This window comes from Amphiura filiformis, chromosome 8 (assembly GCF_039555335.1).
Source record: "Amphiura filiformis chromosome 8, Afil_fr2py, whole genome shotgun sequence".
Taxonomy (NCBI): domain Eukaryota; kingdom Metazoa; phylum Echinodermata; class Ophiuroidea; order Amphilepidida; family Amphiuridae; genus Amphiura; species Amphiura filiformis.
The window spans coordinates 68038699-68266161 of record NC_092635.1 but is presented as its reverse complement, the minus strand read 5'-3'; the positions used below and the strand labels follow the sequence as shown (position 1 = coordinate 68266161).

At 36.3% G+C, this 227463-nt stretch overlaps 4 protein-coding genes and 1 non-coding gene across 5 annotated transcripts; 4 read left to right on the top strand and 1 right to left on the bottom strand.

The window, feature by feature from the left end:
- Positions 1-1727: 1727 nt before the first annotated feature.
- Positions 1728-74710, top strand: LOC140159388 (phosphatidylinositol 5-phosphate 4-kinase type-2 beta-like). The gene is made up of 7 exons (XM_072182845.1): positions 1728-1821; positions 44126-44278; positions 46511-46696; positions 67552-67665; positions 68290-68542; positions 70441-70544; positions 72823-74710. The coding sequence occupies exons 1-7, from the start codon at positions 1768-1770 to the stop codon at positions 72901-72903; spliced, it is 945 nt and encodes a 314-aa protein (XP_072038946.1). The 5' UTR covers positions 1728-1767; the 3' UTR covers positions 72904-74710.
- A 22892-nt stretch (positions 74711-97602) lies between these two features.
- Trnam-cau (transfer RNA methionine (anticodon CAU)) lies at positions 97603-97675 on the top strand. Its single transcript has one exon. It is a non-coding gene; the product is annotated as a tRNA-Met (tRNA).
- Positions 97676-100006: 2331 nt separating this feature from the next.
- On the bottom strand, positions 100007-123575 carry LOC140159384 (polyribonucleotide 5'-hydroxyl-kinase Clp1-like). The gene is made up of 12 exons (XM_072182840.1): positions 123360-123575; positions 113629-113706; positions 112751-112864; positions 112174-112299; positions 111472-111585; positions 109851-110049; positions 109184-109273; positions 106795-106895; positions 106086-106224; positions 105250-105330; positions 104615-104708; positions 100007-104080 (listed from the first exon to the last, which is right to left on the bottom strand). The coding sequence occupies exons 1-12, from the start codon at positions 123387-123389 to the stop codon at positions 103969-103971; spliced, it is 1278 nt and encodes a 425-aa protein (XP_072038941.1). The 5' UTR covers positions 123390-123575; the 3' UTR covers positions 100007-103968.
- Positions 123576-123728: 153 nt separating this feature from the next.
- LOC140159382 (dnaJ homolog subfamily B member 6-A-like) lies at positions 123729-206307 on the top strand. The gene is given in 10 exon segments (XM_072182838.1): positions 123729-123883; positions 161744-161907; positions 161909-161937; positions 165127-165236; positions 167736-167789; positions 170901-171032; positions 173639-173723; positions 187026-187088; positions 191318-191422; positions 199292-206307. Coding segments are annotated over 9 exon segments (711 nt in total). The 5' UTR covers positions 123729-123883; positions 161744-161871; the 3' UTR covers positions 199389-206307.
- A 3093-nt stretch (positions 206308-209400) lies between these two features.
- Positions 209401-227237, top strand: LOC140159683 (uncharacterized). The gene is made up of 14 exons (XM_072183177.1): positions 209401-209773; positions 215737-216035; positions 216779-217038; positions 217940-218163; positions 218549-218856; positions 220223-220304; positions 220661-220785; positions 222182-222220; positions 222643-222743; positions 223367-223629; positions 224271-224352; positions 225084-225205; positions 226035-226186; positions 226902-227237. The coding sequence occupies exons 1-14, from the start codon at positions 209401-209403 to the stop codon at positions 227235-227237; spliced, it is 2766 nt and encodes a 921-aa protein (XP_072039278.1).
- Positions 227238-227463: the final 226 nt, after the last annotated feature.

Sequence of the window (227463 nt, the reverse complement as noted above, 5' to 3'; positions counted from 1 at the left end):
TCACCTTTTCAGTGAAAAATGGCAGGGGGATTTATTAATAGGTGTGCGTTTATTACAGGGAATGCGGCATATGCTCTTGAGGTAATACACAATCGTCACATTTTGCATAGATAATTGAGACTTCAGTAAAAAGAATTCTCAATTTTCATAGGTTCACCATCACAAGCTTGAATTTTCAATTCTCAATGGGTGCTCACAAAATGCATTGTAGCTCATAATTTATAGGGAAATATTCAATTGATTCTGCTCAATTTCTTTGTGTTTCTTTGTTTTTCCTAGCTGCAGGCGATAGTTACGATGCTACTATATTGGGAAGCACGGTGGCCTAATGGTTAGAGCGCTTGAGCTTCATAATCGAAAGGTTATGGGTTCGAGCCCCACCACGGCCAGTGTGTTGCGTCCTTAAGCAAGACGGCTTAATTCCCAATTGCTTCACTCTACCCAGGTGTAAATTGGGGAGCTGCTGGGGTAATCACAATCTAAGTCGCTGAGAGTACCTGCGCATCAGTTGCGGACTTGTGGAAGCGGAAATGATTCTGATTTACCCTAATGGCAGCGGAATAATTGTTGAAGTGTGCTGGTACTTAGGTGTAGCGCACGTTAAATCACCGACATTTACTATATTGAAATTTCCATGTACAAATAGATAAATCAATAAATTTAAATCTTTCTTTTGTTTTCTTATTTGCAGAGAGAATCTTTATTTCAAATTTAATGAGTACTGTCCCAAATAAATACACTGAATTGGGTAATTTTCTCATGTTTCATTTTTTTTTTCAGAGCTGTAAGGATTAGTTACAACGCAACACTGCTATTTAAAATTTCACCTTAAATTTGATCGATCAATGAATATGTATATCTGTCTTCTAATCAATATTTTTTATTATCTGTCGAGAGAACGTTCCTAGTCGTTTTAAATTTAAGGAATTCAGTTGAATCAGTGGAATTTCTCACATTTCTTTATTTCTTCTGCTATTCTACCCTGGAAAAGTTCTCCTCGCTCTCTTTCTGTCTTTCACTCTCTTTGGTCAGATGGTGCCCATAGGTGCTGCTGTGGCCTTCACAAGAGCTCGCCATCCATCCCTATTTCTAGCCAGGTGGTGGCCGCATTGCATTCTCTAAATTCAGTAAATTTTCATCGTCAACCATGTAATTGAATGGGATTATTTTGAAATTTTAAAACGCTTGAAATATCACAAACAAATAGGCCTATGTTGATAAATAATATAAATACAACCTAAAACCGTTGGGGTTCGATAATGAACCCCACAAAACTAACCGACAATATTGGAAAATGCCATACTGCCGGGCGGTTTCACAAGTTGCCGGCTCGATCATGTCATCCGCCGCTTGTTTCTAGCCATGTACCTGGCAACGGCCATACTTCCTCCTGTCTTCCTTTCTGCTTTTATGCCATCTGTCCATGCTGTTGTTGGATGCAATCTACCTCTGCTACCTTTTACCCCTGAATAATTTGCTTTTCAATGATGTTCTCTTTCATCATAATATGCCCAAAATACTGACGGTTTCTAGCTCTGATCCCATCCCATCTTTCAGTACCAGTCGAGAGCCAATTTGCTCTAAAACCCTGTCATTTATTATCTTGTATTGTCTCTTGTACTTTCCTCTCAAGGCATCTGTAACATCACCAGTAGTCGTTTGCAACACCACATCTCAAGTGCATGGATAAATAAATTTGTGTATCTGTTTTTTTTAATTTGCAGAGAGAACCTTCCTAGTCATTTCAAATTTAAGGAGTACTGTCCAATGGTGTTCAGAAACCTGAGGGAACGGTTTGGCATCTCAGAAACAGAATATGTGGTAAGAAATTAAGCGATAGATCAAGAAAGCCCTATCTGCAGTAGCTGCCCTTTAGACATCTTCACAGTTTCTAGATTCTATGTTGTACACAATCTTAAAATATGACACCTGGCAGCTATTGCAGATGGGACATTCTTGCTCTACCACCTCAAAACCAATGTTTTGAGTCATCCTGTAGTCTTTTCAAAGGACTAACAAATTCTGGGCTCACCAGTATATTTTAGTTAGTTGCTACCCAGTCCTTTATAAGACTGTACAGAGATTAGCATTGTGTTTTGGTGATATGATAGTAATCGGCAGTCAGCAAGGAAGTTGTTCCAAAGTTTGAAAAGGAAAGAAATACTTTATTTCCTGTTATAGCTAGTACACCTGGAACCCAACTTTGAAACAAATATCCTTGCCAATGCATATTTCCTGGGTTTCTCTAATGGTAAGTCAGTTTGACCAAAATTTCTTTCCACAATACAATAAGAGTATTGCCTAACAAAGGAGACGGTATTAATTTCCAAGCTGTATCTATTGTTATGAGGGAAGGAATTTTGGTAAAACTGACTTTTGTAGAGAAACCCAGGATCTATTACCATCTCATGACAAAAAAAATCAAATCTCTGGGCAGTTTGATGTAGACCCTACAAAAAAAGTGCCCCTCTGACAAAAAAAAAAATGAAAGAGAAAATCTGGAGGGCAAAGGAAAAGAAACTTTTCCACCAAAATTCACCCTGAACATGGGCCAAAAAAGTGTAAAGTACAAATTTTTGTGCACTGCATGCGCACATTATAACAATAAAGCCCTTTTCATCCCGATAATGGGCGAAATATTATTTTAAAAAATTTGCGCACTACATACGCACATCGTCCCAATACAGCCTTTTTTGGAAGCTTGAAGTCTCTCTAAAAACAAAACAGGTATGTATTGTATGATGCAACTGCATTTTTTTTTTGTCTGTTCCCCAAAAATTTTATTTTTTCCCTGACCACAAAAGCTGACTATGGCCCTGGGGGGATTGGGTTGGGGTAGTGTAAAAGCGTTGCAACAATTTTGACTTGGAATTTGGGTGCTTTTACCTCATATGCTGACTTTGAGAGACAAACATGGCCTTAATCTTCAAATTGGGTTACCTGAAAGGGTGACTCCATTTTAAATCTGTATCTCCTATGGGGAAGAATAAGGTCATGTCTTCCACAGGTGGACTGAGGTGGTGCATGGATTTCAACTGGAAAATCCCATTCTGAATACAGCTTTGCTTGGTTAAGCCCACAAGTCTTATAAAGTGATTGAAAGTATTCCTAGTTAGGTAATGCGTAAAATACCTGGAGTTGGATTCCAATTATTCTCGACTTGAGTTTGGCACGTAGGCAGTTCCAGAGTCTGGCTTTGTGCTTCTTCAGTGGCTATTTATAGGCATATTAATGCCATTTGTAATAGAAAAGTGCAATTTTTATATAATGCATCGTCTGAATTTCACATCCAGTCGGAGCATTAAGTGATGCGTCTTTACCTTGCTATAAATGTTGAAACATTTTTTCACACTATTTTTGAAGTTTTGAGTTTCAATTGAACCAAATTATCAATTCCAACCTCTTTGACATTTTACATTGTTGAATAAAATTAAAGTAACTGGGGCAGACATTACGATCTTTTAATTACCTTTACTGAGTACTGTAAATGGCAGCCATTAATATACAGGTTTCTGTCGCTCTTTGGAATATTCATATTCATGTATCCAAACATGCATGTAATACATGTAGCTCCCCTATGGACTTAACTCACGCTTCTTAAGTGTCCCTTTTCTGTACAATTGTAGCATGAAATTAAGTTTAAAATGTTGAAGATTATACTTTTTTTAAAAAAAAAAAAAGGTCACAGGACATTGTTCTGCAGTTCCTCACCTGAACTATGTTCAGAATGAGACTTACTAACCACTTTTTTTTTTTTTTGTGTGTGTGGGTATCTGTCCGTCCATCCGTCCAGAGTTGTAATTTGGTAGCCATTCCGGTTCATGAAATTGGGTGGGAAAAATCACTGAAGCGAGAAAATGTCAATATCATTTTGCATTCATTCAGGGTCATCCGGGATTCTGTCCACTAAATCTTCCGTTACCCAAGGTCAGCGCAAAAGCAGGAGGTCATAATGGTTCGAGAACCACCTTGTCTATTATAATTACAAAGTGGTTTTGCATGGAGAATGTCTTGTTTGACTTTCTTTACTTATTTGGTGTTCCCTTGAAATGCCATACATAAGCATCCAGGCCGCTAATTCGGTCAAATACATAGTTGGTTATCCCAGCACTAGTGCAGCTGGTCCCTGTGTGAGTGGCCAATATTTCGTCAGATGTGTCTCGGACTTCACCAGGATGATGATGTGCTAGTGGTCTGGTCAAGCTTTCATCAGATGTGTCTCTAAAACCTCAACCACTCGCACATCATCGTCCTGATACGGTCAGAGACACGTCTGACAAAAGCTTGACCACTCACACATGGACCGGCTGCACCGGTACTGTGATAACCGACGGTGTATTCTTAGAAATATATATCTTATTGTGCGTTTCCGTCGAGAAAGCTTATCTGCTTATTGGTCAGTATTGAGTTTTTAAAAACAAAGAGTAACTTTAGATTTGTCAAAAGTCACAGTGTTTGATGGTTGTCCTGTGATTTGGTGTTGTTGTTGTTGTTATTGTTGTGACATACAGTGGATGTGCACCTATCATGTATACACAACTGTGTTCCAATATCTCTGGTTGACTACACTTCTATAATAGTTTATCAAGCTGTTGCAGACATGTGCCAACCAGGTGCTATATTATTATACAGCATGCATTTTGCAGCAATAGTTGGTAGATTGCAACCACATACTCTTTGTGTTAAAATGATTGTTACCCAACAGATTTCAGTGATTATGGACAAGATGGCCACATCATAATGCAGCATAAGATGCGCCTATTTTGAAGACTAATTTAATTCAATAAATTATGGTCATCTGAAGAGCAACCAGTGTTGCAATTGGAAGGAGCAAGCGTTTAATCATTTTGATATAGTCTGTATCACAGGATGCTGGATGATGGTATAAATTGCTATATATGCCATCACCCATTGGAGAACCCGGGTTCCAAAGTTTGATTTTTGAGGGCACCCATCTTCATGGCAAAAGAATTGTAAACTCTTTCTCGGATGCGTCCGCAAGATAGATAGATAGATCTTCATGGCATTTCAGCTATTACAATCATGCTACATGTAGGACACCCCACAGCAGTGAGGACACCCAGGAATGGAAGTCACCCATTCCAAAGTTTGTTCTGTGGAGGGCTTCCCTTTTGAAGGCAATTGACTAAAATCATGCCAGGGCACCACATGCTAATGAAAATTCCCTTTAAAAAGGAAAGCCAGCCTCAATGTAGAAGAGGTCTTGTAATTAGTTTGGGTCACGGTGAAAGGCATTTTTAGGATCACACTTACATCCATATTACATGACAGTCCACCAAACCATCAATGATGAGAACATGCATACTGAAACAGCAAAAAAAACCAATAACTCCTATAGGCTTAACTCCTGTCAACCCTTTATTCATTACTCCAAATTGTTCTGTCTTTTTGTCTTTTCTGCCTTTTACCCATGCTTATTATTGAGAAATACACTGCAGTTTTTTAGTTAGTTGGCTATATAAACTCACCTTACATGCGCATTTTATAGAACGTGTCCAAAGGTACACATTTTGAAGGGATACTATTAAGGTAGCTAAAGGTGACAGGAATGGGGCCATGGGGCACCCAAGGCAACTGCCCTTTACATCTCTAGAGGTGACTAGGGCTATTTTGGTCTCTCATCTGACCTGATTTCAAACCAGTCCCAATGTGGATGCCCATCTAGCAGATGCGCCAAATCCCACGCTCGTTTAATGCAGTAATGCCGGTAACACCATTATCCATTCTAACCAAGATGGAGCCACCAGCTCTAGATGGTAATGCACATATCAAAATAGTGTAATAGAAAAGATGGTTAATGATGATAATGTTTGTTTTCATAGCATATTACTTCTCGGAAGTCAATTGACCCTGTTTACGCAAGGTAGAAGTCGCAGTGGGCTGTTCCATTTGAAACCTGCCTCCCTGTGGAAGATTGTGGAATTTGTAAACCTATACTCCCTGTAAGGGTATAGGGCTTTACCTATGTCTTCCACAACTGGGAGTGAGTATTTCAAATGGAAGTTACCCAATTGTCTATTCTATTTGAAACATACACTCCCTCTGTGGAAGACTTCACTTAATTTTCCACAGGGGGAGTGTGTTGTGGATTCGGTATGGAATAGCAGAATTTATTTTCAGCCCGGTTTCTGATCATGACAGAGGATTAAATGCAAGTCCACAGTGTTTATATTGCTTGTAAGGTGGAGTCATCCTCAATTTAAGTTGTTGACAACAATTTATGATTTGTTTGGTTTATTTTAGAGACCGTAGCTCTTCGTTTTTTACGGAAAACTGATAAATTTAACGGAACTCCAAGTAGAAAACAGAAAATGGAGTTTTGCAACAACAGGCAAAATTTAAGATTATTCAGGGTTCAGTTGCATAGTTCATTTTTATGCACAAACCGATCAATTATTTCACTAAAATTTACTTATAATTACTTCTAAATTTTAATTGGTGCTGCATTTGGTTCTGATAAATGGCAACATTATTTCTTTGATCTGTTTGTAGCACGATATAAAAAAGGAGAAAGCAATCAGTCAGCGTAGTTTTTTAGGAGGCACACATTTGAAAAAAAAGGCCATGGTACCTGTTTTTGAACCATTTATGACATACTTGGGCTAAATTTAGAATTGATAATACATTGTAAAGGATAAATTATTTTGAACTACAATCTAGGCAACTGGACTTAAGTTTTTGAGTGGGAAATTTTCACGTTCTATCCTGAACGCTTCATCAGCCCGACTGATCTTCTGGTGGTAAAAGTTCATTGACCTGTGAAGCGGATGTTGTTGTATCACAGGTCACCTTCGAGTTCAACCTGAGAGGGATCTTCCTAATCGCTGAACTGTAGGCCCCGGCCAAGTTGTCACAATTCATTTATTCATTTATTTCCACAATTCACATGAAAATTACAAAATACACATCAAAATACCATCAACGATTCATGGAGGAAATGGCTGAAAGGCATTCATTTCATTCATTACACTACAATTTCAACGTCTTTGATTTCTTTAAATATTTTTTATTATGATAAAGTAAATCCCTCCGGTCCTCTATACTGTATGCAAAAACTTAGCATAGTGAATGGATTATTTATGTATTATTTATGTTATGTATTTCTGTAAGTGCAATAATTATAATGTTTGTAATGTATATTCATTTTTAATATGCTGAATCAAATCAAATCAAATATAGTCACTTGAAAAATTTAATTTTTATTTAAAACTAAAGAAGTCAGTGCCAAGTGTAAAACAAGTGCAAAAGTCACTTTCGAAAATATTTTTTTGGACTGGTGCATTTAATCAAATTGAATTATTTGGAGTTGTATAAACAGTCAGTCATATTAACTCATGTTTCATGCATGCTGGACTGTCCCCTGAATAAACAAATTGAAGTTGTAAATTTCTTTTGAAGACTATTTCAATTTAGTGATCACGTAAAGGGTCACTGTATCAAATGAATATATGGTAATCTGTCGCAATCAAATTTGACATCAACATTGAAATGCGAATCTACATACTGGTGTAAACAGGGTCAAAGTCTTGGAAAAAGTTCATCAGATTGATAAATGCAATTCTAATGTATACTATGAATGATCAGCTATTAACAGGCAGGACTCCTTGATATAGAATGACGTTACACATGCACACAGCGGAGCTCTCAGCACCTACGCAGACTATACTTGCAAAATCGCATGACTGAAGCGTGCTGTTGTGTGAATTACGCGTTCGTAAGTTGGGCTTTATTGAAAAACGATGAATTCTTGCTTATTGCGAACTGATCGTAGTATAGGTGACTTGCATTATAACATAACCAGGCAGTACCAGCAAAATATTGCAGCAAAAGTTCAAATTCATGAGCCTTTCTTCCAGATTGTGACTGACCTTGATGACTACTGCACAATGGAAAACTATGATTAGAATTACTATTATAGCCATGCAATCAAATTAATATTTATTGGTTTTCAAATTAAATTCACAATTATTATACAACATTTCAAGTATGAATAGGGTGATGTGATTCCTTCTATGGTCTATAGATATAGTTAAGGGATCTGGAATGAGCGTTTTGAGCGTTTCGACAGTATTATTTGTGGGACATGAGAGCACATCAGACATATCGAATTGCATTCTGAATATGAAGAATGTCTTTCTGATATCAAATAATTTTCATTTTTTGAAATTCAAGATATAATACAAATTTTATGACAAATTATTAAAATTTGATATTTTTCACATTTTTGATATATAACAGTCCTCGAAGTAAATTTTATAAATCTAATGATATATTCTTAAAGTGTATGTAGCTGGGAGCAAAAGCCGACGATCAATTGGAAATTTTGACCTTTCATGTTGAAGATACGGATTTTTTTGTGTGTGTTTTGGGGGAAAAAATCCATATCTTCAATACGAAAGGTCAAAATTTTCAATTGATCATCGGCTTTTCATCCCACCTACATACACTTTAAGTATAAATCATCAGATTTATAAAGTTTACCTCAAGTACTGTTAAATATCAAAAATATCAATTTTAATCATTTGCCATAAAATGTGTATTACATTGCAATTTCAAAAATCAAAATTATTTGATATCAGAAGGACATTCTTCGTATTCAGAATGCAATTCGATATGTCTGATGTGCTCTTGGAATAAGAACTGTGTGTTACTTTTCACAGTGCTAATGTGAATTTTGAAACAGATCCCATAGTCATCCAGTATAAGGGGCAACACGGTCTACACCAAAATGCATGGGGCAAACAATGGGGTATTGTAACCCCATGAGAACTACCTGCCGATTGGCCAAACGGAAGTTTTCATTATCAATTGGACCAATCAGCAACATTGTTAGAATAATTTCGCCACACAAAAAAAATTGGGGTGAATTATTTGCAAAGCTCCATTCTGATTGGTGATTAAAGTGAAGATATCATATAGTTGACCAATTAGAGGCAATGTTAGATCGGCAGGTAGTGCTCAGGGGGTTAATGGATGGGGGCCATCATCCATTTTCCACATTCTACTCAACAGACTATGATAAAACCTTTCAAAAACTGAGTTAACCAGTCACCATCATACTATAAATATATAAGCCTATGATGACCACATACACTAGGATCCACAACATGCTCATTTATCAGGGCACAGTTCTTTAACCCCAATACAATTACACATTCATGGAATGACCTTCGAAAATTAGGGTACAAAAACTCACTCTTCAACTTGGAAGTCAAATTTTGCACTATGACTGTTTAATTGAGGTTATTGAACTATGCCACTGAGATGAGGCCATTGTGGTCCATAGTGATACGTACTACTTAAATTTCATTAAATCTGTGCACGCTCACATTCACCACAGACGGTAATCACTTTGCGTAAATAGCAAATTGTCAAAATTTATTAACGTAAATTGACGTATTTGTAATACTGTTTAGTCCCAATGAACGTACCAGGAGGTACTGGGAATGTAGTTGAGCACAGTAGATTTGAATTTGGTTAAGGGATCTAAAATGAGCGTTTATTGCGTTTCGATAGTATTTTTGTGGTACATGAGAGCACCTCAGACCTATCGAATTGTATTCTGAATACCAAGCATGTCTTTCTGATATCAAATAATTTTCATTTTTTGAAAATCACAATATAATACAAATTTTATGACAAATTATAAAAATTTGATATTTTTCGAATTTTTGATATATAACAGTCCTCAAAGTAAATTATATAAATCTAATGATATATTCTTAAAGTGTATGTAGCAGGGAGGAGGAAAGCCGACGGTCAATTGAAAATTTTGACCTTTCATATTGAAGATATGGATTTTTTCCCAAAAAGACCTAGTTTTTTTTGGTGAAAAAAAAAAAAAAATCCAGATCTTCAATACGAAAGGTCAAAATTTTCAATTGATCGTCGGCTTTTCAACCCACCTACATACACTTTAAGTATAAATCATCAGATTTATAAAGTTTACTTCAAGTACTGTTAAATATCAAAAATATCAATTTTAATGATTTGCCATAAAATGTGTATTAGATTGCTAATTTCAAAAATTCAAAATTATTTGATATCAGAATGACTTTCTTCGTATTCAGAATGCAATTCGATATGTCTGATGTGCTCTGATGTCCCAAAATAAATACTGTCCAAACGTTCATACCCCAGCCCTTAAGATGAGCTATTTTTACAATGCAATAGATGAATACTGCTATTTCATAATCGCTATATGCAACTTGAGAGGTACTAGTCATGTCATCAAGAAGGGTGATTTTTTGGTGTTTTTAAGTTTCATATTCAAAGTGCCTTTATTATAGGCACCGGAGTTTCATGCATGTTCGCATAAAGCGCATTTTCGCGCATTTGGGTGTCCAAAGCGCATTTTGGGTTCCATCGAGAATGTTCACGATTTTGACCCATCGATAAGCTTAAAGTTAAAACTTGTAGCATTTACAAGAAAATTCACGCAATATTGGTTCTAACTTCACTTATGTACATCAAAATACAAATAACGATCATTAAACCAAGCATAATGTGGGGAAATTTGCCCTTGCTTTCGACATTTCGATCGACGATTTGTGATGGTCGCCATCTTTATTTTTTATTTTTTCCAGAAACTGGAAATGAACCGGAAGTCGTTCGTAATTGATTGACAGGCCATGGTTTTACTGATGTTTTTCTCATGTTTTGCATTGATAACATGGGATCACGCATTTTAGCGCATTTTGACCTATTTTTTTGGCGCATTTTCGCGCATTTTGAAAAGTGGCCAGCGCATTTTGCCGTTTTAAATCGCGCGAAACTCCGGTGCCTACTTTATTACAACCAGGCAGTGTAAGGACATAATGCGAATTTGGTATATCAATATAATTCAGAATCGAAAGGGAGAAAAGATATAATCACACGTATACCTCTTTGCAACATTGAACTTCTGATATAAATTTCATGATGTGCTCAAGTTTTAGAGAGACTGTAATCATGGTCAAGTCTTGATGCTGACTTGCCCTAAAAATGGCCTCACATGGACAAATGCGTACATTTTTAGCCTTAAGTGTAATTTTGGTTTAAAATGCACCAAATAGAGATATTCACAAGATTAGTCTAATTTCTGCCAGGTAGATCGAGCAGGTCAGCACGGTAAGCCACTCGACCAGACCTGAATTTACTTCTAAAATTCTTAGCCGGTTGCACTCTCCACCCTCTGGTTACCAGTGACGGCACCAGTCAGAACTCTTGCCCCATTGTTGCTCCCCCCCCCCAGAAAAACCCGAAATTACGAACATTTCCACTTTTTGCGATGATTTTGCATAAAATTTGTTGATTTTGTCCCCTGAAATTCACTTTGGTCCCTCCCCCTGAAAAAAATTTTCAGGTTGCCAGTTGTGCATATAATGGACTGAATGTGTATTCTTACCGGTAATGGAAGTCAACTATTCTTTCCAAGATATACAGTATAAAAATTCCCTCTAAAAGGGAAAGCCAGCCTCGATGCAGAAGTGGTCTTGTAACAGGTTTGAGTGGAAACTTTATGGTAGTAGGCTGTGCTGAAATGTGTTTGAAAATTGTTTAGATTGGGGAAGGGTGATAGGCCTATATAAATTTTATTTATTGTACGGACTTTTAAATTAGTGGTTTATATACACATGTAGAATGTTGATGAAGAACACAAACAACTAACTTGTGAATTTTGATTTGAAATTTATTATCAGTTGTAACACATATGTATTGGTTGTCATAATTATTTACATAGTGGTAAGCTTAAGACTTAATTTACATGCTATAAAAAGCATTGGAACTGTAGTGGTGGAAAGTCTGATAATATAATGAAAGACGCATCATAAGATAAGTTCGATCTGATGTCCGGGAAAGATGTGCGTGCGTTTGATTGTTGATGATGCAGCCCTGTTTTGTTTCATTGGTGGAATTTCAGATGCGAACTTATCTTTTGATTTTTGTTGTTTCAGATGTTTTTAATACTACATTGTCCTTAAAGTTACAAAATAAAACAGATAACATTAAATAGTATGTGTAAAGTGCTTGTTCCAGAAAAGTACTTGAATTTTGTGTTGGATAACAAGAGTTATGTTCATTTAGTACACGAAATAAATAGGTTTGTCTGGTCTGTATTGTTAGAAGTTGATTAATTGATTGACTTAAGTATACTTTTGTGGAAGAAGTTAACTTTACACATATTTAGAGTACGTATTTCTATTAGCTAAAACTGAAAATAATACAGCATATAAGTATATTTTAAGTATACTTTTTGTGGAAGAAGTTAACTTTATACATATTTAGAGTACGTAATCTCATCTTAGCCCCGAATGCATACATACCCACCCGAAAACCAATAAAACACACCAGTCTAAATAATTCTTGTTTTGTTCATTAAAGTTACACATGTTTTAATCATGGTATAGGTGCGGCCACACACGCAAGCTATCTCGCTCTATACATCATATAATATCTGATATCTAATATACAATACAATACAATTATTATTATTATAATTATTATAATTAACATTATTCTTATTATTAACGTTGACATTATGCATTATCATTGACATTGTTGAAATTCTGGCGCATAAACTGTTAAATAATGTACTCACTTTAACAAATCCTTTTGCCTGACATAATTGCTGCAAGTGCGCATATTAAATAATTAATAAATGAATTAAACAAATCGTGAATTTTTGATATTCAAAATATTAAATACTTTCCACTTTCCACTGCTGATTCATATTCAAACGAAAACCGTCATGGTTTTTGATCATTTCAATGATCGAATAACTGCGATTCAACGCATATCAACTGACACTGAAGTGGAACTGTCCAAGGACATAAAACACGAAACAGGTTATATTAACCACGAGTTTATCATGAAGATAATGACCTTAATCTACCATTAACTACACAAATAAATAATAACTTTATCACATAAACATTGGAAATCAATAAATGGCTGACTTCGTGATCCAAGAGTGTCCTTTTGACAAATGTATACACTTAGAAGTATAGGAACGAGAAAAATGATTGAAAAGAACAATAGCCGAAATTGGAATGAAATATTCAGAATTGCAATCATCAAAAGATGCGAATGATAAAGGCATCATAATACATGCAATGAAACCAATGGCAAAACTCAAACGACCTTGGGATAGGCGAAAACAGAGAGAAAACCTGAACAAATCAGGGAAAATACTCTGGAAATTCCTATCCGGCCCCCGATGGCGACCAAGCGGTTAACAGAACGACAAAACAATTTTGGAATGCTCCAAGGTCAATCACTAATTTAGAAAATTCAATATTTTTGACAATAACGAGCGAACAAGAGCAAAATATATCTCCTAATCTAATTATTACAAATTATGAACTGCATGATATACATGTATATATATGTATTTAATATAGGACCCCGGGAAAAAAATGAATCGTGTGGCGTGGTGACCGCGAATGACTGATACACCCAAATTACCCCAACACAAAAACTTCTCGCATCACTACCCCATTTGCATAACACTAACTGATCGATCTCACACTTACGAAGAGATAACAATTCCCTTCTAAACACGTAACGAAGTGAATTTATCAATCTCATCTTAGCCCCGAATGCATACATACCCACCCGAAAACCAATAAAACACACCAGTCTAAATAATTCTTGTTTTGTTCATTAAAGTTACACATGTTTTAATCATGGTATAGGTGCGCCACACACGCAAGCTATCTCATGAGCAAAAAAGTTCGGAAAGGGGTGTTAAAACGGGATAGATTTACCAAAAATTAGCCGATATACGCCTAAAATTTAACGATCATGAAATATGACACTTAAAGCTTCATCGCACGTGACACAGATAATTTACTTGACATTGAGTCCTTAATGTACATGTCCTTGGATATCGAAGATTTCCATCCTCCTTGCCTAGTAATACATCTTTCGCTTATCGAACCCGCAGAGGCGGCTTCGGTTGCGCCCCCTGCTCTTAAACTATGAGTACCCAGAGTGGTAGGATCGCTGACGTAAGGAGATAAACCAGCTAAGATCAACTCTCTCGCAGTAGTATATGAAATCGCTTTTGTTGTGGGTTTCAAACCTGACGTTTTGAACGACGAAATCCGCAAACTACCGGATGTGACGACTTATCTGCGATTCCCAACATTTCGATGAAACGCTCCGCCATAGCAACTGGGCAAGTAGGATTGCCTGATCTGGCGATATAAACTGAATGCCCTTGCCTTAATTGATCATTTTTCCTCTTTGGTATAAATATAGACATATGATCGGATAAAAATGTAATATCACGTACACGTAAAGATATAATCTCTTCACATCTTAGCATGCCGGCAAAAGACACGAGGCATATAAATAGTAAACGAAGATCAAACAATGAGGCATTCGAATCGCCTTTATCGGCTACCAATTTTGCTAGAACCTCAGAAGATATAGGCTCTTTTGGTGATTTACATTTTGCAAGCTGACGCCTACTTCCTTCTACGATCAATTTAACAAAATTATCATCTGTGGAAGATGGTACTCCTGCCAAATTGTGTGCCCACCTTATGCTGTAAACAGCCGTATCAATTGGAGCTGCAGAAGATGCCGAAGCCTTTAAATGCTCAATATATAGAGCTAACTCAGTAGCTTTGACGGGAAAAACTTGCAGATTAAACTGAAGTGCGAAAGACTTCCACCGCTTCCAGCCTCCGCGATATTTGTCCGTAGTAGACCCTGCTTTTGAAGCCAACGCAGTGTCTTGAAGAGACGAAACTAAACCAGAGAGATATTCGTTGTTGCTAATGTTAGTATCAGATGAAAACTCACTCCAAACTCCACTGTCCAGTACATCTGAAAAAATTAAATGAGGTGGCCGTGAGTAAAAAAATCGAAATATTGCAATAGAAACTGCGGTAACATCTTATTGCAAAATACTGAAAGAATTGACAAATTCTGGTACAAATGTTTTTGATTCAAAATACATGATCAGGATCATATGCGAAGAATTGACAAAACATCTTAATTAAGTCAAAAAACTCTGAATTTGATATCATTGACATATAAATTACATACTCCTCATGAAATTGGTTTATTTATCTTCTGTCGCTCGTGGACTATAAAGCTGACATTAAATTACGATTTACATGCTCTTTCTCTCAATATAAATTGATAATGATGATTATATAATCAAGGACTGGTGAACTGTCAAAAAATATTTCGATTACTGCATAGTCTTTCATAGACGGATCAAATAATCTCTCATGGATTATGTAAAAAATCCATCATGGATTGCAACAGCTCTTTATTACATCGTTTATCAAATTAATTCATGTCATTGATAAGTCTCTCATGGACTGATTCTTTAGTCTCTCAAGGACTGCAAACAATACAAAATCACTCATGGATACGATTTACATACTCTTTCTCTCAATATAAATCTGTAATGATGATTATATAATCAAGGACTGGTGAACTGTCAAAAAATATTTTGATTACTGCATAGTCTTTCATAGACTGGATCAAATAATCTCATGGACTATGTAAAAAATCCATCATGGATTGCAACAGCTCTTTATTACATCATTTATCAAATTAATTCATGTCATTGATAAGTCTCTCATGGACTCTCAAGGACTGCAAACAATACAAAATCACTCATGGATTATTCAAGGACTACAAACAATACAAAATCTCTCATGGATTACCAACAACTCGGATGCATGTGCGCGTTTTCACTTAGATACAATATTATTATTATTTTTATGCTTTTCTGAAATCGAACCTCATGGCAATCAAGTTGAACGGCAAAGCGTTTTCAAATAAACGCTTTCCTTTTTTGTAAGCAATGCACTGCCTCGACCTGGCTTACACAAATCTTGCAAATTTGGCAAAATCACGTGAGTCACCAAATATTTCTTCAAAGAACCCAATTTTGGTGAAAGGACGGGCCAAAATGGTGCAGATGGCCATTCTGGAACTATAACAGTTCCATATGCTTTGCATTTCATCATGTGCTTCACTGCATTCAAAATCATAGAAACGGGAGGGCAGACCCAATTGTTCTCGTGAACCCAATTCTGCGTAAAACAGTCAGCCGCTACACAACCAGGATTCCAATATCTTGAATTGAAGCGAGGGATTTGCGCGTTGTAATATGATGCAAATCTATCAATGGTGTGTGGACCAAATTGATTGTCCAAAAATGTGAAAACACTGCGATTCAAAGACCAATCATCCGGATCAATGATCCTACTTAACTCGTCTGCTCGTGTATTGAGATCACGCGGGAGCCATTCAGGCTCAATAATGATGTCAAACTGTAGACAACAATTGAACACATTGATACTTAAATCGTGTAAATTGGGGTTTGTACTACCCACGGAAATAATACGACAAGCGTTCTGGCTATCGGTAAACCACTTCAACTTTTTACCCGATAGTTTTGGTCCTAATGAGCGGAGTACATACAAAATAGCTCTGAGTTCCCGACTTGTTGAACTTTCACGACTTTCGGCCTCGGACCATAATCCCGAACACACTGAATCGACCAGCTGAACTGAAAACCCCCCCAAAACCCGAATCACTTGCGTCGGAATACACTGCGGCTGTTGCACAAAAATGGGTTTTATAGGCTGACCATTCACGCGTGCTATATTTTTGTACCAAAATTGTAATTCTCTGATAGCACCTTCAGAAAGAAAAACCTTACTTGACCATGAATTGCGAGTTTCGATCAATCTGTACAAATGTCTAGAAAACAATCTTGTCAAACGACCGATAGCGTCGGATGCAGAGATAATAAAACCTGCGATACGGGCAATGTCTCGAACGGGAATAAATTGTGAACGCTTATTCAGACAATCGGCAATGGCATTTTGTGTTTTTGCCAACTTGTTACCGGGCAAACTGAACTGCATAGAGATGGTGTCGATCAATAAACCCAACCATACACCTGATTGTTTAGGTACAAAATCACTTTTTGACACACTTACTTTAAGACCAGATAAAGCTAGGTCTTTTTGCACGATATGGCTTGCCGCAAGAGCTGTAATCTTGTCGGCGTGACCTGAGATGCCGTCGTCAATATATAAAATAGAACAATGCCCCATGGAACGCCATCTTGTAACCAAAGGTCGGAGCGTTTTAGAAACAATGACTAGCTGTGTTTAACCCGAACGGAGAACGGAAAACGATAATAACGGACACGATTGCCATACATCCAACTAAAACCCAAAAACTTTTGGTGGGGCTCAAAAATATCAATATGATGGTACCCGCTTTCAAGATCAAAGGTGAAAAATAAAATCTTTAGAAAACATGTCAGCCAAAGTAGAGATACCTTCATACTTGAATTTGGACACGAATGTATATTGGTTTACGTGTCTCAAGTCCAAAACCAATCTGAGTTTTTTGCCCTCAGAAACTGTGAGGGGGTTTACAACGAAAGGGGGCGACTCGTGCTCTTTAATACTACCTGCCTCCAACAACTTTGAAATGGCCTCGGTGACGAAATCCGGATGATCCAAACTTGATCGATTATTCTTGAGATACGCTGGTGGCGGAGACTTGTGAATGGAATTACATAACCCTTATTAAGGATATCAATGACAAACAATGGCGGCTTAAAATTATCGAACCAGTATTGTTTACAGCGGCGCAAACGGCCTGCAACTCCAGAGAATTCGAATTTAATTTCGCTTCATACTCATAATTCTTTTCGATTTCAAACTCGTCAAAAATACATGTACTTATCTTATCACTATGCTTTATTTCCTCCCTGCCATTGCTGGCCTCCGTGCTTCCGCCTCGATCTTTGAAGACATTGGTATTGTTTATACCTTCTGCCAAAACTTCTTTAGCCTTTTGAAATTTGCCTGCATCGATGCTTATGGTTGCCTCTTCTAGTTTCTCCTTCACTTGTTCATTGTACTGATACTGATGCTGGCACCGCTGTTTCTTAAACTGTACAGGATTCAGTCTAGCTTTTTTTTTTTTACAACGGAAGTCAATTGGAAAGCCGACTCTTCCGTGATCTCCCTCTTTAGTTTGGATAGTTTGGTATCAAGGATAGCCGATATCTGATTAATATCCAAGTTCCCAGTTGGGGGAAGTTGGACACCAGCACTGCCTTGGTCCGGAATAGAGCTATCTTCTTCCATTGAAGAAATTGAAGAAATATTGAATGTGTTATATCAAAATTCAAACGGAAAATGTGTGGAGAACCGAATGAATGAAATGAATCGTGTGGCGTGGTGACCGCGAATGACTGATACACCCAAATTACCCCAACACAAAAACTTCTCGCATCACTACCCCATTTGCATATCACTAACTGATCGATCTCACACTTACGAAGAGATAACAATTCCCTTCTAAACACGTAACGAAGTGAATTTATCATTTCTATTAGCTAAAACTAAAAATAATACAGCATATAAGTATATATTAATACTTTGGTAAATCAGATTAAATGCGATTATCATTTGAATGTGATATCTTTGGAAGCTGAGGAGTAAAATTATAATACATTCGTAATAATAGGTTTACTTTTACAGTTCTTAAAATACATTATGAGAGGTAGTTTTGAATGGTATTTAAAACAATTTAATATTGCTGTTTTAGTCATGATTAATGAAAGACGCATAATAAGATAAGTTCGATGTGATGTCAGGGAAAGAAGTGCGTGCGATTGATTGTTGATTCTGCAGCTTTGTTTTGTTTCATTGGTGGAATTGCAGATGCTTGAACTTATCTTTTGATCTTTGTCGTTTGAAGTGTTTTTAATACTTGTCCTTAAATTTACAAAATAAAACAGATAACATTAAATAGTATGTGTGAAGTGCTTCTTCCAGAAAAGTACTTGAATTTTGTGTTGGATAACAAGAGTTATGTTCATTTAGTACACGAAATAAATAGGTTTGTCTGGTTTGTATTGTTGGAAGTTGATTAATTGATTGACTTAAGTATACTTTTTGTGGAAGAAGTTAACTTTACACATATTTAGAGTACGTATTTCTATTAGCTAAAACTAAAAATAATACAGCATATAAGTATATTTTAAGTATACTTTTTGTTGAAGTAGTTAACTTTATACATATTTAGAGTACGTATTTCTATCAGCTAATACTAAAAATAATACAGCATATAAGTATATATTAATACTTTGGTAAACCAGATTACAGTTGAACGAGAATTATTGACTTGAAATGTTAAAATATAATCAATATGATAAATGCGATTATCATATTTTGTATTTGGTGATGAGCATTGTTGAATGTGATATCTTTGGAAGCTGAGGAGTAAAATTATAATACATTGGTAATAATAGGTTTACTTTTACAGTTTTTAAAATACTTTGAGAGGTAGTTTTGAATGGTATTAAAAACAATATAATATTGTTGTTATAGTCATGATTAATGAAAGACGCATAATAAGATAAGTTCGATCTGATGTCAGCAAAAGAAGTGCGTGCGATTGATTGTTGATTCTGCAGCTTTGTTTTGTTTCATTGGTGGAATTGCAGATGCGAACTTATCTTTTGATCTTTGTCGTTTGAGATGTTTTTAATACTACAAGTTTGTCCTTAAAGTTACAAAATTAAACAGATAACATTAAATAGTATGTGTGAAGTGCTAATACTACACTAGTTTTGAATATTTACATAATCATGTTTTGAAGGAAATATTTGTTATGTGCATTTATATCCTTTATGTTATAAGTAGGTGACTTTGTTAAACCTGCTACAGATGTAGTGAGGTTGTGTAACAAAGTAGCAGTGACAATAAGTTATATGTATATGAATTTTGTTGAAGTGCCAAAAAAGTGAGTGGAATTTGTTACCTTTTGTTGTTACAATGAATATTTCTTTTGGCAATTTTTGGTCTGAGCATGACGTGTGCTGCCTTTTTTTATTTGACAAACGTCACTTCTACAGCACCACACAGCTGACATTATACATAAAAATATACCTTACATTTTGACAGTATAAACCAGTTTTGATTTCTTAAAAGTTTAACAAAAGTAAGATATATGCAAAAACAAATTTTGATGTATGTCATCAAAGTGTTAGCATTTGATTATACTAGTATTTGTTTCACAAAATTCACATGGCTTATGTTTGTTGTTATTCTACACCAAATGATCTTGTTAACAAGTTCATAGATAATACAGCAATTGTTTTGTATTATGTTCTGTAATGCTTGAAGAAATTGATATATAATTTACAATACTTTGAATAAATATAGAGGTATTGGCAGAACCGTATCAAGGTGTTTGGTACAAAAATAGAGAAGTCATTTAGTATATTTGATATATTATTATATTAACATCAATGGTCTAAAATGCTTTATACATTTGTCTACATACATGAAATCACAGTATGTGCTTACATTTTAAATAGCTTAGATACATGGATCTACTGCCTTGTTACGTATTACACAATAGTGGGAGTAGTTGATCTCTGTACATACATAAGAAAATATTTCATATTCATGGGTAAAAAAGAATACAGAAACTGTTTTTTCAGTATTGGAATGGGGTTTTGTTTAGAAATAAACAATGTGATGTATATTGACAATGAGACTAGTGGACTTGAGGCGAAAAGTGCAGCCATCTGGTACGTCAACTTTCGAATACCGATATTGTTGTTTATCAGGCAAACTCAACACGCACATGTGGTGAAACGTAAAACCTGTTTGTCTTTCTCACATGAACTGTCAAACGAGACCTACTTCCAAGAAAAACAGCGACCGAATGACGTCGAAGGTTATCAAAACCCAAACACATCGTTCAAAACACAATCAGTTCGCTAAGACTAAAATAGTACCATCGCTCACAATATAAAATAAACCCCTTCGTGCTTTTTGACCATCAAAACATCATAAAAGCACAATGATAATCAATATTACGATGACATTGGCATACTGAAGTATTGGACGGCGAACTTGACATTCACGTGATAACACGTCAATATTAAACAACACGAGTACTAATATTAAAATTTTTTCGGTAATTCGCCAAAATTTCCAGAAGAAATTAAGGGAGTATACATGAATACTTTTGTAAGAGTTGGGAAAAACTTACCTCGGACAAAAACTTGCCTCGAACATCAATTTTTTTAAATCAACCATCAATTCGACGACGTCCAATAACAACAATGCTTACTATAAATTCTTCCCTAACACGTGTAATATTAAAATCTAAACCAAAATAAACAAAAACACCTTCGTTACATAAAACATCGTCATTCAACTTTATGATTGTTCCCTAATACGTCACAATCGCCATAGCTTCATCGTGCAAGGCTTTCACGTCATCATGGTCATTGGTGATATGCTGTATAACATGGATTTATATCCTTACATTTAGGCATAAACGTATAATATTTAAGCCATAAATAATTCAAATATAACTTAGCAAATACTCACTCGTATACGTTCGTTGAAACGGCAAAACATACTTACTTTTCCTAACAAATCGAATTAAAATATTTAAAAAAAATTTAACCACAAAAAGTAAAAAAAAAAAATCATTCCAATACCACTAAAATATAATCTCTTGAGTAAACTGACCCCAAACCTGAAACAGATCCAGCCCCGAATGGGCTGGCGAAAATATTGACAACAAATTTAAAACGTTGCCATTAATGCAGAGCACAGATCATCAACCTTCAGGCACGAGAGGTCATCTTGTAAATTTCATGGCCATGGAATACTAAATGGAGGATATGTCTTATGTAATGGCCACCTAGCTGTTCTGTTGCTTGTTTGTACACAGCAGATGAAGGGAGTATCCCATCATGCATTGTAGTCTATCTGTTTGCTCCATAGCAAATACATACAAAACATAGTAAGAGCCGCTTAAATATTGAGAGCTATATGGATAGCTTCACAATACTTTAGAGACCATATTTTTTCCTCTAATATAAGCGAGTAATTGAAAGTTGAAGTGAGGGATTTTGTATACACTTTCAATGGCAAGTGAAGTTCTACTATGGTACCACAGAGCATGATGGGATATACCTATCAGCTGCTGTGTTGTTAGTATCATTGCAGAGATATGAAGTTGTTGATATGTGAGCAACAGGCATGAGAGGTCGTCTTGTAAATTTCATGTCCGTGGAATATTAAATGGAGGATACGACGTATGTAATGGCCATCACGCCGCTCTTCGCTTTTTCGTATCAGTCAAGAGAAAAGAAGTTGTTAACATTAACATTAACGTGTGAGCAGCATGGATTGGCCGGGTTAGTGGATGAACAACAAAGTGAGAAGTTACATGGGTTGTGTGATGAAAAGCAGAGGCAGCTCCAGAAATGTTTTTTTTGGGGGGGCATTGAGGGGCAAAGTGAATTTCAGGGGGTAAAATCAACCAATTTTGTGCAAAATTAGTGTAAAAAGTAGAAATTTTCACAATTTTGGGTTTTTACTGGGGGGAGGCAACAGGGGGGGGGGGCAAGAGTTCTGACCCCGTGGCACCACCATTGTGAAAAGGGGATTGATCAACATGTGTCTTTATGGATTAATTTGAATGAAAATAGGCATCTAATATTGCACAGCCCCTAAGACAATAAATCCTGTTCAAGTGGCGGGTTACCAGTTACCAGGCATTGTATTTTGTATAGGTATGTATAACCAACAATTAACAATGAGAGAACTTTCTTGAACCTTGTTGACTTGGGAATTATTTGAAATGACCGCCAATTATGACTGTTTGATATTTATTGCCAAGAATGTGGAAAAAGAGACACATGTAGAAACGAAAAAAGCTACCATTTTGTTGAAGGAGCAAAGTTCAACAAACCATAACCCCGCTTCTGGATATCGTTGAAGTCAAATAATATACCATTTCAAAGCTTATGATGTATGTTTTCTAAACACAAAATAAAACAAAATTGACAGGAGGAGGAATTTGCGGCTCATTCGCCATGTACGGTCACATATGTAATTCATCACCCTGGGGTACACATAATAATTGCACCACCCCATAAGAAATGCTCATTTTACGAGGGCTATTTTAGAACAAACAGAGACCCAAGCCATTATACATTTTTTGTGGAGATTATTTTATCAACTGTCTAAAAGAAAAAGTGCCTCTGTCATTGTGTATGGCTCATTTTTAATACAGAGGGTTGTTTTAGAAAAAATGGGGAGGAGAATAGCCTGCAGGTATCTGAGGACGGGAATCTGCTTCATGTGTATTGCGATCCTTGATTGATCATCCCAGTGCACTCCCAATCAACTGATGTTCTACAAATGCTGCCAGGCAAAGAAATGATAAAACAAAAGAATTTCTAGATATATATAATAATATCCAATATAATCCCACTGAAATTGCTTTACCCACCTCAGTCATTCAAACAAATTGGAATGCGTTGATTCAACAAATCAAAAACACGCTGTAAATCCACTCTGACGCCGTGAATTACTTCTCCTTTTTCTGCATGTTAACTCGCAACAGACAAATTTCCCTTCCTATCATGCACTATTTCTGTGCCTATTTAAAGGAGTATTTCGTGATCCTAGCATCCTCTTTTTATGACATTTTTCAGTACATATCCACGAAAAAAGCATATTCCCAAAATTTCAGTTGATTCCGATTTTGCGTTTGCGAGTTATGCATGATTATGTGTATTACACTGCTCCATAGACAATACGTTGTAATTTCGTTCTGGTGCACCAGAACGAAATTCAAATTTCACGATATCTTTGCTAAACGAATTAATCTGCAAGAAATATTTTGTACATAAACATTATGTAGCCAGAGGTTTCCAGTGATATAAAAATCTCAACTTTTTTTGAGAAAAGTGGGGGATGAGGCTGTGGATCACGAAAGTGCCCTTTAAGGTAGGCTAGAAGGGAGCATGACCTAGTGGTGTGTACATTCAAATATTAAATTAAGACAAATAAAGCTGACACACAAAAGGAATGATATGGGTTCTGTAATAAAGGAGATTTTAAGATTTGATGTAAAAGGGGTGTCATTACCACCCCATGTGCATGATTATTTTGGGAGGGGGAAAGGCCCAAATCTTTTGTTTTGATATATTATTCACCGTAACTCAAGAACCGCATGACCTTTGGAAATGTGTGACGTAGCCACAGGCCATTCGCAACCAGTCAAAGTCCCCATGCATTGTATGCTGTGAATTCACACATGTTCTCTGAGGGCTGATTGTTCCATCGTGCCATGTCTAACAATCACTCCAGCGTTGTGTGCCTTCACGTATACGCGATAGAGTTTTGCGTATCTTCGCGTTTATAGACCATAAAAGTATGTGCGTAGCTGTTTTGCCTGTCACATTTCATGGAACAATCGGCCTTCATTATTAGGTGATGCTGAGACTTTGACTGTTAGGAGTTTGTCTGTTAATCTCTTTTATCTATGGACTAAGCAAATTTTCAGCAATGCATCATGGGAAGGCATGATTTATGGTGGTGATGTTACCAATAATCGGCATCGTTCATCTCACCTGCCAATCTTATGATTTGTATACAGGGTAGCCCATTATTTTTGCATACAGAAATTTTTGTGACCTAATTTGATCATTAATTTTCAATTTTTATTCTGTGATCAAGTTGTTGTCGCAAAATCTAGTTCAATGATAATAATGTGTGAGTGTATGTTTGTGTACATTTCAATGAGTTACTGCAAGAATGTCCTATCTGTAATAGCTGCCATATAGGCATTTGACAATTGTTGCATCCTAAATATCACTAGCTCTGTGTTCTCTGATATGATAATACTCCCTCCCTCTCTCTTGCAATTCGCCCTTTGCACGGAGCCGCCATCTTGCTACCAAAACGAGGTTCTAACTTCTTCCTGCAAACGCATGCGCAAAAAGTGCATTCTTGCTTCTTGCGCTTTTTTAGGAACACTCCAGAAGGCTTTTGAAAAGCGTACGCAGCAATTAAAGCACATGTTTGACAGGCGCATGCACACGCAACACACACTTTGTTGGTAAACCTTGTTTTGAGATGACCATGTGATCAGCGAATAGTCAGGAAACTGAACCAGTTCAACATTTTGTAAAGTAGGCTGAAAATTAATCTTCAGATGACCTATCTGGGACTGACATCCCTCTTATTTGTATTTACAAACTTTTGTTATTTACACAAACCTTTGTTGTTGGGCCACCTTAGTTACGAACTGCATAATTCTAGTTACATTTTTGTTCATTTTTTTTTCTAGAATAAGGCTAAATAAAATTCACTGAAAGCTTGACAAATTTTTCAAACATATTTAGAAAATTTCGGTTATTCCTTCATGTAATTTTACACGAAATTAGGGTTAAGGTTAGGGTTAGTTTAGGGTTAGGATTAGGTTAGGATTAGGGTTATGATTAGGGTTAGGATTAGGGTTAGCGTTAGGATTAGATTACACGAAATAATTACATGAAGGATCGACCAAAATTTCAGAATATTTTTTGTGTAAAATATCAGTCAAAATCAATCCACTGCAGTCAAATATGGCTGTATAATTGCATACAGCTAAAAAAATTGAATCCATAAATTCAAATTCTGAGTCGGTCAGGCCAGTAGAACATGTTTTTAATTTTTGTCGCTTAAATGATAATTTAGTTGAAATGGTATTGTGTTGTCATAATGTCTGCATGACTAGGTCAATTAATTTGGACACACATCATTACTGCCCATCCCCTAAAGTCAGAACCAATTCTTATTCCAATGCAGAACCCCAACACATTTCGTCACTAGCGATGCGTGCAGATGTTTTAATAATCGTGAGGCTCTCGGGAGGGAAGGAAATATTCAAAGCTTGAGCCCAAGTTGATGGCATTTTGTTTGTATTCACCATAAATAGAGGTGTCATCTTTTTTTATTGACACCACTGGGCATAATAAGGGGTTTTCCCAGAGGTCACAGGACAAGATCACTAATCAAATCAGTAGCGAATTTATATGATGACACTGGTTTTGTAACTAGCTTTGTGAGGAACCGAAAGGGTTTCCCAATTTAGTTATTGATGATGAAACGATAGTCGAGCGCACGAGGTATGGGGTTAAGTGAGATTAGATCGTCCTAGAGCAATTTTTAGATGGTTTAAGTCGACTGCTGGCTTACCTCACTCACATCATGCAAAGTTCTGTCTTGTATGTGGTGGTGCCCATGATAATATGGGAGATGAGATTGTTTAAAATCGAATCTAACTTCTAGGATGACTTTGTTTACTGCTGTCTTATTTAACATCATCTACCAGGCCTTAGTTCAGTATTTGCAAGGTTAGGTACAGTACATGTGGCCCTCCATTCTTCCAAGATATTGTGTGCTGGCTCATTCAGCGTGTTTATAGTGGGAGCAGGTGTGCGGTACATTGCGGTATAATTTCTATCCCGGGTTTCTATCTGGTCAGAAATTATCCGGATACTTGTCCACTATAAATACTAGCAGTATATGTATGTACGGTACATCAATATCCTTCTTAACCGAAGGATACTGTCGCGTGTTATTGCACTATAAACACACCAGTATAAATTGTGTGTGGTATAACCGGAAGTAGGAGCTTCTTCATGATACGTAGGGTGCGCGCAGGACATTCGAAACGATTCCCACCCCAAGAGTTATCAAAACAGAAGCTGTTTGCCGCCATGATCATATTGTTGAATGGGCTGTTTATAGCTCGCGCCACAATATTTACACATTCCCTGTGTGACCTCGGGTCATTGCAAATGTACGATAATGTTAGTTGGTATATAATTAGTGCGGTAACTGTGTCTCACTATAAACAGCAAGAGTATCGGTACATATACAAGGATTATCGTGTACGGTATACTCAAAATGCGGTATATTCGCTATAAATATGCTGATTGTGAAGTATAGGCTTCAGTGGAAACAACAACTCAATTTGTGTTCCAGTGAAAGGTAAATGTAATAATAATAAAGCACTACTATTCAAATAATACCTATATTATGACATTTGACCACATGACACTGGGTATATTTGGATGGTAATTGCAAAGCCATAATACCTGTGAAACTGAAATCAGCAAGCCATAACCAGTCAGTGTCATCACTCAATTACAGAGAAGATATATTACCCTTCCCATAATACATTTCTTCAATTTCCTGTACTGATTTGATATGTTGTGCCACATGGGTCGAGAGTGACGAAATATACCTCGGTGAACAGAGCACATCCAGATCTTGCAAAATATGTTTATTTCTTGACTATAGCGACCAATATTCAGCCAGTCATTCTCAAAAGAAAAACCAAGGAAACCTGTACAAAGTAATGGGAGTGTCATTTGTTGAAATGAGGTGGATGTGTGATGTTGCAAAGGATTCTGGGAAGGGTATGATGTCTTCTCTGACTCAATTATACCAAAGAGATTCTCACATGTAATTACTATATAAAGACAATCAATGCAGTCATGTGTATGATGCACTTGACCTGGTGCTTGCACAAATTTGTATTTGATAATTTAGACACGTTCCCACGGATGTCTTTTTTTGCTCAAGCAACGCAGTTCTCGAGCAAAAACTTGAGAAAATCCAGGCAGCGAGTGGCATGATAGAGCCGGCAACTTGTGAAACTGCCTGGCCGTATGGCATTTTCCATATACTCGGTTAGTTTTGTGGGGTTCATTATCGAACCCCAATGGTTTTAGCTTGTATTTATATTATTTATTAACATAGGCCTATTTGTTAGAGAATGCACGGCGACCACCACCTGAGAAAATCTGCCATATTAACGCTCTCAAAGATTCCATTCCCCAGATTTATCCCCAAGAAATTTAGGGGATTCCCCCGAGTGATGTTCGAATGAAGCTCGAGTGCTACTTCCATGTGAACGATAGATTTGCTATTCTCGAGTACTGAGCTTAACCTTTGACCTTGCCTTGGTTTAAAGCGGAGGTTTAATATGGTTCAAATTGGCACAAGGTCACACTAAGCTTCTGGTTTTAATTCCAAAGATGACAACATCAGGCATCAGAAATCTCGAGGGTTCCAGGCTTCAATGGAGTTGTGTGGACATGCATTGGGGGTTGACTTGGGAATCGCAATACTCGAGTATGCCGATCCTTGAGAATTCTATGACCATCTGAACACGACTATTGAAATACTATAAGCCAAAAAGGTCTCATTCAATGGCAAAGTTCATTAACCTGCATTGAACTGTCATAGATCAAAAAAGGTCTCATTCAATGGCAAAGTTCATTAACCTGCATTGAACTGTCATAGCTCAAAATTTGGCCTCAAGTTGTGGGGAATGAGATTTTGTAACGACACATTCAGGGGTCATTCCTTGAGTGTATAAACGTATCAGGGTCAAAGAACGGAGCCCTGACAGATGAGCATGTTGGAGATGGTAGTGACAATGGGATGTCACCAGAGAAGATATCTTAACCCTTCCCAGAATCCTTTGCAACATGATTCATCACTTTATTTCATCAATCAACTCTCCCATTACATTGTGCAGGTTCCCTTTGTTTCCATTTTGAGAATAGACTGGCTAATAAAACATGGGTTGATAGTCAAGAAATAAACATATTTGGCAAAATCTGGATGTGCTCTGTTCATTGAGGTACATTTCCATCAGTATTGATCTATGTTGTACTTGATCCTGTGTCATATACTGGGGTACCCAAAAAGGTGGTTTTGTTACATTTTGATGTGCAGCTTGGATTTACACTGTCGCTTGAGTATTCCTTCACTTAGAAGATTCAATTAGGTCTTAAATTGAGGCTAATTTATTCTAGATTACTCATGTTTTTATCCTGTTTTAAAATATTTTTTAATTATTTTCTTATGACATTTGGCATGAAATGTGCCAAGGGTGGCTGAGGATTAGGGGGAGGAGGATTAGGGGGAGGGATTCATATCGTAAATTTGATTTAAAACCCTCATTAAAAATTTGAATCTAGTAAAAAATGTCTAAATGGACTCCCAGACATCTAAACCAAGTAAATAAATACAGAGGTTCATTTAAAAGACCAATACTTGCTCAGAATGATTGTAAATGTGGAAAAAAGAGGTGGGGTTACATCCTCCCTACTTTGTGATTGTTTTTGCCCGCACTCTCTCATTTTTTAACCGATTTACATAAAAAAGGTGACAAAATGCTCAGGAGGATGAACCACTTCAAATGAGATGTGTAGGTAAAATGTTTGAACCATTTAATTTTTTTACTATGTAACACAAAGGTACCCCAGGTTGTGACACAGGACCACTTACTTGATAGTAAATCAGAACAGAAAATTGAAATGGGAGAAATGCATTATGGGAAATGTAAGATAATAACTTCTGTGGGATGTCACATCTATAAGCTCAGCTGGTAGAATTAAAAGATGTGAGAATATATGATTAATCTGTCATAATTGTGTGCATGTGTAATGCCATCAACTGGAATGAGCTTCTGAATTCTACTGGCCTGCCTGCGAGGAAATAAAAATATGTACTGGTTTCAGTGGCAGCGCCAGGAATTTTTTGGGGGGTATTAGGGGGGGCAAAGTGAATTTCAGGGGGGGGGGAAATCAACAAATTTTTGAGCAAAATTGCCGCAAAAAGTGGAAATTTTCTTAATTTTGGGTTTTTACTGCGACAACAGGGGGGCAAGAGTTCTGACTGGGGGCATTCCCCCCTCCCCGTGGCACCACCACTGACTGGTTTACTTTTTATTGTTGATTATTCCAAAAAGTAGTGAAGCCAGGGGGCAAAGGCTGGACAAGGCAACTTTCAGCGAGGGCAACATTTGATGAAAATGGTCAAAAATGGGCTTTAAAGTACTTTCTTAAATATTAGGGCGGCCACTGGCCATCGCCCCCACAAAGTGGAGCAATGGCCCCTTGAAGTTTAACCCGGACCCGACCCGCTCATTGGCTCTTGCGAATGTCATTGGTAATTTTTACCAACTTTGGTCGCTCACAACTTCCTTTTCTGAACAGATACAAAGAGCTGGTAATTGTGTATTTAAGCTAACATTTTCTGGCTTTAAATTCCAGATATCGACTGCTCATTTCCAGAAGTGGGTAAGTGCAATAGCTGCACTGTGAACATTTTGCAAGTTACACACAGTTTATTGTACTCACCCACATATGGCAGCTACACATGGCAGCTATTGCACTTACCCACATCTGGCACTGAGCAGTCGATATCTGGCTGTTCCAGTTGAAATCCATACACCTCCGTATGGAAGACACAATTTTAATTTCACATGGCGGTCCCCATTCAGATAACTCCATTTGAAATTCACACTCCCTGTGTAGAAGATTAAGGTCATGTCTTACATAGGGGTTGTATGGATTATACCCAGCTCGCTACTCCTGACTTTTGTCAGGATTAAATCATCAGACATACACCTGGCGGAACTTATGCTGACCATCGTTCACACTGCCACTACTCCTGGCAGTGCCTACCGCTACTCCTAGCAACTTGCGCTAACCCAGTTCTGCCGGGCGTACGTCTGACAATGTGAACACAGCTCCTGTAGCATCCTACCTACATATGACACAAATCTAATGACACGAGCTAAAATAAGTAGGCCACATGTACAGATTCCCATCATTTTGCTAATGATAGTTTTTAAATTCAATTTATACTGCTCTATTGTTAGGTTTGTAAACATTGCATAACCCATATGCTGACATTTTCTTGTTGACTTCTAAACTTTGAAGAGTCAATTGTGATTGCGATTGCACTCCCTTAAGGTGGTACTACACCCCTTGATAAATTTGTGACTATTTTTGCATTTTTCTCAAAAACTAATAAAACACTGGTAACAAAAGTTATGTATATTATAGGGGCAAGGAATCCATTTTACTACACTGAAATTCAGTGACTCAAGACAAGTAGTTATTGATTTATTGATCAAATATTGGTTTTCCCTCATTTTTGACTGTAACTCCACAACTGTTGTCTGTGCTGAAATAAAATTTTCAGTGCAGTAGTTGTAGTCCTTGCCCTATAATATACATATCTTATTTGTCACCAATGCGCTATAATTTTTTGAGAAAAATGCAAAAATAGGCACAAAATTGGCCAGGGGTGTAGTACCACCTTAATATACTTATGGCTAAGACATGCTTTTGAAAACAATCATGGTTGTTCCAAGTTTCTAAAACCTGTGAAATTTTGCACAATTACACCCCACACATTACACATCACTACTTGCACCAGCAATTGCGATCCTTGTGCATTGCTATCAAAATGCACAAAGAGAGCGGCTATATCTCTAAAATGCATATGGCATGCAATTGCGACCTACTGCAGACCCCCGCGAATGGAGGATGGTGCTTGTTTGCAGGTAGGTCCACGGTTTAAATGTGAAATGTCTTGTGTGTGTCCTCGTGTCCTCATTTGTAGGCAAACACGGATGCACCCCTACATGTACCCCCCTACACGCACCCCTGTCGCCAACCGAGGACAGTGTGTATTGCTATGTAACCGTGGACGTGTGTTTCGTGTTTTCATCGCCTAACCGTTGACTAAAATGGCAGATTTTTTTTGTGTATGATACGAAATGGAATTTTATCCATCAACTGCTGACTGTAGTTTTTACACGCATGGTCGGCATTTGAGGTCTATTGCAGCAGTTCGAGACTGAGGACTGTCCTCGGTTGGAGGCAGTTTAGGGTGAAAAATCTTGTGTGTGTCCTCGTTTGCCGGCAAACACATACGCACTCCCACACAACTGGGGGGAGAGGAAACTGGAGATTATTGCACATTTTCTCGGGACATTTTCATACCAAGACCTTTGGAACTCATATATCAGTCTCTATAATGTAACCATAAATTCAAAATATATGTGCTTATGTATCTATCTATATATACATACATATATATATGACACATTTGTAATATTTCAAAAAACTAATATCGCTAAAAAGGGCACTTCGTATTCCAAGTAGGTACACAATCAAATTGAATTCACTCTGGAGAGTTAATGGATATTATATAGACATAGGACACATGTGTGATATGATCAGAGAAAAATTATTTGAATGCTGCAAAAATTGATCTGGGCTCAGTTTCCTCACCCTCGTCAACTCATGTGGTGAAAATTAAGAGGAATTCAACCGATTTCTTGTAAGTGACTATTTACAGAATGCAATATTTAATTTAGTTTTTAAGAATATCAATTTTGATTCTTGCAATCGTATTTTTAAGAGAATCATCAGGAGAATTATTGTCTTATTCTTTTCAATCTTCGTTAATTTGATAGGTCTATGTTGCTTTTGTTTAAAGTGTGCATGTTTCTTTCCTGTGATGAACAATAAGTCTGCTAAACTACCAATGGTGGCGCCACCGGGGGGGGCATGAGGGGCAAATGCCCCAGTCATAACTCTTTCCCCTGTTGCCCCCCCAGTAAAAACCCAAATTACTGAACATTTCACCTTTTTGCAGTAATTTTGCCCAACATTTGTTGATTTTGCCCCCCCAAAATGCACTTTGCCCCCTCAATGCCCCTCCGGAAAAAAATTCCTGGCGCCGCCACTGTAAACTACTGTGTGTTGTTGATTTGGTTTCAAAGAAATGCAAGCATGGGAAATTGAAACATTTTAGGCAATTTCTGTGTGAAATTTATTTATTTACACAAATTATTATGAAGACAATTCACAGTGCAGCATGGTCGACGTCAAATTCAATTAGGCAATTCCATCTGAAATCCATACACCTTATAGAAGACACTACCTAAATCTTCCACACACACACCCCCACACACAGGGAGTGTGAATTTTAAATGGGGCTACCTGAATTGGTGACTCCATTTGAAATCAAGATTAACCCTAACCACACTATAATGAACTAAATTTCACTAAGAAAACCACTGCACATGCATGCATCCCACATGATGCTATAGATGATGTATCAGCGTTATTCATAAATGCCCACAGAATCACTAGCCGGGCCAGCGAAGCCCCTGTAGCTACCGGTCGGTCATGTTGTGCTTGGCATGCGAGGGGTTTATGGTTTGAATCCCAGCAGAGTACCAAGTGACTCCTTTGATTATCTTCTCTCCTTTTTCATATCTTCTTTCCTTCTGATAACAAAAAACCAAGGTCATGTCTTCTATCATAGGGGGTATATGGATTTCAACTGGAATAGCCTATTCTTCCATAGGGGGTATATGGATTTCAACTGGAATAGTCCATTCTTCCATAGGGGGTGTATGGATTTCAACTGGAATAGCCGATTTTGCTTGATCGCATTCCGTTTGTCCATGTTGAAATGGTACCACCTAAACAAGGTGTCATGTATGCCGCATGAATTCAGCAGAATATGAAACTTTAATGTTTCAGACAAAAAACACACGCCATAATTGGAATGCTTTGTGGGTATGTTTAGTTTTAATTTATCGTATCATGTAGTAACTTGAAACATTTAATGCGGGTAGACGTAAAACACACATATCATTACGGAGGAGATGCTACGCAATAAAGTAACCTTCACTGCACATTAATGATGTATAACATTGCAATTTACCGGGGTATTACTGGGAGGTATTTACCAACAGTATAGGGGCTTAATGTGTATCCAACTCTCTGTTACATTCAAATGTTTACAAGCGCTGATTATTTAATAGTAAAAATGCTCGCAAAATTATAAATCTTCATCCAAGATGTGCCAAATATTTATTGATAGATACAGCATACCTGTCAATGTAAATTTGCGAGCTAGAGACCTTCGTCAACTTAAATAAAATGTATATAATACATTTCTTTTATTGTATTATTTGGTTGTTGTAAACAGATTTTAATCGAAAACGATTTATCGGTGTATGATTAATACGTTATTGCAATCCCATTAAATATTAAAATATGTGCAATACAAATAATTATGTGTAAATAGGTATTATTAATCCATATCAAAATGGAGATTTTAATATCATTGAATAAAAACACAATATGTAGTTTGGCAGTGAGCCTCGCAGAATAACACACAATTATCTGTGTGGATTATTAACCCTTACCATTCCTGAGTGGCTTTGCGAAGCACCCTTTCTCCTACCCATCCACTCTTACTTTCAGGGAGGCACCCAGGATATGGTAGAGAAAGAGTTAATTAACATTTATGCTCTTATTTATATCTTCAGGTATATCATTTTTCTTATCAGAAATTAGACAGTGGCATATTTGTGATGAAATTTGCTTTAAAGAATAAAAAAAAAACCTGGAATAGTGTTATAACATCTTGAAATGATATGACTGTAATAGCATGGATGAAAGAGACTTCTGAAGCATGTGTACACACTTGTATACAAGTGGCCGTACACTTATCAATCTTCCATAACCATCTATTTTAGGGGTTTCCCCCTTTTATATTACCATATTATGAGTATTGGCAAGAACTCATGCATTAAATATGAATCTGTCCGATTCTACGTTAAAATTTGATACCACTCAGATTTCATCTTATGCTTTTCTACATTTATAAATTTATATTAGAAAATCAAATCGGATGTGTCCAAATCGTAGCTCGCGGAAACAGCTTGATATGACAGTGTTGCCAAATCTTTTAAGCACCAAGGCATGGTAAATCAGCCCACAGTTTGCCCATCGATTCCACAAAAACACCCAAAAGAAAACATTTGGGTGTTTTTTTTTTCTTATTTTCAGCACAGAAGTCATCATACTTGTATAAACCATCCGGAATAGTATAACATTGAAATTGTAGACATGTTGGTGGAGAGTTGCAGATGAAAGAGGGACAAGAGGGGTGGCAATTAGCGGTCTCCAAATTCTATTAGATTTTTGGTTGTAATATGGTAATTTGCATAAATTTTAACTTACCAGTTCCAATTTCTTGGAACTGGTAAGACATAGTGATGTGACTTTAGCTTCAAGTTGAAATGATGCATGTCAAGGTGGAGGCATTGCGGCCGACGCTTTGCATCGAGAACCGAGCAACAGGAGAACCACAAAATTCTGGTTCAAGTTTTAACCAACAATTGCGTTACAATTGCTCCAAAAAACAACATGTGTCCTGCCTACAAAAAATAAACTTGTTTTGGTTTTTGGTTTTGCATAAAGGGAAAACACATCAAATAAACTACAGCGGAAGTAGCCCAATATTGCAGAAACTGACAGCACTGACAGCACTGAATAGGCCTATGGCCACCATAGAGAATATTGAATTGAGCGTACATAGTTATGTACACAAATAAGCGATGAGCTGTCTGTGTTTATAACTTATCAATGTTGATGTGATGTATGTTTTTGCCTCTGGACAATTTGATTTGTATTCAATAGAAGACAAAACAATGTGTTAAGTTGTTATCACGTCATGTGTTACAGGAGAACCTTGTCAATACAAATCATACAATGTAACTTGAAAATGGAGGTAGTTTATCTAATTTTGAATCTTTTGTTGAGAGCATGAAAGCATTAAATTTGTGGATAATTTAATTTGGCTTTGAGTATTATGATCAGGCTGCGACAAATCGCCTATCCGATAGCCCGGGGCAATCACATTTTTTGTCGGGCAATTAAAACTCTGAAGAGCTGTGCCCGATCGGGCAAGTCTAAATTTAAACCAATTAAAGCTTGAATGATGATTTAAAATGGAGTATTTCTGTCCAACTTGGCGTGTTCACAGAAGTAAAAAAACGTCAAAACAAAGTAGAAAACTTCTTGAAATGGAACTCAAATTTCGCTAGGCACTCGTATCCCACACCAGACTTGCAGACATATACATGTATAAATGAACATCATGCCGTTACGTGGCGTATTGGAAGTTTGGCCAATTATAGAACCTGTTTCGTGCAAATATCATGACGTCAATGACGTCAGCTGGCCATGTATTTGCATATGATTGAGATTGAGATGTACTAGTGGTAATGGCGAAATACGTAAATCGCCGTGACTTTACTGACAAAATTTCACATAAAATACATTATTTTCCACATGTAAGAAACAAACAGTGAAATAATTGAATGAAATGTTCATTTTTTATGCATTTCATGAATACTCATTTGTTTATCAACTTAACTGAGAAAAGTATTGGATTTCCGTAAGAATGAAACTGCCAAATTCGGCACACTTACGGTACTATGCACTGCACTGCATGATGAGTACGGTATGTGACTTTGTCGACAATTGTTGCCGGGAATATTGGTTAATTTCGGGCAATTTCGGGCAACCAATTTTTGGATATTGCCTGCCCGATCGGGCAAGCTAAAAAATAAAATTTGTCGCGGCCTGATTATGATGCTATAAAATGCCAATCATCTTAGTACATAGCATGTCAGACAAATCTATTTTACAGTGCATATCGCTCATTTAATTTAATTTGGAATATAGCATAGCAAAATAATATTTTGGTGTAGATTATTCATCCAGTAGTTTGTTTGTAAATTAATCTAATACTGGGACAAAAATGTGCAACTCATTTTGCAACATCGAGTCCGATACCATCAGACTTCATCAGGCATCTGAGTGATGATGGCAGATAGTGTGATATCAATCAGATGCCTGATGAAGTCCAGTGGTATTGGACACAGCATAGGAAAGTGAGGTGCAAATTTTAGTTCCAGTATTAAATTAAATTTGCATAATAATATGTGACATGATCAAGGGGAATGAGTTTCATGTCGACCCTGGGTCAAAATGAGTTTTACATATGTTTCAAAAGAGGACATTTATAGTTTTCAGAAACTGAAATTCCTGTGTTGATACAACTTTTCTTTGCGAAGTTACATCTATTTATCAATCGCTGAAAACAATATAAAACAAAAGAATTTGAACACTTTCTTGCCAATATCTCAAAATTGATATTAGCGACATCCGACTCATTTCCTTTGATCATGTCACATATTGCAAAATACTGTTCCTCACATATGCTATCTTCAGAGCATATTAATAAGTACAATGACGATCATCAAATTTGTTGTCTTCCGAAACTGGGGTAAACAACAAAATACTGTACCTCATAGTTGCTATCTTCAGAAGATAGCATATATTAATATTATTAAGTACAAGGACAATCATCAAATTTGCTGTCTTCCGAAACTGGGATAAACTTCAAAATACTGTTCATCACATATGTGTACATCCATATCAAAACGATGCACTTGTCGGCTGCTACATGTGTCTCATTTCATATAATAGCTAGGAACAAATATCAGACTTATCTCAAGCAGAAATCACTTCAAATCATCCCAAAGTCACATGGTTAACTTAGTAATATTCTAATTCCCAAACCATGTGACTTTGCGATGATTTGAAGTGACCTCCACTTGAGATGAGTCTGGTATTTGTTCCTAGCTATTATGTGAAATGAGACACATGTAGCAGCCGACAAGTGCATCGTTTGGATATGGATGTACACATATGCTATCTTCAGAAGATAGCATATTTGCTATCTTCAGAAGATAGCATATTGCAAGTACAATGGCAATCAACAGATTTGCTGTCTTCAGAAACTAGCATAAACTTCAAAATACTGTTCCTCACGTTTGCTATTTCCTGAAGTTAACATTAAAATACAAGATATCATAGCCCTCATTGTAGATAGTTTAGATGTAGTGTTGACAAATACCATTTGCTATCTTCAGTAGATAGCACGGAAGTGTTGTTAGTCATTATGTGTCATTATGCAGTCCGATCCGACTGCCTGATCAGGAAGTACTGCCGAATCAGGCAGCATGTTGCCGAGTTAGGCAACACAGGCTTTGGTAACCCTTCCGAATTCGACAGACTAAGGACTAAATTGTTCATGGTGATTTTATAAAAGATCGGGGAAATTTTACTTTGACACACATGAGCTACATGTAAGTTGACAATTTTTCACCGGGCGAAAAAAAATTCCACCGGGAGAAAAAGAATTTAAATAACAAAACAATTTCTAACGGGTTTTTAAAAATTTGATTTAAAAATATGCAAATTAACTTTATTTTAACTAAAATTGATGAAAAATTACTACTAATTGTACATTCATTGATAATTTTATATATTTTACCTACTTCTTTACTCTAAACCAAGAAATAACGGTATATTAAAAGATGCTCTATTTGAAATAGAGCATTGCATTGTGGGATACCATACTGCCTGACTCGGCAACATACTGCCTGATTCGGCAGTACTTCCTGATCAGGCAATCGGACCGGACTGTTATGGATAATCTGGTTTAACTTGGAACATAAGTTGTGTTTCAAAGATGTAGTTCACATTTGTTATCTTCAGTAGATATAGTACTGAAGAGTTATTAGGTTTGCATTGTGAATTTAAGCTGGTTTACTTAGAACATGGTCTTGTAGAATGTTGAACATTTCAAAGTTTTTAAAAATGCTGTCATTACATTTGCTATCTTCAGTAGATAGTATTGAAGAGCTATTACTTTTACAATTTGCTTGTGAATAAGCTGGTTTACTTACAACATGGTCATGTAGAATGTTGAACATTGTGTTTCAAAATTTCCAAAACGCTGTCATTACATTTGCTATCTTCAGTAGATAGCATAGAAATGTTTTTAGGATTAATAATTCACATTGTGAATTTTTTTTTTTAAAGCTATGATCTACACAGGATTTCCTTTTTATTGCATTTTCTTACCACTTTTTTTTTTGCCACTTTGGGCCAAATTTGCCACTTTGGGCCAAATTTAGATTGGTTTGGTTTCTTTTCTCTGCTGTTTAGCTGCAGAACATGGTCTTATACCTAATGGCCAAATATGCTACCCATGTTTGCGGCACATCCCATATGGTCATTTGTACTGACTGCAGCAACAGGCACATAAATCGCAGCTGGAACCTTTGCACAACTGATAGATCATGCTCCTTGACGGCATTATCAAGTAGACGGCATCTTACGCTGTCCACGCTATCATGGCTGTTATATGTAATGGGTATGTTCCTTGATGGCCAGAAATATTTTGAACAACCTATAATTGAAGGAGCTGCATTGGAACTTTCAAGAGGCTTCACCTTTTATATCCTGCTCCCTTAAATGCTCTATTAGAGAATTTCATTTTAGGGTAAAGAAATTTACCATCCTGTAATTTTAAGAACATTTTGTTTTGCAGGGGTTTAAATATGGTGAAGATTGGGATATCCCCTTTTCATGTTATGAGATGGGGAAATAGATTTGTAAGAATCAAATTTGATGCTGTAGAACTCACACAGTAATAATATGGTGGTTGAAAGGTCCCACATAACCCTTTAAATGAGCACATCAACAAGAGCCTACATGGCATGGTCTATATATCGCACACCTGGATGTAGTATGCATAGTATGATAATGTAGCATGCCAATTTGCAAACATGAAAGGGTTTCCACTTCCAGCATACCAATTAGGCAAAATGGCAGGCAGATGCAGGTATATAGGCTATAAGGGGATGCATTCTGAACTGAAGAGACATCTCCCAATAATATCCCTACTCCCTGCTAAACCATAAACTTTCCACAAGCAACATGCTGGCCAGCACCTGTTGCTTCTCAATGACATTTTCGGTTTATATCGGTTTTTATCCCAGAATCCTTTGCAGAAGTTGCGGACATGGGGCTATTCCATTTAAAATCCACACTCCCCCCTGTGTAAGATGTGAGAAGTATCTTCCACAGAGGGTGTATGAATTTCAAATGAATTTAACAAATTATCAACTCTCTGAATCTCACCCTCAATCTGTGGAAGATTGGAAGAAACAGGTTGAATCTATCTTAAGAAGGTGTATGAAATTCAAATGGAACTGCCTAATGTGGTCATGTGGACAATTTGGCTAAACTCCTAGCTACGCCACTGATGTCCTGGGCAATAAAAATGTTTCAATAATGGGGTCGGCTACGCTTCGCACATTGTTTATATTTTTACTGCCTCAGACACCCTATATTTCTTAATTTCAGTTGCATAGGTTTTCAGGATTTGGCCAAAATGGTCTATTATTTGCTTGTTTGGAATCATGTGATTCTTGCAAAATATTGCAAACTTGGGGGATATTAATGCTTTTGATGACCGTGTGCTGGGTATAATGAAAGACAGGGATAAAAAGAATTGATCGCATCTGACATTATCTGTTAATCAAACTCGAGCATGGTTTGTTTACAAGTGTCGTGATGATGACTTGCTGAACGCAGCGGTATAACCGGGCGCCTTATTGTTAATTTTGCACCTTCAAACACAAACCATCTCAAAAGTTAGGTTTTTATAGTAGGAAACTTTCTTTTGCGAAGGCACCATGTCAACAAATCCTAGAAAAGTTGCTTTTTGCCTTGTAAAAGTACGTAATTTTTCGCCATTTTCTGCTATTCCTTTTCTCTGATCAGCACCAGATAGATCGGTCTTCCTTTTACGAGCTGATTAACCCGTGTAAACCAATCAAGGATCGTAAATTGATAGTGACATCAGACACAAGAAATTCTTTTTATCTCTTGTCTTTCATTATAGTGCTAGTCATAGACCTGTTTAAAGGGAAATGTTGTACAAATAATGCATGCTTCTTGACAGGAAATCCAGACATTATTTTTACAATTCAAATCTATTGCAAAGTCACCAGTGAAGGAGGGGAAGTGAATATAATGAAAGTATAATGACTATGAACCACAATGGCCTCATCCCAATGGCATAGTTCAATAACCTCAATTAAACAATCATAGTGCAAAATTTGACCTCAAGCTGTAGAGTATGAGTTTTGGTACCCACATTTTCAAAGTTCATTCAATGAATGTACAAATGTATTGGGGTTAAAGAACTGTGCCCCTGATAGATGAGCATGTTGTGGATCCTAGTGTATAATGAAACGAGTTTCTTACTTCATGATTATTTTGGGACATTTGCTCAACTGTATAATTATAATTGTAAAATGAGCATTTGAGCCTTATGTTGTTTCTTGAAAGAAACCTGATATATATAAAACATCCTTTTCTCATCGGAAGCTATCATTTAAGAGTGGATTATAAACTTGTAGAAAAGACTCATGTTGTTGAAGTGGAGAACTTTGAGAGGAATTGAAGGATAATTAGGTTCATGCATGTGTCATACCGTATTTCGTCAAATAAACACCCCCGGGGGAATTACATTTTCCCAAGGGGGGGGGTTTATTAGAGGTCATTTTTAGAACGACAATTCCCGTTAAAATCATTAGGTAAGCTTAAAAGTCACGCTAAAATGACAAACTATGAACTTTTGACACTGACTTTTGGTTCACTTCCGGTTGCCGATGCAGATTTTCGCTATTTATTGCTGCTATTATCAACCATGTGAGCAACTTGGTAAGCTTAAGACACAAGATAGCATGGAAATATCGGAATTTTTGAAACATCTTTGTTGAAAAAAGTGGTGGGGGGCGTTTATTTGAGGGGGGGGCGACTATTTGACGAAATACGGTATATACATTTGCACACATTGCTCATGCCAGTTGTTGTATCAATGTTAATAAGATGATGCCCTGCTACAAGTATTGTCTTGAGAGTCATGATTACACATTATTTTCCATACAGGTAATCAGGGGTGACCATATACAGGGACGTGCCACAAACATGTGTAGCATTTTTGGCATTTTGGTATATCAATGACCCCTTTTTCTAGACCAATTTTGGTGTATGGATGGGTCCTTTTTTCACAATTTTCTCAATTTTTTTCCCAGAAAATAGCCCAATTTCACTTTACTGTAGCCAAAATATTTGAAATTGCCCCATAAGTTGTAAAAACTACAATAATTTGTGTTGAATTTGGCTGAAAATTTTGACATTAGGTATATCAATGGGTCCAAATTTCTTTAAAAATTGGTATATTGTGACTCTAAACACCATCCTGAACAACATATTTAAAAAGGATATAGTGGAAAACTGGTCATTTGCATAATTATCCAAAATGGCTGCTATTGCAGGGCTCAAATTGCAAAATTGGGTGAATATGGATAAAAACGAATTGTATTCCTCCCATTATTAGGATTCAGAAAATGTATAGTTCGACCTATCTCTGATGTACAGTTCTTGAGTTATTATACTAGGCTATTTTGGATAAATATAATGCAAATTATCATTTTTTCCCCGATTTCCTTTTTTCGTCTTTTTGGATAATATGTTGTTCAGGAGGGTGTTTAGAGTAACTAGCAAGCAAAAACATTAGTGTTCCAATTTTGGCTCAAACATAAATTCATATTGACTGGTCTACTACTCACATCAATATATTTTAATATGTTGAATCTGAAAACTCTTCCAACGAAACAAGAAATACAAAGATAAATTGTAGCAAAGAACACATGCTCTGTATATAGGTCATCAATGCCCTTATCAAAGCCAACATGATTGTCACTGTGCAAATATTTTGTGTTGTTTGTTTTGGATGGTAATATATCTGTTACGTCAACATAATATTGTTATTATGTCCATCACGTCCAGATTAATTATCATTATGTGGCAACTTATTGCTTTAATAACACTCGTAACGCCATAGCAGGTATATGGTAGTCTGTAGTGGGTGATTTTCGCAAATTTGTTATTTTAATGACTTTACGAAGCTTATGCAAACCGACATAGTAAATTGAAAAAGCGGATTTCCGATCCTCGCATGTATTAAATAATTGTGTCTCGCATTGTCTGCTAGGGTAAAGCATATTGACTGCTCAGTGCCAGAAGTGGGTAAGAGCAATAGCTGCCTTGTGTAGCTGTCATGTGTAGAGAGTATAATATACTGTATGTAAATTGAAAAATGGTCACAGGGCAGCTATTGCACTTACCCACTTCTGGCACTGAACAGTCGATATATGCTGCCCGCTTCCTTTCTTCATTACACTGTTATTTTCATGCTCATTTGTAGTTAAATGCTGAACCACAATGGGAAACCCCCAAATCTGGCTACAGAGCATGAAGGTTAATCCCACGTTTGTTTACATATGGTATGCATTGAGCACTCTGGGATCGTGGCGTGTATTAGTACCGGTAAATAAAAAAATGCACTCACACAAAGTGATAGGTAATTTTCAGCTGAAGATGCTAAAAATAGTAAAAATAATCAATATCATTTGCTCAATAAAAATGACAAGAATCTCTGTATGAATTAGAAAACAATCTTGAATTTGATGTGTGAATCCACATCATTCAATATAAAGTGGATTTTATCAGGGGGGAAGCCAAGATTGACTGAATTTTGACGTCGTCGTAAACACGAAAATGTCTCAAATAATTCCAAAAGTGTATTAATATTATCAAGCAATATTTTATCAGTCTAAATCCGTTGAGGTTCGACAATGAACCTCATTGTAAGTCCTGTTTTTTGAATTTTTTGTATGAATAACGCACAACATGTTATGATATATACTAAAATTTCCCCTTCCTGACACAATGTATACGTGGTGTAGTGGTTAGCATTGGTACCTGCCACGCGAGAGATCTGGGTTCAATCCCCAGTACCAGCAAAGAAATTTTTTGTCTTCACATTTATTTTGAATCCAAAATTATTTATTTTCATGTGAATATGTATATATTCCACTGGGAAATATATTTTGTGCATTTTTTTTCTGTAACAGGGCCAATAGAGCTAAAAATGCACCTTGGCTCAGGGGAAAATAATTGTGTCCCGCTCAGGCAGTGTTGCCGCATATTGTCTGTTTTGTTTACGCTTATTGGCTGTTGCCACATTGAATAATGTCGGCCACCATCGTCTGGATTTTATTTCATTCTTTGTCATATTTCAATGGACTATTCTATTTTTTTTTTATCATGGAAACCTATACCCCGTTTACATTGGACAGAAGTTGTCATCGACTTAAATTGGGTTTTGAATTACGACCGCTGATTAGCATAAATTAATTTGTTTTGTTTGGTGGGTGTTTACACTGAATCATTTGAATTAATTCTACCTTTGAATTCAAGAAAGTCAATTTCGTTTTTTATGTCACAAGTAAGTTACCCCTTCTCCTGATCCTTCGTCCAAAATATCATTTTATATGTGCCTTGGTTTGGTTTGTGGCGTTTAAAAAGCCATTGTCAAAGATATTACATGGTTATCCCAAGTCATCGCAACAAATCGTAAACAAATGTCTTTGAGTGTGACGTCAGCTCATAAGCTATGCAAACTCAAAGTCTGCATGCCCAGAGTCCAGACTAATGTCAAGTTCAAGAAGGTCAAAGGTCTCATTTTTTGTATTTTGTGAATGAGGGAAGGCAAAACTTGTCTGGAATAACCCAATTTAGTCAACAATAGTTATACAAATTAATGTTTATTTGTTGGTTTTGATTTATTTCTTGCAGAACTCATTTGTTTCATCAGCACCCGTATATGACGATTCCTCAGGAAAAAGTGGTGCAAAATTCTTGAGATCGCATGATGGTAAATTTATTGTGAAGACTATCATCAGGGAAGAAGTAGAACTTATGCATAATATCCTGCCAGACTACCACAAGGTAAGAGATAGGTCAAAGGTCAGATGGGGGAAAGGTATGGGGGTTAGTGGAACAACAGTTTGATTTCACACAATGGTAGATTTATTGTGAAGACTAGTACCAGAGAAAAAGTAGAACATATGCATAATATCTTGCCAGACAACCACAAGGTAAAGGATAGGTCAAAGGTCAGATGGGGAAGGGTATGGGAGTTAGTGGAACAACAGTTTGATATCACACAATGATATATTAATTGTGAAAACCATAAACCAGGAAAAAAGCAGAGCTTATGCATAATACATGTATCCTGCCAGACTACTGCAAGGTAAGGGATAGGTCAGATGGAGAAGGGAAGGGGTATGGGGTTAGTGGAACAGCAGCTTGGTGGAACACCAGCCTGATTTCACACAATGGCAGATTTCCTTTCTGCTTTCTATTTGTAAAGTGTTTATGTTTGTAATACACAGGATGCAGGATATGGATAGAGATACTGTGACATACGTCACTTTCCTTGTACTCTTTTATTCCATATAAATATGTATGTTTCCTGTTGCTTCTTTTTTTTAATTATTCATATGCATAGCCATGAAATGTAAATACCCTTATTGTCTGTGATGTGGAACAGATGCTGTTAGTTTCAGTGGTAGTCCCATGCATAAAGACACCCGAGTCCGGATGAGAGCTCAAGCAAATTACACTGACAGTTAAGGGTGGATTTCATGCACAACTCTCAAGTCCGAAGGTTTCCTAGGCTGAAGGCTCCTTAATCAGAAGGTTCGTTAGTCCGAACACGTAATTTACCATTCGCTGGTCCGAATTCTGAAAAAGGTTCGCTAGGCCTTGGGTTCTCTAGTCAGAGGGTTCGCTAGTCAGAGGGTTCGCTAGTCCAAATCATAAATAAGGGTTCTCTAGTCCGAAAATAGAATACGGCTTGCTAACCCTAAACCTAACCCTAAACCCTAACCCTTATTCTATATTTGGACTAGAGAACCTTCAGATTAGCGAACTTAATTTGGTTTTTGGATTAGCGACCCTTCGGACTAGAGAGAAGTTACAGCTGCAAGTCCTAAAGCCATCGCTATTCTGCCATACATGTTAGTGTTACGATGAGTTTGGACATTGCATCGATAGTTTTGAAAGACTTGCAATACATTCTAAGTCTGTATGAAATCCATGCGTTAGCTTGCTGCTCCAGATGGAAACATTATAGACTCTGATCTAGCCCTACTAGATAGGTCCTTTTTACTATGGCTTACGAAAACCAGTATCATCCTAGAATCGCATGGCCCAAGAAATCTAGCAGACTACCAGCAACCATAATCTAGATGATGAGGGAGAAAGGTCCTATCTAGTAGGGCTAACTAAAATTTAAGATAAATGGAGCCAGAACAGAAGCATGGTGTTAGCTAGCCACCCGTCCACTTGTCATTTTGGACAGGCAGTTTGCTCCTGGGACAGGTACAATTAACGTCTGTGACATTATGCTAAATTCCAAAAATGATGCTTGAATATGTTCTGTAAATTTTCTGTAAAATTTTCGACAGGCAGCTTTTGTGAAAATGATGGGCGCTTGTCAAAATAATGCGTGAATATGTTCTGTAAACTCAAAACAAGATCAGACTATTAAATTGAGGCTATAACAATAGCTACATTGAACCGACTAAACCCAGAGAAGATGCAGGTCTAGTTTATGTTTTCAAAGTCAAATTTAGGACAGGCAGATTTTGTGAAAATGAAAGTCAAATTTAGGACAGGCAGATTTTGTGAAAATGAAAGTCAAATTTAGGACAGGCAGATTTTGTGAAAATGACAGGCGCTTGTCAAATCCCAACTAAGACCCTGTGCCCACAACTATGCAAGAGAACACTTTTATCCTCAGCCTTTGGGTCAAGAGAAAGGAAAACTTACCCACTGGGCTATTCCATTTAAAATCCACACTACCCCTGTAGAAGATTTTGGAAATATCTTCCACAGATGGAGTATGAATTTCAAATGGAATTAACACAGCAGCTCCATTTGAAGCTCACTCTCACTCAGGGGAAGATTCAAGTTGAATCTTTCTCAGAGGGTCTATGAAATACAAATGGAGCTGCCTAATGTGCTCATTCGATTTGAAATTCATACTCCCCCTGTGGCAGATATTTCCAAAATCTTCTACAGGTAGAGTGTGGATTTTAAATGGAATAGCCCAATATCAGCTACCCACAGGCTCGTAATCCATCTTTGTTTTTCTCTCTTTGTTTGAATCCACAGTACCTAGTGGAGAGACATGGGGACACTCTTCTACCACAATACCTGGGCATGTACAGATTAACGGTAGAGGGTGTGGAGACGTATATGTTAATTATGAGGAGCGTATTTAGCTGTACATTACCAGTGCATAGGAAATATGACCTGAAAGGGTCAACCATAGATAGACAAGCTAGTGACAAAGAAAAGGTAGGTTTCTACTTCCATTCTAGCTCTTGATCAGAGCCCTCACAGTACCTTAGAAGATCCATTATCCCTGAGTAAAATAAACCCAAGCAAGTGACTAGTAAAGAAAATATAAGGCCAATATCCCTGCCTGGTTAGACCATTCTGTAAAAAAATTAATACCACTCCTAGTACAGAGCTTGCCAAAGGCAAGCTACACTATCACTAGGCAAGCTACATAAGTCACCAACCAGCACTTCCCTGTGACCAACAAGTAGGACCACTATGCAGTATTACTGTCTACCCACAGATGTTGGTCTACCCCACCCACCAACCGCTCAAGTCCACTCACCGAGGCGCAGCCGAGGCAGCCGGTCTTTACTATAGTGTCAGAGGGCATATGGCATGGTTTTTCATTTTTCTTTCAATTGGATGGAAAATAGGTCGGCTTTGGAGCAAAGCTACTTCCATTCATGTTCATTTGGCTTTCTCGAGACAATGATGTCAGTGGGTACTGCAGTTGGCATAATATGAAATCGCACATGTTGACGCAAAGAACTGGTGTGTTTTGGTGTGTTTTTTGTGTAATTTTTTTTTATGTCAAGAGTATCTAGGCATTAACAGCTGCAATCTAGGAGATACGCTTACAAAACTTCGTCCAGGCACAAGTGACCTGGTGAAGGGGGTCACTGTAGATAGCTGGTTAGGGCATTTTTACAGGACAGGCAAATGTAGCCAACAATCAGGCTTATTACCCTGATCGGAATCGACTTTTCTCATGGGTCATCTGCCCCGCCGTTACCAGATGAGCCACGGGGAGAGCAGATTTTTTATTTTTTTAGGTTGTGCAAGGAATTGAAATTGGACCTCTTTACATCAAAGGCAAGGTATCTGCACACACATGAAGGAACTGCAACCAAGTACTGATGTTACTATCTTGAGGAAGCCAAATAGACTATAGTCTCATTTCCAACGGCATAGTGTAATAACCCCTAATTAAAGGGGCATTTTGTGATCCACAGCCTCATCCCCCCACTTTTCTCAAAAAAAGTTGAGATTTTTATACCACTGGAAACCTGGCTACATAATATTTATGTGCAAAAAATTTCTTGCAGATTTATTCGTTTAGCCAAAATATCGTCAAATTTAAATTACGTTCTGGTGTACCAAAGAATGAAATTACAACACATTGCCTATGGAGCAGTGTATTACACATAATCACGCATAACATGCTAACGCAAAATCTGAATTTACTGATGTTTTGGGAATAACCTTCTTTCGTTGAGGATGCTAGGATCACAAAATACTCCTTTAACAATATTAGGTCAAAGTTGTTAAGTAAGAGTGTTTGTACCAAACTCATTCAAAGATCATTCAGCGAAATGTCCAGACATACTGGGTTAATGAACTTCGTCCTGATGGTTGAGCATGTTTTAGGTCCAAGTGATTGAGGACTATTTTTTGAAAATCTGTTTGAAATAATTAGTATGTTAAATCACTATACTGAAGCTTGTCTGCTACGATAGCACTGGGGGTACTCAAGTTTGGTTTGTGTGTGCCTCTGAGAATTTGAAAGTAGTCCCATCAATAAACCAATTTTTTCAAGCAATTTGGTCCCATCGATATTCAAAATTTTGCAACTTTTCCTCCAAATTTTGGTGAAATTTCAAAATTTTTGGCTACAGCGAAGCAAAATTGGGCTATTTAAAAAAAATAAATAAAATAGAAATGAGAAAAAAGGACCCCATCCATATAGATGAATCCAACGAGCCAAGTCATGGTCAGGATTTGGTCGGCCATATTTGGTTCCCTGCATGCACCAAACAGGTGTTGTGAGTGCCCAATTGGGTGGATTAAACCTGCTTAAAATTCAATGTTAGATTCTTTTGTGTTGTAAACTGTCATCATTCTTTTGTGTATGTGTAACACTGGTGATAGAATGCAGTTTAAAATACCCTTCAAGACCGCATCATTTCACATTTTAGGTGAGATAGCTGGGTCCCCGTCGCGGCTATGGCTGCCATTGAGGAGTAGGAATGCGTGAAATTGGATTTGTGTACATACCAAAAAGTTGGCCTAGAAAAAGGGGTCATTGATATACCAAAAGTCTGAAAATGCTATGCCCACGTTTGCAGTACGTCCCCGTATGGTCATTTGTACTGAGTACCTCCCCCAGGTGATAGCACTGGTATACAATCTTAGTTGGAACCACAAACAAGATATTGTGTATACATGTACAGTAAGCCAAAAAAAAAATTAAGGTACCAGTTATGTTCGCCTCCTGTATAACAAGATATTGTGTATACATGTACAGTAAGCCAAAAAAAATTAAGGTACCAGTTATGTTCGCCTCCTGTATAACAAGATATTGTGTATACATGTACAGTAAGCCAAAAAAAAATTAAGGTACCAGTTATGTTCGCCTCCTGTATAACAAGATATTGTGTATACATGTACAGTAAGCCAAAAAAAAATTAAGGTACCAGTTATGTTCGCCTCCTGTATAACAAGATATTGTGTATACATGTACAGTAAGCCAAAAAAAATTAAGGTACCAGTTATATTTAGCCTCCTGTATAACAAGATATTGTGTATACATGTACAGTAAGCCAAAAAAAAATTAAGGTACCAGTTATGTTCGCCTCCTGTATAACAAGATATTGTGTATACATGTACAGTAAGCCAAAAAAAATTAAGGTACCAGTTATGTTCGCCTCCTGTATAACAAGATATTGTGTATACATGTACAGTAAGCCAAAAAAAATTAAGGTACCAGTTATGTTCATTCTCCTGTATAACAAGATATTGTGTATCCATGTACAGTAAGCCAAAAAAAAATTAAGGTACCAGTTATGTTCGCCTCCTGTATAACAAGATATTGTGTATACATGTACAGTAAGCCAAGCCAAAAAAAAATTAAGGTACCAGTTATGTTCGCCTCCTGTATAACAAGATATTGTGTATACATGTACAGTAAGCCAAAAAAAAATTAAGGTACCAGTTATGTTCGCCTCCTGTATAACAAGATATTGTGTATACATGTACAGTAAGCCAAAAAAAATTAAGGTACCAGTTATGTTCGCCTCCTGTATAACAAGATATTGTGTATACATGTACAGTAAGCCAAAAAAAATTAAGGTACCAGTTATGTTCGCCTCCTGTATAACAAGATATTGTGTATACATGTACAGTAAGCCAAAAAAATTAAGGTACCAGTTATGTTCGGCCTCCTGTATAACAAGATATTGTGTATACATGTACAGTAAGCCAAAAAAAATTAAGGTACCAGTTATGTTCATTCCTGTATAACAAGATATTGTGTATACATGTACAGTAAGCCAAAAAAAATTAAGGTACCAGTTATGTTCAGCCTCCTGTATAACAAGATATTGTGTATACATGTACAGTAAGCAAAAAAAAATTAAGGTACCAGTTATGTTCACCTCCTGTATAACAAGATATTGTGTATACATGTACAGTAAGCCAAAAAAAAATTAAGGTACCAGTTATGTTCGCATCCTGTATAACAAGATATTGTGTATACATGTACAGTAAGCCAAAAAAAATTAAGGTACCAGTTATGTTCGCCTCCTGTATAACAAGATATTGTGTATACATGTACAGTAAAAAAAAAAAATTAAGGTACCAGTTATGTTCGCCTCCTGTATAACAAGATATTGTGTATACATGTACAGTAAGCCAAAAAAATTAAGGTACCAGTTATGTTCGCCTCCTGTATAACAAGATATTGTGTATACATGTACAGTAAGCCAAAAAAAATTAAGGTACCAGTTATGTTCGCCTCCTGTATAACAAGATATTGTGTATACATGTACAGTAAGCCAAAAAAAAATTAAGGTACCAGTTATGTTCGCCTCCTGTATAACAAGATATTGTGTATACATGTACAGTAAGCCAAAAAAAATTAAGGTACCAGTTATGTTCAGCCTCCTGTATAACAAGATATTGTGTATACATGTACAGTAAGCCAAAAAAAAATTAAGGTACCAGTTATGTTCGCCTCCTGTATAACAAGATATTGTGTATACATGTACAGTAAGCCAAAAAAAAATTAAGGTACCAGTTATGTTCGCCTCCTGTATAACAAGATATTGTGTATACATGTACAGTAAGTAAAAAAAATTAAGGTACCAGTTATGTTCACCTCCTGTATATCCTAAACAAATACAGATATGTCATAATTTGAACCAGCAGCCAATAGCTGCATCTTTTAGCTCTAATTTAAGACCTCATTCGTTGAAATTGTTCAAGAAATAAAGACACAACGATCAAAAAACCCAAGGAAGATTCAAAATTAAAAGTTGCAGTTTGCCACATTGCATGCCCTATTGATTGTACACAACGCGTTCGTGAACAAGAGAACTAGCGCCATGCTTTCATTGACTAGCACGAAAAACTAGCGTCATGCTTTCATTGATTAAAACACAAAAGTGCAACTTTTTTTGTCATACCTATTAGGTTTTGGATCACCGTGTCTTTAATTCTCATCCAATTTCAACAAATAAGGTCTTAAATCAGAGCTAAAGAGTACATCCATCGGCTGCTTGTTTTAATTTTCACATATTTTTAAGGATATACAGGGGTGAACACAACTGCTACCTTAATTATTTTGCTTACTGTATATTGCATCATCTAGTATTTGGGTTTGAGGAGATGGCAACCAGCTAGCAATCATCAGGAACTATGCTGGTGTATTAGTTTGTTATCTGAACCATATCATTATGGACAGGCTTCCTTCCTTTAACCTTCATTGTTTTGTAATGGGATCCAGAATCATTTTGAACTTGAATTTAGAATGAGGTTATAATTATGTTGACCCTCACTCTTGCTTGATGCACATTTACATTTCTGGTGTAGTTTTTTTTTTTTTTGGGGGAGGGTTGTTTAGCACTTCATTTGCTCATGGGTGCATAAATGTCCAAACATTCACATTCGAGTTGTGGAAGATTAAGAATAAAAAATATGTTGGATGATGTTGGTTCTTTTACAAGGCAAAAAGTAACTTTTCTAGGCATTGTTGACATGGGGCCTTCACCAAAGAAAGTTTTCTATTACCCAACTTTTGAGATTGTTTGTATGTTTGAAGGTGAAAAACTAACCATAGGGTATGCTGTAAGAAAAGAGTGGTATTGTATTCAATCTATGATTGCAGACATACACAGGTGATGAATGCAACCTGCTTGTAGTGCAGGGCGATCTATTCAAAAATTGTATTCATCTAATTGCTATGGTAGTTAAAGGAGGATTTCGTGATCCTAGCATCCTCTTTTTATGACATTTTTCAGTAGATATCCACGAAAAAAGCTTATTTCCAAAATTTCAGTTGATTCCGATTTTGCGTTTGCGAGTTATGCATGATTATGTGTATTACACAGCTCCATAGACAATGTGTTGTAATTTCGTTCTGGTGCACCAGAACGAAATTCAAATTTGCGATATTTTTGCTAAACGAATTAATCTGCAAGAAATATTTGGTACATAAACATCATGTAGCAGAGTATCCAGTGGTGTAAAAATCTCCACTTTTTTTGGGAAAAGTGGGGGGATGAGGCTGTGGATCACAAAATGCCCCTTTAATCTGATTATTACGTAACTTCTACAGGGAATAGCAAATCAAAGTGGCAATGCTAAGAACCTCCAAATGCATTCACACCAAGATACACATTAAGTGAAGTTGAAAGATATTCATGAATTTAGCTAAAACTAGCTATTACCACCTTTTAAAAGACTGGCTATAACTCCAAATATAAATCCTCTAATTACCTCGTAGTATGTTCACACAACCTGAACCTCGGGGACTGAAACCCCAAGCGGCTTGGCATCTTAGAACGTTCAGCTTTCTGTGTGGACATTTACTAGAGTTCCAGTATTCTAATGATAGATAGGAAATCCAAGATAAAGATTTAAAGCCACAGCAGATTTATGCAGGTGTCCGGGGAAAGAGCGGGTATTATAGGACGGATCAACTCCATGGTATGGAATAGGGACACTAGGGTTGACTCGCTTCTATGATGCATATTGGAGATGCTGTAACCTAACTGAGTTCCTGAAGCACAAGTAGGTTACTAACCGCCATTACTTTCCACATAGGAGCATGCAGCGCGATACTGGCGCAACTTCTCTGGATTATATACTAAAGAAACAGAGCCCGAAAGTAGGGCTAGAATAGCACTGTGTGGGGAGGTTAGCATAGCAGTTGCGCTCCAGGAGCACAGTTAGTTGACGATGTCTCAAATATGCATTTTATGATGGCTATAGACATGTGAATATTATAAAACAGTATGTCGTTTCTAGGGCGACATGGAAACAGATATCTTTGAGATGAAAAGGGATAGACATCTTGACCTGTAAAAGTGAAATTTATTGCTGTACGTTAATTTTTGTGTTTATCGTACTCTTCTCAGTTTGCAATATTGTTTTTAATTTTGCACAAAACTGTTTAGTTTGTGTCTTGTTTATTTTAAGTGTACATGTACACATGTATGTAGATAATTTGAAATTACCAAAGTTCAAAAATGAATCAAGAATGTTTGCAATTGATGCAGCGTAAAAAATTCATCTTGCGAAAATTTCTACTTTTTACAGTGGAGCACTGTCATTTCTGTCATAAAATGGGCTATTCCATTTGAAATCAATATACCCACTGTGGAAGACATTACCTTCATCTTCCACACAGGGAGTGTGAATTTCAAATGGGGTTAAAATGTACACTCCCTGTGTGGGAGATTAAGATCATGTCTTCCACAGGGGGTATGGATTTCATCTGGAATAGCCGAGTAGAAACGCTTCCAGGGTTTGCTTGACAAGCTGACAAGGATATAAACTGATCTAGACCAGTGTGTCATTTCTGGTTATTCTGCAATGTAGCATAATTTTACATACATGGTATAAAATATGGAAACTCCTTTTTACTGTCGACTCTGTTGCTAATGTATGTGTACAAAAATCAAAAAAAAATTCATCTTCTAATCCAGATATGAAATATTTCTTCAGTTGACAAAAATGTTTGTACATTAGTTCTCCCACATGCAACGTATATTAAAGCTCAAAACCAAGCAGTGATTTGGTAAAACAGGGTATCCTAAATTCATGAAAATGTTTTAGATTATTTTGAAATTAGCTATAATAATACAAATTTTATTGCAAATGTTTTTTAATTTACATTTTTGACAGTCCTCGAAGTAAACTAGGTAAACTTTATCAATCTAATGATATGTACTTACAGTGTATGTAGCTGGGATGAAAAGCAGACCATCCTTAGAATTTTTCGAATATTATTTTGACCCTGAACAGGGGTTGGGGGCGCTTGCACTTAAGTCGTTTATCACCCGCGTACAAAAAAATAACAAGTAAAATGGTTATATTTTCATGGCTGGGTGTGATACACAAATATCTCGCTTAGGGTGTCGAAAACTGCAGCAAAAAATGGGGGAAAAGGGTACCTTAATTGCACTGATGTTACTCGAAAGGGTAGCTGAACTCAGCTTCAAGATGCCAATTTCAATCAGTTGAAATGAAGGTAAAATTCTGGGTGAAAAAGTACTCAAAATCTACTTAAAAAGTGTGTATTTTTGTTGGTTTTTCTTCAGGCCTCTTGACTGATTGCTACCGGCAGTTTTAATTGTGTTCATTACGACTCATAACAGTAGAATACTTGCTTAGGGTTGGAAAACAACCGCGTAGTACTTACTTCGGGTTCTTTTTAGAATAATGAAAAATACTTGCTTTGGGTACTTTTTAAAAGTTGTTGTAGTCGGGTGATATACAACTTGAAATACAAGTGCTCCCCGCTCCCCAGAACAGGGGAAACATGTTCCAAATTGTAGGGTTGGAAAACAACCATGTAGTACTTGCTTCAGGTTCTTTTTACAATAATGAAAAATACTTGCTTTGGGTACTTTTTAAAAGTCCTTGTATGTGGGTGATATACAACTTGAAATACAAGTGCTCCCCCCTCCCCAGAACAGGGGAAACATGTTCCAAATTGTAGGGTTGGAAAACAACCATGTAGTACTTGCTTCAGGTTCTTTTTACAAATACTTGCTTTGGGTACTTTTTAAAAGTCCTTGTATGTGGGTGATATACAACTTGAAATACAAGTGCTCCCCCCTCCCCAGAACAGGGGAAACATGTTCCATATTGTAGGGTTGGAAAACAACCATGTAGTACTTGCTTCAGGTTCTTTTTTACAATAAGGCCAAAAAAATAATGGTTTGTCTCAAAGCTCACGAGTGGTTTGAAAACAAATGCAAATGCGATTTTTTTTTTTTTTTTTTTTTTTTATTCCGACTTTTTCATGGTATTTGGAGAAAAAATCTGATTTTCACGATTTTTCTGGAAAACTAAAAATCTCACGATTTTACAAATGCGCGCGCGAGCTTTGAGACAAACCTTTTTTTTTTTGGCCTAATGAAAAATACTTGCTTTGGGTACTTTTTAAAAGTCCTTGTATGCGGGTGATATACAACTTGAAACACAAGTGCTCCCCCTCTCCGGAACAGGGGAAACATGTTCCAAATTGTAGGGTTGGAAAACAATCGTGTAGTACTTGCTTCAGGTTCTTTTTACAATAATGAAAAATACTTGCTTTGGGTACTTTTTAAAAGTCCTTGTATCTGGGTGATATACAACTTGAAATGAATACCTGAGTGGAAAAAGGGCCCAACTCCATCAAAACTGTTTTTGAGATATCAAGAAAAACTGAATATTTGGAAAAGTTTTATAGACAGAATGTTTTCATCTTCAGGGATCTTCAATACATGAACAATTGAACATACAATATTACATACATTCAAAATTATATATGATGTTTCCATGGCAACTGTACAAGTCTTAAAACAAACTGGAGTTGGGCCCTTCTTCCACTAATATATTGCATGTGCCAGTTCTGCAAGCAGATGGGTTATAAATAGCTACAGAAAGTTGGTAATTATCCATTAATTGGACAAGTAGAAGCATGTAATATGTTAGCAAGAAAGTTTATTGTAGTGAAAAGCAGATTTCCATGGATGAAAAAAAATCCTCTTTAACCCAATATTTGTGGAAGAAGGGCCCAACTCCATGGAGTTGGGCCTTTCTTCCATGAAAACCATGATTAAGAGTGCATGGAAGACTATTTGGAGAGTGGATTTTGGCTCATCTTTCGCACACAAGGAAGAACAGTCTGCTGGCAATAATATGCTGAGTCTAACTCATTTTTGTAAAAAATTGGAGTTGGGCCCTTCTTCCACTCAGGTATTCAAATATAAGTGCTCCCCTCTCCCCGGAACAGGGGAAACATGTTCCAAATTATACAAGATGCGAGTTGCTTAATGCTCTGTATGCTAGCCATACCCATCAACATAAGAAGTTCTAAATTTTGAGATATTTTCTCAAAATATTAAGAAACTATCTTAAGGGGTACTACACCCTCGATAAAAATGTGTTTATTTTGCATTTTCTCAAAAACTAATATAACACACTGGTAACAAAGGTTATGTATATTGTAGGGGCAAGGAATCTAATAACTACACTGGAATTTCAGTGACCCAAGACAAGCGGTTCGTTATTTATGATAAGAAATAAGGTACCGCTAGGATGGACATCATTTCCTATCATATAAACGGAACCGCTTGTCTTGAGGCACTGAAATTTCAGTGTAGTAATTGGATTCCTTGCCCCAATAATATACATAACTTTTATTACCAGTGTGTTATTAGTTTTTGAGAAAAATGCAAAAATAGTCACAAATTTTCCACAGGGGTGTAGTACCCCCTTAAGAATCACTGAACCAATACTAGGCTTGTTTGTACTCATTTTAATGCATTTTTCATGCAGATTCCATATATAGACATGAAAATTTACAATTCTGAAATTTAAAAAAAAAATTTTAACTTCCGCTTGGAGAGAGTTAAAGTCTGAGCCAAAAAGTGAAAATATATTTGCAATGTGAATCAAACTATTAAAAAGCTGGGTTGATACTAACTAGTATTTAAGAATGCTCAGTTATCCGTTTTGAGTCTTACGGGCAAACATGAAATCATAATATATTATAACCTGTGGAAATACTACACTGTAGCATGAGGCATCATCATTCTGCCTCTAATGATGTACCCTCCCCTATCTCCTTAGAATTCAATCTTAATTTACCGCGGTGAATCATACAAATTATTACATAATGGTACCATTTTGTAACATATTTCATCTATAAATAGGTCAATGCTCACGTTATTCGATGCTAAAATCGCAATCTGAAAAGGATGAAATGGGCTGTTACGTTTTAATTCCATACACCCCCTATTAAAGACATGGCCTTAATCTCTCACACAGGGGGATGTAGATTTCAAACGGAGTCACCACATTGAGGTAACCCCATTTGAAATTCACACTCCCTGTTTGGAAGATTGAGGTGATGTCTTCTGTATTGGGGGCGGATGGATTTCATCTGGAATAGCCCAATGTAGCTAGTGTTTCAGGCAGCTTGTATCAAGTATCCGTCTTCCAACGGTGCTATAGTCTCATTCGCAGTACACAGTTTTTGCATTGCATTACTCGTCTATACTAATTTTTTTTCTGTCTGAAGAATTTTCGGAGCTAGTTTTGTGGCAATAAACAGGTGGATCTGTAGGCTGTTCAAGTTGAAATCCATACACCCCCTGTGGAAGACATGACCTTAGTCTTTCACACAGGGAGTGTGAATTATGGACGGGTTACCTGAATGGGTGACTACATTTGAAATCTACACCCCCCTGTGTGGGAGATTGAGGTTGGGTCTTCCATAGGAGGTGTATGGATTTCAACTGGAATAGCCCGATGGTATGTGCAATGTTTATGCCGTGGAGGAATATGAAGTTTATTTAATAGGACTGCATTTTTGATGATAGAGATTTTTCAACATAAAATTGTTCAAATGATTGATATATATTCCCAGTGGTTAAATTGTCAAATTATACTGGCTATTATATCTGCTAAATTGTTATTCAAGTTATAAATAATAGGAAAAGATAGCTTCCTTGCCATTGCTGACTGCACCAAATATTAAAGGTGGGCCCAAGTGTGGTCTTTGGGGGATGAGTTGAAACCCCCAAATGATTGATTTGCTTGTTCAACCTCCCTCCCCCCAAAATAAATAAATAAAATTCCATCCCCCTAAAACCAACCCCACCCAAATTTCAACCTTCCCTTACTTCCCTCCCCCCCCCAAAAAGTGTAAAATTAACAATTTAATCCAGGTAAACACACAATTGGGGAAAAATAGTTGGGTGAAAAAAGTGTACAATTTTTGTGCTTTGCACGCAATTATCTCTGTAACACCGGACCAAAATGATTCCCTCCAGGAAATATTTTGTCCCCACTGACAACTGACATTGTAAAATACTTGGATCCTACAAAAATGGATGAAGGGATATCTTCTGCGCTTTTCTAATATCCTTTTTAAAATGTCCGGCCCAGACCAAGGTGTAGAACGTCTAAATGCGTATTCCAAAAATGCAAAAACAATTTTAATTTTATGGTGTTTCGGTTTGGCAAATTGCTGTATACGAGATGACAAAAATAGAAATAAAAAAATTAATTGTACCTAAAAATTAGTGGCAGTGGAGGTCATTGTCACCCTTGTGTTACAAATTCTGATTTTAAAAACATGAAAGGCTGGCAAGTGCTAAGTATATTGAACTATCAGTCCTGTGAATATGATGATGACGCCAACCTAAATCGTAATTGAAAAGAGTGTTGTATGTTTTTGACGTATGCATATTGTTTGAGTATATTTGATAAAACAATTTCAGGCTTTATTATGTATCTATTATTATATTTTCTATTATATTATATAAACACACGTATGCAAGATACATTCCCAGAGTATAAAAAATTGAAGAGGCTCTTAAATTCTCATTTATTATTGATGCAGTTAAAACTTGTGTGTGCTTGAAAAGCTGTGAATATATTCCATGCAGATATGGAAGTGTGTTTTTCGCCTTTGTATTTTATTTATGAATAAATCTAAAAGAAGATTTGCCATTATGGAAGAGTTCAATTTTCAAGTGAAACTCATCAATTTGATCTGTAAATAGAATATGGTTGACTTTAAGTTGACAGTGCAGTTTGCTGAAATGTAAAAGGAGTGCTCAATTACAGAATTGGCCCTAACATTAAAAAAATTATTAAAAAATGCAATGGTTTATAGTATGCTACGCAGAGCACACACAAGCCTCAGCACACACATACATAATGTTGTTGTGTTGACCACTACGGCCTCGCATCATTCCATAACCCATTTAACAACAACTCGGGGACTTTGCTGCGGGTCAGTTTTGTACTGGTTACAAGAAGACAATTAACAGTTGAGTTTCTTGTTCATGGGAATTTCAAGCTAACTCAATTTTTCCACGGAGAGACCAGGGTTCAACCTCTCACACCATAGTTGAACACCTTATCGATTGAGCTAACTTGTCTATCTCTTTAAGGGCTTTTCCCCCTAGTTTATATTATTGTTCAGGGCATGTGTGCACCATGGTGCCCCTGTTTTGATGAATGTATGCAGTGGTGTAGTGTGGGTCATCATATGGGGGGGGGGGGGGCCCCGACCATGATTTAGGAGCACCGAGGCTGATTGGGGGGCACAAGCCGTTTTTGCAAAGTTTTTTAGCTACATGACAAATGTGACAGCTCTTGCATGAAAGCAAAAATGAGCATATAACATACTCTCGCATATTATAGTTTGCTAATGTCACCAAGTCACTGTTTATTCTGTGTTGATCATCTATTGTATGATGCATTCAGCTGCTGTCCTGTGAACCTTGTTCACTTTAATAAATCAGCTCCTCATTAAACATAGCTGATTTGCATGATTTGAAACTCTAGCACCTTAAACGCACACAACTCGCTATAAATAGACACTGCCTTTTATTTACAAAGAAGCGAGCGATTTCCATCGTGCTAAGTATATTCTTGAGTCAATCCAGGGTGGTGTTACTTGGTCCTTGATCACAGCAGAGATGCATGCATTCCCATCATGCATTGCTAAGTATATTCCTGAGTCAATCCAGGGTGGTGTTACTTGGTCCTTGATCACAGCAGAGAAGCATGTATTCCCATCATGCATTGCTAAGTATATTCCTGAGTCAATCCAGGGTGGTGTTACTTGGTCCTTGATCACAGCAAATAAACATACATTCCCATCATGCAATGCATTGCTAAGTATATTCCTGAGTCAATCCAGGGTGGTGTTACTTGGTCCTTGATCACAGCAGAGATGCATGCATTCCCATCATGCATTGCTAAGTATATTCCTGAGTCAATCCAGGGTGGTGTTCCTTGGTCCTTGATCACAGCAGGTAAGCTTGCTTTCCCATCATGCATTGTTAAGTATATTCCTGAGTCAATCCAGGGTGGTGTAACTTGGTCCTTGATCACAGCAGGTAAGCATGCTTTCCCATCATGCATTGCTAAGTATATTCCTGAGTCAATCCAGGGTGGTGTTACTTGGTCCTTGATCACAGCAGATAAACATACATTCCCATCATGCATTGCTAAATGTATTCCTGATTCAATTTAATATATTCTATATCTTCGAGAAAAAGGTGAGCTAGCTTGAAACTCTCCCTGGTAAGGAACATTTGCTAATTGTCCTGGTATACAGGCTGGAAAGTCAGGAGCTAATCCTGGCTGCATTGGTTATTATATATAGGCTGACCAGGGTTCTTGCATTAAGGTGGGACAGGTGTAATTAGATAGGCCAAAATCATCATTTCATCAAAAATTAGTTTTTGTCATTTTAGACACATTAATGTATGTAGTTTTCATAACATAAAAAAAAATCTGGAAAAATTATGCAAATTGTATAAAAAACATGCTAATTACAACAAAAATCTTATTATTTTCTTTGTTTACGAACCCGTTGCATGACGTTTTTTACGCATTTCATTTTTTCAGCAAATATTGAATTTTGAACAAATGTGGAGCCGCTATAGAATGTCCTATGAGGCCCATTGAGGTATCAAAATAAAGCTTATTTAATTATCTAGGGCATGGACCTAAATTAAAGTAAATTCAAAATACCTGAAATTGTGATTTTGGTACATTTTCAAAATTGCATTCACCTGAAATTGGAAAATCCAGTGGGGTAACCCTACCTAACCTTGTATGTAACCAGAAGTAGGTCCATGCTCTAGATCTTTCAAAGAGCTTTAATTTGACACCTCAATGTACTTCATAGGACATTGCATAGTGGCTCCACATTTTTTTGAAAATTGGCCAATTTACGCTAATTAATTATGCAAATTAGCTAATTAATATGCATAAAATATGTAATTAAGTATGTAATGTGTATTTCAGCATATACTTGTTTCATATACTAAGTAAGGGTTTCCTAGTATGTTTCCACTAGAAAAAGTGTCAATTCCACCTGTCCCACCTTAATGATGCTAAATGGTTTACACTGTGTCTTGACCCCTAGTGGTCAATGAATTTCTGTGAAGCACAATATAAATAATCTTATGTAATTATGCTCTGGCCGCTTTTTTTTTTTTTAATTTGAAGCAATGCACTATGGGAAGGTTTGATTATGTGTTGTGGTCCTTGATGAAATGTTATACATGATGTGAAGTGATATGCACTCTTTAACACATATCCTGTTTTATCAAAATGTCAACAGCTGACTGTGCTGGAAAAGCGCAATATTCTCTTGGTATACGCGATTTCATGGAATGTGCAGGGTGTTGCTCCGATATGAATATGTTATAGTGAAACTTAACACAGTTGTAGTTCTCTGTGAGGATGGATGCTCTTATCAGTGTTACTTCTAACACTGACATTTTGAGGTACCATCCAGGTTGTTGGTTGCTTAGTAAAACTAAATCACCAGTGCAAAAGTCATGTGTTTTGTCGAGATAAATCACAATCACATTCAGTTAAAAGGGCATTTCGTGATCCACAGCCTTATCCCCCCACTTTTCTCCAAAAAAGTTGAGATATTTATACATGTACCACTGGAAACTCCTGGCTACACAATGTTTATGTACATTGTACCAACAATTTCTTGCAGATTAATTCGTTTAGTAAAAATATCGTCAAATTTTAATCGAAATTACAACAGTGGCCTATGGAGCAGTTAATACACATAATTATAAATGCATAACTCGCAAATGCAAAATCCGAATCAACTGAAATTTTGGGAATAAGCTTTTTTCGTGGATATCTACTGAAAAATGTCATAAAAAGAAGATGCTAGGATCACGAAATCCTTCTTTAAGTAAATGATTTATATTATAGGACATAATTTACCACTAAATTTGAAGAACAATGTACTCATGTATCCTAGTAGCTAATCAGAAGAGAGCCATTAGAATAATATGGCCCTGGTGTGATGAAAATGTCTCATAGCACTTTGCCTACTTACTTTTCATGTACACACAGTGTTTTTGTACACACATATGTTCTTGTTGGTGTTGGAAGCATTTGCATTGTTCACATTGGGTCCATAGTTGGGAATTATTTAAGAGGGGGTTAGTTTTTTTTAAAGGTGGACCTTTTTGTGTGGATTTTTGAAAAAGTGGATTCTGGGCAATTATTTGTAGATTCAGTGGTTAGTTAAGGTGATATTGGGTCAATTTTTAGTGATATGACAGAATTTTAGCGACTTGGATGGAATAGATTTGAGGGGAATTTTATGTGATTTTTAAGCGTGCCCATCCCTGGGCCTGGCTCACATTTTTTTTCTTATTTTTACTATTTTAGTGACAATTTGCTCTGAAAATAGCATAAAAAATATCTTTCTTGTGTATTTTATATATACACCATTGCCCCTCCCTGGACGCTCCGGACATGGGGGCCACTTTTTCCTAACATTTACTATTTTTTCGGGCTTGCATCGTTTATTTCCGATCCTCGCATATATTAATTTGTGTCTTGCACTGTCTTACGCCCTGCCAGGGTGAAGCATATAGGCCGCCTCGTTCTTCATTATTTAATATTATATAATTGGCCGCTGAGACACAATGAGAGAGTTATCATGGGAACTTAAGTTGAGATTGCCCGAGTACCAACTGTGAACTCAGGTAGTACAGTGGTAACACTCTGGACCGGTAATCCAGCGACAAGGGTTCAATCCCCGCTGAGACCTGATTTTTCTCTCTCTCAAAATTTTCTTGCTCGAGCCCCAATCTGGTCATTTACTATTTTAGTGACAATGTGTTCTGAAAATAGCCAAAAACAATTCTTTCTTGTGTATTAATTACGTTAAAAATATTGTGAATTATTTTTTGCTTGAGTAATGAGACAAATCGATTCACTTTTGCTGAAATGTCAATGTACTAAGCTCTAAAATATGCTCATCTCTCAAGTCACAGTTCCTTAACCCCAGTACGCCCTATAAGTACATAGAATGACCTTTGTAAGCATTAGGTATGAAACTCATGCACCACAACTTGAGGTCAATTTTGAGCTGTGACTGTTGAGTTGAGGTTCAACTGAACCATGCCATTGAGGCTGAGACCATTTTGGTACATATTAATGCTTGCCGAATGAACTTGCCCCTGCAGGGCTTGTGCATAAAATGGGCTATTCCAGTTGAAATCCATACACCCCCATGGAAGACATGATCTTAATCTCCCACACAGTGGGTGTAGATTTCAAATGGAGTCACCCATTTAGGTAACCCCATTTGAAATTCACACTCCCTCTGTGGAAGATTAAGGTCATGTCTTGTATAGGGGGGTGTATGGATTTCATCTGGAAGAACGTATTAGAGGCATCAACATCTCAGCGCCTGTGTATTGATTTGTCTAATTCCACTCTCAACAAGTAATACACAGTATTTAATCTATAATTGTTGAATTTCAAAGTACCTTGCCAAAACAACCTACATTTGAAGACTTGCAATCGAGCCTGTAGCAGGCACTAGGATCCACAACATGCTCATCTAGCAGGGCACAGTTCTTTAACCCCAATACATTTGCACATTCATTGAATGACCTTTGAAAATTTGAGTACAAAAACTCATACTCTGCAACTTGAGGTCATATTTTGCATTATTATTGTTTAATTGAGGTTATTGGACTATGCCATTGAGTTGAGGCCGTTGTGGTCCATAGTGAGGCATTATTCAGGGGCAGATTTTTTAAGTGGGCTTCAAGGCATCAGTATTAGGGAGTATCAACCCCTTGCTTGTAATTGGTCTGATTCAGAACTGTTAAAATTATAATTTGTAATAATTATTGTTATAAATTTCCCATGCCTGACCCCAACCTCATGATTAATATTGAACCATTTGAATGTGGTTCATTCATAGCACTATTGAACCATTGAATGTGCTTCTCTCATAGAACCATTGAATGAGGTTTTCTCATAGAACCATTGAATGAGGTTCTCTCATAGAACCATTGAATGAGGTTCTCTCATAGAACCATTGAATGTGGTTCTCTCATAGAACCATTGAATATGGTTCTCTCATAGAACCATTGAATGGGGTTCTTTCATAGAACCATTGAATGGGGTTCTTTCATAGAACCATTGAATGAGGTTCTCTCATAGAACCATTGAATGAGGTTCTCTCATAGAACCATTGAATGTGGTTCTCTCATAGAACCATTGAATGTAGTTCTCTCATAGAACCATTGAATGTAGTTCTCTCATAGAACCATTGAATGAGGTTCTCTCATAGAACCATTGAATGAGGTTCTCTCATAGAACCATTGAATGAGGTTCTCTCATAGAATCATTGAATGAGGTTCTCTCATAGAACCATTGAATGTGGTTCTCTCATAGAACCATTGAATGAGGTTCTCTCAGAACCATTGAATGTGGTTTTCTCAGAACCATTGAATGTAGTTCTCTCATAGAACCATTGAATGAGGTTCTCTCATAGAACCATTGAATGAGGTTCTCTCACGGAACCATTGAATGAGGTTGTCTCACAGAACCATTGAATGTAGTTCTCTCATAGAACCATTGTATGAGGTTCTCTCATAGAACCATTGAATGTGCTTCTCTCGCATAACCATTGAATGTGGTTCTCTCATAGAACCATTGAATGAGGTTCTCTCATAGAACCATTGAATGAGGTTCTCTCGCAGAACCATTGAATGAGGTTCTCTCCTAGAACCATTGAATGAGGTTCTCTCATAGAACCATTGAATGAGGTTCTCTCATAGAACCATTGAATGTAGTTCTATCATAGAACTTGTTAAATTGAATTATGAGGAAAATAGGAGTTCATGATCAGGGAAGGTTTTTATGGTATGATAACACAGTTAGAGCGTAGAATATAATGGATCAAATATACTGAAGCCAAGCCTGTACAAATGGGGAGTGTGAGGAGCAGCCCTCCCTAAAAAAATCTGCCCCACAAAAAAATCAGTCCAAATGTCTAAGAAGGTCGAATTAGAAACTAAAATTAACAAATGGACCACTCTTTCATGTTTTATGTTCAAAGTAGCTCCAAATGATAAATTTTAGAGGATAAAATCCACTATTTTTGCATGCAAATTATTTTTGTTCTTGTTTTTGAGGGAAAAGGTTCATATTTTGGAAATTCACACCCCCACAAGAAACCCCTGTGTATGGGCCTGAATGTTGGTGCCCGTTGCAATACTTATTTAAATCCTTCAAAAAGTCAAATGACACACATAAGTGACTTTTACTGAATGCCATAAAGACCATTACTGATGAGATTTCAGCGATAAATCCATGATTAACAATATCTAGGTATATGATATGTATATCCACAGCTGGCCTTGTGCCATCATAACTGGTCATGTTTTTTATACTGGGACCCTAAAAAAGGTGGTGCTGTCACATTTTGCTAAATCATTTTGTCTACTTATTCCTATATTTTTGCTAAAATTCATCATGAACAAATGGTTTTGGTCTTATTTTGAAGATAAATTATTAATCTAATGAATTAATAACAAATACAATTAAACAAATGTATTAATTAATTACAACAGCTTAATTAAGTTAATTAGTCAGGGGTGGTGCGGAAGTGGAGGAGCCGGGCGGAGGAGCTCTGTGTAATTCCAATGGGAAGTTGATGTTCATTAATAAAATTTATGCACTTTGGTGCCTAGTAGAAGTAAAAATGCATTTTGCATAATGTTAATCTTATTTTGTAACTTTCTATAACTATAATTGCCTAGTTAATCTTAATGAACTTAGTAATTAAGGATTTAACAAGCTTTTAATTAATGCAGTGGAATGTGGGTCATACAATACAATGGGCTGTAATTTTGCATGCATGCATATGAAATAAATTTCAATATTGTTTTATCTTTGAAATATGAAATAAATCTTCTAAAAGGAGATTATTACAGTCAAAGGATTTAATCTGATGACATATTGATCTCTGGTTATTGTTAAATAGTTTATTGATGTAGGCTAATTGTACATGTATTGTACATGTACATTTGTTACTAATTATTCACTGAATATTGATTTTTGGAACACCCTATATAGGAATTGGATATTTAAATTTGATATTATAGCAATTCTGTAAACTATTTTGAATATATCTTCCAAATTTAATGGCACTCAGGGAAATTTTACATAAATTAAAAAAAATAATTTACAACTTTTTGTCACACCCTGTATAACACAATGGGCTTAACAAATATAGTGCAAACTATACATTTAATGAAAGGACTAACTGTGTACATTCCAAATATCAAGTTCATTTTCCAATTTAATATACTATGTAGAAATATTGGGGCGGTAAAGAAATTTATTTTTTTCGGTATTTTTCAATGGAATCACCCTGTATATTTTTTGGTACACCCTGTATATCCATTCAAACTTTACAGATTTGCAATCATGACAATATATGCTTTCTAAAAATGTATACTTTTACTAGTTTGGGTGAAAACTTTTTGAAATATAATCAGAAATACAAAAAAGGAGTTGATTTTTGACAAATTGCAAGATGTGACACAATTGGGTCCCACCTCAAAAAACATGACCAACTGATAATAAAAAAAAGCGGCTGCAACATATGAGTTTTGTAATTATCCATTCCATATTTTATAGGTCAATGTACTTCAACTTCAAGGTAATATTTTCCAGGAATCACTGGATTATTATTTGTGTATAAATCCAATCATCAATCTCATTTTTGCTGAAACATGAAATGGTATCAGCCTATATTAGTGTATGTTACTTACTAACTTACTTACTTACTTACTTAGGGGCTGTGCAATAATTATCAGCCCCCCGGGGGGGTAAAATTTCCTAACGGCTCGCCAAAATCGCTTGCCCCCCTCTCGGCCCGCCAAAAATCGCTTGCCCCCCTCTCGGCCCGCCAAAAATTCTTTGCCCCCCCCCTTGAACATGCCAAATTTTGGGATCCCAAATTCCAAACTTTAAATGGTCTAGATGTATGTTGCGGGCGCTGCGTGGAGGCAATTTTTCATATGTATGCGTTTCCGTGCCGTTTTCCTAAGCCTTTTTAAAGCATTTTATTAAAAAGGTGCCCGTGAATCGTGCCAAAAATCGCTTGCCCCCCCTCTCGGCTTGCCAAAAATTGCTTGCCCCCCTTTCGTCTCGCCAAAAATTTCTTGCCCCCCCAATTTTACCCTCCCCAGGGCTCATAATTATTGCACAGCCCCTTACCAACCTTTTGGTCCGAAATTGACATATCTTTAAATGCCACAAAGGTATGAACCCCCAAGTGGTGTCAAAGAAAGAGGAAAATGTAAAGAATATAATAAAAATATTTTCCCACCTAGGGGTGGCACTCATAATAAGCCCTGGGTCAATATTCATATGGGTCATTTTCATATCTCAAAATGCCAAGAAGGTATGAACCCCAAGTGGTGTCACATGAAGGAGAACAAAGTAAAGAATATAATAAAAATAATTCCCCACCATATTTTTTTTCGTGTTTTGATTAGGACAAGGATTTACCGACATTGAAGGATAATGACTTTGTCAATGACAATGTGAAGTTAAGGATAGGAGCCGAGGCCAAAGACACACTGATGAAGAGACTCAAATTTGATACAGATGTAAGTACATGGGTTATGAGTTTGGCAGAATGCCGAATATCGATTTGCCAAATATCGATTCGTCTCTTTGTTAACTAAACCTGTATGCTGCCCTCTTTCACTCACTTATCAAGCTAAATCACCGTTAAATAATCATGCTGTCCTCTCATGCTGGCAAGAGAATTCAAACGTAACATGAATTTAACAAAGAGGCAAAATCGATATTTGGCACAAATTGTCAAGTCAAACTCATAATGACAATCAGACATGTAGGAGTTTATTTAATGTTAACATTGTTTGTTTTTGTATAGTTTTTTTGTCAAACTATGCAAAATACTTTTGTGAGACAACATATAAAAATTACCAATTTGATTATAAGAATTCCTAGAGAAAAGGTACTGTATCTTATGTGGCACTGGGAGAGTGAGTTGGCGGCAGTGATTGTTCCCTCGCCTTGCACCACTTGAGTCCCGGGTTCAAGCAACCGACCTAGTTGATGCGATCTGATTCTGATGATTCACCAATGGCAGCAAAATTACAGTGCTTTGAATCCTCTGAAAAAATGCGCTATATACATCCAAAAAATTTATTTTTAGTTTACTTACTAGACATTAACACTCTGTGTTTGTTTATTTATTTGTGCAGTTTCTTGCAGAACTGAAACTAATGGACTACAGTCTGCTCGTCGGTATCCATGACAGTGAGCGCTACGAGCAGGAGCAACAGGAAAACGAGACAACCGAAGCCAATGGCATAGACGATGATGAAGGATCCGGAAGCGGTGGGGAGGTGCTCACTCCACCTGATAGCCCGTCACCGAGGGGGCATCTTTTATCGAGTGGAGAGTATGATGAATTTGATTTTGGGTGCAATGTGTATGCTGTGAGATGCACAGAAGGTGAGAAAGCTGTCCTGAAAAAAATGTTAATTTTCTCGGAAAATTGGGACAAATATTTTTACAAAGATTACAACATTTGCCATTATTTCTTCTGAATTGCTTTACTTGGGAAAATGCCTAAATTTTAAATTTCCAAATGAGTAGCTGACAAACTGACTAGATTCCAAGCCTATTGAGCCATGTAAAATAGTACATTCATCTAGCCAAATTTAGAATTTGTTACTTTTCTTATTTGAACTAGTGGATGAGCCCGTTATACTGGCGGTGCAGCACTGTTTGTTGAACAATTTTTGAAATATGTACCGTAACTTTTTGCATTTCCTGTCAAACCTACTCTGAAAACCCCTGCTCTGCCAAGCCTACTCAGTTATCATCCAATTTGCCTTATCCATGGGATGAAGGATGTGGTAGCACTGCTGATCCTCCCCCTTAAAAGTTGCCTTCCCCCTTCCTCGACACTCACCCTCCCACCGCTGAAAAAGTCCTGACTATGCCATTGATCTGGGAGGGTGATAGTACATAAAGTTTGTTTGGCTTATAATAAGCAAAAATTATTAATTTTTTGTTACTGCACGAGTCAATTAAAGTCCCAACTCGCATTCAAATAAAAATTCACATAAGCGTGCGGCAGTCACACATTAGGCCAACAAAAAAATATTGTTGTGTTGCCCTCAACCGTCCTACCCTAAATCCTAAAAAATCAGGGTTAAATTTTTTTTTTTTTTTTTTTTTTTTTGAATGATGATTTTTACAGATTTGTTCAAAAACCCAATGTTTTTCACTTAAAATTAATATTTTATTGTAAGACTAGTCTTTAATTGTTGTCTAACAGGTATCCAGAAGTCAAAATTGACAAATTTCCCTAATTGAACAAGCATTATTTAATATTTGAGGGATTTTAAAAACTCAAGGTTCAAAAAAAAAATAAATAAATAAATAAATAATAATCCGACCGTCCTACCCAAATTTCCCATTTTTCCACTTGAGGGCAACACAACAATATTTTTTTTTTTTGGCCTTACGCAATGCACAAGTAGCGTGCATACCATTCTGTATCAGTACACAGTGTTATGAATCTTATTTTTCGCCCATTATAAGCCAAACAAACTTTAGGAAGATGTAGTAACTTTCACTTAACTTAGGTGAGCCTCGTAGTAAGACTACAATTAGTGTGTAAATTTCAACACACCAGCAATGTAAACACATCAAAAGAAATAAGTCCCCCTCTGAAAATTTTGTCATAAAATCGTAAAGTAAAACTTTGTACCAATAAAACTTACTTAGAAATAATTATGTGATTGTTTACTAAGTGTTTTGTGAAAATGAAAGATGTCCATGACTTCATGGCTGAATGAACCCAAATTGAAGACAAAAACTGCCCTTTCCAAAAGTCACAAAGTAGGCCTATGCTTCGTATTGGGACAAGGAATGGAACTGGCCATCTTACAACTCACTGTGCTGAACTCTGCACCAAGGTGATTTGCATGGCTGAATGATCAAGAATCGATACACATTACAGTAAATGTTCACTTGGTGAGGATTTTAAACTGCACTCAAACACATGGGGTTTTCCATTAGTAACAAGCCATGAATCAACTTTTGTGACAAGCATAGGCCTACTTTGTGACTTTTGAAAAGGGCAGTTTTTGCCTTCAATTTAGGCTCATTCCGCCCTGAAGTCATGGAAATCTCTCATTTTCACACAGCACTTAGTAAACAGTCATATAATTATTTCAAAGTTAGTTTTATTGGTACAAAACGAAACCTTACAATGTTATGACGACATGTTCAGAGGGGGACTTATTTCTTTTGATGTGTTTAGTTATCCCTTTATGTATAAGAGACTATTAGTTACCTCTGATCTTCATTAACCCCTCTGTCCTTTTCTTTCTGCCTAGATTCGCCGAAGGCTGAGATATACTTTATGGCACTTATAGACATTCTTACGCATTGGGGGGCAAAGAAGAAAGCAGCACAAGCTGCCAAAACAGTCAAACATGGGGTAAGTTGATTGCGTAGGCAATATTTAATTTGAGAAAAAAGGGTTTTGAATGACATAAAAAATATCAGATAATTCACTGACCATTCAATGAAGGCTGTAAATAACATGCAGGGAAATCGGAGCATCTTCCTTTAAAAATCATGTTATGGTTTGACATATCAGTCTCATTTCAGTCTATAATTACAAAACCTAATGCAGCATGTTATCATTAACTTCATAATCAGCATACCTCCAACCATGCATCATTGGGCAAATAAAAATGTTATGTTGCCCTAAAATGGCAAAAATCAGTTTAACCTTTAAAATCATGTTGTAGATTTGACATGTGACCCTCATTGGGCTGTTCCAGTTGAAATCCTTACACCCCAAATGGAAGACATGACCATAATCTCCCACACAGAGAGTGTGAATTTCAAATGGAGTTAACCTGAATGAGTGAATCCATTTGAAAACTACATCCCCTGTGTGGAAGATTAAGACATGTGTCTTCCATGGGGTGTATGAATTTCAAGTGGAATAGCCCATTTCAGATTACCAAACCTAATGAAGCATTTTAACATTATAAAGTTTTGAATTAAATCCTTTACTGGAACTTACTTTTACAACTTGCTATGTTGCACCTGATACCATCAGACTTCATCAGGCAGCTGACCCGCTGGGCTGGTTATATCACACTTGAAGACGACTAGGGATCTTCTTGATGGGCTGGTCCCATACTTGAGATAAGTTGTGTCTCAGCCCCCCTTTCTTGATTAGTGACGCCTGCTCTACTCTCTCCCAAGAAAGGGGGACTGATATGAGACACAACTTACATCACACATGGGACCGGACCATCAAGAAGATCCCTAATCGTCTTCAAGTATCATATGACTAACCCAGTGGGTCAGCTGCCTGATGAAGTCTGATGATATCAGACGTAATGTAGCAAGTTGTAAAAAGTAAGTTCCATGACTGAAAATATTCACTATTTTATTTTAACATTAATGTTCATATTGATCATACATTCAATGATGCATTATTAAACAGATTCTGATTCTGATTTTTATGGTACATGGAATGATCTTTTGGTCAGGGCCAATGTAGGTAGGAGGGTATGGAATTAGAGGGCAAATGTCATATGGGACACGAGAAATTGAGATATCATAAAGGCAAAAAAAGTATTGAGTAAAAAACAATAAATACCTAAGAAAATACATATCACAGAACTTTAGAACCAAGTATGCTAGACATTTGATGTATTCATATATGATAGCCTAATGATTGTATAATTTAATAATTATAGTAACTCGATTTTCAAAAATGCCTCCTTTGGACTCTATTGAGCAGATTGTGTCACATATATGCTGTGGAAGTGACGTAGTTAATCGGATTAACTACCATAGCAATAGATGAATAAAATTTTGACTATATCGCCCTGCACTATAACGTTCACGTGGTACCGATGCATTGAACCATAGATGTCAAAGAAAGGCTGATCACTCGCACCTGTAAGATAAGTATCTTTGAAAAGAGCGGTATTGTATTCAATCTATGTTTGCTGACATACACAGGTGATTAGTGCAATCTGCTTGTAGTACAGGGCGGTCTATGGTAGTTAATCCAATTAATTACGTCACTTCTACGGGGAATAGGGGTCAAGTAAGGTCATCATTGATTTATGGCATCAAAGGTAAAGATTTTGCCATTTCTCCCACATGCTTTGATGGATTTCAATAGGGCTTGAACCAACCTTGGGCACAATGGCATATGTGATACCATTTGATGTGAGGTAAAAGGTCATTTTAGGGGTTCTTTGAGGTCATTTTACAATACCGTATTTCCTTGAATAAACGCCCCCGGGGGCGTTGCATTTTCCAAAAGGGGGGCGGGGGACATTTATTAGAGGCCATTTTTAGCACGACAATTCCCATTAAAATCATTAGGTAAGCTTAAAAGTCACGCTAAAATGATGAACTATGAACTAGAAACACTGACTTTTGGTTCACTTCCGGGTTTCCGATGCAGATTTTCGCCAATTATTGCTGCTATTATCGACCATGTAAGCAACTTGGTAAGCTTACTACAGAAGATATCGGCATTTTTGAAACATCTTGGTTGAAAAAAGTGGTGGGGGCGTTTATTTGAGGGGGGCGACTATTCGAGGAAATACGGTATGTTCATTCTTCACCAACATTACCATTTCTAATCTCAGAAGTTCAACAGAGAAACGTTTTATGCACCACATAATTATTTACTAATCTAGTTATTAATTTCATTCCTATTTTGTTTTCCTTAATAGGCTGGGGCTGAAATTTCTACCGTTAAACCCAAGCAGTATGCAGAAAGGTTTTTGGAATTTGTCACCAAAGCGTTAGAGTAAAAAAAAAAACCATGATGTTAGCAGAGGATGTTTTTTGGAATTTGTCAGCAAGGGTAACTTTGGAGTAGCTCCACTACGAGTTATCATTTGTGGTGCAGAAGTTCTTTGTAACTAGTACTGTGCAAGTGGTTATTTTCCGACAAAGGGGAACTTTGGTGCATGTTGGTATTTTCATGAAATTCATGCCTTAACAATGTTATTATAAGACAAAATTTTCATATTGGCATGGTTAACATCACAACATAACATATATTTACAAAATTTGCAAAATATAATCCTCGCGAAAAATTAACCACTTATACAGTAGGTCAAATTAGCAGTGGTTGTACATGAAGATCCCTTCCAGAAAGACGTTATGAGTTATTTGCCTTATCACTGATGATCTAAAACATAAATTAGCTTGGTGCTCCTCAGAAAAGAGGGATTTACAACAAATTAAACCATGCCATGTAAGGACACAGTTCATAACCTCAATATGCTTGTAAACTTGGAGACTGACCTTTAAACTGACCTCTAAAGGAGTTGGATGCAAACACTCATACTCCATAACATGAGAGTGGAGTAACATGAGTTTATGGTATTGGAAGTGAAATTAGTGATATCATTTGAGGTCAACTTTTAAGCTGTGAAGGTCAATGAACTTTGTCCTTGAAATGAGAAAGTGATGGCTCATACTGTTGGTTTTATACATGGTATTAGAGAATTTGTTAACCCATCTTTACTGCTATACGGATTGAGTTATTAGTGTTGTTTTAAAAAGACACATAGCTATTCCAGTTGAAATCCATACAACCCACTATGGAAGACATGACATTCATAACCTCCCACACGGGGAGTGTAGATTTCAAAAGGAGTCATCTATTCAGGTAACCTCATTTAAAATTCATTTTCCCAGTGTGAGGGATTAAGATCATGTCTTCCATTGGGAGGTGAAAAAATTTCAACTGGAACAGCCAGTCTTTTCCTTTCCTGCAAAATGAATCATTCCTTTCTGGAAGGCCCATTCAGAGACCAAACTTGTTTTCTCTTCTTAATGGTAGCATAGCTCAGCAGTCTAAACGCTCAAGTGTAATCATTGACCTCGGCATTTGGGTATGAGGCCCAAGGTCAAAGTTCAGATTACTGAACTGTGTCATTGGGGGACTGGACTATTCAATTGTGCCTAATTTCAACCACACGTTATGTACAACTACTCTGATTCAAGGATGGCCAGCTAATACACTCTCATAGTCAAGTGTGAAGTCCAATGACCCATATATTATATTGGCACCCAGAAACTTAACTCAGGATACATTCAGGCTAAGCACAATCTACAGAGACCACCAAACTGCATATTTTTGTATGTATGTGTATATGGTTCACTAAACAATGACTTTGACTGTGAGAGTGTTTATTTAGCCATCCAATATGAGGGATCCTGTTGATGTAGTATTGACAATTTGAAAACATTTTCATACTTGTTACAATTATCTTGTACTTTGTATAGTGTATACAATATTGTATGTATTAAAAAGTCTTAAATGTATGTACATTTCTCTCAAAGTAAACATTGTATTTCTCCAAAAACATATGGAACATTAACCTGATCGGAGGTAAAGTAAGCATCAGTAGAGTGCAAAGTTATGCAATGCTTAAACTTTAAAATGAACTTTGCACTCTTGAACATTCCTTATTTGTGATAAATGTATTGCTTCTCAACCCAAAGAAGTATGCTTATATAATTTTGAAAAGATAATGATGTATTTGGGAAGTGAATTACAAATAGATAACGAAAATGCATGTGTCTAAGTATAGGCTTAATGTTGAGGAAAACACATTGGACTATTCCAGTTAAAATCCACACACCTTCCATGCAAGACATGACCTTGATCTTCCACACAGGGAGTGTGAATTTCAAATTGGGTTACCTGAATGGGTGAGTCCATTTTAATTCTACACCCCCAGTGTAGGAGATTAAGGTCATGTCTTCCATAGGGTGAATGGATTTCAGCTGGACTAACTAGCCTATTACAATCAAGTTGCAGTTGATAATTAATATTTACGGGATGGTTGAATGGTTAAAACAGAAATGCTCTCTTTATGGTCCATAGATTTCTCTCAATGATATTGTAATATTATAATTTTAATGGTATTTGATCTTATGAAAAGTATCCTTAGCATAACATCGGTGAGATATTATTTACAAGAATGATAAAAATGGAGTAATTGGTGTAGATTATTCATCCAGTAGTTTGAGTATGAATGGGCTATTCCAGTTGAAATCCATATGCCCTATATAAAAGACATGGCCATAATATTCCACCTAGGAGTGAATATTGCAAATGAAGTCACCCATTCGGATAACCTCATTTGAAATTCACATTCCCTGTGTGAAAGATTAAGGTCATGTCTTACATAGGGATGAATGAATTTCAAATTGAAAATGCCAATGAACAAATTTAATCAAATAATAAAATTTCAGAAGCAAAAGGATGAAATGGGCTATTCCATTTAAAATCCATACTCCCCCTGTGGAAGATTTTGGAAATATCTTCCACAGGGGGAGTATGAATTTTAAATGGAATGAACACATTACGTAGCTCCATTAGAAACTCACTCTCCCTCTGTGGAAGATTCAGGTTGAATCTTTTTCAGAGGGTGTATGAAATTCAAATGGAGCTGCCTAAATGTGTTCATTCCATTTGAAATTCAAACTCCCCCTGTGGAAGATATTTACCAAATCTTCCACAGGGATAGTGTGGATTTTAAATGGAATAGCCCAATTACCTAAATTAAGACGAAGGACATTACTACTTCATCAAAAAAAAATTCATTATTTGATTTAATTTGTTTACTTATCAAAATTATGCGTAAATATGATATCCAACCCACCACGAATACTCCTACACTATGCAGACACTTGTAATCAATTTAGGTGTGTTCACATTGTAATTTTGAATTTCTCAGTGTACTTACTTATCAGAAAGGTTTACGGCATTACACTATACCTGGGTCAGTACCAAACAGATGGGCCTCATAACATCACACATTGATGTCATTATCTCTAAGATCTACATGGCAATTCTGTAGCTGCAAATTACAGTGTAGTCTCTCTATATCAATTTTTTCCCATTGGTGACTCAGAAATTTGACACCTGAATGTGGAATATACTTTTACAGAGAGAGTAACAAAACTCTTAACGTTTCCTGCCAAATTTGGTATTGATGAGAGTTTTGAGTCTTGTACTTTACCCATAATGCCTTGATTACCCATAATGCATTATAAAGGGTTTTTTTGGGGGAGCAGACATTTTGTACTGAAATTTGTTCTTAATTATGTACCAACTCTTACTCATACACAGTTGAGGCTCTATATTGATCTTCTTACTCCAAACTGAACTAAAAGATAGATTTAAGTATTTGTAACTCATTCAAAACCTTCAATGAGTTTAACACGATACCAGTTAATAATTTTCTGATTAAAATATTTGCATTGCAAATCCTGAAATGCACAACAAAATTTACTGTAGTATCACTAAATACGTATGCACACAGCAGATTGTATCCTACGCACAGAATATAGCAAGTATTGCATTTTATCATTAATAAGTTCTTGCAGGGTTGGACATCGCCGATGACATGTCAATAGCACACACATTTTGGCAGAATTGAAGAAATGTTTTCAAAATATGGAAAGAAAGAAATCTTTACATCAAGTTCACACAATTATATTTAATTCTAACTTGTGAATATCTATAATATAATGAAAAATGTAAATTTCACAACTTTATGTTTGACTTACATATCTAGTAACAATTTCTAATCATCCACATGATAAGCTTAGGCTAAAAAAAAGAAATAGACCTTTTCATATCAAGATCGGAAAAGTTCGGAAAACCGCGATATTTATTTAGTAAGCTAGGGGGTCAAATTGTACCCAAACTGGCAGACAAGAAATGTCATGAATTACGACACCCTTTTATGCCGAAAATACAGCTTATTAAGCCAATTTGAACATGGGGTCATCACGAGAAATATTTTCCTAGCATATTGAGCTAACACCTCTGCTACTTGGTTTTTCACAATAAGATACTAATGGAAAGAAATGGATAATGTCCGTAATTTCTCGTCAGTTAAATTTTTTTCCAGAACGTGTTTGTTTACGTTCATCACCTCTTCCATAGTCAGTCTCTTACACAACGCTACAACCACACGCTTAATTGCATGTTGAGTATCATTGGCAAAAGTACCTCTCTCGTCCCTAAATTGACAATCGAAAGTTCATCGTAGTTATGATGCCTGTTACACATTGGAACTTCGCACTGTACATGATGCCGAAGAGGTACTTTTAGACACGCGCGACAGGGGAAATTATTTCATGCTTCGGGTTTTATCGGAATTACTCAGTATGAAAAGGTCTATTGCATTGCCCTTCTCTAACTGACCCCAAAAAACTACAAAAAAATAAGGTAACATTCTTTTTCTTTTTTCTTCTTTTTTTTCATATTCGAACTTTCATATATTTTTGGTATAAAATTTGCAGAATGGTTTACCCGTTTGTAATTCATACTGCACAACTCTGATATATTCACAAAACAAGCCTGGCAAACCATCATTGTTTGCCATCATATATTTATTTGGTGAACATTTTAAAATATTGATGTGGCAAAATCAGAATATTAAAAAAAAAGTAAACCAACTGACTACCCTTGACTTTGCAGCTTGAAGGGCAATGCAAACCTTTTTTTAGGCCTTGTGAAGTGATTATTTTCATTCATAGTTGTGTGTTTGTAAGAAAAGGTTATGTCATGATAGTTACGTAAATGTTTTGTTTCAAAATGGAGAAATTGGGCAATTTGTTGCAACAGACATAGATAAATAGGCTATTCAAGTTGAAATCCATACACCCCCTGTAGAAGACATGCTCTTAATCTCCCACACAGGGAGTGGGAATTACAAATGGGGTTACCTGAATGGATGACTCCATCTGAAATCTACACTCCCTATGTGTGAGATTAAGGTCATGTCTTCCACAGGGTGTATGAATTACAACTGGAAGTGGCACAGTATGGAAGGGTTTGATGTTGTGTTACTATGGTTACTGTACATTGTATATATTGGCAAATCAGTATTATGAGGGCTTTATTACCACAGCTAGGTGGTGGAGAAATACAAGTTTATTTGATAAGTTGCAGTCTGAGATGGGAGTTGTGTTGTTGGGAGGGAGCTGCACCGTAGAAATATAGTCTGCAAAAAAAAGATGATTTAAATTTAACTGTTGATAAATCTTTTGTAAACATCAAATTTGTTAGAAAGCATGTGTTATGGTTTCTTTTTTGTACTGTTGTCAAAATTCAAGGGAACTGAAGTTAGTTTCTCTTTATAATTCATAAAACAACAGTTGATTTTCCAAACTTTGTATATTTTTGTAACTATTGGGTGACTTAAGCTTAAGAAAGTATAATAATCCAAATTCAGCAACAACAGTGGAAAATATTTTCAAGATTTGCTCAAAACAATGCTAAATCAGTGAAAGCACTCAACTAAGTATTCTCAATAGCGACCGTGGCATATATACTTTGCAGTAATAAAAGGGTAGCAGTTGAGCATTAAAACAATAGAAACATGAACAGCTTCATATTTTCTTCTTCAAATTTGCTCGGACAATCGGAAGTTCAAATTCAGTGACAACTCGTCCGCCCTAGTATGCATAGACAATTCAAATTTTTCTCAAATAACTGAATAGACCATTGCCATGGTTTAATTTTGTAACAATTTGTTATCACATTTACACTTAAAAAATTGAAACCATAAAACAAGCTTTTACTCTTTTACTTTATTATGATTATTTCTGCAAAGTTCCCCACACTGGATGGATGTTTATTGGCCAGATAAACCATATCCTGAAGACCAACAGTTTTTATATAAGCTTTGAAACCCAGGACTGGCTTTTGGAATTTGCAGGAGAGCATTAAATAGCTCTTCTGGAACCTTCAATGAGAGCTGTTTAGAGCATTTACAACAGAATATAAGGAGAGAATGGTCAACTAAGGAGAACTAAATATCACTCTCCTATATCACATTTAAGAAGAGCAGTAGAGAGTGATTGCTCTCACTCTCCTCCAAAGGTAGTCCCTGGAAACCCAAATAATCTATATTTGACTCCTTCCTTACCAGCATATTGAATCCCCATGAGCACTAGCTGCTGATTGGTTAAAAAAGCACTATCATGACTTCTTGAGCCAATCAGCAACATGGTAAGAATGGTGGTAGAGCTGAAGGGGATTGAGCTTACATATTTAGAAGCTGCATTTTAATTGGTCACTCAAATGAGTATATTATGTGATTAACCAATCAAAAATGCTGTACGAGAGACAGCTGGGGTGGTTAATCATTGCAAAGCACCTGGTGTAAAGTTAGCCTTGTAGATATGGAATCTAGTTAAGCTTAAGAAATTTGGAATGAGTTAATGATTAATTGATTCTATCACCTCTATGACTTCAGGTTGATGTTATCTTGCAAAAAAAATGAGGAAAAATAATTTTTTCATTCATTTCATATCCTGCGTCTTAAGTCACTTTTTGCAGGCCAGTCACATGAAAATTGGGTTTTCGTAACATATTCATTACTGCCGGATGTTCATGTTAAGCTCCAAAAGTGTAAGACTTAAGGACCGTCGATGTTAGGATTTTTTTAAATCGATATATTGGTCACTCATTATCGATAATAATCGATAAATCGATTTTCCTCCCAATTTTAGTGACCTGAAAATTCAAGTCACTAAGCTTCAAATGCAAATTGCGCTGCCAGCGGAAAAGTCGGGTGTCAAATCATTCGTGAAAAGATGTTTAAGTATGGGCTTAAAATCATCAACATCACTCGGTCTCATTGATTCTAGAAGTTTTACATTTCAAAATATGTCTGTACTGACATAATTGCGGCGGTTAACACACTCCTTACGCCCAATTTTTGGATTTTTTTTTTCATTATCGGCAACTCCGATATATCGATTTTGTTCCGAAAGTGATATCGGCGATATTGATATTATTGGATAGCCGATTTTTTGATTATTATCGATTCATCGACGGTCCTTAGTAAGACTCTCGTTTGGTTTAATCGTTTCATAAAACTTCCGGATCCCAAATATACAGCAGTGTTGCCATTACTCAGCTGAATTATAATTAACAAACAAACAAAGAAAAAATAATGTGACAATGCAATGAATGGCCAGGGTTATAGAACTGATAGAATAAGTTGGATCCTTCACTCACTGTGGAGTATAATATATGTCTGGGAAATCCCCAGTTTATGTCTGGGAAATTTCCAGTACCTGTCTGGGAAATCCCCAGTATATGTCTGGGAAATCCCCAGTACCTGTCTGGGAAATCCCCAGTACCTGTCTGGGAAATCCCCAGTACCTCATGTGCAAATATCTTCCTATAATGGGGGAAACAAATTATCAACATCACCTGCCAGATACAAAGTTCATCATCCTTGAATCAGATATGTGTGGTATGTGCCAAAGAAAGAACTTTGCATTCAGGGGTAGATTTCACTAACAATAGGTTTAAGGACTTCAGATGCATCGAAAATTGTAGTAAAATCCACCCTTGATAATGATAAAATTAGATATTGTCAAATTGAAACTATTCATTTAATTGTTAAAAGCTTCCATTGTTGTCTAATTGTGAGATTATTGTAATCATTATTGTAAACATGTTTTAAGAAATAACATATCAGTTGCCAAAGTTCACAAATGCACATGTTTTTTGTCAATGATGAGGGAACTTTGTTCTGAGTATGATGCTGGTTTATTGGTTCCAAAATGTTTCAAAAGAGATGGAAACCTGGTTCTATCACTGTACATATATATGGTTATCATACTTGATGTTTTTTTATATATTCTGTGGATAATGAAAATGATGATATACACTTCTAATCTATAGTGTTTAACATACCGATGTGGCTGTTCAATTTAAAACCCACACACCCCTTGTGGAAGATTACATTAATCATTAAATTTTTGCTAGCTTTATGTGAAATTCCAGCTGAATTTTTTTGAAAATTTTTCAAATCCAGTTGGTTTTTGCAGTTTTGCCTAAAATAAGACAATTTTGGTTTGGAATTCCAAAATCTTCCACACCTTTCCCACATTTTATGGATGACAATGGTTGGATCTGGAATAATGTAAATTGGAATTCCAAAATCTTCCACAGTAGGGATATGTATTTCAAATAGAACAGCCCATTGTTACATATCTGTTGTTATTGTATTAATGTAACCAGTAGCATAAGTCAAGTACACAGGGAGATTCCTCTTCTGTGAGTCGCATCGGGAACTTCATAGGTGTATGCTTCATTGGTGTATGCTTCATTGGTGTATACTCCCAGGCGGGTACGTATGGATATGGTTCTATTGCTAAAACCCAGGTTTCCATATTTTAGCACCGCCATACTTTGATTTTGGCTTTAAGGTAACCAGTGGTTAGTGGATATGTGACTACATAGGCACTATGAGTAAACACTGCATAAGGGAGCACTTGGGGTATACTACAGCCAGGTACCACAGGCAGCACCCCTGAGTTACCCCAGAGAAGAAGAGTCTTCCTGTGTCATTGCTTTATAACCTTTCATAATTTTCACCTGACTTCTTTTGTATGCCAGTAAATTTGACACAACTTTTATCTACACACTCTCTGACCCTCTCTCCCATCTATTGGAATATTAATCTACTATTATGTCATATATTAAGTACATTTTTCACATTATCAAACAATTCAGATTCATAAACAATACATTTTCAAATTGGTAGAATTTAGGAAAGGATATATACTAAATCAGAAGTTAGTGATCTGTGATGGAAAATAATTTGTGGTTTTTCGTCAAAGAAGGACATTTTGTAGACATGTTTTGAAAAACAAAAACAAAATGTTAAATTGACCACTGAACACCTGAAACGTTTAATTTGCATATATATATATAATAATTTGCATATAATTTGCATGTATAACCTAACCATTGCAAATTGTCAGTGGTTCTAAAAATTTGGATATTCCTGTTAAAAATCTATATACCCCCTATTGAAGACATTACCTTAATCTTCACACAGGGTGTATGAATTTCAAATGGGTTACCTGAATGGGTGACTTCATTTGAAATCTACACTCCCTGTGTGGAAGATTAAGGTCATGTCTACCATAAGGGGTGGATGGATTTCAACTGAATAGCCCAATATATCCCATTTGATTTATATGTGAATGTCCTTTTGATAGCATGTATGACCAAAATCTATACACAAATTGTTGGGTATTTTTGTTCACAAAATGTTCAAAATGTATGTTTTTGGGCTGGTTGTCTGGCAGTTCATGAAGCATCAGTGATTAATTATCTGATCAATATCGTTGTACAATTGATTCGGTAATCATTGGGGCTGATTCACCACTTATCAACCGCCATATTTGTCGTTGAAGTATGATCTGAAACATGTATTTGTTTGTTCTCCATTGTGTAGAAGTTTCTTGTTGCATAATATTGGCATTTAAATTTCTGAGTGATTTACCAAGGGTGCAAATAAGTGGGAGACGGAAGCCGTTTGGCCCCCAGAAACTCTGAAATAGTCCCTGGTATATCAAAATATCAAATTCAAAGCAACTAGTGCTTATTTAACTCATTCAGCAAATCTTTATTTTTATTGGCCCCTTGGTGATTGGAAATGGTCCCTGGTTCCTAGTTAAATTTGTTGAATCATGTGCTTTTTAAAAATAAAAGTAGCCCCTGGTCCATCACTCCTTATTTTCATCCCTGGACCTTACCAAGACCTAAAGCAGATTCAGGGAGGGATTAGGCTGGTAAGGTACGAGCCCCAATAAAATCTGCAAAACATTGATAATTAGTATAAACATATGAGTACTTTCCAAATTTTAGTACGAGTAGTCGCTACACTCAGAAATTAAAATGCCAGTATTGTGACGATCTGAAACTTATTCCAACCATTTGCCTTGTATGACATGTATGCACTTCAGTAGTAAAAGTCCAATGTTGCAAGTCAAAAAAGGTCTCGATTTCTGTCCAACCTGTCTGTACGATCATTCTGTTAAAATAAGTATGTGTGTGGTATGTCTGGTATTTGATAAAATGGTTTGTTCCATCATTTACATGCATCTTTATAGCAACATTGGGCTATTCCACTCTAAATCCACACTACCCCTGTGGAAGATTTAGGAAATATCTTCCACGGGGGGGGGGGGGTATGTTTTCCAAATGTAATTGGTTAAGGTTAATCATTTTGAAACCCTTACTCCCCCTGTATTATGCCTTTACCTGTATCTTCCACAACTGGGAGTGAGTCAGTAGCGTAGCCAGCAGGGGGGCAAGGGGGGCAGAGTGCCACCCCTGACAAAAAATGAAAGAAAAAAGTGCCCCTCTGGCAAAAAAGGAAGAGAAAATCTGGAGGGCAAAGGAAAAGAAAAAGGGCAAGGAGCCCCTTTTCCACTAAAATTCAACCAGATCATGGGCCAAAATAAAATAAAAAATTGGTCACAACGTAGCCCCTTTCATCCCAATCATGGGCGAAAATAGTGTCAAATACACAAATTGTGCGCGCTACGCAGGCACATCGTCACAGTAAAGCCTTTTTGGAAGCTCCAAGACATGTCATGTGCAGTCTCTCTAAAAACAAAAACGGTTATGTACCGGTATGTATGATGCAACTGCAATTTATTTTTCGTCAGGCTGTGCCCTCGAAATTTTATTTTGCCACCCCTGACCAAGAAAGCTGGCTACGCCCCTGGAGTGAGTATTTCAAATAGAAGTTATCCAACTGTCTATTCTATTCGAAACACATACTCCTTTTGTGGAAGACTTTAACTAAATCTTCCACAGGGGTAGTGTGGATTTTAAGTGGAATAGCCCATTGGTTTGTGTAACAGTCTTGTTGGTGTTGTTTACAGATGTACATATAGTCAAAGCAAAATAAGTAATGGTTTGCTGGTCTATATATCATTATTATATCGTTGTTTGAACTAACATGTAAATCAACAAAAACTTCACTCTGGTTTGGCGGAATTTTACAAGTTTCACTTTGCAATGTAAGTAACATTCCACCAATATTATACACAGAAGCAAGTGTTTTGCAGTCATGGGCATTACTTGTGTAGGAAGTTGAAAAACACTGATTTTCAAGGAAAGGTTTACTTTTAGGGGGTCATGTTAATTTGCTGTTGTAGTAAAACCAGCAAATCAGATCTCAATTATTAATCTTAATAATTAATGGATATACTTTTAACACATTTAGGAAGAGGGGTGTTTGAACTAATTACAGTAGACATTGATATTGAAAATGGGATGGGCGTAATGCTAGTTGAAAGTAGAAAAATGGTATGGTCCAACTTCTGTTATCCTACCATGATACGACCAAACATGTTTATTTTAAGACCAAAAGAAATTTGAAGTGCTCAATTTAGTATAACTTAAGATTTTTCAATATGGTGTATTTGAGTGCTGTATGCAACATAGATGTATGTTGCACTATAAATGCTTTGGAGCATGAAATTAAGGTGTCCAAAGCATTAAAACACATTTTCCTAATAAGATCTCATAGCCAGATAAGAGAGATCTGTGTAGAAGAGGGTGAGATAAGAGAGGTTGAACCATACTTAAGAAATAAGTACCAAGGCAAACTTTCACTGACTATTCTAGCGTGGGGATTCTAGTTGAAAACTGTACCCCCTATGGAAGACATGGCTTTAATCCTTCACACAGGGACTGTGAATTTCAAGTGGGATTACCTGAATGAAATTTACACCCCCTATGTGGGAGATTAAGGTTATGTCTTCCATAGGAGGTATATGGATTTCAGCTGGATTATCAGAATATGGGATATTTCATACTCTAGTGTCAGAAGGGTGATTCAAGAACTGTGAAGAAGAAAGTTCTTGTTATATGCTAACAGAGTGAGTTTAATGTGCAGATATATAATTATGTGAGTTTTTTGTTATTGTTATCCATAGTCACAACAATATATACTATGGAATTGTTACTTCAAATATATGTTCCAAACCCCAAGTTGTGCTGTTTAAGTGGAAATTTTTGCGCTATATTAATATTCACTCTTTTGACTAAATGTTCTTTAGTATGCAAGTCTGTGTAGAAAAATTCAAATTAGTAAAATTAAAAACAAAGGAAAAAATGCTTCAAATTTTATACGGAGTGAAAAATTAATCTTGCCAAAATTCCCACTTTTATAGTAATTGAATTATTATTTCTCCCAAAATATGTGCAAATAAATAGGTGTAGAATTTTAAACAAATGTACACATGCTAAAATAAAACAAATGTTATTTTAAATGGTTGTATGTTCGTGTCACATTGTGCTTTTGTGTGTTACGCCAGGTGCCGCACAGTTCTTAGCTGAAACTTGAGTTGACATGGGACAAGTGTTTTTGAATCAGATGTGTTATTTATCCTCCCAGTTTTTAAAGAAATACCCCGACTGGCAAAAAAAATTACCAACAAAGCATGTCTTGAATATGAACAAAATGAGGTCATAGGTCAAATCATTTATACAGTTAACTCCACCAGCAGTAGACAGCTATTTGGCAAGGTCCTTCTCCATGTGTGTTGGCTGCTTATAAATACCAATATTAGTAGTTGGGTATTTCATTGAACACATTATATTAGCAGTAGATGGCTCCTTCATCAATACCAATATCAGCAGCAGATGACTACTTCATCAACACCGATATCAGCAGTAGATAGCTACTTCATCAATACCGATATCAGCAGTAGATATTTCATCAATGCTGATATTTCAACTACAGTAGCCATCTACTGCTGATATTGGCATTGATGTATTGGCGGCCATATACTGTAAAATTGGTGTTAATGAAGAAATCACTGCTTATGTTGGTATTGATGAAGGATTTTGTTGATCCCTGTGTCGCGCATGTTGCTTTGACATGTTTTGCTTCAATTTGGTCGCTTTGAAGTTGAACTGTAACATGTTTGCAAACAGAGCAGACGAGCGAGAAGTGTTGATTCGCTGTTGTGGAATTGAAGACTATTTTTCAGTTCAGCTATACACTTTAAAAAAAAGTTTGTTTGAAACCTTTGAATGCTATACAAGAAGCTTTTTTAATGAAAACAGAAGGTACGAACAAAGAATAATGTAAATCTACGCTTTCGTATCATAGGCCTATAAAATCCCCAGGTAATTTCCATCTCGTATTCGCATAGAATTCGTTAAAGCAACTTTCAGAAATGACGACATTTCAACGAAAATAGTGAGCAATTTTTCCTTGTTCGTTATCAAATTTGAGCAATTTATTATGTTTCTTAATGCGTTGGTATACCTTATTAGCTCTTATTGTCATGTTCTTAAACGTCGGGCTATTCCATTAAAAAAAAACATCCCGTTTAGGAATATTTTAGAATTTCATATATTTAGATAACCACAAAATAAATGACTAATTAAATTCAATTATACCAATAATCAGCAGTAGATAGTTACTTCATCAATGCCAATATCAGCAGCAGATAGTTACTTCATCAATACCAATAATCAGCAGTAGATAGTTACTTCGTCAATGCCTATATCAGCAGTAGATAGTTACTTCGTCAATGCATATATCAGCAGTAGATAGCTACTTTGTCTATAGGCTATCAATATCAACAGTAGATATCTACTTCATCAATGCCAATATCAGCAGCAGATAGTTACTTCATCAATACCAATATCAGCAGTAGATAGTTACTTCATCAATGCCTATATCAGCAGTAGATAGTTACTTCATCAATACCTATATCAGCAGTAGATAGCTACTTCATCAATGCCTATATCAGCAGTAGATAGTTACCTTATCAATGCCTATATCAGCAGTAGATAGCTACTTCATCTATAGGCTACCAATATCAACAGTAGATATCTACTTCATCAATGCCAATATCAGCAGCAGATAGTTACTTCATCAATACCAATATCAGTAGAAATTATTTCATCTATAATAAGTTATCAATATCAGCAGCAGATAGCTACTTCATCAATACCAATATCATAGATAGTTAATTCATCAATACCAATATTAGCAGTAGATATAGCTACTTCATCAATACCAATATCAGCAGTAGATAGCTACTTCATCAATACCAATATCAGCAGTAGATAGCTACTTCATCAATACCAATATCAGCAGCAGGTGGCTACTTCATCAATACCAATATCAGCAGTAGATAGCTACTTCATCAATACCAATATCAGCAGTAGATAGCTACTTCGTCAATACCAATATCAGCAGCAGATAGTTACTTCATCAATACCCATGTCAGCAGTAGATAGCTACTTCGTCAGTACCAATGTTAGCAGTAGATAGCTACTTCATCAATGCCTATATCAGCAGTAGATAGTTACTTCATCAATGCCTATATCAGCAGCGGCGGCACTACCGGGGACAAGGGGGAAATTCTCCCGTTTAATTAAACTGTTTACCCCCCTAGCTTTAAGGCAAAAACAATTTACACTTTTTGCGGCAATTTTGTGCAAATTTGGTTAATTTTATCCCTCCTCCCCCGAAATTCACCCAATGACCCCAAAAAATGAATAACGACAAATTACTGGTGTCGCCACTACATATTGTACTACTAAAAAAGTAGTGATAAAATAGCTATCTACTGCTGATATTGGTGTTGATGAAGTAGTCATATACTGCAGACATTAGTGTTCATGAAGTAGTCATATACATCTAGGCCTACTGCTGAAGTTAAGTGCTGATATTGGTATTGAAAAAATAGTTATCATCTACTGATATTGGTGCTGATGAAGTAGTCTTCTACTGCTGACATTGGTATTGATGGAATAGTTACTCTTCTGGTGATATTGGTGTTGATGAAGTAGTCATCTACTGCTGACATTGGTATTGATGGAATAGTTACTTCTCTGCTGATATTGGTGTTGATGAAGTAGTCATCTACTGCTGACATTGGTATTGATGGAATAGTTACTCTTCTGCTGATATTGGTGTTGATAAAGTAGTCATCTACTGCTGACATTGGTATTGATGGAATAGTTACTCTTCTGCTGATATTGGTGCTGATGAAGTAGTTATCTACTGCTGACATTGGTATTGATGGAATAGTTACTCCTCTGCTGATATTGGTGTTGATGAAGTAGTCATCTACTGCTGACATTGGTATTGATGGAATAGTTACTCTTCTGCTGATATTGGTGTTGATAAAGTAGTCATCTACTGCTGACATTGGTATTGATGGAATAGTTACTCTTCTGCTGATATTGGTGCTGATGAAGTAGTTATCTACTGCTGACATTGGTATTGATGGAATAGTTACCCTTCTGCTGATATTGGTGTTGATGAAGTAGTCATCTACTGCTGACATTGGTATTGATGGAATAGTTACCCTTCTGCTGATATTGGTGTTGATGAAGTAGTTATCTACTGCTGACATTGGTATTGATGGAATAGTTACCCTTCTGCTGATATTGGTGCTGATGAAGTAGTTATCTACTGCTGACATTGGTATTGATGGAATAGTTACCCTTCTGCTGATATTGGTGTTGATGAAGTAGTTATCTACTGCTGACATTGGTATTGATGGAATAGTTACTCTTCTGGTGATATTGGTGTTGATGAAGTAGTTATCAACTGCTGACATTGGTATTGATGGAATAGTTACTCCTCTGCTGATATTGGTGTTGATGAAGTAGTCATCTACTGCTGACATTGGTATTGGTGGAATAGTTACTCTTCTGCTGATATTGGTGTTGATAAAGTAGTCATCTACTGCTGACATTGGTATTGATGGAATAGTTACTCTTCTGCTGATATTGGTGCTGATGAAGTAGTTATCTACTGCTGACATTGGTATTGATGGAATAGTTACCCTTCTGCTGATATTGGTGTTGGTGAAGTAGTCATCTACTGCTGACATTGGTATTGATGGAATAGTTACCCTTCTGCTGATATTGGTGTTGATGAAGTAGTTATCTACTGCTGACATTGGTATTGATGGAATAGTTACCCTTCTGCTGATATTGGTGCTGATGAAGTAGTTATCTACTGCTGACATTGGTATTGATGGAATAGTTACTCTTCTGGTGATATTGGTGTTGATGAAGTAGTTATCTACTGCTGACATCGGTATTGATGGAATAGTTACTCTTCTGCTGATATTGGTGCTGATGAAGTAGTTATCTACTGCTGACATTGGTATTGATGGAATAGTTACTCTTCTGCTGATATTGGTGTTGATGAAGTAGTCATCTACTGCTGACATTGGTATTGATGGAATAGTTACTCTTCTGCTGATATTGGTGTTGATAAAGTAGTCATCTACTGCTGACATTGGTATTGATGGAATAGTTACTCTTCTGCTGATATTGGTGTTGATGAAGTAGTTATCTACTGCAGACATTGGTATTGATGGAATAGTTACTCTTCTGGTGATATTGGTGCTGATGAAGTAGTTATCTACTGCTGACATTGGTATTGATGGAATAGTTACCCTTCTGGTGATATTGGTGTTGATGAAGTAGTTATCTACTGCAGACATTGGTATTGATGGAATAGTTACTCTTCTGGTGATATTGGTGTTGATGAAGTAGTCTTCTACTGCTGACATTGGTATTGATGGAATAGTTACTCTTCTGCTGATATTGGTGTTGATGAAGTAGTTATCTACTGCTGACATTGGTATTGATGGAATAGTTACTCTTCTGCTGATATTGGTGTTGATAAAGTAGTCATCTACTGCTGACATTGGTATTGATGGAATAGTTACCCTTCTGCTGATATTGGTGTTGATGAAGTAGTTATCTACTGCTGACATTGGTATTGATGGAATAGTTACCCTTCTGCTGATATTGGTGCTGATGAAGTAGTTATCTACTGCTGACATTGGTATTGATGGAATAGTTACCCTTCTGCTGATATTGGTGTTGATGAAGTAGTTATCTACTGCTGACATTGGTATTGATGGAATAGTTACTCTTCTGGTGATATTGGTGTTGATGAAGTAGTTATCAACTGCTGACATTGGTATTGATGGAATAGTTACTCCTCTGCTGATATTGGTGTTGATGAAGTAGTCATCTACTGCTGACATTGGTATTGGTGGAATAGTTACTCTTCTGCTGATATTGGTGTTGATAAAGTAGTCATCTACTGCTGACATTGGTATTGATGGAATAGTTACTCTTCTGCTGATATTGGTGCTGATGAAGTAGTTATCTACTGCTGACATTGGTATTGATGGAATAGTTACCCTTCTGCTGATATTGGTGTTGGTGAAGTAGTCATCTACTGCTGACATTGGTATTGATGGAATAGTTACCCTTCTGCTGATATTGGTGTTGATGAAGTAGTTATCTACTGCTGACATTGGTATTGATGGAATAGTTACCCTTCTGCTGATATTGGTGCTGATGAAGTAGTTATCTACTGCTGACATTGGTATTGATGGAATAGTTACTCTTCTGGTGATATTGGTGTTGATGAAGTAGTTATCTACTGCTGACATCGGTATTGATGGAATAGTTACTCTTCTGCTGATATTGGTGCTGATGAAGTAGTTATCTACTGCTGACATTGGTATTGATGGAATAGTTACTCTTCTGCTGATATTGGTGTTGATGAAGTAGTCATCTACTGCTGACATTGGTATTGATGGAATAGTTACTCTTCTGCTGATATTGGTGTTGATAAAGTAGTCATCTACTGCTGACATTGGTATTGATGGAATAGTTACTCTTCTGCTGATATTGGTGTTGATGAAGTAGTTATCTACTGCAGACATTGGTATTGATGGAATAGTTACTCTTCTGGTGATATTGGTGCTGATGAAGTAGTTATCTACTGCTGACATTGGTATTGATGGAATAGTTACCCTTCTGGTGATATTGGTGTTGATGAAGTAGTTATCTACTGCAGACATTGGTATTGATGGAATAGTTACTCTTCTGGTGATATTGGTGTTGATGAAGTAGTCTTCTACTGCTGACATTGGTATTGATGGAATAGTTACTCTTCTGCTGATATTGGTGTTGATGAAGTAGTTATCTACTGCTGACATTGGTATTGATGGAATAGTTACTCTTCTGCTGATATTGGTGTTGATAAAGTAGTCATCTACTGCTGACATTGGTATTGATGGAATAGTTACTCTTCTGCTGATATTGGTGTTGATGAAGTAGTTATCTACTGCTGATATTGGTATTGATGGAATAGTTACTCTTCTGGTGATATTGGTGTTGATGAAGTAGTTATCTACTGCTGACATTGGTATTGATGGAATAGTTACTCTTCTGCTGATATTGGTGTTGATGAAGTAGTTATCTACTGCTGATATTGGTATTGATGGAATAGTTACTCTTCTGGTGATATTGGTGCTGATAAAGTAGTTATCTACTGCTGACATTGGTATTGATGGAATAGTTACCCTTCTGGTGATATTGGTGTTGATGAAGTAGTTATCTACTGCAGATATTGGTATTGATGGAATAGTTACTCCTCTGCTGATATTGGTGTTGATGAAGTAGTTATCTACTGCAGACATTGGTATTGATGGAATAGTTACTCTTCTGGTGATATTGGTGCTGATGAAGTAGTTATCTACTGCTGACATTGGTATTGATGGAATAGTTACCCTTCTGGTGATATTGGTGTTGATGAAGTAGTCATCTACTGCTGACATTGGTATTGATGGAATAGTTACTCTTCTGGTGATATTGGTGCTGATGAAGTAGTTATCTACTGCTGACATTGGTATTGATGGAATAGTTACCCTTCTGGTGATATTGGTGTTGATGAAGTAGTTATCTACTGCAGACATTGGTATTGATGGAATAGTTACTCTTCTGGTGATATTGGTGTTGATGAAGTAGTCTTCTACTGCTGACATTGGTATTGATGGAATAGTTACTCTTCTGCTGATATTGGTGCTGATAAAGTAGTCATCTACTGCTGACATTGGTATTGATGGAATAGTTACCCTTCTGGTGATATTGGTGTTGATGAAGTAGTTATCTACTGCTGACATTGGTATTGATGGAATAGTTACTCTTCTGGTGATATTGGTGCTGATGAAGTAGTTATCTACTGCTGACATTGGTATTGATGGAATAGTTACCCTTCTGGTGATATTGGTGTTGATGAAGTAGTTATCTACTGCTGACATTGGTATTGATGGAATAGTTACCCTTCTGCTGATATTGGTGCTGATGAAGTAGTTATCTACTGCTGACATTGGTATTGATGGAATAGTTACCCTTCTGCTGATATTGGTGCTGATGAAGTAGTCATCTACTGCTGACATTGGTATTGATGGAATAGTTACTCTTCTGCTGATATTGGTGTTGATGAAGTAGTCATCTACTGCTGACATTGGTATTGATGGAATAGTTACTCTTCTGCTGATATTGGTGTTGATGAAGTAGTTATCTACTGCTGATATTGGTATTGATGGAATAGTTACTCTTCTGGTGATATTGGTGTTGATGAAGTAGTCATCTACTGCTGACATTGGTATTGATGGAATAGTTACCCTTCTGGTGATATTGGTGTTGATGAAGTAGTCTTCTACTGCTGACATTGGTATTGATGGAATAGTTACTCTTCTGCTGATATTGGTGCTGATAAAGTAGTCATCTACTGCTGACATTGGTATTGATGGAATAGTTACCCTTCTGGTGATATTGGTGTTGATGAAGTAGTTATCTACTGCTGACATTGGTATTGATGGAATAGTTACTCTTCTGGTGATATTGGTGCTGATGAAGTAGTTATCTACTGCTGACATTGGTATTGATGGAATAGTTACTCTTCTGGTGATATTGGTGCTGATGAAGTAGTTATCTACTGCTGACATTGGTATTGATGGAATAGTTACTCTTCTGGTGATATTGGTGTTGATGAAGTAGTCATCTACTGCTGACATTGGTATTGATGGAATAGTTACTCTTCTGCTGATATTGGTGCTGATAAAGTAGTCATCTACTGCTGACATTGGTATTGATGGAATAGTTACCCTTCTGGTGATATTGGTGTTGATGAAGTAGTTATCTACTGCTGACATTGGTATTGATGGAATAGTTACTCTTCTGGTGATATTGGTGCTGATGAAGTAGTTATCTACTGCTGACATTGGTATTGATGGAATAGTTACCCTTCTGGTGATATTGGTGTTGATGAAGTAGTTATCTACTGCTGACATTGGTATTGATGGAATAGTTACCCTTCTGCTGATATTGGTGCTGATGAAGTAGTTATCTACTGCTGACATTGGTATTGATGGAATAGTTACCCTTCTGCTGATATTGGTGCTGATGAAGTAGTCATCTACTGCTGACATTGGTATTGATGGAATAGTTACTCTTCTGCTGATATTGGTGTTGATGAAGTAGTCATCTACTGCTGACATTGGTATTGATGGAATAGTTACTCTTCTGCTGATATTGGTGTTGATGAAGTAGTTATCTACTGCTGATATTGGTATTGATGGAATAGTTACTCTTCTGGTGATATTGGTGTTGATGAAGTAGTCATCTACTGCTGACATTGGTATTGATGGAATAGTTACCCTTCTGCTGATATTGGTGTTGATGAAGTAGTCATCTACTGCTGACATTGGTATTGATGGAATAGTTACCCTTCTGCTGATATTGGTGTTGATGAAGTAGTCATCTACTGCTGACATTGGTATTGATGGAATAGTTACTCTTCTGCTGATATTGGTGTTGATAAAGTAGTTATCTACTGCTGACATTGGTATTGATGGAATAGTTACCCTTCTGCTGATATTGGTGCTGATGAAGTAGTTATCTACTGCTGACATTGGTATTGATGGAATAGTTACCCTTCTGCTGATATTGGTGCTGATGAAGTAGTTATCTACTGCTGACATTGGTATTGATGGAATAGTTACTCTTCTGGTGATATTGGTGTTGATGAAGTAGTCTTCTACTGCTGACATTGGTATTGATGGAATAGTTACTCTTCTGCTGATATTGGTGCTGATAAAGTAGTTATCTACTGCTGACATCGGTATTGATGGAATAGTTACTCTTCTGCTGATATTGGTGTTGATAAAGTAGTTATCTACTGCTGACATCGGTATTGATGGAATAGTTACTCCTCTGCTGATATTGGTGTTGATAAAGTAGTCATCTACTGCTGACATTGGTATTGATGGAATAGTTACCCTTCTGCTGATATTGGTGTTGATGAAGTAGTCATCTACTGCTGACATTGGTATTGATGGAATAGTTACTCTTCTGGTGATATTGGTGTTGATGAAGTAGTCATCTACTGCTGACATTGGTATTGATGGAATAGTTACTCCTCTGCTGATATTGGTGCTGATGAAGTAGTTATCTACTGCTGACATTGGTATTGATGGAATAGTTACTCTTCTGGTGATATTGGTGTTGATGAAGTAGTCATCTACTGCTGACATTGGTATTGATGGAATAGTTACTCTTCTGCTGATATTGGTGCTGATAAAGTAGTTATCTACTGCTGACATTGGTATTGATGGAATAGTTACTCTTCTGGTGATATTGGTGCTGATGAAGTAGTCATCTACTGCTGACATTGGTATTGATGGAATAGTTACCCTTCTGGTGATATTGGTGCTGATGAAGTAGTTATCTACTGCTGACATTGGTATTGATGGAATAGTTACTCTTCTGGTGATATTGGTGTTGATGAAGTAGTCTTCTACTGCTGACATTGGTATTGATGGAATAGTTACTCCTCTGCTGATATTGGTGCTGATGAAGTAGTTATCTACTGCTGACATTGGTATTGATGGAATAGTTACTCTTCTGGTGATATTGGTGTTGATGAAGTAGTCATCTACTGCTGACATTGGTATTGATGGAATAGTTACTCTTCTGGTGATATTGGTGTTGATGAAGTAGTCATCTACTGCTGACATTGGTATTGATGGAATAGTTACTCTTCTGCTGATATTGGTGCTGATAAAGTAGTTATCTACTGCTGACATTGGTATTGATGGAATAGTTACTCTTCTGGTGATATTGGTGTTGATGAAGTAGTCATCTACTGCTGACATTGGTATTGATGGAATAGTTACTCTTCTGCTGATATTGGTGCTGATAAAGTAGTTATCTACTGCTGACATTGGTATTGATGGAATAGTTACTCTTCTGGTGATATTGGTGCTGATGAAGTAGTCATCTACTGCTGACATTGGTATTGATGGAATAGTTACTCTTCTGGTGATATTGGTGTTGATGAAGTAGTCTTCTACTGCTGACATTGGTATTGATGGAATAGTTACTCCTCTGCTGATATTGGTGTTGATGAAGTAGTTATCTACTGCAGACATTGGTATTGATGGAATAGTTACTCTTCTGCTGATATTGGTGTTGATGAAGTAGTCATCTACTGCTGACATTGGTATTGATGGAATAGTTACTCTTCTGGTGATATTGGTGTTGATGAAGTAGTCATCTACTGCTGACATTGGTATTGATGGAATAGTTACCCTTCTGGTGATATTGGTGCTGATGAAGTAGTCATCTACTGCTGACATTGGTATTGATGGAATAGTTACTCTTCTGGTGATATTGGTGCTGATGAAGTAGTTATCTACTGCTGACATTGGTATTGATGGAATAGTTACTCATCTGGTGATATTGGTGTTGATGAAGTAGTCTTCTACTGCTGACATTGGTATTGATGGAATAGTTACTCCTCTGCTGATATTGGTGTTGATGAAGTAGTTATCTACTGCAGACATTGGTATTGATGGAATAGTTACTCTTCTGCTGATATTGGTGTTGATGAAGTAGTCATCTACTGCTGACATTGGTATTGATGGAATAGTTACTCTTCTGGTGATATTGGTGTTGATAAAGTAGTCATCTACTGCTGACATTGGTATTGATGGAATAGTTACCCTTCTGGTGATATTGGTGTTGATGAAGTAGTCATCTACTGCTGACATTGGTATTGATGGAATAGTTACTCTTCTGGTGATATTGGTGCTGATGAAGTAGTCATCTACTGCTGACATTGGTATTGATGGAATAGTTACCCTTCTGGTGATATTGGTGCTGATGAAGTAGTCATCTACTGCTGACATTGGTATTGATGGAATAGTTACTCTTCTGGTGATATTGGTGTTGATGAAGTAGTTATCTACTGCTGACATTGGTATTGATGGAATAGTTACTCTTCTGCTGATATTGGTGCTGATAAAGTAGTTATCTACTGCTGACATTGGTATTGATGGAATAGTTACTCTTCTGGTGATATTGGTGTTGATGAAGTAGTCATCTACTGCTGACATTGGTATTGATGGAATAGTTACTCCTCTGCTGATATTGGTGTTGATGAAGTAGTTATCTACTGCAGACATTGGTATTGATGGAATAGTTACTCTTCTGGTGATATTGGTGTTGATGAAGTAGTCATCTACTGCTGACATTGGTATTGATGGAATAGTTACTCTTCTGCTGATATTGGTGTTGATAAAGTAGTTATCTACTGCTGACATTGGTATTGATGGAATAGTTACTCCTCTGCTGATATTGGTGTTGATGAAGTAGTTATCTACTGCTGACATTGGTATTGATGGAATAATTACTCTTCTGGTGATATTGGTGTTGATGAAGTAGTCATCTACTGCTGACATTGGTATTGATGGAATAGTTACCCTTCTGGTGATATTGGTGTTGATGAAGTAGTCATCTACTGCTGACATTGGTATTGATGGAATAGTTACCCTTCTGGTGATATTGGTGCTGATGAAGTAGTCATCTACTGCTGACATTGGTATTGATGGAATAGTTACCCTTCTGCTGATATTGGTGTTGGTGAAGTAGTCATCTACTGCTGACATTGGTATTGATGGAATAGTTACCCTTCTGCTGATATTGGTGTTAATAAAGTAGTTATCTACTGCTGACATTGGTATTGATGGAATAGTTACCCTTCTGCTGATATTGGTGTTGATGAAGTAGTTATCTACTGCTGACATTGGTATTGATGGAATAGTTACCCTTCTGGTGATATTGGTGCTGATGAAGTAGTTATCTACTGCTGACATTGGTATTGATGGAATAGTTACTCTTCTGGTGATATTGGTGTTGATGAAGTCACCTACTTCTGATATTGGCATTGATGAAATAGTCATGTACTGCTGATAATGACGTTGATGAAGAAGTCATCTTTTGCTGATATCGATGAAATAGTTAAAGGTGCTGATGAAGTTGGAATCTGGACTCCTGGCAGTGTTTTAATCATCGGGTCCATGAAGATATTCTACTGATAATAGAGAGCTTGCGAAATGGCGTTACTTTAACTTTAACGTCTAGAGGATTATAGAGGATTATGTATTCAAAACCAAGGTGGTTTTGAATACATAATCCTCTAGACGTTAAAGTTAAAGTTAAAGTAACACCATTTCGCAAGCTCTCTAATAACGGTGTGATGAGCTATACTTTATCAAAACGGATATCAGCAAAGATAACTATATGATCAATACATATATCAGCAGTAGATACCTTCTTCAATGTCAATATTAGCTGAGCCTGATAGCTTCTTTAGCAATACCAATATCAGCTATAGATAAATTTTTGTTGTGGGAAGCTTTATTCACTAAAATCTGCATTCGATTTCAAAATGAAATTTGACATAGACAAAAAGTATATTGCATAAATTACACATGTTCTCTACCGAAGCACATAGGCCTCGTTGGCGCAGTCGGCAGCGCGTCAGTCTCATAATCTGAAGGTCGTGAGTTTGAGCCTCACACGGGGCACTAAGTTTTTTTCTTCCCTTCGTCTGTAACTTTTTTTCTTGTTTTTTTTCTTTTATCATTATTATTTCTATTGTAATCAGAAAACCGGAATATAATTATTTTTTTCTCATCCCTGTGTCAGTAATATCTTTTCTGTTCTGCAATCTTGATACATGAAACTTAAGGGATCTGATATTAACGTTCAGCGACGTTTTCGCATATTTTTTTGTGGGAGCTGAGAGCACACCAGACATATCGAATTGCATTTTGAATACGAAGAATGTCTTTCTGATATCAAATAATTCTGACTTTTGAAATTTGCGATATAATACAAATTTTATGACAAATTATTAAAATTTTATTTCTTTAAAATTTTGATACACAACAGTCCTCGAAAGAAACTTTACCAATCTAATGATATGTACAAGGTGTCCCATAAAAAGGTTACATGTAGAAAATGAACCGCATTTTGTGACGGTACAACAAAACAATGTCATTTTTTCAGATATTATTTATTCATCCTTCTTGTAACTGTTTACCAAGTTTCAAATCCTTATCTTAAAAGCAACTTAACTTATGAGCGCAAGATGACAGGGGTGTCGAGAGTGGCTAACCATCAAAATATCGCATAACGAAAGTTGAACACAAGCACAACTTTGTTTTCAGATTTTTTCTTTATTACTTTTTATGTTTCTCTTATTTTTCATTGTTGAACTTATTGCACAAAAGAAACATATTGAAAAAATTAAATATTGTACACTGCACTGAAATTAAATCAGTTTTAGAGGTGGTAACAAATAAAGGAAGATGGTCATTAGCGAATAACACGTTTTTGATGAAAGCAGTTCTGAATATTAACAATATTTTGCATTTAGGCCATGCTTGGATTTTGTTCACTTGAAATCGCTGCTATTTGTTTTTACATTTCTGACTGAACTCTTGAAATAAAACTGGACAAGTTTTATTCTTTGTTTATCAGAATAAAGTTCTGCATCTGCCATGCTATGGCTGGGCTTACTCAAGTGCCCCGCCAAATGCACGGTGGCTGTGACGGTGGTATATGAACCTCGTGTTGCATTATGTCACGTAAACAGCTTAGTCAGGAATTCCTGGAATGCGGGCTAAGTACGTAGGGTGTGAACTTGACATTCACAGGAGTACTAGTAGAGGGTACATAGATTATGTTATGAAAAGGATGTTTATATTTTGTTACATTAACTTACAAAAATCTACATGTAACCTTTTTTTGGGACACCCAGTACTTAAAGTGTATGTAGCTGGGATGAAAATCCAACGATCAATTGAACATTTTGACCTTTCGTATTGAAGACGTACATTTTTCCCTAAAAGACCTAAATATTTTGGTGTTTTGGGGGAAAAATCCATATCTTCAATACAAAAGGTCAAAATTGTCAATTGATCATCGGCTCATACACTTTAAGTACACATCATTAGATTTATAAAGTTTACTTCGAATTTTTTTTAATCATTTGCAATAAAATTATGATATCAGAAGGACATTCTTCGTATTCAGAATGCAATTCGATATGTTTGATGTGCTCTCATGTCCCACAAAAAATACTGTCCAAACGTTCATACCCCTTAAGGAAACGATTACATATTTTCAGTGGAGTTGTAGGCCTACAAGGGTGGACTAGTTGAAGAATATGGGGGCAAATCTGGAATAGCCAGGGGGAGTCGGGGCAAACTGCCCCACAGAAATTTTCCGGAATAAAATGGGGACGGCAATTGGTAAATTGTCCTTAAAATTGAACTATTGGGACTAAAAAATGACAAATGGGGACGGAAATTACCATGTGGGCAAGTTTGCATGTGGGGCCAGTGCATTACTACTGGGGCGAATTATGTGGGGCCAGTCTGTAGCGTTGGGGCAAGTTCGTACCCAGGGCAAGTCTGCTTGATTCTATGCCAGTGTGCCAAGCCTATTTCTGTTTTTTCGTTTCTTTCATGGTCTTTCTCTATCTTTAAAACAGCACAACTTTTAATTGGACATGCTCTCATAGAAAAGAAACTTCTAAAAGGAACCTTTTTGTCCTTCAGTGATGTTTTTTCAAACATAATAAGACTTTTTGTCATCAAACTAAGTTTGTTCCCTTAGTCCCTTAGAAAAAATAGTTTATACAGAAAATCTGGTGTTGCAGTCTACTAATTACATGCAAGCTAGAGTAATGGGCTATTCCTGTTGAAATCCATACAAACCCTCCCACACAGGGGGTGTGAACTTCAAATGGAGTCATCCTTTTAGTTGTGTCTTCTATAGGGGGTGTTTGGATTTCAACTGGAATAACCCAATACCCACATGAGACAGGAGGAAAATATATACAAGTGAAGTAAGTTGGCAATATTGCCCAAAATAGGCCTTTTATTTTATTAAAATTGTCAGGTCTGCTGAAACTGTCAGCTTCATTTCATATTCAAGAACAAGAATGCTATTGACTTAAACGACATAAACATGTGACCATCATCTAATACTGATTAAAAATATAAATAAAATGACAATTTTTGAATGAATTTTTCATTACTGTCATCTTGTAGGAACCTTTACAACAAATATGCTGTAAAACCTTGCCTAATGACACACATGGCCTCCTTAAATTCATGTACAAATTAAGAGCGAGTTCCTCTGAAAATCCGAACAAGAATTACAGGTTTGTGCTCTTATTTTGCTGGTGGGAATTTTACAAGACTGCATTTTTATATTGTGCCTAAAAATCTAGTTACATCAAGTGAGTCTATATGTGCCATTAGGCAAATCATTCCAGTATGTTATTATTATGTAAGTTCCACCTATGGTGACCCCTTGTCACGTCACACTGCACAAATTCCATTCACTGTCAGAGGAGGTTTGTGTGTGTGAATGTAATGAAGCAAAATAGATCTGCAATCAATACAGCCTTGATTTGCTATAATGAAAGACAGAGATAAAAAGACTAAATCGTGTCTGACGTCAGGGCAAAGGTGCGCAGTGATTGGTTGCCGCTCTGCGCAGTACAGCATTTTCTGTCTAGTTGTCAGAATTTTAGACGCGAACTAGTCTTTTTATCTCTGTCTTTCATTATAGGTTCAACCTTTTCTGTAAAACGTTGTGTGTTTGCTGGGTACCGTTATTATCACATGGCTGAGACCGTCAAATTAGAAAACCATATCATAGTAAACCTGTGTAAACTAGCAGTCAACACGGTTGATACCAATTTTCAGGGATGCTCCAAGAAAAAGTGACAGAGGTGTCATCAAAGCTGGAACAGATAATATTATGTATGGTCATTTTACAATTACACATTGTCATTAGGCAGGAAAAACCTCCTATGTGTCATTGGCCCCTGAACATGTTTAAAGCAAAACCTCCCATGTAACCTGTTGGCAGTTTTGTTTTAACATGTTCAGGGCCCAAAAGCACATAGGTTTTTCCAACCCAACAACGACATAAGTCTAACTTTTTGCATTTCCTAAACAACAATATTACATAAAAAGGAATACAAAATTACACCTAAAAGTTCATGAATATGTTCCTATTATCAAAAGGTGTTTATTAATATGTACTGAATTCAAGAGGTAGACCTATTAATTTCCTCCCTGACTAGTTCACATTCCATTGTCCTTATGACTGAATTGTGTCTTTTAAATAAATGAACCCTATTTGCCTAAAATTCCAGTTATGTCAAGAGAGCCCATAATGTGCTATAAGCAGGGATAAGTGATTTGCGTGGAAAAAACTGGCCAATTGCGCGGAACTCTTTTTCAGTGCAAATCATGTATTCCTGCCCATAGGAAAAAAATAGCCAATTGCACGGGAAAAAAGTTCTGCGCAAATCGCCTGTCCCTGGATATAAGGCAAATCTTTATAGTATTTATATTTTCACATTTGTGGTGTGATCAAGCAAAATCAGTCTGAAGTCGGTTATATTCAATTTTCAGTTTGTTATCTGATAGTCAAAAACATTTACAAAGCGGCATTTTCAATATTTTTGCTTGATCACATCACATTTGTTATTGAAAGTTGAAATTAAAAATACAAGAGTATTAACAAAAAATTGCAATCAATTGACAATAAATGAATTCATTATAAAGTTACCCCAGATTTATAAACATACCGATGGAAGGCAAGCCAAAGTATAAAATAATTCATCTGCAACCAAAACCAACCACAATTTGGCCATTCCATTTAAAATACAGACTACCCCTGTGGAAGAATTTGGATATATCTTCCAAAGGGTGAGTATGAATCTCAAATGGAATGAACTCATTAGGCAGCTCCATTTGAATTTCATATCCTCTGAAAAAGATTCAAGCTGAATCTTCCATCGCGGATGTTGAGTTTCAAATGGAGCTGTTAATGTGTTCATTCCATTTGATATTCGTACTCCCCCTGTGGAAGATATTTCCAAAATCTTCCACAGGGGTAGTGTGGATGTTAAATGGAATATCTCATTCAAATTGAATAACAGAAAAGCAATTGAACTAAGAATATAAGTTTTTGTTAAAAGATTTACAGAATCAACACCTTACTTGTAGATACACTGAGCTCAAAAAGAAACTTATAATTTTTCTCAACTTGTGAATCACAAGGTCATATCTTAAAATCCTGTCAATCAAAATGAACCAAAATTACACCCAGGATTACTTCAATATTCTACTCTAAACACATGTCAGTAACCAAGCAGTTGTCCAACTGACAACAGCAAAAAGCACTGACAAAGAACAGCTTCCTGGACCACCTTCACAGCCCAACATTTGGCACCCAGCACAAAAAATCTGGCATAGATCCTGGCATAGATGATAAAACGGCACTGCTTTTTCTTTTCACACACTTTCTTCAAGAAACAGGTCTTGTTCCACACTATTCCACTTACTCTTTGGGAATTATCATGTGTGCAAGGATCTTGTAATTATTCTCACAGATTTCTTTTGCTGGGTGCCAATTATTGGCCCGTGAATGTGGTCCAGGAAGCTGTTCCATGTCAGTGCATTTTGCTGTTGTGTCAGTTGGTTACTGACATGTGTTTAGAAAAGAGTATTGAAGGAAACATGTGCGTAATTTTGGTTCATCTTGATGGACAGGATTTTAAGACATGACCTTGTGAAAAATTATAAATTTCTTTTTGAGCTCAGTTTAGTTCTGTTGTTCTTTCTATTCCAATTTTAGAATTAACTATGATATCAAATCTAAACTGTTTTTCTTATTCTTAAATAAAAACAGTCCAATTCATTAATAACTTATATAACAGATTAAAATTGCCATACATACTCCCATTTTGTTGGAAATATCTTCCACTGGGGAAGCGTGAATTTCAAATGAAATGAACACAATCTGCAGCTCCATTTGAATTTCATGCACCCTCTGAGAAAGATTTAAACGCAATCTTCCACAGAGGGAGGGTGAGTTTCTAATAAAAACTGGCATTAGTCCACGCGTATATACGCGCAACATTAAGCATGTGCATAGGACCTTGTGCAAAAATAATATGCAATGGACGGTTAGCAGTATGCTTATTTTTGTAAAAGGAAATCGGGCAAAACATAATACCAATTCGAAACTAGGGGTCATTAGGTGAGAGATTTGGCACCAAGTAAAGGAGGGTCATTGGGCGAGTCCCAAAAAGTGGTCTTTTTGCGAAATTGGGTCCAAGAGTTTCAAAAAGTCATTAAAATTGGAACATTTGAAGAAAAAGAATAAAATTTTGTGAATTTTACAGAAAAAACAGTGGGCATTTGATGTGAGATTATCAAAAATTTGTTCAGAATTTTTGAAAAGGTGAGTCTTTTGGTGACAGTAAAGCAAAAAAGAAGGTAATTGGGTGAGAGGGAGTTGAAAAATAGAATCAACCTGGTCACACATCCCTGTCACCCATTTTTAGTGAGTACAGTCTAAATCCCTTATCCGGACCTCTTATCTGTTATCCGAACATGTGATCTTCATAGAAAAACATGTTTTTAATTCTCCGAGCTTGATTTCAAGCACTGAAGCATTTAGGAAGACATAAATAAGTGGTATATAGCACTCAAATACCATCTTTCAGTGTTATTACCCCATTTTGAGTAAACTTCAGACATTCAATGCAGAATTGCAAGTAATTCACTTATCCGGATTTTTCACTTAACCGGCCAATGCTTGGTCCACTCATGGCCAGATAAGAGAGGTTGGACTGTACATTACTTGTTGTTTGAGGACCAGTTATTTATTTATATGAACCTCTTATCGGAACCCAGAGTTCTACTCTAGTACTCTTTCTTCAAAACATGAATGACAACCTGTACAGGTAAAAAAATAAATACTACAATAAAACCCCCAAAGACTATTTAATGTCCATGAACTGTACATCGCTTAACAGTAAGTATCTCCTTGGTAGAGGCCTTGGTGCTGGTGATAACACTGTGAACTGACGTCTCTCCATGTCTACGTTGGTTCTGTTAAGAAAATCAAAATGGCACAAATATAGTTTGATTGTCAACTCTTGCAAGACATCTTTGATACCATATTGCACATGCAATGGAAAAAGCTTCATCTTTATTAAGTACAGTGCATCGCTGGAAATTGAGTATTGCTGCACCTTGAATGTTAAAGTGAACAAAAGTGCAAGTGATGGGCATGTCAAAAGTTGTTAGCAATTGTTTATTCCAGAATTACTTTATCGAGAAACTATAAATGCTGGATGCTAGCAAGCCTATGCTAAAATGCTTCAAAGACAGAGCTGCAACAAACTTATCAGCTGACTCCATTAAAGTTTTTCAAAACTTTAATAGTCTGCATATAGCCATTATTGAATAGTTGTGGAAAAAAGCACTCAGTACTATGGAGAGTGAAATTGGTGAAGTTTGCAGAGGGGCTTAAGAACATTAAGAGTTCAGACTGTGGATATTGTTGGTTGGGGAATTTGTGTGATGACATCAGTGATAAGAGAAATCCGAATTTCATATAAAACAAGTATCATGACAACTTACATGCATACAAATCCTGCTACATTGGTATTGATGAGGTCATCTCGTCTGTCTTTAGCAAGGCTCACACTAAGCAGGTGATGGGCTAATTCAAGACCTGTACATTAATAAATAAACAATCTTGTATCAAGAAACAAGTTGGTGTAGCCAGCTTTTCGAGATTGTGGGGAGGGGGCAAAATGGCAAATGTACCGACAGCCTACCCGACTTTGATACTTTTTGAAAGATTGTCCTTTGAAATATGCAAGGCATCTACTGACTCCCCTTCTGGAATTATTTTATTGAGAAAATTGCATGTAAAGCACAAGAAAACTGCAATTTTAATGCTCAACTGAGGCGAAAACAGACCATCAATCAGATAATTTGACTGCGCAGTGCCAGAAGTGGATAAGTGCAACAACAGCCATGTGTAGCTGCCATGTGTATATGAGTTAAAATATACTGTGTGTAAATTTGCAAATGTTCACAGGGGCAGCTATTGCACTTACCCATTTCTGGCACTGAGCAGTCAAATTCTTTTAATGACATGTGGAGAATTGTACCGACTGGTTGTGATGTACCTATAGGCCGTCGGTACTGGGGGCACCAGGACCCTGCCCCGCTTTTGTCTATGAAACTGAGACAAATAGGGTACTTACTTGGTTGTACAGGCACTAGTTTAGTTTGGTTGTCTTCTGGCGTCATACCAAGAGGTAAACATGAGTTGGGAACGGCAGGGGCTGTGAAGAGAAAAGTAACAATTGTCACAAATGACAACAAACTACAAAATGTGTATGTAAAATGAATCGGCAAATAACTGAGTTATTCCAATTGAAATCCACACACCCCTATAGAAGAAACAACTTTAATCTCCCACACATGGAGTGTGAATTTCAAATGGAGTCACCCATTCAGGTAACCTGAAATCCACACCACCTGTGTGGACGATAGAGTCATCTCCAGGGATTCAACAGGAAAGGCGCAATACTCACAGGTCAAAAACAGAGTAATGTTGAGAGAGAAGTTAAACAAATCAATGCATGCATGCAGAGATGTTGATGCAAATTGTCAATGGTCCATTATGCATGCAAGAAGTTTGATGTATCTTTGGTGCAAGATATTCATGATTTAGACTAGTAGTGTAAAGACTCCATTAGCAGCTTACAGAATAAAGCTGTACTAATTCCATGTAGTTTTACACAAACGATAAACCAGAAGTTCAGTCTTTCACAAACAATGTACTTTCTCATGTGTTCTTGTGGGTTACACATGTTCACCTGAATCAAAGTTTACGCTTGATCTTTACTAGTCATAGCAATTTTCAAAACAATCTTTTAGAATTATGTCTCGTGCTAGACAAACACCAAGTTACATAGAAACCTTGTGTACAATGCAAATTTAATTTGGGTAATATATGCACACAATTTTTACAAAGAAATTTGCAGGTATTGGAATAAAAAAAAGAAGAAAAAAAGCGTATTATTGACCAACTTACCACCAATTTTAAAGATGTCTACGTCTGCGAAGCGAACTTGAAATGAGTGAGGATACAGTTTATTCCTGAAACCATAGAAATATTCACGTATTCTTTCGTCTCTGGCTGTCCTACGGAAATTCTGTGACCTCTCAACGACCTGCAAAGAGATACAGAGAAAATACGATTTAGACACTGGGCCTACCTCTGTAATTGATGGGTCTAGAAATCATTGAAATACGTACTATAATGAAAGACAGAACAAAACAAAACTATAGATAGAAAATCATTTGACCTGATCACACAGATCTGTATAGAGATCGATTAGACCGTGTCTTGTTTAGATTTCAAGATATATCATGCATCAAAACTTTGTTAGGGCCTAAAACTATCATAATTACATAAATTCAACATGTAGTACTACTAATGGTCTCAAGATTTGTAGTGAGTTCACAGGTCCATTTCACTAAACTTTTAACCCCTTGTAACTCAAGTAACCATTCGTAAAGTTACGAATACTCAATACTAGATGTAACTTACATTACGAAGGGTTCCTGTATTAAATCCCTTTTACTTACAAAGTTGGAAAGTTACGAATGATTTAGAGACTTACGAAGCTTCGTAAAGTTTAGTGAAATGGACCCCAGATGAAGCCACACCCTGAATATAATCAATATCTTAATGAAGCCACACCCTGAATATCCTCAATATTTTCTCGAGTTCAACTTACCCCTCCAGATTTTGGTTGTAACACTACTTTGACAAATGATGGCATATCTCGTACTAATTCATTATATAATCTTTCCTGGTCCAATACAATAATCACATCCACTGAAAGAAAATCAGGAAATACAATGTTAGGTTGCAGCTTACACCACTAGGTAGCGGAATCTGTGATTGGTTAAGATGTTGGTATAAAATTGATCGATTGAGCCCATATTTATTGGTCGAGCTATGAGCTTTAAAATATAGACCTTTTCATACTGAGTAATTCCGATAAAACCCGAAGCATGAAATAATTTCCCCTGTCGCGCGCGTCTAAAAGTACCTCTTCAGCATCATGACAGTGCGAAGTTCCAATGTGTAACAGGCATCATAACTACGATGAACTTTCGATTGTCAATTTAGGGACGAGAGAGGTACTTTTGCCAATGATACTCAACGTGCAATTAAGCGTGTGGTTGTAGCGTTGTGTAAGAGACTGACTATGGAAAAGGTGATGAACGTAAACAAACACGTTCTGGAAAAAAATTTAACTGACGAAAAATTACGGACATTATCCATTTCTTTCCATTAGTATCTTATTGTGAAAAAACCAAGTAGCAGAGGTGTTAGCTCAATATGCTAGGAAAATATTTCTGCGATGACCCCATGTTCAAATTGGCTTAATAAGCTGTATTTTCGCGCAAAGGGTGTCGTAATTCATGACATTTCTTGTCTGCCAGTTTGGGTACAATTTGACCCCCTAGCTTACTAAATAAATATCGCGGTCTTCCGAACTTTTCCGATCTTGATATGAAAAGGTCTATTGGATGAAACATAGACAAGTTCGAGACAAGTTCAATAGTTTTAAAACTCATAGTGAGACCAATAAATAATGGGCGTAAAGCATCCAATTTTACCATTATTATGTTTTGGATCCAATATTTTCACACAAACATAATAATGTACAGAAACATCCTAAAATCTGTATCAAAACTGTTCAGAGATCTGGTTGTGCACTGTGGTCACAATCGCATGCCCTTAGCATGCTGTACATGGATAGCTTGGCTGTAGCCTATATGCCCTTTATGAAATCCTGTTGTACATGCAAAAGGTCAAACAGTCACACAATTGTGTACATGCATGTTACATTTGACGCATTGCAAGGCGCTAGCATTTATGATACAGGATTTGTGTACACGTTTTATTACTGCATATTTTGGTCACAACTCATGCATTAATATTCACATAAACACCTGCTATATCTTCTCTATTTCATCTCTCTCACACTCATGGAACTTTGTAAAAATAATAAACAAAATTTTGTCATGTGATTGATCACTTTTAAAAGTTGTCTTTTCAAGCTAATACAAATTTTATAGTATACCTATTATTGACTTGAGGGCAAGATTCACTTGACTGAGAGGGGTGTTAGGTTTCCCCCCATAGAGTGTGTGCGTTGATGTCTCAACACCCCTCTCACTCAAGTAGAACTGTGTGTGTTGATGTCTCAACACCCCTCTCACTCAAGTAGGACTGTGTGTTGATGTCTCAACACCCCTCTCACTCAAGTAGGACTGTGTGTTGATATCTCAACACTCCTCTCACTCAAGTAGGACTGTGTGTTGATGTCTCAACACCCCTCGCTCAAGTAGGACTGTGTTGATGTCTCAACACCCCTCTCACTCAAGTAGAACTGTGTTGATGTCTCAACACCCCTCTCACTCAAGTAGAACTGTGTGTGTTGATGTCTCAACACCCCTCTCACTCTAGTAGAACTGTGTGTTGATGTCTCAACACCCTTCTCACTCAAAGTAGAACTGTGTGCATTGATGTCTCAACACCCCTCTCACTCAAGTAGGACTGTGTGTTGATGTCTCAACACCCCTCTCACTCAAGTAGAACTGTGTGTTGATGTCTCAACACCCCTCTCACTCAAGTAGAACTGTGTGTTGATGTCTCAACACCCCTCTCACTCAAGTAGAACTGTGTGTTGATGTCTCAACACCCCTCTCACTCTAGTAGAACTGTGTGTTGATGTCTCAACACCCCTCTCACTCAAGTAGAACTGTGTGTTGATGTCTCAACACCCCTCTCACTCAAGTAGGACTGTGTGTGTTGATGTCTCAACACCCCTCTCACTCTAGTAGAACTGTGTGTGTTGATGTCTCAACACCCTTCTCACTCAAGTGAAGCTTATGGGCTTATCAAGTAAATAGATAATAAAACATTTGAGTAATTTTGACCTCTGCATGAAATTTGACAACCCGTATCTCAAATTGCCCAATGCTGACACAGGACAGGTGAACTTGACTGTGAAACTAATTATTTTGAAAAGCAAAATCAAGCAAAGGCAAAATTTCAGAAACCAAAACAAGGTAAAAATGGCTACAGGCTAGAGTAAAATCCAAACTCACCTTCAAATGCCTTTGCAGCATGTTTGATGCACTCATACCCATCTCCTTTGACCCAACCACATGTATTAATGACGCAGCCACTCACATCACCTGAAATAATCAGACAATGGCTATTTAGCATACATAAAATGGTTCTGAGATGAAACATCTTTTTCACTTCAAATGAGAGTATGTATGTATTGTTAAATGGAACTCTATGTCATCTTGTGATGAAACACACACACACCCACCCCCACACATGTTAGCAACCAATCACGCTGCACCTTTGCCCTGACGTCAGACGCAAACTAGTCTTCAATTCTAGCCCATTGCGAACATTGTGTGAAAGTTTACATTGGATCTGCTGCTGTTCTTTACATATCCAACATATAATGATGCACTTAGCTTTCAAGACATTTCACAAACATTTCTGGTTTGTAGTAGAGTCCAGTAGGGCAAGTTTTTTTTTCACTACTGATTTGAGCTTCCAAAGTTCACATTTTGAAGAAACTAGAATTTGATAGAATCAATCACGACACTTCAAGGGGTGAGGGCAAGAAAGCATGATCTGCATGGCTGCCAAGTGTCATATTTTAAGATTGTGTCTGATATACAATACAGAAATTGTCAAAAGTCTATATGGCAGCTATTGCAGAAAATGCCTTCTTGTCCTCAACCATCAACTTACTTTTTTGATCGTTCTTGCATTTCTGATTGAATACCTCTGCCAATCTCGATGTCAAGATTTTATATAATTTGAGATTGTCACCGGGCGTATTAGCACCGAAATGATACACCAATGGAGCTAGCAAGGCAAATCCTTCTTCTACATCGGCTGGTCTCTCTACTTGAAGTAAACCTACTGTACTTGGTACTGAGATGGAGCCCTGTAAATAAAAAATAACATTATAAATTAAGACATCCCTCGAATTAACCCACATCATAATGCTGTGGGTGCCCATCCCCACTGCCGTAATGCCCTCAAAATATGTCATTTACCGATGACAGTCACTTGCCGTGCCCTTTAATGAAGTTGCCGTCGGTGCCCCAGCCCTGCCCCTTCATTATAAAATCATCTATCAGACTGTTTGTGTGTGTCTTCTTCACTTTTGAAAAATTGCCTTGGTGCCCTTCTCAAATGTTCAACAGTTGCCATGATGCCCTCTTGAAATATTACAAACTACCGTGCTGCCTTGCCTTTTCAGTGAAAATCCAAGGCAGTTATCAACTTGACCTAAAAAAGTTGTTGTGCCCCTTCAGATCCTTAATTCGAGGGCTGAATCAAGATTTTATACAACTTGAGATAGGCACCAGGCATATTGGCACCAAAGTGGTAGACTAATGTAGCTTGCTCACTAGACCATACAAAGCAATACAGCACAAGGTGACTACAAGCCCACGCAGTCATGGCTTACTAACCTTGGTGTTGTACTTCGCACCCGAGGGGTATGTGGTTCAAAAACAACTTTTCTATATTTTGATAGGCTCTTAATCTGCGGGCCTTATAACATCACAGATTAATATCAAAATATTTTATTTTGAAAATTGTCTATGACATCTCACCAGAAGCATCACACACTATTAATTCAAGTCCTTTACTTTATCTACTTTTTTCAACACACAAAATGTAGACCAGACAGGTCCACTGATAGCACTCTTTTCGGCTTAGGGGAAAAAGCCTAACATTTCCAGCCTATTACGAGCTGATCAAACTATATGCATCTTCTTTCTTCCTTCCTTCCTTCATCTTAGGCAAAAAAACATAAAGGCAGTGTAGAGTAAAGGATGCAAGGAATCAACAATACATCAATGATACATGGATCCTTCTATCCAAAGGCAATTTGACTGAATTACCCCGGGGAATTACCCTGTCATTGCATATCCTGGACAACCCATAGCTTACGTCGCACAGGAATATGTATTGCACACTCAGCTGGTCGCGTGTTTGGGATGCTAACAGCCTGTTAACACCTGCATATTATATTGTGGGAAAGAATTCAGTCAAACTAACTTTACCCATATATACTATATCACACTTGGTTATTGTTCAAGTGGATGATGATAATAACTAAATTTTCAGAACTTAAACATTCCTGGTTGGCAGTGGCGTGCGCAGCACATTGAAAGTGGGGGGGCAGGCTGTTCAGTTCCCCCGAATGGAGTCCGATTAGGAGCAAATTTAGACGTTTTTAACGTTTTTCCCCCGAATGACCAACAAAAGTGGGTGGGCCATGGCCCCCTGCCCCCCCCCCTTTGCGCACGCCACTGCTGGTTGGATCAGATTGTACCACATAGGCATTAATTCCTACCTGCCCGACATCAATGTCCACAAATGTTGGTCTGCGTCCGACCCTCACACCGTATGTAAGAAGTATTTTGCATAGAGTGCTCTTGCCAACATCTGTAGGCCCTACAACCATCACCTGAAAATAATGGCAACATAACTTTTATTAGGTGGGGGACATATATGACAGCTTAGTACTCATTACTTTCCAGAAGGGTGTCTCCTTGGCCCCAGTCAAGGTGTATGCAGTCAGATCCTGAATCAATAATCACTTTGTTCTATGGAAAAGGAACTGTTGCCCTCATAAAACTTGGCTGCACCTTTTTTGACTAAAGCCTATTATTATTTAGCCTGCATAGCAAATTAAAAGCTAGTTCATTACTTTTAGGTAGGGAGCCAGGAAGATCTTTCCTAATAAATTTTGGCAAATGAAAGAAACTTTAGTTTTAAACAAAATGGTTGGCACAATATCCCAACACAAGTCTGCCATGTATTTGAAGCAGAATCCCCCCTTATACATACCACATAACCCCCATTAAGCAATGTTGACACAGCTTTAGTCAACATTGTATGGGGTAGAGGAAGCAATTGACATTGACTATTGAAACTATGCCACATTATATTTCTTGATATGCAGGTATCATAAACAAAATTGGCAATCAATTTTTAGTACAAAATATATTTTCATTTTGCTAAATCAACTTAATCAACTCGGTATTAAACTTACCCTTGGGCCTCTTGTTCCTTCACTCTCGGCTTGTTGTCTCATTTGTTCCAAGGCTGCGTGTGTGTTGAGGTATGTAATCATTGGTGTCTCCTTAGAGACATAGGCTACCTCTGTCTTGCCTCTTAAGTGTGATGCCGTCAAGGAAGATGACAAGTACTATGACTTTTAAGTCATACCTTAAGTATTTAAAAATACTTTTTATTTTATAAAACTGAGGATGTCCCAGTTTGTCTGATGTCCCTTCTTGGCGTGAAAAGACACAAAAAAGTCCCTGATCGCCGGTGAATATGAACGCACTCACTCACTTCTCACACGCATTCATCCCTCAACTCATTTAATCACTCACTCATTTAATTTACTCATCTTAAATTACACCTACTCCTTACTCATTCATGCCTCACTCACCTGCATCCACACTTTTTCACTACCTTATTGCCTCCCTCCCTCCCATCCCTCTCTCCACCCCTTTCCATCAATCCCTCTTCACATTTTTGCTCTATTTATGAATTTCAAGCCACATTCTAAACTTGCTCTTGCTCTTATCCATAATAAAGCTGCAATTTTAAGCCAAGGATATGTTAACAGTGCAGCCATGCCATGTGAAGAGTGCAATCTTTGCCCCGGAAGTAAATGTGTAGTTGTGATTCCTGATCAGCTCTGTACCAAATATCTCAGCTAATCCGTCTTTTAACTGTAAAGGGAAAATAACAAGTACATGCATGCAAGTAAGACACAAATGCTGTTTATATTTGATTCTGCCAGGGTAAATATAAAATAATCAATTAAAACGAATATGTGTGTGATTGAGTAATATGTGGGGTGTGTGCGACTGTGCGAAGGGTGTGTGTAGGGGTTATGTGTAGGGGGTGCACAATACTGCACATGTTGTCATGTAGAAATGTACATGCTTTGATTTCTACTAATAAATATAACCCACATACATGACTTCAGGTTCTAAATCTTATGAATACATGCAGCTTTGGAGGGGGAAAGGGAGGAAACAAGGGAAAAAGAAAAAGGGAGGTGAAAGAAAGAGAGGAAGAAAATGAGAGTGAGAAAAGAGAGAGAAGATAAAGAGAGAGAGAGAGGGAGAGAGACTAACTAAACTACAGAGTAACTAACTATACTTTGATCAGCTCGTAATCGGCGGGCCTTATAACATCGGGGATTAATATCAAAATAGTGTATTTTGAGAATGTCCTGGTGACATCTCGCCAGAAGCATCACAAATTATAATTCAAGTCCTATACTTTGTCTGCTTTCTTTAACAGACAAAATATAGACCAGACCGGTCAACTAATAGCACTCTTAACGTGGATCTACTTTTTGGCGTAGTGGTACATGTAAAAGCCTAACATTTCCCGCCTATTACAAGCTGATCACACTATAACCAAGACAACTTTAGTTACACATGTAAATGTAGCTTAACTGAAACTTACAGTAACACAAACTAACCTTGACAATGACCGAGGCATTTTGTTCCACCTCAAATCGTAATTCTGTGTCCTTTTGCAGCTTGTACTCTTTCCATTCCTGAATCAAAGAAAGAAAAAGAAACTCTTTATTTCTATTTTGTCTGACTGTTTTGAAGTTTGAACTACCTCTTTATGATGAAAATACTAAAAATATTTAAAAATCAAAATAAATAAATAAATAAATAAATAAATAAATAAATAAATAAATAAATAAATAAATAAATAAATAAATAAATAAATAAATAAATAAATAAATAAATAAATACATGAATGATATATAATTCATTAGCTGGCAGTCTGTCACCTGTCCTAAGTGATATTACAACACAACTTTTAATCTTCATATTAATTTATAATCAAATAATGGCAGAAGCTAATATTAAACCTACATGTATAACATAATATTTGAACACATTTTATAGGAAAGATATTAATAATCACTAGACCATATCAAATAAACTTTTGTTCTGTCCCTGCAATCAAGGTGTGCTACTGCCACCTATCTGCACTACATCTCATGAATAATTAATCACAATTTACTGAGCACAACTGCTGCATTATTCATGCTACTGCCCTCACAAGGTCACACACTGTACATACATGTACCCTGTACATACTCAGCCAATTTTACTCAATTTTATTGATCTTTCCAAAATATGTATTTCATCTAGATATTTCCCCTTTATCTTAATTGAAATTCAAACTCATCAAGATTTATTTTTATTCTCCTAAAATACATATAGATTAAGACAATTCATGAATAAGACCCACTTTGATTTGCTTCTTTTCAACACCATAGAATCAATATACACCATTCAGGTACATAAATACACTGAGTCTCTGTATCAAATCAGTTATTTCTTAATCAGTAGGGATAACTCTGATCTGTATCTGTTACCTCTGGGTTTCAGTACAAATCAATGGGAATGATGAGCTGGTGTTATGATGTTTACTGAATTACATCCACCAGGGCTGCAGATCTCGACCGTCTGCAGTTCAACTCTGACCCCACCTAAACACATGTTCAATGAAAATCACAATGATGAGCCCTGGACAATAAGAAGCTTTTTGAGCAAAAAAAGTTCCATGAACAAAATAATGGAATAAAGAAAATCCTATAAAAATAGTAATGCAAGTTCATGCATGTGCCTGGTAATAAACAATTTCTGAACCTTGAATTTTCAATGTTGAATGAAAACAAAAAACAGATTCTCGCCACAACATTGACTGGGAGCCCAAGAATGTTTTAGCCAAGGGTGATAGAGAGTACCCCTGTTTAGTGTGTGTGGGAGGCCATCCAGATCAAGAAGAAATTGCCACAACTATATTGCGATCAAGGACGGGAATTGCCAACCTTATACAAAACCCTCATTCGACCAAAAGTCGCCAATGGCAAACAAAAGCGCAAGTCCATCACAACATCACAGGACTTCTTCTGATGAAGAAGTGTGTCACACATCAAAAATTCAAGGTTAGTTGAACTTTTTGTGCTGAAAGTCATTTTAAACTTTTAAGAAACTATGAAAAATAAAAAATTACCCCAGCCCAAATTCTAACTGCCTCCCCCGCCCAGCGTTTGAAATAAGGCGCATCCTTGCATCAAATACCTGTGAAAGTAGGCACCGACCCGCAAATTTCCTATGGTACAGGTCAGCTTGACCCGTACAAATTGAATAGGGGTGTGATTTTCGGGTAATTTTGTGCCCGGGTACCAAGATTTTTCGGCGGGTAACCGGCACCAAATTGCAACAAAAAAAATTAAATTAAAAAAAAAAGTTGGTTTAGTAGTTTGATTAGATTTAATGTTAGGATCATGGTTGACCTAAAAAAAAAAAAATGGAATTTTGCACATGTCATATTTATTATAATATCAAAATGCATTGAATTTGAATGCAACTATAGTATGACATGAAAATTATGTATCAATTTTCATATTAAAATTACAAAACAATGTGCAAAATTCATTTTTTTTTAGGTCAACCATGATCCTAGCATTTAGGTCTAGGTCCAGAGACACTACAAAACCGAAAATTTAAAAAAAAAAAAAAATTTTTAATAATTTTTTTTTTTTTTTTACTTCAGGGTACCCGGCAGGGAATTTCCTGCCTGGTAATAGGATTATCGGGCGGACTCAATTCCGGGACTCAGTCACACCCTTAAAATTGAACCAAGCAAAGAGCAGACAATCCTAGTTTTGTTGTTCCAATGGAAAATCTGGAACATATATCAACGTCACACCATCGCGTTTTCATATGGCCATAAACACAACCTCATGGTATCATCCCCATTCATCCGTGGTATGGAAACACTTGAGATAATAATAATTTATTATGTGTAACACTAACAACTGGTCGGACTCTTGAACATTAGTGAGGACCATTGAAATTTCAAAAGCAAGGGTCTGGCGTCGGACTTTTGAAAATTGGTGAGGACCCTTGAAATTTAAAAGTGAAGGGTCCGGAGGACTCCTGGATTTGTTGTCTTATTTCAAAACATGCCCCCTCCCCCGGCGGAAGTCTAGTGTTGCATCCATTTATGTGTCACTGATCGAAATTCTGTGACAACTAGGGCCAGGGAAAATGTTGGCTTCCTCAAGGTCACTTGCAATCAGGGATGAAAAATGTCATTTTGGTTCACTATTATGGACAGTCATTGGAATTTTAAATGTTAATATTTTTTTTAACACAATGAAATAAAATGAACATATTATATTTAATAGCTTTAATTTCAAAATAATAAGTATCTATCTGATTGACTATGATGATCCCAAAATAAGCAGTAGATTAACAAATTACTCTGTGTGTACATGTAGTGTGTAACATGTCCACCTTATTAGGCCAACAATCTAGGCGAGGTTTTTTTTAAAATAATTTGTTAACAAATGATTTTTTCATCATACCCAAGCATATTCCCGGATCCCTCACATTATGGTTCACTTATTTGTGCCCCAAGCCAGCAATCAAATAGGATAGTTAGTAGAAAGTAAAATTAGCCAGCACTCAACTTGGGCTAGCTAGCTAGAACCCTGATAGGATCGATTTATTGAATCCCAACAACATACTTTTTCATTTCAACATTGGGTAGAAAATACAGCCAATATGCATTTTCCTCTCTTCACTCATGTTACTGTGAAATAGTATCTGGTATCAAATGGTTGATTTGTTTTTAAATCCGGATGGCTGACTCACCAGATTTTAGACTTGGGAGGGCAATACAACAACTTTACACAATAATTCATTACCATCAAAATTCTTCTGTACATTTTGAACTTATTTGTAATGTAACCTCATATGACCCTTAGATAGATGACCTTTGACCTTGCATCTGTTGACACCACACACAGGTGCCAATATACATGTACCGGAAGATCATTGTGCCCAAGTCTCATTAAAAAATTCATCAAAGCATATGGCAGAAATGACCAAATATTAGTCTCACTTGACCCTAAATGACCCCAGATTCTATCCCACAGAGCCTCTTCCACTGCCCTGACCAACGGATCAAACCATCAACATTCATCAACTTCTGTACACTTTAAAGCACAGCAGCTATTTAAGGAAGTATCCCATCATGCATTGCAGTCTATCTACTTGCTCCATAGCAAATGTATAAACAAGAGCCGTTTAGATATTGAGAGCTATGGATAGTTTCGCAATACTTTAAGATCATATTTTTTGAAACAAAAGTCTAAGCTCCTGTGATATAAGTGAGTAATTGAAAGTTGAAGTGAGGGATTTTGTGTACACTTTCTATGGCATGTGCAGTTCTACTATGGTACTGCAGAGCAGGATGGGATACACCTATCAGCTGCTGTGACTTTAAAGCATATTGAACATATTTTGTAATTTTTATTGTATGTAGATGACATTTGACCTTGACATGATCATTGATCACATCTCACATTGGTTGACATGCCTGGATAGCACACACATGTATTGTATATGAGGCATGTTCTCTCAAAATGAGTGGAAAGTGAGTATTGCCAACAAGCCTCAAAATAAGCAGATCTGGACCAGGAGCCACACATTTGGAAAAAGCAGCTCCTGGTCCTGTGATTATCTAGTGAACCAGGAGCCATTTAAAGAGCTATTAGAGTCATTTAAATTTCAATTAAATACACATACAAAACCTGCTTTAACTACTATTTTTTTTAAATATGTAGAGCCTGGTTCATATGATTTTGGTGTGGACCAGGAGCCAAAATGTTATGACCATTGGGTAAATGGCTCCTGGGTGCTTGCTTATTTTGAAACTTGATTGCCAGTGAACAAAAGGAGAGTATGGTTCATTGTACATGTCAACCAAGAAAAAAAAAGCAGTGATTTTAGTGTACTTCACACATGCACAATGCCTAAACGTTGATCCACAAGCCTTGGCGCACTTTACAGACAAAATTTATTTCAAAAACAAACGAAAGACTGCCAAATGGGGACAAAAATTTGTCTGTAAGGTCAACTTTGTCCTACAAAACATAAAAATGTCCATCCGCCAGTTTTGATCAGGCTTTTTACACCGTAAACTGTGCCAAATTGGGCAGTCCTTGCTTAGGAAGTCTAGCCACAAATTTGCTCACCGATAAGCTTCACATTCGAGGCTAGAGACTGTTGCTTTCGAAATCCAGTCAGATTTGTAAAGCTGGTTTCATACTACCCTGCCACCAGTGTTTACTCAGAGGCCGTATGTCTCAATTTTGGCCCAGTGAAAATTATTTTTGTCTCACAAAAATTTGTAATGCTGTATTACAATTAGTCAATTTGGGGAATTACTGGGCCAAAATTGGGCCAATTTGGGAAGAAAATGTTTCATTTGGCGCACCCAATTTCCAGAGAGAGTAAACACTGCCTGCCACTTGCCGCTGAGCGGCGTGGCGCACACACATTGCAGACAAATGGACACAATCAAGGCTTGTCATTGGTTGAAACGACCTGCCGCTTGCCGCAGCGGCAAGCGGCAGGAAAGTATGCTGGGGGCATTAAGCAATGGAAGTTCAGAAGTAAACGCAGCCAATCATGACTGCAAATGATTGCAAATTACAGATTTGTAAACATTTTTAACCACTAAGTTAATATAATTTTCAATTATTTTGTGACATATATACTATAAACAAAGATTAACGCTCGCGTATCAAGCATTTTCAAACGCGTTTGACAGTTTTTTACTGCGTGACGCAATTCTGAATTTATTCAAGATGGCAAATTTGTCGAAAAACGCGATGTATTTTTCTTAAAAAAATTCCCTCATTTCACAAATTCTTTGCCAGTTTCCACTCATCTGATCATCTTTTCATGTAATGGAAGTGATGCTGCTTTTATGAAGGTACATTTCTTGTTTTTCCGATAATTTTTAAATTGTTTTTAAGACAAAAACTTCCGAGCATAATAGGCATTTTCACTTGTTTGCAAAAAGTTGTTTTGACCTTGTTTTTTACCCCATAATTTCCCTCATTTATCGAAGCCCTGCTCTCCTTCAAATATATTAAACCTTGACTTCAAAGTGTTTGTCAACTGTTTAACCTTGATGCAAAAGTAAACCTTGATGCAAAAGTAATAATTTAGTCCCTATATAGCGATACCCTGTGTAAAGATAGTCACTTGTGCTGAGCATGAAATTGGTCACTTATCGCTCACTGTTCAAAATGTGACATCTACACCAATTACAGTCCCCAAACTGTCTACTTTTTAGTCGACCTCAATTCCAAACATTTAGTGATAGTTAAAAATGCGATCCCCAACCCTTTGGTTACCTTTTGACGAATTTTTCAAATCTCCGCTGAGTCTCCGTGTCTGAAATTCCCCGGTACAAACATCGAAAATGTCACAATTCTCAGTTCTCGGTGATGATACTATATCCGCATCGCTGTTTTCATACATGAATATGCATATCTCTGACCCCTGTAAGGTCAAAAACGTGGCGTTGATTTCAACCAATCCGATCCACCGCTTAATAAGCAGCTTGATACTGACGCCATATCTGAGGTGACCAGGAGGCAGGAGCTACCATTTTGGTAAACTGAACTCGACTCGCGCTTCTTTTGGTTCACATAAATCGAACAAAATTTTCAATAACGGGTAATAGTATGATTTCAATTTTTTATTCATGAAGTTACTTGTAGTTTTGAGGAATGACAAAGTTGTTTTTGGAAACTTAGATGTTTGTTTCAACTGATGATGTAGGATCGCAAGGTGAGTGAATTCGTGAAGAGATTTGCTTGTTTGAGTGATAGTAGGATACGGGATGTAGGCTAGTCCTCTGTGTTTGACCGGCTCCGACGCCTCAATTCACAACGTCTCAATTGCATTCTGCTTACAGACAGCAATACTGCGATTGCTGTATGGAACCAGATATAATATAGCGAGGGTGGTCTAAAGGAAAAGATCGCCAACTTTTAGTTTAGTTTTAGACTGAGCGAAATAGTTGAGTTTACAATCAATCATTATTTATGGAACTTCCTACAACTTGAAAACAAGTCCTCAAACGTTCGAAATTTGTACTTACTACGGCAATATCGTATTTCACGGCCCACTATTTTGGCGCCAAAGATGGACCCCTAGCTTACTGAAAATTGGTCGACTATACGCAAATAGCAAAAATGATGATGTTTTTGAATTGTTTAATGTTTTCTTGCTGTATTGTCCTATAATCTTGTTAAAAAATTTGGTAAGATATTATATTTAATGTGTAGAAATGTATCTTGGTGAAAATTATAGTAAATTAAAAAAAAAAGAAATAAAATACAGTTTGCCAGTGTTGCTTTTGTAGCTTTTTGTCTTTGAGAGCATTCTTTCTTGTATTGTCCTATCCTACTATGCCTATTAAAACAAAATTGGGAGCGGTAAAAATGAAAAGCATTTATTCCGTTGTTTAATCGTATAGTTAGGCCTATATGTTCATCATCCAGTACATTTTGTAAACGTATGCGTTTTTAACCCGGGTTTTTAACAGAATAAATAGCAATTCAGAGGGCCTATACTATGGCATGCCATTTATTCCGTCAAAATTATGCAGATAAATCTGTTATTGTCGCTATCGGCTATAAATGACGGAATAAATCATAGTAGTAGGCCTAGGCATAAAGTATGCAATTTATTCCGTCAAAATTTTGTCTGTAGGCCTAATAATATAAAAATGGGTTTTTTTTTTAAATTATCAGTTTTATTCTTTTAACGGAATAAATCGAATCAGTATCACTTCCCAACTTTTAAACACGGGATCAAGTCATAACATGTTACAGTAATAACGGAATAAATCATAGTAGTCCTAAGCATGAAGTATGCAATTTATTCCGTCAAAATTGTGCCTGTAATAATAATAATAATAATAATAATAATAAATCTTTTATTGTCGCGTGTCGGCTATAAAATGACGGAATAAATCATAGTAGGCCTATAAAGTATGCAATTTATTCCGTAAAATTTTGTCTGTAATAATATTTTTTAAAAAGCAATTGCTTTTTTAATTATCAGTCTTATTCTTTTACGGAATAAATCGAATCAGTGTCATTTCCCAACTTTTAAACACGGTATCAAGTCAAAGCATGTAACAGTAGGCCTAATAACGGAATATGCAAATATTTGTTGATTATACATGATCATGCTGACATTCTAGTGCAGTATGGTATGAGATATAGGCCTATACGATATTTTTAGAGGTAATAATAATTCAAGCGCAGTTGATTAATTTGCTTTATTCCGCACTCTACCGAACGGAATAAATGTAAAAATTAGGAATGATTTCAAAGTAGCCTACATTGGCTTAATCATACAGCAATATTCTGTGTTACAGTCTTAACGGAATAAAGGCAAAATCAAGTTATATTGCGTTGATTTATAATTATTTTAATCATGCTAGGGGCCTGTTTTTTGTGACGGCATGATATAGGCCTATTTTTAACGGTTTATTGTCTCACAATATATTATAGTGTCATGGAATAAACAGTTTTATAATTTTCCCGCCTTTTTAAAACTTAAGTTTCCCGCCAAAATGTTCCCGCTCTTTCTAGTTTAAGCTTGTTATAGCCTCAAAAAATCTTCTAAACCCCGCTTTTGCTGCGCAATTTATCCCCCAAAGGAAACCCTTTTCGCCCTCCGGACGGGACTTATTTTTAGTTTTAGCTTGTTGGAAAGCCTATATATATATAATCGTGTTTATGGCCCACCCTATGGGAATATTCAATTATTTATAGGTGGGCCGCCAAACACGATTATATATTAAGCTTGATGATGTTCGACCCTATATATATAATCGTGTTTCGCGGCCCACCCTATGGGAAAATTCAATTATTTGCGTGTAGGTGGGCCGTCAAACACGATTATATATTAAGCTTGATGATCCAAGTTCAGTTTTATAATTTTCCGCCTTTTTAAAACTTAAGTTTCCGCAAAAATGTTCCCGCTTTTCTAGTTTAAGCTTGTTATAGCCCAAAAAACTTCTAAACCCCGCTTTTGCTGCGCAATTTATCCCCCAAAGGAAACCTCTTTCTCGTCCTCCGGACGGGACTTATTTTTAGTTTTAGCTTGTTGGAAAGCCTATATATATATAATCGTGTTTATGGCCCACCCTATGGGAATATTCAATTATTTGCGTGTAGGTGGGCCGCCAAACACGATTATATATTAAGCTTGATGATGTTCGACCCTATATATATAGGCCTAATCGTGTTTCGCGGCCCACCCTATGGGAAAATTCTATTATTTGCGTGTTGGTGGGCGCCAAACACGATTATATATAAGCTTGATGATCCAAGTTCAGTTTTATAATTTTCCGCCTTTTTAAAACTTAAGTCTCCCGCCAAAATGTTCCCGCTCTTTTTTAGTTTAAGCTTGTTATAGCCTCATAAAATCTTCTAAACCCCGCTTTTGCTGCGCAATTTATCCCCCAAAGGAAACCCTCTTTCTGCCCCTCCGGACGGGACTTATTTTAGTTTTAGCTTGTTGAAAGTTTATATATATATAATCGTGTTTACGCCCACCCTATGGGAATATTCAATTATTTGCGTGTAGGTGGGCCGCCAAACACGATTATATATTAAGCTGGGTGATGGTCGACCCTATATATATAATCGTGTTTCATGCCCACCCTATGGGAAAATTCTATTATTTGCGTGTAGGTGGGCCGCCAAACACGATTATATATTAAGCTTGATGATGTTAGACCCTACATAATTTCACTTGCACAACTACGCAATCTCTCGCCTTTGTATTTTATCACAGACGACAGAAAAAACATCCGCTTATACAGCTCGCAGATATTATTGATTAATTTTCAGTAAGCCAGGGAGTCAAATTTTGGCGGCAAAACAGTGGGCCGTCAAACACGATATTGCCCTTACTACTTACTATAAAAAAACTAGACACAAATTATATGTACAACTGTCTGATGCATGCATGATTGAAACATGATTGCCTGCATGATTGATAGCATGATATTTCTTCTTCTTTTTCTTCTTCTTTTGGTTAAGTCGGTAATTAGGTGCACAATGTGCATATCACACCAACTGAATATTTGATAGCCTATGAGTCGAGTATGAGTATGATAGGTAAGCTTACAAAACACGCGAGAGCACCAATCAAGTTGGCGTGATGTTTATTTCCCTGCCGACTCAACCATAGAGATAGACATGATAGAGATAGACATGAGTGAGATTTTGAGAATGGAATTGGAGATTCGAGCAAATCATGAAATCAAACATGATAAAATCAAACATATTCTTACCTCTCCTTGATTTCCTTCCGATTCTGCCATTTTGCTTGTTCTACAAGATTTGAGTGATGCAGTTCTAATATCAAGATCACAACATTAACCCATAAAAATCGCTAAAAAAACCCTCACAATTTCACAAATCTACACAAAAATTATGCTACAGTAAAGACTTTAGCAAATGCATCAAATGCACAAGTTCTTCCGCTTTGATTACACGGGATTGGTATGCCTGTATTAAAGCATGCAAAGAAGTCTAACGCACAGGGACTAACCTCTGCTACAACCATTGGCGTTTCAATTATCTGAAGAACTGAAGAAAATACATTAGAAGCGGTAACTTAACAGACAGTAGAAGAGATAATAGTCGATCGTGAAGGATTGTGGGTAATTTGGTATCCGGGGATTTCTCATTTTCTTGTCAATACATTCGCGAAGTTTCTGTGCAATACTGTCGGAAATTACGCGATTCAGAAGGACTTTGATATTAAATAAACCCTTGGATCAACTCTTTAGTAACTACACATCAGGCAAACGAGGTAAGTGTCAGAATTGAAGCTCAAAATTTGACGAAAACAGTTGCATAACTTAAGCTTGACATTTAAAAAAATCACTGGGTCTGAGATTGCAACCAAATGCCGGTACAAAACATGTACCGGGTACTGAAAGCTGATTGCACTCTGCACTGCCATGACTGCACTGCCACTGTTTACTGTCTAGCAATAGCATGCTAGTCCGTGTGTTCAGTTTGTATTGTTTCACCATTTCATAGAGTAGACTACATATGTATACTAAAGCATGCGGCGATCTTTTCTTTTAGACCACTCTTCTAGCTATAAAAAAAAAATTTAGTTCACAACGTAAACTTAAAAAACCGGGCAAAACAGACACGTCATTTATCGGTATGACATTTTCGTATTGGTGCTGCCCTATTTAAGTTTCCCTCCTCGCCTGGTTACGATTGTAGCGTTGGGGAGTAATTAAGCAGAAGCAGAAGTGCCATCTCAATTTTGGTGCGCCGATTTGGATCATGACTCATGTGCTAATGAATTTTTATTTATTCTGGATAAACAAAAAAATATTAATTACAATTTCAAGCATAGTCATGATAGTTGTTTAGACAAGAAGTACAAGAAGCTGCGTAATTAATATTATGATAAACATGCAACTATTTAAGCCACAGGAGCCTTGTATTTTTTAGTGCAAACTCTAATTGAAATCATGCAATGATGTTGCACTAGCTTTTCAGATACAGATCATCCCATACCGTGATTAGCAGAGCTAAGCTGGCACGGTATGGGTTCCTCGTACTAAAAAGAATTAGGACTTAGGTAGGGTGTCCACTGTGCAGCGCACGGCGTACCGTTGTTTTCCATTCACACACAAGCACACGGCTTGTTGAACGCAAAAAGCAAACGTTTTAGAACTGCTCTCATTTGTTTAATATTTAAGATAGAGCTATACAACTTCGTAATACAACTAAAAGGGATGAAATCAAATAGAAATCCAAAAAATATTGAAATCCGATGAGTATTTTTGCATCTACGTTTTTCCAAAGTTGAGGTTTTTTGAGACTCCGAGCGGCCATGTTGTTCGTTTTTTTGTGATGGCTCCAATATTTTTCGTCAAAATGGTGATTTATATCTCAAAATAGAAACTACACGCGGCCTATAAATGATTATTTTTATTAATTGTATATTAAGTACAGACTTCAATGCCCTATATACTGAAATCCCTAGATTTTTGATAAAGGAAAAATATTTAATATTTTTTTTAAAAATGTATCACTTACGGAAATATGGTTCCCGTGGCCCAATATACTGTATGTGATATCAAAATAAAGCTTGTTCTGTCAGCTACAAGATCCATTTAAAAAAATCTCTGTAAATCGCCCACGTGTATTTTCTTTCCCATACATTGTCATACCATACCCGCCCGTTGGTTTCAATGAGAAACAAGGTGAAAATCAGCTGCTGTGTTGCCAGCTAGCTCACGCAATATCGTCCCCGCTGTTGGTGCACATAACAAGCGTACGTGCAAAACCAAGGCATGTGCCTGTTCTGTATGACGGCGCGATGTCGAGTCTGCATGTGTTGCCGTATTCAACTAACACGTGGTTCGCTCGAAGCCGGTTGGGGCCGGTTCTGTGTTGGTGATTGTAATAAAAAAAATGACTGTTCATCTTCTGGTACATTTTAGAGATGTTTTATCCCGAGTTTTATAAACAATAAAAACCAGGCAGTTATGTGGTACAGGTTTTTGTTTAAAAAGATCATAGGCTTGCAGATGGTGAATAGAATGTTATTTATATTTCTAACGTAATGATTTGTTTAAATGCAACCACGCAAACCATTAATATGTTGTCCCTCATTGATTGTCTACTACGATTGCTGGTCAATATGGTATCACCCAACAGGCCAAGTATGCAGTGATTACAGTCGCGCACGAGGTGTAGCTGGGCTATTCCATTGATTGGAATAGGGTGATGTCTCAGGGTGATTTGTATGATATTGAGGGCACTTTTCAAAGCCCTAAATTTAGATTAGTTTTTCATTTTTTTTTTAAATAACACTTATTTATTTAGTATGTTTATTTTATATACAACATTTTAGTTGTTTCTTTTTCGAATTTAAGCCCGCTTAAAAAAAAAAAAAAAAAAAAAATTTATTTAAAAAAAATACACACCGACAATGGGTGGTGAGAGGGGGGGAGGGGGACCGGGAAAGAGGGATGGGAAGGGGTTTGGGGCATGAGATGTGAAAGGAAGACATGCAAATAAATCTCTTTAAATGTTTTTTAAATATTTTCGTATTTTAATATAACAGGTCTCAAGTTACTGGTAATTTCATGAAACAGGAGAGTTTAAGGGGGATATGGGACTTTATCTTTGAAGTTTTTGTTCAGGTCTCAAGTTACTGGTAATTTCATGAAACAGGAGAGTTTAAGGGGATATGGGACTTTATCTTTGAGGTTTTTGTTTGTTTGTTTTGTTTTGTTTTTTGTTTTGAATATGCTCAATCAAGTCAATTAAAGAATTGTTTGTTGATGTTCTTTCATATTAATCTTAGCTCTAATTTGTGGTTCACATTTTGCAAGGGTTAAATTGCTCCTCGGTCTATACTTTGAAATACCCATAAACAAAATGGAATATTCCACTCAGTTTGCAATTGAATGAGACTTGTATTAAATGATTTTTATTTTATTTTTCAACCATCCTATTTTTACATCAAATAGGAAACAAATGTACATTACATATAATCAAAACAATTCATAAAGCCTACATTTAAATACATGTGAACCTAAATTGAAGTTACAAAAATCCCTCAACGTGGATTGATTCACTATACTTGTTCCATGCATTGAGCAGGCCTACTCCATTATCTTCAACAAAAATATTTATACATTATAAAAATGACAAAGACTAGAATTGTGTTCTTTCAAGTACAGGTAAATTTTATTAGCAACATTACAATAGAAAATGTGAGCATTCATGTATACATGTGTTCCCTCAAGAGACAAAGGGTCGAAATTGAAGAACAATTAAAATTACCCCTTTAATTAAATGGAACATCCCATTTTAAGTATGTTATTTTAATTTTAAAAAGTTCATATGAACAACATATCATACTTAATTCACTTCTCAACAATATTATACAGTTGCTGTCAAGTGTAAACAGATCACATAGCAAACATTACCAAACAAATTTATTATAGCAAATCTTGAGCTTCATTTGTACCATCGCTGTAAGATATGCTAATTTATGCAAATTAAGCCTTAAAACTAACAAAACATCAAACTATTGAACATAAAACTTGATCCACATCATGTGTACTACCAACATGCCAAGTTACATAAGAATTGCATTTCAAATAACTTCACAACAGTACTTTAGAAAATGTATTTGTAGCACAATTTTTGTTATTCCCCATAGAGATTGTACAGGCTTGATTCACAGGTGGAGCCATGAAAGCAATGCATTATGGGTAATATCAAATATGAGGCAAAACGATGTTTTTCAAAGTGCGATAACTCAAGAATGGCTATAGCTATTTGAATAAAACTTGGAATATAGTTAGACAAGGGATGAATACTTCCAATAACAAACATTGCAGTGTCAAAGAAACAGTAATTTTGTTTACATATTGTCTACAAAAGCGCCTCTTTTTGCACTTTTTACCAAAACGATTTAAAATTGCGCTTTTTGACGCCTTAAAACGGTTGTATCTGGGGACCAGACGGTCCGATTTTGATAAAAAAAATTTTAATGAGTGTCTTTCAACATACTCTTTAGGATAAAATTTAAAAAAATACACAATTAACAATTTAAAATTTTGACCTGGACACCCTAACTTAGGTTAGGTTAAAATTACGTGTTACGAATTTATCTCTATTTTTGACTAGTTCGCAACACAAACTTAAATAATGGGCAAAACAGACGTGTACATCATTTATCGGTATGACATTTTCGTATTGGTGCTGCCCTATCTAAGTTTGCACTGAAGTGCCATCTCACTCAGTTTTGGTGCTGCGATATGGATCATGTGTTAATGAATTTTTATTTATTCTGGATAAATAATGCCAGGGTATTAATTACAATTACAAGCATAACCATAAGAGTTTAGACAAGAAGTACAAGAAGCTGTGTAATTAATATTATGACAAACATGCAACTATTTAAGCTACAGGAGCCTTGTATTTTTAGTGCAACGTTGCACTAGCTTTTTGTATACATTTCATCCCATACCGTTGTGCAGAGCTACTACGGTATGGGTTCCTCGTACTAATTTTTGACGTAAATAAGCTAGCTATAGCCAAAGTAACAATTTCTCGATCATGAGAGGATGTACCTTCTGCGTCAGCGTACTTTTCATAGAATAACACGATCACGCGACCTGCATGACCGAACCTTGACCTTGCCTAGCAACGACCGTGTGATTGGTCAATTCTCAAAAGCTGTGTTTGCGCCGTAAGCGCCGGTATTTGCATATTACGCTCGACGCAAATACCTGTGCGTACCCAAGTTGGCTCTCATGATCGAGAACAAGTATGATTGACAGTGTGTGTGTTAGGGACTTTGCCTGATCAAAGTCCCATTTAAAATGCAATATACATATAGTCGATTTATAAGGCGGGCTTTCGTGATTAATAAACTGGTAGATTCTAAAATCAGAATTGTTCAGTATTAAAGTGCCATTATAATTATGACATTATGATATGTTGCATTCAATATAAGCCTACGTACATATACTTTTCTTTTACTGTCACTAATATAATTATTATAAACTTTTTCATAACAATTTTATACTAGTATTTTGATGTATTAAATATCAGTATAATTTCGAGTTCAACTGAATGTTTTCATCATGATTACATGTAATAACATGTTTTTATTTATCAAAAGTCGACTATGGCATACCTTAAAAACTCGATGGTTAGCATATATGTGATTACTATCGAGCAAAAACATGCAAACATGAAGAGCCCCATCCAAAAAAGTGTCGAGTTTCAATGAGCAAATCATTGATGCACATAGTTATGAACAAGTAAACCTGAAAATGTGCATCTCAACCCCATTAGCTCAGTTGGTAAAGCGCCAGACTTTGGTACAATTTCATGTTTTCAAAAGCGCTCGATAGTAAGCCTATATGCTAACTATCGAGTTTTTACGGTAGTCTAGTACTACCGTGATGTTGCAAAGTCGGAGCTATAGCTAATGGTGCAAAGTTCATTCAAAAATTTCCACTGAGCATTATGGGATCAAAACCTGAACAAAACAAATCAAATCAAAATACTGCAAAATATTATAGATTTTAGCTTCTAATTTGCTCACTGGTGGCAGTGGTCCGATAGCTTGGCATTGAAGGCTATAGAGTCCCAAGCTATCGAAATCTAGTAGAAATTGATGTAGCATGTATACATGACATTGTGTAAAGACTAAAAATGGAAATTTGGAAGTTAACAGCCAATCACAACAGGCGATCTCATCAAAAAATTGCACTTCCAACTAAATTTTAGATAGACTGTTCAAATTCAAAATAGGCAGCCTTGCTCTAAAATCAATTTTTGGTTGTTTTTGTGTTCAAAAGGCTTTATTGGTATTGGTTTCGATATTGATTTCAAACCAGTAAAACCCGGGGCTAGTGTAATGTGACGTCATCTACCAATTCCCGATACCCTCACACGTGGCTGTCATTTCATTTCATTGAAAACTGAATAAAGCGTGGGAAAATATTTGTTTACCTAACCGTGGGAAAATATTTGTTTATCTAATATACAATGTAGGTAAACAAATATATTCCCACGGTTTATATAAATTTCCTTTATGAAATGAAATGACAGCCACATGTGTGGTGGGTATCATCGGGAATTGGTGGATGACGTCACATTACACTAGCCCCGGGAATTGTTAAATTATTGTACCCAAATATGTCAACCAAAAAAAGAAATTTAGCTCAAAAAACACCTGCATCATTCTGGAAATTGTGCACCTTGTCGGCGACTAGCTCTACTGCAGATGAAGCCACCACATCCAGTGTTTTGGTTGAAAAACGCGAGTGATTGGTGTAAAAAGGACACTAACAGTGGAGCCGGGGATATTATCTTACCTCACGTTGATGATCGTCAAAATAGTATTCAATGTGATTTTGTGTTTGCTTTAATTTTGGCTGTGCATAGATTTTTTTGGGCTGCATGCACCAGTACAGGTAGGAAAAAAAATTGTTTACAATTGGGGAATTGGTAATCGGTGATCGGATTGGCCGATCAAAGAGGGTATTGGTCGGCCAATCGGCCGATTCAGAACTTGACCTGATCGGTCAGTCACTATGGGGTCACTTTGCATATTATTTCGGCCAAAATTTTTTTTTTTTTTTTATTCGCCTGGAAATTTGAGGTTTTTTAGGTGCATACATTGTACTCACATACCGTATTTCGTCAAATAAACGCCCCCGGGGGCGTTACATTTTCCCAAGGGGGGCGTTTATTCAAGGTCAATTTTAGAACGATAAAAAACGCTAAAATGATGAAATATGAACTAGAAACACTGACTTCTGGCTCACTTCCGGGTTTCCAATCCAGATTTTCGCCAATTAGTGACGCTATTATCGACCATGTGGGGAACTTGGTAAGCTTACTACACAAGATAGCATGGAAATATTGGCATTTTTGAAACATCTTGGTTGAAAAAGTGGTGGGGGCGTTTATTTAAGGGGGGGGGGGACTATTTGACGAAATACGGTAGGTTACATCTTGATACTTTTGCAAGTTAAATAAATGTTGCTATTGTTTTGTGTGCAATTGTAAGTTGATTGTATTTGTACTGTTCATTTTCATGTAATTTTGATTTGATCATTCAGATTATGTACCGTTATTAAAGTTATTTTTTTCATCTCAAAAATATGATTTCTCAGTTTTGAACCAGGCTCTCATACATGTACAGCCCTCGAATTAAGGATCTGAAGGGGCATGGCAACTTTTTAGGGCAAGTTGATAATTGCCTTGGAATTTCACTGAAAAGGCAAGGCAGCATGGCAGTTTGTAATATATATTTCAAGAGGATCATGGCAACTGTTGAAAATTTTAGAAGGGCACCAAGGCAATTCTCAAAAGTGAAGAAAACACACACAAACAGTGTGATAGATGATTTTATAATGAAGGGGCAGGGCTGGGGCACCGACAGGAACTTCATTAGAGGGCACGACAAGTGACTGCAGTCGGTAAAGGACATATTTTGTGGGCATAATTCGAGGGCTGCTCTCATACATTGTACTGCACCCAATTGAGTAAGACATTGTATAATTACCACGATTACAGGTACATTGTACATCTATAATCAATCCTAAGAATTGGTATTGTTTTGCATCAATTTGACTCTTACATGTATAATATATCAAGTCAAGTGAAACTATTATTGCTATTTAAATAATATTGGTCCAACGCACATGCTACTAACAACATCCAGGGAAGTAAATCACAGGAGTGTGAAAGAAATTTTCTTCTGGCATGCATGCCAGAACAGGTTTCTCATTCTTAAAACCAATCAAATTGGTTTAGACACACAGTTTAAGTATGTTTTAATGGGGAAAGAAAAAGTATGCATCTTGATGTTGATGTAGATAAGCAGGCAGATCTGTGACCCAACATAGGTAAATAAGGCTGGTGTTGGAAATTAGAAATTTGAGGTTTTGGTGTCAGGGCACTTGGATGCCAATAAATATTTTTAAACAAAACACTTTAGAACATGGCACACATGTTAAGCAGGGTTGGGCTAACATGTATTTGAGGGTCCAGGGCCCAAGTTTCACCACTTGGTCCATCAAACTTTTAACTTAGCAAAAGTCTGTGAACTCCTTCTTAAGTCTCCAAGTGACAGAGGGTAGTGCTGCCCCTGATGTCATCCAGATGATCTTGAAACTGGATATTTTTTGAAGTGACCCACGTTACAAAATGCACAGAAAGCACTGTCATTAGTGTTATTAATTGATAAATAATACAAGACACTATATATTCTGTCCTTTCAAATAAAATGTATGTGTTCCAGTCATCATATATGAGGAGGGAGTAAATTAGCCTATCACTGTCCTTACTTGGCACCACAGAGCAGTGGCATGCCCAAAAAGGGGGGGGGGCAGGAAGGGGGCCATGACCCCCACTTTTGTTGGTCATTCAGGGGAAAAACTTTTAAAATGTCAAAATTTGCTCCTAATCAGACTCCATTCGGGGGAACTGAACAGCATGGCCCCCCCCCCCCACACTTTCAATGTGCTGCGCACGCCACTGCCACAGAGGCCCCAGATTTAAGCCCCAGCCCTTTCCAGTCCATACTCGCTCTTTGCAGGTCCTCCTGTTCGCACATCAAAAAATGGGCTTTCTTCTCTTGAGTATTTTTTCCGCAGAAATAAAGAAAAAATTTGATACTGGATAATGGCGTAAATGAGTACTCAATTAATGCAAGCACCAAACCCAAAGAAGATATCTTCACTTCCCACAATGCATTTCTTCCCTGTACTGATTTGCTATTTTATTCAGTGCAGCATGGGTCTGGTCGATAAAAACAAGAAATACCCCAATTACAAGATCTGGATGAGCATCAATTTGACTCTTAATACTATAATATATCAAGTCAAGCGAAACCATTATTGCTATTCAAATAATATTGGTCCAATGCACAGGCTACTAACAACATCCAGGGAAGTAAATCACAGGATTGTGAAAGAAATTTTCTTCTGGCATGCATGCCAGAACAGGTTTCTCATTCTTAAAACCAATCAAATTGGTTTAGACACACAGTTTAAGTATAAACATGGCCCCCCACTTTCAATGTGCTGCGCATGTCACTGCCACAGAGGCCCCAGATTTAAGCCCCAGCCCTTTCCAGTCCATATACTCGCTCTTTGCAGGTCCTCCTGTTCGCACATCAAAAAATCGGCTTTCTTCTGCGAGTATTTTTTCCGCAGAAATAAAGAAAAAATTTGATACTGGATAATGGCGTAAATGAGTACTCAATTAATGCAAGCACCAAACCCAAAGAAGATATCTTCACTTCCCACAATGCATTTCTTCCCTGTACCTGTTTGCTATTTTATTCAGTGCAACATGGGTCCGGTCGATAAAGACAAGAAATACCTCAATTACAAGATCTGGATGAGCTCTGTTTTAAATTGAGCCTTTTTTGTCACTATTGACCCATTCTCTTGGTCGGACCGACGTCACAAAGGGGAAATAGCCTTGTAAAACCAGTCCCCTTTCTCGAGCTGGTTGCTATGCGCACGCTTGTGCAAACACTGTAAAAAGGAAACAACTCGTATTGGACAAACCACCTCGTTTTAAAGTGCCCATGAACAATGGTGGATTAGCTTTGTTATCCTGGCAATACAAGTAGCAAAACAAGATACAAAACGAGTACTTATTCCCCCAAAGTAGCAAAACAAGGTACAAAACGAGTACTTATTACACCCAATGTGAAGTGTTTTCCCACTCAGCATTAACAAATCAATAAACTAGACAATGCTCCATACAAATAGTGGCCAGAAGATCTCGAATTAGTTCTCATATTAGTACTCGTTTTGAAGTGGAATGTCAAGAGCTGGTCTTGAATTGTTACTCGTTTTGAAGTGGATTGTGTAACCAATACAAAGGGAGACAATAGATAATTCCTCATTGTTACAGGGAATTAAAAACGAGGTGGTTTGTCCAATACGAGTTACTTTTTTTTAACAGTGAAAGGGGACAATGTTCCCGGATGTCCGACCGAGTGAATGTTGCACGGAATAGCAAGTCAATACGGAAGAAATGCATTGTGGGGAGTGTAAGATGTTGTCTCTGCACCAAACCCAATGCATATTTTAGCCTATACCTCATTTTATACCGACATCCGTCTTATTTAGCCATGTTGAGTCACAGATCTCTATACCTTTTATTAATTCGTGTATCTAGCTTTCATTATGTGTGTGTCAGTAGTAGACATGAAGACAGCTGGTGCTACAACCTACATGTAGAGGCTTTAACAATCTATAGTGTCCCATAAAAGAAGAACTGCTTTCCTTTTTTGAATCAACTCTTTTATTGGGAGGATGATAATTTGCAGGTTTTATCGTGGCCAAGCGGAACGGGCGCCAACTCATAATCGGAAGGTTGCGGGTTCGAGCCCAGACGACGCCATCGTGTTGTGCCCTTGAGTAAGGCACTTTATCTCAATTACTCCTCTCCACCCAGGTGTATAAATGGGTACCGGCATTCTTAATGCTGGGGAGGTAACAGACTCGTTAGGCCAAGTAAAATAAAATACAAGTTTCTCGTCCCCGCCTCGCCTCCTTTTTGGCCGCCTCCTTTTATTTACTATTTACTATTCAAAAAAAAAAAAAAAAAAATCCAAAATTTTTTTTTTTTAATTTAAAAAAAAAAGATTTTAACTGTTTTTCCGACCCTTGCACAAACTCTAACCCACCCCTAACCTTACTACATGTGTACAAACCCACCCAAGCCCAACTAGCCAAACACCCTTGCCCCAACCCCCAAAAGAGAATTAGGGGTGAAATTGATTTCCAAAATCGGACCTATATTTAGCTTTTAAACTTAGTAGATGCATGAATATATTTATTTATAAAGTTTCCATTACTTTATTTAGCCTCATCTCATCAAAATGGCAATTTTTATGGCTAATTATAAGAAGGAGAAACCTTTCACATAATTTTGAAAATTAAAAAAAAAATTCTAAAATTCTAAAATACCAAAAATACATTCAAGTAAAAAGCTTTTTCTTCTGGGTAAGAAATGTTTTCTTACATGCAACAGCTTTTTTCTTGCAGGTTAGAAATTTGTTAAATAGGCCCATGCATGCATTTTGTATATGATGACCTATTTATCAAATTTCAAACCTGCAATAAAAAAGCTGTTGCATGTAAGAAAAAAATTCTTACCCAGAAGAAAAAAGCTTTTGCACTGAAATGTATTTTTTGGTATTTTTAGAATTTTAGAAAAATAGCAATTTCGATGAAATGAGGCAAAATAAAGTAATTAAAACGTTAACACATTCATGCATTTTAAAACATTAAATATTGGTCCGATTTTCAGGTGAAATCAATTTCTCCCCTATTAAATTCCCTTTTGGGGTAAGGGCAAGGGTTTTGGATTAGGTTAAAGGTTAGTTGGGCTTGGGTGGGTGTATATTTTGGGGTGGGTTAGAGTTTGTGTAAGGGTAGTTTTTTTTAAATGTTCGGTATCGGTTTCGGTATTGATTTCAAACCGATATAAACCAGGAAATTCGGTATATCGAATATGCCTATTGTCAAGCTGAACAAATTTTGAAACATGCTTAGCAAGTGGACTAAAAATGATACAAATCATTATTATTTTGTTTTGTCATACATTGCATCAGTATAGGCCTACTCAAATAGCACAATACAGCCATATTTAGCATGGTGGCCATCTTGGAAAAAAATAGCAAAAAATTGAAAAATAGTAAATAGTAAAGCCCTGCCTCCTCCTTTTTTGAAAAAGTCCGGACGAGAAACTTGTTTCTTATTTTACTTGGCCTTATAGAGGAGGTGTAGCGATCCCCCTATAGCAACATTATATGGAGGAGTCTGGCTCAATCGCCAATGAAAGAGAGATGGGCACTCCGATCACATACAGGATCGTCTCCTTTACCTTTACCTTATCGTGGATTATTTGATCGGGGGAATCGGAAGTTACAAATATAACTAGTAGATTAGGCTGGAATAATGTTGTGTTTTGCTTTTAATTTAAGGTTACAGTGCTTCTCAGAGTCAGAGACAGTTTCAGAAATCTTAAGCTCATCTTTTCAGTTACTGTAAAACTTAATTTCGTGAGGTATTTAATTTTGCGAATTTCTGTGAACTTTTGATTTGCGAAATTAAATCATCACAAATTTTATCCATTGAGAATTTTAATCCTTACATATCCTGTTGAAAATTTGCTGGGTTCTGAATTTGACAACCCACCTAACAAATTCATTTTGCAGAATTCACTTCAAAATTAATTTTTGTGACTATGTGAATGTGATATAATTTTCAGCAGATTATTTACCTTTAAACATCATATTAATTTCAACCTTTAGCAATATACTTTTATTTTCATGTAGTATATGGGATTGGATGCGTCGAATTTGCAGTGTTTACAAACTGGCAAATTGCAGGATAGCGCTACAATTAATATACTTCCAGTTTCAATAGCAGTAATTCATTAGGCTTTAATTTGATTTGAGGTTGTATCATATGTAACACATCCTGTCAGTCAAAACAAAATGACTACATGTAGCATCCTAACAATTTCTTGTGGGACACAATTTATGAGTCTTGTGTCTGTGCTTGTCAAGCAGTGCTCATTTTGAAAGCTTGATGATCATGTCAGCTTCAATCTTCTTTACCACATAGCTCATAATTTTGCTTTTGTTCAATAGTGGTATAAATGGATTGACTCTGTTATCGGCAGTGGAATCACAGACTGATTTATACGTTCAAGCATACTTGTGCACATCTATGGCGTTAAAGGGACTATCAGAGGTTCGTCAAGGACCAAAAAAAATGAAATGTTTTGTGTTGCTGCTTAAAAATGGTTGATAAATCGGAAAAATATCGTTAAATTTATTCATTTAAGAAAATTGACAGGTTATGTCTGTTTTTGGGATCAAATTCAATATTGGATTTACGCAGAATTCCTTATGGGCCTGGCAAACATCAGACTGCTTTGCATTCCCCTTTTGATAAACAGTTCACACTCGGGGTTCACACCAGCTATGCCATTCCATTAAACACAACACATCCCCAGTGACCGCTCTGCCCCTGTAGATAAAGGTGTTGTAGTTTTTCGGATGTGACTTGGGAGCGGTTCTCGTTCTGAACTTGTAATCAGAGGAGTTGATATGAATTTCCAAAAGGGGCTATGAAGTAGACTAGGCAACCATAAAAAAGATTTGTCTCTCCTGACTAGTCCGACGAGTAACCCCTAGCTGATTTTTTTTGTGGCCACATTATTTTTCCTTGGGTTTCGCGGTTGATGGACTTTTGAGGTTGGTGGACTTTTGCGGTTGGTGGACTTTTGCGGTTGGTGGACTTTCAACGGTTTATTTGAGCAATATAGATGGTCTGTGGTCCTACTCGTCAGACTATCTCTTGACATGAAAAATGCAGAGTTTTTAGCTTATTGGTTCATTAAAATGGTTGCTACTGCATTGGTACTACATGTAATCTAAAAATGATGTGTGGGGAATAGTGTAGTTTGGGATTGACAGATTTCTGAGTGTCCCTCTAAAATTAAGCTCTGAATATGCATGAAATGATATGAATTTATTGAAATCTTATATTTTGACAGTAAGCAAATGACAATACTCCTTATACATTGCTATTCATGTGAAATTGAAAAGTGCAATAAATATTGATAATTTAAGGCTTGAATGTATAGCAAACTTTAATTCTGAATTTCTGATGGTAAAATATTGACAATTTCAGACTGGAATTATAAATTAGATGGCAAAGTATTGACAATTTAATGCTTGAATTTATTGCAAACTTTAACTCTGATGATAAAATATTGACAATTTAAGACTTGAATTTATTGCAAACCTTTAATGGTGACAAATTGACAAAAAATACGTGGATTCACAGTGCATTTCTATTCATGTAAAAGGTGAACTTTTAGCCATTTATTAAAAAAAAAAACTGCTATGTTTTAAAATATTAATTTAAAATACATTGATCTTATCGGAAGAGATTAATTTAGGAAGCCAATAATCACCCTTATACATGTATTTGCTAAGGCTCTCACCAGTTCCTTATTTTTTATTTTTTTTAACAAAATTTGATTGAAGAAAAAAAAAAGTTATAGGCCCTAAATTTACTTGTTGTTCAAGGTTGGAAACAAGAGAAATACTGCTCACAGCACTAAAATAGAACACAATCAGAAAGTTCATAAACTGACTGAAAATTTAACTTCCAAATTTTTAAATAGTGTTTTTGTGAAATCACCATTTCAAGTCAAGTGTAAACGTGAGAAGATTGCGAGGCAATTTTCCCATTGAGCGCATTGTTACGTTTGGCATTGAGTGTGCCCTGGAGCTAAGTCGGACTGAGACAAGGTTTTTTGTTTCCTCGGCTAGGACAAGCAATTGACAAGCAAGTGGATTGACTTGCTTTTCTCTATTATGTATTTTATAGGACTGGTTGTGACTACACAATATTTGCTTTTTTAGCATAATTGGTAAGTGAATGGTGAAAGCCAGACCTACGTGGAAAATCAGCTTTGCTCTGATCGCTGCTTTGCAGTTGAATACAGCTTTAATACTTTAATTCTAAAATGGCACTAATTTTGTTTAAAAAATCTATTACTTAATAATTTCATTGTTTGCTGGGACAATGTTTTAAGAGGATAATAAACCTGTGGTTTCTAATTGAATTTACTTCTAATTTTATTATCAGAACTTTGGGTAAATAGTTTAAGATTATAAATCAATTTGAATAGAATACGTAATGCTTGTGTAACTGAATGTGCCTGTTAAAGCATGCCAAATTTACTATCCGTTGAATTATTCTATCAAATTTTAGCATTTGGCCTTTGAGATAGCCCGGGGGGGCACTCAACACAAATGACCATACGGATATGCTCCCCGAAAGACCCCGCTTTTGGCTTTCGCAGTCTCGAAGACCCCTATATTTGACCAAAATACAGCTCCGAAAGACCCTTGATTTTGATGATTTCAGCTCTAAAAGACCCAAAAATTGCTCATTCCTCATATTTCTTGTTTTTTCAGGCGATTTTCAACCAGAAAGCCAAGAAAGACCCTTGATTTTGACTTTTCGCAGCTCCAAAAGACCCCATTTTACTTGTTCACAGCCCGTTCGCAGCTCCGAAAGACCCTTTTACCGGTACGCACCGTCAGCTCCCAAAGACCCACCACTCAAAATTCGGGGAGCATACCCACCAAAATTTTTTGATGTGCCCCCCCCGGGTGAGATAGTCCCAAGCTTCGAGGTTAAGGCTGTCTTTAGGAGAGCCGTAAGTCATTTTCTCCTACATGTACAGTGCAAGGCTCTCCTACAACTCTACTTAAGGGGGTACTACACCCCTGACCAATGTTGTGCCTATTTTTGCATTTTCCTCAAAAGTTATAGTACATTGGTGACAAGTAAGATATGTATATTATAGGGGCAATGACTACAACTACTGTACTGAAAATTCAGCAACTCAAAGCAAGTAGTTATTGATTTATTGATCAAATATTGGTTTTCCTCATTTTTGACTGTAACTCCACAACTGTTGTCTGTGCTGAAATAATTTTTTCAGTCAGTAGTTGTAGTCCTTGCCCCTATAATATACATATCTTACTTGTCCCCAATACGTTATAATTTTCAAGAAAAATGCAAAATTAGGCACAAATTTGGGCAGGGGTGTAGTACCCCCTTAACAGCTCTGCATATATATAGATCTATATGAGTGATTTTAGCTGATTGGTGAAACTTCCAATGTTTATTTTGACTTCGTCCTCATGTTCTAAAACTCTCCTTAGTAACCTTCTAGGAGAGCTGTTCTGCAGCTTTCTACTGAATATCATCTGAATTTTGTTTTTTATTCAAACCAATTTTTATACATATATTAGGAGTGTACTTCCTTTCTACTGGACACAGATCATCTCCATGTATTTTATTTTTAAATAACTTCCATGATGGTGATTTGATTGTATGAACAGTAGTTGATTAAGAGCAGGGGGGAGGTGGTTATTATCTTTGTACCAGAGATGTAAGTTTTCGGGAAATCTCCTGGGTTTGTTTTGGTTTGGTTCTTTTTCGGGCATTTTCATGCTTCTCTCAGGAGTTTTTTCGTGGCTTACATCTCTGTCGTGTGTCTTTTTCCCCCGCTGGTCAGTCCCAAGTACAGGGAATAAAAACACACACACACATACCCCCACACAAAACTAAGTGTGCAGTATGCATAAAGTGTAGTTGTATGAGGAAGCTTATTTTCCATTTTTCTCGTATCAGGTTACCACTGCCAGAGATAAAATGTTATCTTGTCTTGTGACATTTCGTGGAATTTTTTTGATAACCCCAGGTTAATCTTTTCTCAGCTATAGTATAGGTCTAGTTATTATACATGTAGGCAAAATATTAAATTCTCGATTATGAGTGGAGGCTTCTGCGTACTGTTGCGTTGGCATACTTTTAGTGGAATAACATGATCGTGCGACCAAACCTCGACCGTAACCTAGCGACAACCATATTCAAAGTGTGATTGGTCAATTCTCAAAAGCTGTGCTTGCTCCCTAAGTGTGTGTCTTTATGTAGTATGCTTGACTCAAATATCTGTGCGTACCCAAGTTGGCTCTCATGATCGAGAATTACATGTAGATATTTTGCCTACAGTTTTATGTTTTGTATAAATTTGCATTTCCCCTAATTTCAAGACAGTGATTTGAAAAGGGCATTAAAAGTAATTATTCATTATTTAACCACTCTATGACAAGGACATTCACAGATTTTGAGTTTAAAATTGTTCTTACAAGGGTGTACTATGTGATGCCTTCATAACTAACAGAACCAATGGACAGCGCAGAGGGTATTTCGTAATTATGCCAAATTATGAATGTACCACATTATAAGTCAAAATATGGACATTCTAATCATTTCAGTTAACCAACCCAATGAAATCTCAAATATTGAATGTGCCTTCGAAATAGCAATATTATAGCGTAAATGCGCCCTTTAATGTTCCCCCATCAAGTACTACTCTCTGTTGAATGCATGATTTGCCAAGATGTGAAAAACTCCCAGTCCCGAGGCCTGCTTGTCATAGTGTGTAGTTTGGACATGCTTTTACTGAATACGTGCATGCAGGCTTTCATATTATTATTGACCTATTTTATGCAATAAGTAATAAGCGGTTATGAAAATGTTTTTGGACAATTTTTACTGATGTTTGGCAAGTAATAACAATCAAAACCTGGTTTTTGGTTTTTCTGTTTTTGTATACACCCCACCCCCCCCCACCCCCCACACACACACACACTTGTCTTTTTACTCTTTGTAGAAGGCTGGTAAGGTCTGGTCTTATCTGTCTGTCTGATTAAAAAAAGTTTCATTGCCATCATGTGGAATAGCCGGGGGGGAGGGGGAGCTGGCAAGGCAACTTTCAAGGGGCAAACTTTGATGAAAATGGGCTAAAAAGTAGTTAGAAAAGGCCTAAATCTTGAATATATCAGGGTGGCCAGCATCCCACCGGGGGGGGGGGGGGAGAAGGGGACAAGACTTCTTGCAGTAGCCCATTTCCCCCTGGCTACATCACTGATACAGTATTTGTCAACTCTAGAAGTTGCATAATTTTTCCAGAACTACTGTACTACTAAGGGAACAAACCAAAAGTTTGATGGCATCTATAAATGAAATTCCTTTTGTCAGTGGGGGAAAATGGGGTCAAAAAGTTCTATTACGTTGGTAAAATCGTAGTGAAAATATTGGTCGAAATTGATCTTTCAGGTTTGAATTTCAACATTTCACACTTACGTAACTTAACGTAAGAGAGGGGGGTCAGACATCATCTTTTTTGGTTTGTTCCCTAATACTTCCCTACATTTGACTTTGGGGAAAAAATCTGGTTCACATTTCACAGTATTTGAAACGACAAAGATTATAATTAGTATTGAAGGTTCAAGACAATCAAGTTCATCTTTTGGTTTGTTCCCTAATACTTCCCTACATTTGACTTTGGAAAAAAAATCTGGTTCACATTTCACAGTATTTGGAACGACAAAGATTATAATTAGTATTGAAGGTTCAAGACAATCAAGTTCATCTTTTGGTTTGTTCCCTAATACTTCCCTACATTTGACTCTGGAAAAAAAATCTGGTTCACATTTCACAGTATTTGGAATGACAGATTATAATTAGTATTGAAGGTTCAAGACAATCAAGTTCATCTTTTGGTTTGTTCCCTAATACTTCCCTACATTTGACTCTGTAAAAAAATTCTGGTTCACATTTCACAGTATTTGGAACGACAAAGATTATAATTAGTATTGAAGGTTCCAGTTTAATCTTGTGGATTAAACTATTTAGGTTTTTGTGCCAAAAGGTATATAGCTGTGCATTCTTTGACTCAAATAGACAAACAAGGGAAGAGGCTTACGCATCATACACTGGAACATGGAAACATTCAAACATTACAAACTAGTGCATGAGATCAAATTAATGATGCTTAATCGTTATTCTTAATATATTAAGGTTACACAAAGAGACGTATAAAAGACGTATAAAGTTGTTCTCTAAAACAGAGTTTTCTCAGTAATCAAATATCGCAGCGAGTGAAATGTTGGTGCATTGGATGTAGCTTAACATTTTTGTGTGTGTTATATACAAATTATTAGAATAAATTTTAAAATCCTTCGTTTAAAGCATTTTTACCCACCATGTTCACAAGATCAAAAACATGTTCCATGAGGTTTTTTTTTTCAAATGTGCGCTCCGTATAAATCCACACCGAAAGCGATTGTTTTCTTCTTTTTCAGTATTGTATTACAAATCGATCAAAGAAATAATGTTGCCATGGGGAAGAACCAAATACAGTACCGATTAAATTTTAAAAGCCTGTTTTGGGGGAAAATTTTGGAGAATTTGCTTGAGAAAAAGCTGGTTTGTGAAATTATCGATATCTTGATTACGAGACGTTAATTTAGACATCTGAATACCTACATTATTTCTCAACATTCTGCCAATTGCTATTCCATTTGATTTTCACTCCAAATTGAAGCTAGTTTTGCAAAAAACGAGGTTTTCCTCCATCAGTTCGTTCAAAATTTCAGCGCCGACATGCGTGTTTATTCTAAGAGCCATAATGCGGACGCGATTGTAATCATATGTAATTGCATCCAATTATAGTTATATCATCCGCTTTGAAAACAGTCAATTTGTGTAAGTTGATCTGTGGCGAGTGGATAGAGCGTTGACTGGGAATCTAATATGAACTATTTTTGTGGGTTTGAGTCTCCGTGTGGCTGAATTTTCTTTTCTTTTTCTTTTCTCATTTTTACTTCCTTTCTTTCCTCTTTTCTTTCCCCCTTTCTTTTATCATTTCTTTTTTTTTTTCATTTCTTTCATTTCTTTCTTTCTTTCTTTTTCGTTCATTTTCTTTCTCTCTCTTTCTTTCTCTTTTTCACTATTTCTTTATTCTTTCTTGCTCCTTTCTTTTTAGTTTTATTTGATTGATTCGCTGAGTGCAGTGAATCGTGATTGATTGTTTTTCACTTTGTAGGCCTGCTAAGTCTGTCTTGTTGATTTTCATCCCAAATTCGATTTACAAATAATTGCTTTTTGATATTGTTGTTGTTGCCTACCCTTACATTGTAATCAGGGGAATAGCCGCATGGATTTCATCAAAGATATCAAGGCTATAAATTCAAAATCAACACATTTTCCAGGGCGTAGCTTGACGGCGTGCCCCCAATCAATTTTAAAATTTATAAAATCCTTGTGAAAATTGCGAAAATGGCTTGTGCCACCCCCCGCATCCGAGCTCCGGGCACGAGCTAAGCCAAGTTTCATAGCCTTTTCATGTCTTGACCGTGGATCGATATTCTATTGTAAGTAGGCCTCACGTCCCGCACGCTTGTTCATTTTCTGCATGGCTGTTTCTGTTATGAACTTACGCCCTCTGAAATCAAGCGCATGAAAAACTCTCGCTAACCTTAATATACAGGGAAAGAAGAAATGCATCGCACACTAGCACAATTAAATGTGAAATAACAAATGGAAACATAACATGCACAGACAGATATACACATTTAGCAACATCCTGATTTTGTCAACTGCCTGTCTCTTGTAATAAACATAATCACTTTATGTCCTCGTACTGAGGACTAAATAGATTTATCTTTCCATTTTTGTTGTCGATAAAACTGAACATTGATTTCAAGTTCAACCAATCAATCACACCAATTTTTAATTTCCAAATTTTTAATTGTTTTAGAAAATATTAATTGGGATTCCAGGTAAAAACCACATGTGTCTGCTCACGGTCACATTTTTTTTATTGCATGAGGCAAAAGGGCTTTGGTAGTAGGTTACAAAAAGTCACATCAAAAATTCCTCCGAGCTTGTTGCCATAGCAACGGCAGATTTTATGATTTTAGCGGTTTTTGCTTATTTTGGGGTGAAAATAAGAGAAAATATACACTTTTCTGAATTGCTCTTGACTTAAAATTTGAGGTCACATCAAAAAAGCAACCTTATCACCATAAAGTACCAGCTTTGCACTTTTCCCAGAGACAAAAAATATTTCAATAATATTTCCCCATGTGCAATTTTAGGGATGGGCAACATTGACAATTTAGCACTTTTGAAAAAATGACATTTTTACCCTATCTTTGAAGTCAAAAACTAATTTTGCTTTGAGCACTCAGAATTATTTTCTCTTTGGTGGTACTTGAGCAGACATTGCCCCTTCCAAATCTGGTGAAAAAACTCTGGGGCTATTTGTCCTGTAAAGCCAGTGTTGCCAGAAAGTTTACCAATTTTCAAAAAATGCATTTTTCGAAATAATACATTTTCTACATATTAACTCATATAACTTTTTATACGACCAACTTAATTGAAATATTGACCCTTTGCGTACAAGATTTGACACACAACTGCTTCCGGAAGCAACACTTCAGAAGAGTCGTGTTCTGCAAAACCCGTATTGCCAGAAAATCTGACTTTTTAAATCTATATTTCCAATAAGCGTATTTACTACAGGCTCGGGGAGTTTGTGTACATGACTCTTTCAGATATTTACCTTGAATTTTCATGTTATATATGCAAAGACCTTCAAAAAAGTTTGGGTAAGAAGATCAGATCAAGTGCAATTAAAGATGGCGTCAAAATGGCCGCCAAATAGGGGTTTCCATTAAAACACACTATAGCAACATGCAAATGATCTAATGATGAAAAATTATCGATGCAATTGATGTTTCTAATCAACGGAAATAAATATGTGCCCATTTTGTTTCATTCGGCGTCCAAAATTCAAAATGGCGTCCAAAATGGCCACCAGAATAGCACATTGCCATTGAAATACGCTAGAGCAACATGAAATTGATATAATAATAAAGTGTTTTCAATGGAGTTAATTTTTATAACTAAAAGAAATAAAATATGCACACAATTTGTTTCATTTCAATCTCTGCAATTTATTCAAGATGGAATCCAAAATGGCCGCCAAATTAGGATATTTCCAGTTAATGTCCTAGTAATAATTAAATACAAATAGAATTCATATTTCCGATCCGTGAGCCAAATGGAATAAGCAGTGTGATGCCATGATGATTACTTATTTGGAGAGTACAAAGCTGTACCATAGTGAACTTTAGTAGCTGTAGTCTAGTCAACGTTCCTATTTATAGCTGTAGCATAAAGGGGGTACTACACCCCTGTGGTAACTTTTGACTATTTTGCATTTTTCTCAAAATAATAACACACTGGTAACAAAAGTTATGTATATTATTGGGGCAAGGAATCCAATTACTACACTGAAATTTCAGTGACTCAAGACAAGCGGTTCAGTATATATGATAGGAAATGAGGTACATCTTAGCGGTACCTCTTTTCTTATCATAAATAACGAACCACTTGTCTTGTGTCACTGAAATTCCAGTGTAGTAATTGGATTTCTTGCCCCTATAATATACATAACTTTTGTTACCACTGTGTTATTAGTTTTTGAGAAAAACGCAAAAATAGACACAAATTTATCGAGGGGTGTAGTACCCCCTTAACTATCTTAATATAGCTATAGCCCAGTTAACTTTTCTCAACATAACTGTAGCCTCTTCAACTTTCGTAACATAGCTAGTATGTTGCAGAGTCAATTTTCCTAACTTCTGAGTGCTAGTACCTAAAATCTGGTTGCAAGGATGGATTCTGGCTAATAAAGCTATCCCACTTCCCACGATGTTTCGCTTGATGAGATAAAGTGCCCCCCTCCCGGGTCGGTATGCTCCACTGAATCGGAATTTGGAGATGGTGGGTCTTTGGGAGCTGACAGCGAACTGGTAAAAGGGGGCCTTTCGGACCTGCAAACGGTCAGAATCATGGGTCTTTCTTAACTCTCTGGTTGAAAATCATCTGGAATAACCTAGATAATGTAAGGAATGACCAATTTAGAGTCTTTTACAGCTGAAATTATAAAAATTAGGAGTCTCTCAGAACTCTAATGTGTTTTTTGGAGCTGCGCGGTCCACACCATAGACCCTAGATATGCGTTTATAGGGTCTATGTCCAAATACAGGGTTTTTTTCGGGTAACTGGTGATAACACTAAGTACCAGCAATGGTACAAGTACCAGCAATGGTAAAAGAATGCGAGAGTCGGTGAAATACATAATGACCATGTTACCAAGAGGCCAAGGCTAGTTGATTGAGACACATTTATTTTATCATGTGACTAATCAATGTTATCAGAAATAATAGCCTAAAATCCATTCTAGCAATGTCTAGAGGCAATGAAACTGTTCTAGGCGGATGTCGGATAACTGTAACTTTTGTAACATCTATGTTGTTCTACTGAGATTCTTTTTGGTCTTGAGTCTTAGGATTCCGTTCTGATATTATTTCTAGAATGGATTTCATGGTATACTTCTTATGACATTGATTAGTCACATGATTAATGTATCTTCATCAACCAGCTTCTTGGTAACATGCATGGTCATGGCTTTATTTAACATAATCCATCCTTGTAAAACGATTGTAAGTACTACTAGTATAAATATGTTAGGAAAGTGGACTCGGCTACAGTTACGTTACAAAAGTTTCATAGGCTACAGCTATGTTGAAAAGGTTAACTAGGATATCGGGTTTTTTTTTCGAAAGTTAACTAGGGAAAAGCTATATAGGAACTTTATACTCTGCACTCTCCATACTTTTCATAGAACTGAAAAGACAAAAGAAAAAGTCAAATTAAATGTAAAAACCTAGTTCTAAATGGCTACAAAAGGTTTTGACGGCTTTGTTATTTCAAAAGAAGTAACAAAATCAGTGATAGGTGACTGGTTGCTAGCTGTTCAAATGGATATATATATAAGGGTATTTGGGTGACAGATTAAGGAAAATTAAGGGGTCTTTGGGTGACAGCAGTTTTTCATACTATCTGGCAACACCAATCCCAAGTTTCAAAACCTGTATGAGCTCGTGCTAGCATATGTACAAATAAAGCTAGATAAAATAACGGTAACAGTTAAAATAATTAAATAAATTTAATTATGTAAAATGCACTTATTGGAAATATAGATTTAAAAAGTCAGCTTTTCTGGCAATACCGGATTTTGCAGAATACGACTCTTCTGCAGCCTTTAAGTGTTGCTTCCGGATGCAGTTGTGTGTCAAATCTTGTATGCAAAGGGTAAATATTCCAATTAAATTGGTCGTGTAAAAAGTTATATGAGTAAATATGTAGAAAATGCATTATTTTGAAAAATGCAGTTTAAAAAATTGGGACACTTTCTGGCAACACTGGAATTTGAGAGATACCAATGAAACAAATTGTGTGCATATTTATTTCCTTTGGTTATAAAAATTAATTCCACTGGTAATTCTTTATTATTATATCAACTTCATGTTGCTCTAGTGTATTTCAATGGAAATAGGCTATTCCGGCGGCCATTTTGGACACCATTTTGAATTTTAAAAATCCGAATGAAACAAAATGGGCATATATGTATTTCCTTTGATTAGAAACATATTGTATCAATATTTTTTCATCATTAGATCATTTGTATGTTGCTATAGTGTGTTTTAATGGAAAATCCCTATTTGGCGGCCATTTTGGACGCCATTTTTGATTGCACTTGATCTGATTTTCTTACTCAAAATTGTTGAAGGTCTTTGCATAATTTATATAACATGAAAATGCAAGGTAAATTTCTGAAAGAGTTATGTACAGAACACGACTCTTCTGAAGTGTTGCTTCCGGAAGCAGTTGTGTGCCAAATCTTGTACGCAAAGGGTCAATATTTCAATTAAGTTGGTCGATAAAAAGTTATATGAGAAAATATGTAGAAAATGCATTATTTCGAAAAATGCATTTTTTGAAAATTGGTAAACTTTCTGGCAACACTGGCTTTACAGGACAAATAGCCCCAGAGTTTTTTTACCAGATTTGGAAGGGGCAATGTCTGCTCAAGTACCACCAATGAGGAAATAATTCTGGGTGCTCAAGCAAAATTCGTTTTTTGACTTCAAAGATATGGTAAAAATGTCATTTTTTCAAAAGTGCTAAAATGTCAATGTTGCCCATCCCTAAAATTGCACATGGGGAAATATTATTGAAATATTTTTACACCTGTGAAAAGTGCAAAGATGGTACTTTATGGTGATAAGGTTATTTTTTAATTTGACCTCAAATTTTAAGTCAAGAGCAATTCAGAAAAGTGTATAATATTTCTCTTATTTTCACCCCAAAATAAGCAAAAACCGCTAAAATCATAAAATCTGCCGTTGCTATGGCAACAAGCTCCGGAGGAATTTTTGATGTGACTTTTTGTAACCTACTACCAAAGCCCCTTCGCCTCAGGCAATAAAAATTTTTTGACCGTGAGCAGGCACATGTGGTTTTTACCTGGAATCCCAATTAATTACTTACAACTGTTACAGTGTAGGAAATTGTTGGCAAACACAAGGTTATTTTATTACAAACATATTTTATTAATTGTATCATCAATAGTTAATATTTAACTACTTTATCAAGTTTACTGTTTGTAATTTAGGGTATGCCTCAACTATAAAATACACATTGTGTGCAATCAGTATTTACAAAAATATCCGTGATGGAGTCTCCCCTTCGGCACATTTGCTTATCTCGTAACATTCAAAATTAAATTAATGTACAAACTATTTTGGTCCGTATTATTGAATGTAAAAATGAACATGGTCCATCCTTCACACAGCATCATTATTTAATGTATAAATATAATTATAATCTTTTACACGTGCTGCAAAATATGCACAGTACACATTTTACACATGTATCTAAATGTTTATTACCTTGCGGTTCTCGCTGTTTTGACTGGTCTCATATTCACTTGTAAATGAAATGTAAATTTGACATGACTTGTGGACATAGCAGTGAAAATAGGAGTACTTAGCATACCTAATCATGGGCAGGAGAGTATCCCTGTGAGGCATATATTCAATAACGAAGGCCTCTCAGGAATCTAGTTCTATATGTTGTTCACCAGTTGTTGTGTGGTGACCTTCTAATAGTGCATCTAAAATTGTGTATATATTTCGTCGCTCGGATGACATACCGTCGTATCAGCCATTTTTGACAAATGGGATAAGTTAAGTTCTATAATCTATATATTACGCTCTAGCATGTACATTGTGACAAATTTTCAAGACAAGCATGTCATTAATTAATTAGATATTATTACTAATTAGTTTGGCATATCTCACTCAATGGGAAAATTGTGTACAAATTTCCCCATGTTTTGCATGACGTGGCGTATCAGTGACATTTGTCACTTTGTCGTAAATATGTGACATACGCCACTATTTCTGTATCTAGGGATATGAATTTGACATACTGACGTATCATGCGCTGTATGTCAATTTTGAATGAAGCGTCATTTAAAAAAAAAATTGACATAAGTTAAATTTTTTTCAGGTTTGAAAAATTATCCAAGAATGGGGCAGGTCAAAATCATCAGATATGGGTGCATGTTTGGGGAAAAAATCACCTTACACTTTAAAAGAGCACAATTTTGCCTGTAAAACGACCCTTAGTAGAAATAGAGTTTTGAACTTATACATGGTGGCAAAAAATGTAAAACAATTTTGCCAAAATATGTGTGCAGCAAAAATAGGAGTTATTTCCAAATTACACAGTGTAGGAAAATGTTATAACTACAAGAATGCTGTGTCTTACTAATTCCTATGGGGCATCAGGTGTACGATCAAATCAACCAATAGATCTTCATAAATTGATTATCGGCACGTTGACCTTCAGGAAGAATCCTGTAGACGCTTTCATCCTTGTTTGAACTTCTCATAACATGCGCTCGGGACTTGTTTTATTTGGCTTTAATCCGTTTACTGCATTGATTTGATAATTAATTACAAAATGTAACAAACGTCTGCTGATGTACAATGTAGATAACGGCACAGCCCATGTTATGACATTCGAAGCCTGCGGACTGAGTCTGATAATGTTTATATCTGGAATGTTCATTGAAAGTGTTGTTAGGAGTATCAATTCCAAATGACCCGCAGAGAGCTGTTTTTGAATCGGGCAGCCATCTCGAACTTGAACTGCATCTTAGGTTTTGTCTATGTGTATGCTCATGACGATGAGATGGAAAATGTGTAGAGGAATTTGAGGTGGTGGGAGTTGGTCGATTAGGGATAGCAGACATGTTATGTCATTCAAAGATGGATTGATGCCAATGTTATGGAGGAAGTGCATTCCTGGAGGAGCTTCTTGGGTTGTGGTCTCAAGGCTGGTGCAGGTGCCAAAAGTGGCCCTAAATGGGAGCAGAAAATTGTACAAAATTACCCATTTGTGGAACCTAAATGTCACACAAGCCTCTGCAACTCTACCCCCCCCAACTCCTCCCACACACACCCATACCCCCACCCACCCCAGCCAATTTCCTACCCATTGTGTGATATTTGCAAAATAATTCTTTTGAATCCACAACTTTCCATCATGATTTTAATACGATAATGATGTGATTTTCTTGGGGTATTTCAATTTAATACCCTAATTTGGAGTGAAAAATTTAAAAATGAAGCAAAATCCAAGAGTTCCCATACGTATTTGCACTTCACAGTTGATACCGATTGGCCTTGCAAATGCTTCCAAATGTCAGAAAACGTAAGGAAAGTTTGAATTAAAAGTTGCGGATTTTTTATCCCTAAGACAGCATTCAAGTTTTGACTTACATTTGGCGGACACGCGTGTGAAAAAAAAATATTTAGGGGTGAAAACAGTCATAATTCTTGATTGCTTAAATGTTTCTAGGGGTAAAATGTCACATATTTTCAGATTTTGGCACTTAAAACCCCTTATTTTTCACTGATTTGGAGAAACATTCATTTTTGGTCCAATTTTGGCGAAAATGGCCGCTTTGGGGTGACAAAATTTTGACTTGCTAATTTCCTGTGAGTGTATGAACATAAAAACTACTGAGTAGTGCCTAATTTTTTATGCTAATTATGTGACAAAGGTACATTTGTGATATTCAAATCATTAAATGGGATAAATCTGTTTCTTTATTTTTGTAACAGGGTTAGAAAGTTAGGGGTCAGGGTGACAATTGATTTGGGAAAAAATGCAATTTTCGCCTAATTTTGAGCTTGAAAAAGCCATAACTCCTCAATGGTATGAGCTATTGAGATGCTTTTTGTGTCTTTTTGTTCAGTATTTCACTAGCTAAATAGTGGTATAAAACTTGACTCAGTTAAATGTACTGACAAAAATTAAAGTAGTAATATGTTACCCCTACCCCTAACATTTCGGCGGGTGTGAAAAAAATAAAGGCCTTTGCAAAAAAAATAAGTCCTTCAAAACTGTGAGGTTTAAGACTAAACAAATATAAACTTGCTATAGCCAAGACCTCCCTCTAGAGCAGGCCTTCTCAACTGGCGGCGCGCGCGCCACGCCGCTTGGAGTCAGTCGAAGTGGCGCACGGTAATTTAAATATTTTTTTCACATAAATCTTGAACAAAAAAGAGGTGAAAATACTAAATCTGGGCCTTTAAAAAACCTTAAAATCCATGAGCTTCCGGGGGCGCTGCCCCCTGGACCCCCGATAAAACTTCATCACTACACCGTACCCGCTATGCGCCCACTCTAACTCACAAAGTCCTCAGGCGCCCTTAAACATTTTGGCACTTCATGATCACATACATTTTCCAGTTGGCGCTTCAAATAAACTAGTTGAGAAGGCCTGCTCTAGAGCAAGTTTATATTTGTTTAGCCCTGAGAGTCCTAGTTTTGCAGGACTTATTTTTTTTGCGCCAATTTTCGCTCAAATTTGAGGACTTCAGGCAGAAATATGCCTGTACAGTGCTATGGGGAAACTTTTCAAGTTGACAATTATGCATTTTTTTATGTCAGATTCAGTTTCTACACAAAATTTCACCCCAGAAAATGTTCCTTTAAGTAGGATATCTTTCACTTTAAGTTCCCACCATTCTGTCCGCGAAACGTAAGTCAAAGCTTGAACGCTGTCCTAAACACTTTTTTTTACTTGACTTTAAAAAGGCATACAGCTTGATGCTCCTTGGCTTTTCTGTGTTATCACTTTCTCTATTTCTGCTTGATGTTTCTGTCATGCCTTGTCGAATGTCGACTCATGCCGAATTCTTGAAACACACGAACATTGAACATAAAAATTGTAACTTCAAAGTGGTGGCGGAAGTGAAAATGTGTCAAATGTCTACACCATATACATTGTTCATTAAAATGCTTGTGGAATATCATGGGAAGTAAATTGTTTTCATTCAGGAAGATGTGCTTGAAATCCTAAGAAAACCCTGGATGAACAGGATGCTTGTGCTGTGAAAGTGTACAGCTATGTGTGATTAATTTTTCAGGCATTACCAATTTTGAATTGTTTTACATTTTTTTTAATTCATGATTTAAAGCTTCTTTGTAATTGTAAATACTGATACAAAGGAAATATATAATTCATGCATTATCATCTGACCATTGATTTGGTGTTTATGAAATTTGAAAAGGAAAATGGGAGTTTGCTACCCTAAAGGTGTATTTTGAATAATTGTTTGGTTTAATTTTATTTTTATGTTTTTTGTAACTGATTTCATGAATTTTTGGAATTATAGTTTTCAGCAGAGAACTTAAGCAGTCTGCCACTTTGGCACAGTTTATGGCGTATACAGAAGTGTCAAGTGTGGTTCTGATTGGCTAATTGAATCACGTCATGATCACATCAGCACCTCATTCGCTGGTCAAGCTATGCAGCAACGTGTGACCTAGTTCTTTTTCCGCGATAATCAGAAAGAGTAGATGAACACCGCTGAAGTAATTTGCTGAATGGTATAGTAGTTACAAATGATCCAGTGTTTTTGATCTTATCTGTGTACACATACCAGGTTCAAAAATCACACTACTAGCAGTCACAGCCATCGAGAGACAAATTGCTTGTGCTCAAACGCTAGTAGCAATTGTCAAACGCTTTTAGCGATTCAGTTGTTGCTGACGACTGTTATTTGTGTCACTGTAAGTTGACTTGAGTTCAACTGGTAGTGATTTGAAGTGCTCAACAGGTTCCATTTTGAAGAATTTTTATTTTGTGAAATGTCCATGATGAAAGTGTATGTACAGTAATCAAAAGAAAGAAACATTTCAGTTAAGAACAGTTTAATTTTTTTGTATGGATTACTTTACTGTGGGAACTCTAAAGTATTTTCTTTAAGGCCCAAGATGTTTCTTGTATCATAGCAACTAAACAATGCTAAATTGCTTGATAGCCGGCAACATCTAAGGCCATCACACTCACTAAAATAACATCCGATTCGATCTAATTCAACTCACTTATATTCTTCAAGCAACAATGCACATTGGCTACAAATTTTATTCCTGATTAAGTTCACATCAATTTGGTCTAAACTTCATGTATTAATGTGAAATATTATTTCAGTATAATTTATAAGTGGGATTCATGTTTTGTGAATCTTGTAGTTCTGAGTAGTTTGGGGTTTTGATGTTAATTTGATAGTTTGTCTCATGTTGAAAACCTACATGTAATGCAGAATGCTGTTAAATTTTGTTTTTAATTAATTGTATCAAACTGTGGGATGATCTGTTGGACAAGAATACACCTGGGAATATGCACGCATAGTTTCACTGTTCAAGTTGAAGAATTTTATTGAGATTTACGATTGACGATTCAGACGTGAATTTTTTGTGTGGTGGATTTTGGAGGTAAAAAAAAACTGGTGAAAAGTAAAATTTATTCCATATCCAGCAGTAATAATGCTAAAAAATTGGGCAATTTTACTAATGGCTTTAAGATAAACTATTAAATTATATTGGCCTAATATCACAGGCTTCAAATTTTGTGAATTTAAAATTTACCATGGAATTTAAAGTGCAAAAAATCAAAATCCTGCAAAATTTGCATGCGTGAAGTTGATAATTACTGATTGTATCCCCCATGTCTCGGAGTACCTATCTTGTTTGTTTTCTTTGTGAACTTTGTTGTGGTTGCTCCAGTTTACTTTGTTACTTTTGATATCGAACATTTGACCTGTAAAATGCATTGTTTCCCTCTCGATATTGGTGCAGACAGACATCGTATGATTATATTGACAAATTGTCCAAGAGAAGTGGTACAGAAAATTAATGCGCTGCATGCTAGCCATATGCTTCGACATAAAAAGTCCCAAGTTCAGAGATATTTTCTCAAAATATCAAGAGCTTTCTCAAGAGCATCTGAGCCAATTCTAGGCTTGTTTGTACTCATTTGTATGCATTTTTCATACTGATGCCAAATATGGTCATGAAAATTTACAATTCTGAAATTTTTTAATTTTTAATTTTGTAAAAAATTTGAAACTTGTCATCTGCAGTCTGAGAGTTTATATATTTAACTTATATTCACTAAAATTGTGATCATCTGTACTACAAAATATAATAGCCATTTTAGCCAAATACATGTAACACTTGGGGGGTAATTAAAAAAATGTGATCTGTGAAGTACATGTATAATAAGTAGACATATTATCAAAAAAATAATTTATATATCAGTTGTGTAGCGTGGGTCATCACATGGGGGGGGGCCACTGTTATATTATACATACACGTAGTAGTCATAATTAATGTAAAATTTTTGGTTCAATTTTGCATAGATCTGTATAATTCAACACAGTGTATTTTTAGAGTCGTCAACATTCCAGAGCACCGAACAGGCTGTCTGACATACAGACTCATCAGAGAGGCTCTCTCGGTAGCCAATTTCAACAGTCGCTGTTTAATTGGCCATGATACGGTCACGTTGATACATAACAGATCAGTAAAAGCTTCACAGCAGTTAGCCTGATTAACACCGAAATAGAAAAAATACCTTGAGGTTAAGTCGTAGTAAAACGACAGCCTAGTTAGAAAAAGGTGGTATGTTAGTGAATGTTGAAACCTCATTGCTGCCCTGAAATATTTTTAAAATATGAGTGAATTTATAAATTTAATAAATGTCTGAATGTGGTCTCAGGTTTGGTTTCTCAAGGCTCATTCAGGGCTTCAAATCCGACGCGAACCCGCGAACCGGTTCGCGTGAAGGTTCTCGCTGGGTTAAACTGGGCGAACCAAAATTGGTTCGCGCACAAGCTTGGAAGTCTAAGATCACATTTTGTGTTATTTTTACCCTTTTTTACTGCAACGGAAATGTGATTTAATAATCTCATTAATCCATGAATATAATTCTGAAATGTTGAGGAAAAAGGCAAAGTTTTCATCATTTTAGCTGTCCATCTCGTACAGAGCGTGAAAGTTTCGCCCTGGCCTGTGTTTACAACCCACCATCCCATAATAATAGATATGACCTCGCTAGTAAATAAAAGCGTCTATGTCATTGGTTAAATCACATTCATCTCACGTATTTCCACCAATCACGGCAACTCTTTCTTACCAAAGAGTCGGGTCATATGAATAATTAATCATGACATGAATAATTAATCGTCAAATGACGCTCGTCATTTATTACACACGTGCTCACCCTTTACCCGATGTACAAAATAATATGTGGAATAAATTTAATTTAATTTAATTTGCATTTCATTTGAAAATATATGGTTTAAAATTGCGAATCATATAACAGTACATACAAAAGCTATTTTAAGCAATTTCCAGCTTAACATTTAAGGAAATTTGTAATAAATTTATGAATAAAATGTAAATAGATATCAAGTGAAATTAGGGGTATTGCGGTATATGGTATATTTTCATGTTTTGACATCTCTTCATCGCGTAGCTAGCAGTAGGAGATGGGTCATTCGCGGCCTCAGATTCTCCAAACTAACTCATACGGGTGTAAAACCTTTTAAACTGCACTATATTTAATACATAAACGTTATGTTATGGTCTCATTAATGCATGATAGGTAAGTTACAGCGATAGTCGAAGTTTAATAAGCTTAAAGAAAGTTGCTGAGCTTGCTGTGTATTTTACGTTCGGTACACTACAATATTATTATTACTTTCAGGATTCAAAGTTGAAACAGCTGCTTTTAAAAAAAAAAAAGATAACCAACATGGTTTTGTTATTAATAATGTTATAGTAAGTTGCAAACAAATTCCCACCTATTTATAGGGTATTATGATTTCACAGGGTTTTTTTTTCTCAATATTACGGGGAATCGAAAGCCTGGTTCTGATGAGAACCAAAGGTTCTCGCAAAAGCCATTTGCGAGAACCTAAACTGGTTCCCGCAATTGATTGCGAATTTGAACCCCTGCTCATGATATGGTTAGGGGTGTGTTTACGGGGTTAGGGTTAGGATATTATGGGTTATGATATAGTGTTGGCTTTTAGGGTTACGTTTTAAGGGTAGGTTTAAGGGTTGGATTTAGGGTTAGGATATAGGATTAGATTTAGGGGCAGATATAGTATTATGTTTAGAATACATGGTTAGGTTTTAGGATATAAGGTTGGGTTTAGGATTTAGGGTAAGGTTGGGTTTAGGATTTAGGATAAGGTTGGGTTTACTAGGATTTAGAGTCAAGTGTTATGATTTAGGGTTGGGTTTTGGATAGGGTTAGGTTTTAGGATTATGGTTTAGGATTTAGGGTTAGGTTTACGGTTTTGGATTGGATTTAGGACAAGGTTAGGAATAGGATTAAAGGTTGGGTTTAGGGTTAAGTTAATAGGTTAGGATATAGGGTTGGGGTAGGACATGATTGAATTTTAGGATTAGGATTGGATACAGTTTTACAGTTAGGATTAGGTATTTAGCATTAGATTATGGATTTATGGATGGGGTAGTAACTTGTACTCATATGTTGCTTTGAATTAGAACATTTGATATTGAAATTGGCATTATGAAAGGAGTTAATGGCAACAAAATTAAGATGTGATTACATAATCAGTATGTGACTTATAAAATATTATATGTACAATGTAAATGACACAGCATTCAATGTGAGCCAAGTTTATTGCATGGTATAGAATGGTCACAGTTTGTTTGCCATGGAAATCATGTGCACGTCATTTATTGAGAAAGTCGCATCTGTGTCCTATGTGTTACACTTGACTGAATGGCTGATGTATATTATCTCAAACAGTTAGCTGGCATATTAGCTCTTAACCTCGTATAATGGCACTGACGGTATTTTAACAAGCAATTTGAGATTAGGTTTTAGCGTCAGTGGCAACATGAGTGTATATAAAATGTTACAGTGTAAATGTCTCAAAAATGTCTCAACAAGGGCTTGATGTTTGAAAATGAAATGGATACAATGTAAGTAGGCCTGGATGACTGAGATAGAAAGCAGGCTTAGAAATCAAATTAAAGTTGCATTTTGCACACACAAGTACTTCAAAAGTGGTAATTTTCATGTGATTAATTTTTGTGCAGACAAGCATTTTAGTTCAGGTAATTCCAAATTTTCTGCTAAAATACACAGTTTTTGCTTTTAGTTTTGAATTGTCTTTCCAAGCTATATAAAATAAAATATTTCTAATTTGAATTGTTTGATGTATGCTGATGATTTAGTCATTATTTCACAGAGCGCTAAGGGTTTGCAATGTGCTCTAGATAGACTTTCTAATTATTGCAAAAAATGGAAACTTATGGTAAATACTGATAAATCAAAGGTAATGATATTTAATAAGAGTGGTCGTATTATGTGTAAGTGTAATCATGCTTTTAAGTTTGGTGACTTATTACTTCAAATTGTTGATGAATATAGTTATCTTGGTATTGTTTTTACACCATCTGGGTCATTTACTAAAGCGATGATAAAACTTAAGGAAAAGGCTTCTAAAGCATTTTTCAAAATTAGAAATAATTTATATAATTCTTCTGTTAAATGTAGTTTCCAATTATTTTACTCACTTATTCAACCAATTCTAGCATATGGATGTGAGGTTTGGGCACCTTATATGCTAAAGAACTTAAAGGATGATAATTTTATTCAATTATGTGATAAATTACCTAGTGAAATTCTACATGTTAAAGTATGTAAGCTTATTTTAGGTGTCCACCGAAAGACTACAAATCATGCTGTAAGGGGTGACTTAGGTAGTTTTCCTCTTTTGATTTTTATGCTTAACCTTTCGGTTAAATACTGGTGGCATTTGAATGATTTATGTATGCAAAATAGTTATAGTAACAAACTAGTTATTGATGCTCTTGTTGAAAACAGAAAACTGTCTAATAATAGCAACAGTTTTACATGGTCACTTGGTATTAAAAAGGTTCTTTCTGTTATCAATAGGGATGATATTTGGGACAAACCCAATGCGTGTAGTTCATCTAGTATTTCTAAAACTATTACCACTGGTCTAGAACTTTTATATAATACTCAGTGGAAATTTGTTACTTCAAATTCTCAACCTAAACTGAGGACTTATTGTACTTTTAAACAACAATTTTGTAAAGAAAATTATACTGTATGTTTAATCGTAAACGTAGATTAGCATTCACTAACCTTAGAATTAGTTGCCATTCTCTTAGAATTGAGTCAGGTCGACATACCTCGCCAAAAACTTTAATTGAAGACAGACTTTGTGTTCATTGTGACGCAAATAAGATTGAAGATGAATATCATTTTGTTATGGAGTGTGGTCTATACAATGAACAACGCTTTGCACTTCCTTTCTGACATGAATAATATGTTACACTGTAATGATATGTCATTGAATGACATATTCTTGTTGATTATGGGTGCTTCAGATTATGATGTTCTGAAAGTAGTAACCAATTTCGCTCAATCATGTTTTGATGTTAGATCTGGTAAAGTATGAGTATTTCTTGAGATATTTACTTCTTATAGTTTATATAGGTCTATTGTACAAGTTTGTGTTACTGTCTTAATTGTTGATTATACCATAATGTTTGGTGATTGTCAAATAATGTTTTATTCTATGATTATCAAATTAGAGTTACAATAAATTGTATAATGACAACTGATGACTGGTCCGCAATATTGTTTTTTGATCACAGAAAGGCAGCATTACATCAGGAAGGCTTCATTGCCAAATTATGATCTCCTTAGGTCATGGATGTACATTGTACCTGATGATTCAAAACATGGGGCACGGAGTCTACTTCATAGCACCTTATTCATTCTTCAATATCAACTCATCTCACAACACAATGATAACAAGTTCAGAATGAGAATCGCTCCCACCCAAAACCCACGGTGCCCTGAGAAAAAAGGGTTTGTTGTGTTTTATGGAAGGGCATTGCTGGGATGAATTGTTTCTCAAAAGGGACTGCAAAGTAGGCTAGGGTGCACATTTCATTACTAGCCATGACATTGACAAATAAATTGGACATCAATAATATTTATAAGTAGCAGATAGGAAGTTAGATGGTCTGGAAGGAATAACATCTCAAATTGACTCCTGCACAAGTGATCGATTTCATAATGAAGGGACGTGCTCAAGGCATTGTATCATAGAGACCCCCTAGATAGAGTTACATGGCTTCAAGATAATACAGGATATTTATAGCCTTTGTGGTGGCTACTTTAACGTCTTGACCTTTTCATGCAATGCTGCATCGTACCGTTGGACTGTCAACTAAGTTTGTTTTCGCTGCCAAGCAAGAACAAGAGAACTGTGAATTTTGCCGCTAGCACTTATTTACCTGTATTGATTTGTGATGTTATACCCGTTTTGTCAGTGTGGTCGTCGTATTTGGAATAAATAATACTGATTGCAAAATAGCATTGGCACATTTTCAAGATGGTAATATGTATTGTACAATGTAAGGATGAAGAAGTGATGTAAAAATATATGGTTTGTGAAAATAAGTTGCGTGATGATTTTGGAAGATGCCCTCTGTGGATTGTATCTGGAGTGATGCGTAACCACTTGGGTATGTGGCTTTTAAACATGATCAACTGGAAAACTAAAGTGGTAAATTTGGCGCATGTCATTTTTTAGCGCTTTGTCGCTTTTGAACTACTTAATCACTTGTTCTTAAATTGGCGATTTTGAGTTTTCGTACATAGACCTATAGATGCATGAAAAACGTTTGCATAGTATATTTTCGCGGTATTGATGTTGAATGCGAAAAGGTGAAAATTAATGTTGTGCAAAAATATTACACTTTTATACAGTAGTCTTCTGTATTATGTATATTTATGCAATAACAAATGGAATGAAATTTGAGTTGACAATTTGTTTTATTTTGTGTCTTTGAAAATATGAAATTATAATGAGTTACTTGAAAAGAAAAAAAAAGGAAAGAGAAATATCATGCTGTGTTTGTAGATAAGTGGTACATATTGAAAAGATCAAATTTCTCATCACAAGAAAAAAAAATATCGTCTAGTGCTCAACTACTGCTCATGATATCCACTTGCCTTCTTGGACCTTATAGCAAAATTGATTTTTCATGCCATGATATACCCTAGCAGGTCCATCAGATACATGCACAGAGAAATTCAGTTGACATTTAAAAAGATAAAGATGTTAGCCAATTTTGTTTTAAAAGAATTAGATTAGATTATTACAAAATACACCACTGAGATTAATATTCCATTTTGCAGCTTCAAATTTGACAGTTTCTGCCCTGCAGTTTCATATCATAATCTAGGCTTCTGATATGCATATAAGAGCACGCACATAACACAGGGCAGGCTGGTATTTTGTCAGTTCATAGTACGAAATTTTATCAGTACGGTACCTTTTGCCTTGTGGAAAATGAGTGTCCATAAGTTGAACCATGTTGTATTTAATATGAAGTCCCCAGTGTTTTCCCCAAGTGCTTTGGTTCCATTAGCGTGTGGAATTGATATTCAAGTGCTCAATATAATACTAGTATCACTGCAGACGTGGGAGCATTTTTATCCAGGCAAGGTAGAACTTGCTCAAAGATGTAAATTTATAAAGATGTGCTGCTATTTGAATTATCACTATGCGGGAGAAAGTTTTTCGCTATTTACAGGGATGTAAATCTTCAGGAAAATTTCCTGATTTCAGGAAATTTTGCTTGGATCTTCCCTGTACAAAGTATAGGGAAATACACTTTTTCAGGAAATGTTAAAACAGTTTCAGGATATTATGTCGGTGCTTCATCCCTGTATTTACGTCTGTATTTTGTTAAAGGATGTCAAATCTATTTATCAGATTGTGCAGTACTTTTTTTCAGGACTTTGTTTATTTTACAGAGATAGAATTTGTATGCATACCATAGTACATCATTACATAGTGGGATTAATTAATTAATATCTTTTAATATGTAACTATTTTCAATTATGATTTAAACACATGTATGCCATGTGCAGTTTTGCTGCTTGGGTGAATTTTGTGAGATTTTTAAGCTTTGGGAAATTTTGTGAGTTCTTTATATATCCGAGACGAAAATATTTTTGTCTTAGCTTTATATTACAGAAATTTTGAGGTGTTGTTATTTTGGCCTCAGTAAATGAAATTTTCAGGAAAAACTAAACCTTCACAAAATAATGTCCTCAGTATATTGCCTTAAATGTACAAAATGTACTTGTATATCTTTTTTAAAGAATGGTGACTTGTTGTTGTCATGTTTTGTAATAATGTCTGCAGTATATTGTCTTTATGTATAAAATGTCCATGTGGAGAGTGAGACATCTTTTTTAAAGGATGGTGATTTGTTGTTGTCATGTTTTGGTAATAGATACATCACATCCACCTTCAAGGGCAGGTTGTAACTTTGCTAAATCTTACTCCTCATATTTTGTTCTTTTATATTTACAGATCCTGGTGAATACAACCATCTAGAAACACTGGCTGGGTATCATATCATCACTCTCAGGAGGTAGCGAGCCGTGCCGCCGCCGTGTGTAGCTGGTTCTGCTTGGAGTGATCAAGCTTTAGTCAACAAAATGGTGGATTACTACGATATACTTGGGGTACACAGGGGGTTCCACTGATGCAGAGATCAGAAAATCGTAAGTTGAACTTCACTAAATATATTAAGTGGAGTGTAGATTGTGAAGAAAGTATTTGGTGTACATTTAAGAGTAGATATATTTATCAAAAAGTTTATCATTTATCAATGATCAAAACTATTGAATAATACACAGAGTCATTATCCATGTTCAAGGTGGGTTAATAGGATAGGAATTTTGTGGTTAAACACTGCAAGATGTCCCCAAACCACTTTGAAGTTTCAGGAAGAGAGCAAAGATGACTTAATACACTTTTAGTAGCCCAAAGTCAGGAATGCGAGACATGTAGAACATAAAGGAGAAAGTGTTCGTTAGGTGGTATGGAAGATAACCTTTCTGATTCCCTTCAGGCAGTAGGCCTACACGTTTGAGTAGTAAAATCTTGCCTGGAAAAATGTGGAATCAAGGAAGCCTCTCTCTTCCAGCGAAATTTTGCCATTTGGAGGAAAATTTGCTTTCCCTAATAAAGAAGTATATACTGTGTACAAAAAGTATCTTTACATCTAAAACAGTAGGCGATTTCTTAGAGACACTTAAAACTTACCAAATAGAGTGGTCGATACATGTATGGAGAATTTTGCTCTGTGTATTATGATACTTCATTCGGCTCAATGCGACTTTATTTCCCCAGCTTACGTACCAATTTGAATGCATAATAGAGCATTTCAAAAATGTCAAAATTTACGTTCAGACTTTTTCCTCAAAACATGCAGATTATGCACACAGCTAACACACAGATATTGGAACAGGGGCTAACAGAGCCCTTTACAAAAGGGAATTACCCTGAAGGAAGAAATATCCATATTTGTCACTTTTGATGAAAATCTACCTTTAATCATTCAGATGGGTATAACTCGTGGGAAATAAAGCTGCATTGTGCCAATTTCCAAATGAGGTATCAACGTACGGTGAACAAAATTCTATCAAGGTGCATTATTGGGTAATATAATTTGAGTGTTTTAAGAAATCGCTTTTGTTTCATGAGTATTAAAGATACTTTTTGTGTGTAGTAAGAAAATTGTGGGAAATGCAAATATTGCCACTTTTGAGGGAAATTTTTATTATCTCCCTGTGAAATATAAACATCTTCTAGACCTGGATCATGAAATGAAAAGTTTGGACACTTTTCATGTAATTGCAATATATGAAATTTAAAGTACAATTAAAATGCAAGGTAATGTGGTATTTGTAAGCATTCGACACTGTAATAGCACTAGTTTCAGGCTCTGTTGCTTTAGCATACTATCCAGTGAGGTTGCGTCAGCCTCGACTGCTCGCCCTTGTTAATACTGACTAATATACATGTAGGTCCTATGTTAAGTTACACACTTTCTAAGGTACATTTTTGCTTACAAAATCCAAGCTCTTTGATAGGGTCAATGAGATAAATTGACTGCTCGGTGCCAGAAGTGGGTAAGTGCAATAGCTACCCTGTGAACATTTGGCAATTTACACACAGTATATGTACTCATCTACACATGGCAGCTAGTGCACATACCCACTTCTGGCATTGAGCAGTTGAAATATAGGCTTTCTATTAATTGATATAGACCAAAATCTCAATTTTGATGAAGAAAAAGTGGGGATGAGCATCCTCCAGTGCTGTACGGTGCAACCAATTTAGGCGCATTGGCGACTAGATTTTTTCTGATGCGACTAAACCTTCAATCCTTGGCGCCAATGGCGACCAACTGTTGAAGCTTTTATTCGCCAGCAAATGCAAAACGTGTAAATAATGAAGTGTTCAATAGTACAAATGTACGGCTATGAATATCATGACATCTCAATGGGGACTTTCTGGAAAACATATCTATATAGGCCTACACTGTACATGCTGTGTATGGAGTATGTAGATTGAGTATCCAGCAGCGATGATTCATTCAACACAACATGTGGCTGTGACAGGGAAACCCCCTTAAAATTGAACGTAGATATAAACATTGTGGCAGAATGACTTTGAGAAAAGTTGGAATATGGTGCGTTGGCGCCTCAGTTTTTTTACTTGGGAGCAAAATTTGGGCGCCTAAATTTATAAAGTTAGGAGCCATTGGCTCATCAATCAGTTTTTGCACCGTACAGCACTGGCATCCTCCTTTAATAATAGTACAATAATGTGCTTGTGATGAAATAGTGGGATCAATCTGGAACACATGGAAAATGCCAAGAGCAAAGTTCACTCGCTAGTGTCAAGCACTTATCAAACTAGCAATCGCAGTGTGCGGCAAAGAAAATCGCTAATGATCAAAGTCATGTAGCAATTGAAGAGCTTATTTCCAAACCGTGTTAAGTCCACTATCCCATGTTTCTAATTTCACTGTGCGATATTGCAATGTGTTGTGATGCTACATGTAGGTATTATAATTTCAGTTGGATGCACCATTCCAAAGCAAACAGCGGATGGACGCACAGTACTAACAATACTGTGTGAGGCCTTTGTTTCCCAAATGACAACAATAGTCTGCATATTGTTATGCAGCATTGTTAATGGTAAATAATAGCTTGTTGATGGTACAACTCATTGTTGCTAATGTAAAGTAAATGAGACACATGGGGTTGTGGAAATAAGCTCTTCAATTGTTAAAACACTATCATCATTCAGTTGTGACTACATGTAGTACTATTATTAGAAAGCTCTCTTGAAGTCAACTGGTTGCAATTCTGATTCATATATTGGCAGTTGCTGATCCGATCAAGTGATGGAAATATATATTTTTTTAAACGACACTTCTTGCGATTGCATAGTTTGATACGATCAAAAGGGGGTAGACCCGAGAAAAAGAAGATAGAGAAGAGACACTCCGTACAATTTACGTGCAAACGGCCTATACCGACGTGAAGACAGTCCAAGAGTCACATTTGCCTAGTCTCGGTCGCGGGCCAGACTATGGCGGTTATAAACGACGAGTGTCAGGACCAATAATTTTACTGGTTGTGTAGGAGACTAGCACAAGAGTCACATTTTCTGTCCTCTGCTGTCCTCCGGAGTGTCGCGGGCTTGGGTAGACTCCATCTGGGTAAAATATATCTTCAGGTGAATAAGGGACAAACAAGGATGAAAATAAGGATAAACTGCATGGGACAAACTTCTCCTCTCCAGATGTTGGTCCCCTCGGAATGACTAGGTTGCTTACACATCTGAACACAAGTAATGATTTTCTTTAACATTATGTTTATTAATTCTGTCCACAGATATAGAAAATTAGCTTTAAAATGGCATCCTGATAAAAATCCAAATAACAAAGATGAAGCAGATAGAAGATTTAAAGACATTTCACAAGCATATGAAGTATTATCAGATAGTAAGTATAACTAACATTTGTATCAGGTGTTATTAGCAAAACCAGACTGATTATACCAACAGGTTACTGGTTGCAGGTAGAGGTTCAGCCCAATTAGATGGTGCTCAATTGGCCCAGCAAGTTGAGAAATTGGTCTAGAAAAATATTGTAAAAAGTAAAGAAGACAATGAGAATATAAAAGCTGGATTTTTGTGACTCATCAGGTCGATTTGGGGGGCAAAACTACCAAATTGGCCCAAACTGAAAATCCTAAGGAACACTGGTCCCGTCCTCCTCCAACAACAGCAAAATAGGACATGCTTTTCTCGGCGCACATGGATTTGAATTTTGTTCAACTTTGTTGCGATATCGCAGTGTTTGTATGCTTCTGATTGTTGACTGGTAAATCAGGGTTGTGTAACACCAAAGTAGAAAACAAATTCATCCTAACGATTGCAAGGCTTATATTTCAATTCCATCTCCCAATGCTACAAAAAAACCATCATGAAATACTGCGATAATGGAGTATGTAACGGGCTTAAGAATGGAAAAACACTTACGACCATTTTGCGTTCAACTGATGATTTGATTTTACTAATATGCGTCTCATTCTCATTTTGTTAGGTTTTGTCGATATCAAAATCCCATTTCTTCCAGACTAGGTCTGTATAATTTAAAAGCAACTAGATCGATGAGACCGATAAATGATATCAGTAGACGACTGTGTATGATATCAGTGGTGCTCGGGGAAGAACATTTCATTTTACAGCTCAATTCCCTCATGCAGTTTTCTGTACTTCTCTTAAAATAACCTTGCAAGTTGAAACACATCTTGACAACTTTCTTTGTTTCTTTAATTCCATTTTATCGGACCTGGGAAATGTATTAATCCTTGCGTGCTAGGGTGAATGAATAAAATAGTCAAAAAAGTGAAACAAAAAGCTTGGTATTCATATCCTACATCATGCACTTTTTTTTTTTTTAATTTAAAAAAAATGTTTAAAAACACAGATAGTATTAGATTAGTATTCTAGTATTGAAGAAGAACTTAGGTTTTTTTACGCAATTTAAATTTAATAATCTTTGCGCTGCTGAATGTGAAACCTCTATCGATTTTTGTACTCATTATAGATGTATTAAGATAAAAAGGTGTGTAACTCGAGTTGCTATGATGAGGATGCATATATATGTTATAGCTGCAACACAACCTTCTCATCTCTTTACCAAATCTTGACTTACGGCCAGATCAATACGTCGCTTTGCCTTGCCTCCAGTGAACCTAACGCTAAAACCCCGGCTAATACATTATTCCGTGATACATGAATGTTGTGAATTTGATAACCTTCTCTCTTGTGTGCTAACACTCTCAAATTCAAAGCTTGAAGACATCGTAAATATTTCAGTGTGTTTTGTCAGACAAAACAAATGATACAATCAGTCATGGCTGCTTTTAAGGAAATTGTGTCAAGAACATGTAATGGGCTGTTCTGTTTAAAATCCACACTACCCCTGGGGAAGATTATGGAAATGTATTCAACAGGAGGAGTATGTGTTTCAAATGTAATTGGTCAGGGTTTATCATTTTGAAACCCATACTCCCTCTTTATTATGGCTTTACCTATATCTTCCACAACTGGAGTGAGTATTTCAAATGGAAGTTACCCAATTTGTCTAGTCTAATCAAAACTCATACTCCCTCTGTGGAAGACCTCGGCTAAATCTTCCACAGGGGTAGTGTGGATTTTAAATGGAATAGCCACCATGCCTTACCAGCAGTCCTAGCAATCAAGAGACAAATTACTGATGATCGAATGCCAGTAGCAATTGTGCACTCGCTAGTGGCAATTAAGGCAGTAATAGTACTTGGTTGCTATTGCTCACTTCGAGTTCAACTGGTAGCAATTTCACTCTGTGCGTTCTGGCGACTTCTGATGGATTAAATTGGTCAGTCGATTTTCTGCCAGAAGTGAGTGGTTGTCAACACAAAAAACACTACGCTCATAACGACTTAACAAATTTGTGATGAGAACATCAAACCAGTAACACACATTATGTGACCAAATTGGTGATACAGTGTATTACTGAGATCGCAAAAGTTAAATTACACCTAGAGGTCCCTGGTCTAAATCCTGGGCAAGCATGATTTTTTACACCTTCTGGTGAACTTGACGGATAGAGGTTCTTGTAATAATCACTTTCATCATTCAGTGGTCGCTTTAACTAAAAGCTGGACGCTTTAACTAAAAGCGTCATTGCGTGTGTTTTTTTAAACAATTTGATAATACAACATACTGCAGCCATTTCAATGTAGACTTGTATGGCATTATTTTCACCTGTTGTAGAACTCAATGTATGCAAAATCATTCCATTCTCAAAGTTGAATTTGTCTTACCCATACATGGATGCATGTTATGCTCCAGAGTATAAAATATCTGTGGTAGCACACAGATACCCAGGGGCCCTTGATATTGTGCATGCAATTTGTACCTAACTCAACTTCTTTGAATCTTCCTTTTTCAGAACAAAAAAGAAGTGTATACGACAGATACGGAGTAGACGGCTTACAGAACGGCGGTAGGTTGGCACATATATAATTTATTACATTTATTACTTATTTAGCCTTCAGATGTGGATGTGCAAAATCTAATTGATAATATTTGGTGAAAAATTTTGATCACTTGTGTGTCCTCCAGATATTATGTTTGAAAATCTAATTAGAAATTACATGCAATTGGAAATGAACACGTAAAGTGTTCAGTAAGAGTTGTCTGTGCGGTGAGACATAGAAAGCAGGTGCATAGTAGGATTTTCAATTCTTTTTTGGAAAAAGCTTGAAATTGCGACAAAACTCTTTGAAAATTTGTCAGGCTTTATCAAATTCATATTAAGGAAGCATAAAATCAGTATAATTTTGTAGTCCCTCTTGATGTTTGCTTTTAAAAGTTATAGCAAGTTACAGAAAAAAATTGTATTGATACAAATTTTTGGTACTGAAATGTTTTTCTGCAAATTTGAGAATAAACGATTGGGATTTTTGTTTTTACTATCGTGTAGTGGGTGCCGGCACAGTAAGTAAGTATTCACTACAATTTTTTTGTCAGCCAGTTAAATATATTTTTTAATCACCATAAAACATGATTTTATTGAGCAAATATTAAGTTAACATCATTCTGAAATGAATGAAATTTGTTTCACCAGTTTAGTTGTGCATACTGTAATCACGTTCGTGTATTATGCTCTACAACATGCTACATTCTCGACAAGCATGGTCGTTGATGATGCGGCCACTGTCGTCTACGACCTCATAGACAACACCCAGACCCAATGAAATGTAACCACATCCACTGTCTAAGAATTGGTATTAAACATGGCTAGCGTCGAGCCAGTGTACCATTTTATAGTGTATCTATTCGGGAAAGTACATACAAACTCATTGACCCATCTATTCTGACAACCCAAATAAACAGGATTGTTTTAGTATCATCCTACATTTCATATGAAGGGAAAAAAAGTAATCTGCATTATAAGAATAGATAACATAAATCAAATTGCATCAGAACCCGCTCAACCCATCTTAGCAGAGACTGAGCAGTGTAGGAATTTATGTGTGTGTGTGAAAATGTGCCAAGTTGTTTTTGCTGCAACTCAAAACTGCATTGTAGGGTTTAATACCAACCAAACATTCTCAGCCAGAATCAGATGTCAAATCACTGTCAAGTTGCCCAAATTTATCCCGCAAATTTTATCCTTACCCATTAGTTTCTATGGGACAGCAACCTACCAAAAATTGCTGGAGCCAATGTTGAAAAGTCACCCAATCTTTTTTCGTAACCATTGGTGTCTATGGAACAGATTTTCATTAAATTTGCCCAGTTGGGTTACCAAATCACAGGTATGGTAACCATGCTTAATTTTGGTGGTGGGGGGGGGGCAATGTTGAAAAATCACCCAATTTTGTTTCTTAATCATTGGTGTTTATTAGGTCATGATATCATTAAAAGACACTCAATTGGGCTGCTAAATCAAGAGTTTGGTAACTGGTAACCCTGCTCAATTTTTGCAGCAGGGGAGGGGGCAGTGTTGAAAAAAGTCACCAAATATTTTTCTTAACCAATGGGTTATATAGGACAGGAAATGTTCAAAGGTTACCCAATTGGGCTACCAAATGACGGGTATGGTAACCCTGCTCAAAAAACCAGGTTATGATATTGCAACCTACATTTGCTACAAAGGCATGTTTTAATTCACAGTCCTGTGTTGAGGATAGACACCTTTTACTTAGTGACAATGGGTTGTCAGGAAATTGCGTCTAGGGAATTCATTCAATTCATTCCATGTACCTCGTATACACTGGGCTAGTAATTTTAAAGGAAACACTGTGTACACTTAAAGACACAGATTTGTATGGTGCTTTAGGTGTCCCTGCATTACATTTGACTTGAGATGTATGTCAACCTTAAAATAAATTAGGCTATTCCAGTTGACATCCATGCACCCCCTGTGGAAGACATAACCTTAATCTCCCACACATGGTGTGTGAATTTTTAAAGGGGTTCTGACCTGAATGGGTGACTCCGTTTGAAATCTACACCCTCTTTGTTGGAGATTAGGGTCATGGCTTCCATAGGGGGTGTATGTATTTCAGCTGGAATAGCCAATTAATTGGGTAATGTTTACTAGCAGTACGCATCAATTGGACTCAATGTTAGTGTTGTTAGAATACTTTCGCAGGTAAATGATGAGTACTATATTTGCTTTTAAAGAAGTCATTTCAACACAGCGCTTATGTATTATGTTTTGAAAGCTACAGTGGACATATTACAAGCAGCATGAAGTTGCATTTCAAGACAAATGGAAACTCGAGAATAAATGTTGCTTTCATTTCAACATGATGCAAGGACAGATTTCCTGTGATTTAGACTATTCCAGTTGAAATCCATACACCCCATATGGAAGATATGACCTTCATCTTCCACACAGAGATTGTGAATTTCAAATAGGATTTTAGGGGACTCCATTTGAAATCTACACCCCCTGTTTGGGACATGCTGTCTTCCATAGGGGGTGTATGGATTTCAACTGAACAGCCCAATTAGGTCAAACATGGTTATTAATTTTAATTTGCTACAAATCAATTGTTGAATTTACAATTTAGATTTGTTTGATATGATGCTCTAATATTTCTGGTATAAACTTTTTATTGATGAAATGGATTTTTTTTATTATGTTGATCGGCTTAGTTCCCTGCCTGCAAAGAATTTTGCATTCGCCCTCTAATGAACACTCAAATCTAAAGAGGCGTGGTCTGATTTTTCATGTTCTTTTTTCTATCTTAGATTGAGGCCTACCATTAAAACAATATGTTTCCAAATTTTGAGTCGTATTGCTCCAGTGGTTTTGATATGTGAAGCAAAACTGTATAACAATGCCCCATAGGATACACTTCCGGTGTGGTTACCACAAATCACTACGTTTTTGTTCACACTATTTAAAAAAATATATCTTGGGCGTTAAATTTCACTGGGATAATGTCAAAAATACAGGCTTTCTTCCGATACCAAAATCTCAATTTTGATGAAGAAAAATGAGGCTGGCGATCGGGTCAAGGACCTAGTTTAAGAGTAGTTATAATATTTAGGAAATTAAAAATTTAAATATCTATTCTTGCGTATTTTCTTCCCACAGTTAACAGCACACCAGACTTCAGTGATTTCAGGGATCCATTTGGCGGCAGCTTTCACTTTGAGTTCCGCAGCCCAGAAGATGTCTTCAGGGATTTCTTTGGCACTGATGATCCATTTGCTGCATTCTTTGGTGGTAAGCAAACCGATTCTGAATACAGAATGTACATTGTTCATATCCGGATTTTTTTGTATACTGTGCTCGGTTTAAAACTATGCCAAGTCTTCCCCAGGTACTAATTCAAAATATGAAACGATGTGCTCTTGTTTGTATGAGACCTATCAATAAGTGATTTTGCTAAGGAGGAAAGGATGATTCAAGTGGCTACTACCGTATGCATATCAAATTCTAAACCTGTCTGGTCACGGAGCTCTTCATATCAAGTAGTTGAGGCCTGGGTTTGGCAAGCCATAGAGTGTAATTTTATTTTTTTCATTTTTTATGTGTTTATGTGCCAAACTCCTACCAATTGGGGATCTATTTGTCTTACAACTGGGGACCTCACCCTGCCCCTAAAAGGTCTCCAGTTGTAGTAATGCTTTATTTGACATTTTCACCCATAGGGGGAGCCCTAGGACCAGGAATTACGACTGGGGACATCCCTACCAACCCCCCCCCCCCCCCCCCACACACACACCCCCACACCCACATACATGTAATCGCCTCCAAACTTGGATGTTGTTTAGGAGTGTGCAAATGTTTCGTCTGAATCTGTACTCAATTGACATGCCGAGGACATTTTCCACCATTTGGTTTGTGTATTTTTGTGTGTCATGGAATTTAACCTAGCAACTGCGGACGTTATGTCTCATGTACAATAGAGGACTTATTTCACAATTACATTAGACATGCAATTGTGGTCGTTTGCAGACCTCCTTGAACTGTGGAGTTTTGTGCAGTGTTCCACAGTTTAAATGTGAAGTGTGAGTGTTTGTCCTAGTTTGCTAGCAAACACATACGCACCCCTACAACCCTACACACCATCGTACACACATGATGTAGAAAATAAAACAAAAATGAAAGATGCAGAAATGACTGTCTTGACTCAGTCTATTTATAGATGAATATTTTCATGAAATTCATTTCCAGATACTTTTGATGCAAATCATACACTCTACATATATGTATTTGTCTGATGAAAAGTTAACAGGGCACTTGAAATCAAACAAAATGCGGATCTCTCATTCCTGAAATAGGTATTAGCGCCTGTGGTCATGAAATAGATAATAAATACATCAGAAGCCGCTCAGACAAAATAAACAGCCGTAGAGGAGCATCTCATCAGGAATATTGAAAATAAACTGAGCAAACTTGTGCCGTGATGTGCTATATCCATGTCTGATAATGGATACTATTTACAAAGCAGCATTGGGCTATTCCAGTTGGAATCGATACACCCCCTGTGGAAGATATTACCTTGATCTTCCACACATGGAGTGTGAATTTCAAATGGGGCGCATCTGAATGTGTGACTCCATTTTGAAATCTACACTCCCTCATCTCCCTGTGTTAGATATTAAGGTTGTGTCTTACATAGGGGTATGGATTTTAACTGGAATAGTCGTTGGCAAGTTGTAGCGTTACCGTGTGGGCGTGTTAACCAGGTAGTACGTGTGGTTGCATGTCTCACAATGTTATTGCCGGGATTCACAGCACTCTTTTCAATCATATCAAGTTCTGCTAGCTCCATTATGTTGAGCCGGCATTTACGGGATTGATATTTTCCTCGATTGGCAGATTTGTAAGGATTTCACAGACTGCAGATTGAGTTTTCATTTTTTTGTTAGTACAGTACATGAGTTGTTAAATCTACTCGTGAATATTGTATGCAATTTAAATGGGTTAAATGTTGATTTAAGAAAGTCATTTGTTTGCATGTTGATTTAAGACTTGACATTTATTGCATGAATTAAAGATGGTATCAGTGAGCTGCTAAATCAGAAAATCTAAAAAGCATCTAAAATCAGATTTTTGCATTTTTTGCATACCCTGCAAGTGGGATGATGGAAAGCAACCTAATAAAGATAACATTTGACATTTTCTGTTGGTATAGACACTTTTACTTCAACGCACAATTGAATTGAACTTGAAGTCTTTTCAGTAACTGCTGCTTTCTTTCCTTTTGTCACTTTTTAATTCGAAAACCAAATACCTGATAATTCAATAACGTATTCTCCCCTCTTGTTCCAACTCACTACAAAATGTTTAAGGCTGAGTAAAAAATAAAACATGTTTCTTGTCCCCTCCTGCTTCCTTTTTGAGGCTGCTTCATATTTTTAGAATTTTTTTAAATTTAGCTATAAGTTTTGAAGAAAGATGTCTAGGAAGTTGAGATGCTTTCTATAGCCTTTTATAATATACAAGAAACACTTCTGGAAGGTTCTGTGATCATTAGAGGGAGCTTACCTACCAGAGCAATAAAATAAAAAGGCCGCATCTTTTTTTGCATTATTCTATGTATGCTAAATGTCAGGCCAACTATGGGTATTTGTACCAATTTTTCGATAGAAAATAAAAAGCTGTCCTTCTTTTTTTTTTTTGAAAACCTGGACGAGAAACATGTTTTTATTCTTACTCGGCCTAATATTTTGCTTTTTCTGGGATCACTGATAGTAGTGTTCATAGTACCTTGAAACTTTTTTGTTTTTGCTTTTTGTTTCTTTCCTTTTTAGACTGTAATTAAAAAGAATTATCTTGCTATCAAATAATTCATTGATGTTCCTATAATCCCAATCTTTCAGAATCAAGAGGTGGTGGCCAAGTAGGGCAAGGGTCCCTGTTTCAAGATGGGTTTGCATCAGCCGGTTTCAATTTCCCAGGTTTTAGGTGAGTAGTATGTCGTTGTCTGTATCTATGTTCCCTGACCATTTAGTTTAAACATCTTTGTAGAGAATCAGATAAATCAAGTTGATGTCAACCTGTTGTATATGTTCCCTGACCATACATGTTTACTGTAGTATGCCATCCCATCCCTCCGTATCTGTGTTCTTTACCATACATGTTTAGCTTATATATCTTTGTTAAGAATCGCACAAATCAAGTCTGTCATCCCGTCATATATATGTTCCCTGACCATACATGTTTAGTGTATACATCTGTGTAAAGAAGCAGACAAATCAGCCCATCGTATTGATTCTCAAAATGTCACTCTGTCAAGTCAGCTTGTCTGTTGGGATTTGTATGTGTGTTACTTGTGAGTGATGTATAAAAGGAACTAGTTTCTGGGGCACATTAAGGGATCCAAAATGAGCGTTATTATGCGTTTTGACAGTATTTTTTTTGTGGGACATGAGAGCACCTCAGACCTATCGAATTGCATTCTGAATACTGAAGCATGTCTTTCTGATATCAAATAATTTTAATTTTTTAAATCACAATATAATACAAATTTTATGACAAATTATAAAATTTGATATTTTTCAAATTTTGATATATAACAGTCCTCGGTAAATTATATAAATCTAATGATATATTCTTAAAGTGTATGTAGCAGGAGAAAAAAGCCGACGGTCAATTGAAAATTTTGACCTTTCATTTTGAAGATATGGATTTTTTCCCAAAAAGACCTAATTTTTTTTGTGTGTTTTGGGAAAAAAAAATCCATATCTTTAATCTGAAAAGGTCAAAATTTTCAATTGATCGTCGGCTTTTCATCCCACCTACATACACTTTAAGTATAAATCATCAGATTTATAAAGTTTACTTCAAGTACTGTTAAATATCAAAAATATCAATTTTAATGATTTGCCATAAAATGTGTATTAAATTGCGAATTTCAAAAAATCAAAATTATTTGATATCAGAATGACATTCTTCGTATTCAGAATGCAATTCGATAGGTCTGATGTGCTCTAATGTCCCACAATAAATACTGTTCATACCCCATCCCTTAAGAATCGCACAAATCAAGTCTGTCATCCCGTCATATATATGTTCCCTGACCATACATGTTTAGTGTATACATCTGTGTAAAGAAGCAGACAAATCAACCCATCGTATTGATTCTCAAAATGTCACTCTGTCAAGTCAGCTTGTCTGTTGGGATTTGTATGTGTGTTACTTGTGAGTGATGTATAAAAGGAACTAGTTTCTGGGGCACATTAAGGAGATGATACAAGAGTACAAGATAGTACATGTATGTGGTGAAGTACTTCAAAGAGATGGAAAGGAACCAAAATAAGTGTCGAATATCTCGTACTGGCTTCAAGCAACACTCATTTTGGTACTTCATCTAGTAAATTAGGGTTTTGTTAAATATGAATTGAATTGTGCTGCATCTCTATTCAACATGTGTAAAATATTTGTACCAGTATAAGGCTAATGAAAGTCAATTCCTAGTTTCCCGTTACAAAATTTTTCATGACTGTGTAGGTAACCATTTCATTATTCATTATTTCATACCATTTCATTATTGCATCTGTTTCAGGTGTAAACCAATAACTACCCATGTATACATGTGATAAATCACAATTTGTAGTTTACAGATATAGTTTACAACTACATGAAGGTAGGCCTACAACTATTATCAAAAGTTTCACAATATTTTTTATGGGATGAGATCAGAGCATATCAAAAAGTGCGGGACAGAGAATTGAGTAGGTATTCATTATTAATTCATTATTAACCATACACCATGCTCCTACTGCAAAGAAAATCCCTGCAAATCAACAGAAAGAGATTTATGATATATTTAAAACCACAATTATTTATTTGTATATTAAAGTTTGTTAGAAATCAACATTTTATTCAAAATAATGAAATATTTGGCCAGCAATTGGTTTTGAGCAGAGTAGGGTAACGGGAAACTGGGAATCGACTTTCATTAGCCTAATTAAATGCAGGCAAGAAATCAATTTGATGTTTTCATCATGTTAATTTGCCGAGGTGGATTTTGAATATTATTGACTTATTTCACTTTTTCAGGGTTTTAGAAAAATAATTGGAGACATGTTTCCAAAACTTGCAGAATTGGCCACCCTATGTTCCCCATTTACTAAGAACTACTATTTTACCAGAAAAAGGGAGGAAGCACCATTTAATATTTTAATTCATCACCTATTGATCTACCAAAGTACATGATTAACATGGTGGCAGCGGAGTTTGCGAATTTAGGAAAACACACTTAAGTTTTATGTTGAAGAAAAATTATTCATTTTGGACATAATTCTTTAAACAGTTTATATCATACCATTTATGAAATGGTTTGTGTTTGTTTATGTTTCACAAATTGTTTGTGTGTTTACTTGTTTGTTTGTTGTTTATTAAAACAAATTGGGTATGATGTAAGGAAAGTTGATCTTGAAATGTAAAGCTAAGGTACAACTTTGGCAACCAATTCCACCTGTTTGTATATTAAGGCTGTAATCTTCTAAGTACTTAAGGGTATACGAGGTATTGTTGGTTGAAGCAGGCAAGAAAATCAATATCTGAATCAATATATTATTGAAAAATAACACTTTGGTGTTTTGCAAAAGTTAATTCTACAAATCATATACTTTGAAAACTTGCTTAATTTATTGTTGTTAATGAGTTACGTTTATTTACAAAAGTGTTGTTGTTTCAGCCCTTTTACAACATAACTCAAGAACCACAGGACCTACAAAAGTATATCTGTGATATTTGAATTCTTCTACACGCTCGCTATGAATTGAGCAATGCAATTTTTTGCTAAAGCTCACTACCATTCGCAAGATGCTGTGAACTACTTTTTTTTTTGCTGCTTCGACCAACAATACATCATATACCCTTAATATTAGGAATTGTGTCAATATCTGTGTAAATGGTATCATACAAGTCGGCATGGATCATAGCTATTTATTTAGTGTTTTACAATGCTCTCTCTTTTCCATGTTCATTTTCTTCACTCCCTCACCTATATTTTAGTCCGCTTGTGGGTCGCAGTTTTTTTCAACCATTCGGAGATCTGTGGTCCCATATCCACCGTCTGGGTAAGGCGTCTTCTTTTTAGTATTGTGCATGGTATCGTATGTACTTGCCATGCACGCCCTTAGTTTGTGCCTACTACTACTGGTCGTGGTGCTACACAGGCCAAGCGGTTTCCTGCATGTCTACGCACAACTTATCACTCGCTCGTCAATAATTGATAGTAGATGAGATAGTAGATAGATATAATTGATGTTAGAAAGTAAGCTTTGTGTTTAGTTGACAGCCGTATGATTGTGAAATGGTGTAAAACACAGTCATTGGGCTTTGTATGATTGAAATGGACAATCTGGTGAAATTTTAAGCTATAAAATTTGTGCATTCTCTCCGTATTACTGTGAAACTACTTTTATAAGACATTTTGGGAGCCCAGATTCATTCAATTTATCAATACCTGCAACTTGATCAATTTGGCCTGTTTGTTTTGGTAAAATTGAAATGTATCTACAATCAAGGAAATTAATATTGGCACACTCTGGCATACTAAATGTAAATTGCCAGCCCTCTCTACCAGTTAAAAGTTGATGAAAGCATTTTTCCATTGCGCTCTCCAGTCTTCCCAGCATTGGGGAATGGGAGGGAAAGGGGAATGTTTGTATGATCAAACATAATTATATTAATTTCACTGAACTACCATAGCGACAATGAAGAGTTCCAACATATTGTCAGGGTGTGCCAACTATTTTTTTCCTTGATTGTAGTTTTGTCAAATGAATTCTTTGTATAAGTGCTGATTATTAATTAATGCAGTATCCACAGGATTGATAAAATTTGTCATCAACTTTCTGCTCATTGAAATCTGACATTCATCATATATGCAAATGAAAATCTTGGACAAGTTCATAATACGGATTGTTGTTGAAACTTATGAACAGGTTTTATGCCACATTCTAAAAAGAATGATAAATATTATAAGAGGATGCGAGGGGATGACAATAAATATGAATTCACCTGTGATGACATTCTTACATCCTTGTGATGATTTACTTGCACTCAAACCAGACGGTATTATCATCTTACCAGCATCATTTTTGTAATTAGGTCATTCAATCTAGCTTTAATGACTGTGTTTATTATTTTGTCCCCCATTAATAGAAAAATCTATGTGTCAAAGCCATTCTTGTTGAAATACATCACCCCCTATGGAAGATGCAACATTAATCTCCCACCCAGGGGGTGTAGATTTCAAATAGAGTTACCCATTCTGGTAACCCCATTTGAAATTCACAGTTCCCTGTGAGGAAGATGAAAGTAATGTCTTCCAGAGGGTGTTTGGATTTCAACTGGAATAGCCCAATATTTGTCATTTGCCATGGTTTAGGGTAATAACACTCTGGGTAATAATCATTATTATAAAGTCTGCACAAAAAGTAACTCAGCTGTTATAAATACGCCTATAGATTCAGAACTAATAATTGTTTTCACAATATTTCAACATAGCGAGAAGGATGATTTATTTACGCATTTTGATACCCCATTACGTCAAATGTCGTTCAATATTAACAACACAGCAGTGCTTTTACAGAACAATGCCGGAATTTAAAAGTTGCAGTTTACAGCGATCAATGGTTATAATGCCAGCACTGTAAACACGTAAAGCCCGCCATTATCTTCGCGCTTACTTCAAATCAATATAAATAACTGCAACTTTTAAATTGGGGGACTTTTCTTTCAAAACACTGCTGTATTGTCAATATTGAACAAAATTGGACAAATGGGGTATCAAAATGCGCGTAAATAAACCATCCTTCTTTTTATGTTGAAATATTGTGAAAACAATTATTAGTTCTGAATCTATAGGCGTATTTGTAACAGTTGCATTACTTTTTGTGCAGACTTTAGATTAAAACTACTAATTGTTTCATGAATAATATATAACTAGCGGGTACCCGCGCTTCGCGCGGGCCCCCGCTAGATGAGTAAATGGGAGCGGTTAGTAAGCGGAGGCGGTTAGTATATATAAACGATGGAAATGGTAATGGCAATTGGTATACTTTTAACAGCTCAATTATTACGCGGTTAGTGATGGTAGGCCTACCAGGCCTACCATTTTTTTCTTCTACATTTCAAACGACTTTCTTAGCATAAAATCTGTTGCGTAATTGTTGTATCAAACACCCTTTTTACTTATTTTTTCTTTGTCTTTCCCTTTTTTCTTTCAGTTTCTCTCTCTCTTTCCTGCGTTCCATTTCTTTTTCTTGCTTGTTCACTTTCTTTCTCTCTATCTCTGTCTTCTTTCTTTCTTTCTGTATGTCTATTTTTTCTTTGTCTTTCCCTTTCTTTCTTTTCGTTTGTCTCTCCCTTTCTCTTTCTTACTTTCCCGATGTTTCTTTCTTTCTTTTCTTCTTTCTTTCTTTCTTTCTGTCTTTCTTTCCCTTCTTTCCCTCTTGCCTTCCCCTTTTTACTTAATTTTTTCTTTGTCTTTCCCTTTTTTCTTTCAGTTTCTCTCTCTCTTTCCTGCGTTCCATTTCTCTTTCTTTTTCTTGCTTGTTCACTTTCTTTCTCTCTCTTCTTTCTTTCTTTCTTTCTTTCTTTCTTTCTTTCTTTCTTTCTTTCTTTCTTTCTTTCTTTCTTTCTTTCTTTCTGTCTTTTTTTCTTTGTCTTTCCCTTTCTTTCTTTTCGTTTCTCTCTCCCTTTCTCTTTCTTGCTCTCCCGTTGTTTCTCTTTCTTTCTTTCCCTTTTTTTTTCTCTCTTTCCTTCCCCTTTTTACTTATTTTTTCTTTCTTTTTCCTTTTTTCTTTCAGTTTCTCTCTCTCGCTTTCATGCATGCGTTCCATTTCTCTCTTTCTTTTTCTTACTTGTTCACTTTCTTTCTCTCTCTCTCTTCTTTCTTTCTGTCTGTCTATTTTTTCTTTGTCTTTCCCTATCTTTCTTTGTTTCTCTCTCCTTTCTCTTTCTTGCTTTCCGTTGTTTCTCTTTCTTTCTTTCTTTCCCTCTTTCTTTCTCTCTTTACTGTCCTCATTCCTTCCCCTTTCGCGCGGGCCCCCTCTAATTGAGTAAACAGGAGCGGTTAGTAAACGGTACATGTAGCAGTTAGCATAAACGATGGAAATGGTAATCATGGCAATTGGTATCGATTCAACAGCTCAATTAGTACGCGGTCAGTGATGTGGTACCATTTGTTGCCTCTATTTGGAAACGATTTCCTTTAGCATATATCTTTTATGTAGTTTTTGTACCAAACACCCTTTTGACTTTTGTCTTTCCTTTTTTATTTCAGTTTCTCTCTCTATCTATTTCCATTTATTGCTTTCCCGTTATTTCGTTCCATTTCTCTCTATTTCATTTTCTTGCTTGTTCGCTTTCTTTCTTTCTTTCTTTCTTTCTTTCTTTTAAATTTGTTTCTGTTTCATCAAGTAGGCCTATAATAGCAACATTGGGTTTCAAGATATCCCCCCCCCAATATTTTGATAAGGGCAATGGTCCATACAATCACCCCCAAGAAAGTTGACACCTGTAGGCCTATATACATGTGGGTTTCTGACAATATCAACCTCATATTTGGCCAAACTAAAAAGTGCCCATTTTTGCGGTCTTCGTGCGAATTTGTTCCACTTTTGCATCATATAAAATACCATCTTCATTATGGCTATAAATTATTCTGTCGCCAAGCGGTGCAGGATTCACTGTAGGCCTATTTCAAGAAATTGAAACGGACCCTACCCTGCCTATCCCCATATCAAAAGAAATCTTCGCCACTGTTAATGTTGCCAAAAGGTGCTGGATTCACTATTATAATATGCCCACTTCAAGTTCAAGAAATGTTTTTCATATCTCTCTCCCCCAATGTCAAAAAGAAATCTCGCCATTGAGATATCATAGTGTTTACGTTGCGGTTACCGGTTACCATGCTAATAATGCTCCACCCTCCCCATCGAAATTCATCACAACATCACAAACAAATAAACTCAAATTATACTTCCAATATTATAGGCCTACCTTGAATTTAAAATCTTCGGAAAGTTATCACAAAATAAGTTACCAACAGTCATCAGTAAGCGAATGCAGCTGATTTATTATATAGCGGTTGCGGTTACCATGCTAATAATGCCCACTCTCCATCGAAAGTCACCACGAGCGGATAAACTATGATCACTTTCAAAAAGATCACTTAAAATTTTTTCGAAAATCATCTGTGTAGCGGTTACAGCATGAAATATCCGCCGTGAGCAGTGTGTTTGTCTTGAACATGCGCGTATAGGATACGCGTATTTTAAAAACTTGTCCGTAGCAACGGCAAACGCGTCTTGGGTTCACCATTGGTTGATCTACCAAATAAATCCAAATAATTCTTTGTATTTATTAATTTATCTATCTATCTATGCATTTACCATTCATCCGGAAATGCTAGAACTTATTTATTTATCTATTTATTAATTTCTAATTTTCTATAATCTCTGAGATGATTTATCTATAATCTTCAAAGTATCGATTAGTATCGATTATCGGCAAGTTCCTCTTTAATAGTATAGATTCATCCAAGTTCATGTGATAACCTGTATTGGTTTTAGACTTGAGTATTAAATGTCGAAGCGTGAGTTATAATCACTAGTATCATAATGTAGTGACCATAATGTAGTGACAAGTTCCACATGGGTCAAGTGTATCAGCATAGATCATAAGCTCATAAGTCAAATCCATATATAATACTTAAACATTGCACCTCAACTTATATTTCACAGTGCCATGACTTCTCATGGAGTGTGGATGAAAAGAAACCCGTAATTTTTTGTCAAGCATTAATAATGTCTGTGACACCCATTTCAATGTAGCGTATAGTCCTCATAGGTCCGTTGCAACACGGTACCGTTGCTTACGAAAATATATCAGTAGATACATCAGTGTGCAGTGCTTGCATGAATTGACACAGACAAAGTAGCGTGAAATTCATTTGTTTGAGGTGCTTAAAAGTATACTTCAAGTATATTTAAAATTAGTGCAAAGGAGGTCAAGAACAGGTGTTAAGCATATTTGAGGGATTAGTAATATTGGTCATTTTAATCGCAGATATCTTAAGTAATAAGCTGTATTTTGCTAAATGCATATGTAACTTTGATGTTTTGCAGCTAGAACTTTAATTATAGAATACAATCATACATTGGGCTATTCTATTTAAACTTCACACTACCCCTGTGGAAGATTTTGGAAATATCTTTCACAGGGGGAGTATGAATTTCAAAAGGAATGAACACATTAGGCAGTTCCATTTCCAGTTCCAACCTGAATCTACCACTGAGGGAGGGTGTGTGTCAAATGGAGCTGCTAATGTGTTCATTCCATTTGATGAAATTCATACTCCCCCTGTAGAAGATATTTCCAAAATCTTCCGGGGGTAGTGTGACTCAGGTGTAGATTTTAAATGGAATAGCCCATATTTTGTAAGGAGAAAATGGCTGTCAAACAGTTAAAAAAATATTATAGATATTTTGAATTTAATTGTTGAAGAGCAGGCAGACTGTTTTTTTAGTATAAAATACATGTTGCACTGCCAATATAAGCCATAATATCACTATTTGAGGAAGTCACATAGTAGATTCTGATGAAGGTTATGCGACAGTATTCATGTATGCAACATGTATCACATGGGCATTTAGTTGAATATGTGTGTTGGCCTTTAGGTTAATTTCACAACCGGAAAAAGTAAGAAGATCATGTCACACAACAGAAACCAAAACATGTATAATGGAAACTATAATAGTACTATTTGTGGAATATTGCAGAATCTAAGTTATGATTATGAAGTTATCTAGTAATTGTTGATGAACAGAGAAATTATATAATAGTGCTTTTAAGAATTAAGTGGAATATAAATCAAACTTTTATTTATCTCAATAACTCAATCCAGTATCGGGTAACATCTATTTGCCTTTTAAACAACAGTTTTTAGTGTAAATTTTGTGTAAATTTAAATCAATGCACTGTTACTGTTTGTCAGTTTGTCATGAAATCAAGATTTCAGATTTTCTTTTAATATTTTGTATACATACATTTTGTATATTACTTTTTGCCCATGAAATGTTTAATTGTTAAGCAATTTCACAAATGTATACTTCATTTGCAAATTAATGACTGCCATCCTCTGGGTATACAGAAAAGATGATACATTGTATATCATTGTAGAATTTTTAAACATATTTAACACAAATTTCTGATGTTTCTGTATTAAAATGTTTCAAAATTTTGATTACTTGTACTGAAATAGTGTTTGAAATAAATGACACCTCAAAAGATTATCATCACACTCTTGTAGAATATCATTCTGGTTAAGTCTCATTGCATGCAATAATGATTGCATGTTCAGTGAGTAGATATTAACACCAGGAAACTTGGGAACAGCTCATTAGGCTGAAGGGTCATTAGTCCGAAAATTGTTGAAGTTTGGGTAGGGCATTTTAGGTTAGGATTAGGGATAAGGCTAGGTTTAACAGGGCTGGTGTTAGGGGTGGTATTAGGAATATTTATTTATTTATTTATTTTATTATTTATTTATTACACTTTATCATTGGCACAGAATTACAAAAATATAATATTGCACATAAGTTACATCAAAAATGACACAATATCATAAAAGGAACAATTTTTTTTTTAAAGTCCAGTAAATAGCTGGAACGAACAGGTGCTATACCTCTAAGACTGCCCCACCAAATCCAAAAAGAAAGGAAGGTAAAAATTAATTAGAGGGGGGAAATGCAGGTTGAGTTACATTTGCCTGCAATTTGGACAATTACAAAAAGAGGTCCAAGTGCAAACACAAGTTGCATCAAAGGTGTGAGCAAATTTAGACTAATTGGACAAATTTGTGGATCTGATAATATACTGGGGAGCTGGTTCCAAACGGGCACCATACGCTGAAAAAAGCCCATCTTGTGGCACTCAGTTTTAGAAAGCTGATTTACAAGCAACAAATAGGGTTAGAGTCAGAGATAGAATTAAGAGTTAGGGTTAGGATTAGGACTTGGTTTATAGGTTAGGGTAAAATTTAGGGTAGGGTAAGGTTCAGGGTTTGTAACTAATGTATTGGGTTTACAGCCTATTGACCCTTTCGGACTAATGACCTATAACCAGAATCTTGACTATACAAATTGTTTCAGAATGACATTGTAAGATATACAAACTAATATACATTGTGTGACTGTTAATAACTGCTATGTGCACCATTTTTCAACAATAAGAAATGGGTGCTTTTGCATTGTGATCTTTTCCATGTTGACATAATTGTGTTGTGATCAAGCAAAATCAGTCTGAAGTAAAGCCACGATTGCTCCGTGATACGGAAAAACAGAAAAATTCTGGGTTTGCTCACGGAAACTTGAAAATGCCACAAAATCTGTGTAAAATGTCAAATTTTTGTGTTGAATTGCAAGATAAAACAAAGAAAAGTGATTATTTAGCAGTAACCACTAAACAATCCATTCTAGCATTAGTTTTAGGCCTACAATGCAAGATTCTGGCAATACTGCAGTAAAAGATAAGACAAGATACACTTTTAAAACATATTTCTTTTAACTTGTCAGTGCTTTATAGTGGAAAACGGAAAATCACGGAAATCATCCAATTTGTAACACAGATTTTAAATTAATTTTGTATCACAGAGAAATTGTGGCTTTAGTCTAAAGTCAGGCATATCTAATTTTCAGTTTTCTATAATTTAAAGCTATATTTTACAGAAAATCCCATTGAAATTGAACATTTAGTTCCAACGATATGAACAGTTGAAGTGTTTCCAAAACAATAGGCAACAAAAGAAATTATTTCCTTTGTTTGGCTATATCTGAAAATCAAATTTTTCCGACTTACGACTGATTTTGCTTGATCACATCAAAATTCATGTTGTTGCAACTTCTGTCAAAGTGGACATTTTTTAGCTTCAGTAATTTTATGCTTTTTTATGTGTGCATAAAAATGTATTTTTAGTGTAGAAAATTTGGAATTATCCTAGTAAAATTAAAAACAAGCAAACATTTTTGAAATTGTTACAGCAGGAAAAATTTCGAAATGTGGAGATTTATTATTAGTTTATATCATTGCAAAGAAAATACTTTATTGAAGCATTTTCCATTATTGTATTTTCCACAAAATATGTTTCTGTAACATTGTAACACTTGTCTCAGGGTTTTTTTTGTTTTGACCAGCTATAGGCAAAATATTTAATTCTCGATCATGAAAGATATACCTTCTGCGTACTGTTGCATGAGCATGCTTTTCGTGGAATAACACGATCGCGGGAGCTACATGACCGAACTTCAACCTTGCCTAGCGATGAGCCGACGACAGTATTCGAAGACCAAGATTGATCAATAAACAAAAGCTGTGCTTGCTCTGTAAGCATGTAGTCTTTGCGTAGTACGCTCGATGGAAATATCTGTGTGTACCCAAGTTAGCTCTCTTGATCGAGAATTAGATATTTTGCCTATAACAGTAAATATTTCCTACACACAATCTATGTCTAGGGATCTCCCTTCCATTCAAGTTTTTGGGTGAATTTGAAACTGTTTATGAGGAACAATCATTTGAAATATTTATGCAGTAATTGTATGTGTTCCCTTACCCGCATATCCAAGATGGGCATCATCGTCCTACGTGCAACTCACAATGTTGCAACTTGCACTGTAGTCTACTTCATAGCCCCTTTTGAAATTCATATCAACTCGTATCACAATGATTGCACAATGTTGCAACTTGCACTGTAGTCTACTTCATAGCCCCCTTTTAAAATTCATATCAACTCGTATCACAATGATTGCAAGTTCCAAATGAGAACCGCTCCCATCCGAAAACCGCGACGCCCCAGAATGGGCAGAGCGGTCGCTGGGGATGTGTTATGTTTTATGGAATGGCATAGCTGGTGTGAATTGTTTATCAAAAAGGGAATGCAAAGCAGTCTACTCACACTGGGAATGTTATTTTGCACAACTTGTAATGTTGCAAGTTGCATGTAGGATGTGTTAAGTAATAGGAGTGTTTGCAGAAAGGAATCCATTTAGATAGGTTACGGAATACTAATGCAATATGCGTAGGTTTTATTAGGCATGTATCATGCATGAAGGAAGTCATTTGTTTTACCTCAAGTTTGCTTGTGACATCGGTGCTTTTATACAGTTGCACCACAAGCATACCAACACACTGCCCTTGTATGCATACCTTATTTCCTTGAATAGTCGCCCCCTTCAAATAAACGCCCCACCACTTCTTTCAACCAAGTTGTTTCAAAAATGGTGATATTTCCATGCTATCTTGTGTAGTAAGCTTACCGAGTTGCACATATGGTCGATAATAGCATCGTTAGGTCGATTATAGGCAAAATTCTGGCATCTATTTGAGGAAATTCGGTATGTATACGCTCTATGGGATTAGATTTGCACCCATGGTTAGATACTGCGACCAGCAAAATATGCACATGCCATCACCAAACTCGAGGCCAAACAAAGTATAATAATACATTTTTTCAAGTTGGATCAATGTGGATTACATGGCTATTCCATTTGAAATACGCCCTTCTCCTCTGTTAGATTTAAGACAAGTCTTTCACAGAGGGAGTGTGTTTTTCAAATGGAAATGGCTATGGTTAATATATGACTTGTATTTCAAATGGAAATTACCCCAATGGTATATTGTATTTGAAACCCATACTCCCTCTGTGGGAGACTTAAGCTAAATCTTCCACTGGGGAGTGTGCATAGAACAGCCCATTAGTTATACTTGCTTGCCTGAAAGAGATCTGCATTAGCGGTGAAAGCAAAAGGTCACAGGTTCAAATTCTGGCTGGTCAGTGAAATTTTTTCACTGGCTCTCATTTATGTATGTGGAGACTTGTATTCCTTTCTCATAAACAGTGGCTTAGCTTGAGAAAGATTTAGCAATATGGTACATCAGTCAATACATAATAACATAGGATATCAGATTTGACATTAATATCGGTAATTGTTTTTAGTATTGATTAATTAGTGCTAATAACTAACATTGAGTGTCTCTTTTTTGTCTTTTTCCACACCCAAATGACCTCACAATGCATGATTATACACCATGATGACTGCATGTTGTGTGTTAATACATCGCCTTGACTGACTACCCAATGTGTGCTGTGTGGATAATCAATGAATTGGACCAAATACTGATCAACTAATATCTGGATTGATTTATTGATTGATTGATTGATTAACTGTTACCATGACAACAACTCATCAGTAATGGAGGTTTTAACGGCTTTAGTAATTTTCATGATTTTGGTGGTGGAGGAAGTAGTACAAGGTAGGTGTAGGTATTATGGTAAATTGTAATGCAACAAAAAATTTCAAACAGGTAAAATATAAATTGTTATGTAAATTATGAATTTCAAATGAGGATTACAACTTTTTTTTATTGGTTATTAAAGAGGAAAGGACACATGTTTACCAGATACATACTGAAACATAACAACACAAATTCACAAAGTGCTGTTTCTTTTAGCTCACAGCGGTAAAAAAACCCTAAGACCACCTTGAAAAGATACTCAACAGCCTCTCAACCAGAGGTACTAAATGTGGTACATTACCGGTCACGTCGCTTGTAGGAAACCTAGCCCCCAGCCTAACCCTTACAGGGAGCATCTATAGTGTGTCTTGTCTTAAGTTGAGATTAACGCTATGTTGGAAACAATGGCAGGTTCAAACCAGTGCGTTTACACCCTTCTATGTGCATGTATACGCCCCCTCGAAATTAGGTTGGCGCACGTGATTTGAAGCTGCCACTGCGAAATCCAACATCACATTATTCTCAACTTGAGACAAGACTAAAGGCAAAATATTCTTTAGCTTAATCTATTATATAGTGTACAAGGAAAAACTTAAAATTCATGTGTCCCTTTTTCTAAAAATTGATAGAATACAAAATTTTAACTTTCATTCTCAATTGGGTCATTGCTTAAGTTAGTACTACACCCCGGCCAATTTTGTGCCCATTTTTGCATCTTTCTCAAAAATTATAGCGCATTGTTGACAAGCAAGATAGGTATATTATAGGGGCAAGGACTACAACTACTGCACTGAAAATTTTATTTCCGCACAGACAACAGTTATGGAGTTACAGTCAAAAATTAGGGAAAACCAATATTTGATCAATAAATCAATAACTACTTGTCTTGAGTCACTGAAATTCCAGTGTAGTAACTGGATTCCTTGCCCCTATAATATACATAACTTTTTTTACCAGTGTTTTATTAGTTTTTGAGAAAAATGCAAAAATAGTAACAAATTTATCAAGGGGTGTAGTACCACCTTAAGGATCAAGCCATATTTAATCCAGTAAAACAGAGCAATATTTTCTGAATGCCCGGTCTGAATGAAAAGAAATTTAGTGCCGCATTTTTCTGACAGTGAGACTATGTCTGGATATGTGCATAGCATTATCCCACCTAACGTGGCCAAGGAAAAGGAAAGAAATACATCTCCTTGACCATGCGGAACATTGTTGGTTTTCATGCTCAGGAAACAGTGTTGCTAAACTCTGTAGTACCAAGGTGCAGTGAATCAGTCTGCGAGGCTGCGGTTAAAGGCATTCATGTAGCCCAAGTTTTACAGAGTCCAAAAAATCAAAACAATGTTATTATTATTTTATTTTTTACATTTCCGGAATTGGATGATGATATTTCAGCATAAAAAGATACCAGTAGCCTTTTCCCGAATGAGCTCCCATAAATGTACAATGTCGCTCTGCCAGATCGATTTTCATGCAATGCATAGATATGTTACGTAGTTAAATCTCTGCCCTACGAACACTTGAATGAATAAAGTACTGGACGTGAACGATTAATTAATAGTCAGAAAACTCATTGTTAACTGCATTTCGGAATGTCAGAGGCTCTGAACCATCTTAAAATTTGGCCTATATAAAATTGACAAATACATCAAAAATATTGCAGGGGCCTGACACTATCAAAAGTAGCAAAATTGGGCTGTTCCATTTAAAATCCACGCTACCCTTGTGGAAGATTTTGTAAATATCTTTCACAGAGGGAGTATGAATTACAAATAGAATGAACATATTAGGCAGCTCTATTTGAATTTCATACAACCTCTGAGAAAGATTCAACCAAAATCTTCCAGAGAGGGAGGGTGAGTTTCAAATGGAACTGATTAATGTGTTCATTCAATTTGAAATTCATACTCCCCCTGTGGAAGATATTTTTCACAGGGGTAAGTGTGGATTTTAAATGGAATAACCCAATTTTAATGCAAATGAAACATGATTTCCTTTGCCTCGACAAGCAGTGTTTGAGCAGAATAATTTACTGCATTGGCAATACTGTCAAGAGCATCTTACATTTACCTGGATGAGATGTTAATGCAAACACAAAGCACTTGGCTGTAAGAATGCTTCAAGTGGCAGGATAGGATGGGCTGTTCCAGTTTGACTCATTACACCCTCTGTGGAATACATGACCTTAATCTTCCACACAGGGAGTGTGACTTTCGAAAGGGGTTGCCTGAATGGGTGACTCCATTTGAAATTTACACCCCTTGTGTGGGAGATTAAGGAAATGTCTGCTGTAGAGGGTGTGTTGATTTCAGCTGGAATAGCCCAGTGGGTTTACTTATGAAGATATCACTCTAATGTAATATGATGATTGAGGATATTAATTGATGGATGATTGTTGAGTCAATTGGCAAGACAAATATTACGGCCTCGATTTTGACTTCAGATTCAATTGCGACGGAAGATAACCATAAATTAATTTGAGTCTGGGAATTATAATTACTTCTTGTAGTGTTATACTGTTATTTATGCAATGGGCATGCGTGAAAAGCACAAATTGATTTGACTTTTTTGTTTATACAAAGATGCAATATAATAATAATAATTTTGATAGAACAACAATTTTATAATAGTGGCACATGGTGCGGTCTAACATTAAGAAACAAAAAGGAAACAAATTTAAACAAAAGATAATTTGAAGTAAAACAAACAATATGAACCAATATAACCAAGAGTGATCAATGAGCTTTTTTGCCGATCCATTGACTATGACTCTCCGATGCATTACGGTATTCCAAAAGGTTGATTATTAAATTTATCACTTTTGGAACCCCGCAATGATTCAAAAAGCAAAAATCAATGGGTCAGCAATAAAGCTTTTGTAACATGACAAAAAGGACAATCACTTGGCTGTTTCATTAACAACGCCCTCTCTGCACTCAATGCTAAGACTTCATTGAATCAAAGGCGCAAGAGGGCATAAGGTATTGGTGGTCCTCTAAATCAGAAAATCTAAAAAAATCATCAAATTCAGATTTTTGTATCTAGAGAATGGATTCAATTGCTAACATACCCTGCAAGCACAGAAAATATCTTGCACATCTGACGATGCATTTCTTGTACTAATGTTCTATTTAGTGCAACATAGGTCAATAGTGACAAAAAATACCTCAATTAACAGAGCTCATCCAGATCTTGCAATTCAATTGAGGTATTTCTTGTCACTATCGACCAAATAAGTATAGGGAAAAAATGCATTGTGGGAAGTGTATGATATCTTCTCGGCCGTGCAAGCGATAGACAATTTTGGAATTTTGTTCATCCATGAAATCTGCTTTTCACTACAATACACTTTCTTGCTAACATATTACATGCTTCTACTTGTGCAATTAATGGATAATTACCAAATTTCTGTAGCCATTTATAACACATCGGCTTACGGAACTAGCACTTGCAGTATATTAGTGGAAGAAGGGCCCAACTCCAGCTCAGTATTAAGACCTGTACCGTTGCCATGGAAACATCATATATAATTACGAATGTATGTAATATTGTATGTTCATGTATTAAAGGTCCCCTGAAGATGAAAACATTCTGTCTATAAAACTTTTCCAAATATTAAGTTTTTTCTTAATATCTCAAAAACAGTTTTGATGGAGTTGGGCCCTTCTTCCACTCAGGTATTCAATTCAATGGAACTTCTTATATATCAATGCTGCTGCTTTCTCCCTTTTTGCCAATTTCATCATATGAAAAAAGAAACCAAATTACATTTTTTTATTTAAAATGAAATGCTGTATAATTCCATCTGCAAGCATATATGCTTCTAAACAAGGGGTTTTTGACGAAAGTGACGAATGGCAGACACCCTCCACATAAAAATTGTTTGAAGTTTGAGCAACTATATTACTGATACAGGTGGCTGTACAAACATATATTATTATTAGACCAATCTGTTGTAATGTTTTTGTGGAGAGTGTCTGTCATTTGTCTCTTTCGTCAAAAATAATTCGTTTTGAGACGTGTATATAGATAGAATTCTACAGTATTTGACCTGCACAATATTAAAGTTGATTTTCGTTGTCTATCATCTTCATTAGTAAGGTCCTCCCCATAATTAGTTTTATAATGTGATAAATTTAGACTAAAAAAGTAAGAAGAGTTCATCATGAATATTTATTTAAATTTATCCTAATCTCTATACCTCGGGTGCAAATTTGATGTTTTGATTTGTTTTGCCTCTACAGCTTTACATCTTTCTCTTCGTCGTCCTCATTTGGTGGTCCTTCAAATGTGAGGAGAACATCAACATCAACGAAGATCATCAACGGCAGACGGATCAAAACTACCAAGTAAGTAGCAGATTAGGGTTAGGATTAGGGTCAAGATTAGGGTTAGGATTTGATGTTCTTTCATATGTGTACATCTATATCAAAAGGATGCACTTGGCTGCTACATTTACTGTGTCTCTTTTTGCATAATAGCTAGAAATGTATACCAGACTCATCTCAAGTGGAGTTCACTTCAAATCATCCCAAAGTCACAGGGTTTAGGAATACCACCTTAATAATAATAATAATGATACATGGGATTTATAAAGCGCCCTACGATGTAAAAACAACCTCAAGGCGCTGCACAGAATTTTAAAACTACATACACTAATACAAATTCAACTAGGGCCTACATGCTGAACAAAATAGTATACAGAAAAATAAGCATGATAAACTCATTATACACACCATAATATACTAAAACATAAAATAATGTACAAGTTACACAATCAATAAAATACCGTAAGCTTGACCAGCAAACTACTGGTATATAAAATTAGTCTACTCTCTGAAGACACATTTTAAAAAGTAGCAAAATGAATAAGATTAAAAACGTTTTTAAAAAGGCAGTATTTGCACAAACCACATGCCACCTTATTTCACACTTACAATATAATTCAGAACCTTGCAGAAATGAAATTGCACAACTGAAATGAGATGACGATCATATTGTCTAACAAGATGCATTGAAAAGATGAGTTTTGAGTCATTTTTTAAAAGAGTTTATGTTTGATACTGAACGAAGCTTGAAAGGCAACTTGTTCCATACCTTTGGTGCAGCTGCGGCAAATGATCTTTCGCCGCAGAACTTGGTTTTACACTTCTTTGGTGCGTGTGTACAAAGGAGAGCTTGTGAAGCCGATCGTAGAGTCCGCTGTGGCTTATACTCCTCAATAAGATCGCTAATATATCTAGGAGCCAACCCGTGCAGTGCCTTATAGGTAAGCAATGCGATCTTGTACACAATCCGCTGTTGCACGGGAAGCCAATGGAGGGCTCTAAGAACAGGCTTCATGTGCTCATCCTTTCTGCACTTGGTAACGAGGCGCGACGCAGTGTTCTGCACTCTCTGTAACTTTGCGATTTCATTGTCTTGAAGTCCGTACAAAACAGCATTACATGAGTCTAAACGCGCGGATACAAATGCATGTACCAACCTCTCCACAGATGACTTGTCAAGATAATAATAATAATAATAATAAAATGCATTTATAAAGCGCATAAAACTAAAAGGTCACTATGCGCTGAACAACTTAATTACACTTAACTTACACTACAAAAAGCATGAAAGAGCAAAATATAAAACAGCAAACAAAATAAACGAAAATGATTTTAAAACCAACAGCCTCAGGAAACGAGCAAATGACACAGGAGGAATGAAGCAGTGGATTAAAAGCATTAACAGCAAGGCAAGATTTAAAAAACAGCAACAATAATTTAAAAAACAGCAATTTTTGATTTAAAAAATTGGTAAGCAATATATACAACCAATATAATAATATACACAATTAAATCAAGTTCAAAAAACAGGAGCTGCAACAGACAAGCGGAAGACATCGGCAAGAGTTGTTATTAAGTGTCATACACAGATTTAAAAAGGTGAGTCTTCATGCGCGATTTGAGTTGTGCTGTAGTGGCAGAGTTTCGGACGGAATCCGGGAGGGAATTCCAGAACTTGGGCGCTACAACCGAGAAGCACCTTCCGTATGTTACAGTCTTGCTGGGAATTTCAAACAGCAGATTGCGTGACGCAGATCTCAAGGTCCTTGATGGAATGTAGCGCGACACAAGATTAGAGAGATATGCGGGAGCTTCACCGTTGAGTATCTTGAATGTCAACAGAAGAATTTTATAAACAATCCTTTCTCTTACTGGAAGCCAGTGGAGTTTGTACAAGACAGGGGTTATATGGTCTGATTTCCTGGTGAGGGTTACTACACGGGCAGCCATGTTTTGGACACGCTGTAGTTTGGCGATATCCTTATCGGGTAGACCAACAAGAATACTATTACAGTTGAATAACCTGGAAGTGACGAACGCATGCACTAATTTCTCTGTATTGTCCGAATCTAGGTAACGCCGAAGTTTGCCGATCCTGTGAATTGCATATGATGCACGGCGACAAATGTCATTTACGTGGCTGACCATTTTGAGATTTTCGTCGAACAACACGCCTAAGTCGCGAACTTCCAGAGATGAAGCAATAGTTGCATTGCCGATGGTAATGGAGATATCCTCAGGCACAGCTTATATAGCGACACAGCTTTCCAATACGGTAGATTGCAAAAGAGGCTGCACGGACAACACTCTTAACATGGTCTTTCATGTCCATAGATGAATCGAAGATGACGCCGAGATTCCTTGCGACCCGCGATACCTCAATTTCAGATGTATCAATGGTGATTTTGGGAAAGGATGGAGTTTTCACAAATTTTGAACTTATGTGAACCACCTCAGTTTTTGAGTCATTCAAGACAAGCCTGTTTCTGATTGTCCATGCTTTGATGTCGCGAAGACAGAGTTCTAGTCTCGGGATGGCGAAATTATGCGTTCACTTGGGTGAAGAAGCATGTACAGCTGCGTATCATCAGCATATGTCATGAAGTTGATGTTATGGGCATTAATAACATCACCGATGGGGGCTGAGAACAGAGTAAACAAAAGGGGACCATTGACCGAGCCTTGAGGGACCCCGTCATTAAGGTTGAGACTGTCCGATAATTCTCCATTGATGACAACCGACTGAGATCTGTTTTGAAGATATGACTCATACCATTTCAGTGCCGTTCCTGTTATGCCGTGAGCGTTCACGCAGAGCGTTGAAGTAAAGCTGGATGGGAAAGCGTGTCGAGCGCTGCGGAAAAGTCTAGAAGTACTAAGACAGCTTCAAGATGTTGGTCAGCGGCGTTGAGAATGTCATTGTGAATTCTGGTGAGTGCAGTCTCTGTGGAATGGAATTTCCGGTAGGCAGATTGATTAGGAGCGTAGAGATCATTTGCAACAAGATAGTCTGATAGTTGTGCTGCAGAAACGCGTTCAATTGTCTTTTATAAGAACTTCAAGTTTGAAATTGGCCGGTAATTCTTCAGCTCATTTCGGTCAGAGTTCGCTTTCTTTACAAGTGGGGTCACTTGCGCAGACTTCAGTGACTGAGGAAATACACCAGACATGAGAGATGCATTGACGATGTTGGTTATCTGTGGCAGCAGTGGATCCAAACATTTCTTCAAAAGACTAGTTGGAATTGGATCCAATGGACAAGACTTTGTAGATGATTTCAACACAATCTGGCAAACATCCTCATCTGATACCTCATGAAATGCAGTGAACTCACTCTCACACATATCAGTTATATCAACAGATAGTCCAGGTGGATTAATGTTGTCAAGCGTATCTAACAGACTTTTCACTTTCTTCTTGAAGAATTTTCCAAAGCCATTCGCGAGATCTTTGCAACATGAGTGGTCAGGAAGCACACTTGACGAGGAGGACTTGCTCAATTTGTTGACAATCTTGAACAGTTGGCGGTCATCACATTGACTGATTTGTGCACGGTGGTATTCACATTTTGCTCCTTCAAGCTGTTTGCGATATTCTTGGCAGTGTTGGACATACAGCTGGTGATCCACTTCCAAACCAGATTTTAACCATTTACGCTCACATTTTCGCTTTTCACGTTTATGTGATCGTAGCTTGTCATCATACCAGGGGGCATTAGGTCTGTGCACCTTGTGACTTTGGATGATTTGAAGTGACCTCCACTTGAGATGAGTCTGGTACTTATTCCTAGCTATCGGAATGGTCGACTGCTTTGCTGCTTGGTTGGATGATGTCACGATGAGGTTAGCATTTATTCCGTATTGAAAAGCGTGTTCCGACGGATCTGCACTCGACCAGCCTCCTATTATGTAAAAAGAGACGAATGCGTCAGCCAAGTGCATCCTTTTGATATGGATGTATAAATATGTCAGCAAAACATAAACTTCAGCAAAGATCGTCAATGGCAGATGGCTCAAAACTAGCAAGTAATTAACAGATTAGGGTTAGGATTAGGGTCGAGATCAAGGTTAGGATTAGGGTCGAGATCAGGGTTAGGATTAAGAGACTAGGGGTCATGGTTAGTGTTATGGTTTGGGTGGCAACACCTGTTCTGAAGTTGCTATGAGATTTTAGTGACAAACATCAGGAAAGTTTAGACACAAAGACAAGCATACACTTTAAATTAAAAGTTGACTGGGTACAGAGGTATACTTTTGGCACGCACTCCTTGACAAACTCACAAATTATAGTAAGGTCTGAATTCTTAGCGTAGTGTCTAACCTCTTCAAGGTGAAGGCACTTATAGTGTGATGCTATATCTCAGAGAAATTACACTGTTGAATTCACTGGTCATGTGCCTCCCAATCAATTGCAAAATTAAGAAAATCCAGTAGGAAGATTGTCAAAAAAAGGTTTATGGCCCCCCCCCCCTCCATCAGACCTGGTGCCCCTCAATCATGGTCGGTGCCCCCCGATATGAAAGCCCACGCTACTCCTCTGTTGCTACCCATCAGTGGAAATTGTACATCGAACATAATCATGATGGTGGTTTACTTTATCCCTTATTGGTGATGACAGTTTTGTAGCTGTAGCTTGGATGCTCTGTGTTGCTAGGCATTATTTGCATCCACCGACTTTAATTAGAAACAGCTGATATTCATAGCAATGTTTTATCCATTAACCCATCATGCATAGAGAAAGTGACCCAGACTCCAATGATGTGGACAGTGGTCGCCACCCATCAGTGAAAATCATAATGTCAAACATAATTATGGTAGTGGGTTCCTTTTGATGTCAGTTAGTATATGTAGACATTATTTGGGTTCAAACACTTGAATTGCAAATATTCTCATCAATGTTTTATCCATTAACCCATCATGCATAGAGAAAGTGACTCAGACTCCAATGATGTGGACAGTGGTCGCCACCCATCAGTGAAAATCATAATGTCAAACATAATTATGGTAGTGGGTTCCTTGTGATGTCAGTTAGTATATCTAGACATTGTTTGTGTTTACACACTTGAGTTGCAAACATTCTCAGCAATGTTTTATTACATTAACCCATCATGCATAGGTAGTGACCCAGACTCCAATGATGTGGACAGTGGTCGCCACCCATCAGTGAAAATCATAATGTCAAACATAATTATGGTGGTGGATTCCTTTTGATGTCAGTTAGTATATCTATACATTGTTTGGGTTCACACACTTGAATTGCATACATTCTCAGCAATGTTTTATCCATTAACCCTTCATGCATAGAGAAAGTGGCCCAGACTCCAATGATGTGGACAGTGGTCGCCACCCATCAGTGAAAATCATAATGTCAAACATAATTATGGTAGTGGGTTCCTTTTGATGTCAGTTAGTATATCTAGACATCGTTTGGGTTCAAACACTTGAATTGCAAATATTCTCTTCAATGTTTTATCCATTAACCCATCATGCATAGAGAAAGTGACTCAGACTCCAATGATGTGGACTGTGGTTGCTACCCATGAGTGAAAATCATAATGTCAAACATAATTATGGTAGTGGGTTCCTTTTGATGTCAGTTAGTATATCTAGACATTGTTTGGGTTCACACACTTGAATTGCATACATTCTCAGCAATGTTTTGTTACATTAACCCATCATGCATAGAGAAAGTGGCCCAGACTCAATGATGTGGACAGTGGTTGCTACCCATGAGTGAAAATCATAATGTCAAACATAATTATGGTAGTGGGTTCCTTTTGATGTCAGTTAGTATATCTAGACATTGTTTGGGTTCACACACTTGAATTGCATACATTCTCAGCAATGTTTTGTTACATTAACCCATCATGCATAGAGAAAGTGACCCAGACTCCAATGATGTGGACAGTGGTTGCTACCCATGAGTGAAAATCATAATGTCAAACATAATTATGGTAGTGGGTTCCTTTTGATGTCAGTTAGTATATCTAGACATTGTTTGGGTTCACACACTTGAATTGCATACATTCTCAGCAATGTTTTGTTACATTAACCCATCATGCATAGAGAAAGTGACCCAGACTCCAATGATGTGGACAGTGGTTGCTACCCATCAGTGAAAATCATAATGTCAAACATAATTATGGTAGTGGGTTCCTTTTGATGTCAGTTAGTATATCTAGACATTGTTTGGGTTCACACACTTAAATTACAAACATTCTCAGCAATGTTTTATCCATTAACCCATCATGCATAGAGAAAGTGACCCAGACTCCAATGATGTGGACAGTGGTCGCTACCCATCAGTGAAAATCATAATGTCAAACATAATTATGGTGGTGGATTCCTTTTGATGTCAGTTAGTATATCTAGACATTGTTTGGGTCCATACACTTGAATTGCAAACATTCTCAGCAATGTTTTATCCATTAACTTGTGCACATGTGCACAATGTAACCGAGATCCCAGTGATGTGGACATTGGTTGAATGTCAAGTTTAAAAAAAAAAAATTTAAATTTCAGAATTGTAAATTTTCATGACCGTATTTGGAATCAGCATGAAATATGCATTAAAATGAGGACAAACAAGCCTAGTATTGGTTCAGTGGCTCTTAAGATAGCTCTTGATATTTTGATAAAATATCTTGAAACTTTGGACTTTTTTGTTGAAGCCTATGGCTAGCATGTGACCGAGAACCCAGTGATGTGGACATTGGTTGAATGTCAAGTTTTAAAAAAAAAATTTAAATTTCAGAATTGTAAATTTTCATGACCGTATTTGGAATCAGCATGAAATATGCATTAAAATGAGGACAAACAAGCCTAGTATTGGTTCAGTGGCTCTTAAGATAGCTCTTGATATTTTGATAAAATATCTTGAAACTTTGGACTTTTTTGTTGAAGCCTATGGCTAGCATTCAGATCATAAATAATCCAATTATCAAGCCTTGAAATAAGCGGACTGGAACCAGGAGCAATTTGTTTTTTAACATTGCTCCTGGTTCACTGGGATTTTACAAAAAACAGGAGTAATTTCTGAAGAAACAGGAGCAATTTTTAAATAGTCAATCCTTTTCTGCATAATTAAATAATACAGCATACCAGCACTACTGCATCAAGTGCAAAACTGGAACCAGGAGCAATTTGTTTTAGAAAATTGCTCCTGGTCCATGTAAATTCTACAAAAACCAGGAGCAATTGGTGGCACTAAGAGGGCAAATTTGCTCCCAGAGCCTACTTGTTTCAAGGCTTGCCAATTATTATTTACATCAGTCTTAAGAGTGGTGCAAAAATTAACTTGTGTATGACTGTTTCTATATTATCCAGATGATGATGCAATACAAATTTTACCAGGGTATTGAATTCAACATTGACACATAGTATTTTATATCTTGGGGAATATATTCCTGTGAAATTGTATAGGCTCATTTGTTGTTGTGATTACCCGGGTATAAGCCCACTTTCGACTATAAGCCCACCCCCTATTTTTCAAAACATTCTGGGAACAAGGGTGCACTCAGGTATAGGCCCAGTACTAAATTTTGGCCAAGTTCTTAAGTCAAATCAATGCTTTGCTCTCATATTTAAGTACAAATATAAAAAAATATCAGTTGATAATTAACATTCCACACTTATAATTTTAAAAAATTGACATAGATGACAGAAATAATTACTGGTACATTGGGCATATACAAATAGGGGATGATTGTTCTTATTTTTAAATTCATGCACTAGCCCTTCCCCGGTTATAAGCCCACCCCCATTTTTGAAGTGAAATCTGCCATCTAGGGGGGTGGGCTTATACCCGAGTGGTTACGGTACTCTCATAGACATTCATTACATAACATTGATAATTTTTTTTTTCTTGTTTCATAACTTTCCTTTCCCACAGAATATACGAAAATGGACAAGAAACAGAAATTGTGGAAGAAAATGGACAGATCACATCAAGAACAATCAATGGTCAACAACAGATGTTGAGCTACTAGTAGTTAGCTAGATAATTTTCATTTGTACTATACATCCATCATGAGCTGAACATTATCACGTTTTTACATTAACTGTAAAGTGCTATTTTTTACAAGTTGTTAATGTTCACAACTATTCATGCATGTAAACAATTAGAAATTGACTTTGCTTGGAAATATTAAAATTGTGTGTAGAAAAGAGAACCAGTTATTTATTTAGTTTAAGAAGAAGAAAAACAACTTTGATGTAGATGTGTAAACATTTAACAGCGCAAAAAATAGCACTTTTGTCTTGATTCAGAAATTGAATGAATGACATGACATAAAAGGCACCAATGTAAATTGTTATGTTTTTTTCCCAGCTGGTTTCCATGCCTTTGTCACAAATCTGTTTCTTCATTTTCTGGATGGAGAGTATGCAGTATTGTACAAAAAAAGTTTTATAGTGAGCATGAAATATGAAACGCAAGTTTTATGAAAAAAAGTGTATATAAACAAAAAAATTGTACAAAACAATTTATCCGATTTATGACAATGTATTGGAGGGAAATTGTGCTTTGAGTGTATGATTGAATAGGTATATATCTTCAATTCAAGGCTTGTAGGTTGTTTTGGTCATTCTTTTTGCGTAATTGGTTATTTTGTGTTAGTTCAGTTACTGAACACGATTTGGAAACAATGAATCAAGCGTTTACACTAAAATGTGCACTCATGAAACTAGGGGAACTTCAAAGAGGGATGCTATAAGAGTTCAATCTTAGTGTTAATATTACGTCGTTGGGCAGGAAAAACTTCCTGTGTCGTTGGCCCCTGAACATGTTTAAAGCAAAACCTCCTATGTAACCTGTTGGCAGTATTATTTTAAACATGTTCAGGGGCCACAAGCACATAGGTTCTTCCTGCCCAACAACAAAATTGTTGTGAATCTTGAGCAAAAATTCCTGTAAACACATGCATATTTTGAAAAAAAAATCTTTTCATTTTTGTTGACGACTCAAAATCTGAACCTTGCGTATAAAAATTGGTTCCCATTTGTAGGAAACATTGGTATGAAAATGGGTCCCACATCCATATACTTGGAGACACATACCTACCTACCCAAACCAAACTAGTGAGTATCCCACCCCCTGGTGACTAGGGTAAAGTTCCCCTGTGAACAGACTCTTGTTGGTCTTTCCCACCCCACCCTGCTTTTACAGGGGGTGGCAGTCTCAAATTCATCGGGTCACAAACAGCATCTGTGAAGTAATCAAGTTTTGGTGAAATTTGTAATGTACATTTTGTTTATATGGTAAAGTTGGTTTCATAAGAAATGTTTTTCGTTTTGTTCTTTTAAGTACTAAACAAACTGTTGGTTTGAAAAGGCGATACTATTTACTTTCTTTGTCCAGCAATTGCTCAAACATTTGAGACATTACGTTTTTGTTTTCTTTGCATAATGCAAAAGGTTATTGGAATAATGCAAGTGAAATTTCTGCAAATGGACTTGGTAAAAACAATGATATTATTTCCTGTATGTATTAATCATATACAAGCCCAGAAATTTAAGAATTACTTTGTTCTTAAAAACTAATATTTCTGCACATTTTTGTGAAGTATTAACATGAGGGTTATGATAGATGGACAATTAAGTTGAGATTTTTAATATTTTGTTCATATTTGGAAAAATCAACAGCAATTTGTGTAAAAAATGTGTGCACACTTTTTACCCAGATACAAGGTTATGTATTTATTTAATCCAGAGCTTTAGTGTGTTTTTTCGTGTTATGCGGACACTTCATGAAGTTTGAATAACTGCTGGATGATCATTGTTCATTTATGTATATTTTATTTCAAAATTATTTATGATATTATATGACAAATGTGTACAAAAAATTTAAATGCATGGATTATTTGACCAATATTGTTATTATTATTATTATTTTGTGTTTGTTTTGTTTTATTAGGGAGAATCCTATAGTGTTGAATCCTGTGCATAGCTAATTATGCTGGTATGATTCTGATCCATAGATCTGATTTCAAAAATACCTTCAGTTCATTTGAACCCCATGGGCACTTCCAGTCCAATTATCAGATAAGGACTACTTTGATTGGACATAAAGAGGGGTACATAATGCCAATCAGAGATATGATAAGATGAGTCGGTAGAGCTGAAGGGGATTAAGCTTAAAATTACTGAGATCTAAAAGCTCTATTTTGATTGGTTAGTAAGATGATTATATTGTACAATTAACCAATCAGGGGCTCTGTAACAAATGCAATAGTGCCCATGGAGTTTAGTGCCCAAGACTAACATAAGCTATCTGCACTAATCCAGTTCATGTGTTCAAATACTTTGAGAATCGAACAACATAGATTCTTGAAAAGTAGAATTATGCGAGTCAATATTTGTTCTCCCAAAACAAAACTGCATTTCTAGAAGTCGACCCCTTGTGGGTATATCCTTCATATAAGCCTCCTCAAAATTAGCCTATTGTCAAGATGTCATCAAGGGGTTACACAGCTTTATTCTGTAAGCTTTATTCCCAATTTTGATACTAGGCAAATTCTGAAAGCTGACATGAAGGAAATACCCACTGGTGGACACATGTCAACATTATTATTCAAAGTCTTTTTGTATGCAATAAAGATATTCAATCTGAAATCCAAATGGGTTCGAGGACAAATTTGGACACTTAATATATGATGCGCTGCAGGTATTTCTGAAATCAGCTCATGATTTTGTATTTTTTATCCAGAGCCCAGTGTGTAACCTTAGCTTTATATTGCACAAGTAATGGATGATGAACATGCTTGTAATTTCAATGCACATGATTTTATATTTCTTTACCGATGTGAAATGTTTTTTGACATCACAAGAGGACATTTCATGGAAAATCATTTTGTCTTAGGGATGATGTCAAAACCTAATCGCCAGTTGACTACCAGCACCCTGTCAGAACTGACAATTTGGCCTGGTTTCTTATTGTTAAGAACAAATAGTATGTGGTTATACGGCTGGTTCTACTAGGGCACTTGCGATCAACAGGCAGCTGTGTTTTGAATTCATCCCTTACAAACCGGTTAAGACATGGAATGACATTTTCTAGGACTTCATTCAAGTTTATGGTTTGTGAATTTGCATAACATGGTGTTCCATTTGAAATCAACACGCACATGGACGAAATCTGTATTTCTCAATTAACTTATTGCTCTATATGTTTACTGGAGCAGGAAACTGCACATCTTCCTCACTGGGTGTACTTTTTCAATGGAATAGCCACACATCTTCCTTGTTGGGTGTGCTTTTTCAATGGAATAGCCACACATCTTACTCTGACACTGGGTGTGCTTTTTAAATGGAATAGCCAACTAGCATAGGTTGACTTAAAAGTGGGCGATCACTCACAAATAATTGTCTACTCTCAATATTTTGGACTCGCACTTCTGTACAGGATTGTAAATGACATTAGGGAAAGTGAGATCAAGTGTAGAAATTAAGTTAGTTATATGGTGATTTCTCATATTGAAAAATAACACTGCCATTTTGTTCATAGCTGTTGATAGGAAAGTGTTCATACAATTTGGTGATTTGATAAGATGATACAATGGGGTACATTTAGAGTATCCATGCACACTTCAGTACAATTACGATTGATATCATTGCTAATTAGAATTCTGATAAAAGCACATACATTTGTGGAAACAATTTGTGTATCTGCATCTTTCCGTATTACCAAATTGTGTGGAACAGAAACTATAGTTAGAGATAGTAACGTTAGCATTCAGTTGGTAGTTGTACAATGAATTATGTTGCACAGATGCCCACATATTGTACTCAACAGAAGATGGACCAGGCGTTATAGATTGGAAGGGAGAAAGGCAATGTCGGATTTTATTAGCCACCGTCCATTAGCATCAAAATAGAAGTTATTATTACAACAATTATTTGGACAATGCCTTATTTGTGTCTCGCTATAATTTGACATTTTTGCCCAAATAGTGTATTTCATTGACATATTTGCCCAATTGGAGTATTTCATTGACATATTTTCCCAATTGGAGTAATACATTGACATATTTGCCCAGTTGGAGTAATACATTGACATATTTGCCCAATTGGAGTAATACATTGACATATTTGCCCAAATAGTGTACTTCTCATTGACATATTTGCCCAAATAGTGTACTTCATTGACATATTTGCCCAATTGGAGTATTTCATTGACATATTTGCTCAAATAGTGTATTTCATTGACACATTTGCCCAATTGGAGTATTTCAATGACATATTTGCCCAAATAGGGTATTCATGACAATGGTTAATTGTTTTAGAGTAAGTTATGTGTAGGTTTGATGGTGAATGAAGATAAAGGTAGACAGAGCATGTTGGGAGCAAATGGAAATGACAAGGCAATTACTAGGATCATCGTCATCGATGGTAATACTGCGAGCCTCAGCACACTTACTTTTTATGCCACAGCTCAATAACATTAAAGGAATATATCTAGTTACCCAGCAAACAAAAAAACATTTTATAGAAAATATTTAAATGTTGGGTTATATAAAGGGTATATAAAATGTTTTAATAACGTTCAAAAACAGTGTTTTAAACTTGTTGCAAACATTGTAACATACTGTTGTTTTAAAAGTGCTGACAAATAGCTGGCATAAATGTTTGCCAAAAATATTGTAGAATAAAATTTGACATTTTGCTGTAGTGTTTTTCATGACCTTTATATAACCTGACATTTAGATTTTATTAAAATGTTTTAATGAAAACCATAATGTGTTTTATCATAAAGTTTGCTGGGTATCTAATTATCTAAATGTGTGTGTTATAAAAAAAATATCACTGAAATCAATAGAACTCCACACCGTTTTCAAGATATATGATTTTCATTGTTTTGAGTGCTGGAAGGCCAATTTGTTTGACTCACAGCTACTACCATTTTCTACAACCATTTGTCATGAAAGTAACATATTTTTACATTGTGATTTGTGATTTTATAAATGTTTATTTATTTGATTAAAAACAAAAACATATAGTTGATTTGACAGAGTAGTCATTGAAAAGTTGTTTTACAATAACAAGAATTTGAATTTTTGTACACTAAAATGTGATATTTTGTACATTACAAAGTTATGAGGAAAAGAGCATAAAAAATAATTTTGTAAATGTATGCAAAAGATAGTAGTTGCTAAAAAGGGCACTTTTTGCGCATGCATTTGCAGGGAGAACCTGAAGATGGCAGATCCGTCCAAACGGCGAATAGGCCACTGTGTTGTAATTTTTTTGGACTATTGACTGCCGGAAAATATCAAATGGACAATATCTTTTTCAAACATGAATTCCTAGATTGCTGATGGTATCAAAATATCAACGTTTTTGGAATAATTTTTTTGCGGGAGGATGAGGCTGTGGATCAAGAAGTAACCCTTTATATTGAATATCAGCATTGCTATTATGCTATACACAGAGTGTGGAAATGTACACAGATCTGTAAGCGTTTGTTAGAGACTTAACTGTCAAACTTTGCTTTTATATGATGATCAATTGTGTCATGTGTAAAAAAGATTTTGTTTTTCTTGTTAAAACTTAAAATGACAATTCTAGAAGTCATACAAATTGACATTACCTAATTTCAAATATTGAGTTTTAGTTTTGGTTTTGGTCACATAGTTTCCTATTATCCTGCCTAACCTCTTGACTCACACGATTATTGAGATCTTTGTTTCTACCTTTTGTCGCATAACTTGCCTTCCATGTATCTTGTCACTCAGGTTCATTTGGATACTACTGGGCAAGGACAAGGATAATTTATTACTCCCTTACTATACCATTCAGCAAATTACTTCAGCGGTGTTTGTCTGATCTGTCTGATTATCGCGTAAAATGAACTAGGTCAGGCGTTGCTACACAGCTTGGCCAGCGAATGAGGTGCCAATGTGATGATGACGTGATTCAATTAGCCAATCAGAACCACACTTCCGTATACGCCATAAACTGTGCCAAATTGGCAGACCGCTGAAGTTCTCTGCTGAAAACTATAGTTCATTAGACCTCAGGCTTTCCCTCCTATATACCTTGAATAAGAAGAGTCCCCATCATCAGTTTGGATAAAAATTGCTGAGAGTACAGACATGATCTGTCCTTGTATTATTTAAACCATTGGATAACTGCACTACTGATCCTAGAGTCACACTCTTATCAAGTTATACTTATGGAGGACTTTGTTCCCTGGGTAAGAATCTTTATTAGGCCATTCCAGTTGAAATTCATACACCCCTTATGGGAGGCATCCTTAATCCCTCCACACAAGGAGTATGAATTTTAAATGGAGTTACCTGGGTGTTCGACTCTATTTGAAATCTACACCTGTGTGGGAGATAAAGTGCATGTCTTCCGTAGAATGTGTATGGAATTCAACTGATATAGTCCATTTGTGATATGAACAGGTGCCATTAGTTGATTTGTCATGTTCCCTGGGTAAGAAAGCGCAAAGAAGCTCTATATTTGTGATGTGAGTAGTGAAATAATGTGATTTGTCATCCAAAATCAGTTGCCATTTTGAATACAAATGAGGGGTTATAGGTCCTGAGAAAACAATTACTTTTAAGTTTCTAAGACACAATGGAATATGACAAATTTTATGGCTTTAATTTGAACTGATTTTAGGGGCAAGTGATTGCATTACATTTGTAGGTCATTGGTAAGGGGATCAATCAGTGATATTTAATATATGTTACATGCACATGATTTATGAAGAATATAATGTGCTGCTTTTTCATGACTATTCTTGCTGCATTTTCATATTTAGAATGTCTCTTATGTGTCTGTTATACAGATAAACACTGAAAAGCTTTTTCAGTTAGAGAGATAAATGCCTACTTGTGCAAAAATGTGTGATTGTTATTTGAATAAATAAAAGATATGTACTTTGTGTACAGAGACTTGTAACTATGTTCTTTTTATTAGTTATTTTGTACGTAAGTGTCATTTTACGGAACACTTAAGTGCCATCTAGATGTCAAGATCAAGTTGCCATATAGTTTTAAAAACCTGATGACAAAGGTAAAACCCATAGTAAACCTGATGGCAAGGGTAAAACCCATAGTAAACCCGATGGCAAGGGTAAAACCCATAGTAAACCTGATGGCAAGGGTAAAACCCATAGTGAACCTGATGGCAAGGGTAAAACCCATAGTAAACCTGATGGCAAGGGTAAAACCCATAGTAAATCTGATGGCAAGGGTAAAACCTATAGTAAACCTGATGGCAAGGGTAAAACCCATAGTGAACCTGATGGCAAGGGTAAAACATATAGTAAACCTGATGGCAAGGGTAAAACCCATAGTGAACCTGATGGCAAGGGTAAAACCCATAGTGAACCTGATGGCAAGGGTAAAACCCATAGTAAATCTGATGGCAAGGGTGAAACCCATAGTAAACCTGATGGCAAGGGTAAACCCATAGTAAATCTGATGGCAAAGATAAAACCCATAGTAAACCTGATGGCAAGGGTAAAACCCATAGTGAACCTGATGGCAAGGGTAAAACCCATAGTAAGTCTGATAGCAAAGGTAAAACCCATAGTAAATCTGATGGCAAGGGTAAACCCCATAGTAAATCTGATAGCAAAGGTAAAACCCATAGTAAACATGGTGACAAGGGTAAAACCCATAGTAAATCTGATGGCAAGGGTAAACCCCATAGTAAATCTGATAGCAAAGGTAAAACCCATAGTAAACATGGTGACAAGGGTAAAACCCATAGTAAATCTGATGGCAAGGGTAAACCCCATAGTAAATCTGATAGCAAAGGTAAAACCCATAGTAAACATGGTGACAAGGGTAAAACCCATAGTAAATCTGATGGCAAGGGTAAAACCCATAGTAAACCTGATGGCAAGGGTAAAACCCATAGTAAACCTGATGGCAAGGGTAAAACCCATAGTAAACCTGATGGCAAAGATAAAACCCATAGTAAACCTGATGGCAAGGGTAAAACCCATACTAAACCTGGTGGTAGAGGTAAAACCCATAGTTAACCTGATGGCAAGGGTAAAACCCATAGTGAACCTGATGGCAAGGGTAAAACCCATAGTAAACCTGATTGCAAGGGTAAAACCCATAGTAAATCTGATGGCAAGGGTAAAACCCATAGTAAACCTGATGGCAAGGGTAAAACCCATAGTAAATCTGATGGCAAGGGTAAAACCCATAGTAAACCTGATGGCAAGGGTAGAACACATAGTAAATGTGATGGCAAAGGTAAACCCCATAGTAAACCTGATGGCAAGGGCAACTTGAGCCATGGTAAATCTGATGGCAAGGGTAAAACCCATAGTAAACCTAATGGCAAGGGTAAAACCCATAGTAAACCTAATGGCAAGGGTAAATCCATAGTAAACCTGATGGCAAGGGTAAAACCCATAGTAAACCTGATGGCAAGGGTAAAACCCATAGTAAACCTGATGGCAAGGGTAAAACCCATAGTGAACCTGAAGGCAAGGGTAAATTAGTAAAAAGGATGATATGGATTTTTGTAGGTAATCGTTACAATTGTCAGTAATGTCAGGAAAGTTTGAATCGGTATGGGTGGCTCCGTTACTTGTCCAACCGGACCAGTAACCAGGCCTTTGTTCCCTCTCCCTCGAAACGACCTAGCTGGTAAATACACTATGGGTGTCGACCGTGTCGGAACACCAATTTGCCACAAAGTTGTTTCAAAGATAATTCGGTGGTGGCTACCATAGCAGTATGACGTCCGTGCCCACAGGACAACGCCAAGAAAATACTAAATTAAGACAACTGATGCTCATTTTAGTAACTCAAATATTTACTAATTTTCCTGCCTCTGATAAATATTTACCCAACATATTCATCCAATGTTCTCGACCCCAAGATGTAATTGTTGGTTCTACATTTTTCAGTGTGGATGGGACACTGGGAATGAGAATGGTTATCATTTGGAAGGGCAAAGGTACATGTTAATCCCATATCAATCAGTTTATGTTTGCATTAGAAAGATTGGAAGAAACCCAATATTCAGAGATGTTTTATTTATAGTTTTATTGCCGTCTTTTAAAAAAACACCAGATTCCGAAACTCTTTGACGAATGTTGAAGTTGCCTAAATGTTTTTTCCACAACATCTCAAGAAGCGAGTGGACATTTTTTTGGATTGAATCTCTCGCTATCAGATTGAAATAGGCCTACCAAGATAGTATGAACTGATAAGATCGTGGCCATCCGAAAGATAACGATCTTGTGGCATTGCTCAAATGCGGAGTTGGTCAACACATACAACTTACGGGACCTCATCGCACATCATAATGTCAAGTTTTGAGTGTTTAATGCAATTTTGCCTTTCAAATTGCACACTCTTCAACTTGGACATCTGTGATTGATAGTTGTCTAAAGACTTACTTTAAGCTGCTTTTACCATCTTTCTCTCCTGTGAATTCGGGGGTCCACATTATGCGCAATCTAATATCTACTGTTTAGCGCATTTAAGTATGGTGGTGCCCAACGAAGTTTTAGGAGTAGCACCCCTCATTCCACCATTTTATATCATTGGTCACGTTATCTGTAGCCAGAAAACGGATTATAGGGCAAATGAACTCTCAACAATATAAAATTTTATATACCAAATAGCGATGTAGATACTAAGGACCGGACTGATGAAACGTTGACTATTATCCAGGTTGTGCCACCAATTTTAATACTGAAGACCTGAGTCAACAACGAAAGCTATTTTGTGGTCAACATTATACATTGAAGGTGCTCGCTCTGGAGTTCTTAAACATGTTAAAGGAAAACATTCAGGGAATTAACTGAAATGGGAAGATTTGTAAGCGATTGAAACAATGTCAGAAGTCACGTGCAGAGACATACGTATCTAAGGTGTAAACCGTGGAATATAATCTACAAAATGGAACCAGTGTCTGACATCATGGGATAAGAATCTTCACTTTGTTGCAATTGAATCAATTGTATATTTGTTATTTATTACATTTTATGTTATTTATTTGATTGCCTGTTTGTTAACAATGTATTGTAAAACTGCGTTTACTACTTCATATTTATTGAAATCGGACAACAGAACTAATCGTCATCTTACAGGGAAATATTCATGGCATATTCATATTTATTCCAGTCTACTGTTGATTCTTCTATCAAGAACTTTGGTTGCATCCTTAAACAATTTAGAACTCGGCACAACTGAAAACAGTACTGTTTGGAATAATAATGTCAGTGTGTCACCAACAGAGACAAACTTACGATTTGTTCCACCCGTAGCGCCGGACAATTCGTCAATTATTTTCAACAACACCGGTGAACTTTTACCGACTATAGCAAGTCCGGACTACCTAGAGGAAGTATATGCTGATAATCATGGAATGCCTTTGGAATGTAGACACGGTATGTATATTATTTTCCTAAATAGTTGTAATTTAACATAATTATTATTATAAAATGCGATGTGCAAATAATAATTACAAACAAACAAGCCGTTTGCCGATTTTGGGCGCAGTGCCGATTTTGGACACAGCGTCCAAAATTTTCACTGCGTCCAAAATCGGCGGACTTAGCATCCAGTATCGACAGACTTCGCCGAATGTCTGGGAGTGCTTTCAGGGAGGAAATTGACCTTTAACTTGAAGGTCAGGGGATGCTGACAAAAGCTGTCACAGTATTACAAAAAAAATGTCTTTCATCATTATTTTGTAACTGTGATGAACATGATTAAAATACAGACATTTAAAACTGCCTATTCATAAATGAATTGAATTATTACGAGAAAAATTGAAATAAAAACAAATAGGAGATTTAAAAAGGGCGGAGCAGCATTGGAAGACATGATCTGGAAATGTTTATAGTCTCTGATAAATTATTTCACCCAAAGCGTCACATCCTTCTTCATCTCCATGAACTCCTAAATGTTCTTCATTTTGAATAGATCCTTATTAAATGTTCCTCGTAAGAGATGTTCTTTGTATTAATTTTTGATTTTGAGAGTGCATGTTAACCATGATAACACATAGGATGTCAGTACATGGCAAATGCAAAATTATTCAAAGTTGAGTAAAAAGGGAACAGAGCAACACTATGAGTGAATATATCTCAATGTTGATTGAATTGTACTCAATTTGAGTAAAAATCTTATCAATATTGATTTCCATTTGACTCGTTTTGTTGCTCATTTTGTTGCTCTGTTCCCTTTGTACTCAACATTGAGTAGGCCTATATTTTTGTATTTAGAATGTATATTATTTTCCAGTCTACATTTGAAGAAGCATTTTTTGCGGTAAAATTTTTTTTTAAAGTTTTTAAAAAATCGCACAACCATTCCAGATCCACATTGCAAACGAACCATAAACGCTGGCTTCCTTGGCCTTTTAGCCTTTGGCTTGTTTCGTAACACAAGTTTATTTTTACAATGTTGACTGAACAATAGAAAATTAATATTTTCCCTTGGCCTTTTAGCCTGCTCGATATACAGATTGGTAGAATATACAGGCTGTAATGATTGGTGCCCATCAGTTGGCAAGGATTTTGGACAAGATAGCTGCATCAAAATGCAACTATAATATTCTGAAAGAGGATCCACTGTTACATTTAGATGACGCAGGTTTTTCAATCAACATTACAACTGTAATGGGTACCAACCATTTTGATATAGTTTGTATTATTCCAGTAAGATATGTTGCAAGTTAATACAAAATGGTTAACCTTTTGGTTCAATAGCCAATAGCTCGTCCATATGAATTGCCAGTAAGAAACCACGATTGAATACACCATTGTTTTTACCGGCGATCATCTTTTTGAGGTATAATAGTAGCCTTCAATATTCTCTAACTATTGAAACCAAAAGCGACAAATCAATAATCAATTATCGATTATCAATTCCCCATCACCCAACCCCCCCCCCCAAATACCCAGAAGGAGATCATCCTTAGCGATTCCTAGTTTTGTCGGTTGCGGAGGCCTATACATTTTTCAACAATGAATATGGATAAACTAATGATTGATTATGGATAATTAATCATTAATCATCGGTAATCGATAATCAATAATCAATTATCGACTATCGATTCCGCCTCACCCAACCCCCCCCAATACCCAGAAGGAGATCATCCTTAGCGATTCCTAGTTTTGTCGGTTGCGGAGGCCTATACATTTGTCAACAATGAATATGGATAAACTAATGATTGATTATGGATAATTAATCATCGGTAATCGATAATCGATAAGCAATAATCAATTATCGACTATCGATTTCGCCCCCACCCCCCCCCCCCATACCCAGAAGGAGATCATCCTTAGCGATTCCTAGTTTTGTCGGTTGCGGAGGCCTATACATTTTTCAACAATGAATATGGATAAACTAATGATTGATTATGGATAATTAATCATCGATAATCGATAATCGATAATCAATAATCAATTATCGACTATCGATTTCGCCTCAACCAACCCCCCCCACTACCCAGAAGGAAATCATCCTTAGCGATTCCTTGTTCATCATTTGCGTGTTTGGGTTTAACTGAACGTTTATAACTGATTGATCATTGATTATCGGTTATCGACTATCTGTGACATTTTGCCGGATTTGATTAATAATTCATAATTAAAAAGGTTTAATGAGATATTTCGATTTTTCTTTTTGATTTTGAAAGCATTAGTCAAGTTACATAAAGTAGTGCAAACAAATGGGCTCAAATTTGATTGCAAAGGTGCTTTCTAGAAAAGGAGTAAATTTATTTGGTTGCAAAAGCCCTTACATCTACAAAAGGCACGATATTAAAGAAATAATAAAATAAATAGGAAGGCTTGAAAATTGTACCAAACCTGTTCTTTTAGCTTCTATTCATCAACACTTTATCCAAACCCAAATTGAATCAAATCGAACAAGTAATACTTGCACAATTTAAACAAAAAACGGTTTTTCTCAAAAAGTCAAACAGTGGATGTAAGGGCTTTTGCAACAAAGCTCTTCATAATTATAGGCTACGTGTAAGAAGTCCTTCTTATCAAAGAGTTGAGTCCATAGACCTACTCCCGATTCCAGAAAAATACAGCACTAATTTGTTTGGATAAACAATCCTATTTTGCCAAATGAAACATAGCTAAATCCTAATCTATTTGATCTTTCTAATCTGGCAATGAAAGTCAAATTTTAATATTTGGTGAATTTTCGGAAATAAGGGCCAAAAACGTGTGTTTTATAGCGTTTTACATATCCTGTGACAATCAAGCCAAAAGAAAATGTAGAAAGACTCAATTCAAGTTATTATAGAATATTTAAATTATGAGCTAACTCTTAGCATATATACTCAAAATGTTTGAATGTTAAGACTTGTGCCAGGTCTTAGAATTTTGTGACTACGATTATAAGAAAACGTGCAAAATATTAAAATTTGGCTTTTATTGCCACTTAGAACTAACTAAAAATAAAAATTTAGATATGTTTCATTTGGCAAAACAAGATTTTTTAAATTCCAAATAAATTAGTGCTGTATTCAAGAATCGGAAGTAGGTCTATATGGACTCAACTTTCTGATAAGAAGGACTACTAGGAAAAGATTGAACTCGTTTCTAACGACCCCGCCCGCAACGCGAGTACCGGCGGAACAGTTGTGATTTGAAACCGCTCCCATGATCACCGGTAAAAAAGAATGGTGTAGGCCCCTATGCCTGATATGTCACTAGCGCGACGCACGGGGTGTCAGAGGGTGATGTTTTGATGGGGGGGGGGGGGGAGGGCTGAGAAAAGTAAGAATCTTTTGCAAAATGAAGCCATTTGGTGGACCATTTAGTCTGAAAAAGCCGAAAACTTGTGAAATGATGGCCCATGAAACCTTTCGTGGACAAGTTTCCTTATTATTATTATATTGAGGCCTACAAATTGTGTTAAACATAAAGTGCCAGTTGTCAAAAGTCATGTCTTCCATAGGGGGTGTATGAATTTCAACTGGAATAGCCAAACATGCAGATTATTATTATAGGCCTATTGCGTTATTACTTCTGACGGTAAATTTGAACATATTAGAGCTTGCGAAATGACGTTACTTTAACTTAACTTTAACGTCTAGAGGATTATAGAGGATTATGTATTCAAAATCACCTTGGTTTTGAATACATAATCCTCTATAATCCTCTAGACGTTAAAGTTAAAGTTAAAGTAACGTCATTTCGCAAGCTCTGACAAAACATTTTTTAGCGTCCATTAAATGTCAATAACATGAAAATGATAATGAAAACAAATATTTACACGTATCAAAAATGGATAATAATTATTTTTACCGGTAGACCATAATTCTGCAATACTAGTGCCAAGAGTCGTAGACCGATTTCACATGGTCTTTTTGGTATAGTTAAGTTACACTTTAACAAATCACAAACGGCGCGCTCGCGCAGATTCTGGTATAAAGTGGTCCCAACTTCCTAAGCCCTTAAAAATTACCCTTTTTTGGACTTTTTGAACACCTATCACCAATGAGTGGAAATTTTGTATTTTTTCTCCATAAAGTGGTCCCAACTTCCTAAGCCCTTAAAAATTGCCCTTTTTGGACTTTTTGAACACGTATCACCAAAAAGTGGACATTTTGTATTTTTTCTCCCACTTTTTAACCTTTTTTTGGAAAAACTAGCAGAAACCTAGTATCTATAATATAGTATTGGTTTGGTTTGATTGAATAACAGAGGTTTTTGTAACTGATTTTGTAAGTCATATTGTAATACGCCCGATACACGTTCAATTTTATTGAGCAATATCAAAACCCCTACATACAATATCTAGTCTCTGCGCAGTCTGTGTTATACTACACGGTTGAGTGAATAGCATCATAAGAACTGTGTGAGATCTAGTGGAAAATAGACATCTGTGATTGCTTTTTGCCCAAACCTTAAATGTTCCCTTCATCCAATCAGATTTTTAAAAATATGGAACGAAAGCTAAAACTTCCCCCTAAAAACACTTTTTTACATTAGGTCAACAGATAAACGCAATTCAATGTTATAGCAAGGCGAATGTGGTAAATATGTTGAAAACTACCTACGCAAGCACATTTTTTGAACAAAATGTAGGTTTTAAAAGTCAAAACCTCAAGTGTTCCTCACAATAGCATTTAGTGCACAGGATTTGGTGTCTAAATTATTGGTGTTCCTATTTGCGAGATATGGGTGTTTGACAGCAGCACATTGCCGAACGCGTGAATTGTGACCATGTACCCGAGATAGAACCATATTAGTCTTGTGTTTGAAGGCCTATAATAGAACATGCTTTAATACAGCATCTCGAAGACAAACAACATTCCTCCGAGTGAGAGAGTCAGAGATGCCACATTTGTAATGTTGTTTGAGCCCAGTATTAGGTTATCTCCTGTGTCAATGTTAGATTTCTAAAGATAGCAAAAAATCGTGGTAAGCAAATATGATAAGACACTGTTCTTTGATACGATTTATAATCGGTCGTGCAATTGAACTACGAAAATAGGTTTTAACACAATACACAAAGATCAGGCGATGTTATTATTGGAGCACCGATGGTTTTTGCTAAATTGGGCGCATATTTCAGATATCGACAAGATATTTAACAAAAAGCACAAGAAGATAAACATCTACCAATAAATAATTACCATTTATGGCCATTATTCCGAAATCGTTGATTGTATGCCCAATGTGGAATGCAGCTGTCGAAGCAGAATTTATTTCAGCGCATTATGACACCTCATTTGTTGCAATGGTCCCAATATTGATGTCGCAGCGTACATTTTAATGAAAGTAACTCAAGATTTGAAAGTTGAGCAGAAAACATTGTCTTCCTGAAGGCAATAGGACTTCGCTGCAACTTTCAAATCTTGAGTTACTTGCATTTAAATGTACGCTGCGACATCAATATTGGGATCATTGCAACATGAGGTGTCATAATGCACTGAAATAAATTTTGCTTCGACTGATGCATATTCCAAATTTGGCATACGATCAACCGTTTAGGAAAATTGGCCATTATTTAAAGGGGTAGTAATAGTAGCTGTTTATATTATTATACAAGTATAACTATACGGCATGATAATGCGGGTTTTTTTCCTAACATATAAGTCATGAAAAAGGCTATTTCAAGACCAGCTAGACCAGTACCATCCGGTACCATCTTCGTATGTTAGCCTTAAAATATATCCTTGGTAAACATGACAATTTGACCAATATCAATGCAACCATCTTCATGAAAAATGAATCAATCCTACAAAGACGCGAAAGGTTATCTGTATACCATGTATTGGCAGGTATACAAGTCGACTGACAAGTCATGTCTCAACAAACTGGCCCCTTGTGCCTCAGTAAATTAAACCTACTCTTTTCTTTTCTAAATCTTTCCACAGATGTGTGCAATCCAGTGAGTACGGAGGACAATACGGGCCGATATCAATGGAATTACACGCTAGCGGGCGAATATGCCTACCATCCATGTCCAAATGGTGACTGGTTTGATGGCGACATACAAGTATACGCATATAGACCGTGTTATCCTCCAAGACAACTTAAATTATTACGAGATAACAGATTAAGTGAAGATGCCAGGTGGGGCGAACCTACCACAAAGTATTGCAGGTTTACATCCAATGTCACCAATGAGCTACAAGAAATCAGACAGGAGATCATTGATGCCATAAGAGACCTGGTAAGACATGATGCAAACACTATGGACCACAATGACCTCATCCCAATGGCATAGTACAATAACCTCAATTAAACAATCATAGTGTAAACCTTGACCTCAAGTTGCAGAGTATGAGTTTTTGTACCCAAATTTTTAAAGGTCATTCAATGAATGTACAAATGTATTGGGATTAAAGAACTGCGACCTGATAGATGAGCATGTTGTGGATCCTAGTGAATCATACCGTATACCTATATAGCTGCCCTGTGAACATTTGGCAATTTACACACAGTATATTGTATATTCATCTACACATTACAGCTACACATGGCAGCTATTGCACTTACCCACTTCTGGCTCTGAGCAGGCGATATATTGCCCGTTTCGGTCATAAACTATAACTGAGCTGCAAATGTGTTTACAATGTTAATATCTTATAGATGAGGTGACCTCAATGTTTATCAACAAAGGCAAGGGACTGGTATATCGATATGCTTGAGTGAACCCCATGCAACCATTACACTGTTCAACAGCCTTATTGTGATGTGGCGGGAGTTTTAAAAACACGAGCCCTGAACAAAATATGATGCGCGCGAATACTGCAAAACAATGGAAATGGTGGTGATGCGTGCGCAACAGCGCATACTGCCAGGCATTGACGTCAGAAGTCAACTCATCTATATTGTAGGCCCTACTCATCTATATGTGACAGCTACACATTACTCGTAAGCCACTGATTTTTATTGTTATTTATTTATTTCTAGATCGAGGATCGGTTTGCCAATCTTTCCACAATAATTCTACCTTTGAAACGCACAAATAAACTCTTATCAGAAAATGTTGAAACTTTACAAACACCGGACGTGGAGGTAACCGCATCTATCCTAGATGTAGTAATAGCAGCAGGTGTAGATGATGTTCTCAGTTTGACACTTGACTTTGGGAATGAGATTATTAAATTGGTCGATACTTTATTAAATATTGATTTTAGTATTCTGGAGATGGCTGGACCAGCTTGTTTAAGGTAGGGGTCTTATAAGTTATTTCAAATGCATTCCCTTCAAAAGGTGGGCTGGTAGTGTCATAACAAATCAGAATGCCGAAAAATGGCACTGGCGTGTTATGTTGGGTTTTTTGTTTTGTTTTTTCAAACAAAAGAATCGTGATGAGCTATAATGCCTAAACTAAACTGTAGTAAAGAGTGCCGAATGTTGTCATTATTGTGTACCAGGAACAAGAATGGTTCAATGCACTATGTAAAGTACTATGTGTCCTCACAAGTCATTATAAGGCCGTATAAAATTAATGTTTTGGTTCTCGTCCAGAGGATTTTCATGAATTGATGAGGGAGGGAGGTGTTTTTTTTTTTTTTTTTTTTCAATGTAAAATTAGCATTGTCAGTAGTTTTCGGTCTTCTCCAACAGTGCTCGAGGAAGCGATGAGGCCCTTTTTTTTCAAATGTGAGATTCTGAGGGATAAACCCCCTAGAGTACCACAAAAGACTTGGAAGTGATGCTTGTTCTCTAATAAACTTATTTATATGTATGAAGATTTCATAAATCATTCCAAAGTCTAAAAAATTGAAAAATCTAAAAAAAAAAAATCTGACAAATCCCAGAAATTGAGGAGGAGGGACGAGAACCAAAATATTAATTTTACACGGCCTAATAATTGATCAGAAAACAGGTTTAAACGCATGTGCCATTTTTCGGCATTTTAAATTGATGGTGAGATTTGTCGGCATTCCAATTTATTGTCAGGAACAATTTATCAACCCAAATGCTATGGAAACAATGTATATGTATAACTCGTTTTGTTTTATTATATTTTATTTTTTTTTAATATAAATTTTAGGCCCTCCCAAACAAAACAAACACACACTTCCAGTTTAATGATCTATTTTGCATAATGTTTGAAACATACAGTCTCGGAAAAAATCTACAGGTATTCGTGGCTCACGCCGATCTCCAAGGGGCCGATATCTCAATACATTTAAGTGGCAGGAACGTAGTTGTCGATATCCAGCAAGAGACTACTGGACATTTTGAAGGACCTGTTGATTTGGTATTTGAGTCTCCTGCCAATAAAGAAGGAGACCATCAAGACACTGTTGCTAAAATACACTTTCCAAATTTGGGAGACTTTCTAGGTTAGTAAATAGATTAAATGCATTATTATATTTTGTCACACAAAACAAGCAAAATGTAATTTTATATTAAACGTGTGCCACAAGCAAATTATCGTCGCATGGGTCGAAAGCAAAATTTAAAAAAAAATTATGTAAAATTATGTTTATATTCATAAATGCACTTTTTGCTAAGGATGAATTTATTTATTACTTCGTATTATCAATGTTCTACAACAACTTGCACGGATCTTTATAGGAACTAATTAAAAGAAATCACTAGCCTATACTTGTAGCATGAGCAGATCTACGTAATTCAATGCTATTTTTTACGGTGACCGAATATGGAACCCTGCGGAACACCCACACTGATAACACTAATATTCACTCGTTGTCCTATAATATACAGAAAGCCTACCATCAATCAGGCAGGATAATAATACAACAGAGCCGCCACAAAACTCTTCGTCACCGAGTGATCGTCAACGTCTTGAAATCAAAGCTATTCCCGTCAGCACTGTTCGTATCGGCACCATCGTCTATTTCACCAACAAGTTCTTCCGGATCAACACTGTGTCTACTTTTAAGCCATCTAGTAATGATGTCATTGTGTATATACAAGTGTATAAAGATGGTGAATTAGTCCAGCATAGCGAGTCTTCATATTTCTATATCACTTACTATCATTCAATGCTGGGAAAAGAATCGAACAATGAGGTATAATTCAAAACAGAATTGACCTTTTCGGTAAATCCCATAAGCCTTTGCGAGTACATCTGAGAACTCGTCATTTTACGTCATGCCGACTTCGCAGTACTGATGTGCGATAAACGATGTGCGCATCGGCGTAGATTGGTGTGACGTAAAATGACCAGTTCTCAGGTGTATTCGCAAAGGCTTATGGGATTTACCAAAAAGGTCAATTGCAGACGATAATGTTCAATATTTAAATCCATAATGTACGATTTAATTTCCATCACATCGGTTTGAATCAAATTAAAACTTTTTATGGGAAAGCGCAAGATCGACGGGAATCATATAAATAAACACACTTTTTCACCAGGTTCGCTGTCGCAAATAATAGCTACTTTTATACCGTATAATTCCGTCTACAAGCATTATACCCCTAAATGAGCGCCGTTGTTTGTTTGCTTGTTTGTTTGTTTTTGACGAAAGAGACGAAAGGCGGACACCCTCGACCCTTTTACAATATATTTTGTACAGCTGCCTTTATCCGTAATATAGTTGTTCAAGCTCCAAATAGTCTTTTTCGTCTCTTTCGTCAAAAAAAACACGAGGCTAATTTATAGGCTATGCTTGTAGGTGGAATTCTACGGTATCATAGAGCCTACAATGCGGCTTTTATACTTTGACACAAAAATGTTCTTAAAACGTTTATTCAAAACGTTTTAATAACATTTAAATACCGGATTACATAAAGATCATGAATACACTTTTAAAGCGTTATTGTAACATATTTTGGGCAAACATTGTGCAAAATATTTGTCAACAGTTACATAACATTCTCTGATTAGAATGTTTTGCATAATGTTTTCAGAAATATTTTTTGAATGTTATTAACACGTTTTTATACCCGACATTTAAACTTTTTTGGTAAAACGTTATGTATTTTCTGGGACAAAGCTTCTGTAGACATGATACATTAATGATTAAAGATTTCGTCTTATATCTGTTCACCATGTTATAAAATGTTAGTGCAGGTTTCACCACAATTCATCTTAGATACAATGGGCTATTCCATTTAAGATCCACACTACCCCTGTGGAAGATTTCGGAAATATCTTCCACAGGGGGCGTATGAATTACAAATGGAATGAATACATTAGACAGCTCCATTTGAATTTCATACACCCTCTGAGAAAGATTTAACCCGAATCTTCCATTGAGGGAGGGTGAGTTTCAAATGGAGCTGCTAATGTGTTCGTTCCATTTGAAAAATCTTCCACAGGGGTAGTGTGGATTTTAAATAGAATAGCCCAATAACAATAATCTTGTACCTATATGTTGTATTTTGTTGGTACCTGAGTTTAAAATATGACGTTTTTATCAAATATCATTTTAGACTAACTGGTTTGGAGAACATTGCGCGACTGGAAGCTTAAAGAGGAACGATTCCTTGGCTTGGAGAAGTCCCTTCAGAACAGGTTTGTTTACTTTGATGATATTGGATTAATGAATTTTAAATTTAAAATTTATTTTGTTATAAGTTGGGACAAAGACCTTTGCGCTCATGCGTTGATCATTAAGATCAAATGTCTTACCATAGCTCCACGATTAGTATTTCAAGCAACAACTTGGAAATTTGTTTAAAAAAGCACATGATTCACTTTTCGACACACAATTTTAAATCTCTGGTAAATTCATTTGACATTTGCTCTTTTGAAGGTCGCAGAATGAATAGTACAGCAAAATCGTATATCACAATGTTCCATACTATTTGTAACTAATGCTATTAAGTCATCCTTAATCGCTGTCAATTATAACTTTCTTGTCCATATAGTTGAACTTGACTGGTATCCCGACTCGTGTCAATTAAATTACACCAATGAGAATTATACGACGTGTCTTTGCGTTGGGTTAGAGATTCTGGCGTTGATAGTAGACCTGCTGCCCACACCGGAGCCTGTAAGTATGATCTAAATGATCAGTTATGTACAGAAAGTATGCAAATATAAGAAATTGTTAAAATCTTAGCTAAATTCAGAGTAACCCGTCAAAATGTTAGAAACATTAGAAACCCAAGATTAAGCGGCCTTATCAATCCCGGGTAATCAAACCGCCACACGCCGCCACAAGTTTTCTTGTGCCCAACAAACACAGCATAATGACGAAAAGGCAGTTCAGTCTCTAAGATGATTCTAGAAAAACGGTATGCCCAAATTTAGTGATCTTGTGTTCAAATTATTTCCGCCAAACCAAATTGATTATGCTAAGCTATTTCGGGTATTAAATGGTCAACATGTATAATATTATCAAAGAAAATGGCGCCATTTAATGATTCTATAGCCGAGTTATATCTGGCGATATTGAATGCCGAAATTTGGCGCTTCTGTGCGTAACTTATAATAAACCAACATACCGAACCTTGGAGCTTCTGGTCATATTGTCTTTCTGGCAAAGCAGAATGCCTATTTAAATTCTATGTTTACCTTGTGTCTTTCAAATTATTTTTGTATGAACCGAATGCCGACATTTGGCACTTCTGTGTAACTTGTTTGTGGCAAACCAAAATGCTGAAACTTGGCACTTCTGTTCACAACTTCTTTCTAGCAAAACATATGCTAATTTGAGTCATTATATGTCTACTTTGCTTCCTGTCTTCTGTCGAATTATTATTGTATAACCGAATGCCGAAATTTGGCGCTTCTGTTCGTGGCTTGTTTTTGGCAAACTGAAATAAAATGCTGAAACTTGGCGCTTCTGTCCACATCTTCTTTCTGGCAAAACAGATGCAGATTTGAGTATGTCTACTTTGCCTTTGTCGAATTATTATTGTATAACTGAATGGCAAAATTTGGCGTTTATGTACATGTGCGTGACTTGTTTCTGGCAAACCAAATTGCTGAACTTGGCGCTATTGTGTACGTCTTCTCTCTCACACAAAAGAATGCAGATTATTTGAGTCTTTCTATGTCCACTTTGCCTGCCTCTGTACAAATATTTTTGTATAATTGAATGCCGAAATTTGGCGCTTCTGTGCAACTTGTTTGTGGCAAACCAACATATTGACACTTGGAGCTTCTGGCCATATTGTCTTTCTGGCAAAACAGAATGCCGATTTGAATCATTCTATGTTCACCCTGCGTCTTTCAAATTATTTTTGTACAATCGTATATGCCGAAATTTGTTTGTGGCAAACCAAAATACCGATTTGGGTCACCTTATGTCCTTTTTGCTTCTATCAAATATTTATTGTTGTATAACTGGATGCCGAAATTTGTTTCTGGAAAATAGCGTTTAAGATAACAATACAATAGATACAAACTATCAACAACAATTATACACATTTGTTCTGTTTCAGACAACCCCTCCTCTGCCGCCCGATCCACTGGAGTTTTTTGTAAGTAGTAAATCATAAATGCTTTGAAAGTTTTTGCTGTCGAAAAAGTTGAAAACTATTAAACTATAATAAAGCTCTACTTCGTGGGGTAAAGAAATTAATTAAACAAACAGAGATGTACCTTTTTTGTATAATAAATAAAATAAAATACGTATAACTGAGCGACTTTCATTTACTTTCTCCTGTTCGTAAAATTGTATTTTTGAGAGTCGAATTATAATTTCGGCATCTTTTCACTTATATTTTGATTACTGACTCGCGTCTTTTAACATTATAATGTTAACGACGATAGAACTGCATCCAATGAATCCTACCATGCAGTGTTCCATGCTACGTTATTCCTCATGGTGTTCCGCAGGGTTCTATATTTGGTCACGTAGTTTTCGATCATATTTTAATCAAATGTAACTTTTGTATTTCAGAGTTTCCCGTACTCTCTAACGTTATCTATTCTCAGCTACGTTGGCTACGCATTCTCTCTCGTCAGTCTCATACTTACCATACTCACCTATGCACTTTTTCCGTAAGTATTTTCAAATTATGCTTAGTCATCGTGAGTACTAAGGATCAATAGGATGTTTAAAGACATTCCCATAACCCAATGGGGTTTCTGACCTTGGTATGTCTGGCTTTTGTACACATTGGCACAGTTGACCATACCTTGCATTGGGATTGTGTGCAAATATCTGGTATTTTCATCCTTGAGACTTATGGATAAAATTAATGCAGTGGGACAATATGAATGTTTCCTGTAAGAAAGTCAAATATAAGTTATAAGTCTCAACTATTAGCTCGTTGGCTGCAGTTTTAAAATTACCATTTCGTGTGTGTGTCATTGGGGACTTTGCCTTTAAAATTAGGTTATATTGATCAAATTTCCCAATCATAGTGCATTGTAGGAATGCCTTTAAGCCTCCTCTGAGTTAAACACCCATGTATTGTCGCAATTCTTGCATATCGACAAATACAAGAAAGCCGTGACCCGTCCCTATATAACTCGTGCTCTTCACCTTAGCGATAAAAGCTAAAAAATTATAACTACACCCTCTATAGTCAACCAATTAAGAAGGGACGGTTTATAATTATTTGCTGTTCGTCAATATTCGAAACCACAAAGATATTTATTATGTTGCGATTTTTTTCCAGACGATTACGGAGAGGTCGACAGACTTACATCCTCCTCAATATGTGCGTCACTTTGCTGATGTTCGTCGTCTTTCTGTTATCATCTATTGCCTTTTGCGACACAACGATGGGGTGTAGAGTAGCCAATATCATACGGGTATATCTGATTCTGGTATCGTTAATGTGGAATGGTGTAGAAGGTGTTCATATGTATTTGAACATGGTTAAAGTATTTTCAACTTATACATCGTATTTTGTGGTTAAAAGTGGAATCGTTGCATGGGGTAAGTTACTGAGAATAAAGAGGTTTTACCTTAATGATAAAAGTATGGTAAATTTTTGCATTACTCAATTCATTTGTTTCAATGAAGAAGGGAAAGCAGGAAAAAAAGAACAAACAAGAAAGAAAGACATAAGGTTGAAAGAAAGAACGGTTGAAAGAACGAAAGAAAGAAAGAAAGAAAGAAAGAAAGAAAGAAAGAAAGAAAGAAAGAAAGAAAAAAGAAAGAAAGAAAGAAAGAAAGAAAAAAAGAAAGAAAGAAAGAAAAAAGAAAAAAAGAAAAAAAAAAAAAAAAAAAAAAAAAAAACAAAAAAAAAAAAAAAAAAAAGAAAAAAAGAAAGAAAGAAAGAAAGAAAGAAAGAAAGAAAAGAAAGAAAGAAAAAAAGAAAGAAAGAAAGAAAGATTGAAAGAAAGATTGAAAGAAAGGTTAAAAGAAAGGTTGAAAGAAAGAAAGAAAGAAAGAAAGAAAGAAAGAAAGAATAAAGCAAGTGACAAAGAAAATAAGACAGAAAAGAAACTGATTATGAAAGCTGAAGAATTTGCATTGTTATGAATGAACGAATTGAATGAATGAATAAACAAACGAACAAATAAATGAATGAACAAACTAATGTCATTGTTAATGCTCTGTTTCCTCTACTCCAGGATTACCAGCCATCATCATTGCTATTCCATTGATAATAGATGTGTCTATCTTCGATGGCAGCATTGTTAACTGTAGTTTTGCGTAAGTACATTAGAATACCCAGATTTGATAAGAACACGTTACATAGCGTTATGAGTTTGTCATAACGCCGAATATCGATTCGTCATGTTGTTAAAAACAGTTTACCCATGAATTGTCTTGAATTAGTGGACATGGGAATGGGATTCAGGCGGTAGAAATATTTCAACTAGATTTTATCAAATCATACTCATACATAATAGTTATGAGTTTTGCATAATACCAAATATAGATTCGCCTGTTTGTTAAAATCATGTTACGTATGAATTCTCTTGAATTAGTGGACATGGGATTCAGACGGTAGAGAGTATGATTCATGCATACGATAGTTTTAGCAAACAGGCGAATCACTATTCAGTATTCTGTCAAAATCAACGATATATGACGGTAAAATACTGCAGTAAGTGCTCTTATCGTTTCTTTGCAAAAAAAGCAACCGATTTTGTTGGAGTGAAGTAGGTTTTTAAATGCGTTGTCTTTTTAAAGACAGTTCTTGTTTTGTCATTTTACCTTGTCTGAGAAATGGAAATTACATAAGAAACAAAACCTCCGCATTCAATTGCAGTATTGAGATACTAAACTCGTGTTCATATGCACTGTTGGACTTAAGTCACTTATTACCGGTAATAAGTCACTATTACCGGTTATAAGTCGCTTATTACCGGCAATAACTCACTTATGTCCGTCCGTATGAACACGACTTAATAGTAATAAACGTGTTCTTTTTCTTTCAGATGCCAGCTTTCGCATTCAGCATTTTATTTTGTCTTCCTGTTACCAATGCTTGTAATTGTTATCTTTAATAGTGTTGTCTTTGGGTTTGTTATCAAAATTATCTACAATATACATGTAAATGGTAAGTCATTGATTATAGCAATGCAGTATAGCCCCCCCCCCTTCTCTCTGATATTGAAAAAGATTTTAAAAGCGAAAAGTTTAACTTATATATGCCAAAATTATCAATCTTCATACCGTATTCTGCATGGAACGCCAACATAAAATGCTTCATACACAGTAAAATAGTTCACTTTGAGATTTCAACAGGTTTGCCCGACAGGTTTGCTTTCGGCCAAGTACATTTTGTGAAAGCCATAATGTATGATTTCGGTCAAATTTTAATTTGGTTATTCTTTGCCAAAAAATATTACATAATATTAGTAACTACTGTCAAGGAGGTTTTCTGATCATTTTAAGCCGAAATAATGACGTAAAATTAAAGAAAATCATTTAGCCGCTTTTACTGTGGAACTCTATGGCGGAATTGGTCCCAGCTACATACACATATCATTAGATTTATAAAGTTTACTTCGAGAATTTGTATTATATCGCGAATTGCAAACAAAATTGATATCAGAAGGACATTCCTGGTATTCAGAATGCAGTTTGGTGTATCTGACGTGCTCTCAGGTTCCACAAAAAATACTCTGCAAAAGTGGGTTACAGAGCCCTTAAGAAATGGTGGCTCTGAAAAGAGTTGTTCAGTTGGTTGCTTTTTGTCTACCAAAGAATGCGGGCCCTGAAGAGTTAAGTCATCCAACATTGCACCTAGCCGACTGAAAAAAATTGTCTCTTAAATTGTCCATTGCTCCCAGTAGGTTCCCCTTACCTAGTCCATAGAATTCTCAAGATATGGAACAACACTGGTAACATCTTGCTAACCATGCACTATTACTCAAATATTACAGATGGAACCAAGAAATCCAATTTGGTGAATCGAGTTCGTGGTGCCATTGCGATATTAGTATTACTAGGCATCACATGGGGGTTTAGTGCCGCTGCTGCTATGAATTATCATTACTACTTTGAAGTGCCTGAAGCAGCATCCTATGTATTACAGGTAAATAATGGTTTATATCAGGTTTATTTTGAAAGTGTAAAAGCTAAAACAAACAATCAACAAAACCAAGACACAAACAAAGAGAAGCAAACATTACAAAAGACAAACCAAAACCAAAATAAACTATAAAAACTAACAAACGTATGAATGTTAGCTTTCATTTGAAATTAGTAGTGTTTTTTGGTCACCCTACATACATAGTATAACCAACGAACGAACAAACAAACAAAAATCAAAATCCAGAACAAAGGAAGAAACAATTTAAAATGAAATCTGGACAACAACCCAGGAAACACAAAAATGTCGAGTTATATAAAGATCATGAATGCGCTTTTAAAACGTTCCTGTAAAATATTTTTTAATAATGTTGACAACATTTTTGGCAACATTCTGTTAGAACGTTTTCCATCATGTTTTCAAAAATATTTTATGAATGTTATACGGTTTTATATCCTTTATATAACCAGACATTCAAACCTTTTCTTTAAAACGTTGTCTGTTTGCTGGGAAAGATATCAAGTGAAGCTGTGTTCCCAGTTGTTCTGCACATTCCTTTCAACAAATGATTCTTGCAGAACCCTAAGCAGCAGGAAGATGAGAAAAGATATTGAACAACAGCAGCAACACAAAAATATCTTACATTCTCGCTTATATTCAAATAAGATTCATTGACACTTTTTTTTTTTTTTTTTTTTTTTGCTTTCCTAACACACAGACGTTATTTGTTATTGGCATTGCGTTCCAAGGATTCTTCATATTTGCTTTCCATTGTGTAAGATACACTGACGTTAGACAGCAATGGCGGAAAACACTCTCTCCTAAAAAGCCCATCTTTGCGAGATGGAGAACTAGACGGAAGTCCATCGAGAGACCTACGAGGTCGCAGCAATCCCCACAATTGACTCAAGAGGATCTATTGAGTTCTCCATCACCAGGGGTTATCCCTCTGGTCGAGATATCAATAGGCCTACACGAGGAGGATGAAGTTGGGATTTCGTTTATAGATTTGAGACCTCATCGGAATTCTGACACGGAGGATACTCATCTGTAGCAATATTTGAGCTTGTGAATTGCTACTGGGGTTTTTGCATACCCAACGTCAGAGCCAAATTTTATATATTTTATATTGACACTACAGGATCCAGTAAAACGTGGGCTCTTGACATGAACAACAATTTTGTGTGTAGGCCTCAAGTACTGAAAACACCAATATGTCAGCATTTGCATGCCAAACGTCGGAGCCATATTATATTTTTTACATTGGCACTAGAAAATCC

What these genes read in the sequence shown, in the direction of transcription:
- LOC140159388 (XM_072182845.1), top strand. Translation starts at nt 1,768, where the DNA reads ATGGTGTTCAGAAACCTGAGGGAACGGTTTGGCATCTCAGAAACAGAA. An exon ending in TCTCAGAAACAGAATATGTG is followed by an intron (nt 1,822 to 44,125) that starts GTAAGAAATTAA and finishes TATTTCTTGCAG; the next exon opens with AACTCATTTGTTTCATCAGC. An exon ending in AAGCTAGTGACAAAGAAAAG is followed by an intron (nt 46,697 to 67,551) that starts GTAGGTTTCTAC and finishes TGTTTTGATTAG; the next exon opens with GACAAGGATTTACCGACATT.
- LOC140159683 (XM_072183177.1), top strand. Translation starts at nt 209,401, where the DNA reads ATGTATTGTAAAACTGCGTTTACTACTTCATATTTATTGAAATCGGAC. An exon ending in GAGAAGTCCCTTCAGAACAG is followed by an intron (nt 220,305 to 220,660) that starts GTTTGTTTACTT and finishes TTGTCCATATAG; the next exon opens with TTGAACTTGACTGGTATCCC. An exon ending in TGCTGCCCACACCGGAGCCT is followed by an intron (nt 220,786 to 222,181) that starts GTAAGTATGATC and finishes GTTCTGTTTCAG; the next exon opens with ACAACCCCTCCTCTGCCGCC.
- LOC140159384 (XM_072182840.1), bottom strand. Translation starts at nt 123,389, where the DNA reads ATGGCAGAATCGGAAGGAAATCAAGGAGAG. An exon ending in ATGCCTCGGTCATTGTCAAG is followed by an intron (nt 112,865 to 113,628) that starts GTTAGTTTGTGT and finishes TTCCCTTTACAG; the next exon opens with TTAAAAGACGGATTAGCTGA. An exon ending in ACTAGTGCCTGTACAACCAA is followed by an intron (nt 104,709 to 105,249) that starts GTAAGTACCCTA and finishes ATTAATGTACAG; the next exon opens with GTCTTGAATTAGCCCATCAC.